General features: G+C 46.7%; 3 protein-coding genes across 6 annotated transcripts; all 3 read right to left on the minus strand.

Annotated features, from left to right (window-relative positions):
• Positions 1 to 1,606: 1,606 nt before the first annotated feature.
• On the minus strand, positions 1,607 to 15,962 carry lin7b (lin-7 homolog B (C. elegans)). The gene is made up of 6 exons (XM_038783808.1): positions 15,869 to 15,962; positions 10,734 to 10,852; positions 9,026 to 9,097; positions 6,297 to 6,506; positions 3,944 to 4,107; positions 1,607 to 2,373 (listed from the first exon to the last, which is right to left on the minus strand). Exons 1-6 carry the CDS (start codon positions 15,903 to 15,905, stop codon positions 2,352 to 2,354), a joined length of 624 nt encoding a protein of 207 aa, XP_038639736.1. The 5' UTR covers positions 15,906 to 15,962; the 3' UTR covers positions 1,607 to 2,351.
• Positions 15,963 to 22,440: 6,478 nt separating this feature from the next.
• On the minus strand, positions 22,441 to 130,015 carry LOC119956424 (neurotrophin-4-like). 3 transcript variants are annotated; one of them, XM_038783631.1, is made up of 2 exons: positions 129,875 to 130,015; positions 22,441 to 23,357 (listed from the first exon to the last, which is right to left on the minus strand). In XM_038783631.1, the coding sequence occupies exon 2, from the start codon at positions 23,334 to 23,336 to the stop codon at positions 22,617 to 22,619; it is 720 nt and encodes a 239-aa protein (XP_038639559.1). In that variant the 5' UTR covers positions 23,337 to 23,357; positions 129,875 to 130,015; the 3' UTR covers positions 22,441 to 22,616. The 3 variants fall into 3 exon arrangements, with proteins under 3 accessions (XP_038639559.1, XP_038639560.1, XP_038639561.1); XM_038783632.1 differs by lacking the exon at positions 129,875 to 130,015 and adding an exon at positions 65,116 to 65,377; XM_038783633.1 differs by lacking the exon at positions 129,875 to 130,015 and adding an exon at positions 62,905 to 62,936.
• An 18,334-nt stretch (positions 130,016 to 148,349) lies between these two features.
• On the minus strand, positions 148,350 to 242,794 carry LOC119956306 (kinesin-like protein KIF18A). 2 transcript variants are annotated; one of them, XM_038783395.1, is made up of 17 exons: positions 242,659 to 242,794; positions 233,446 to 233,806; positions 225,939 to 226,096; positions 209,026 to 209,130; positions 200,217 to 200,327; positions 199,428 to 199,625; positions 196,620 to 196,796; positions 193,458 to 193,532; positions 190,950 to 191,062; positions 183,659 to 183,821; positions 180,600 to 180,764; positions 179,352 to 179,473; positions 176,185 to 176,432; positions 160,536 to 161,085; positions 158,298 to 158,411; positions 156,043 to 156,116; positions 148,350 to 153,561 (listed from the first exon to the last, which is right to left on the minus strand). In XM_038783395.1, the coding sequence occupies exons 2-17, from the start codon at positions 233,762 to 233,764 to the stop codon at positions 153,431 to 153,433; spliced, it is 2,823 nt and encodes a 940-aa protein (XP_038639323.1). In that variant the 5' UTR covers positions 233,765 to 233,806; positions 242,659 to 242,794; the 3' UTR covers positions 148,350 to 153,430. The 2 variants fall into 2 exon arrangements, with proteins under 2 accessions (XP_038639323.1, XP_038639322.1); XM_038783394.1 differs by lacking the exon at positions 242,659 to 242,794 and adding an exon at positions 241,647 to 241,730.
• Positions 242,795 to 288,358: the final 45,564 nt, after the last annotated feature.

Here is a 288,358-nt window from a genome sequence, read left to right on the forward strand (position 1 = left end):
GAATAGAGAGAGTCATTAAGAGTATTGTATTCACTAGTACTGTTTAAGAGGTAATTGTGAGCTATATTTCGGTGTGATGCTAATGAGTTTAATATTGTGTTAATAATAAAGTTTTGGTTTAAAATAACAAATCCCTATTTCTTTGTGAAATCACTCCTGGGGAGAAGTGTTCTTTCCACACTGTCTTACCAAATAAACTAAAATATTGGGGTTTCAGTCCAGTATCCTTGCCACTGTTGGGGTCTGGTCCTGGATTGTAATAGCCCCGAATTGCATTTTCTACTGCCCCAGAGTTTATGCTGTGATTTTATCACTTTTCTTTTTAAAAAGAAAATATTGATTCGACAACTTGAATGATGGTAGAAAGATACCCCACTGTATCCTCACTTTACCTGTTCTCTGAAAACGCTGCTCATTGCCATTTCTAATCTGACACCTAGGATTCAGTAACCACTGGTGTATCGGGCATACTGGTCACTACAGTAACCAGTCAGGAAGACAGAACACTGGGCATTATAATAGCAGGATGGTCACCAGGCTTCTAGTAACCAGCAAGGACGGATAAGGTGACAATTAAAACAACAGCATTTCAATAATATGTTAAAACCAAGATGGGGATGGGGGGCTGACAACTCTCAGTACCATCGCTGCTTAATAAAGGAATGTCAGACATAGAAACAGCCCAGATCAAGAAAGACTCCAATACACACAAGTGTATCTGCCTTAAGTAGAGAACAGCTAAGACGGCAGATCTGGGTTCAAATCCCAAAGTCCTGAACTAAATTACAACGGTGTCCCCTCTCCAATAGTCAACGATTTCTCATTATGAGCCAAGTTAAGGTCAATTCAATCATACTTCAAGTAAATTGCATCAATACATGTACCCACATGTAGACACAAATTAATGCTGTCACAATATGATTGCTAACCAGATACCTCTGCCAGAAGCAGGAGGGATCGGGAAGAGAATAGATTCTGTAAACTATAGGGAATGAAATGTTTCACTATAATACCTGGCACATTCAAAGCTCATAAATAAGTCTTGCTTATCATTTAACATTGAAAGGTTACTCCATATATTGCTGTAAATCCCTTCAGAATTCCAAATGATTCAAATATTCCCACTGCTAATTCAACAGAAGTTAACAAATTTCAGATAATCAAGGCTCATTCGCCACCACCCCATCACATTTTTTTAAAATTGAGAATACCCAATTATTTTTTTTCCAATTAAGGTGGTAATTTAGCGTGGCCAATCCACCTACCCTTTTGGGTTTTGGGGAACCTGGCTACGTGCACAACAGCTGCATCTTTTGGGTTTTGGGAGCAAGGTCCACACAGACACAGGGAACCCCCCCCCCCCCAATCACTGAGCCTGGCTGCTGGATCTTCCCACCAATCCAGCAATGTAGGGCAACTTTGTATTGAGGTGAACACATTTAAATTGAACAAACACAATTAATATCTTGTTCGCATGTTCAATCGCAGCATTTCAAAAATAATAGATGGTAAAAGTGAACTTGCAATTCCATTCCCAAACGCATCTTTTGAATCCAATTAAATATCTGACTAACAGAGGTCGGAAAGCTAAGAACCAAAACAGTGCTTCAGGCCTCAAAGGGAAAGACACCTTTATGGCAGGGAAGAGGGACGGATAACAAACCAGTCAATTAACAGGATCTATGCACGACAGAGCTGTTAAGTAAACGACAATTGTAGATTTTTGCTCCTTGTAGATCTCGACATTTATAGAGGTATTACCTTCGCTGAAAAAGCATCCGCCGCTTTTGCTACTCTTGCTTGCAAACCCACAATGTAATGAGATATAAAAACATGAATTACTGGAAATGCTCAGCAGGTCTGGCAGTGTCTGCGGAGAGAGGAACAGAGTTAATGCTTCGGGTCAATGACCTCAGTCAGAGCCTGATGAAAAGGTCGTTGACCTGGGAGGCGAATGCTGCTTCACTCTGCAGACGCTGCCCGCACTGGGCGAGCGTTTCCAGCATTTTCTGATTTGATTTCAGGTTTTCCAGCATTCGCGGTATTTTGCTTTGGTATGTGATGATATAAATTGCATTGAAATGTGTCATCGCACATGTCTGCAACACAAATGGTTCTTTATGATCCCCCACCCCCGCCAATGAAACCGCCCCCCAACAGGCGCTGAACATTTATTTGAGAAAAGGTGATGCCCCTGCTCAATTTAACTAAGCCCATAGCGATTCTCATCATCAGACCTACAGCACGGGGAGGCGGGGAGGTTGTGGGGGGGCGTCACCTGGCTACGCGCACAACAGCTGCAACACATGCTTGGTACCAGGCCCATCTCTGGAAAGAGAAAATCGAACTGGCTATCCTCTGGATTCCAGCGACCTGCCAGAGAAAAAGACAAAAAAAAAAGCTGCACAGTATGCTTCAGATAATAATTCTCCAAATACCAACATCTGTAGGTTAAACACTCCCTGTTCTATATTGAATAAGGATGTCTAAAATAGGAAATCAAAAAAATAAATATGTGAACTGCGCACAGACCGTAAGCCGTAACATTTGCATTATGTAAATATTGAGGCATCTCCGAATCGTTACAGCGCAGCCGGTCAGTCCGCCTCATCTGCGCCAGCTCTCGGAATGAGCAAGCTACATAACCCAGGTGACGATACATTTACAGTCAGAGAGGCATGTTTTAAGGAGAGTCTTTTACAGAGAGGCAGTGAGGTGGAGCACCTTTGGGTGGGTGGGGGTTGTGGGGGGGGATTTCGGGGCTTATTAACTCCTCAGGTGGCTTATTGCGGGGCTACCAAGGAAACTGAGTTTGTGACAGGGACCAGAGACAATAGCTGTAGTCTTCCCAATATTTAATTGAAGGAAAAGACAATATAGCTTCTATAACACATGGTCCGTGTGATCCACTGGACTGGTTTCAATCACCGACCTGTGAGGGTCAGAGAGGAATGCCCCCCCCCCCCCCCCCACCCCCATATTGGCCCTAGGGTATTCTCATTTATTTTTGTCACTGCCTGTTAATGGTATTTCAATTTTAGAGATGAAGGGTCTGTACTCGTTGGAGTTTAGAAGGATGGGGGGGGGGGGCTTCTTCAAACTTACAGGATACTGCGAGGCCTGAATAGAGTGGACTTGGAGGTTCTCCTAGTAGAACCGGAGGGCACAATCTCAGATCAAAGGGCCGATCCTTTAAAACAGAGATGAGGAGGAATTTCTTAAGCCAGAAAGTGGTGAATCTGTGGAACTCTTTGCCGCAGAAGGCCGTGGAGTCCAAATCACTGAGTGTCTTTAACACAGAGGTAGGTGGGATCTTGATTAATAAGGAGATCATGGGTTATGGGGAGAAAGCAGAAGAGTGGGGATGAGAAATATATCAGCCATGACTGAATGGAGGAGAAGTCTCGATGGGCCGCGTGGCCTAATTCTGCTCCTATGTTTTGTGGTCTTATAAGGGTACTGTTTAATTAATTCTAAAGAAAGAGGCATCCACTGCTACGTTCAAGGCCGGTTGTCCCTGGAGAGGTAGCACGCGGTGTCCAGTGTTATGCTTCCAGGGCACCGTGAGGGCTGAAGGGCATCATTAACCCCCCTAGAACGACATTTTCATTTAATTATGTACGGTTCCTTAAATTCTAAAGTGAGAGACTGCTGGAATACTGGCGTAGTAAGTAGGAAGCAGGCATGTGGAATGCTGCATTCTGTAAATAAACCTTACACCAAGGAAAGTATTAGCATCTAGTTTCACGCTGGATCACTGGCCTGGGACTTGATTAACACAACCAGGAGATTAATCGGCTGCCATGGGTCAGGGTAGAGGGTGGGCGAAGGAAGGCAGGATTGACGGGCGCTCGTCAATTTGAGTACTTTGTGACTTTGCCTCACAAGTTATGAAGCCAATAAAATATGAAAAACCAATTGCCACTGCCTTCCTGAGACCTACGAGTAGCTGTTGTGTTGCTGCCTGCGGCGAGCTGTCCTCATCTTCTCAAAGCGCGCCTCCATCTCTTCCAGGACTTTGGGTGTGTATCGCACCACCAATTTCACTGTGCCTTGAGCAGCTTTCAACAACTCCACTGCCTTCTCGTGCTGTTCCCCCTCCACACTCTGAAGAGGTGAAAATATTTTTAAAAAAACATTTGTACAGGCGGCACACACTCAGTAGAGGCAGAAAGATACCTTGTAATCTCCCTGTACTAACTGCTAAATAGCCAAGTAAATTACCCTGCAAGAAATAAAAGGTATTTAAACACATCTGATTTGACTGTTTAGCCAGGAAAGGATTGGCTATGCGCACATACTGCCAGAACGTGGTGCGTAAACATGCGGGAGATATAAACAGAAGGTGCTAAACACGAGCTCTGCTCTTGCTGCTCCAGAGAATAGACTGGCATTACTACACCGCCAATCTACTCTAGCCACTTTACCATTGGTCCCAGTTGGCTCAGGCAAGTCATCTTACTCTGGCAACCCATCAGAGGAAAGAAATGACAAAAGAAGAAATGAGATTTACAGCATTCTTTGCGAAGGCTGCAAAACAGGATCAAGCCTGTTATATGTTCTGTCCAGAAACATGGTAACATGGGTGGCACAGTAGCACAGTGGTTAGCACTGTTTCTTCACAGCACCAGGGTCCCGGGTTTGATTCCCGACTTGGGTCACTGTCTGTGTGGAGTCTGCACATTCTCCCCGTGTCTGCGTGGGTTTCCTCCGGGTGCTCCGGTTTCCTCCCACAAGCCCCGAAAGACGTGCTTGTTAGGTGAATTGGACATTCTGAATTCTCCCTCTGTGTACCCGAACAGGCGCCGGAGTGTGGCGACTCGGGGATTCTCACAGTAACTTAATTGCAGTATTAATTTAAGCCTACCTGTGACAATAATAAAGATTATTATTATTACAATGAAGGTGTCTGTTAGACTGTGCAGGCAAAGCCCGTAGAGACGAACCAAACCCAAGGTTGAACTTGCGTCTCTCCAGTCTTTAAGCTGTTGTATAAAGCTTTACTTAGACTCAATGTAGAGTAACTGCATTCGATTCTGGACAGCACACTCACAAAAGGGTACATTGGCCTTGGAGGGTGTGGTGCCAATCAATGTGAATGATACCAAGGCTAACATAGACTGAGCTGGTATACCTTCGAGGATTGAAAATCAAGGGATGGTCAAGTTAAGGTCTTTAAGATGACTAAAAGGGTTTGTTGACTGGGTAGATTGAGAGAAACTATTTTTTCTTGTTGCTCAGTCTAGGGGCCAGAATTTTAATATTAAAGCGAGGTGATCACAGAATCATAGAATTTACAGTGCAGAAGAAGGCCATTCGGCTCATCAAGTCTGCGCCGCCCCCTGAAAGAGCACCCTACCTAAGCCCACGCCTCCACCCCATCCCCGTTACCCAGCAACCCCACCTAACCTTTTGGACACTAGAGGGAAAATTTACGTGAGCAATCCGCCTAACCCGCACATCCTTGGACTGTGGGAGGAAGCCCGAGCACCCGGAGGAAACCCACGCAGACACGGGGAGAACCCAAGGCGGGAATCGTAGCCGGGTACCTGGTGCTGTGAAGCAACAGTGCTAACCACTGTGCGGCCCGTGCTGGTATCAGGAAACATTTGCTCACATAAATGGAGAGGGCAAATCTGGGATTCTCGCTTCCAAAAAAAAAAACAGCTTTCGTTGCCAGGGCTCGGTTGAAATTTTCAAAATTGAGATTAATATAGTTTTGGGCTCGCATCTGTGATTTTTGTCTCTTTGCTACAACCATTACCATTCCCACCTTCTTTTGTTCCATAAAGTCTTGGTGAAGTAATCTCTCCCACCTCCTACTCTGTCACAGACCTTTCACTGTGTTCTAGCCCCCCCCCCCCCCCCCCTTCAATCACATTTCGACCTTCCTTCAGTTCTGAAGAAGTCATATTGGATTCAAAACATTAACTCTGTTTCTCTCTCCACAGATGCCGCCCGTCCAGTTGAGAATTTCTACGCTCTGTTTTTATTTCAGATTTCCAGCATTCTGAGTATTTTGCTTTTATTGCTACATTTTTGTTGGTTGGGGAAGGGGGGGGGGGGGGGGGGGGTGCGGTGGGGGGCATAGCATGGATCACAGAACAAGGTGCGCAAGTGCAGCTAAGTCACAGGTCAGCTGAGTGAATGGGGGCCGAATTGCTCTCTCCTGTTCCTGTGACGTTCAGTCGGATTCTCTGACCAGCAAAGGAGGAACCCACCCGTTAACCCTTTGGCCAGATTCACCCAGTCACATTCATCAGAAATAAATGCAGCAAGTAGACCTCAGCACTCACCACTCCGTTAACCGAGAGTAACTGGTCGCCCCGTTTAAGGCCTCCGTGTCTGTCTGCTACTCCTCCAGGGATAATTCGGGATATGTAGATTGGGGAGTTCTGCTCCTTCCCGCCCATGATGTTGAAGCCAAGTCCTTCTTCTGTTTTGGGAAGTTCGACAACTCGAGGGTGTGCGTGCCCCTCACTGGCTGCGAAGGCCGCAACTGTTGCCTAGGATAAGGATGGAGGGAGGTAAAGAGAGCGAGAGGAGGCCGAGAGGAGGGCAAGAGGAGGGCGAGAGGAGGGCGAGAGGAGGGCGAGAGGAGGGCGAGAGGAGGGCGAGAGGAGGGCGAGAGGAGGGCGAGAGGAGGGCGAGAGGAGGGCGAGAGGAGGGCGAGAGGAGGGCGAGAGGAGGGCGAGAGGAGGGCGAGAGGAGGGTGAGAGGAGAGCGAGAGGAGGGCGAGAGGAGGGCGAGAGGAGAGCGAGAGGAGAGGAGAGCGAGCGAAGAGGAGAGCGAGAGGACAGGAGAGCGGGAGGACAGGAGAGCGAGCGGACAGGAGAGCGAGCGGACAGGAGAGCGAGCGGACAGGAGAGCGAGCGGAGAGGAGAGCGAGCGGAGAGGAGAGCGAGCGGAGAGGAGAGCGAGCGAGAGGAGAGCGAGCGAGAGGAGAGCGAGCGGAGAGGAGAGCGAGCGGAGAGGAGAGCGAGCGAGAGGAGAGTGCGCGAGAGGAGAGCGAGCGAGAGGAGAGCGAGCGAGAAGAGAGCGAGCAAGAAGGGAATGAGCGAGCGGAGACCGAGCGTGAGGAGAGCGAGCAGAGAGGAGAGGAGAGCGAGCGGAGAGGAGTGCGAGCAAGCAAGAGGAGAGCGAGCGAGCGGAGAGGAGTGCGAGCGAGCAAGAGGAGAGCGAGCGAGCAAGAGAGCGAGCAAGAGGAGAGCGAGCGAGCAAGAGAGCGAGCAAGAGGAGAGCGAGCAAGGAGAGCGAGCGAGCGAGAGAGCGAGCGAGCGAGAGGAGAGCGAGCGAGAGGAGAGCGAGCGAGAGGAGAGCGAGCGAGAGGAGAGCGAGCGAGTGGAGAGCGAGAGAGTGGAGAGCGAGCGCGAGAACAGCGAGCGAGAGGACCGCGAGCGAGAGGAGAGCGAGCAAGAGGAGAGCGAGCAAGAGGAGAGCGAGCAAGAGGAGAGCGAGCAAGAGGAGTGAGCGAGAAGGAAGCAAACGAGAGGAGAGCGAGCGAGAGGAGAACGAGCGAGAGGAGAGCGAGCGAGAGGAGAGAGAGCGAGAGGAGAGAGAGCGAGAGGAGAGCGAGCGAGAGGAGAGCGAGCAAAGAGGAGAGCGAGCGGAGAGGAGAGCAAGCGGAGAGGAGAGCGAGCGAGAGGAGAGAAAGCGGAGAGGAGAGCGAGCAAGAAGGGAACGAACGAGAGGAGACCGAGCGAGAGGAGACCGAGCGAGAGGAGAGCGAGCATGTGAGGGGAGAGCGAGCAGAGAGGAGAGCGAGCGAGTAAGAGGAGAGCGAGCGAGCAAGAGGAGAGCGAGCGAGCGAGAGGAGAGCGAGCGAGCGAGAGGAGAGCGAGCGAGCGAGAGGAGAGTGAGCGAGAGGAGAGCGAGAGGAGAGCGATTACTTTTTATCCCATCCTTAAGAGTTCCAAAGCCAATGTGCAGAATGGACAGGGCAAACCCGTAATCCATCTCAGTGCCTGCGCCAAAAAACAATTCAAATTGAAGCCAATGCATTGTCTCTACAAGAGAGACATACAAGATCCAAAGCTGATAAGCTTGATGTGATGCTTAACTGACACTGTTGGAATATTTCCTCTGCCAGGAAAGAATAATTTTGTATTTACTACAAGGCACAAGTCAGGAGTGTGGTCACTCTTGCCTGGGTGAGTCCAATAGCACTCAATGAAGACAAAGTAACCCACAAGACCGACATGCCATCCACCACTGACACACAGTGGCAGCAGTGTGTCTAACATATGCAAGATAAACTGCAACAACTCGCCAAGACTCCTTCAAAAGCACCTTCCAAACCTACAATCTCTACTGCCTATAAGGACAAAGACAGCAGATGCATGGGAACACCAGCGTCTGCAAGATCCCCTTCAGGTCATCTCCCAGCTCGACTTGGAAACGTCTCCCCGCTCCTTCACTGTCGCTGGGACAAAATGCTGAAACTTCTGCTCCTAACAGCACTGCGGGTGTACCTACGCCAGATGGACTGCAGCCACTCAAGGAGGCGGCTCACCACCAGCTCCTCAAGGGCAATTAAGGATGGGCAATAAATACTGGCCCAGCCAGCGATGCCCACAGCCCAAGAGTGAATAATTCATCTTTTAAAAAAATGATTGCCGATAATTTCCTTTAGTACAAGAAGCCACAGCAAGCAGACAGAATCTGACAACTCCAGCCAGGCCATTCAGAAGAAGCAATTTCAAAAAGAACTCCTTAATATAAAGGGTACTAGAAATCTGCAACTCTCTCCTCCAGAAATCTGTTACGGCTGAGGGTCGGTGCAAACTTTCAAATCGGAGATTGATAGATTTTGTCATCAAATGATTTGGAATTTGGTGAGCTAAACTGAGTTAAGGTTCAGATCGACTGTGATCTGATTGAATGGGGAAAGTGGATCGAGTGACCTTTCCCTGCAGTCACAGGTTCGCTAATACCAGCATTTACTGTTCTTGTTTTGCTAATAACTTTGTTGCTTGCGCTCAATTACAATTTGTAATACAACCTGGGTTTACCAGCTTGTGTGTACCTTGGCTGTTGCATGCGCTCTGATCTCGGGGCTGCCATTGATGTCGAGTGTTTCGTAAAGTTGTTCGTACACCTAGAACGAGAAATAGACCATCCGTTATTTGGGCCTCCCGTACCCCTTGCCCGACTCGGAGCTTAGCGAAAGGACACAGCCCGTCAAGGTGACAAACTTTACGGGGGGGGGGGGGGGAGGGGGGGGGAGAAAACGAAGCTGCCAGAGGAAGATCGCTAACTCCACGTCTGTGACACGCAGGGAATTCTATGCAGCGTCTGCAAGTGTGCAGTTCCCAGCGTACCAGAGAACGTAGCAGCTCCTTCACTAGCATACTCCCGCATTGCCCTGTGTCGTTACGGAACAGCGCAGTGCTCTTAAAAATTAGTGGAATAGGCTAATAACTATAATCAGCCCCAATACAAAAGGACAGCCACTGGTGGATTACAATCTAATGCCGTCACATCTCTCGTGGCATCTTCATGGTATAATTATACCAACAGGACTGTTAATCAAGTGTGGCGGGAAGTGTATTAAGAGAAGCAGGCATGTACTTATAAGCCAGACTTTTAAAACTATTACGAGCTGATCTCCCAAGGGTTTTCACTCAGAGTCAAGATCCAATGAGGTTCAGGTGCGATGTGGGTAGAAGGCGAGGGAGAAGTTGAACAAACCCTGTGGAAATTTTGTTGATTGCCCTTATATGTCAACTTTTCTACATCCACGTTTATTCATTTATTTAATTTTTCCAATTGAGGGGTAATTTAGCGTGGCCAATACAGCTACCCAGCACATCTTTGGGTTGTGGGGGTGAGACCCACGCACACACGGGGAGAATGTGCAAACTCCACACGCACAGTGACTCAGAGCTGGGAATAAATCCGGGTCTTTGATACCGTAGTAGAGCCAGTAGTGCTAACCAGTGTGCCCCCCCCCCCCATTTATAACAGTAACCACACCACAAATGTGAACATGTCAGAAGTATAATTGCACCTGACCAGCAGTGATCGTCCTGCAGCATCTCCACTGGCTGGAAGATGTAATTGCAGTGTGACGTTTACATAGGCAGCTCCCATTACAAATGTAAGTGCGGGAATTTACAACGGAAAATATGATAAAATGCGTGGCACAAATGCGAGGACAGTAATATTCTGTACACAGGATAGCTTCCAGCGGCGGTATTACTGGTTGGGCTCCACTTATGTTGTAAAAGAGACATTTAAGACCAAGAGTATTCTTTAGCTTAAGTTTGGGAGGGCGGATGTCGAGATCTTTTAGATAGATATTTCAGGTAAGAAAAAGGCCAACAGGATCAACTGGTCTGTGCTAGTGTTGATGCTCCACACAATCTTTATCTTCTCCTCCTACCCCACCACTGCACCCCGCACACCTCTACTTTATCTCACCCTATTCCTGACTCACTCAAGTGCTAATCCAGCTTTGCCCTGAATGCATTGATGCAATTCACCTCAAGTCCCCCATGCAGCAGTGAGTTTATCAATCTCGTGAAACTCTCTCTTCGTATAATTTTAAATGTTGGAAAGTTTAAAAATAAGATTTTAAACAGATGCCAGAGTGAAACCTGCAAATAAGCTTCTTCCTTCAAAAGGTTGATGCACGCAGAAAGGGCCACAAAATGTTATTGGTCACCGACGGTGAGCTTTTACGAGCCCATGACTTTAGGGGGCAAAGTCAGAGACATTGACCGGACACCTACCTCTCGGATGGCCGAGCAGAACTTGCTCTGAAGAACTCGCTGCAGCGTCTGCAGTTTCTGTGGTGGGACGTTGCCACTCCGCTGCAACTTCTCCAGCAGCTCGATCGCTCTGGCAACATCTGGAAGACACGGAAAGCAGGAATCATGAATCAATCGACTCGGCAGACAGTGCTCAGGGCCGGGTTGCTTTCCCTTCGGGCAAGAATTCTCAGGTTTCTGTCTCCCCGTCCACCCTAGGCAAGCGGTTTTGGGGGTCCCTTAGTTCACTTGCAGCAGCTCCTAAACATACCAGCGCCAGTGTGCCCTCGAGGTGGACACAAAAGATTAGGGATTCTCTCCGGGGTCCAAGTCAATATTTATCAGTCAATTAATATCTCTAAAACCTGTTTGTTTAAAAAAAAATCAGGCTGTTGTCTGTGTGAGCTCGCTGTGTGCAAATTAGTTGTAAAGCAGTTTGGGCCACCTGTGAAAGAAGCTATATAAATACAAGCTCTTTCTCCTTCTCTACACATTTTGTGGGGGAAGTAGCGAATGTTTAAGATGGTGTCAATCGAGCCTGCAATGTCCTAGACATTTGAGCTTTGCGAGTGGTTTCAAAACTGCACTCATCTAAGCAATTGAAGAGTACTCCATCACACTCCTGACCTGTACCCTGCAGATGGCAGACAAGCTTTAGGGAGTCACTTGCTGCAGAATTCCTAGTCTCCCACCTGCTCGTGTAGCCACAGAATTTATATGGCTGGTTGTGATGACTTCCAGGGTGTTGATGGTTGGGGGGAATTTAGCAATAGTGACGTTGTTGAATTCCAAAGAAAGGTGGTAAGACTTTCCCTAGTTAGAGGTGGTCATTACCTGGCAGGTATGTGACACGAATGTTACCTGCCATTGATCAGCCGGAATGCTGTCCAGGTCTTGCTGCAGATGAACACAGACTGCTTCAGTATCTGAGTTGCAGTGAATGAACATAAGAACATAAGAACTAGGAGCAGGAGTAGGCCATCTGGCCCCTCGAGCCTGCTCCACCATTCAATGAGATAATGGCTGATCTTTTGTGGACTCAGTTCCACTTTCCGGCCTGAACACCATAACCCTTAATCCCTTTATTCTTCAAAAAACTATCTATCTTTATCTTAAAAACATTTAATGAAAGAGCCTCTAATGATGCTGAACATTTCTGATCTTATGATCTTGGGAAGGTCATTGATGAAGCAGATGATGATAGTTGGGCCCAGCACATTAACCTGAGGAACTCCTGCAGTGATGGGACTTCAGTCCTTGGGACTGAAATGATTGGCCTTCAACAACCACAACCATCTTCCTTTGTGCTAATATTAATAATAATCTTTATAGGCTTACATTAACACTACAATGAGTTACTGTGAAAAGCCCCTGGTCACCACATTCTGGCGCCTGTTCAGGTACACGGAGGGAGAATTCAGAATGTCCAAAGTACCCAACAGCACATATTTCGGGACTTGTGGGAGGAAGCGGAGCACCCGGAGGAAACCCAGGCAGACATGGAGAACGTGCAGACTCCGCGCAGATATAAGTCCAGCCAGTAGAACATCTTCCTTCCCGATCCGCATTGTTTACAGTTTTGCGAAGGCTCCTTAATGCCATACTCAGTCAAGTGCTGCATGGCAGTACAGTGGTTAGCACATTTGCTTCACAGCTCCAGAAACCCAGGTTCGATTCCAGGCTTGGGTCACTGCCTGTGTGGAGTCTGCATGTTCTCCCCGTGTCTGCGTGGGTTTCCTCCGGGTGCTCCGGTTTCCTCCCACAGTCCAAAGATGTGCAGGCAAGGTGGATTGGCCATGATAGATTACCCTTAAGTGTCCAGACAGGTTAGGTGGGACTACTGGATTACAGGGATATGGTGGAGGTGTGGCCTCAAGTACGGTGCCCTTTGCAAGAGCCGGTGCAGACTCGTTGGGCCGAATGGCCTTCTGCACTTTAAATTCTATGATGTCAAGGGCAGTCACTCTCACCTCTGGAACTCAGCTCTCTTGTCCACGTTTGGACCATGGCTGGAATGAGGTCGGGAGCTGGCAGAGCCCAAGCTAGGCATTGCGAGCGGACTACTTGTAACTAAGCCCGGCAGTGATACCTTCCATCACTTTGCTGATGAATAAGAGTAGACTGATAGGTAGTTAATCGGCCTGGTAGATTTGTCCCACTCTTTATGGACAGGACTTACCTGGCCAATTTTCCACATTGTTGGCTAGATCCTAGTGTTGCAGCTATATTGCAACAACCTGACTGTTGGAGCAGCTAGTTCTGGAACGCAAGTGTTCGGTGCTACAGCCAGGATGTTGTTTATGTCCATGGCCTTTTGCGTATCCAGTTCATACAACAGTTTTTTGATATTGCGGGGAGCAAATTAAATTGGCTGAAGAGTTTTGTGATGGCGGTAAAACACGGGACGTTTGTAAACCTTTCCGCCTTTGTGCTTTGTATATGTGCTGGGCTCAGCCACCGGTGAGGATCAGGATATGGGGACACTAAAGTTGAAAGCTTTCTCTTATGCGCTGCACAGATGGCGGTTTTAAAGCAATTTCAGATGAGAGACCAAGAATTGGGGAGGAAAATAAAAGGGATGGATTCTTGGACAGGACAGCAGAGAGTGAGAGCTTCTCTCTGTCCCTAATCCATGCTGCGTCTGGCACGGGAGGACAATGGGTAATGACAGTGGAAAAACTGGGAGCACTGATCCCCTCCCACATCAATAACCACTGTTGGTAAAAATATATATACTTGCAGGCAACACCATGCATATCAGGAGGACTTGGGATGTTCCCATTGAGTGAATGTATAACAAGTTGCTGATTTCAATCACATCATGAGGGAGTGACCCTCTATCTGGTCAGAATGACAATTTACACAGCAGCAGGTGTGTAGGTTCAGCCGAACTCCCAAACCGGGTCAGTCAGAAAATGTTCACCTGTTAAAGCCTCCAGACCCAGTTAGCTTGGTTATCATTTCACTGTAATAAGAATGTAACAAGACCACAGCGCTTTGTTGAGACACACTTGCATTTATATAGAACCGGTAATCATCAATGATGTTATTTAGGGAAAGACAGCAGTCCCTTTATTGGTTTGCCAGCACCAGCCACTCCACCCTTTATGGTTTACCAGCATTCACACACCCCTCCCCTCTCTACTGGTTTGCCAGCATCGTCCCTTCCGCCCCTGCAGTTATAGTCCATAATCCCAAATTTATCCTTCGCTCTCCCCGCCCCAAAGCAGCAGTTGGTCACCCTGCTGGACAGGGGTGATGCCCACTCCAGAAAGAGGGACAGCAGGGCGGTACAGCGGCTAGCACTGCAGCCTTACAAGCGCCTGAGACCCGGGTTCGATTCCGACCTCGGATGACTCCCCGTGTCTGCGGGCGCTCCAGTTTCCTCCCACGGCCCAAAGACGCGCGGGTTAGGTGGGTTGGCCACACCACGTTGCCCGCAAGTGTGCATATTAGGTGAGGTTACGGGGATTGGGGGGGGGGGGGGGGGGGGGGTGAGTGGGTCTGGGCAGGGGGGGGGGGACTCTTTCAGAGGGTCAGCAAAGTCTCGATAGGCCGAATGGCCTCCATCTGCACTGTAGGAATTCTATAGTTCCAAGTTTTTCATACCCCAGGCCCCAGCATCTTTTGCCAAAGTCCTTTGACTTTACTCCCCCTCGCCCTGTGCCCCGAGTTAATGGGATCAGTTCCCCTTCAGCCACCGAGCACAGTCCCTCCTGCAGCTGCTGCCCAGAGAGCAGCCCAGGAGCTGGAGCCATGTCCCTCACATCCCGCCGCTCACACACCCCGCCCCCTCACACACCTCTCATACAAACCCCACCCCCTCACACCTCCCATACAAACCCCACCCCCTCACACCTCCCATACAAACCCCACCCCCTCACACCTCTCATACAAACCCCACCCCCTCACACCTCTCATACAAACCCCACCCCCTCACACCTCTCATACAAACCCCACCCCCTCACACACCCCACCCCCTCACACCTCCCATACAAACCCCACCCCCTCACACCTCTCATACACACCCCACCCCCTCACACACCCCACCCCCTCACACCTCCCATTCAAACCCCGCCCCCTCACACCTCCCATACAAACCCCGCCCCCTCACACACCCCACCCCCTCACACACCCCACCCCCTCACACACCCCACCCCCTCACACCTCCCATACAAACCCCGCCCCCTCACACACCCCACCCCCTCACACCTCTCATACAAACCCCGCCCCCTCACACACCCCACCCCCTCACACCTCCCATACAAACCCCACCCCCTCACACACCCCACCCCCTCACACCTCTCATACAAACCCCGCCCCCTCACACACCCCACCCCCTCACACCTCCCATACAAACCCCGCCCCCTCACACACCCCACCCCCTCACACCTCCCATACAAACCCCGCCCCCTCACACACCCCACCCCCTCTCACACCTCCCATACAAACCCCGCCCCCTCACACACCCCACCCCCTCACACCTCCCATACAAACCCCGCCCCCTCACACACCCCACCCCCTCTCACACCTCCCATACAAACACCGCCTCCTCACACACCCCACCCCTTCACACACCCCGCCCCTCACAGACCCTGCCCCCCCACAGACCAGCCTCCTCACAAACCCCGCCCCCTCACACACCTCCCCTTCACACCCCGCCCATACAAACCCCGCCCCACACACCCCATACAGACCCCGCCCCACACACCCCATACAGACCCCGCCCCCTCACACCCCACCCATACAAATCCCGCCCCCTCGCACACCTCATAAGACCCCGCCCCTTCACACACCCCACCCCCTCACACACCCCACCCCCTCACACGCCCCTCCCTCCTCAGACCCCGCCCCCTCACACCCCGCCCGCGCACACCCCGCCCCCCTCACAAAACCGGCCCCCTCATCAATATCCATCTCAAAACCCTCCCGTTGGTCGCTGCCCCAGTCAATCAGCGGCCAGCCGCCTGCGATTGGCCGAGCAGGTAGCGGTCCCCGGATTGAAATGCCAGCAGATTTATGATTGTTTTTTTTCCTATTTCGCTTGAAACAAAAACCGCAAAACCCGGACCGGGCCCGCCTCCGGTGCGGGGATCGCAGCCGCCGCTCCCGCTCACCTCTCTCAAGTGACAGAGAATCGGCCAACGCCGCCATGGTGAAGCCGGTATCACCTGACCAACAATCGCGCACGGGGACGCGGGGGAGGCTCGTCACGTCTCCGCCCCTGGCAACGCCCCGCCCCCTGGCAACGCCACCGCCCCGCCCCTGGCAACGCTGACGCCCCGTCCCCTGGCAACGCTGCCACCGCACCCCCGGCAACGCCGCCACCCCGCCCCCTGGCAACGCTGCCGCCCCGTCCCCTGGCAACGCCGCACACCCGGCAACGCCGCAGCGGAACGCCGCGGCTCCGCCCCCTGGCAACGCGGAGGCCCCGCCCACGCTCCTGCATCTCCCTGCAATGACCGTCCTCGGCCGCAGGGACCGCTGTTACCTGGATTGCTCCTGCGGTTCAGACTCGATGGGCCGAATGGCCTCCTTCTGCACTATACGTTCTATTTTCTATCTATGTCCCTCTTTTCCCTACAGTTTAGATCTTTCGGTCATTATCCAATCCCCGTTTGAAACCGGCCTCCAACACACTCTCAGGCAGTGCATTCCAGACCCTAACCACTTGTTGACATGAGATTTTCCTCATGTCACTATTGATCCTTTAAGTCTGTGACCCACTGGTTCACCGCCCTTCCCCCGCTGGGAATAGTTTCTCCTGTCTACTCTGTCCAGACCCCTCCTGATTTTGAACACCTGTGACAAATGACTTCTCAACCTTCGCTTTAGGATTGCTCAGGAATCTCTGGGAATTAGAGAACGTCCTGGAGAATCCACGAGGAAAATCGCAGGGACGTCGGAAAGAAATTGGCGCACTGGAATAGGAACAAACTGGTTGACAGTTATGAAGCACTTCCTAATTGGCCGTGCGCCATGGTGATGACCAATGGCGGGTGCGTGGGGGTGGGGCAGTCAGCAGCAGAAGGAGGTCAGGGGATGGCATCTCCAGGGATACGTCTAACCATCTCTCCTCCCCCAATGACAACAATCCCAGCTTCACCAATCCCAATGAGCAAAGTGGCCCATCGCACAGTTTGCTACACTGAGCACAGTTGGCAGCGTTGTGTGATGCACTGGGTTCCGATTGGTGGGAAGGATGCAGATAGATAATTGGTTTATGGAGAAATCATGGCGGAAGGTGTTAAACTGTGATGTTGATACAAATCATAGAGGAAGCATAGAATCGCTACAGTGCAGGAGGAGGCCATTCATAGGGCTAAATCGCTGGCTTTTAAAGCAGACCAAGGCAGGCCAGCAGCATGGTTCAATTCCCGTTCCAGCCTCCCCGAACAGGCGCCGGAATGTGACGACTAGGGCCTTTTCACAGTAACTTCATTTGAAGCCGACTTGTGACAATAAACAATTTTCATTTCATTTCATTCGGCCCATTGAGTCTGCACTGACCCTCTGGACGAGCTCCCTACCTGGCCCCATTGCCCCAGCCTTTCCCCGTAACTCCAACACCCTACCTAACCTTCAGGGTGAAAGGGTTAGAAGGATCTGCTAATGAGGGATAGCAAGGAGGGTAGAGGTTTAGAATCGTAGAATCGCGACAGTGCAGAAGGAGGCCATTGGGTCCATCGAGTCTGCACTACTGACCCTCTGAAAGAGCACCCCACCCAGATCCATTCCCCCTCCCTATCCCCGTAACCCCACCTAACCTTTTGGACCCTAAGCGGCAATTTCGCGCGGCCAATCCACGTAACCTTTGGACTGTGGGAGGAAACCGGAGCGCCCGGAGGAAACCCACGCAGACACGGGGAGAAAGTGCAAACTGTACACAGTGACCCAAGCCGGCAATCGAGCCCGGGTCACTGGCGCAGTGAGGCGGCAGTGCTAACCACTGTGCTACCGTGCCGCCCTCAGTGTTTGTGGGGAGGATAAAGACTTTGATGGGTCTTTTTGGCCAAATAGCCTGTTTCCATGTTCTGAACCAGCTGCAAGAAGGCACTGAGGTTTAATCTCCATTGAAAATGCAGATAACAAGCCAACAAGTCATAGCGAATGTCTAAACTCCCACAGCTAGTCAAGGTTTCATGTTTTGGACAACTCTCATTGACCTAAAGATGAAGAGACATCGGAGCGGGGTCGGGATTCTCTCAGCCCCGTGCCGGGCCGGAGAATCCCCCCGACTGCGCCACGCCACCCCGACGCCGGCACGCGATTCTCTGCGGAGTGGAGAGTCGGCGCCATTGGTGTCGGCGCATTTGATGCAGCGCCGGTCGTGAGCCGCTCTACGTGGCCAGTCCGCCGATCCTCCGGCCCGGATGGGCCGAGCGGCCGCTCTAAGAAGGCAGAGTCCCGCTGGCGCCGTCCACACCTGGCCTCAGCTGGCAGGGCGGGGGCTGGCCTGTTGGCGGGGGGGGTTCTCCAACCCCGGCGGGGGTTTGGCCCGCGATCAGGGCCCACCGATCGGCGGCTCGCTCCCCGGGCCTATTTTCTTACGCGCCGGCCCCTGAACTCCCGCGCCATGTTGTGTCGGGGCCGGCGCGTTGAATGAAATGAATGAATGAAATTCGCTTATTGTCACGAGTAGACTTCAATGAAGTTACTGTGAAAAGCCCCTAGTCGCCACATTCCGGCACCTGTCCGGGGAGGCTGGTACGGGAATCGAACCGTGCTGCTGGCCTGCTTGGTCAGCTTTAAAAGCCAGCGATTTAGCCCAGTGAGCTAAACCAGCCCCAGTGGGAGGCCACCGCGCATGCGCAGGTTGGCACCGGCGCCACTCCGCATGCGTGCCGTGAACCGCTCCAGCGCCGTGCTGGCCCCCTGTCGGGGCCAGAATCGGTACTCCCAGCAGCCCGTTCACGCCATCGTGAAACCGACGGCTTGGACATTCTGCAGCCGAATGGGAGAATCCTGTCCCCCCAAGCCCAATTCTGGAAGGGCTGACAATTTTGGGCCTGATTTTAGGGAGCGGGGAAGTCAGCCAGTGGGCTGCTACAACAGTCGACAGACGTGCACGATCGATGAGGATAGGGTCGGCTTTGAGAAACACCCCGATTCAAATTCTTTATCTTGTTTTCAAATCCCTCTGGGGAATCAACCTGCAGCACCCCCCCCCCCCCCCCCCCCCAACCACCCTCCGAGGCCTCTGCTTTCCTCTAGTCCCGGCCACTTTAGCACCTCTGTGCCCTCACCTGCCAGGGACCCCAAGCTCTGCAATTCTCTCCCGGGAACTCTACCTCTCTCTTTCATCCTTTACCTCTTTGGCCAAGTCATCGGCCCGAATATCTCCTCTGGTTTGGTGTCAAACGTTGTTTTATAATGCTCCTGTCAGGCATCTGAGGTTGTTTCTTGATGTATAAGAAGTTGCTGTGGTGCCTCATGTGTGGAATAATCAGCTGAGGGGAACGGTTTTGCACTCGCACATCAGAGGGGATGTAACGGAAGGATGCGAACGTATTGGATAGAGTGCAGGAGAGATTGCACAGGGATGAGAAACCTCAGCTATGAGGGCAGATTGGAGAGGTTGGCGCAGTTCCCCTCGGAGAGAAGAAGGCTAAGAGGAGATTTGACAGAGATGTTTAAAATTCACGATGGAGCTGGATGGGGCGTAGCCGTTCCCGAGGGTCGGGAACGAGAGGGCGCACATTTAAAGCGAGTTGCAAAAGAAGCAAATGTTGATGTGAGGAGAAAGATTTTTCACACAGCGAGTGGTTGGGGCTCTGGAGTCCGCGGCCTGGAAGTGCGGTGGAGGCAGGCTCAATCCAGGCCTTCCAGAGGGCATTGGATGAGTATTTGATTAGAAACAATGCGCGAGGGGTGAGGGGAAAAGGCTGGAGAACAGTACTGAGTCACGATGCTCGTTTGGAGAGCCGGCGCACACGATGGCCGAATGGCCTCCTCCTGCCTTGGAATTCTGTGTGAGGATGAGTCTAGATGCATCGGTCATCTGAATTGGACGATCCTACCCATGTGGACGAATATTCTCACAAGTATGCATGTCAGGTACCGAACATGAAGGGCTCTCGGTTGGAAACATTACCAGCCACCAGAGGGCAGCAGAGGGTTCCCTTCCTTCTCTAGGCACTGACATTTGGCCAAAACCTGCACAGAGGTCGGAGGACTACAGGGCCCAAGGCAAGGCTAGGCCTCTCCATGGTAACGCATGGCCACGTTGAAGATCGAACTGACTAGAGCCTCTTTACTCTTGACAGAGAGAGGACTCGGGGCGGGGAGGGGGTGACCGAAGAGAAGGTCCTTAAAATTCTGACAGGATTTGATCGGGCAGACATGAAGGAGGTCTTTCCAATTGGTGGCCCAGAATCAGGGGCCTTCACCATATGATGGTCACTCATCAATCCAAGGGATTTTGAGGAGAAATTCTCAAGTTTGGACCTCACCGCACGTTAAGTGATCAGTGTGGATGGTGTTTGAGGGACAGCTGGATAAACAACTGACGGAGAAAGGAATGGAAGGTTTTACTGATGGGGTGAAGTGAAGAGGGGATGGGTGGAAGCTTGGGGTGGAGCATAAACAGCAGCATGGAGCAGATGGGCCGATTGGCCTGTTTCCGGACTGTAAATTCTACGCGCGTCAATATGAAAGGAGGATTTCAGGAAGAGGTTTGGTGGCTGGTTGGCCGACTCTACTTGTGATATTCCTGGAGCTTTGAGAACGTGAATTCCCACTCTCCCCTCCCCCTCACCGGAGCAGCCTCCCTCAATGCAGACCCCCCCACCCCATTTAATATTTTTTGAATGAACAAACGGCCTCAAGGAACATGCAAAGAAATCCACAATTGTTTTTAAAGCTCCTATGATGCCCCCCTTCATCCCCCCCCCCCCCCCCCCCCCCCCCCCCGCCTCTCAGCCTAACTGAAGCCACTGCCCAGGAGATTAATAATTTGGGGCGGAGGGGAAAGGAAAACCTTTGAAAACATCATCCAATGCCCACTTTCGCCTCAGAGTCACAGAGGTTCTGGGCCCAAAACAGATCTTGAGCACGAATAAGGAGGCTGACCCCTCCAGTGCAGTACCGAGCGAGCACCACGCTGTCGGAGGTGCGGCCTTTCTGAGGCCCATCTAAGCCGGGGGCTCCGTCTGCCTCCTCCAGAGAACATAAAACTCCCGGCGCCCACCATTCCGGAGAAGGGCAGAGGGAGTTCTTCCCGGTGACCCGGACAATATCTATCCCTCAAACCAACACCTCACAAAAACAGAATATCCTCCATGATCGGATTGTTGTCCGCGGGATCTTACTGTGCACTAATTGGTGGCTGTGTTTGCTGCATGGCAACAGTGACTACGCCGCAAATGTATTTCATTGGCTGTGAGGCACTTTGCGAACTTCTGTGCAAGATTCTTCCTCAATCAAATGCTGTGTGAGGGCGATTGGGAAAGGCGGCAGCCAATTTACACACGGCAAGCTCCCGCAATCAGCCAAGAGATAATGAGCAGATTTGTGAGGCTGATTGAGGGATTGAGGCATTGACCAGATAGAACTCCCCCTCCTTCTCTTCAAAATAGTCCATTTGAAGACTTGACTTGGCGCCTTCCCTCAAATTCCCTGACAACGCAACACCGTCCTCGGTACCGCGTTTGGAGTTTCAGACTGGATTTCATGCTGAAGCGGGATTGGAACCCACAAACCTGCGACCGAGAGGCAAGAAGGTGATGTGTTGTCCCTCAGCCGACATCCAGACGGCCTGTGTGTTTGCGATAGGCGAGAAATTTGCTTCCCACCTCGAGGATTCGGATACAAATCTAAATCCCAATTGATCTTTGAATTGAAGTTTTCAGTGCCAGAATTAACTGTGTGCTGCTGGTCCCAAATTTCCTGGGTCTGTGCAGGATCAATGCATTACTTCACAACACAGTACAATCGTGGCTTGATTCATAAGTTCAACATCATTTACAAAGGTGTTACAGATATATATATATATATATATAATCTCAGCAGCAATTGATGAGTCACTCGGATTTAGACCATCGAGCAAGCATTCTATGATTCTATTCTATGATCCACTCCACATTTACAATAGAATTTGCCATGTAAACACGTCACACGGTAGTTACAACCTCCTGCCAGCGGTGGTGCCAACGTCCTTCCATTTTGAGTCTGTATGGTGAGAGAACCTCTTACATTGCAACCAACACCTACCTCTCTGTGCCTCAAAAAGTAAGTATAGAAGTTACAGTGCAGAAGGAGGACATTCGGCCCATCGAGTCTGCACCGGCCCTTGGAAAGAGCACCCCGTTTAAGCCCACAACTCCACCCTATCCCCATAACCCCACCTGCCCTTTTTGGACACTAAGGGCAATTTATCATGGCCAATCCACCTAACCTGCACATCTTTGGACTGTGGGCGGAAACCGGAGCTCCCGGAGGAAACCCATGCAGACACGGGGGAGAACTTGCAGACTCCGCACAGACAGTGACCCGAGCCGGGAATCGGACCTGGGACCCTGGAGCTGTGAAGCAACAGTGCTAACCACTGTGCTACCGTGCTGCCCAGGGCCGATGCTGCGTCTATTGACGATTACTCGACCCAGATGAGCTCCCTGAAGATACCAGAACACGGGGTACGTGAAGAATAATATATTTCAGATACAATAAGTTAATACAAACAGTAGCAATATGTAAATTCAAGATTAATAAATACAATTGTTCAAAGTATAAACATAATTTTTTACATGCAATCCATAAACTTAGTGAAATAATTTATATATTTTATATATTTACAAACATATAGATAACACCAAATAAAGGGAGGGGATCAAGGGGGGGGGGGGGGGGGGGAAGAAAGTTGAAGTGTCAGATTCTTCCAGTTCGATTGATCAATGTGCACACACATGATGTGTCTATCCGTATCCAACGCCAACCGGCTCGTTTTTGGGTATCCACGGTGAGTGCCCGCACATAGGATTGCTTGGTCTTGCATTCGGAAATCCAGTGTCTCTTGTCGACGCCCCTGCAGCCCCCCTGGGCGGTGGTGGAGCGCTCGTTGCATTTCGTCTCGTAGAAGTACTGCTTCAGGGGGCCGGTGGAGGTGGGAACCTCGATCATGACGGTCACCATCTTGCCGTGGACGTCGACGGCGGCCCGCCGGTCCGTCACCCAGCGGCTGAAGCTGTCGCAGACCGAGAGGTCCCCCCGCCGCGAGGGGTCAACGCCGCCGGCCCCCGCCTGCCTCTTGGCCCGCCAAGTCCGGTTGGCCACGTCGGCTTGGCTCAGCGACTCCTCCATGATGAAGAGCAAGGGCGGGACGCCGGGCGGCCGGGCGGCCAGGGTCACCCGCGGGGAATAAAAGTCCCACTCCCTCCCCGAGGCGTCATCGCCCAGATCCTGGATGTCGGGGACCATGTCGTCGAGTAGATATTCCCTGCCGGCTGCCTCCTCGTCATTCAATCGGCTTTCCCGCCCGAGCTCATCCTGAGGTGATCTGTGGTTTAATAGAGTGGAGTTTGGTTGTAGGGGAGCAGCTTTGATGCTTCCAAGATGCAAAACGACCATGGTATAAAGAAGGGTGATCATTACTCTGCCCACCTCACAAACCTGCAGAGAGAGAGAGAGAGAGAGAACAAGGCTCAGATATTAAACAACGTGAGGGGTGGTGTTCAATTAGGAGCAGAGCTTGGCACAGTCTGCGCGCCCCTAAGTTATGAAAGATCACAGGTGACCAAATGCTTATTTCAGAAACCCACACAGACACGGGAGAACGTGTAGACCCCGCACCGACAACGACCCAAGCGGGAATCGACCCCGGGTACCTGCCGCTGTAAAGCAGCAACAGTGCTAACCGCTGTGCCGCACAATTGCCGCTCTAAACCGGATTCCAAAAAGTACGGGACCCGTATCCCAGACTTTTATAGTTTCCGTAATGCCTGGCTTGCTCCTACAATGTTTTCCATAAGTTATGTCGCGCCGCCTTGAACTCGCTACACGTGAAGGTGTGCATCATTGCCCCATGTTTTCATTGCTTTATCCTCCTCTCCCCCATCCCCTCGCTAGTCCGTTGATTGTTTTTGATTGTGTAAACGGAGGCGCCGGGTTTAGTGATTAAGTTGAACCAACGATGCACCAGTTTTGAGGGCTTATTGCGTTTTGTGTAAAAATGGAAAAACTCCAATAAAAATACAGTAAACAAAAACACCTGTTGCACCCAAAGGAACCCATGCCGTCGCTGCATAGTCCCAGGTACAAAATGCACAACAACTGACACTTTGTGAAGTGTCAGTTGGGGGCCACTTCGCCTCAGAGTCACAGGGTGCCGGGTAAAAGCCCCCCCCCCCCCCCCCACGCAACCACCCCCCCCCCCCCCCCCCCCCATGCCCTCTGCCCCCTGCGTCTCTCCGATCTCCTTCGTCCCCCACCCAGTGTCCTGGACAATATTAATGGTGCACTATCAATTGACCACAGAAGCAAAGTTGTAGTCTGAAACTGAAGGCTTTAATAGACAAGATGTTTCCCCCGCAGCCCAGGTACAGAAAGGAAGCTGTGGGGAACACACGGGCTCTTATACCCCGCCTCACAGGGCGGAGCTACCTTGCAGCTCTAACCAATGGGTGACTAGTGTTACATACCATTGGGCCAATGAGCAGCGAGCCTTCTGCACCAATGGTATCTCACCATTGCTAGTTACCGTAACACCTCTAGTCATACTACCACAATTAATTCCTCAGTGAACACTATAAAACCAGATTAACCGGCCACGGTCTCACATTGCTGTTTCTGGGATCTTGCTGTGCATCCATTAGCGGCTGCGTTTACCGCGTTACAACAACGACTGCACTTTAACAGTGCTTCATTGACTGAGAAACGCCTCGAGATGCCGACGGCCATGGAAGGCGCCATATCGATGCTAGTCTTACATTGCGTTTTACTGCTGGATTAACCCCACACCAGAACACCCAGATACAGAAAGATTCCCGCTTTCCCAAACCGCTCGACAGCCAATCGGGTACTTGAGAAGCGCAGGCCCTGGAGTGATGTCGGGAACGCCGCCACAAAATTCCGCACAGCAAGCTCCCACAAACAGCAATGGCCGTTAGCAATGTTGGCTGAGGGATGAATATTAGTCCAGGAATATTGGAAAGACCCCCCCCCCCCGTGCACGGGGGACTTCTTTAGCGCACCGGGCCCAACTCAACATGGCGTCGGTGATCAGGGGCCGGCCGCGCAGGAAAGTAGCCCGGGGGGGGGGAGAGGCCGGCCCGCTGATTGGCGGGCCCTGATCGCGGGCCAGACCCCATCGGAGGCCCCCCCCCCCGGGTGAAGGAGCCCCACTTCACCCCCACAGGCCGCCCCCCGAGCGTTCCCGCAGAGTTCCCGCCGGCAGCAACCAGGGCCGGCGCCGGCAGGACTCTGTCGTATCGGAGCGGCTGCTCGGCCCATCGGGGCTGGAGAATCAGCGGCACCTCGGAGCGTCGCGCTCCGGTGCCGGGGCACCGTGGCGCGGTTGCGGCGATTCTCCGCCCTGGCGCGGGGCTCGGAGAATCGCCCCCGAAGTGCCTTGAACACATAGATGATGCCCTTGAGGACTCGTCAGCATCAATACTTTATTCACTCAGAAAAGGAGAGCTGCCTTGGATACATTGACTGTCCGAGCCTCGCTAACCCGCGGGCAGCACGGTAGCACAGTGGTTAGCACGGTTGCTTCACAGCTCCAGGGTCCCAGGTTCGATTCCCGGCTTGGGTCACCGTCTGTGCAGAGTCTGCACGTTCTCCCCGTGTCCGCGTGGGTTTCCTCCGGGTGCTCTGGTTTCCTCCCACAGTCCAAAGATGTGCAGGTTAGGTGGATTGGCCATGCTAAATTGCCCTTAGTGTCCAAAAAGGTAAATTGGGGTTACTGGGTTAAGGGGATGGGGTGCAGGTGTGGGCTTTAGTGGGGTGCTCTTTCAGGGGCCGGTGCAGACTCAATGGGCCGAATGACCTCTTTCTGAACTGTAAATTCGATGACACAAACCCCTGACCTTCAAACATGGGACACAATCCACCCATGATCTTGTTTGTTCAACGGCCTCTGCACCAATTATAGCCTTAACTAGCAGCTGTGTGGTGACCATGTTGCATTATATTTACAGCACTGAAGAAGGCCATTCAGCCCAACCAGTCCATGCAGGTGTTTATACTCCGCACCCACCTCTGTCCTCCCCTTTCATAGAATCATGGAATTTACAATGCAGAAGGAGGCCATTCGGTCCATCGGGTCTACACCAGCCCTGAATGAGCACCCTACTTAAGCCCACACCTCCACCCTCTCTCCGTAATCCCATCTAACCTTTGGACACTAAGGGCAATTTATCATGGCCAATCCACCTAACCTGCACGTCTTTGGACTGTGGGCGGAAACCGGAGCACCCGGAGGAAACCCACGCAGACACGGGGAGAACGTGCAGACTCCACACAGACAGTGACCCCAAGCTGGGCATCGAACCTGGGACCCTGGAGCTGTGAAGCAACAGTGCGAGCCACTGTGCTACCGATCGGCATATCCTTCTGTTCCTCTCTCCCTCTATCCATCTTCCCCTTAATGCATCCACGTCATTCACCTCAACGACACCTTGTGGCAACGGGTTCCACATTCTCACAGCGCTCTGCGTAAAGAGGTTTCTCCAACAGAAGAGGATTTAACCATCTCCCTGTGATATTCAATGGCATGACCATCGCTGAATCCCCCATCCTGGGGGTTACCAGTGATCAGAAACTGAACTGGACCCAGCCACATTAATACTGTGGCTACCAGGGCAGAACAGAGGCTGGGAATCCTGCGGAGAGTAACTCACCTCCTGACCCCCACAAAATCCTGTCCACCATCTACAAGGCACAAGTCAGGAGTGTGATGGAATATTCTCCACTTGCCTGGATGAGCGCAGCTCCAACAACACTCAAAAAGTGCAACCATTGGTACCCCATCCACAAACATTCAAACCCTCCAGCACCGACAAACAATGGCGGCCGTGTGTACCACCTGCAGATTCCCCCCGTAAGCCACTCACCATCCTGACTTGGAAATCTATCGGCCGTTCCTTCACTGTCGCTGGGTCACAATCCTGGGACCCCCTCCCTAACAGCACTGTGGGTGTACCTACGCCACATGGACTGCAGCGGTTCAAGAAGGCAGCTCACCACCACCTACTGAAGGGGTAAACGGGAATGGGCAATAAGTACTGGCCTGGCCATCGGCACCCACATCACATGAAAGAATCAAATAAAATCCCCATTTGGGATTTATTATTGACTACCTTTTGCCTGTGGCCGGGTCTCGCCCTCAAGTGGAAACATCACATTTCTCCCTGCAATTAGCCCCCCTCCCCCCAGGGGGAATGACATGTCCAGTGTGACAAGTCCTGGAGAAATGGTGAGTCTCGCTCTGATGTTTAACCCGCCAAATTCCACAAATATTTCCAGTTCGTTAATCGAGGCGCAATTCAGCAAACTCCTGCTCAAGTGGGAGCATGCCCTTGTTTGTATTAATGTTGCATTTAGTCACGACATCCCAGCTCATTCAGAAGAAGGTAATCTTGCACAATGCTTCATTGCGATAACGCGCCTGCGTTTAGATGGCGCCTTGTGTGACACCATTGTTCCAAAGCACTTTGCAGCCAATGAGGGGCTTTCCAACGGGCGTGCAAGGTCGTGAAGTTCGGAAACAGGGCTGCCCATTGATGCACAGCGCGATCCCACGAACAGCGATGTGATCGTGACCCGATTCAGCGATGTTAACTGAGGGATGATTGGCCCCAGGACTCTGGAGTCACCCCCCCCCCCCCCCCCCCCCCCCCGCGCCCCCCTCTTGCTCATCTTCAAAATGTGACACGGGAGATCTCGTGAGAGTTTAGTCAGGACGTTTACGTGCGTGCAGGCGAGAGATTATATGCGATGGGGCAGGATCCCGGCCTGTCCCCTCCCCTTCCTCCCCTAACCAAACCGGCCGTTGCCACACTCACCGTCTCCTCCCGTGCATGAGGAAGAGGCACTGAAGGACAGCGCAGTCGTTTCCCCCCCCCCCCCCAGCAGAAGTGTCGGTCCTGCAGGAGAGGAGCGACATAGATTGGCGGTTAACTCACAGCAGCTGGTACGTCACTGAACTCTTGTTCAGACACAGCCTGGGCCCCTTTTGAGTTCAATTCCCTCTCACTGCCACTCCCCACTTCCAGTGAGGATTTGAACAAAGTGCCCAGGGACAGGGTTAAACGAAACACCATATGCATTATGTAACCATGCAAAAAACATGGGACAGTGGGGGCTCCATCTTCCCCAGGACACTGAAGCCTTTAGAACAAGAGACACTCGCTGCAGAAAAAGCAGAGTCTGTTAACCCATTGAGAGTACCAAATCTGTCCCCGAAACCATCATTCCCTCTCTGATTCCACCACCCCCCACCCAACCTGCGACTGACATTTCTTTGCATCCTGCATTCGGAATCTGGGTGCAAACCCCTGAGCTGCCCTGGAGAGAGGCTCCTGATTAGAACACAGCTTTGCCTGCAAGATGCAGCGCCACCCACCGGGTGGCAGTGTTGCCCACATGAACCCCAGGGGGGGCAACACTCACGGGACGCGGGGCGGCCCAACTTCCGCTGGGGGTCACTTGCCCCCCCCCTCCCCCCCCCCCCCCCCCCCAATCTCCCAAGTGCCTCTGCCCGTTAGGAATTTCATGCCTCGCTCTCGCCTCCTCCCAGCTGCCCAGCCAATCAGCGGCTGAGCAGTTTTCCGATGATGTACCGGCAGTCAGTCTCTGGGACCACTCGGAGGGTGGGAGGTCGTTTTGGGTTTTTGCATTCGGGAGAAACGGTAGTGGGCCGACATTTCGGTTGTCGAGGAGGGGGGGGTTGGGGGAGCCGAGGGCGGGCATCCCTTCTGTCAAGTCGGCAGCTTTGCCGTGGCAACGGTTTTGGCTTTGCCAGGGCCTCGGCCGTCCCACGTCTGGAACCGGATCCGCTCGCCGTGGATTCCCTGAGGACTGCGCCAGTGAGAACCTTCAATTATCACAAACAACTGGATTAAAGCCGCCTGCCGCTCTCTCTCTCTCTCTCTCTCTCGTTTACCAGTGAGCTGCAGGGCCTGACACATTCCTTGGCTCTCGCCCAAGAAACAGGATGGGAATAGGAGGAACGCGATTTGCGATTTGCCTCTTTTGTGTCACCGTGGGGATCAGACTCACTCGCTTGCACCTTCGCCTCCGAATCATCCGTCCCGTGGGGGGGGTCCCGTCCGACCTCCGCTGGCGCCCGAGGCCCAGCCTCGAACTCCCCACCCCCCTCCCCCCCCCGGCGCAGTGCCGCGGACGGGATGCACTGTCCGCAGTGCCACATTTCGGGTCGGACGCCAAGCGGCCGTTCCCCTTCTCGGGCGAACGCGGAAGAGCGCCGTGGCGTTATTTCATAGCGTGGGGCCGCTCACCCTGGGCAATATTCACCCCTCGCTAACATCACCCAAACAGGGGATCTGCCCATTGCCCTATTGCTGTTCGCAGTAACTTGCTGCGTGTCGATTGGCTGCCCCCTATCCTGGAATAAAACCGGGAGGGGCTTCGAACACTCGGTGCACGACAGGAACGTTATATAAAAGTTATATAAAAGTTATAGAAAGTTATAAAAAGTTATAGAAAGTTATAAAAGTTATAAAAGTTATAGAAGTTATATAAAACCCAAGCCTTTTACTTTAATTTTAAAAATGCAGTGAAATCAGCAAAGGCGTACAACCAGCCACATGGCACTTCCTGGCCTCAATCCAGTTTTCTCAGTGTGAGTAGGGGTAGCAAAACAGAATGGTGACTGTCCTTCAAGAAGTACTTCATTGGTTGGGGCATCCTGGGCCCAATCAATGCCAGTTACGGACACCAGGAAGTGATAGCGAGCTCGGGATTGGCACAATGCCAGCCCCACGAGCTACCCAGTTGAGGGCAGTTAAGAGTCAGCCACAGTGCTGTGGGTCTGGAGTCACATGTAGGCCAGACCGCGGCAGATGTCCGTCCGAAACCAGATGGATGCTTATGAGAATTGTCAATGGTTTCGCGGTCACTGTCAACTGAGACACGCTCTCCATTCAGACTATTGTCATCAATTAATCAAACTTACTAACAATGGGATTCGAAAGCATGTCTGCGTGGGTTTCCTCCGGGTGCTCCGGTTTCCTCCCACAAGTCCTGAAAGACGTGCTTGTGAGGTGAATCGGACATTCTGAATTCTCCCTCCGTGTACCCGAACAGGCGCCGGAGTGTGGCGACTAGGGGCTTTTCACAGTAACTTCACTGCAGGGTTAATGTGAGCCGACTTGTGACACTAATAAAGATTATTATTATGATAGAGAATTAAGATTGGGCTTCTGGATTACTTGTCCAATGTCTTTACCGATAAACCATCCCCGCTCCGTCACCCCTGCCCGCTGTTGAAAACTGAAATGAAAATCGCTTATTGTCACAAGTAGGCTTCAAATGAAGTTACTGTGAAAAGCCCCTAGTCGCCACATTCCGGCACCTGTTCGGGGAGGCTGGTACGGGAATCGAACCGTGCTGCTGGCCTGCTTTAAAAGCCAGCGATTTAGCCCAGTGTGCTAAACCAGCCCCTGTTATGAAAACAGAGTTAATCAAACAGGTTAGTGTATTTATCAGTTGTCCTTACTGGCCACGAGGCTCTTTCCGAAACAAAAACTTGGGAGTTCCGGTGCAAAAGATGGGATCGAGGGCAGGAACGGTGAGGAAAACCCACACGGCAGTGCAGAATGAAAATAAAGAGCTCAGTCCGTGTGACCAACCGGACACCCCTCCCCGGCACCACGGAGGCTCCCTCCCCCTCCCATGGGCTCAGTCTCCCAGTGAGGGAAAGGGGCAGGGACGGATGAGGGAGGAAGGGTGGGAATTCTGTGCGAAGGCTCTCCCTCATTCCCGAGCTCTGTATCGTCCCGCCAGCTACTCACAGCCGAATAGGGAAGTTCGGATCAAGGTCGCGAAATACCAACAAAAAAGGACCGGGAACTTTCAGCGGGTCTGGGAGCGCCTGCGGTGAGAGAGAAAAACAGGTAACGCTTCGAGTCCACGTGGCCACATTGGACTGGAAACTTTAACTCTGTGTCTCTCTCCCTGGAAGCTGCCAGGCTGCCAGAGATGTCCCTGCATTTTCTGTCTTTATTTCAGATTTCCAGCATCTGCAGTGTTTTTCTTTTATTGACGCCGTGAACGTCGCGCCTGGAGACTCAGCTCCCAGAGCGTACCTCCTGGGACCTGGGTCTGAATACCTGGCAAACCAATGGCTCAGAATGTTCCTCCTTCAAGTGAATCTGAGGCACTTTCAGGGGCGGGAGGGGGGCGGGGAGAGTTGTCAGCTGAGCTCAGTGGCTAACACTCCTCCCCCCTCCAAGTCCGAGGGACATAGGACCAGGGAGTCCAGCACATCGCACAGCACTGAGAGAGGGCGGCACAGTGTGAGGTGCCGTCGGTCACATTAAACCTCGAGCGATGGCCGCCCTGATTGCGAGAATCCCACTTCACAATCTTGGCGAAGACAAGATCAGACAGATCACCTACCTGGTCATTTATCAAATCCCGCGGCTGAATTCTCTGCCTCAACTGATACGTGAGAACAGTGACTACCCTCCGAAAAGTACTTTGTGGGTTGGAAGGCCCATTTGGGACATACCGAGGTTGTGACAGGCTCTATGTAAATGCAAGTATTCTTGCCCAGTTCTGGTGGGTGTGAGCTTTTACATCCAGGAGGCTGGGCCGATAAAATGGAATCGTTTATTGTCAGGTGTGTAGGTGAAGCTGGGAGAGGTTAGGAGATTATTGTCAGCAAATACAGGGGCACAGCATCCGAAACCCCTATGAACACGGGGTTAGATACAGAGTAAAGCTCCCTCTACACTGTCCCCATCAAACACTCCCAGGACAGGTACAGCACAGGCTTAGATACAGAGTAAAGCTCCCTCTACACTGTCCCCATCAAACACTCCCAGGACAGGTACAGCACGGGGTTAGATACAGAGTAAAGCTCCCTCTACACTGTCCCCATCAAACACTCCCAGGACAGGTACAGCACGGGGTTAGATACAGAGTAAAGATCCCTCTACACCGTCCCCATCAAACACTCCCAGGACAGGTACAGCACGGGGTTAGATACAGAGTAAAGCTCCCTCTGCACTGTCCCCATCAAACACTCCCAGGACAGGTACAGCACGGGGTTAGATACAGAGTAAAGCTCCCTTTACACTGTCCCCATCAAACACTCCCAGGACAGGTACAGTACAGGGTTAGATACAGAGTAAAGCTCCCTTTACGCTGTCCCCATCAAACACTCCCAGGACAGATACAGCACAGGGTTAGATACAGAGTAAAGCTCCCTCTGCACTGTCCCCATCAAACACTCCCAGGACAGGTACAGTACGGGGTTAGATACAGAGTAAAGCTCCCTCTGCACTGTCCCCATCAAACACTCCCAGGACAGGTACAGCACCGTGTTAGATACAGAGTAAAGCTCCCTCTACACTGTCCACATCAAACACACCCAGGACAGGTACAGCACGGGGTTAGATACAGAGTAAAGCTCCCTCTACACTGTCCCCATCAAACACTCCCAGGACAGGTACAGCACGGAGTTAGATACAGAGTAAAGCTTCCTCTACACTGTCCCCATCAAACACTCCCAGGACAGCTGCAGTACAGGGTTAGATACAGAGTAAAGCTCCCTCTGCACTGTCCCCATCAAACACTCCCAGGACAGGTACAGCACGGGGTTAGATACAGAGTAAAGCTCCCTCTACACCGTCCACATCAAACTCTCCCAGGACAGGTACGGCACGGGGTTAGATACAGAGTAAAGCTCCCTCTACACTGTCCCCATCAAACACTCCCAGGACAGGTACAGCACGGGGTTAGATACAGAGTAAAGCTCCCTCTACACTGTCCACATCAAACACTCCCAGGACAGGTACAGCACGGGGTTAGATACAGAGTAAAGCTCCCTCTACACTGTCCCCACCAAACACTCCCAGGACAGGTACAACACGGATTGAAATGCAGACTAGCCATGATCAAACTGAATTACAGGACAAGCTGAAGGGCCTCCTTCAGGTTATGTTTTCATTCCTTATCTGTCAGGCAGTGAGTGCGTCAATAAACTGGTCTCCCAGGTCGAGATTAGCAAGGGGGGGGCACAACAAGGTTCCTCAACCCACAGATAATTACTGTCTTTATTAAGACTAAACCAACCATGACATTGTTTAACTGGTTACTCAGCAGGGTAAAGGTTACTCGCTGTATAATTATCAGGAGATACTGTTCATTCAGCAGAGGAAAGATTAAACGTTAAACTGTTTAAATCTGCATAAAATGATCTTGCCATTATTGTGACGAGGATAACAAACGTGATTGGCTGGTGATGGGATTTAGCAAAATACATACTGATTCTGATATGAGGCAAACTGACGGGAAATGAAGATGCTGCAAATGCGAGAGCCAGATCAGGGCTGCATTTCAATAGCACCTTTCACAGCCGCGGGAGGTCCCAAGGCATTTTGCAGCCAGTGAGGCACTTCTGAGACACAAAATCGGGCAGCCAGTTTGTGCACAGTCAGATCCCATAAACAGCCATGTGATAACGGCCAGAGAATCTGCCTTGGCGATGGTGGTCGAGGGACGAAGGTTGGCCAGGACCGACCTCCCACGCTCCTCTCTAAAAGGAGCCACACCTTCTCTCATCTCCACCAGAGAAGGCGAACAGGCCCACAGTTCACCCCTCCTTGCGAGAGTCGGTGCCTCCGACAATGCGGCACTCCCTCGGTCGCTGCACTGGAGTCAAACCCGGATTTCTGTTCTCAGCTGGGATCCGCTGACCCACAAGCTTCTGATATAAAAGTGAGAGAGAGAGAGAGAGATAGACAGACAGACAGAGAGAGAGAGACAGAGAGAGAGAGAGAGACAGAGAGCGAGAGAGACAGACAGAGAGAGAGAGACAGAGAGACAGACAGACAGAGAAACAGAGAGAGAGAGACAGACAGACAGACAGAGAGAGAAAAACAGAGAGGAGACAGACAGAGAGAGAAAAACAGAGAGAGAGAGAAACAGAGAGAGAGACAGAGAGAGAGAGAAACAGAGCGAGAGAGAGACAGACAGACAGAGAGAGAAACGGAGAGAGAGAGACATACAGGTACAAACACAGAGAGAAACAGAGAGAGAAAAACAGAGAGAGACAGACAGACAGAGAGAGAGAAACAGACAGACAGACAGAGATAAAGAGAGAGAGAAACAGAGAGAGCGAGTGAGAAACACAGAGAGAAACAGAGCGAGAGAGCGAGACAGAGAGACAGACAGACACAGAGAGAGACAGACAGAGAGAGAGCGAGAGAAACAGAGAGACAGACAGAGAGAAAGAGAGAGAGAGAGACCAAGAGACACAGAGAGAGCGAGAAAGAGAGAGACAGAGACAGAGAGAGACAGGCAGAGAGACAGAGTGAGAGTGACAGACAGAAAGAGACAGAGAGAGAAATAGAGAGAGAGGCAGAGACAGATAGACAGACAGAGAGAGAGAGAGACAGAGACAGATAGACAGACAGACACAGAGAGAGACAGAGAGAGAGAGAGACAAAGGGATAGAGACAGACAGACAGACAAAGAGAAAGAAGAGAGTGAGAGAGAGACAGACAGACAGAAATAGAGAAAGAGAGAGAGAGAGACAGGAGAGACAGAAACAGAGAGAGCAAAATAGCACAAAGGAGTGTGAGAGAGAAGCACAAGAGACAAGTACACAAAGAATAGCACAAGAGTGCGCAAGAGGGATAAAGTGATAGAAGCACGGGAATGGCAGAGAAAAGCAGCAGAAGGGTGCGTGGGAATGAAAGGCAGAACTTGAGGATCGAACAGGATGTAAGTGTAAAGAGGGTGCGTGCAGAGAGATCTGTGAATGATGGAAAGAATGCAGGAAAGGCAGAGAGAGGGAGGTGAGGAACGAGTGTGTGAAAGTGAGCCAGACGCAGGGAGGCATTATATTATTTACAGGACCCACACCCAACCCACAAACAAGCCAGTGAGTCAGTCTTTAAAACATTGCAACTTATCCCAGCTTATCCCTGACGTGCATCTGTACAAAATAGAAGACAGGCGGTCTGTCCTTTCCCCGATAAACACTCTGATGCACGATCAATTACACAAAGACGAGAGTTGGATGGAGAGTTGGAGATCGAGGCTTTATTACACTAAGATGTGTGGCCTCCTACAGCAGCTGGCAAAGTGGCTGCTGTACGGGGAGCACACATATTTATACTCCGCCTACTGGGCGGAGCCAGCAGGCAGGGAACTGGCCCCGTACCTGTAGTTCAGGGTCTTACCACAAAACACCTACACCGACATCCTCTATATTAAATATATACATCAGTGGTGACTACCACACACTCCCACCACAAACAGCTAACGCACGCTGACTGGGAGCCGAATAAATAGAAAGAATTTTCTGGTCACGTGTTTCCTAGGATTTCCCCAAATAGTTCACATAAAAACTAAAAACGCTTTAAGCAAAGCCGCTGTTGCCATGTACGGTCCCTCAAACAACACCACAATGCCATCTGGCCATTATCTCCTTGCTGCTTATGGGATCTTCCTGTGCACAAACTTTTGTGCATCACACCAGTGACCGCGCTTCAAAAGGGTGCCATGGTAGCACAGCGGGTGGCACTGTTGCTTCACAGTGCCATGGGTACCAGGTTCGATTTCCAGCTTGGGTCTGTGCAGAGTCTGCACGTTCTGCCCGTGTCTGCGTGGGTTTCCTCCGGGTGCTCCGGTTTCCTCCCAAAAGTCCCGAAAGACGTGCTTGTTGGGTGAATTGGACATTCTGAATTCTCCCTCTGTGTACCCGAACAGGCGCCGGAATGTGGCGACTGGGGGATTTTCACAGTAACTTCATTGTAGTCTACTTGTGACAATAAAGATTATTATTATAAAATTACTTCATTGGCTGTAAAGCACTTCGGGGGCCAGCTTGGGGTCAGTGCAGGCGCCATATGAATGTAGTTCTTTCCGATTCTGGTACCGGTGAGGGGACAGCACCGGCGGCGATTGAAACACCCGCCGCCGAAACCGGCCGGGGGACGTCTGGGTCCGGGGCCAAGCATGCGCACGGCTGACGGTCTGCACCGGTCGCTCCGTACAACATGGTGCCGGCTGTGCGCTAAACCTAACCTGGCGACCGCGACCCCACAGCCCAACCGCTGGCCACCCCCCACGTGGCGCGCGTCACGATGATGGCGGTTTGCAGGAGGCGGAGTTTCGCAAACCAGCATCAAACCGGCGTTGGAATCGATTCTCCGCCCGATCGCCGATTACAATCTCGGCATTGGGCAATGAAGAATCCTGCCCTACAGGAGCAGATCTCACTACAGTAGCACGGTTAGAGAATTGGATTAGGTGCTGGTTTGTAATAATAGGGAGGACATGGCCAAGAATGATGAAACATGGGAACTGTCCGCCATTTGGAAATAGAAGGTAAACCTTACAGCACAGAAACCATTCAGCTCAACGTATCACTGTGAGCTCTTTCAAAGAACTATCCAATTAGTGTAACTCCCAATCGTCATCTTCGTAACTCAAAACATCTCTACTAAGTGTAATAGAATCTATAGAAACATAGAATCCCTACAGTGCAGGAGGCCATTCAGCCCATTGAGTCTGCACTGACCCTCTGAAAGAGCACCCTACCTGGGCCCACTCACCCGTCCTATCCACGTAACTCCTCCTAACCTTCACATTTTTGGACACTAAGTGTAATCTAACGTGACCAATTCACCTAACCCGCACATCTTTGGACTGTGGGAGGAAACAGGAGCACCCGGAGGAAACCCACGCAGACACGTGGGAGAACGTGCAGACTCCGCACAGACACGTTAACCAACCTTACTGCCCTCTCTGCGCCGTACGCACTTCAACTCTGTCACACCTCTAACATCTTCCAGTTCCAATGACCTAAATCGTTTACCCCCCCCTCTCTCTCTCTCTCTCTGCAGATGTTGCCTGACCTGCAGAGAGTTTCCAGCATTTTCTATTTTTAATTCAAGGGGCTCCCACGCAGATGCCCCCCCCCCTGACCCTTGGCCCTTGCACATTGCAAACTTGCTCCACAAAGAGCCAGGTCTGGGTAAGTCCGAATGATACACAACCCCGGGACTCAAATCGACTGTGAAAGGCCAGCCTACTCCCAACATCCGGACGGGAAATGAGAAATTGAAAAGGGAATTGCATTTCTATAGCATCTGACACTCCCCTGGGAATGTCCCAAGGCACTTTGCATCCAGAGAATTAGTCTTGAGGTGTCGGATGGGCTGCCAATTTGTACACAGCAAGATCCCAAAAACAGCAATCATAGAATTTAGAGTGCAGAAGGAGGCCATTCGGCCCACCCTACCCAAGCCCACACTTCCATCTTATTCCCGTGACCCCACCTACCCTTTTTTGGACACTGGCCTTGCTCTTCCTATAGCAGTGGCTGCTAGACCCTGGAGATGGAGAGGGTGCGAACCTTGACAGAAATACCTGCATCAGCGATTTGTGAGAGCTCTGCTGTCTACACCTTTAAATTCTTGACTCAAATGGTAACTGCGTCAAATTTGTTCAAGCCTCTCCAGATGCTTGGATGTCCAAGGCATTAAACCTTTCGCAGTGGGCGGCTTTTAAAAAGACATTTAGGGTATCCAATTCTTTTTCTTCCAATTAAGGGGATATTCAACATGGCCAATCCACATCGCCTGCACATCTTTTTGTGTTGTGGGGGGTGAGACCCACACAGACACGGGGGGAATGTGCAAACTCCGCACGGACAGTGACCCAGAGCCGGGATCGAACCTGGGGCCTCGGCGCCGTGAGGCAGCAGTGCTAACCACTGCACCACCGTGCCGCCATTCTGGCCGGTATCCTAGCAACTGCTGGGATCTGGTCCAGGATTGCAATGTGTCCATCTGGCAGGGCAGATAGACGTGATATTAAACGGAGGCCCTCTCAGATGTGTTCCGAGCAGAAGAATCCTCCCATTGCCGAGGCCAATATTCATCCTACAATCAACATCACTAAAGTAGTGCAGCAGCCCATTTAACCCCCTGCTCTTTGTGGGAGCTTGCTGTGCACAAATTGCCTGCTGCTTCTCCTACATTACAACAGCAACGACACTTCAAAAGTACTTCAATAACTGCTCAGCACTCCTGAGGTCATGAAAGGCAGTATATAAATGCAAACTCTTTTATGTTTATTTGGTATTGGCGAATGCAATGATTTAAGCAGCAGATAGTAACCAGTGTGTGTCATGGTACGCGCACACACATCAGGAACTTTATGGAACTCGCTCCAGGCAACAGACCCAACCAATTACAGTAACAGATTTTTTAACCTCCGCACATGAATCAACAACAGGCAGTTCACCAGACTTCTCTCCCAGTTTTAATGAGATTTGCTGTTCATTTGCAAACCATCTGAATCTTCTGAGTATTAATCTCCAAAGGTGGAGGTCATTAAGTACAGTAGTGTTGATGAAGCAGCCAGTTAATAATAATAATCGCTTATTGTCACAAGTCGGCTTCAACGAAGTTACTGTGAAAAGCCCCTAGTCGCCGCATTCCGGCGCCTGTTCGGGGAGGCCGGTACGGGAATTGAACCCGTGCTGCTGGCCTCGTTCTGCATTACAAGCCAGGTGTTTGGCCCACTGTGCTAAACCAGTCCCAATGCTGTTCACAGCAGTATACACCAGTGTAATGGCTGGGACTGCAGCTCAGGATGTATCAGAGGGGGGTGACGGTGAGGAGTGTGGAGAGCGACAGATGGTAGGGGACCAACAGACATGGCTGCTGCGCGAGGCTGCAGACAAACTGCACTGAAGCTGCGCGGGACCGACAGTTACACTGCACGTCTGTCAGGAGGAGTCTGGAGCAAGGTTGCACCTCTGCGGCGGAAAGGGATTTGCGCGGGAAACGTTCCATGGGAAAACCAGATCCGGAGCGGGGCTACTGAGCCAGAGGGTGAACAACAGTGGGGATTCTTGGACAGAGAATGTGTTCATCCAGCTACCCCCCCCCCCGCACCCCCCCTCCGGCCGGGTCGGAGAATCGCCAGAGGGCGGTGTGAATCCCACTGCCGATTGTACGGCCCGTGATGGGCCGAGTGGCCGCCCGTTTTAGGCCGGTTCCACCGGCGTAAATTAAAGTAGGTACTTACCGGCAGGACCTGGCGGCACGGGCGGCCTCCGACATCCTCGGGGGGGGGGGGGGGTCTGGCCCCGGGAGGTGCCCCCACGGTGGCCTGGCCCGCGATCGGGGTCCACCGGTCTGCGGGTAGGCCTGTTCCGTGGGGGCACTCTATTATTCGCCGTCGGCCGCTGTGGTCCTCCGCCATGGTCGACACGGAGATGAACCATCCCTGCGCATGCGCTGGGATGACACCAGGACACGCTGGTGCTCCCGCGCATGCGCCAACTCGTCCTCGGCGCCGGTTGGCGTGACGCCAAGCCCCATCCCCGCCGGCCGGCGCAGCGCAAACCACCCCGGCGCCGGCCTAGCCCCTGAAGGTGCGGCCCGACGACGAAGTGGTTCACGCAGAATCCCGCCCCTTGTGTCCACGTTATTCAACTCAACCATTCTCTGAGAATTCCCCCTGAATTCCCAATTGGATTTGGGATTAACCATTTTTGCCCCCTGGTGTTGGACGACCATAAGCATCTTCTCTACGTCCTTCCTATCAAATCCCTTCACAATCGTAAAGACCTGGGCGGCACAGTGGCGCAGTGGTTATCACTGCTGCCTCACGGCACTGAGGACCCGGGTTCAATCCCGGCCCCGGGTCACTGTTCATGTGGAGTTTACACATTCTCCCTGTGTCTGCGTGGGCCTCTCCCCCACAACCCAAAGATGTGCAGGTTAGGCGGATTGGCCATGCTAAATTGCCCCTTAATTGGGAAAGAAAAAATTGGGTACTCTAAATTTATTTTAAAAAATTTTTTCAAAAACAATCGTAGAGACCTTTATCAATTAAACCCCACAGCATTCTCTTTTCTAGGGAATACAGCCCAGCCCAACCTGTTCAGTCTCTCCTGACAGGTATAACCTCGCGATTCTGACTTTACCCTAGTTAATCTTTTATTTGCACCTTCTCCATTGCCTCCACGTGTAATAAGGGGACCAGACAGTATTTTGTAATCTAACCAAGCTTCTAATATAACCATCAAATTGACACATCTTGTGATGGTGCTGAGGACAAATCAGGGCTAGACCACAACAGCGTTATCCATATTGTATTATTCCATTGCTTATTGGCATGACCATGTTTCAGATCTCTGCCTTTAAACCCAGAAAATCAAACTGTTCCAAATAGGCTTTTCCCGAGGTCAGGTACAGGCTAAATTGCTATCACTCAGGAAATTCCTAATTGTCAACTACTGCCCAGATCATAGAATTGTTGGAATGAGGCCATGAGGCCCATCGGGTCCACACCAACTCTCCAAACGAGCACCATGTCTTAGTGCCGTTCCCCTGCCTTTTCTCCTGTACCCCTGCACATTGTTTCCATTCAAGTAATCATCCAACACCCTCCTGAATGCGCGATTGAACCTGCCTCCACCACACCTCCAGGCCGCGCATTCCAGGTCCTAACCACCCGCTGTGTGAAAAAGCTTTTTCCTCACACATCACACATCTGCTTCTTTTGCAAATCACCTTAAATCTGTCCCTTTGTGCTGTAGGGAGGTGCAGACCGTAGAAAAAACGGACCTGATTTTTAGTTCCGGTTTCCGCCCAGGAAAGATTAAGAGGCGGTGAAAAAAATAAAAGACAGCCACTTAATCCCCTTTGACCCCGCCGCCATGGCGTCAGGCCCTAACGTTAACCCGCCCTATCGGGCCGGGGAGCAAGATGCCCACAGGAAGACAGTAACGTTGCTGGGCCAGCAATCCAGTGGCCCGGCCTAACGCTCTGGGGGCCATGGGTTCAAATCCCGTCTTGGCAGCTGGTAGAATCTATAATTTGCTGAATAAAATCTGGCATCGGGTGTCAAGAACGGTGAGCGTAAAACTACCACTGATTGTTGTGGAAAACCCATCGGATTCATCAATGCCCTTCAGTGAAGGAAATCTGCCGTCCTTACCCGGTCTGACCTACATGTGACTCCAGACCCCCAGCGATCTTAGCTTCCCTGTGAACTGGCCGAGCGAGACGCTCAGTTCGAGCGCAATGTTTCTTTAAATCCACAGATCAGTCCTGATGGAATCGGGGGGACTTCCAAGTTCGGTTGGAGGCCCTTTCCCATCGGGGCACAGATTAGCCCCATTGGCTCCTTGAACAATCCACCAGATTGCAGGGGAGATTTACTGGGATGATACCAGGAATGAGGAATGAGGAAAGATTGGAGAAATTGGGCTTGTTCTCCCTGGAGCAGAGAAGATTAAGTGGCCACCTTATTGAGGAGTCCAAAATTCTGAACAATATTGACAGGGTAAAAGTAGGATGTTCCGTTTCCACTCGTTGGTGTGTCAGTGACTAGGGGGTCACAAGATGGTCAGCAAGAGAGCTGGGAGTGAGATGAGGAGAAACCTCTTTACTCTGAGAGTTGTTGGGGTTTGGAATGCGCTGCCTTGGAGAATGATGGAGGTGGATTCCACAGGAGGTTTCAAAAGAGAGTTGGATGTATCTTTGAAAGTGATGAATTTAGAGGGCTACGGAGACGGGGCTGGGGAATGGGACTAGCCAGGTTGCTCGTCTGGGAGGACAAATCAGGGGGCAGAGCGCAACAGACACTGAATGGCTGCCTTCTGTGCTGTAAACAACAAACAAACAAGCGGCTTCATGGCATCTCCTGCCTGACACCAGATTTTAATTGCAAACTGAATTCAAATTTTAAATCTGCACGGGTAGCCACCTAACAGAACCACAACACTATGACATATCAGTCATAGAAACACACATGCACACACACACAAAAGTGACACACATGCATACAAAAGCACATACAGAAAAATACATACACGGACTGACACACAGACAAAGACACAAAGGCACACACAGAAACAAACATAACAGACAAAACATAGACAAATACACAAACACACATACAGAGACACACAAACAGACACACACACACAGACACGCAAACACAGACACAGAGACATACACAGAAACAAAGGCACAAACATAACAGACAATACAAATACACAAACACATAGACGCACAGACACACACAGACACACACAAACTCACAGACAGAAACACACAAACACACACACACACAGACACATATAAGCCCACACACAGAGACAGACAAACACACACACGGGCACACACACACAGACACACACACACAGACACACACAAATACACATAATCACACATACAGAGACACATAAACACACACACAAACGCACACAAAAGCACATAAATGCCCAGACACACATGCACACATAGACGCTACACCATGTCAATTCAACATCAGTTCAGTAAGTGGCTCGGACTGTGAGAGCATGGAGACTTTCCATGTTGACTCCAGACCTGCAAAGCGGACATAAAGAAAGAATTTATATTTCTATTGCGCTTTTCATAGCCTCAGGATTCTCCAAAACGCTTTGCCAACAACAGAATACTTTACTGTGCAGTCACTGTTGCAATTTAGGAAACATGACAAACCATGTGTGCACAGCAAGATCCCACAAATAGCACTGCAATTGGATCATCCTTATTCAGCCATGTTGGCTGAGGCACCTATATTAGAAACTTGAGGGGGGGACTTTCCCCTACCCGGCGGGGCGGGAGGTCCGTGCGGGATGGAATGGCGTGAACCACTCTGGCGTCGGCCCGCCCCAAAGGTGCGGAGCAGTGGCTAGGCCGGCGCCGGAGTGGTTTGCGCCCCGCCGGCTGGCGTGGAAGGCCTTTGGGGCCGCGCCAGCCGGGGCCAAAGATCCTCCGCCGGCCGCCGCGGGTCCGTGCATGCACGGGAGCGTCAGCAGCTGCTGACGTCATCCCCGCGCATGCGCAGGGGGGGTTCACACACGCGTCGGCCATCGGTCATCACGGAGGCTGATCCGGCCGACGCGTAGGAAAAGAGTGGCCCCCACGGCACAGGCCCGCCCGCGGATCGGTGGGCCCCGATCGCGGGCCAGGCCACCATGGGGGCACCCCCCGGGGCCAGATCGCTCCGCACCCCCCCCCGGACCCCGGAGCCCGCTGGTAAGGGGCCTAGTCTGATCTACGCCATAGGGACTGGCAAAGAACCAGCGGGACTTCAGCCCCCGGCGGGGGGTCGGAAAATTATCGGCGGGGGGGTCGGAGAATCCCGCCCCTGGTTTCTGTCTCCATAGATGCTGCCAGACCCACAGAGCGCTTTCACCGTTTTCTGTTTTCATTTAATATTAGAACTTCCCTGCTCTTCATTGAATAGTGTTCCTGGGATCTTTAGGATCAAGGTGTGAGCGTGGACTGCTTTGGGTGACGGTCTGTGTGGGTTTCCTCCGAATGCTCTGGAGTTTCCTCCCACATTCACAAAGATGTGCAGGTTAGATGCGTTGGCTGTGCTAAATTGTCCCTTCGTGTCCACAGGGGCACGGTTAGGTGGGGTTATGGGGATAGACAGGGGAGTGGGCCTAGGTAGAGTGCTCTTTTGGAGGGTTGGCCCAGACTCGATGGGACAAACGGCCTCCTTCTGTATCGTCGGGATTCTATGATCCTCGGAATGAGAGACTACGGATGGGATTCTCCGACCCCCCCGCCGGGTCGGAGAATTGCCAGGGGGGTGTGGGGGTGGGGGTGGGGCGTGAATCCCGCCCCCGCCGGCTGCCGAATTCTCTGGAGCCGGGGATTTGGCGGGGGCGGGAATCGCGCCGCGCTGGTCGGCCAGCGATGGGCCGAGTGGCCGCCCGTTTTCGGCGGGTCCCGCCGGCATATGTTACGACAGGTATTTGCCGGCGGTGCCTGGCACCGCGGGCGGCCTCCGGGGTCCTCGGGGGGATCCGGCCCTGGGGGGTGCCGCCATGGTGGCCTGGCCCACGATCGGAGCCCACCGATCCGCGGGCGGGCCTGTGCCGTGGGGGCACTCTATTCCTCAGCGCTGGCTGGTGTACCGATCTGCGATGGCCGGCGCAGAGATGAACCCCACTGCGCATGCGCTGGGATAACGCCAGTACACGCTGGCGCTCCCGTGCATGTGCCAGCTCACGCCAGCCGGCGGATGCCCTTCGGGGCCGGTTTCCGTGGCGCCCAGCCTCTTCCTCGCCAGCCGGCGCTGCACAAACCACTCCGCCGCCGGCCTAGCCCCTGAAGGTGCGGAGGATTCCGCACCCAGAGTGGTTCACGCCACTCCTTCCCGCCGGAGTTACCCACCGAAGAATCCCGCCCTTCATCTTCTGCCTAAGAGGAGTGGGATTTTGAACTCACAACCACCTAGCTCTAGGGGATGAGCACGTGCTACGTTCTGATCATCGGCTTGCTGTGTTAAAGTGAAATTAAGTGAAAGCAGATCTCTGGATTCTCTGGTCCTAATACCCGTTTTGATCACCTTAGCAACAGAACTGACGCGGCACTGACTGTCCCAAGACTGATCATGCCCCTGAATGACACTGACTGTGCCTGTGTTGGTCAAGCCTATAGCAGGACCCACAGTGTGGGTCGAATAAGACAGACCCTGGGACTACCTATTACTCTGTCCGCAGGGCTTAACCATCAGTGGGAGAACTGACCTGACAACAGTGTAACCAGCCTATCGGTGATAGAACCAATCAGCACTGCCAACTGGAATATTGTGTATGGAAATGCAATTTCAGAATTTAACACCACTTTATTTCCATCACTCTGGGGGTTGTTAGGAATGAAGATATTCTGGGAAATCGCCATCCTGTCAGAGGTCCCCACGCTTTCAAATCAAAATGTATCACTGCATTTTCGCACGGCATGGATTTCAATCTCTCACTCATTAAGCCACTTCAAATATACGTCATTGGTTGTAAAGTGCATCACGGGGGGGGGGGGTCCTGGGATTGTGAAAGCTTCTATATTAGTGCAAGACTCCTCTCGCCTGACACCTTGGCAGCATGGGCTGTCCTTCCACAGGGATCCTGTACCTTGCCAGTGTGTACCCCACCCAGACTGTCCAAGGCTCTCTGTCCTCCACTTGGCCTGCCCACCAGCTGCATTTCGCAAGCACCTACTCCCGGATGAAAATCTAAACCTGGGAACAAGGCAATGCGCCTTTGCGTGAGCCCGTCAAAGGAAGGGGTTCAGTTGTCATCGGGTTTAAACTATGGGTCTGCGACGTGGAAACACTTAGCTGAACCATCCTTATTAAAAGCGAAAGCTTATATTTAACATGATAAAACACCCCAAAGGCGCTTCACATGACAACAAGCCATGTCAGGTGATGGTCAGGTGACCAAAATCTTGGTCAAAGGGTTAAGTTTTAAGGAGCGACTTAAAGGAGGAGAGTGGGTGGAGAGGCCGAGAGGTTTTGGGTGGAGGGTGGTGTGGGGGGAGGGGGGGGGGGGGGGGGGGGGGGTTGGCAGGGAGTGGGTGGGGGAGGTCTATGGACAGTCACCAATGGCGGAACGATGGTGGATGCCCACAGGGCCAGAATTAGAGGAGCGCAGAGATCAGGGAGGATTGTGGGGAGAGAGGAGATAGGGTGGGCCGAGGACATGGACGGATTTGAAAACAAGTACGGCAATTTTTAAACGAAAATGTTGCCTGGCCATAAGCTAATGTAGGTCAGGTAAAACAGGGGTAATAGGTGAATGGAGTCACGCAGGGCAACAATGGTGCTGTATCTTGCACCCGTGTTTCTTACTCACCCCACAGTAAGTACAATGCCACAAAAAAATATGCAATCATTCGCGACTCCTCAGATAATGAAGCAGTCCATGTCCAAATGCAGCAATATCCAGGCTTGGGCTGACAAGTGGCAAGTTACATTTGCGCCACACAAGTGCCAGGCAATGACCATCTCCTACAAGAGAGGATCTAGCCATCGCCCCTTGACATTCAATGGCATTACCATCGCTAAATCCCCCACTATCAACATCCTGGGGGTTACCATTGATCAGAAACTGAACTGGACTAGCCACATTAATACTGTGGCTACCAGGGCAGGTCAAAGGCTAGGAATCCTACGGCGAGTAACTCACCTCCTGACCCCCCAAAGCCTGTCCACCATCTACTAGACACAAGTCAGGAGTGTGATGAAATATTCTCCACTTGCCTGGATGAGTGCAGCTCCAACAACACTCAAGAAGCTCGACACCTACCAGGCCTGCTCGATTGCTCCTCCTTCCACAAACGTTCAAACCCTCCACCACCGATGAACAGTGGCAGCCGTGTGTACCGTCTACAAGGTGCACTGCAGCAACTCACTAAGATTCCTTAGAATGCACCTTCCAAACCCACGACTACTACCATCTAGATAGACAAGAGCAGCAGATACCCCATCACCTGGAGGTTCCCCTCCAAGTCACTCACCAGCTTGACTTGGAAATATATCGGCCGTTCCTTCACTGTCGTTGGGGCAAAAGCCTGGAGCTCCCTACCCTAACAGCACTGTGGGTGTACCTACACCTGAAGGATTGTGACGTTCAAGAACGCAGCTCACCACCTGAAGGGCAACTAGGGATGGGCAATAAATGCTGGGCCTAACCAGCGACGCCCACATCCCGGAAATTAATTGTAAAAACATCAAATCAGATGAGCAAGTTCCTAACTGACCTTGTCCTCTGAGGAAGGGGCTGTCATTGGAGACCAGCAATGGTTCAGTGGGAAGCGCTCTCACCCCTGGGCCAAATGGGTGTGGGTTTGCAGCCCCCACTCCAGAGGCACGAGCTAGAAATTCAGACCAAATCCCCAGTGCAGTACTGAGAGAGTCCTGTTGGAGGTGCTATTGTTTAGATGAGAGGCTGGTGCTCTCCCTGACTCCAAGATCTATCCCCCAGCCAACATCATTGAAAACCGGTTACCTGGACACGACCACATCGCTGCTTGTGGGAGCTTGCTGTGCACAAATTGCATTTCCTACTCTTGAAAAAGCACTTTGCTGGTTGCTAGGCACTTTGAAACTTCTGGGGTTGAGCAATAAATTGTCTTTGTGAATGCCATTTCCCGCATGATCAATGAGTTGGTTACATGATGAGTCCATCTGTACCATCCTGTTTCCACATCAAGATCTTTATTTTCTCTCAATGACTTGCTCCCCTCTTCTACGTTGCTCTCCTGAAGGTGCTGGTCACCCATGTGGCGTTGCGATCATGCCGGCTGGTTGACCACTGGGTGCATCACAGCATTGCCCAACCCTGCTGTCAATCTGACGCTGCACGCACTTAAAGGAGCGGGCAGCACTGGTTAAATCCTTCCCTCTTCCAGCCCCCTCTGCCCTCCACCATATCTCTGCCCCACCATCAATCCTCGTGCCCCCCCCCCCCCCCCCCCACCCCCTCCTTAATGCCCCGCTAAGCTCAGCAGCTCCTGCAGGGCTCTGCGGCTGGGCCATTCCTCCTTCCAAAGCTGTGTGACACGTTTAAAACCGCAGAGCCATCAAGGCACTTGCAGCCATTTCTGTTTGCAATTGCTGGCAAGAAAACATCTATATTCGATGACAGGGAGCTGGAAAACCCAGAGCAGCTCTCATTCGCACACATTGCTTTAATTCTGCAGTAGCCAATCTCCCTCCTTTGAGAGAACACTTCCTGAACTATTTCTGGAAAGGCGCACTTGAAACTGCCCAGAGTGAAGAAATGAAATGAAATGAAAATTGCTAATTGCCGCAAGTCGGCTTCAAATGACGTTACTGTGAAAAGCCCCTAGTCGCCACGTTCCGGCGCCTGTTCGGGGAGGCTGGTGCGGGAATTGAACCGTGCTGCTGGCCTGGCCTGGTCTGCTTTAAAAGCCAGCGATTTAGCCCAGTGTGCTAAGAAATAAAACATGCTCCCCACCTGCCCTGGCTCTGTACAGTAATCGAAACCAGGTGCCCCGATTACTTTGCTCTGCGCAAAGTTTTTAATCTTTTAATATGGGCTCTGGCACTTCAACCCTGCCGCAGTCAAATTCTCACGCTTCCCGAGGTTCCCGAGGGCGCCTGGTCCTGATGGCCTGTCCTGACATTCCTTTTGATGGTAATAGCAAGGAAGTCACTTTTAATCGTTATTGTGGATTGATGCTTAGTACCAGTAATTAATGCGAGCCTTGGCCTTGCGTTCAATGCTTCTCCGATCCTCGCCCTAACTCCAACACTGCATCCCTCCCAAGTCTCTGCATTCGTCTAATGCTGGCATTTTGAGCAAGGCCAATTTAAATCTCTTGTGGGGCCTTGACTCCACCGTTGTCCGGACCCTAACTTCCGAGATTCCCTCTCCGGCTCTCTTTCCTCCATTAAAGACCCCCACTTCCTAAAAAAAATAAATTTAGAGTGCCCAATTATTTTTTCCCAATTAGAGGGCAATTTAGTGTGGCCAATCCATCTACGCTGCACATCAGAGAATTTACAGTGCAGAAGGGGGCCATTTGGCCCATCGAGTCTGCACCGGCCCTTGGAAAGAGTGCCCTACTTAAGCCCACACGTCCACCCTATCCCCGAAACCCAGTAACCCCACCTAACCTTTTTGGACACTAAGGGGCAATTTATCATGGTCAATCCACTTAACCCGCACATCTTTGGACTGTGGGAGGAAACCGGAGCACCCGGAGGAAACCCACGCAGACCAACGAGGAGAACGTGCAGACTCCGCACAGACAGTGACCCCAAGCCGGAAATCGAACCTGGGTCCCTGGTGCTATGAAGCAACAGTGCTAACTGTGGTGATATGCATCACTGTAAATACGCAAGGGGTGAATGTAAATACACTACGACTAAGTGAACACTAGAGGGAGCACCAGAGACGTCATGACATGCAGACATACAGCTAATGAACACATAGAATAGGACATGACCAATGGGCAGCCAAGAGACCCAGAGGTGACACTACCACAAGGGGCATTACACAACCCATATATATGGACAGGGCACACAGGCTCTGTCTCTTTCCACAGGCAACACTTAGAGAGTAGGACAGGGGCAGATCAGAAGCATCACACCCACCACATGGCTTAGAGCAGACTGGTTAGTTAGACTGAGTTACTGTAGCAAGATCAGCAGGTGAGTCGAACTCATAGAGAACTGTGCGAATGGTTCAATAAATCACATTGAATCCACTTCAAAGTCTGGAGTATCTTTTGGTCAAAGCTCCATCGAGTTGCAGCATGTGTTATCCCAGAGTACATAACACAACACTAACCACTGTGCCACCTTAACATCTTTGGGTTGTGGGGGGTGAGACCCACACGGACAAGGGGAGAATGTGCAAACTCCACCAGGACAGTGACCCGAGGCCGGGATTGAACCCGGGTCCTCAGCGCATTGAGGCAGCAGTGCTAACCATTGCCACCCAAAACCACCACTTTTGGCCATGTTTTTGATTATGTTTTTGGTCACCTGTCTGACATTATTACCGGCTCAACTGTCAGTAACACAGGACACTAAGGAGATTGGGGAAGGAACTGCTCAGGGAGTGTCTACGCCAGTCGGTTTAACATCAATTGAGAGACGATTAAAAAACAGAAAATGTTGGATATACTCAGCAGGGCTGGCAGCCTCTGTGAAGAGGGAAACAGAGTTGACGTTTAAGATTAATGACCTTAAATAGAACTTCTTGCTTTCTGATGGATGGTCGTCGACCTCAAACGTTGGCCGACATTTTTTGGACTTTCCCGCTGACGGGATCTTCCGGTTGCGCCAACGGCGACCTCCCCCCCCCCCCCACCTTCCACTACCACCACCGCCCCCTCCCCCCCGCACCCACAGCGCATTTCTATCGGTAGATATTCAGCCACTTCAATGGAGCCATCATGTCATTTAGGGCAGAAGAAAGGCCCTTCAGCCCATCAAATCCATGCTGGTTCTCAGTAGAACAGCCCAGTCAGTCACGCTCCCTCACCCTGTTCCCCCATAGCCCGACCCTACAAGTTTAAGTCTACTTGTGAGAATAAGTGATTATTATTATTATTATTTCCCTCTGGTGCCGATCCAATCTCCTTTCGAAAATAATACCTCTTAAGCAGCAAGTTCCAAGTCACTTCCACACACCCCGTGTAACAAAATGACTGCACCTCTTGCCCAAAACCTTGAATGGAATTCTGTTCTGAGATGTCGTAAGACTGCCGGCGGTGATTCACGTTTCGCTCATAGCTGGATTGAGAATTTTCACATTCGACAAATCGCTATAGCAGTGCTTCAAGCAGAAGTCCCTTGGCCCATCCAACCCAATATCTAGTGTCCCCTTTGGTGCATCTCCATTATCCCTGACCATCCCCTCCCCTAATATGAGGCACAAACAACATTTGACTGAGGTTGCATGATGGAGTCCTGCGCAATTTCTTAAGCATTGCAATTGCAGTTTCAGTATCTTTTAACCCGTCTCTCACTTTCCCTTGTCTGGACTGAACCGCACCCAGATTAAAATTAAACTCAGGGTCCATAAGACAACAATGGGTCAAAAGTTCTCATCCCCATCTGTTTTATTTATTTATTTTTAAAATAAATTTGGAGCACGCAATTCTTTTTTTTTTTACCAATTAAGGGGCAATATAGCGTGGCTAATTCACCTACCCTGCCCATATTTTTGGGTTGTGAGGATGAGGCCTTCGCACACACAGGGGAGAATGTGCAATCTCACACCCATCTCTAGTGGAGGCAGTGGCGGAGTGAGATTGTTGCTGGACTAGTAATCCAGGGCAATGATCAGCAGCAACACAGGTTCAAATCCCACCACAGCAGATTGTGGAATTCAAGCTCAATAAAATATCTGGAATTAAAAATTTAATGATTTTTACAAGTTTATGAGGGGCATGGACAGAGTGGAAGGGTCAGTCACCTTTCCACCTTTCCCAGGGTGGAAGGGTCAGTCACCAGGGGGCATAGGTTTTAGAGGAGATGTGCGAGGCAGGTTTTTCACGCAGAGGGTGGTGAGTGCCTGGAACGCGTTGCCAGGAGAGGTTGTGGAAGCCGATACATTAACGGCGTTCAAAAGGCATCTCGACAAATTCATGGATTTTTGATTTGATTTGATTTATTATTGTCACATGTATTAGAATACAGTTAAAAGTATTGTTTCTTGCATGCTGTACAAACAATGCATACCGTACATAGGGAAGGAAGGAGAGACTGCAGAATATAATGTTAAAGTTATAGCAAGGTGTAGAGAAAAGATCAACTTAATACGAGGCAGGTCCATTCAAAAGTCTGATGGCAGTAGGGAAGAAGCTGTTCTTGAGTCGGTTGGTACGTGACCTCAAACTAACGGAAAGAGGTGGAAGAGAGTATGTCCAGGGTGCATGGGGTCCTTATGGTGGCTGCCTTTCTGAGGCAGCGGGAATTATAGATAGAGTCACTGGATGGGAGGCTGGTTTGCGTGATGGACTGGGCTACATTCACGACCTTTTGTGGTTTCCTGCGGTCTTGGGCAGAGCAGGCTCCATACCAAGCTGTGATACAACCAGAAAGAATGCTTTCTATGGTTCATCTGTTGACGTTGGTGAGGGTTTAAGACAGAAATTGATAAATTCTTGATTTCTCGAGGAATTAAGGGCTATGGGGAGAGAGCGGGTAAATGGAGTTGAAATCAACCATGATTGAATGGTGGAGTGGACTCGATGGGCCGAATGGCCTTACTTCCGCTCCTATGTCTTATGGTCTTATGGTTGTAGCTGACACGCCAAATTTCCTCAGTCTTCTGAGAAAGTAGAATCGTTGGTGGGCTCGGATGGGTATAGAGGGATACTGCAATAGGATGTGCTGAGGGTATTGGCCAAGGGTGGTATCATGACTGGTACAGGCTTGGAGGGCCGAAGGGCCTATTCCTGTGCTGTATTGTTCTTTGTTCTTTGTAATTAACCTTGAGTTTAAAAACACAGCACATAAAATGCCTGCTGACGATAAAACAGGAAGCAATCAAATGTTAATTATTTGATAAATCTCAGGGTTCTATTTTCAGTGAATGTATATTTGTGAGATGAGGGAAGAGTTGTGGAATCAAAGCGCATAGATGAGGTTAAGGCCAGCCGCGATCGAACCAAAATGACAGAACACGCACAAGGGGCTGAATGGTCTCCTCCTGTTCCTATGTTGGGATTCAGGGTTAATGGAGGTGCACCAAAGAGAATGCCGTTAGATAATTGGGGCTATATGGGTTAAGGGACTTCTGCCTGAAGTTGTTAACAGTGTTACAGCGATTTGTAAAATGTAACAGTTCTCAATTGGGCAGCACGGTAGCACAAGTGGCTAGCATTGTGGCTTCACAGCGCCAGGGTCCCAGGTTCGATTCCCCGCTGGGTCACTGTCTGTGAGGAGTCTGCATGTTCTCCCCGTGTGGGCGTGGGTTTCCTCCAGGTGCTCCGGTTTCCTCCCACAGTCCAAAGATGTGCATGATGTGGAGATGTCGGCGTTGGACTGGGGTGAGCACAGTAAGAAGTCTTACAACACCAGGTTAAAGTCCAACAGGTTTGTTTCAAACACGAGCTTTCGGAGCACTGCTCCTTCCTCAGGTGAACCCTGATACATCCTGAGGAAGGAGCAGTGCTCCGAAAGCTCGTGTTTGAAACAAAGATGTGCAGGTTAGGTGGATTGGCCATGCTAAGTTGCCCTTCGTGTCCAAAAAGATTAGGAGGGGTTATTGGGTTACGGGGATAGGGTGGAAGTAAGGGCTTAATGTGGGTCGGTGCAGACTCGATGGGCCGAATGGCCTCCTTCTGCACTGTATGTTCTATGTTCTAAATACAGCAAAATGTTAACGTCTCAGTCGGCCACCTCTGAGTCAGAAGTTTGTGACTTCGAGATCCGCCCAGAGCTTGGGTACAAGTATTTTAACTGACGCTGGAATTGGAGGTGCTGTCTTTCAGATGTTAACCCTCTGCTCTCTCAAATGGACACCCACCCCAGCCACGCGCTATTGCAAAAAAATAGCCAGAGGAGTTCAGGCCTAATAGTCACCCCTCATCTAACATCTCAAGCAGATTGTGCGGCCGTTATTTCATTGTTGTTAGCGGGAGCTTGCTCTGCATAAATTGACTGCTAGGTCATGGGGCAGCACTGTAGCATGGTGGTTAGCATAAATGCTTCACAGCTCCAGGGTCCCAGGTTCAATTCCCGGCTGGGTCACTGTCTGTGCGGAGTCTGCACGTCCTCCCCGTGTGTGCGTGGGTTTCCTCCGGGTGCTCCGGTTTCCTCCCACAGTCCAAAGATGTGCGGGTTAGGTGGATTGGCCATGCTAAATTGCCCTTAGTGTCAAAGTAAGGTTAATGGGGGAGGGGTTACTGGTATAGGGTGGATACGTGGGCTTGAGTAGGGTGATCATTGCTCGGCACATCGAGGGCCGAAGGGCCTGTTCTGTGCTGTACTGTTCTATGTTTCCCATAGTGCAACAGCAACTACTTTTCAAAAGAACTGAATTATCTGTGAAGCATTTTAAGACGTCTTGAGATTCTGAAAAGGTGCTCCAGAAACACAAGGTTTTGATTTTGATTCACTGCCAGTGTTGATGATCCACAAGATTTGACACCACTTAAAAAAAAACAATCCCAGTGAAGATAAATAAATACTCCAAATTGAAAATGCTGGAAAAATACACGTCTTAATCATGTGTGCTTCGCTTAATGAGTAACTGGTACCATGACATAACTTAATGATGCTGAAAGACGTCCCCCATTCTCTGCAATACATGCTGACTCTTGCAGGGGTACAGATCCACTTGAGTTGGGAGTTCCCCACCAGTTTATTCAGGTGGCCAGTGCACCTCAGATTAACTGCCAGGTGAAGCATCTCCCAATTTAAAAGTTTTCATCCTTGTGTTGAAACCTCTCCACAGCCTTGCACCTTTCCTATCTCCACAGCCTCCTCCAGCTCCCAGGCATCTCGGCGCTCCTCCAATTCCAGCCTCTTAAGCATTCCCGGTCAATGGCTCCACCATTTGCCGCTGCGCCTTCAGCCGCCTGGGTCCCTGAGCTCTGGAATCCCCTCCCTAAACCTATCTGCCCTTCTTTACAGATGTTAACCCTCTGCTCTCTCAAATGGACACCCATCCACCTACAGAGCTCCTTATAACCTCCCCACTGTCCAAAGTCCACCTGCCTCAACATCCCTTAAAGTGGTTATGTGGGCAGCACGATGGCGCAGTGGGTTAGCACTGCAGCCTCACGGCGCCGAGGTCTCAGGTTCGATCCCGGCTCTGGGTCAATGTCCGTGTGGAGTTTGCACATCCCCCCCCGTGTTTGCGTGGGTTTCGCCCCCACAATCCAGAAAATGTGCAAGCTAGGTGGATTGAACATGCTAAATTGCCCCTTAATTGGAAAAATGAATTGGGTACTCTAAATTTATAAAAATAAATAAATAAAGTGGTTTTGTGTCAAATTTGTGTCTGATGGGGCGGCGCGTGGCACAGTGGTTAGCACTGGGAATGCGGCGCTGAGGATCCGGGTTCGAAACCTGGCCCTGGGTCACTGTCCGTGTGGAGTTTGCACATTCTCCCCGTATCTGCGTGGGTTTCATGCCCACAACCCAAAGACGTGCAAGTTAGGTGGATTGGCCACGCAAAATTGCCCCCTAATTGGCAAATAGATAATTGGGTACTCTAAATTTAATTATTTTTAAATTTGTGTCTAATGACACCCTTGCACTGAAGGTCATGTGACGCAGTGGTTTAACGTCCCTGCCTCTGAGTCAGATATTCTGGGTTCAAATCCCACTCCAGGACTTGATGACCAAGGTAGGTGTGTTCATAGCACAGCCAAACAGGTTGGGTATCAACCTTCAAATTCTTCCAAGAAATGCCAATGGAGGTTCGTTAAGAATGGGAGAGGTTCCTGGATGCTGTAATCTCTACCATAGCTCCAGACTACAATGAAATGAAAATCGCTTATTGCCACAAGTCGGCTTCAAATGAAGTTACTGTGAAAAGCCCCTAGTCGCCACATTCTGGCGCCTGTTCAGGGAGGCTGATACGGGAATCGAACCGTGCTGCTGGCCTGCCTTGGTCTGCTTTCAAAGCCAGCGATTTAGCCCTGTGCTAAACAGCCCCAACGTGCACGGAAAGCGAGAACCGGTGAGAACCGGTGGATGTGGTTTAATTAGACTTTCAGAAGACTTTCGTAAAGGTCTCAGATAGCAGATTTCTATGTAAAGTTCCAGCGCGTGGGATTGCAGGTAGTGCATCGCGATGAATAGAAAGCTGGCTAGCAGACAGGAAGCAAAATGTTGGAATAAATGGGTCTTTTTCCAATTGACAGGCAGTGATTAGTGGGGTACAGCATGGATCTGTGCTAGGACCCCAACTGCTCACAGTATATATTAATGATTTGGATGAGAGATCTAAATGTGTTATCTCCAAATTTGCAGATGCTACAGAGATGCTTCAGCGGGATTTGGACAGGCTGAGTGAGTGGGCACATGCATGGCAGATGCAGTATAATGTGGATAAATGTGAGGTTATCCATTTTAGTAGCAAAAATAGGAAGGCAGATTATTATTTGAATGGGTGTAAATTGAGAGAGGTGTAAACTGAGCGAGACCTTGGTGTCCTTGTGCATCAGTCGCTGAAAGAATGCGCGCAGGTACAGCAGGCAGTAAAGAAGGCAAAATGGTATGTTGGCTTTCATAGTGAAAGGATTTGAGTATAGGAATAGGGATGTTTTACTGCAATTGTATAGGGCATTGGTGAGGCCACAGCTGGAGTATTGTGTGCGGTTTTGGTGTCCTTATCTGAGGAAGGATGTTCTTGCTATGGAGGGAGTGCAGCGAAGGTTTACCAGGCTGATTCCTGAGGTAGCGGGGGTGTCATATGAGGAGACACTAAATTAGTTAGGATTATATTCATTGGAGTTTAGAAGAGTGAGAGGGGATCTCATAGAAACTTACAAAATTCTAACAGGGTTAGACAGGGTAGATTCAGAAAGAATGTTCCTTTTAAAAAATAAATTTAGAGTTTACAATTATTTTTTTTCCAATTAAGGGGCAATTTAGCGTGGCCAATCCACCTACCCTGCACATCTTTTTGGGTTGTGGGGGTGAAACCCACGCAAACACGGGGAGAACGTGCAAACTCCACACGGACAGTGACCCAGAGCCGGGGTCGAACCCGGGTCCTCAGCGCCGCAGTCCCAGTGCTAACCACTGCGCCGCTCCAGAAAGAATGATTCTGATGGTGGGGGAGACCAGAACTAGAGTCATGGTTCGAGGATCAGGGGTAAACCTTTTAGGGCTGAGGTAAGGAGAAATCCCATCACCCAGAGGGTGGTGAATCTGTGAAATTCGCTACCACAGAAAGTAATTGAGGCCAAACCATTGTGTAATTTCAAGAAGGATTTAGATACTGTATAGCTCTTGGAGCTAAAGGGATCAAGGGATTCGGAGGGGGGGGGGGGGGGGGGGGAGGGGGAGGGGGAGGGGGAGGGGGAGGGGGGGGTCAGGTATTGAACTTGATGATTAACCATGATCTTAATGAATGACAGAGAAGGCTCAAAGGGCCAAATGGCCTCCTCCTGCTTCTATTTTCTATGTATGCTTCTATGTAACCCGGACTCCCCTGGATGAACCGTAATGTCACAGCCTTGTTCAGCTTTGTTAAAGGGGCTATGTAAATGCCAGTTTCATTGTGAGCAGACAGTTAAGGGAAACCTGGTCATGATTAAGAGCAGGAGCCCTCACATCTTTGCCTCAACAAGCAAGCCAAGGATACCGTGGTGATCTGTGGAGACATACTGCAGCAATTCGATCAGCATAGGCCGAGGATCTGGGATCTTCCTGCCCTGTTGAGGGTATCTCACTCTCCTCGCCACCGAGCAGGCAGAAAGCCAGATACGCCGTGCATTAAAAGGGACCTCAAGGAAGATTTTGGGAAGTTTAACATTCTCAATTCGTCGTAGGCAGGTTATCCAAATCAAACCGTAATGAAGGCAAGAGTTGATGCACTTGCTAAAGCCAAATCCTGACCCTCTGTAAAGGGATTACGTAGCATTACGGAAGCCGTTTCACCTTTCAAACCAGTCCTGCCAAATGGAGCATCTCTGATCTGTGCCTCAGTCCCACCTACTCACCTTGCACCATTTCCTATACTGTTCTTGCTGTTGTAACCCCCACGAGAGCCAAGGGAACCACCTGATTGATCTCCCCTTGGGGCGCAGAGCTCCAACTGAGGGACGGGGGGGGGGGGGGGGGGGCTGGTTAAAATCCACCAATAAAATCCGGCCAGGAAGGGAACCGGCATCTTGGGATGGTCCCAGCTTGGGCAGGTTGCCCCCCCCCCTCCCCCCCCCCAGCAACTACAGGCTTTGGAGGAGCGAGTTCCAGGTTTCCACCACCCATTCTGTGGGAAAGTGCTTCTCCAATTACACCCCTGAATTACCCCAGCTCTGATTTGAAGATCTTTGCCCCCGCCACCCTGTGGATTTCCACATTGGAAGAAATAGTTTCTCTCTGCCTCCCCTGTTGAATCCTTTTAAACACTTCGATCAGATCACCGTTCAACCTCGAGGGAATGCATACTGATGGTGGGATTGCCCAGCCGACATTCTGCCGGTGGATTTTCCGTTTCTGCCGAGGGTGATCACCATCACCTCCCCCGATTCCCGGCTTGGGTCACTGTCTGTGCAGAGTCTGCACGTTCTCCCCGTGTCCCCGTGGGTTTCCTCCGGGTGCTCCGGTTTCCTCCCACAGTCCAAAGGTGTGCAGGTTAGGTGGGCTGTCCATGAGAAATTGCCCCTTAGTGTCCAAAGGTTACGTGGCGTTAGGGGTTACGGAAATAGGGTGGGAGAGTGGGCTTAGGTAGCTTGCTCTTTCGGAGGGTCAGTGTAGATGTAATGGGCAGAATGGCCTCCTTCTGCAGTGTAGGGATTCAACAGACTTCTGTTTTAACCCTTTCAGGCCCAGCATACGACTGAATCCTGCTGTACCCTCTCCAAGATCACTAGATTCAAAAGCAAAAGCATTTAATCCTATTAGGGGTTATTAAAGCTCTATATTAAAGCACAACTTCCTCCCTTGGTCAGGGATTACTAACTTTACTGTACACAGCAAACCAATGGAGATTATTCAGAGATATTAGCTAACCCCTCAAACCACAACATTTGAATATAATAATATTCTACGAACACAACTTAGATACCACATCACAAGCAAGCATCACAGTGGTTAATGTGGTCGTGAATGGAGCTCAGACTGGATTCAACCAAGCCAGTCACTCCAGTGCGTGTCTGACAGCTCCCCAAACCTCCCGTTCAATAAACATTCCTTCCCTCAACCAAGGTCTAACCAGCGTTACTGGAAGTATTCTTCGAATGGGAGGGTGACCCGCATTTGCGTAGCCCCTTTCGCAACTTCAGGATGTCCCAGAGTGTTTCTGCGGCCAGTGAAGCACTTTTGAAGCGCAGCGTTGGCATGTCGCACAGCAAGCTCCCAGTAAGAGACGATCGGCCATTACTTTAGTGATAAAAACAGAAAACGCTGGAGTGCTCAGCGGGTCTGGCAGCAACTGTGGGGGGAGAAAGAGAGGGGAAGGGTCGCTCCGTCCATCTTCAAAGTAATGCCCGTGGGCTCTTTGCAAACCGCCCAAAAGGGCAGATGTGGCCTCAGGTTTCATGTCCGACCAGGGAGATGGCACCTCCAACAGCACTCCCTCAGTACTGCAACATCAGCCTAGATTGTGTGCCCAAGTGTCTGGTGGGGGACTTGAACCAATACCTTCACTGACTCAGAGGAAGGAGTGTTACACATTCCTGATCCACGCGCTTGCTCCAATAGCAGGACGCAGCTGTCAGCGTGTTATGAGGCCTTGTGTAAACGATCCTGGTTGACGCCCCAATCGCTATCTCAGATTCTAACTGTGAAGCACGCGTTTAAAGGAGATTATTGAGCGGGGATTGGCTGGAACAGCTCTCCAATGATGGGGTAGCCTGTCATCACTCGGTGTTAGCGTTCAAGTAGACAGGATGTCAGCTTAGGTGAGGTAATGTGACTGGGAGAGGCACCTGAGGAGTCATAGAAATTTACAGCACAGAAAGAGGCCTTTTGGCCCATCCTGTCTGTGCCAGACATCAAGCCCCTATCTATGCCAATCCCATTTTCCTGCACTTGGCCCGTAGCTTCGTATACAATGGCATTTCAAATAGAACAAAGAACAAAGTAAAGTACAGCACAGGAACTGGCCCTTTGGCCCTCCAAGCTGCCCGTCGAAACTAAAATCTCCTACAGTTCCTGGGTCCATATCCCTCTATTCCCATCCTATTCATGTATTTGTCAAGATGCCCCTTAAACGTCAATATCGTCCCTGCTTCCACCACCTCCTCCGGCAGCGAGTTCCAGGCACCCACTACCCTCTGTGTAAAAAACTTGCCTCGTACATCTACAGAACAATGCTGTGAGAATTGCTGTCTTTCAGACAATGTTGATCTGTTACCCTGGAACGATTCACTATTTTGAGGAATGGGGGGGCGGGGGGGGGAGGGGGGGGGGGTGGCGGGAAGGTGGGCAGAGGACGAGGGTGAGAGGGGTGGGGAGGTGGGTGAGGGGGCCGAAAATTGTCGGCAACATTTAAAAAAATTAATTTTACAGTACCCAATTATTTCTTTTTCCAATTCAGGGGCAATTTAGCATGGCCAATCCACCTACCCGGCACATCTTTGGGTTGTGGGGGTGAGACCCACTCAGACTCGGGGAGAATGTGCAAACTCCACACGGACAGTCACCCGGGGTGGGATTGAACCCAGGTCCTCGGCGCCGTGGGGCAGCCATGCTAACCACTGCGCCAACGTGCCGCTCGCTCGGCAACATTTTCTATTCAAGAGGGTATCTCACAACCTCCACTGAAGGAAATATCGCACCCCACGGGCCGTTCAACCCCATTTCTGGTTGTGGGATCTTTCTGGTTCCAATGCAGTCGCTGCTGCCTCTGCCTGAATAACAAGTGGGCGGGTTTCAATAGTGAACCCACGGGACTGCACAAAGGAACTGACACACAACGGAGCCCAATTCCTGAGCTTGCTGCAGGGATCGCAAGATAGAAGAAATAGTCTTTATTACTGAAGATATTGTGAAAAGGCCCAAGTCGCCACATTCCGGCACCTGTTGGGGTTCACAGAGAGAGAATTCAGAATGTCCAAATCACCTAACAACACATGTTCCGGGACTTGTGGGAGGAAACCGGAGCACCCGGAGGAAACCCACGCAGATATGGGGAGAACGTGCAGACTCCGCACAGACAGTGACACAAGCCGGGGATCGAACCTGGGGCCCTGGCGCCATGATGCAATAGTGCTAATTACTGTGCTACCGTGCCACCCACCTCCTCTGTCAGCTGCCCTGTCCAACTGGGGGAGTGGGCCTAGATGGAGTGCTCTTTCAGAGGGTCGATGCAGGCTTGATGGGCCAAATGGCCTGCTCTGCACTGTAGGGATTCTACGATCCCAAACACATCATTGAAACTAGGAGCCCGAGTAGGTAATTCAGCCCTTCGAGCCTGCTACTCCATTCAACGTGGTCGGGTCTGATCCTTGATCTCGAGCCATATTCCCATGCTCTCCCCATGTCCCTTCCTTCCATCAATGTCCGAAAAGAAATATCGCTCTCATTCTTGAATACATTCAGCGACTTGGCCTTCATAGCCTTCTGCAGTGGTCCTAAGTGGTCTGCCCCGCCTCCTGCATTTGCGACCCCTGGTTCTGCAACCCATCCACCATTCCCCCCCCCCCCCCCCCCCCCCCCCCCCCCCCCACCGAACCAGGGAAAAGACCTTCTTCCCTCGCACCTCCTGCTCCTTTGCAGACGGTTTGTCCTTCCAATGTTGCTCAATATGTATTTAATTGTAAATAGCTGATAGGTCAAAACTGGGAGAAGGCTGTGGAGGCCAAATCACTGAGTGTCTTTAAGACAGAGATAGATAGGTTCTTGATTAATAAGGGGATCAGGGGTTATGGGGAGAAGGCAGGAGAATGGGGGATGAGAAAGATATCAGCCATGATTGAATGGCGGAGCGGACTCGATGGGCCAATTGGCTGAATTCTGATCCTATGTCTTATGGGATTATGGGATGGGGAAGCTCTATGGGGGAAGCAGCTCCATGGTTTGGGAAATACATTGGGGCTGGCATTCTATCTGAATTCCTGCTGCGAGGTGCAAAATAAATTCCCCGTTATTTTGACTGTGCGGAGTCTGCACGTTCTCCCCATGTCCGCGTGGGTTTCCTTCAGCTGCTCCGGTTTCCTCCCACAGTCACAAAGATGTGCAGGTTAGGTGGATTGCCTATGCTAAATTGCCCCTTGGCGTCTAAAAGGTGAGGTGGGGTTACTGGGTTTACGCGGATACGGTGGAGGCATGGGGCTTAAGTAGGGTGCTCTTTCCAAAGGCCAGTGTAGGTTCGATGGGCCGAATGGCCTCCTTCTGCACTGTAAATTCTACGATTCTATAAATGTGGCAGAGAGGGTGTTTTTTTCCTCCGCCAAATTGTTGTTAATGAGGTGACCCCTCAACCCGGGAGTCAGAGGCACCCCCTCCAATGCCCCCCCCCCCCCCCCCCAGGAATCGCAGCCAATGAAATCTGGAGATTTGAGCGGAGCAGGCACCAGGCAATCCAGTGCAGGGCTGTCGGAGTGCAACATTGTCGGAGACGCTGTAGTTGGGATCAGATGTTGTTCAGTCCTGGCCCTTTCTCTGGTGGTAAATACAGAATCAGACCTCTCCCCACTTTCGCGACAAACATTTATCCTTTGACCAACATCACCTTTTATAGCGAAGAAAAAAAACTAGTCATCATCACAATGCTGCTCGTGGGATCTTACTTTGCGCCGCCTTTCCTGCCTTCGGACAGCGACTCTACTTAAAAAAAACAACAGGAGGAAGTCTCACAACACCAGGTTAAAGTCCAACAGCTTGGTTTGGAATCACTAGCTTTCGGAGCACTGCTCCTTCCTCAGGCAGCTCACTCACCTGAGGAAGGAGCCGTGCTCCGAAAGCTAGTGATTCCAAACAAACCTGTTGGACTTTAACCTGATGTTGCAAGACTTCTCACTGTGCCCACCCCAGTCCAACGCCGGCATCTCCACATCATAGAACAAAAACACTTCAATCGCCGTAAAGCATTGGTGGGTCCTGTGGTCATGAAAGGCGCTACATCAATGCAACTCATTCAGTTCAATTCTGAGGTAGCCCACAGCCCCAGGCAGAAGCAAGCAAAAGTACAAATCTACAGATCATGGAAGCAAGCTTGACTTGGTATTAAATAAATCCTGACTTCTTTCCCCTGGTCACTGCTGAGGAGCAGGTCAGGGGCAGTAGTTGGGTTTAAAAGATATATACACACACACATACAGGTTGCAAATCCTATTAAAGTTCCACACCTGCCGCCTGGGGAAGACAGTTCATTCTGCCCAACTGTTCGCATAGGGGTTCCAGACAAGTTAGCCCCCAGGCAACACACTCAAAAGAAACGTCTTGAGAGAATGAGAAAGAGAGAACGACATAAATTCCAAACCACTTCTTCTGAAAAAAAATCAGGGAGTGTTTAGTATTTAATCAGGAAACACATTCTGAGTGGGACATCACAGGACACGTTCAAGCACTAAACAGTCGGTAAACAGGTGCTGAGCAGCAGAAGCCCAGAGGCCATGTAAAGAGCCCAGGGAGTGGGGTAGGTGTTGAGGTAGGGAGGGAGGGGAAGGAGAGGGGAGGGGAAGGGAAGATTGTGGGGGGGGGGGGGGGGGAGGAGGAATATGTCTGTTCACACAAGGCACACAAAATGCTGCTTGAACCTCACATCCCCAGACGCAGTCCAGGCAAAGGTGAAAACTTTGCCAACAAGAATGTCAATGAGCAAAAGAGACCACCGAGAGAAAGAGAGAGGGGGGGGGGGGGGGGGGAGACGTGGACCTGAATAGAGAGCTTTCCACTGGAGGAGTTTTAAAGGGTAAACATCTCCCTTGAATAATCCGTGCCACACAAGAGTATCAAGTGACTAGAATCCAGATTGTTTAAAAAAAAGAACAGTTTAAAGTGGATGAAGTTGTTTTTTCCCCCCTCTTTCTGTTTTGCAATGGATAAAGTTAGTTCTTCTAACCTGACAAACTGCATCAATGTGGGCAACTGGCTGGCGGTACCTGGATCGCTGATGTCGTTACTGGTTGAGAGGGGAGGCGAATTAACCCCTCTTTCTCTCTCTCTCTCACACACACACACACTCTCTCCCTCTCTCACTCAAAGGTCTTTTTCCCTCATAACATCGGTAGGAAGATTCGGAGCAGTAGCAGCGAATGGTGTCCTCAGGACATGTTTCCAGCGGAGTGGGTTTTCTGGTGAAGAGAGGTTGTGGGGTGGGAGGGAGAGAGGGAGAGAGAGAGAGAGAGAGAGGTGTGTCCCTGCAAAGGTGGGAGTCTGAACTGGAGCTGGGACCTAGAGGAGAAATTGACAGGGCGGCTTCACGGATCAGTTTCAGTTGTGAAATAAACTGGGGTGGGTGGGTGGAGGGAGAAACACATCAACCCATTCTCTGAGGGTCACATTTAAAAACAAAAGCCCAGGGTGCATGAAATCGAACTTCTTTTAAAAAAGCAAGAGTCTAAAATGTTACCATCACGGGGGGTTTATGTTCAGAGATTGTGCCTGAGCTGATTGATGTCCATTTTTACAAAGAGCTACACACCGTCAGCTGTTAGGCATTTGGGGAGGGGGGGGGGGGGGGGGGGGGTTATTTGCCTTTTATTTGTATTATTCGGAACATTTTCTTGGCCTGGGGGGAGGGGTCTGTAGATTTTAGGGGCAGTTTTCCATTTCAGGATTTGTTGGGCTATTGTTGATGAATATCATTGTGTCTGTCAAAAAAAATGTTTTGAAACAAGGCTGAGAATACAAGTTTACAAACTCCTTCGACTTTGAAATAAATTCCACAGTCTAACCGCTACTGCTCCTGCGGAAACGTTAACATTCATCTGAAATCAGATTAAACCGAATTCATTCACAATCTGCGGATTGTACGTCCCACAACCCCGCGTTTGATTTGAGGAGGATACTTTACATATTTTAACGAGGTGTTCACGTTTATCTCACGTTGAAGGGAAAAGGTGGACTGGGGGGAAGAGAGAAGGAGGAAGGTTTTTTTAAAAATGTGTGCACAATGCTTTTCCTCTGTGACACCCGACTAACTCAATCCATAATTCATGGGATAAATAGCCCTCGTATATTTAGAAGTTCAACCCCGCGCTTGTTAAACGTATTGATGTCTTTTGTAACCACCCAGTGTAGCTGTTTTTTTTCAGGGGGAAAAAGAAAAGATTGCAATTAAATTAATGCAGTCATCCCTTATTAATGAACTTATCAGTTTCCAGTCTCATTAAAAGGACAGAGACAGAATCAGTCAGCCAGTTCACGTGTGTTTATTTATTATTAACACACGCTACTTCTCTCTCTCTCACACACAATCTCTCTCAGACACACACACACTCCCTCTCTCTCACACACACACACAAACTCTGTCTCTCTCACACACACACTCTCAGACACACTCACACTCCCTCTCTCACACACATACACAATCTCTGTTTCTCTCCCACAAATACACATACTCACACACTCCCTCTCTCTCAGCCACACACTCCCTCTCTCTCAGACACACACTGTCTCTCTCACACACTCACACATTCCCTCTCAGTCACACACACACACTCCCTCTTTCAGACAACACTCTCTCACAGACACACCCACACAGTCCGTCTCTCTCTCACACACACAACCTCTGTCTCTCACACACACTCACACACTCCCTCTCAGACACACACTGTCTCTCACACACACACACATACTCCCTCAGACACACACTCTGTCTCTCTCACACACACACATTCCCTCTCTCTGTCACACACACTCACACACTCCCTCTTTCAAATACTCTCGCACACACACCCACGCAGTCCCTCACACACACACACACACACAATCTCTGTCTCTCACACAGACACTCACACACTCCCTCTCTCAGACACACTGTCTCTCACACACACACACATTCCCTCTCAGTCACACACTCACACACTCCCTCTTTCAGACAACTCACACACACACTCAAACAGTCCCTCTCTCACACACACACACACTCACACAGTCCCTCTCTCACACACACACTCACACACTCCCTCTCTCACACACACACACTCCCTCTCTCACACACACACTCACACACTCCCTCTCTCACACACACACCCTCTCTCACACACACAATCTCTCTGTCTCTCACTCACACACTCCCTCTCTCACACACACACACATGAATTCTTACCGTCTGAGAGTTGAGTCGATCCCAAATCAGGCTGGTTTAACAAAATCAGAACCCCCCCTCCACACACACACACACACAGAGTCGGTCTCCCCCGGAATCCTGGACCTCACGCGAGTCGATCAGAATCGATCCGATTGCCCCGTCAGTGCTGTGGGGTGGAGCAGCCAAGGTGAAGTCCCGTCCCTGTGCCATACCGAGAGGATCCGAGCCGGGTCCGGTCTCCTAGTGAAGGCACCGCCGGCCAAGGGCTCCAATGCATCTTTTACACAAGCAGACAGACCCCCCCTCCCTCCCTCTAAACCCCACCTTCCTCCCCCCCCTCCTCTCCTCCTCTCCCTCAATCCTTTCCTCCCTCTCTCGATGAAGAATTTTGTTTGTTGTGTGTGTTGGGGGGGGGGGGGAGGAAAACGTAAGAAACTTTTCTTGCCAAGTCTAAATTAAAATTGGGAAACAAATATAAATAAGGGGGTGGGAGGGGAGAAGGAAAAGAGTTACTTTCTCTCGGTGACGTGCCACCAAATCCGCCCCTTTTAAAAGCTGGGGTGGGGGGGGGGGGTTGATTCCCGTTTGATTTCGATTTATTCCCAGGGACTGTGTGGATGACAAAGAAATATATTCAAATGTTGTTATAAATCACTGTGAGCTCCCCCCCCCCCCCCCCCCCCCCCCTCCCCCAAAAGAGATTTAACCAATCTCAAGGCTGCTTTAAAGATTCTGGAGTTTAAAACTAGTGGAGAAATTGATCCGGGAGTCAGTTTCACCTCAGGCATTTCAGACGATTAAGCTGACATTTCTCCCTCCCTTGTAAGGGAACAGTGGCAGAGATCAATTATCCAGAGCTGTGTTGGAGAGAGAGGGAGAGGGAAATGCTACTTCATCTCAAATCTAACAGATGCGTCAGGATAGCGAGGTTTAACCCAACTTGACCCATGCACCAGCGGCGTCTGAGGACAACTGGCTGTATTCACCACCTCCACCTGGCTGGGGTTGACTCCATATATCCCCCCTCCCCCCCCCCCCCCCCCCCACTCTCTCTCTATCTCTCTCTCCTCTCCTCCTGTAGGCTAACTGTCAGCCAGTCCTTTTTTTAAAACATCAACTTAATAACCTTTTATTGTCACAAGTATGAAGTTACTGTGAAAAGCCCCTAGTCTCCATATTCCACCGCCTGTTCGGGTAAGCTGGTACGGGAATCGAACCCCTGCTGCTGGCCTTGTTCAGCATCACAAACCAGCTGTCTAGCCCACTGAGCTAAATCAGTATCCAATTTTTTTTTTTCCTAATTAAGGTGGCCAATCCACCTACCCTGCACATCTTTGGGTTGTGGGGGTGAGGCCCACGCAGACACGGGGGGGGGGGGGGGGGGAATGTGCAAACTCCACACGGACAGTGGCCCGGGGCCGGGATCGAACCCGGGTCCTCGGCGCCGTGAGGCAGCAGTGCTGACCACTGCGCCACCGTGCCGCCCTGTTCCCACAAATACCTTGGCCAGAGTTTTGTGTGGCCGTCGGTCCCGACCAAATAGCAAATATCAACTTTGAACCAACCTGTGGGTGCAGACCCCACTGGAGCCAATCTCAAAGGTACCACTTTGCAGACAAACACTAACGCTGGGGAGGCGGAGGGAGGGAGTGCAAAACTAGTAACAATCAAATAGAAATGGATATTTAATATATTTTCATCCGACCACAGGAGGTAGGCATCATTGGCGAGGTCAGTATTTCTTGCCCATCCCGAATTGCCCTTGAAATGAGCGGCTCGCTGGGCCATTTCAGAGGGCAGTTAAGAGTTAACCACATTGCTAGGGGCAGCACGGTGGAACAGTGGTTATCACTGCTGCCTCATGGCACCAAGGGCTCGGGTTCGATCCCAGCCCCGGGTCACTGTCCGTGTGGAGTCTGCACATTCTCCCCGTGTGTGCGTGGGTTTCCTCCGGGTGCTCCGGTTTCCTCCCACGGTCCAAAGATGTGCAGGTTAGATGGATTGACCGTGCTAAATTGCCCTTAGTGTACAAAAGGGTTAGGTGGTGTTACTGGTTTTCAGGTATAGGGTGGCTTAAGCTCTTTCCAAGGGCCGGTGCTGACCCGATGGCTCCTTCTGCTCTGTAAATTCTAGGAGGGGAATGCAAATGCTACAAGGACACCCTGGGCGTGATCCAACGGCCATGCTGCACCTGAACATCAGCTCGCCACGGCACAGCGTGGCCATTGAAAGCCAGGAGACCCCACTGCCGGGATCTACCTTCCTCGGCAACGCCTCGTGTGATTCAATGCAATCTTCGGGATTCAATCCATTCGCCTTGGGGACCTCAGGCGAGCACCGTTCAGCACTGGCCCCCACCAACAGGGACCAGATGGAAGGGCATTTGTGGAGGTCTCTCAGGGGATCAGACGCCCCCTGCTGCATGCCCTTTAGGAAGAGTGGTGCCCTGGCACTGCTATGCCAGCGGTGTAGGGGGGGGGGGGGGGAGCGGGGACCACCCCATTTTATGTTCGGGTTGGTCACGGATCGTTACGGAGATTGGGACAACATTTTTAAATGAGGTCCCAATGCCTCGCTACAATCGGGAGTTTCGGCAAGCGGAGTTCCCCACTCTACAAAAACGGGGCTATGTGCGGTTCGGCCGTGCGTTCCCCGTTCAGCCCCCTATTCAAAGCGAGTCACGTTTAATAGCCACGTGTTTCTCGACACTGCGAGTGCCAGGAAACAGGCGGCTAAACGCGCTCGCTCGGGGATTTTGTTTCTTTTTTGGGAGAATCGCAACCCCTTTGAAAGCCTTCCTAAATAAATGCAACATTCCCACCGACATGTGGAAACCGCGTGCCTTAGATCACAAAAACTAGAGAAAAAGCATCGGCAAAGGCGCCGATCACCTCGAGGGTCACAGGGTGGAGCACGCGAGGGCCAAACCTAAACCGTGGAAGGAGAGCACAGAATCCAGAGCGTCCCACCCATCCAACTCATCAAACACCACCTGCCAAACCTGTAGCAGAGACTGACGATCTATGAAATGAACATCGCTTATTGTCACAAGTAGGCTTGAAGTGAAGTTACTGTGAAAAGCCCCTAGGATCAAAATATTCAGCCAGCACACAACCCACCTCTTAGGAATGGGAGCAAATCATCCTCAACACTGAGGGACTGCCTGAGAGATCAAACATACGAACAAGAAGCAGAAATTGGCCATTCAGCCCCTCTAGCCCGCTCCACCATTTCATAGGATCATGGCCAATCTGATAGTAACTCCAAATATGCATCTCACCTACCCGCGATAACCTTTCACCCTTTGCTGACCCGAATCTATCCAACTCTGCCTTAAAAATATTCTAAGACTCTGCTTGCACTGTCTTTTGAGGAATAGAGGGTGGAATTCTCTGATAATGGGGCTATGTCCCCACTCCCGCGAGAAAACGTGCGAGAATCTCTCTGGACTTTCCTGGAGAAAGTCCAGATTGTTTCTCCGTTTTGAAGGGAGCCAGCAGGGCCCTGGACTGCTCCATGCAGCTCCGGCTGCCGATACGGGGCCTAGCACTTATGGCCGAGGGTCTGTGCATGCGGCGGCAGCCCGGCAAAACATGGCGGATCCACACTGGAAGCGGGACGCGACAATATAGCCCCCCCCTCCCCCCCCCCCCCCCCCCCGGCCAGATCGCGCGCACACGCCGATTGGTGGCCCGCGATCGGAACCCTGGCTGTCCTGGAGCCCCCCCCCTTGGTGACGAATCACCCCGCCCCCACCAAGGTGGTAGCAGACTGTGTCCGCAGCCGTCAATCCGAGTGCCCGCCAGATGGAACCAGGAGGGAACCACACCAGCGGGAACTCGGCCAGCTGCCAGCTGATAATCGCCGCGGAGGCTTCTTTCAATGGCCCCCGACCGGCACTGCATCAACCGCGTGCACATGACTGGTGGCTATTCTCCGGTCCGCGGAGAATTGTGGGAAGGCGTCGGATGGACATTCAATGGATACAGGCCGAACCTCTTCAACCTTTCCTCATAAGACAGCCCGTCCATTCCTGGTATTAGTCTGGTAAACCTTCTCTGAACTACTTTCAATGCATTTACATCTTTCCTTAAATAAGATTGCCAATATTGTACACAATACTCTAGATGTGGTCTCACTAGTGCCCTGTACAACTGAAGAGTAACCTCCCACCTTTTGTATTCAATTCCCCTAGCAATAAATGTTAACATTTTGTTAGCATTCCTATGTAATTCATGCACTAGGGCACCCAGATCCCTCTGCACTTCACAGGTGCTCATCCCAAAGCTCTTTACAGCCAATGACATACTTTCCAAGGCTGGTCAGTATAGGAAATGCCTCAACCAATTTGTGCACAGCAAGCTCCCACAACAGCAGTGGATACAGAGATAGCAGGGGTGGGATGTCCCATTTTACATCCAGAGATGAGGGGCGGGATTCTCCGCCCCGTCACGCTACATTTCCGCCCCGACCCGCCGGCGGCATTCTCTGTTACGCCGGCCGGTCAATGGGGTTTCCCATTGAGGGGCAGCCCCACGCCGTCGGGAAACCCCCGGGCGCCAGCAAAACGGAGCGTCCCGCCGGCGGAGAATCCAGCCCGGGGTGTCCCATATTACATTGATGGGCTGAATGGCCTAATTCTGCTCCTATATCTTATGAACTTGCGAACTTCTAAGTAGATGATTACCAGCCATACCGTTTCCAAACGGAGCTCCGAAAAATAACGTGGAAGGATCAAAATTTGAGTTGCTCAAGAAATTTCAGTGCTGGACAATTGAGCGACTGACCAAACTTTATATTGAAGAATCAGTGTTAGTGTGTGTTACAAAAATTCTCGAGATGTTTCAACCCACTAGGATGATGGATAACGTGTCAGGCCTGACTCAGCAGAAGCACTCTTACCCCTGAATCAAAAGGTTATGGCCGGAAATCTCCGGTCATTCCCAGGCGGCAGGATTCTCAGGATTCCATCGTCAGGGCGTCCCCTCCCGCAGGATTCCCAGTGGCGTGGGGCCGTCCCAATGGTACTTCCCACTGAGAGTGGTGGGAGCAGAGAGTCCCACCGCCAGCGAATGGCGCGCTGCCTTCCACGCGGAGAAACACGCGGACGGGGGGCCGGAAACTCCTGCCCAATGTGGTCAAGCGTCGGCCCTTGAGCACAAAATCCAAGCTGACACCTGCAGTCCCGTCCCAGGCGAGTGCTGCTCTGTCAGAAGTGCCGTCTTGCAGATGAATTACGAGACCCTGACTGTCCTCTGCCCTCGCAGGTTGATGTAAAAGATCCCACCACACTATTTTACATATTTACTATTCACTCCCTCCACCACCGATGCACAGTGGCAGCCGTGTGTACCATCTACAAGATGCACTGCAGTAACTCACCAAGGCTCCTGAGGCAGCCCCTTCCAAACCCACCACCTCTACCATCTAGAAGGACAATAAGCAGATACATGGGAACACCGCCGTCTGAAGGTTCCCCTCCAAGTTACACACCACCCTCACTTGGAAATATCTCGGCCGTTCTTTCATTGTCGCTGGGTCAAAATCCTGGAACTCCCTCCCTAACTGCGCTGTGGGTGTACCTACACATGGACCGCAGCGGTTCAAGAAGACTGCTTAACGCCATCTTCTCAAGGGCAGCTAGGGATGGGCAATAAATGCTGGCCTAGCCAGCGACTCCCACATCCAACGAATAAGAAAATAAGAGTAGGGGGATGTCTTCTCTAAGTCCCGGTCAATATTGATCCCTCAACAAATATCGCTGAATAGACAATCAGGCCGTTATCTCATTGCCGATGATGGATGTATGGTTTGGCTGCAGTTTATCCGACACTACAACAGTCTCCCATGCCAATTTGCTCAGCATCGAGGTGCCAATCTCACATACCCGACTCCGTTGAGTAGGACACTTGTTTGTATGTCTGACACCAGGCTCCTGAAACAACTGGTCTACATAGAACTGGGTTGTGTTGAGAGACCCTCCGATGGGCAGCAGGAACACTTTCGGGATGTCCTCGAAGCGCCCCTAAAGAGGTCAAAGGTGCCCCCGCCGATTCACGTGAGATCACAGCTTGTGGATGACCAAAATGGAGAGGGTTCATGCGGGAGGGCACAGAACGTGTCGCGAGACTTTGTCGGGAATGTGTTGCGGCGAAGTCGAGGTGTCGGAGGGGACGCACCAAACCTTCAAACAACCCGCCCTCCCTGCTCTGCCGACACCACCAGCTCCGTACGTGGCCGAGTCTGCAGGTCGTGCACTGGATGTACCAGCCATTTGGGGACCCATCGAGCAAGAGGGGTCATCCTCGATCCCGAGAACGAGTCAACAGCGATTACAATTCAAAAGTACTTCATTCGCCGCAAAACGCTGTGGGACATCCCGAGGTTGTGCCAGGCGCTATAAAAATGCAACCCCTTTCTTTCAAATGCATAAAACTTTCCTACCATTTCAATATTCAAAAACAATGCTTATTTAATGTAAACTATTAAGGTAACTGAGCCAGCACTGCAACATTAGCAGCCGCAATATGAACACTTAATCTGTTTTGGGCTGGTCATGTTGACATAAGGAGGAATAATAGCCCAGGATACCGAGATATTCATATAGTGCCGGGGGCTCTTAATATCGATCTGAAGCACTAGACCAGGCAAATCTACATCTTGATTTTGTTTTTATTCACCTATGGGCTGTGTCTGCGTATCCCAAATTCCTTTATAACGTAATGAGGAGTCCCCTTCTCCAACCGATGCAGTCTTTGCTGTGAATATGCACCCACAGAGATTAATCATGAATCATACATCACAGAAGGAGGCCATTTATTCCGTTGTCCCTTCTTTGATAGCATTATCCAATTAATTCCAATCTACCCCGGTGCTTTCCCCACTGTCCCGCGGTTTAATTTTCACACATATACCCAATTCCGTTTTGAAAGTTACTATCGAAACCGCGTCCAGCACACTTTCAGGCACCCAGGGCCGGCTCAAGGCACCGGCAACTCGGGCTGTCGCCCGGGGCGCCATGTGCTAGGGGGCGCCAGACTCGGGTCCCGCGCATGCGCAGTTGGGCCGGCGCCAACCAGCGCATGCGCGGTGGCCGCACTCCCCCAGTGTGGCCGCACTCCCCCAGGGCGCCCCCCCCCCCCCGGTCCGTCCCCTCGGTCCGCCCCCCCCCCCGCTCGGTCCGCTCCCCCCCCCGCCTCGGGTCCGTCCCCCCCCGCCTCGGGTCCGTCCCCCCCTCGGGTCCGCCCGCCTCCCCTCGGGTCCGCCCGCCCCGCCCCCCCTCGGGTCCGCCCCCCCCCTCGGGGCCGCTCCCCCCGCCCTCCCCTCGGGTCCCCCCGCCCTCCCCTCGGGCCCCCCCCCCTCCCCCGGGTCCGCCCCCTCTCGGCCCCGCCCTCTCGGCCCCCCTCGGCCCCGCCCCCCTCTCGGCCCCCCCCCCCCAAGGGCGCCGAAGTTCAGCTTGCCCGGGGCGCCAGCAACCCTCGGGCCGGCGCTGCAGGCACCACATTCCAGATCACGGCAATGTGCTGCATAAAAGCACGGCGGCGCAGTGGTTAGCACTGCTGTCTCCTGGCTCCGAGGTCCCAGGTTCGATCCCGATTCTGGGTCACTGTCCGTGTGGTGTTTGCACATTCTCCCCGGGTTTTCACCCCCACAACCCATAGATTTTTTATTTTTTATTTTAATAAATTTAGAGTACCCAATTCATTTTTTCCAATTAAGGGGCAATTTAGCGTGGCCAATCCACCTAGCCTACACATCTTTGGGTTGTGGGGGCGAAACCCACGAAAAAACACGGGGAGAACATGCAAACTCCACACGGACAGTGACCCAGAGCCGGGATCGAACCTGGGACCTCAGCGCCGTGAGGCTACAGGGCTAACCCACTGAGCCACCGTGCTGCCCGCCACAACCCATAGATGTGCAGGGTAGGTGGATTGGCCACACTAAATTGCCCCTTAATTGGAAAAAATTAATTGGGTACACTAAATTGAAAAAATAAGGTTTTTGAAAAAATGTGCTGCGTAAAAATGCGCCCAGCCTCCCCCAAGAATTCCTCACGTGTGTCCACCCCGACTGGTTTTTCCGTTTGGAGAAAGGAGGCTGGAGTGGGAGTGAGCGATGGGAGGCCCGTGTAAGGAAAGATCGGGGTGTGAGGAGAGTCTGGGGCCAAGGGGAGGAAATGTGGGAGCTCATTCGATGAAACCTGAGACTGCTGGTGGATCCAATTATTAAAACAAAATGCAAGATATTATCTTGAGAATTGTAGGATGTTTGCTTGACCTATAGATTAGTGGGCGAGATTAAAAGCATTATGTTCAAAAAAAGGCAATTTAAGAGACATGGACAATAATTCAAAGTCAACATCAGTTTATAACAGAATGAGAAAGAATCTTGGAATGTTATGAAGCTGGCTGACGTTGGGTCTCATGAAAATTGGATTGATTTAACTCAATAAAATTATTCAGAAGGGATGGCCGAACTTAATTCTTTTCATGTTTTCAGAGACTGTGTAGGCCATGGGAGAGATAGTATTGTAGTGGCAATGTCACTGGACTCATAAGCCAAATATTCAGGATAATGACCTGGGGAGATGGGTACAAATCCCACCACTGCTGCAGGAGGAATTTAAGTTCAATTAAATAATCTAGAGTTGAAATGCGACCCCTAGTAATGGTGAAACCCATACCGACACATGACTCCAGATCCACAGCAATGTGATTGGCTCTTAACTTCCAATCTGTAATGGCCGAGCAGGCCACTCAGTTTAAGGGTGTAATGACCCTCACCAGACCCCAATTGATCTCCCCCTTTGGACTCGTGGGATATGAGCTCCCCCACTCGGGGGAGGAGGCCCATTAGCTGGGACTCATTGAACTCGCCTCATGTGGAGGCTTTGGAGAGGGTATGACAAAGATTTATCAGGATGTTGCCTGGTATGGAGGGCATTAGCTATGAGGAGCGGTTGAATAAACTTGGTTTGTTCTCACTGGAACGACGAAGGTTGAGGGGCGACCTGATAGAGGTCTACAAAATTATGGGGGGCAAAGACAGAGTGGATAGTCAGAGACTTTTTCCCAGGGTAGAGGGGTCAATTACTAGGGGGAATAGGTTTAAGGTGCAAGGGGCAAGGTTTAGAGGAGATGTAGGAGGAAAGTTTTTTACACTGAGGGTAGTGGGTGCCTGGAACTCGCTGCCGGAGGAGGGGGTGGAAGCAGTGACGATTGTGACATTTAAGGGTCATCTTGACAAATACATGAATAGGATGGGAATAGAAAAGTCCCTGGAATAATACTAATTATCTTTATTATGTCACAAGTAGGCTTACATTAACACTACATTGAAGTTACTATGAAATGCCCCCAGTTGTCACACTCCGGCACCTGTTCGGGTACACCGAGGGGAAATTCAGAATGTCCATTTCACGTAACAAGCACGTCTTTCTGGACTTGTGGGAGGTCTACAAAATTATGAGAGGTATGGACAGGGTGGATAGCAACAAGCTTTTTCAGAGAGTGGGGGTGTCAATTACAAGGGGTCACGATTTCAAGGTCAGAGGAGGAAGTTTAAGGGAGATGTGCTTGGAAAGTTTTTAACGCAGAGGGTGGTGGGTGCCTGGAACGCTTTGCCAGCAGAGGTGGTAGAGGCGGGCGCAATAGCATCATTTAAGATGCATCTAGAGAGATATATGAACAGGCGGGAAACAGAGGGAAGTAGATCCCTGGAAAATAGGCGACAGGTTTAGATAAAGGATCTGGATCGGCGCAGGCTGGGACGGTCGAAGGGCCTGTTCCTGTGCTGTAATTTTCTTTGTTCTTTGTTCTTGTTCTTGAAACCGGAGCACCCGGAGGAAACCCACGTAGGGAGAGCGTGCAGATTCCGCACAGTGACCCAAGCGGGAATCGAACCTGGAATCGAAGGGTAGGGGGTTTTTAGTTCAGACGGACAGCATGGTCGGCGCAGGCTTGGAGGGCCAAAGGGCCCGTTCCTGTGCTGTAATTTTCTTTGTTCTTTGTTTTTTTTAATAAATTTAGAGTACCCAATTATTTTTTCCAATTAAGGGGCAATTTAACGTGGCCAATCCACCTAACCTGCACATCTTTGGGTTGTGGGGACGAAACCCATGCAGACATGGGGAGAATGTGCAAACTCCTCACAGACAGTGACCCAGGGCCGGGATTCGAACCCAGGTCCTCAGTGCCGTAGGCAGCAATGCTACCACTGTGCCACCGTGCTGCCCTCTTTGTTCTTTGTTCATAAAATTTGGCCCAAACTGGGACCGTGGAGAACAGTAGCCCTGATTGCGACCTGGGATTTACAATCCGCGTTGCCTTTACCTTTGTCGTCAAATTAAACTTCTTTTGGATTTACCTCCTCGGGCCTCCCGAGCCCAGTGAGCTAAACCAGCCCCGGCTTTCGCATTTCAAAGGTAAGTCCGTTAGCTAAGCTTAGTCCATTCCAAATGTCCAGACTCAGCAAGATTCAGATGCAACAACCCACCAACAAAGGGAAACAGGAATGTTGCTGAAAAGAGAGACGTGTTGCTGAAGTTTTTCACCTGGCACTCATCAGGTCTAATGCAAGGATGCCAAATTTCAAACAGTGACCACAATTTATACGACGGGAAAAAGGGTGATGATTGGTTGGCAAGTCGACTCTGATTGGCCAAGGTGCTGCCATGGACAACTCTCGGCTCCCGGGTAATTCAAACAAAGCGCAAGGCTTGGGCGTATTCCTTTTATTTGCAGAGAATGTGTCCCTGTGTTATGAATGAATGTCGCCTCTAGCAATTATCTTTAACATAGACAGAGAACATACAGTGCAGAAGGAGGCCATTCGGCCCATCAAGTCTGCACCGACCCATTTAAGTCCTCACTGCCACCCTATCCCTGTAAACCAATAACCCCATCTAAACTTTTTGGTCACTAAGGGCAATTTAGCATGACCAATCCACCTTTGGACTGTGGGAGGAAACCGGAGCACCTGGAGGAAACCCACGCAGACACCGGGAGAACGTGCAGACTCCGCACAGACAGTGACCCAGCAGGGAATCGAACCTGGGACCCTGGCGCTGTGAAGCCACAGTGCTAATCACTTGTGCTACCGTGCCGCCCTTTAATTGGTTGTTACTGTAGCTATTTTTAATTGGTTGCTGGAAATGGGTTCCCGGGGCTGCAGGGACCGGATCATTTGCGTTGGGAGGTGGAGCTATGGCTCAATATTCGTGCTCTTCATGACTTATAACAAAACCGCAAACTCCTGCTGGGGTTTATCTGAGGGATACCATCTGCCTTCTGCCAGAAGCACAGGGTTAGTGCCTCAGCCCAAAGGGGTGACCACAGGGAACACTGGCAGAGAAACCCGACACGCCAGCTCCCTCCCAGATAATCCCGCTGACCGGAATTCCAACCGCAAGGTCGACTTGATGATGGGCCGCTTGCCGAAGCAAGGCTTCTGGAGATTTCTATGAGGCTGTGAGCTGGGAAGCAGTGCAAGCTTTCTTTCCAGACCCAATCCTGCGGTCGGTCCTAGCAACCACCAGGACTACATTTATGAGGATTGACTCTGGTTACAGATGTGTTCGGTCACACCCTGTTATTATGCTGCTTAATATACCGACAAAATGTTCCAGATTTTACAATTTTGAAAAGCTGAGTCTCATCAGAGGAAAACATTTGGGGCGCGTGAGTTGGAGAGGTAACTAGGGTTTGGAAATAACAACAGGAGCACTCAGACATTGATATGTTGCACTGGAGCTGCAAACCACAAGAAACGGTTAGAAGCAAAATAAGCCACAACCCAAAAGGAAAAAGTAAGACTTGCATTTATAATTGCAGGAGGCACCGTAGCAGAGTGGTTAGCACTGATGCTTCACAGCGCCAGGGTCCCGGGTTCGATTCTCGGCTTGGTTCACTGTGCGGAGTTTGCACGTTCTCCCCATGTCTGTGTGGGTTTCCTCCGGGTGCTCCGGTTTCCCCCCGAAAGACGTGCTTGTTAGGTGAATTGGACATTCTGAATTCTCCCTCTGTGTACCCGAACAGGCGTTGGAATGTGGCGACTCGGGAATTTTCACAGTAACTTCATTACAGTGTTAAAGTAAGCCTACTGGTGACACTAATAAAGATTATTATTATTATAAAGCGCCTGTCACAATCTCAGGATGTCACAGAGCACCTCATAGCTTTTGACGGGTAATGGCTGTTATAATGTAAGAAACACAACAATCAATTTGCTCACAGCAAGTTCCCATCTCATGAAGGGAAATGTTGGGTTCAGGGATAAATATATTCTGGGTGGCATGTACAAAATAAACTCATTGATCCATCAGGATAGGTAAGGAAATCTAATAATTTGCCTGCTAGCTGCCTGTCACTATCACGTCAATTATTGAGTACAGAAACAGGCCATAATAATAATCGCTTATTGTCACAAGGAGGCTTCAATGAAGTTACTCTGAAAAGCCCTTAGTCGCCATATTCCGGCGCCTGTTCGGGGAGGCTGGTACGGGAATTGAACCCGCGCTGCTGGCCTTGTTCTGCATTACAAGCCAGCTGTTCAGCCCACTGTGCTAAACGAGCCCCTAATAATAATTGCTTTTTGTCACAAGTAGGCTTCAATGAAGTTACTCTGAAAAGCCCTTAGTCGCCACATTCCGGCACCTGTTCGGGGAGGCCGGTACGGGAATTGAACCCGCGCTGCTGCCTTGTTCTGCATCACAAGCCAGCTTTTTAGCCCATGGTGCTAAACCATTTGGGCCAACTGGTCGATGCTGGGCTCCATACTCTGGGCGAATCTCCTCCTATTTACTCAGCCTTGCAGTGTAGCTTTCTATTCCCTTTGCTCTCATTTTCCCCTCCAATTACCTTCTGAAATTATATAAAAATCGCCTCTGTGGTTGAACATGAGGCAGAAAGTTGTAGACTACAGAGAGTAACCACTTGGGAGCAGAAAACTGATAAATGTGATCCCAGGAAGTGAGGGGCAATTCATTGGGAGAGGGCGAAAAAAGCAAAGGGAAAGCACAATAAATGTTAGGATACTGAGGAATGCTGAGGAACGGAGGAATCTTGGGAGTGCAAGTCCACAGACCCGTGAAGGTAGATGTCTCACATCTGGCCTCTGCCAAATCACTTCTAATTTTAAAGGCTTGTATCCAATCATCTCTCGTTTCTAAAGAAAACAAAAATATCCCATCTTGTCCAATCTTTCTTGACAGCTGAAAGTGAGAAGGTTTAAGGAGGAGCCTCTGTGACACAGTTAACAAGCCATTCCGCGATGTCCTTTGAACAGAGCAATGGTGTCACTTAATGCCGATTCCACCACAAAGCCTCTTCTATTCTACACTCCGTGAACTTGAGGTTCTCCAAAACCATCCTGCCCATGTCCTTACTCGGACCATGGCCGGACTTCTCCGTCCATTGGCATTAATTTTCCCGCCGGAAGCGGAACCCTGCTCACAGATTTCACGGCAGCGCAGGGTGGTTTCAATGGGATTCCTGTCGCCAGAGAATGGCGCATGGCTGAGAAACATGCCCCTGGGCGACTAGAGGATCCTGCCCCATGTCCCTGCTCAACTTTTGCGACTGTGCCCGCTGGGCTCCCGTTTAAACAATGCCCCGATTTTAAAATTCTTAACCTTGCGTTCAAGTCCCTCCTTGGCCTGACCCCTCCCTATCTCTGTAATCTCCTCCGGCTCTACAAACCTCCGGAACCAGGGTGGCACAATAGCACAGTGGTTACCACTGTTGCTTCACAGCGCCAGGGTCCCAGGTTCGATTCCCGGCTTGGGTCACTGTCTGTGCGGAGTCTGCACGTTCTCCCCGCGTCTGCGTGGGTTTCCTCCGGGTGCTCCGGTTTCCACCCACAGTCCAAACGTGTGCCGGTTAGGTGAATTGGACATTCTGAATTCTCCCTCAGTGTACCTGAACAGGTGCCGGAGTGTGGCGGCTGGGGGATTTTCACAGCTACTTCATTGCAGTGTTAATGTGAGCCTACTTGTGACAATAGAGATCATTAATTATTATTCTGGCCTCTTGAACATTTGCCATCTTTAATGACTCCACCATTGGTGAATGTGCCTTCAGCTGCCGGACCCTAACCTCTGCAATTCCCTCCTTGAAGCGCCCTGCCTCTACCTCTCTTCCCTTCCTTAAGACACACCTTACGACCTACCTTGACCAAGCTTTGGCTTATGTGACTCAATGTCAAATATGCCTTAGAACTCTCCTACGAATCGCTGTGGGACATCTTATTTTTATTTTTTACATGTTTCCAATGAAGGGGCAATTTAGCGTGGCCAATCCACCTACCCTGCACATCTTTGGGCTGTCAGGGTGAGACCCAGGCAGACATAGGGAGCACATTCTCCCCGTGTTTGCGTGGGTTTCGCCCCCACAACCCAAAGATGTGCAGGGTAGGTGGATTGGCCACGCTAAATTGCCCCATTATTGGAAAAAAATAATTGGATACACTGAATTTATTTTTTTAAATGCAGACACAGGGAGAATGTGCAAACTCCACATGGACAGTGACCTGGGGCCGGGTTCGAACCCGGCCGCGAGGCAACAATGCTAACCACTACGCTACCGTGCCGCCCCTTGGGACACCTTACTACAATAAAAGTGCTGAGCGAAACACGTTGTCGTCCGAATAGAGTTTGTTCGATAATTAATTAAAAGATGTCCAATAACACATTTCAGACCCCAGATGAAAACTCAAACGTCTTTATCTTTTAAATCCACCTCAGACCTGGTTGCGGACGAAGGGTTTTACAGAGATGTCAGCCATTAACTGCAACCTTTAATTCGTTTCAGCTTTTTCAGCAGCAGGTAATTTGCGAGGAATCAGTCACATCACTTCTTTTGACATTGAAGGGATACACAGGTCGCAGACGTCAACCCTCCCTTTCCCTCCCGGACCCTGTGGACAACATGAAACTCCAGGATCAAGGGGATAAAGATATTTTCCCTTGTTTGGCATTGACAATAAACGGAGATCAGGTTTCTGATTCAAGGGAACAGGAGTGAATTGTGCACCATTTTCAAGTGGTGAGACCTTTAATCAGTCTTAGAATGCAAGGCATTAGGGCAGACTTAACTCCTGTCAGGATCAGATTACTGTTGCATTTTGACTTCTGTATTACTTGAAAGTTATTTTGTTCTCCCGCCGTATCCCCCACACCAACCTCCCTTTTAGGGCCCCATATCACTCACAGTTGACTCCAGCGTTGGGAGAAGTAATTCTCACTCATCTGTCACCCTGTGCTCGTTGTCTCCCAATGCCTCAATTTTAAAATTCTCGTCCTTGTTTTAAATCCCTCTGCAATCTTCCCCCGACCCCCAGGACCCCCTGAGATATCTGGCCTCCTCCAGTTCTGGCCTCTCTGACGGTCATTGCTCCATCATTGGTGGCTGTGCCTACTCCCCAATCTCTTGAATTCCCTCAGTAAACCACTCCAACTTTAAGATACTTTTTAAAACCTTGGCCTTTCTGACGCTGCTGCCACTGATGATACAGGACCAGGTGGTCTCCGGCACCTGGGTGGGGGAGTGGAGGGTGTCGGATGTCTACCAGGAACTACAGGAGGCGGAGGAAACCCTGATGGAGGAGCTCAAGGGCAAGTGGGAGGAGGAGCTGGGTGAGGAGTTGGAAGCGGGTCTGTGGGCAGAGGTCCTGGGCAGGGTTAATTCCTCCTCGTGCCAGGCTCAGTCTAATTCAATTTAAGGTGGTTCACCGGGCATACATGGTGGCAGCGAGAATGAGCAAGGTTTTGGGGTAGAAAACAGTTGTATGAGGTGCAAGGGCAGCCCTGCAAACCATGTCCACATGTTTTGGGCATGCCCAGAGCTTAGAGTGTTCTGGCAAGGGTTCACGAGGGCAATGTCTAAGGTGCTTAACACACAGATGGTGCCGAGTCCAGAGATAGCGATCTTTTGAGTGTCAGAAGACCCGGGAGTTCAGAGGGCGAAAGAGGCCAACGTCTTGGCCTTTGCCTCCCTAGTAGCCAGGAGGTGGATTTTATTAATGTGGAGGGACTCGAAGCCCCCGAGTGTAGAGACTTGGGTTACCGACATGGCTGGGTTTCTCAGCCTCGAGGAAATAAAGTTTGCCTGAAGAGGGTCTAGGCTAGGGTTCTCTTGGAGGTGGCAGCCATTCGTCGTCTTTCTCGGGGAAAATTAAAATGTCGGCAGCAGCAGCAATCCGTGGGGTGGGGTGGGGAGGGGGTGAGTGCTTCATTGGGATGATGTGGGAAGACTGGGTCGCGTGGGGTAATATCTATTTAATTGTTATTGTATATTCTCTTTTTGTACTATGTTAATGTTCACTCTAGTTTGTTTTGTTGTTATTGTTACTACTGTTTTGTTATGAAAAATTCTGCAAAACCTTAATAAAAATACTTTTTTTTAAAAAAAGATACTTTTTAAAACCTAACTCTTCGACCAACATTTTGGTCACTTATTCTAATATCACATTTGTGGCCATGTGTCAAATTTTGTAACCGCCTTGGGCAGTTTCATTACATTAAAGGCACTGTATAAATACAAAACTTGAATATTGCTGAGAATAAAGGAGACCTTTTCTATCGAAGCTTTCCACCTTTCATCCATCAGGACTTTGGCAAGAATACAACGTGACAACAAATTTATACTGTGTGAGAAGAAAATGTTAATTGGTTGGCAAGTCGACACTGATTGGTAGAGGCATTGCCATGGAGAGTGTACCAGTTGATGGTGATTGACAGTTAACTGTCAAGAATTGTTTGAAATTCATATCAGGCAGCTTGACTCTGATTGGTCAAGGCATTTGTATATATTATATATACATGTAAAAATACAACTTGTTGCTGTTATTTATTTGTGAAAACGTTGGATATGCTTTGCGAGTCAACTACAGCGTGGCTGATCTGTTACTTGAGCTTCATTCACTCCCATTCATCCCGATGCCATTAATACCACTAACACTATTATTAATACCATTCCCTAACAGGCTTGAACATTCCAACGGACTCAGAATCCACAGCCTTGTCGCAGACTGAGTTCCGGGTTTGCAATATCCTGCGACGCACCTTACACAATACGATGTGACCTGGGTGAGCGTCTGGACTGGGAGGGTGTGTGGAGAAGTGACAACAATCTCAGTTACGATCCCACTTGATGTTATAACTGGATAGGAAGATCCCAGACTAGAACCCTGGCACAAAAGACTGTAAGTTTGACCTTTTTTTGTAATAAAAGGTGAAGGAACAGAGTCACAGGACTGCTACCTAGCCTTCACAGCAAGAAAACAACTGCCCCAGCAGCCTCGGACACGCCCATACCCACCGTCACAGCTTCCGAAGTCAGATCGGCCTTGTTGAAAGTGAACCCTCAGAAAGCGACGGGTCCTGACGGCAGTCCCTGGTCGTGCAGTCAGATCCTCCACGGACCAGCTGGCAAATGTGTTCGCGAACATCTTCAACCTAAGGAGCAGAGTGGCACAGCGGAAGCGTGCTGGGCCCATAACCAGGAGGTCAATGGATCGTAATCATCCTCTGCTATTTATATAACTGGGCAGTGCGGTAGCATTGTGGATAGCACCATTGCTTCACAGCTCCAGGGTCCCAGGTTCGATTCCGCCTTGAGTCACTCTGTGCGGAGTCTGCACATCCTCCCCGTGTCTGCGTGGGTTTCCTCCGGGTGCTCCGGTTTCCTCCCACAGTCCAAAGATGTGCAGGTTAGGTGGATTGGCCATGATAAATTGCCCTTAGTGTCCAAAATTTCCCTTAGTGTTGGGTGGGGATGCTGGGTTATGGGGATAGGGTGGAGGTGTTGACCTTAGGTAGGGTGCTCTTTCCAAGAGCTGGTGCAGACTCGATGGGCCGAATGGCCTCCTTCTGCACTGTAAATTCTATGATAACCTCTCCCTACTCCGTTCCGCGATCCCCACCTGCTTCAAGAAGACCACCATCATACTGGTGCCAAAGAAGAACCAGGCAACGTGCCTCAATGACTACCATCCGATGGCCTTGACATCGGTCATAATGCAGTGCATGGCGTGAATTACACGGTCACGATAATAAACGGAGAAAATATTTCTCAATGTTACACTCAAGAGGTTTGTCATTCCAGAACACTTTACCAGTTGGTTGTCAAACATTTTGTAGTCAAACCTCCGAAATACATCAAGCCTGTCCCCAAATACAAATACTGACGCATTCTTGAAATGAAATGAAATGAAAATCGCTTATTGTCACGAGTAGGCTTCAAATGAAGTTACTGTGAAAAGCCCCTAGTCGCCACATTCCGGCGCCTGTTCGGGGAGGCTGGAACGGGAATTGAAGCGTGCTGCTGACCTGCCGTTGCCTCAAAGGAGAGGTGGCTTCTTTATGCCTCTTGGGGTCCACCAATGCTTTGTCCACTGCTCTTGCTTCAGGGTATCTGGCCCTACCATTGATGTGTTCTCTTCTCTTACAGACTGACTAGTCGCAGGGACAGTTGACTAACTAATTGTTGTGCGTCTACAGATCACTTCCAGCTGAGACCAGACCATTTTTGTGGCCCCGTATTTTCCCGTCTGACAAGGTAACAGGGAAAAGAAATGTTTGTTACCACCCAGGTAGTTTGCTGAATCCCTACTTCCTGGAACTCTGCAATCCAGGAGGAAAGAACTGCCTCATGCGTCGTCTTCCAATTGAGGGAAACTCGCAGGTGGTGCTGGTATTCCTATGCATCTGCTGCCCTTTGACCTTCGAGTTGGGATCATTCACATGAAACATCAGCTGAACCCTACCACTCCCAGCTTTGGGAAGAGGGGGGGGGGAGGCGTCCAGTTGTGGCCATGGCTGGGGTCAACCAATTGAAGGGAAAGTGGTAGTCAAACTCCGGATGGTTTGCAATCAGTGCTGGAAAGGAGGTGAAAGTTGTGAAGTGAGGGAAGTGGAACAGAGATTTTTCCTTCCACGAGGTAGTTTGTTTGATAGTTCCTATCACAGAAGTGCTCCACCGTGGCTTGGGTCAAACCTCTGCTCTCCCGGAGCACTGCACTGCAGCTACCTTTGTACTTTTCTTTGTTCTTTTCAGAGGCTTTTCCCCAGGGTAGAGGGGTCAATTACTGGGGGGCATAGGTTTAAGGTGCGAGGGGCAAGGTTTAGAGGAGATGTACGAGGCAAGTTTTTTACACAGAGGGTAGTGGGTGCCTGGAACTCACTGCCGGAGGAGGTGGTGGAAGCAGGGACGATAGTGACGTTTAAGGGGCATCTTGATAAATACATGAATAGGATGGGAATAGAAGGATACGGACCCAGGAAGTGTAGAAGATTGTATTTTAGTCGGGCAGCATGGTCGGCACGGGCTTGGAGGGCCGAAGGGCCTGTTCCTGTGCTGCACTTTTCTTTGTTCTTTGTTCTTTTGTACCGGGTGAGATTCTTGTGCTCAGGTCTCTGGAGTGGAGCTCGAGACTTGGGCCTTCTCCACGAGATGGAGCGATCTGCCCTCTCGTCCTGCTTTTTTAGTTAGATGCACAGAGAGCGGAGAAGGAGGTATGCAGCTAACTTGCCTGCCTGTAGCGAATACCAGCCTGGGGCGCGTGCTCACAACTTGCGACTACGAGTCTGAGGTGGCTGTGCAGCAATTAGCTGCGGAGAGAGCGTCCAAAATCCAAGTTTTCTACTGCCATTAAGCCTTTCTGTGCCACTCTAGCTTTGAGACCGGGCCTCTCTGTCTGCCACTGGCCAGTAAGAATATACCAATAGGTGTTTGGTAGAACTTGAGGAAAAAAAAAGGAGACGTTTTTTGGCAAAGTTTTCAAATTCACAAGAATACCAATTTCAGGGGAAACCAACTAATTTACACTGTACGAGAAGTGAGTGCTGATTGGCTGGCAAGTGGACTCTGATTGGTGGAGCTGTCGCCATGGAGAATGGCAACGAATAACACTATAAATTGGTGCATGCTCCATGGTAACACCTCTACCAATCAGAATCCATTTGCCTACTAATCCGCGCTCTTTTTTCATACATTATAAATTTGTCGATTTCCCCTGACGTTGGTAACCCTGAGAAATGTCCTGATCCGTGCAAGACAAAAAACTTTGACAAAAAATGCCTTTTCCCAGAAATACATAAGAGTGTGCAATTCAGTCACAGCATCGGGTAGCTACTCTTCTCTGGGTCAGCACGTTGCGAGTTCAAAGTCCTCTCCGTGGATTTAAGTAGAAGATCTATGTTGACAGTTCTGCGACAGTATTGAGGGCGTGTTGCGTTGTTGGAGGTGCTGCCTTTCAGATTAGACAATAAGGTGCCATCTTCCCTCTCCCGGGTTTGACTGCCACTCTCCCCTCCAGCCAAGGCTGCAACTGCCAATGCCTCCCCCAGTTCCTTCCAAAGCTGGGAGTGGTAGGAAGCAATGGATGCTTCCCAAAAAACCTTACCACCTAGAAGGACAAGGGTAGCAGCTGAACACCACCTACTGCAAGTTCCCCTCTGACACCACACCATCCTGACTTGGAAATATAGCGCCCGTTCCTTCACTGTTGCTGGATTGAAATCCTGGAACGATCTCTTCCTAACTGCACTGTGGGTGTACCTACATTACAAGGACTGCAGCGGATCAAGGCGGCACACCACCACCTTCGCAAGGGCAACGAGGGGATGAGCAATAAATGTTGGCCTAGCCAGCTAGGCCCACCTTGCTTGAATGAATAAAAATAAGTTTCCAGCCCTGATGCTAATTTAGCGACTCTTCCAAAACAGGTGGAAATTCCTCTTCACAAAGTCCATCGCCAATCTGAAACCAACCCCTCCAAAAAACAGTTGATTTAAAATGGATAGATTTTCCTTGGGTAGGACTATTAGAAAAATATGAAATAAAAGCACAGCGAAAGTACGGATCGTCAGTGATCAGATCGAATGGATTATTAATTAAATTAATTGTGCTGAATATGCCTCACTGGTGGAGTGGATCAGTCTTTGCTCTTTGACAACAACTAAGAGCCGACACTGGGCAACTGTTGAAGGCAGAATTCATATCCGGTACCTCAAGCAGAGAAGAGGGCAATCTGATCAAAATTACGGCAACGTAAGCTGGAGTTTCAGTTTTCGATTCTGACCCCAATTCTCAGCGCGGACCAAACAGTCACGCTTTGTTAAGGTCATAGAACATAGAACAGCACAGCACAGAACAGGCCCTTCGGCCCTCGATGTTGTGCCGAGCAATTATCACCCCACTCAAATCTACCCTATACCTGTAACCCAAACAACCCCCCCTTGACCTTACTTTTTAGGACACTACGGGCAATTTAGCATGGCCAATCCACCTAACCCGCACATCTTTGTACTGTGGGAGGAAACCGGAGCACCCGGAAGAAACCCACGCACACACGGGGAGGACGTGCAGACTCCGCACAGACAGTGACCCAGCCGGGAATCGAACCTGGGACCCTGGAGCTGTGAAGCATTTACGCTAACCACCATGCTACCGTGCGTTTCTTTTCTTGGGTTTTCCCGCTGGGAAGGGTGGGGCTCCCTGGGCGGGGTCGGGGAAGGGGCTTCTTTATCAATCCACGACTCCTCTCACCTCATCAAAGTCCTGGTAGTATGTGTAGAAGGTAGCGAGGCCGCAACTCGATCCGCGCCAGACACTCGATCTCGTCCGGCGATGACAGTGCACACACACAAGCAGCTGTCACTCCATGCTGTAGACCCATGGAAATCAATACGCTTTAGTCGTGACAGATGCCTTGATTAGTGAGAGACTGCCGTGTAATTATCTGTCTGACAACTCTCCGGTCAGCTGTGTGACACAGCACACGAACCTCCTTAAAATAAAGGGAACCCTGTCATTTACTCTCAACAAATATCTTGCCCCTAAGCAATGTACAGCCACAAAGGGCTGTATATTTCTGCGTGTTAGTGCCAATACACACGCAGGCGTAATGTGGAAAGGTAAAGCCCGCACTGTTTAGCACCTTTATCAAACCCACAGATAGTCCCAAAGCACTTCACATCTGCCAGGTTACATCTGAAGCACCTTGAGCCCCCTGGCAAGTTGCTGCACATCACCAAAATAATACACCTGGTTCCCTCTGATGAAGTTGAAGCGTGCGAAAGGGATAACGGCTGGGAAACGCCAGGAACGGTAAACGAGGAATAACTTGGTGATGGAACCAAAGCGGACAAATGGAGTTCAGGTGCTGACCAGCCATGATTTAAAGATGGAACAGACTTGAATGAAATGAAAATGAAAATGAAAATCGCTTATTGTCACGAGTAGGCTTCAAATGAAGTGACTGTGAAAAGCCCCTAGTCGCCACATTCCGGCGCCTGTCCGGGGAGGCTGGTACGGGAATCGAACCGTGCTGCTGGCCTGCCTTGATGGGCTGAATGGCCTCCCCCTGTTCCCACAATCAGTTCAGCTACATTTGGTGGCATTGGGAGCACTCTTAGGGCGGCACGGTAGCACGGTGGTTAGCACTGTTGCTTCCCAGCGCCAGGGACCCGGGTTCGATTCCTGGCTTGGGTCACTGTCTGTGCGGAGTCTCCCCGTGTCTGCGTGGGTTTCCTCCGGTTTCCTCCCACAAGTCCAGAAAGACGTGCTCGTTAGGCGAATTGGACATTCTGAATTCTCCCAAAGAGGTGCCGGGAATGTGGCGACTAGGGGCTTTTCACAATAACTTCATTGCAGTGTTAAGCCAACTTGTGACAATAATAAAGATTATTAGCATTGTAACTCCCTGTCTTGTTTGAAAAAGGAGCCAAGGGACCTTTGACATTCGCATGAGCAATTGGGCATCTCATTGGAAAGCCAAGGACTCAGTCAGAAAGCACCACTTACTGGCCTCAGGTGTTAACCTCAGCTTATCTCCTGGGGAGTGGGGCGGGGGGGGGGGGGGGGGGGCGGGGACTTGAAGCCCTGACCTTCTGGCTCACAATCAAGATTGTTATCACTAAAGTCAGGTTGACATGGAACTGCTGCACATGCTCAGAGACAGAGATGCAACACAGACCACCATTCCACAAGTCAAACACTGAACACTAGGACACTGTCTGTGCGGAGTCTGCACATTCTCCCCGTGTCTGCGTGGGTATCCTCTTCACCTTCACTGCAGCACTCAGTGTCTCTGCCATTTGATAAGATCATGGTTGATCTGGGTGTGGTCTCGACTCCACCTTGCTGTCTGTTCCTCCATAACCCTTGACTCCCTTGTCAGTCAAGAACTTACCTGACTCTGCCTTGAATCAATTCAATAACTCAGCCTTCACTGCTCCCTGGGGAAGCAAATTCCACAGGCTAATGAGCGGGAATAACTCTCCTCATCTTCATCCTGAATGGAAGTCCCATTTTTAAACTACAGTCCCTAATTCTATAATATAATAATCTTTATTATGGCAAGTAGGCTTACATTAACATTGGAATGAAGTTACTGTGAAAAGCCCCTAGTTGCCACACTCCAGCGCCTGTCCAGGTACAGGGGCTGGTTTAGCATACTGGGCTAAATCGCCAGCTTTGAAAGCAGACCAAGGCAGGCCAGCAGCACGGTTCAATTCCCGTACCAGCCTCCCCGAACAGGTGCCGGAATGTGGCGACTAGGGGCTTTTCACAGTAACTTCAACGAAGCCTACTTGTGACAATAAGCGATTTTCATTTCATTTCATTTCACAAATGGAGAATTCAGAATGTCCAATTCACCTAACAGCACGTCTTTCGGGACTTGTGGGAGGAAACCGGAGCACCCGGAGGAAACCCACGCACACATGGTGAGGACGTGCAGACTCCGCGCAGACGGTGACCCAAGCCGGGAATCGAACCTGGGACCCTAGAGCTGTGAAACAACTGTGCTAACCACTGTGCAATATTTATACCAACTTCTTACATTCATCACAGGGACCAGCACTGATCTCTGCGGCAGTCTACGAGACACACACCGCCAACCCAAAAATTACACATTTATCCCAACTTTATAAAGGAACATTTCCCTACCCCCAATCCCCCAGACAAATAGAGGGTCGCGATTCAATGGCAACATTTCTTAGCGTCATTTAATATCGGTAGAAGACCAATGGCCTCCACCGAGCGGCAAGGGTCAGTTACCACCTCTCTCCTGGCATTCCTCAAATTCCCAACCACCACCCACCACCCCTCCCCCCAATTCACTGGCTGACTCCTCACACCCTCCCCACATCCGATCTTTGTGCTTCTTCCTCAGCACCCCCTGGCACCCGCCAGCGCAACCCCTTCATGTCCAGGAGTGGTGCCCACACATGCCACCTGCTGTAGTCACCCCGACCCACCTGCTATAGTCAACCTGACTCTTTATCCCTTGAGGAGATATCCCATAATAAGCAGGAAAGGACCAAGATGGGGGAGAGGCCGGATGCCAGAGTTCAGTGTCCTGACCCCCTATGAGGAATGGAGATCGCGGGGTTGACCGAGGAGAGAGCAGTCACTGAGGGTGACGTTGGCCTGGGCCACAGAGATGGGAATCCACTGCCTCTACACCCAGATGACCAGTGTTTTTAAAATTTAGAGTAGCCAATTAATTTTTCCCAATTAAGCGGCAATCTAGTGTGGCCAAACCACCTAGCCTGCACATCTTTGGGTTGCGGGGGTGAAACCCGCGCAAACACGGGGAGAATGTGCAAACTCCACACGGACAATGTGCAAACTCCACACGGACAGTGACCCAGGGCCGGAATCGAACCTGGGTCCTCGGCGTCATGGGGCAGCAGGGCTAACCACTGCGCCACTGTGTTTCCCCCAGGTGACCAGTCTTAAGTGAGTGTTCATGTTAGACAAAATGGTCTGACCCTCTCACTAACCACATGTCCAGTGTCTCGCAGGATCTCCATATGGTCAGGCCGCACCATCCAGGATCATTCCCTTCGAGGATGTGGCACAGATGCCGTACCATCTCACTCCTGAGACGGAGTCTTCTGTGGCACATGCTGTCCGTCACCCCATTGAATGACCAATGACGCCTGCATCATTGCTGCCTCCCATTCTGGGTCCCTCCTCAACCTAGTGGGCGGCCAGGTCTTCATAAAGGGCAGGTTGTGCCAAACTAATTTAGTGGAATTTTTTGAGGACATTACCAGTGCAGTAGATAACGGGGAGCCAATGGATGTGATATATCTGGATTTCCAGAAAGCTTTTGACAAGGTGCCACACAAAAGGTTGCGGCATAAGATAAAGATGCATGACATTAAGGGTAAAGTAGTAGCATGGATAGAGGATTGGTTAATGAATAGAAAGCAAAGAGTGGGGATTAATGGGTGTTTCTCTGGTTGGCAATCAATAGCTAGTGGTGTCCCTCAGGGATCAGTGTTGGGCCCACAATTGTTCACAATTTACATAGATGATTTGGAGTTGGGGACCAAGGGCAATGTGTCCAAGATGACACGAAGATGAGTGGTAAAGCAAAAAGTGCAGTGCATACCGGAAGTCTTCAGAGGGATTTGGATAGGTTGAGTGAATGGGCTAGGGTCTGGCAGATGGAATACAATGTTGACAAATCATTGCCAAACACTTCCAGAACAGAGCTCTGTGCGGCTTATCTCATCAAACTGCCTTCGACTGTGAGCAGCCTCTAGCTTCACAGCTGAAGTCTATTTCAACTGAGAAAGTAACCTTGTCAGTTGTGATTGCATTTCATGCTCTTCAACTCCCAAGTGCCTCCTCAAGGGCAGACGTGCCATGTCTCAGAGGATGATTAGCGCATTGCATGTGCTCGGTGAAATGGCCGCTTGAATGAAGATCTTTAGGTTCTCTGACACTGTGCCCCCACAGCCCAGCAAGAACTTCCATTTCCATTGCATCTTTAACAGAATAAAGGCCCTCTATTATCAGACTAAATGAAACACTGAGACATATAAGTAGATATTAGGACAGTTGAAGAGGTGTCAATAGACCCAACCTTTGTTTAAGCATTCCTAATTGATGCCTACCAGGCCTAGCCACAACAGAATAAGGCCATTTGTCCCATTGGAACTCTGCTGGTTCTCTATAAAACAATCCAGTCAGCGTCATACACTTGTCTACCTCTCAAAGCCGTCCAGTTTCCATCAGGAATAATTTATCGCCTGTTTCTGTCACCCTAGTAGACAGGGAGTTATCCCTCTCGGCTTAAAAAGGGTTTTCCTCAGATCCCTCCCCCCCCCCACTATCTTGTGTCCAACACCTTAAATCTGTGTGCCCCCCCCCCCCCCCCCCCAGTCCTTGTACCATCAATTAATGGCGATGTTCCTTTGTCTATTTCATCCACACCTGTCACAACCTTGTACACCTCTATAAATTCCGCACTCAACCTGGTCCGTTCCAAGGAAAACAACCCCAGCATTTCCAATCGAAGCTGGTCACTAAATTCTTTCATTCCTGGAGACATTGTGGTAAATCTCGGGGACTTTCCATCCGTACAGTGAGCAGAATTGGACGCCAAATCCGAGCTGTGCCCAGCACACTGAGCCACTCAATAGGTCCCCACCCTACCCCAGTCTCCACCACCCCATCTCAGCATTAACTCCCCCCCCGCCCTCATTTCCTCTTCCCTCTAACTGGGAGCTGAGCACCGCGAGGCAGCTGAAAACTGGTGGAGCTAAGAGGAGGAAAAGTTGATGAAATTTCACAGGGCCTTCCTCTTGTCTCGACCGAACCTCAATTAGTCAGCTGGTAAAACTTGTTCTTGGAATTAAAAATATAATGGATGGCGGAGGCCTGATTTACAGGTACATCCCAGACCAACCCAGCAGGTTTTGATGATTGATCTGAAACAGGAAGAACCCACATGGCTCACCTCAGAGTTGCACTTTCCATAAACACGGCCCGATTCTCCTGTTTCGTCTTTTCTCGTTTTCTTTCGAGGCTTTTTCCACTTGCAGAATCGTGGGAGCGTGCTTGCCTCTGAAAGTCCCAATCCACAGCGTTGATTACAGAATCTAGATTGACACTCACAGGGCAGTGCTGAGGGATATGCTGTGCTCTGGGGGGGGGGGGGGGGGGGTGCTCTCTTTCGGATGATAGCCCCTCAGGTTTGTGCGGGAAGTTTCCGCGGTGAGTATTTGAAGAAGAGCAGAGGCGGTCTCTCTGGTATCCCGCCAACACTTACTCCTCAACCAACACGGCTTAGAAAGAAACAAGAATTATCTGATCAATGTTGCATTGTGGTTTGTGTGAGCTTGCTGTGGACAAATTGGTTGCACTTTAGGAGTATTTCACCAGCTGCAAAGTGCGTTGGGAGGTCCCGAGATGGAAAAATATGCTAGGTGAATACAAGAACACAGTGGTTAGCACTGTTGCTTCACAACGCCAGGATCCCAGGTTGGATTCCCCGCTGGGTCACTGTCTGTGTGGAGTCTGCGCGTTCTCCCCATGTTTGCGAGGGTTTCCTCGGGGCGCTCGGGTTTCCTCCCACAAGTCCCGAAAGACGTGCTTGTTAGGTGAATTGGACATTCTGAATTCTCCCTCGGTGTACCCGAACAGGCGCCGGAATGTGGCAACTAGGGGCTTTTCACACTAACTTCATTGCAGTGTTAATGTAAGCCTACTTGTGACAATAATAAAGATTTTTATTATTATTGAAATGATCATCGTGAAACTTTGATACTAATGATATTAAATTGCAATCAACGTTACTCCTGGGTGCATTTTAACGTTGGGAGTGTAGGGGATGGAAGGAGCGCGAGAAGAAGGACGACTTGACGAAAGGAAGGAGGGCGGACGCAAGGGAGGAAGGATTCAGGGAGGAAGGAGGGAAGGAGGGAAACAGGATGAACTCAGGGAGAGAGACCAAGAATGTTAATAGGATGATGAGGAATAAAGACGGGACCATCGCGATAAGAGCCACTTAGATATAGGTTCAATGAGTAAGAGACACAATGGACGTGATGTTCTGTATCACAGAATTGTTACAGCTCATCTTAAGCCCTTCGTGTCTGATTCGGCACTCCGAATGTGCAATTCATAGATTATCATAGATTATCATAGAATTTACAGTGCAGAAGGAGGCCATTTGGCCCATCAAGTCTGCACCGGCTCTTGGAAAGAGCACCCTACCCAAGCCCACACCTCCACCCTATTCCCATAACCCAGTAACCCCACCCAACACTAAGGGCAATTTTGGACACTAAGGGCAATTTATCATGGCCAATCCACCTAACCCGCACATCTTTGGACTGTGGGAGGAAACCGGAGCACCCGGAGAAAACCCACGCAGACACGGGGAGAACGTGCAGACTCCGCACAGACAGTGACCCAAGCCGGAATCGAACCTGGGACCCTGGAGCTGTGAAGCGATTGTGCTACCCACAATGCTACCGTGCTGCCCTAATCCGCCATTCCTCTGCCTTTTCCCTATAACCCTGCCCTGTTTTTCTTTTCAGATAATAATCCAACATTAAATGCCTCAATTGAATATGCCTCCACCCTGCTTTCAGGCAGCACACGCAGCTTCTAACTACTCCGCGCGACAAAGTTTCTCCCATCGCTTCGTTTGTCAATCACCTTCAATCTGTGTCCCTCTCGTTCTCGATCCTTTTCCCTTTGGGAACAGCTCCCGCCTGTCGACCTTGCCCTGACCCCTCAGGATTTCGAGCACCTTCTCGTCGCCAAGGAAAACAGTCCCAGCTTCTCCAATCTTTCTGAGTAACTGGAGTCCTTCATTCCTAGAACCGTTCATGACTCTTCTCCGCACTCTCGCTCTCACACCTTTGAAAGACTCAAAGCAAAGTGCTGAGTGATTTGGAAGCGAAAGGGGTGGTTGGTAGTCTTTGGCTGCAGAACCTCCTCAAATCGCACAAACAATTTGGAAAGCCTGCCTCTCTGCAAGTTGCTTAATCGGTGCCATTGCGTGCGATCCCAGTTAAGAATGCTGATGAGAAAACATGCTGTAATACTGAACGTGATTCAAATGTTTTGCATGAGAAACCTTTTTCATGTGGTTAGAGCAACAGACAACTGGAATTTGCATAATGCCTTAAACCTTGGGAAACATTCCAGAAGGCTCATTAACGTCTCTGACAAGTAATATTCTACAGTTGCCAACTTCTACCATTAACTTAAGACCTTCAAACAGATAGTGGCCTTTAGGCCACCCTCACATTCAGTACTTACATCATTAGACAACTTATTTAGTCAAAATTACTTTAGAAGCAACAAGTTCAGTAAATCCCATAATATATGAACGAACTTGTCAAAAGTGACATTTCTTTTACTCATATTGTCTCAAGAAAGGTTTTTTTTCCTCCTGTGCATAGAGCACAAGAAAAGAGGGAATATGATAAACATCTCTGGCTGGGTTCTCCGATTTTGAGGCTATGTCTGGAGGCTCCGTGGCGTTTTATGTGGGAATAATCGGTGGTGCCCAGCACCGAACCTCCGACCGGTGAGGGGCTAGTAGCGGGCGGAGAATTGCCGGGTCCATGGCCGTGCATGCGCAAGGCGGCGACCTACAGCGGTCGCGTTGTACAACATTGCGCCGGCCGTGCGCGAACACGACCTGCCAGATAGAGACCCCCCTGGACACCCCCTCGCCAACCTCCACCAGTCCCCCCAGCCCCCCCCCCCCCCGAAGTCCCCCACGGCTAACAGCACGGCTCCCGCCCCGACTGTTGCGGCGCTGGGCCCGGTCCGCAGCCGCCACGCCGGGTTCCTGACTGCTGAGATCACACGTCAACCGTGCGGTCGGGAACTCGGCCCATCGGGGGTGGAGCATCGGGGGAGGGCCTTCAGCTGGCGACCTGAGGCCATCCCAATGGCGTGCACTGCGCGCCGCGATGATGCCGTTTTGAAGGGGGCGGAGCATATGAAACCTGTGTAAGACAGCCTCCCCCCCACCGCCGCCAATTCGGTCATAAAAATGGATTCTCCGCCCGATCGACGATTACGAAATCGGCGTCGGCAAATAGAAAACCGACCCCTCAACTACAACTTGCATTTATACAGTGTCTTCATCATTGTTACATTTCCCAAAGTGCTCCACAGGTTTGTTGAATGACGAGACCTGACACTGAGCCAGGAAGGAGATATCAGGTTAGTCTTAGTCAAAAACACTAAGAGTGCTGAAGAGTGACTTGAAAAAGAGGAGGGGGTTGGGGTGGGAATTCCAGAGCTTAGCATCCCAGTCACACTGGGCCGAAGAGAATGTGCTATTCCCAAGCGGATAGAGATGGAGGTACGCAGAGTTCTTGTGGGAGGTTATGTGGATAGGGAGGGACAAAGGCCTGGAGAGATTTGAACACCGATGCTCACGTTGTAAAGTCAGGTCAGGTGGTATTGTGGTTCGAAAAATGATTCTGCGGGCATGTGACTTGGTGCATTCACCAGCTTCCAGTGCGCCAATGGCCAGCCATGATCCAGCAAAGCCTGTGGGTTTCTGCACTTCCTGGGCATACCTTCATTTTCTGACCAAGCAGTTGTTAAAGACACTGGCAACAGTGGCTGTAACGGCACCTGAGCAAGAACCAATCATTTTCCCCAACTGATGGAGGACTTTGGGGTGACACGAGCATCTATGCTTGAAGCACGTCGAAGGCCAAGAGGATGCTTCAATTGTCAAGCCAATCGCCTCTTTCGACCAGTGGCCACAAACACTGTCGATCTAGGAGGACTGCGAAGAGGATGGGCAGAACTGCAGAATCTTCCGTTCTTAGAATAAACAGGAAGTTCGGCTGCTGTGACTTTGATGCTGGTTCATCGTGTAATGTCAGCTGAAGCCCTCAAGGGTTTGGAGGGTTAATGATTCGCTGGCAGCGCGAGAGGATCTGTCCAAAGATGAGACAGAACAAGAATCAGCCAGCTGGCCTTGCTCCAAGTGTCTGCCAGAGATCTGTGTGGCTGATAGGAACTGCCACGGAAGGTAATTCCTTCTGCCAGATAAAAAACGCCTCAGAATTTGACGTGATTGTGAGGCACCTATAATATCGACAAATGTTTCCTGGTAAATAACCAACAAAGCTAGCCAGATGCTTTGGGTCTAAGTTGGCTGACTGTGACATCTAACTAGGCCTCAGCTTGACCCCCAATTGGACCAGCAAGTAACTGGGGGAAGATCACTCTCCAATGCTTTTAAGGCTACATAGACCTGAACACATACACCAGGCTGAACCATCAGTGAATATTGGGCAGGACATGCAGAGCGTACACCTGACACCACAGTCCACAAACAATTGCTCTCCTCGACGGTAGGAGACGCTAAGGAGGACAGCAGAAACGGTTGAGGGCTCTGGTCTGTACTCATTGGAGTTTAGAAGGATGAGGGGGGATCTTATTGAAACTTACAGGATACTGCGAGGCCTGGGTAGAGTGGGCGTGGAGAGGATGTTTCCACTCGTAGGAAAAACTAGAACCAGAGGACGCAATCTCAGACTAAAGGGACGATCCTTTAAAACAGAGATGAGGAGGAATTTCTTCAGCTAGACGGTGGTGAATCTGTGGAATTCTTTGCCGCAGAAGGCTATGGAGGCCAAATCACTGAGTATATTTAAGACAGTGTGTGGCGCTAACAATTGCACACAAAGACTCGAATCGGTACAAGAGAGGCTTTATTACAGTGAGATGCTATTCCTTCGGCTGCAGCTGTAGAATGGCATCTCAGGGAAACTTATGAATATTTATACGGTTCCCTGTGGGCAGAGCTAGCCGGCAGGGGCTTACCGGAAAACCTGTAATACAGGTACTGTCGTACATCCCCTAATGCAAGCACACACATATATAAAGTGGTAGATCACCACACAGTGATAGATAGGTTCTTGATTAATAAGGGGATCAGGGGTTAAGGGAAGAAGGCAGGAGAAAGGGGATGGGAAAATATCAGCCATAATTGAATGGCGGAGCAGACATATTGGGGTCAGTGGCCTAATTCTGCTCCTATGACTTATGGTCTTATGAGACAGCACGGTGCCGCAGTGGTTAGCACTGCTGCCTCACGGCGACGAGGACCAGGGTTTGATCCCGGCCCTGGGTCACTGTCCGTGTGGAGTTTGCACATTCTCCCCGTGTCCGCGTGGGTCTCACCCCACAACCCAAAGTTGTGCAGGGTAGGTGGATTAGCCACGCTAAATTGCCCCTTTAATGGGAAAAAAAGAATTGGGGTACTCTAAATTTTTTTTTTTTAAAGTTCCAGGAGATTAGGGCAGTGGTGTAAATAGTCACTTCACCCCATCATTTCCTGGGACTTTATTGGAAATAGTAACCCGCTACGTTCATCACAGACAGCTCGGAAAGAATGTTATGTGAGATCCATTTCCCTCTCCCCACTTTGAAAACAGCAACAAAGGCAAATTTGCTTTGTAGGTTTGATCGTCACCACATTTCTAAAAATAAATTTAGAGTTATTTTTTTTTCAATTAAGGGGCAATTTAGCATGGCCAATCTACTTAACCTGCACATCTTTGGGATGTGGGGGTGAAACCCACGCAAACACGGGGAGAATGTGGAAACTCCACACGGACAGTGACCCAGAGCCGGGATCGAACCCTGGTCCTGGCCGCCGTGAGGCAGCAGTGCTAACCAATGCGCCACCGTGCTGCCAACAAGCCGTCATCACTTTTAAAGGTTCGGAGAGTTGGGCTTGTGGTGATCACAAGTTAATTAGATGCAATAGCACCATCACCTGTATAGATACGCATATCATAAGTAACTATTTTCTATAATTTTCTTTAACGATGTACAGCAAATATGTAAAGAGAAAAAGGGGGATGTGGTGATCGTAGATTGACTAGATACAAAACAACTGAGCAAACACCAGAGGGAGAGCTATAAATACACCGGGACAGGATGTACAATTTTCTTTAACGATGTACAGAAAATATGTAAAGAGAAAAAGGGGGATGTGGTGATCACAAGTTAACTAGATGCAATACAACTGAGCAAACACTAGAGGGGGCACGGGAGAGCCATATAAATAGACGGGGACAGGAAGTGAGGACACACTTCACGGAGGGCAGAACTTGGAGCAGGACACAGATACACACCAGCAAGTAGCACTGAAGGTAGCCGTAGGTAACAGCTCTGAAGAGAGAACGAATTCACAATAAAGCATCTTCTCCACATTTGAGACTACGAGCTTTATTAAGACACGAGTAACAACACAGGGCTCAATAAATCTGTTACTGCAGAACGGATACAATATACCGACAGTTGTGGTTCCAATATCGAGGTGATAACCAGGAGGTAGAAATAATTTCTAACACATATTTTCTGCTTCACAAATTGTAATTTTGATTTATGGTCAGATGAGGAAATATTGCACACGCTGTATCAAATTATGTCACAGCAATATCGTGCAGCTGTATCAATAACATGTAATGTTGAATTCATACACTCACCGAGGGCGGTTCGCGTAAAGAAGTGATAAATGACTTTATTAGGATGACCGGCCAACAACAACAACCTGTATTTGGATAACATCCTGCATGTGGTAATGTGTCCACACATGAAATGAAATGAAAAATGAAAACCGCTTATTGTCACAAGTAGGCCTCAAATGAAGTTACTGTGAAAAGCCCCTAGTCGCCACTTTCCGGCGCCTGTGCGGGGAGGCTGGTACGGGAATGCATTGCCAAACAGGGATTGACATTGATCCACCCGGAAGCAGATATTCTGTCAAAGTTGCAGGCTTAGAATCTTAAAGGAGGGGCGGGGAAAGAGGCAAAGAGATTCACGGAGGGAACTGATTTCAGCAGCAGGCTTTGTTTCTGTGAATTTTAAAATAAAGAAGGTTATTTATTATCCCACACTTGTCTTGAATGTTTAAAATGTGACATCTTGTTCACAGCATCCTACGCACAAATTAGATATAGATGTGGGCAAAACAATGCAGCTACAGCTAATCATGATTTTCTTCTCCTTTGTGGCAGGCCTGGTGTTTCTTAGATGAAGCTTTAGTTGCAGTGAAGGTCTTCTATCACAGGCGATTCTCAGTCAGCCGCGAGTGTTTTTGAAATTCGAATTTCCAGGACGTTGATTGTCACGTGAACTCAAAGTTGGCGTAGACCTTCAGAGGGAGTCCTTCGCAGACTTTCAAGGGGTTGCTGTTTTATTACCTTGGCTGCTTGGATGACTTCCAGTGAGTTCAATGGCTTTCAGTGGACTTTGACTGAAACCAGCTTCTTGCGAATTTAAAGGCCGTTAACCAAAATGGTCCACAATTTCAAGCATGTTATAACCTGCTTGATTACTATTGGCTGGGGGCTCCCACAATCCGGAGTGAGTATGAGCTCCCCCATTGAGGAAGGCGGAGAAATCATTAGCAGAATCACCTGCATAAATAGGCCAGTGTGGAACCAGCTAGAGAGGAGAGAGCAGTGGTGGAGTACTGCCGCTGTTGTATATATGTAATTGTAAATAAAGTTATTTCTTTCGACTCTACTAACTCGTGCTGGGTTCTTCGTAACCCTCACAAAAAAGCGGAAGTGCGTTGATTGCACATCCTTGTTGTCTTTTGAAACCGCGAGAGTTTGAGGCAGTCACTGTCTTTGTGTTTGAATGACCCATTCAACTTGAAATTTGAATTAGTTTCAGGAAAGGCATTGATACAACGTCAGTCTGGAAAGTTCCCTTTTGTTTCCTCTTGCGACAAGTGAATGATTTCAGAAAAGATGACAGGTGATCCCGCCTTTATTTGCAGCCTTTTGCGGTCATTTTTATAAAATTATAGAAATTAGTTTGAAGTTGGGATTGTACTGGAACTTAGCAATACAGGAGTGAAGGAAACAATGATAGAGACAGAATTGAAAACAATTTTAGCAAATTGTTTTCCTTGTAATCGACGCTTAGTTTTCAGAACTAATCTCAGATTAGGAAGATGGTGTAGTGGTGACGTGTGATACTGGGGGCAGGCTGACAGAGGGCAAAAGACATATAGGCCAAAAATGGCAATGACCAAATAACACCCTAGCTAGAATCGATATTGGCCATCTACCAGAGCACTCAAGTCAGTAAAGAAACTCATTATTGTTATATTGAACTTTGTGATTACCCACTTACAATAGTTATCATGTCTACACAAAAGGACAAAAGACCATGCAATAAATATGTAACTTCTAGACAGTAGAGATCAACTTTGAAGCAGGGTGAACGATGAACAAAGAGACCATCAGCCTCCATAAATGGCGAATAGTCAGTCAGACAAGAGTATTTCAGACAACAATGGATCTGGATTGAATCACCCTGGCTGAACAGGAGTATCCTGTTTATTTCTATTAATGAGTTTAAGTCTTGATGGGACAATATAAGTCCCATATAAGTGTTTGTGGATCATGACTCAGTGTTAGCAAAACCTGGATATAAGATGGAACATCGGAACACATCATCAGTGACAGCCTGGGATCCCCGAGGAGCAACCATTGCAGAAGAGGAGCCCTGAGCTCGGAGCTCCAAGAGGAAGGTATCTACACTGAGTGAAGATAGCTGGGCCAGACTCCTTCACCAGTGTGGGTAATTCCTAGAGCTCAGCTGTGAATCTGAGTCATATTCTGTGCGATTGATTTTGAGGATTGTAATACCCTAAATAAAATAGAGTTACAGAAGAACAGTGTGGTGTTTTCCAAACCGACCAAGAAGGGTTTCCTCAGTCAACATATGATAAGCAATCTAAAACCCTAGACTAATGCTCTGGGAACATGGACCCATATCCTATTGTGGCAGCTGGTGGTGTGTTAATTCTGTTAATAAAATCTGCAAAATAATTCTGGGGTGGGACGTTCCACCGAGAATTCAGAATGTCCAATTCACCTCACAAGCACATCTTTCGGGATTTGTGTGAGGAAACCGGAGCATCCGGAGGAAACCCACGCAGACACGGGGGGAACGTGCAGATTCCTCACAGACAGTGACCCAAGCCGGGAATCGAACCTGGGACCCTGGCGCTGTGAAACAACAGTGCTAACCACTGTGCTACCGTGCCGCACAGAAACGTGGTCCTCATCATTGAAGATTTATGAATCCTCAACTGAATCTGGGAGAAAGCAGTTTGCAGGGTGCCTAACTCTCCCTTATGTTTTAGGAGCCTGTTGTCCCATAAGGGGCAGCAGGGTAGCATTGTGGATAGCACAATCGCTTCACAGCTCCAGGGTCCCAGGTTCGATTCCGGCTTGGGTCACTGTCTGTGCGGAGTCTGCACATCCTCCCCGTGTGTACATGGGTTTCCTCCGGGTGCTCCGGTTTCCTCCCATAGTCAAAACGATGTGCAGGTTAGGTGGATTGGCCATGATAAATTGCCCTTAGTGTCCAAAATTGCCCTTAGTGTTGGGTGGGGTTACTGGGTTATGGGGATAGGGTGGAGGTGTTGACCTTGGGTAGGGTGCTCTTTCCAAGAGCCGGTGCAGGCTCGATGGGCCGAATGGCCTCCTTCTGCACTGTAAATTCTATGATAATCTATGGTATGTTCTCCCCATGTCTGCGTGGGTTTCTTCTTGCACTTTGGTTTCCTCCCACAAGTCGCAAAAGACGTGCTTGTTGGGTGAATTGGACATTCTGAATTCTCCCTCGATGTACCCGAACAGGCGCCAGAATGTGGCGACTAGGGGACTTTCACAGGATCTCTATTGCAGTGTTAATGTAAGCTCACTTGTGACACTAATAATAAAGATTATTATTATTGCTGCTGAATTTGTTTTTCATGTATTGTCCCAATAGATGTTTAGACACCTCTGAAAGGGGAAAAGCATCAATGCAAAATACTGCGGACGCTGAAAATCTGAAATCAAAACGGAAAATGTTGGAAAAACCCGAAAGGAGAGTCATACCGACTCTGTGTTAACTCCGTTTCTCTCGGGCAGCACGGTGGCGATCCCGACTCTGGGTCACTGTCCGTGTGGAGTTTGCACATTCTCCCTGTGTCTGCGTGGGTTTCACCCCCCCACAACCCAAAGATGCGCAGAGTAGGTGGATTGGCCACGCTAAATTGCCCCTTGTGAATGTGAGGTCATCCAGAACGTTGCTCGTCAACCAGAGGGAGTTGCTTATGGAGACCAAGGAGGCAGCAAAATCAAACATTTAACATTTCGCAGGGCTTCCTAACTTGGGACAGTCCTTTAAAAGATACGTTTGGCCCCTCCAACCAACACCCAAACTGGAAGCTCAGTTACGGCGGCCAAACTGGTGACAGCTCGTAAAAACCACAATGATACTCCATCCTCGTCAGGACATCAAGAACCTTCCTAGTTCCCAGGCAATGGTGGGAGTTCTCAGTTTGGGAGACTTTGTTCTCCCCCTGGGGATGAATCGTCACTGACTTGCACTCACGCTACGAGCGAGAATCACTTCCTCTGCCCTGTAAATTTAAGCATGGCAGGGTTGCGTGTTGGTCCGCCATTTTGATAGCAAGGTTTGGCGGCTGCCCACCCCCTCCGTCAATCCCACAACACAATTCTGCACTTGCCCCCCACCATATGGGACTTTCTGGGTCACCCCACCCCATCATAGTCCGAGGGTGTCCAAGGACCCACCCCCCCCCCCCCCCCACACCACCCCACTGATCCCCAGAAGACAGATCTCTGCCTGGAGGACCCCCCCCATTAAAAGAGACTCCTGCCTAGAAGCCCTGAGGTCTCTATAATGGGGGAGGGTTCTGGTGGGGGTCTCTCTCCTGGGGGGGGTTCCTGATGGAGGTCTCTCTTATGGGCGGGTATCTGGTAGGGGGCGTGGTGTGGTTGGGGGGGGGTTGTCTGCTGGGACGGTGAACAGGATTTCAATTGTGGGGGGGGGGGGGAGAGGTGGCCCACTGATGAACTCAGGGGGCAATTCCCTTAAAGAGTTGATAGAATTTACAGTGCAGAAGGAGGCCATTCAGCCCATCGAATCTGCACTGGCTCTTGGAAAGAGCACCAAACCCAAGCCCACACCTCCACCCTATCCCTGTAACCCAGTAATCCAGATACTAAGGGGCAATTTAGCACGGCCAATCCACCTAACCTGCATATCTTTGGACTGTGGGAGGAAACCGGAGCAGCCGGAGGAAACCCACGCAGACACGGGGAGAACGTGCAGACTCCGCACAGACGGTGACCCAAGCCGGGAATCGAACCCGGGACCCTGGAGCTGTGAAGCAATTGTGCTAACCACTTTGCTGCCGTGCTGCCGAGTTAAACCCTCACGGCGCTGAGGACCCGGGTTCGAATCCCGGCCCCAGGTCACTGTCCGTGTGGAGTTTGCACATTCTCCCCGTGTCTGCATGGGTTTCGCCCCCACAACCCAAAAAAGACGTGCAGGGTAGGTGGATTGGCCACGCTAAGATTTCTCCTTAATTGGGAAAAAAAGAATTGGGTTCTGTAAATTAAAAAAACACAGTCTGAGCTTTGTTAGGGGGCAATAAATGTGCCGGTTCGCCGGAGATTGATAATGGTGTTGGAGATAACGAAATGGAGTCAAGTTGGCTACGGTACCTCATGCGTGACCTTCAAAGGGGGCCTAGCCAGCGAACATCTGGAGAACGTATGGAGATGAACAGTGGTGTAATTTAAAAACGATTACATTGATTAAAGGCAGGCTTCACCTTCCATGGCACAGAGCCATGGCGAAGAAAGATAAAAAGAGGAGCCCACAGAACTATTTCTACCGCAATTTGGTCAGAGGGCACAGGTGGAATTGGTCATGGGATTGACCACTGAGATAGACGCCGGCTCGCAGGGAAGTTGAGCAGCCGGTATTAACGTGACGATGCACTATGGCTGCGTGGCTTAATGAAGGTGTGTCACCTCTTGGTGAAGCTTCATCAAAGTTGTTGTGTCGGTGCTATCGAGAGCAACGGTAGACGAGCCTTCAGATCAGGCAGGAGGCCTTACAGGACATCTTCCGCCACACGCAGTTCATAAACTGTTCTCCTCCACTCTCTGCAAAGCCCATCTCTCACATCCATGGCGTGCAACACCCCGCACCAGCATATGCAGGTTAGGTGGATTGGCCGTGCTAAATTGCCCCTTAGTATCTGGATTACTGGGTTACAGGGATAGGGTGGAGGTGTGGGCTTGGGTTTGGTGCTCTTTCCAAGAGCCGGTGCAGATTCGATGGGCTGAATGGCCTCCTTCTGCACTGTAAATTCTATCAACTCTTTAAGGGAACTGATTACCATTCTCTAGTTAGCTTGCATTTAAAGACTGATTGAAATGGGGACCTCGAGAGTGATAGCCCCCTGGGCCACGTTTCTGGGACCGCTCAATGTGTTGCTTCATGGCCACACTATTTGATCAAATTCCCAAGGTGGGGGACGGGGGGGGGAGGGGGGAGTAGGGGGGGGAAGGGGGGGGAGGGGGGAGGGGGGTGGGGGGGAGGGGGGTGGGGGGGAGGGGGGGAGGGGGGTGGGGGGGGAGGGGAGGGGGGAGAGGGGGGGAGGGGGGGAGGGGGGGAGGGAGGAGGGGGGGGGGAGGAGGGGGGGGTAGGGGGGGGTCATCTCTCCCAACCTCAGAAATGAAGCTTTCTCAGACCCACCGGTGGATTGAACTGACTAACAAAACCTGGCTCTAATTTTCAGTTCGTAAATTTGGATAGCAGCGAAAGCTTTTATCTTGCCAGCGGCTCTTGCCCTGTGAGTCGGAACATATCCCATGCACCAAGTCACAAAGGGAGCAGAGAGAGAGAGAGCGAGAGAGAGGCAGCTCCGTTGCTGTTTTTCTTGCTACACTTGGGACCAGGGCCCAGCTTGAGAGCGTTTGAAATATTTATATGATTGTATATTGGTGCGAAGGCAGCCAAAATATTTTCCATATTCCCACATCCCTTGTACAGGGTAACAGTTTAGATTAAATCAGTTTTCCCTTGGAAATTCTGATCCTCATTAATGCGCAAGATATAAATAGAAGAGGAAGTTAAAATGGGCCTCATCCACGCCCATCTGATCGTCACTTCTCGTTCCAATCAGGTGAGCGTGAGTCTGGTGGCTTGAAGCCGTGAAGACATTGAAAATGAAATGAAATTTGCTTATTGTCACAAGTAGGCTTCAAATTAAGTTACTGTGAAAAGCCCCTAGTCGACACATTCCAGCGCCTGTTCGGGGAGGCTGTTACGGGATTCGAACCGTGCTGCTGGCCTGCTTGGTCTGCTTTCAAAGCCAGCGATTTAGCCCTGTGCTAAGCATGAAGCTGGGATAGTAAAGCAGCCTGAATGACATAACTTGCCCAGTGTACTCCATCCGAGATGATATTCGAGGGCAGCATGGTAGCACAGTGCCTAGCACTGTTGCTTCACAGCGCCAGAGTCCCAGGTTCGATTCCCGGCTTGGGTCACTGTCTGTGCGGAGTCTGCGCGTTCTCCCCGTGTCTGCGTGGGTTTCCTCCGGGTGCTCCAGTTTCCTCCCACCAGTCCTGAAAGACTTGCTTGTTCCCGTACCAGCCTCCCCGGACAGGCGCCGGAATGTGGCGACTAGGGGCTTTTCACAGTAACTTCATTGAAGCCTACTCGTGACAATAAGCGATTTTCATTTCATTTCATTTCATTTTTCATTTCATTTCATTGTTGGGTGAATTGGACATTCTGAATTCTCCCTCTGTGTACCCGAACAGGCGCCGGAATGTGGCGACTAGGGGATTTTCACAGTAACTTCCTTGCACAAGCCTACTTGTGACAATAAAGATTATTATTGTGGGGTTAGGTGGATTGGCCATGCTAAATTGCCCGTAGTGTTCTAAAAAGTAAGGGGGGGGGGGGTTGTCGGGTTACGGGTATAGGGTGGATACGTGGGTTTGAGTAGGGTGATCATTGATCGGCACAACATCGAGGGCCGAAGGGCCTGTTCTGTGCTGTACTGTTCTATCTATTTATCTATCTATTACGGTGACAACCAAGGTGCCGACAGTAGTGGTTCCACACTGGTGGTCCATAAGAGTATTGTGGGTGGGAGAATTGCCGGGGCACTGCGCGAGTCCAGCCACGCCACCCCGGCACCCGCACACGATTCTCCCACCCCCGCCAAACCAGTGCGGCGAGAATCACGGCTGGCCGCCCGGAGAATCGGCGCTCGCCGTTTGCAAAAGGCGAGCGGCGATTCTCCGGCCCGGATGGGCCGAGCGGCCGCCCCAACACGACAGGTTCCCGCCGGCGCCGTCCACACCTGGTCGCTGCCGGCGGGAACTGCGCAGGAACGCTGGTGGGGGGGGGGCAGCCTGTGGGGGGGCGGGGGGGGGGGGAAGGGGGGTTCCTGCACCGGGTGGGGCCTCCGATGGGGTCTGGCTCGCGATCGGGGCCCACCGATCGGCGGTTCATCCCATTGGGTAATGAGTCTTTATGCTTTGCGATTGGCGTAGGAAGGCCGTGCATGAAGAGGATGGATGTGTTGGCCGACTAATGGCTGGCATGTGGGGGCAAGTCACGCAATGAAATCTCCAGGAATACATTGCATCACAGTTGGCAACCCACGACTGTAACAATGGCGTTGGGCTTTCCTCGCCAGGCCAATGTGATGCCAAGAGGGGCTTAGGCCAGAAGAAGGCTGTCTAATTATTTTTCTTTCAATTTTTATTGCGGGAGGGGGAGGGGTATGAGGACTCCACTGGGCCCTTACTCAAACATGTGGGCTTCTGCTCCAACTCTCACCCATGAGACCCTGTCGAAAACCCCCATCTGAGAGACCACTGGGATCCTGGCACCAGCCCCCTGCGGGCCCGCACATGCCGGCTATCACAATCCTCGGGCAGCACGGTGACGCTGTGGTTAGCACTGCTGCCTCAAGGTGCCAAGGTCCCAGGTTCGATCCCGGCTCTGGGTCACTGTCCGTGTGGAGTTTGTACATTCTCCCTGTGTCTACGTGGGTTTCGCCCCCACAACCCAAAGATGTGCAGGGTAGGTGGATTGGCCATGCAAAATTGCCCCTTAATTGGAAAAAAAATGAATTGGGTACTGTAAAAAAATTTTTAAAAAGCTATCACAATCCTCTAGGTTCAGGCAAGACACTTGTGAGGCCTAAGAATGAGGCACAGGAATTATAGCTCCTGAAGCCCTCTGCAAAGGCCTGGATGGTTTTCTACCTGCCCAGGCAAAGCCCTCTCCCCCTGCTTTCCTACTCTCTCCCCCCCACCCCCTCCCCCCGCCCCGCCAAATCCAACCACCCAATTTACCTGCTGGGAATTAAAATCAGGTGTATTCATAGATTCACGCAGCCAGGGAACTTTCAAACTGCAAGACTTCCGTGGGCATCACGGGGACAAGGGTGCTTCATTGATCCATAGACCATAGAACCATAGAATTTACAGTGCAGAAGGAAGCCATTCGGCCCATCGAGTCTGCAGCGGCTCTTGCAAAGAGCACCCTACCCAAGCCCACACCTCCACCCTATCCCCATAACCCAGTAACCCCCACCCAACACGATGGGCAATTTTGGACACTAGGGCAATTTTATCATGGCCAATCCACCTAATCTGCACATCTTTGCACTTGTGGGAGGAAACCGGAGCACCCGGAGGAAACCCACCCAGACACGGGGAGAACGTGCAGACTCCGCACAGACAGTGGCCCAAGCCGGGAATCGAACCTGGGACCCTGGAGCTGTGAAACAATTGTGCTAACCACTATGCTACCGTGCTGCATCCCTGTAATCGCATTTTGTTTTGACGTTTTAAGTTTCCTTTGAGATTCCGTTTACTTTGATGCTGTGTCCCTTTAAGGGGTTGCCTTTTAATTGATCCCTCAGCTTGTTGATTTAGTTTCTTCGATTTCCCAAAAGCACCCTGCAAACAATAAGATGGCAGCACCCGGGTTTACCACTGGGCCTCCAGGCATGGATTTGCGCTGCCCGCATGTTCAAGGTTCGCCACCTGATGACAGTACCCAGCAACCCTCCCCAGCTCGCCATCCGCACTTGGGCACGCAGCATGGCCGCTCGGCTCAAGAACAAGCGCATCTTCTGTGCTTGGTGCCTTAATCCTGACCTTAAATTACTTCAGAGGAGAAATAGCAAGAGGACGGCGGCCAAACTCCCTCAAACTGTGTACACGGTTCATGGGAGAGTGATTCCGCATTTTGGCAAAAAAAAAGCACAAACCTTCCTATTTAAAGAACGGAGCAATAAATCCAAGACACAATCGCTCTGGAGTGGTACTGACAGTCCCTGAACAGCACATGGTGTCTCTCACACACATAAATCAGATGCAGTGATTTGAACTGAACATTGTCGAAACGTTGGCACCAGACAATAATAAACTAAAATATTTTATGTTAAACTGTGCCCTTGAGGCACTTTGACATTGCTCCAGGCACAAAGCCATTTTCAATTGAGTAAAAACGTCTAAGGTTTCACATTAAATGATGCCCAGCCAAGTGTTCATTTTATAAACAATTTTTGTTCTGAAATATAATCGTTTCAACTTGTCATTTTTCAGATAAGTTGAGATGATTTCATGAAATTAGTTCACAGTAGCTTTTTTTAAAAAAGAAAGCCACTTGGTGGTACAGAACTGACTGGCGCTGAAAAAGAGACATACCGTCGAAGCTTTTCATCTTGCACTCATCAGGTCAGACAGAGGAATGCCAAATTTCAAAGGGAGCAACAATTTATACTGATGAGTAAAGGGGGCTGAATGTTGGCAAGCTGGCTCAGTTTGGTGCCGGCGTTGCCATGGAGAATGCATCAAAGAACTAATGCCTCCCAAAGGCGTAAAGCCTGGACATGTCCCTTTTGCCTGCAGAGGGCATGTCCCCAAGTTTGGATAAAAAAGTTAAGATCTCTTACAGCAGATATCCAATTGATACAGAATACTGGGGTAGTGCCAACCTTCCGATAGGACGTTAAACCGATACATTATCTACTCGCGAAGGTGGATGTACTCTCAGACATGAGAAACATACTCTTGGGTGGTGGAGGCAGAGTCAATCATGACCTTTAAAAAAGATAATTGAATCATTGTTTGAAGAGGAAAAAATTTGCAGAGCTGTGGTGAATTGGCAGGGGATTGGCACCAGGTGTTACACTTGCAGAGAGCTGCCACAAGCTCTCTGGGTCAAATATCCTCCTGTGTACAGTCACCATTCCATGAATCTAAGAAAAATCCACATGGCACCCTTTTGTAGAATCAAAGACTCCCTACTGTTCAGAAGTAGGCCATTCGGCCCATCGAGTCTCCCCCGACCCTCTGAGAGAGCAATCTACCTAGGCCTATGCCCCCACCCAATAACCCCACCTAATCTTTTGGAAACTAAGGGGCAATTTTTAATCATGGCCAATCCACCTAACCTGCACATCTTTGGACTGTGGGAGGAAACTGGGGCGCCCGGACGAAACCCACGCAGATACACGGAGAACCCGCCAACTCCACACAGTCACCGAAGGCTGGAATTGAACCTGGGTCCCTGGCGCTATGCGGCAGCAGTGCTAACCACTGTGCCGCCCAGGAGCAGAGTTCTCTTCTGCTGCCGCGGCCAATTTCTAGCCCTCAAACAGCACCTGAAGTAACAGATTAGCTGGTCATTATCGCATTGTTTTCTTTCGGAAGTGGCGGGCTGCCACATTTCATACATTACAACAGCAAGAGAGGCCAAGTGGGCCTTGGGCTTGTGATGTACCATCGATTGTACGCGAGGCAAGTGATTTACCAAAGTCTGGCTTTAATTGACTAGAACACAGCTCTGCGATCGTCTACAGTGGAAAGGGACGATCGTCCGGCGTCTGAGCATTTATACCTCGTTAATAGAGGCGTGGTTAACTCAGCCTCTCGGCCAATCGGTCGAGAGGCACATGACCGACCAGGGCCAATGGTAAGCTGACGTTCTGGCCCAATGGCAGACGAGTATGCAGATCATATCACCACAGCTTGATGTCGCAACTGAAAGGCGAGAGCTCCGACAGTGCTGCTATCCCCCAGCACTGCACTGGAAATGTCGCCTGGATTTTGCGCACTCGTTTCAAGTGGGGGCTTGAAGCCAGCGCCTTCTGCCTCTGGTGAGAGCGCTAGCCACTAAGTAATGTCAAACTAATCACAGGCAGGAGAGAACTGGATGACATTCCCAGCTGGATGAGGGTGAACGTATTGAAGTAATGAGGGGAAACAGAAACACATCCAACCCCCCCTCCCCATCTGCTTGAAATATTCCACTCACATCAAGAGCAAATATGGTTTTAGTTGCATCGTTACTTAGGCCTGCGTTTTATTTTTCCGAGACGAATTAACATCTCAATCAGGAGCCAGAAACCGGTTCCAAGTGTGAGGAGCTTGTGGGAAAGTAGCGTGTTTGGGATCTGCCAGCGATTGACCGCACTCCTGGAACGAGCATTACATCGACCCGCTCCCTCAGAAACCGCTCTCAGCCTGTCCGCTGTGCGATTCCAACCAGCTGCCAATCTGCTAACTAGGACTAAAAATGTTCGGGGAAATATCCTGTTGGATTCTCACAAGGACAACATCTCACATCCAAGTGTAGGAGCTGATAGGCCTGGTGTTCTTTGTTATTTTTAAAAATGTATTTTATTACAAACATGTATCAAAAGGTTTCAGCGAATAAACACCTCGGGAAACATATTTCCCAACAATCAACTATACAGTCTGTACAGATTTTTTCCCCTTTTTCAACCCCCACTCCCCCACGATGAACAGCTCCTCAAAGACGGTCACAAACATCCCCACCTTTCCTCAAGAGCCCCTTAACTCGGTGTTTTTCAAACTCTTTTGCCCGGGACCCATTTTTACCAGCCAGCCATCCTTCAGGGCCCACGCCGGCTGACCTTCGCGATCCACCATTGTCTCTTACTTTTAATGCGAGAGGTGAGCCTGGGCTTATATTCAATAGTCTAGAGCAGTGTTTTTGAAATGTTTTCTCCCAGGACTTACGTTTGTCAATCGGCCGACCTTCGAGACCCACGGCAACCAACCTATGCATCACATCCGTGAACCTTCAATGCTTTAAGTCCGGATTAATCACTGGGGGCCAACTTAAAGTCCGAATTAATCACTGAGGGCCAACTTTAAAAAAACCAACTACACAAAACCTTGGTCAGGCCACATTTGGAGTACTGTGTGCAGTTCTGGTCACCTCATTTTAGGAAGGATGTGGAAGCTTTGGAAAAGGTGCAAAGGAGATTTACCAGGATGTTGCCTGGAATGGAGAGTAGGTCATACGAGGAAAGGTTGAGGGTGCTAGGCCTTTTCTCATTAGAACGGAGAAGGATGAGGGGCGACTTGATAGAGGTTTATAAGATGATCAGGGGAATAGATAGAGTAGACAGTCAGAGACTTTTTCCCCGGGTGGAACACACCATTACAAGGGGACATAAATTTAAGATAAATGGTGGAAGATATAGAGGGGATGTCAGAGGTAGGTTCTTTACCCAGAGAGTTGTGGGGGCATGGAATGCACTGCCTGTGGTAGTAGTTGAGTTGGAAAATTTATGGACCTTCAAGCGGCTATTGGATAGGTACTTGGATTAGGGTAGAATAAGGGAGTGTAGGTTAACTTCTTAAGGGCAGCACGGTAGCATTGTGGATAGCAGAATTGCTTCACAGCTCCAGGGTCCCAGGTTCGATTTCGACTTGGGTCGCTGTCTGTGTGGAGTCTGCACATCCTCCCCGTGACTGCGTGGGTTTCCTCCGGGTACTCCGGTTTCCTCCCACAGTCCAAAGATGTGCAGGTTGGGTGGATTGGCCATGAAAAATTGTCCAAAATTCTATGATTAACCTAGGACAAAAGTTCGGCGCAACATCGTGGCCCGAAGGGCCTGTTCTGTGCTGTATTTCTCTATATCTAAGATTGCATTTCCCTCAATTTTGATTTTTACAATTTAAAAAATCTTAAGTTGGATTCTGCATAAACATTTTTTCTCCCGGTAAAAAGAGCACTCCTACCCAATCAGGAGTAAAATGTTGAAAATCCTGAACCTCCAACTCTCAATTTCATAGTCAAAAGTATTGGGAGCATACGTTGGTTTTATAGAAACAAGGCAATACATGTCTTGCGTACGTGCCCAGCTAGATACAAACTGGCCAACAGGTGTGGACAAAGAAGCTTCCATTTAAAAATGAGACTTCGCCAAATAAAACATTCCAATTTTTAAAAAAATGATAAAATACATGTAAACGCTTTGACTGCCCTCAGGATGCAGGAGATTCAGCTTCTGGTCCCTCACAACCGAGATGATTGCAAGCGTCGCATCCAGTTGTTGTTTCAATATCTTGTGTCATAAGTTGGTGAATCAGAAAAATATCCAATCCCACACTGAACAGAAATTATACAGCACAGCCTTTTGAATAAAATGCATCAGTGCTGGTATTATACTAGCATTATACTTGCTGTGCTCTGAACAGCGTTTTTTTTAAAGAATGGAGCTGGTGCACGTTTGCGTGACTCTCTGTTGGATCTCTTCATGTCTTGGCTTTGGATGACCACCAAAGAATATCTGCCACTTGGAAATGGGGCTGGAAGGGAGGTTCATTCACCTTCCAACCACCTGGTTTTATTCCAACCCACCATAAGCCCAGTCCAAGCGGGGTGCATTATCTCAATGGGGCCATTGGCCGACACGAACAGATGACTTTAACCCAAACACAAACAATTTTAGCAATGGTAGCAACTCTCCCAGCTGCTCCTTTCCGACCAGCAGCAATCGCACATTCAAATACATTATAGCCGCGCTCTCATGTGCCACTTCTGTAATCGGGATGATTGGCAACGCGACTTTGCTGAGGATTATCATAAGCAACATCTGCTTCCCTCTGTAACCTGCATTCCCCGCCTTTAGCTCTCCTGTACAATAAATAGCGGCATGCGCCTCACTCCTGGTCCATTCTCGCATTTCTTGCCGAAACTTCAAATTACATTCCCTGTTCTTTTTCTGCCCAATTTCATTCTGGTGCTTGCCGTTCACACTTTTTGTAACCCTGCACTCCGTGACCCATCTGACACCAGCTCACGACCCAGCCGCGGGTCGCGCCCCCCACTTTGAAAAACCCTGCCTTAACTCATACTTTATCTTCTCTAATCGCAGGAAGTCGTACAGGTCACCCAACCAAGCCGCTACCCCCGGTGGCGATGCCGACCGCCACTCCAGCAAAATTCGCTGCCGCGCAATCAGAGAGGCGAAGGCCAAGACATCGGCCTCCCTCCTCTCCATGAGCTCCGGCTTCTCTGAAACCCCAAATATCGCCACCAAAGGGTCCGGGTCCACTCCCTCCTCCACTATCCTGGCTAAGACCGCAAACACTTCCGCCCAGAATCTTCCCAATTTTTCACATCCCCAAAACATGTGTGCGTGATTTGCTGGCCCCCGCCCACACCTCTCTCACTCATCTGCTACCCCCTGAAAGAATCCACTCATTCTCGCCCGAGTCATATGCACCCTGTGAACCACCTTAAACTGTATCAGGCTCATCCTCGCACAGGAGGAGGTCCCATTTACCCTTCACAGTTCCTCAATCCACACTCCCCTCCCACTACTCATTGATCGTCACCACCCGCCCACCTCCCTATTCTCCCAGCCACTTGTTCATATCCCCAATTCTTCCCTCCCCTTCCATATCCGGAAGCAGCAGTCGCTACAGCAGGGTGTATCCCGGCAATCTAGGGAACCCCGTCCAGGTCTGTTGTTCCTTGTGAAGGGTTTTCAGGATGGAAGGGGTAGTGATCACAAAGATACACAAAGCTCTTTTGAAGAACTAAACTAATTTTATTCACACTACTAAATTTGAGTTTGACACTTATTCTGAATAGCAAACATACATGTAATTTAACTGCACTCACTAACACTATATCTATCTACTAACTATAATTATTATGTCTTAACTAACTCTGCAATGCACTCTGAATCTTGGGCGGAATTCCCCCCCCCACGCCGGGTGGGAGAATCGCCGGGGCGCCGAGTTCTGCCACGCTGCCCTGGCACCCGCACGCGATTCTCCCCCCCCCCCCCCTCCCCCCCCAAACCGGCGCTGTGAGATTCACGGCTGGCCGCTGGGAGCAGCGATTCTCCGGCCCGGATGGGCCGAGTGGCCTGACCAACACGACAGGTTCCCGCCGGCGACGTCCACACCTGGTCGGTGCCGGCGGGAACAGCGCGGGAACGCTTCGGGGGGGGCGGCCTGTAGGAGGGGGAGGGGGGTTCTTGCACCGGGGGAGGCCCCAAAAGGGGTCTGGCCCACGATCGGTGCCCACCGATCGGCGGGCCGGCGTCTCCTCTGCCCCGCAAGATCCATCCGACATCTTCTTGCGGGTCGGCCGTGGGGAGGACGGCAACTGCGCATGCGCGGGTTGGCGCCGACCAACCTATGCATGCGTAGGTGACGTCATTTACGCGGCGCCGCTTTTACACGGCGCCAAGGCCTGGCGCGCATAAATGACGTGGCGCTGCTCCTAGCCCCCGGGGGTGGGAGAATAGGGGGCTGGGAGCGGACTCCGACGCCGGAGTCAAACACTCCAGTTTTCATTCCGGCGTCAGGACTTAGTCTCCCGATGGGAGAATGGTGCCATTGGTCTTCCTCTGCTCCAAATCTAACCTCCTCACCAACCCCAAGAGCCAGTGCAATTTATAGCACTGTCCCTTAGCTCCCTCTAGTGGCTAGGCTTAACATAACATTAACTCTTCACATGCTGTACAATTGTATAATGTCATAATAAGGTCATAGGCAATGCCACAATTGGGGCAGAAGAGGACATAGAATCATAATCTCCCTTTGGTAGAAGGGCAGAGAACACAGATTTCAAGCGATTGGCTAAAGGATCAAGGGCGACCCGAGGAATAATTTATTTAACACAGGGAGTGGCGGGATCTGGAAGGCACTTGCCTAAAAGGGGAGGTAGGCTGAATCGTGGCTTTCGAAAAGGGGAATTAGCATAAGCAACTGAAAAATAATTAGCACGGCCAAGGGGAAGGGATGGAGAAGTGGGTGTAACCTAATTCTTTTGCAGAGAGCTAGAATGACATTGATGGCCCAAGTTGTCATTCTTTTGAGTTGCAATCATTCGTAGAGAAAGGAGGCGATTTTGCTATCCAATTAATCCACTTCCTTCGTCGCCCTGCAATAGAGCACACTTTCCAAGCTATTATCTAACTCCCCTTTTGAAAGTTACAATTGGATTTGGTTCCACTGCCCTTTCAGGCAGTAGATAACAGACCATAATAATAATAATAATAATCTTTATTGTCACAAGTAGGCTTACATTAACACTGCAATGAAGTTACTGTGAGAAGCCCCTAGTTGCCACATTCCGGCATCTGTTCGGGTACACTGAGGGAGAATTCAGATTGCCCAATTCACCCAACAAGCACGTCTTTCGGGACACATGAGAAGAAACCGGCGCACCCGGAGGAAACCCACGCAGACACGGGGAGAACGTGCAGACTGCACACAGACAGTGACCCAAGCCGGGAATCGAACCCAGGACCCTGGAGCTGTGAAGCAACAGTGCTAACCACTGTGCTGCCGTGCTGCATCAAAAAACATCTCTCCTTCTAATTCTGCAGCCACAGATTGCATGAGAAATTATAGATTGGGGTTTGTTGGTGGAGACAGACACAAGGTCCACTTATACACCACTGCCCACATACCCCTCCCCTCACTGGTTATGCTGAGGTACAGAGAAGGTTTTGACTCTCTCCCCAAAGACGATGCATGGCCTGCTGCGTATTTCCAGAGGTTATTTTATTTAATATCGTAGAGAAGATGATAATAGCAAGTGGCAGAGCAGTGTAGCACGGTGGCACTATAAACTATGAAAATGAAGTTCAAGTGAGGGGGACATCACCTCCCAAACCCATTGCCTCCATCACCGACAAGCAAAGGTCCAGCACCCACAACAAATTTCAAAGTCACATGACCTGCTCATTCGGACATATATCACCAGACCATGTGAGGGGGTGGCACGGTAGTAATATCACCAGGCGAGTAATCCAGGAGCCCGGGCTGGTTTAGCTCACTCAGCTAAATCGCTGGCTTTTAAAGCAGACCAAGCAGGCCAGCAGCACGGTTCGATTCCCGTATCAGCCTCCCCGGACAGGTGCCGGAATGTGGCGACTAGGGGCTTTTCACAGTAACTTCATTGAAGCCTACTCGTGACAATAAGTGATTTTCATTTCGCATTACAATCCCAACTGATGTTTATGAGGGAATCAAGGGTCATGGGGAGAAGGCAGGAGATTGGAGATGAGAAACATATCAGCCATGATTGAATGGTGGGTCAGGCTCGATGGGCCGAATGACCTAATTCTGCTCCTATGTCTTATGGTCTTAGAACTGGATGGGAAGGTCCCAGAATGGAACCCTGGCTCAAAAGATCGTAACTTTTACTTTCGGTTTTTCAGCATGTGGAGGAAGTCACAGGATCATGAATTAGTTTTAACAAGAATAAAAAACATTTATTAAACATGAAGAGTTAGATTATTATACAATACTCCTTTACTCCCCCCCTTAGTTTAACAAATGCACACTGATTTTAAGATTACTACAGATTACAAAATACATCTTCAGCGACAATGGTCCCATTAATACAAAGTCCCTTTTAAGCACACAGATTGGTTGTGATCAAATACACACACTCTGCTCTGAACCCAAGTTAGTGTCTGTGTTTATCTCCTCAGAAACCCAGATGATCGTCTCATGAGAGTTTCCAAACTCCACACACAAAACAAATGCTTTAAAATCTTCTCTGATAATAACTGTTTGCATTCAGAAATCCAGTCCATGTTTTCCAAATGACACCTTTAAACAAAGCTTCCACTTTTAACAGCAAATCTAGTCCAAGATTTTATACCAACTCCTTTTAATATTTCCTTGTCTTGCGAGCTGTGCAAGCTGTTCACAATTGCTTTAACTCTCAATTCCCAGACTGTATTAAAATTCCATCAAACATTTTATCTATCTCAGAGGTCTGCTGTTCCCAATTTGAATCTAGTTACTGCAATTGTCTCGAACTCAGAACACTTTGTTTACTCTTCCTTTAATTTTTCTGAACAATACCTTGATCTCTGTTTTTTTAACATCTGAAATGTCCTTCTGTCCAAATTCTCTGGTTACCTGGATTGTATCTTGTTCCTTAGCAAGCTTGCATTTTTGCAACTCCTATCCACCTTCTCCTGGCTGAGTTGACAGCTGTTCATTACCCCGTATCCTGTCTCCAACCCCGCTGGCTTCCAGTTAAAATGAAGAACAAGGAAAGCCCTCTAGAAAGTGGCCTGCTGTTGCTGAGCAACGACTTACTTCTATTTACTCTTCACGCCATTGCCCTCTCTAAGCACAATAGAAACACAGATGGAACTTAACCAACCCCCACACATGCAAACATCTTTGCCCAACATGAACCTAACAATAGATTTTACACTTCCAGGCACAGAAATGTTAAGTTAAACCCACTTAAAACTAGAACATATTTCTAATGTTCACCAATACAAATATAAGTCCCTTAAAACTATCTTTAGTTTCCAAACACTAAAAACATGCGTACAAGGCTTTAAATCCCATTATGGCAGCTGGTGGAACTTATATTCAATTATTAAATCTGGAATTATAAACATAGAATCATTAATAGTGATCATAAAATTATTTATTGTCACAAATATTGTCACAGGGCAGCACGGTAGCATGGTGGTTAGCATAAATGCTTCACAGCTCCAGGGTCCCAGGTTCGATTCCCGGCTGGGTCACTATCTGTGCGGAGTCTGCACGTCCTCCCCGTGTGTGCGTAGGTTTACTCCGGGTGCTCTGGTTTCCTCCCACAGTCCAAAGATGTGCGCGTTAGGTGGATTGGCCATGCTAAATTGCCCGTAGTGTCCTAAAAAGTAAGGTTAAGGGGGGGGGAGGGTTATTAAGTTACGGGTATAGGGTGGATACGTGGGTTTGAGTAGGGTGATCATGGCTCGGCACAACATCGAGGGCCGAAGGGCCTGTTCTGTGCTGTACTGTTCTATGTTCTATGTAAATACCCATTTGGTTTACTAATGTCCTTTAAGGAAGGAAATCTGCTATCCTTACCCGGTCTGGCCTACATGTGACTCCAGACCCACGGCAATGAGATTGACTCTAAACTGCCCCTCTGAAATGGCCAAGGGAGCCGAGAATTAGGGATGGCCGTCAAAATGGTGAGATTCCACACCACTGCGGCAGCCCCATTGCCAGCTTTGCCCACCCAACCCCACCAACTTAAAAAGCATATCCCAATCTTCAGATTGGAGAGGGCTGTTGGTCTTCTGACATTGTAGGCTATGGAATGCCGAGGAACATTGCAAGATAAGGGGATAATGGGATCACGATTCGCAGAACTTGCAATTACATAGTGCACCTTTGAAGATCTCAGAGCACCCCGCTCCGCACTGACAGGTTTCACAGAGACAACACACGCTGCCTGAGAACAGACTAGTCTTCAACCCAATTACATCGAACCACCTAATATTGTTTGCCCCTAAACTGGCATCTAATAATACCAACCGGGACAGGTCCTGGCATCTCTAGTCTCACAATAGACGCCTGCTTAGTAATTGTGTTAGCCTTGGTTCTGTGCCTTTTGCCTCTGTGTCAGAAAACTGTAGGCCCAAACTCCACTCCAGAGACCTGAATACATAACCTCAACCGACACGGGGGGAGTGCTGCATTGTCGGAGGTGCCATTTTCTTTTTTGTTGCGCAAGACAGAGGGCCCTTCCACCGCCTCAGGCAGGCGTAAAAGAACCTATGGTGCTATTTTGAAGAGGGGAGTTATCCCAGTGTCTTGCGCAAACATTTATCCCTCAATCAACATCACAAAAAGAACTTAATCGATCTGGTCTTTATTGCATTGCTGCCTGAGGGGGGAGGGGGGGGGTCTATTATCATCCCGGACAAGGCCCCACAGTGGCTCGGATACTGGTCAAACACCCAAATATTTAATTTGAATTTTTTAAGACTGTGAGGAACGGATACCTCGCTCCAGGAGTAATTCCACGCACAATAGGGATTTGGAATATTAAAACAAACTCTATTACTAACACAGGATACAAATATCTTTAACATTACAGAAGATAATAACCTACAATTACCCCACAAACAATGCTAATCGATACAGTGACGCAATGACCCTTAACTGCTATCTTTATTCCCACTCAAACAACAAAACCATCTCAGCTTTCAATCCACTTTTAAATGCAGTTAGCAGACTCAGGAATACTTAACATAGAACAGTACAGCACAGAACAGGCCCTTCGGCCCTCGATGTTGCGCCGAGCAATGATCACCCTACTCAAACCCACGTATCCACCCTATACCCATAACCCAACAACACCCCCCTTAACCTTACTTTTTAGCACACTACGGGCAATTTAGCATGGCCAATCCACCTAACCCGCACATCTTTGGACTGTGGGAGGAAACCGGAGCACCCGGAGGAAACCCACGCACACACGGGGAGGACGTGCAGACTCCGCACAGACAGTGATCCAGCCGGGAATCGAACCTGGGACCCTGGAACTGTGAAGCATTTATGCTAACCACCATGCTGCCCTGCTGCTCAGAGATGTCTTGAACGCTCCACTTTGAGAAAGAGAGATCTTTCGAGACTGCTCTCAGCTCATCTTCCGTCCAAAAACTAAAACTCTGAATTTCAACAGCCGGCTGCTTGAACCCCTGACTCCTCCCATTAACGACATCATCAAATGGGACACAATGGGTGCGATTCACCTGAAAAACGCTCAGAGACTGGTTTTGGGCACGTTTGGTGGGGTGTTCCTCCGTAGCTGCAGTGTCGCGATCAACCCTGCTATTCAACTGCAGCAGCCGTTTTTGAAGCCTTGGGGAGTTTCTCCCCATTGAGGCCACACTTGGGGAGATTTCCTGCACTGGGGGGGATGAACTTGTCACCAGCACCGTCAGCTCATAGATCCGGGCGCTATTTGGAACAGCTTCCCCGTGCTCTACGCCACCCCTCCCCCTTTCAGGAACTCCCCTTCCCCCCTTTCCCCCTTTTCCCACCCCCAAACTATCCTCAACACCCTCAGACCCCAAGCCCCTACCCATGGCAGTGTCAACCTGGTACAATCAGTCCTGACACCCTGGCACTGCCACGTTGCCCAGGTGGTACTGCCAAGGTGACAGGCCGGCAGTGCAAAGGGGCCCGAGTGCCAGACGGAGGGCCAGGGTACTACCCTGCCCAGTCCACAACCACTGGGGTGGTCCTAATGGCTTCCGAGACCACTCCCCCCATCCGAGGTGCCATCATGCCCGCTCTACGATTGTGGAAATCTGTGCTAAAGGATACCCTTGCAGGGGCGGCCGTTGACTCCCAGGCCCCAGATCACTAATGGCTCATTTAAATTTCTATATCTGGATTACAAGGGCATGATTCAGATCGCACCAAGAGTAGCGAGTCGTGTGACTTGCGATTGGCACGGCATACAGCCCGATTTGGACCTCTCCCAGGATTCATCCATTGCAGCCTGCTCCACTGAATCGCACCAAATGTCTCAAATTAACTACTCCACGGGGAACCCTCTTAATATAAAGAAAAGTCCACTAGCCCAAACTTTTACGATGCTTTAATCGCACCTCTGGCTCCGAAAAAACCTAGCTGTCTTTCAAATCAGGGATTTTAAAAACACTACTGCAGCAGTCACACGCACTAACCCAGGCCTTTAACCCTTACTGCACTAAATACCTACAACACAATATATCCAAAATTCCGACATTCATCTCCGATCTTCCTGCATGTAATTGACGGCTGTGTGTCTGTGCGTTACAACAGTGGCTGTACCATAAATATGCTTTTCAGCCCATGAAGTGCTTTGAAGTGCAAGTCCTCTCTCCTATGAAGTTTGGTCACAAAAGGACCAAGTGAGCAGACAGACCTGCAGAGCGGACGATCGCAGTATTCACAAAATACCTTGCAGGTTAGATTTGATTGGGTCAGGACATCTCCGGGTACACGTGCGACTCCGGAACCAGGGATTAAACAGGCTGCATCATGGGAATCTGGATTTATTGACCGACCAATAAAACCATCCTCTGGGGTTTGGAGATCTAGTTCCCTGGACAAGTCGCGCTTTGCCAGAGAAAACATCCTTCACCACAATCGCCTTTCAAGGAAGGATTTCAGCTGACAGAAAGAAACAAAAAAGAAACAGCGAATACTATGTGTGAAATGTCTGATTGTTTGCACAGCTTTGCGTCACTGCCTAAGGGGGGCTGTGTCTTTCTTTTCCCTCCCCACAGGGTATCGTGTTCAGTCTTGTTGAATCAAGCGCGATGGATTGCAGGCTCCTGTTTAATCCGCTACCTTTTCAGTTACTGTTCAAGTATTCCTCTGGGGTGAGTGACAGTTACGGAATGCGGCAGGATACACGACGGCTTGAAAAAATGAAATGAAGATCGCTTATTGTCACGAGTAGGCTTCAAATGAAGTTACTGTGAAAAGCCCCTAGTCGCCACATTCCAGCGCCTGTTCGGGGAGGCTGGTACGGGAATTGAACTCCTGCTGCTGGCCTGCCTTGGTCTGCTTTAAAAGCCAGCTATTTATCCCAGTGAGCTAAACCAGCCACTTTGTGGTTAATTTTGTTTATTAAGGCAACACAAAGATGTTTTCAAAATACAGAATAACTGACTGACCTATACTCTGTTTGTAGCTGAACTCGCATCCGGGACTCACACCATTTAAGCAAGTTCACTTGTCTCCATACCTAACTGCGAAATTGGAACTAAAATCAAGGTACTCTACCAATGCTCTCGGTTCCAACAGCACCTTCACTAAGTTCTGAATCACTCTGTTCATTTTCCACTTACAATCCCCACCGTGCAGAAGGAGGCCATTTGGCCCATCAAGTCTGCACCAACCCTCCGAAAAAACACCCGACCTAACCCCATCTAACTTTTTTGGACACTAAGGGGCAATTTAGCACGGCCAATTCATCTAACCTGCACATCTTTGGACTGTGGGAGGAAACCGGAGCACCCGGAGGGAACCCACGCAGACACGGGGAGAACGTGCAGACTCCGCACAGTCACCCAAGATCAGAATCGAACTCAGGTCCCTGGTGCTGTGAGGCAGCAGTGCTAACCACTGTGCCACTCACACAATCCAGTTTCTGCTCTCCATGCTGGCACTGGAGTCAGATGGCACTGCCAGACTTGCAGGGGCATTGCCAGGGTACCTGCATGGCAGTGCCAGGGTACCCTGGTGCTCGGGTGGAACTTCCAGTGGTCTGGGCCTGAGGGGGCCATGCCCGTGAAAGGAGGGGGGTGAAGGAGAGTATGAACGGTGAGGGGGTGGCGGGGTGAAGGGCGGTTATGAAGGGTCCTCATAAAGTTTGGGGGGTTAAGGGTGGGGGGTCCCAAAATGAAGGTGGGGAGGCCTGAAAATGGGGTGGTCCTCAGCAACCCCATGATGGGGAGGGGGGGGGGGGTAATTCCCTTGTATGTGGGCAGCGACCGTGTGTGTGTGGGGGTGTGACCCTCAAGTTCACTTAGAAATCAGGGCAGCCAAATGGCTGCCGATCTCTGAGGAATCGGCTTCACCGGCGAGTTCAGCTCCCCGATGTTGGCTTGATCAGGGAGAAACTCCCCAAGGCCCACAAAAAAGCCAACAAGAAACACCTCGCCAAACCCGCCCAAAATTACATGGAGAAATTTTTTGTTGAATGTTGCCCAATAGCTCTTGGGTAAATATCAACAAAGATCACTATTGAAACTGCATGACCAGATTTTAAGGTTTTACTTTCTAACCAGCACCAGATGGCCTGTCAATCAAAGCAGTCCAACAGAGGATTTTCTTTTGATTCTCAGTGACAGCTTCGGCATGTTTCATTTCTCATGTTTAAAGAGCGGGGGATTTAAATGTCTTCTGTTCATGGCACTTAAACCACCCTTCACGAATGTTTACATTTACTTCATGGGAACAATGGAATTTGAAGCAGAAGTGGGCAATTTAGCCCCTCGAGCCTGCTCCGCCATTCAATCAGATCATAGTTGATCTCTCCCTGGTCTCAAAGCCACCTCCCTGCCTGTTCCCCATATCCCTTTAACCCACCTTTTAAAATCAGAAATATATCTATCTCCTTCCTGAAACCGTTTAACGACTCAGATTCCACTGCACTATGGGGCAGCGAGTTCCACAAATTCACCACCCTCTGCGAGCAGTAGTTCCTCCTCATCTCAGTTCTAAATCCACCCCCTCTCAACCTCTATCTGCGACCTCTCGTTCTAGACTGACACATAATGGGGAACATTTCATCAACTCTCCATCAGTTTGTGACTCCCACATGATAGGTTAAGGCCCTGAAGCCAGCCAAAATGGATTAGATAGAGAAATACAGCACAGAACAGGCCCTTTCGGCCCACGATGTTGCGCTGAACTTTTGTCCTAGGTTAGTCATAGAATTTTGGACAATTTTTCATGGCCAATCCACCCAACCTGCACATCTTTGGATTCTGTTTGAACTCCATATTATGTTCAAATGGCCCTGAGTTTGGGTTTCTCGCCCATGTGATTCGCGCCCTGCCCCCTTCCACTGTCGGCAAAAGATTGGAACTGATAGAAATGTGGGTTGGACTTCTGCATCCAGGTCCCACCCGCCATTTTAAAATTGGCCCAAGACAGTATACTGATCAGGAAGAGATCAATTGGGTATTGGGGATAAGTCCATGAATCTGATAAATGGCGATAATAAAGACAAATAATGTAGCGTTGTATCACCACAGAGAAAAAATCGGGGAGCTGAACTCGTAGGTGAAGCCGGCGCCTCAGAGATCGGCAGCCATTTTGAATTGCTAAATTGCCCCTTAAATGGAAAAAATGAATTGGGTACTCTAAATTTATTTTAGGTAGTACAGATCAAACTTTATTTGGAGAACTGTCTCCACTTATAGCTCTTCAATCATCGGAGGAACATTATTGTTCGAGAGATTCCGAAAACAATAAAAAAGGAACAATCCAGGTCCTCTGGGCTTAAGCTAAGAGGATACATATAATAATCCTTATTGTCACAAGTAGGCTTACACGAACACTGCAATGAAGTTACTGTGAAAAGCCCCTAGTCCCCACATTCCGGCGCCTGTTCGGGTACGCCGAGGGAGAATTCAGAATGTTCAAATTACCTAACAAGCCCGTCTTTCGGGACTTGTGGGAGGAAATTGGAGCACCCGGAGGAAACCCACGCAGACACGGGGAGAACGTGCAGACTCCGCACAGACAGTGATCCAAGCTGGGAATCGAACCTGGGACCCTGGAGCTGTGAGGCAGCAGTGCTAACCACTGTGCTACCGTGCCGCCCACATCAAGGATATAGACTTTGGGGCAGAATTCTCCAGCCCTTCCCACGAGCGGGATCTTCCTGCCCCACCATGGCTTCCCCAACAGCCGAGAAATATTAAAGGCCTTCGACTTTGGCAGAATGGAAAATCCTAATGGCGGCCGATGGTGAGCCATGCCCATTATTGGGGGGGGGGGGTTGAATGCTGGAGAATTACTCCCTTTGTTTTCAGATGGGACATTAAACTGATTCTCCCCCTGCCCCCAGCTCCCCCTCCCCTGTCTATCCTCCGAGATGGATCATGCAGCACTTTAACGAAAATGATAAGGGAGGGTTTCTCCTGGTTGCCATACCAACAATGGTCGCTTGACTAAATCACTTCTTTAAAAAAAACCAACCTGGTCATTCTGACAGAGAAACCTGGTGTGCGCAAACCGCCTGCCACATTTCAACAATGAACTTATTCAATAGAGCCATGAAAGGCTCTATTTAAATGCTGGCTCGGCCTTTTTATGGGAGTAAAAAGGATCATTTAGGGCGGCAGGGTGGCGCAGTAATTAGCACTGCTGCCTCACGGTGCCAAGGTCCCAGGTTCGATCCCGGCCCCGGGTCACTGTCCATGTGGAGTTTGCACATTCTCCCCGTGTCTGCGGGGGTCTCACCCCCACAACCCAAAGATGCAGCACGGTAGCATTGTGGATAGCACAATCGCTTCACAGCTCCAGGATCCCAGGTTTGATTCCGGCTTGGGTCACTGTCTGTGCGCAGTCTGCACATCCTCCCCGTGTGTGCGTGGGTTTCCTCCAGGTGCTCCGGTTTCCTCCCACAGTCCAAAGATGTGCAGGTTAGGTGGATTGGCCATGATAAATTGCCCTTAGTGTCCAAAACTGCCCTTAGTGTTGGGTGGGGTTACTGAGTTATGGGGATAGGGTGGAGGTGTTGACCTTGGGTAGGATGCTCTTTACAAGAGCCGGTGCAGACTCGATGGGCCGAATGGCCTCCTTCTGCGCTGTAAATGCTATATGTATGTGCAGGGTAGGTGGGTTGGCCACGCCAAATTGCCCCTTAATTGGAAAAAAATGAAGTGGGTACTCTAAAATTATTTTTAAAGAAGGATAATTTAGGATCAGCACCACAAGGTACACATAAAGTGTGAAGCACGAAGTGGATTCTCATGTTAGAATGGAGGCAAAACCCTGGGATCAATAAATAACCGGATGCAAATGGTTTGTGATAACCAACACACCAGGGTCGTTACATTGTGCTGAATAGAATATTTGTGAGCGATGCTGAATAGAATCCGTGGAACAATGAACCAGTTCAGATCAAGCGCAGACTGGTTTAAAATACTTCACACATGACATCACTACAACAACTTGTAAAACATCCTAAGGTGCCTCACCGGAGCATTAGCAGGCAAAAGGTTGTGGGTTCAAATCCCTTTCCACAATCTGGGCACAGAAACCAGGCTCTGACACTCCAGTGAGGTATTGAGGGAGTGCTGCAATGTTGGAGAGGCAGTCTTTTCGTTGAGATGTTAAATGGATGCCCTCTCAGGTGAGTGACACTATTTTGCAGAAGAGCGAGGGGGGAGGGGGGTCGATTACCCTGGTGCCCTGGCCAATATTTATCCCCTAACCAAGAGATCATAGGATGTAGTACCCGGTCATTATCACCTTGCGGGGTGTGGGAGCATATTGAATGCAAACTGGCTGCCATATTTCACTTGAGAGCTACTTGAGGGGCAGTAACGCACCCAGAGATGCCGGATGGTCCCGCCAGGCACTACATAAATGCAAATCTCTCTTTTAATAAATAAATAAATAAATAATCTTGATTACTGTCACAAGTAGGCTTACATTAACACTGCAATGAAGTTACTGTGAAAAGCCCCTAGTCGTCACATTCCGGCGCCTGTTCGGGTACACGGAGGGAGAATTCAGAATGTCCAATTCACCCAACAAGCACGTCTTTCGGGATTTGTGGGAGGAAACCGGAGGAAGCCCACGCAGACACGGGGGAGAACGTGCAGACTCCACACAGACAGTGACCCAAGCTGGGAATCGAACCGGGGTCCCAGGCGCTGTGAAGCAGCAGTGCTAACCACTATGCTACTATGCCGTGCTAATACGAAACATTAGAGCCAGATGACAAAATACTCAAAGTATAACTCTTAAGAAGGAGGCAAGTTGGAGGGACGCGGGATGTGGGGAGGATATTCCAGATCATGAGCCATGGATGGCTAACGACATGGTCACCAATGGAGGAGCAAATGCAGTGACCAGAATTGGGAGAGTACAGAGTTCTTGGGAGGGGTATAGGGGGTTACAGAGATAAGGAGGAGCAAGGCTATGGGGAGATTTCTCCATGGTCCTGGGCAATGATTCACCAAATCAGAGCAAAGTCCTATGATTTTCTTTGAGCAAGAGTAAGGTAAGGAGACAGGCCTGAAATCGACATTGACCAGATCAGGAATCCAGCCCTATGCTGTTGGCATTAATCTTACCCACAGGCAAACTTTCCGACCAACTGGATGTATTTTACAGCTAAACAAAGACTAGGAAAATAAAGTCAAAGATCTGTCATAAAAATATTTAACCTTTGGACAACTTTGGGCAGCACGGTAGCACAGTGGTTAGCACTGTGGCTTCACAGCGCCAGGGTCCCAGGTTCGATTCTCCGCTGGGTCACTGTCTGTGTGGAGTCTGCACGTTCTCCCCATGTGTGCATGGGTTTCCTCCGGGTGCTCCGGTTTCCTCCCACAGCCCAAAGACGTGCAGGTTAGGTGGATTGCCCATGATAAATTGCCCCTTAGTGTCCAAAACGGTTGGGAGAGGTTATTGGGTTATGGGGATGGGGTGGAAGTGAGGGCGTAAGTGGGTCGGTGCAGAATTGATGGGCCGAATGGCCTCCTTATGCACTATATGTTCTATGTAACTCTGTGTCTGGAATGAACCAGTGGATAAATGAGTTGCAAACAGAGGAGCAATAAAAAGGTCAAAAGTAGGATGTAGCATCTTGTGATCTGTCCAGGGTCAAAACTCCTCTTTCAGCTCAAAGCCTTTTCTTGGCAATGGCCAATCACTGGCTGAGCAGCTGGGTACCTGGGGCCAATAGTGCACCGCCGTAACCAAATAGATTGAAGACAAAAAGAGGAGTATGGCTTTTACAATACTGCGGATGCTGGTAATCTGAAATAACCATAAAAAAGAAAATGCTGGAAAAACTCAGCTTTTGAAGAAAAGTCATACGGACTGGAAACGTTAACTCCTGCCCTTTTCCAGTCCTTCCTGCCAGTGGGATTTTTCAGTCCCTCCATAGGCAAACCCGCCACCCCCTCACGGAGTGACGGGCGAGTCATGCAAACGCTGTTGACGGCAGAAGGACTGGGCGCTCCCACTTGCGGCCAATGGCAGGACAACTCTGTCGCCGGAATGGACCCCATGGGGTGGGGGGGGGGGGGGGGGGGGGCAGGAAATCTCACCGCCTGTTTCTCTCTCCACAGACGCTGCCAGGCCTGCTGAGTTTATCCAGCATTTTCTCTTCTCATTTCAGATTTCCAGCAACCACACATTTTGCATTTACAAAACAAAATTGTTCTCTTTCTGGACTGGAGAGGTTGAATCATAGAATCCCTACAGTGCAGAAGGAGTCCATTTGGCCCATCGAGTCTGCAGCGACCCTCCGGAAGAGCACCCTACCCAGGCCCATGTTCCCATCCTATCCCCTAACCCAGTAACCCCACCTAACCTTTGACCTTAAAGGGCAATTTAGCCTGGAAATCCACCTAACTTGCACATCTTTGGACTGTGGGAGGAAACCGGAGCGCCCGGAGGAAACCCACGCACACACGGGGGAGGAACGTGCAAACTCCGCACAGCCAGTGACCCAAGGGCGGGAATCGAACCTGGGACCCTGGAGCTGTGAAACAACTGTGCTAACCACTGTGCTACCGTGCTGCCCACAAAGAGGGAGAAAAGTGGACGGTATGGTGCCGCAGTCAGTCGTGGCTGGAATTGAACCCGTGTCCCTGCCGCTGTGAGGCAACAGTGCTAACCACTGTGCCGCCCTATAATTACAGGGATATAAATCTCATCATTAAAGAGAGTCCCTGGTGTACCCGCCCTAGCTTTCTGCTGCTCATGTCAATCATTTTAATCGGATAGAAGTTGTGTTTTGAACTCCATGGGGAGGTTGATTATGAGTTCTTGTTTTTAAACAAATGGTGAAGATGATTCCAGCAAATTCTGGGAGGCGATTCACAATGTATTACCATTGCTCTTCCTGAACTCGGGATTCTGTGTCAACAAGCCTTTAACTCCCACTCTACCTTTTCAGCAAATTGGGGGTCAATATATTTAATGCTGCTACAAATTTCTATACTTCACTCTTTTGCATGGGGTCCATTCCTGTTGTAAAGATGAATCTTGAGCAGGGGTATATTCAGGAACAATGCCTGCCCAGCAGAGAGATTTGGCATCAACAGGTCATAGATAGAGGTGTGATTTCCAGCAGCTATTGCTCAGCCATACCTGGTGTGGGTCTGCACTAAATAAATCAGTAGCACAATGCAGGAGCGAGAGCACGGGGAGTCAGCTTGGATACAGGCTGGGCAGCACGGTAGCAGAGTGGTTAGTGCTGTTGCTTCACAGCGCCAGGGTCCCGGCTTCGATCACTGTCTGTGCAGAGTCTGCATGTTCTCCCCGCGTCTGCGTGGGTTTCCTCCGGGTGCTCCGGTTTCCTCCCACAAGTCCTGAAAGACGTGCTTGTTAGGTGAATTGGACATTCTGAATTCTCCCTCCGTGTACTCGAACAGGCGCCGGAATGTGGCGACGAGGGGATTTTCACAGTAACTTCATTGCAGTGTTAATGTAAGCCTACTTGTGACAATAATAAAAGATTATCATTAGATTATTAGCAGTGTAGTTGTGATGCTAATGGACTAGTAGAGACTGGGGCTCTCAACCCAGAGAACGTGAGTTCAAATCCCTGATTGCGGGGGGGCAGGGGGATCAGTAAGGATGACCCCAGTTTGCTCTTAAAACCTTACTGGTGTAGCCCGAGGGTGACCACAATCCCACACAAACATGGTTGGCTTTTAAGTGTCCTCAGATGTTGAAGAAGGCAGCCAGTCTTCTGGGTATAGTGATGGGCAATAAAGGCTGACCTTGCCAATGCCGCCCCCCCAAATCCAGAGAATAAACAAAACAAACATATTTCTACTGGTCGGTTTCAAATCTCCGTGGAATTTCCTGCGGCAATAAGCCATTGGCAAGGCAAGGCAAGAGTCTGACTTTGTAATCAACACTTTCCAATCACGTGAAGCAGTCATTGTAGAGGCCAAACACGTCAACAGAATAAACCGAAGACTTCGGGGCCTCCATCCATTTACTGTCGAAAAGCAGGGAGCCCCTGATATGGTTTTAATTCTTCCAATAATCGGTTGAATACGCAATTAGACAAAGGATCACCTGTAACTCCCCTGATCTGCCTGTTTGAGCCTCCTGGTGACATTCCTGCTGTATCATCCGTTCTCTGTTCAGTTCCAGTTTTGCAAAACGCTGCTTGATGCGGAGATGTAGCGCCACATCATTCCCCCCCCTCCGGAAGCAAAGGCCTCGCACCTCGAGGCCTCAGGCTTTCCCCAAGCATTCGGTGCAGACGCAAGAGGTGGGGGTGGGGAGAAGAGAGGATAGGGTGCTTACCAACAACCGCCGTCGAGAGCAGATCTCCTCCCTCCAAGCCGGCCCCTTCTTCCTTTCCTTTTCTGTGAATTAGACTTCACGCGATTGTAAACCCATTGTGTCTCTGCCAGACGGAGTGTTCCCCCCACCATCCTTCGCAGAACAAGAAGGTGCCCAAAGGCTGCTGGCCGATGGAGCCGGTAATCGATATTCCAGCCCAGGCTAAAGCAGCCACTGTTACAATCAGGCCTGTCACATCAGCTTACTGTCAAATCAGTGCGTTTCGAATAATCCAATTATTGCGATTTAATCAATACACAAAGCTAATTTGTGCACATATTTGTCCTGTAACTACAGATCCTGTTGTTTGGTCGGCATAAATAACAGGACATCTTCAACTTTCGTTGACACCATCCTTGAAATATCTCAAAACTGGAACTCAAATAAATTCACACGCTTGTTGATCAGTACAGAGAAAAATAGAATTCCTCCTACAGCACTAAACACAGATCATCTCTGGTCACGATCATGTTGCCTGGGGAAACTTTCTGTGTATAAATTGGCTGCTGTCTTTCGAATCATTATGTCTTTTTAAAGGGTACTTCATTGGCAGTTAAGGACTCTGCCGTGTTGTGAGCTAGTGAGAGGTGATGTTAAAGTAGAAGCTCTGTTTCCATGGTTAAAGATTGGAGATGGTAGGATAACCGACAGAGGTGTATTAAGCACTAGAGCATGCTTTTTTTAAACGAGATACCAGAAGAGCGTTTCACGCCCGTCTTCCTCTTTGTCCCTCTGGAGGGTGGGTGGGTTGTATCCAATGGCTTGTTAAATGTGAGGCGTGTGCTCGCACTGCCATCAATTCGCGGCACGGCTGCACAGTGGTTAGCACTGCTCCTGCACAGCGCCAGGCGCACGGGTTCAATTCCGGCCTCGGGTGACTGTCCGTGTGGAGTCCGCACGTTCTCCCTGTGGTTGCGTGGGTTTCCTCCCACGGTCCAAGGATGTGGGGTGGCCCGAGGTAGGGTGCTCTTTCAGAGGGTCGGTGCAGACTCGATGGGCCGAATGGCCTCCCTCTGCACTGTAGGAATTCCATTCTAATACTGTCACTTCTAAATTATCACTCATTTTTTAAAAAATTGGCACATTTTATTTAAGTCACTAGATTTAGTGCCACCACTCCCCTTCCCTTTAAGATGCACCTTAAGTCTCTCTCACGTTGCTCACCAGGTTTCACATCTCAGTATCGAATTTTCTGTGATAACGCTTTTGTGAAGCACCACGGGGCATAAAATATGTTTAAGGGTAAGAGAATGTTTCCCTCTTGAATCAGGGTAAACTCAAGGCTACAAAGGATCTAACATTGCAAGTGGTTTTATTGGTGAGGGACCGTGCTTCATAGTTCATTTATTCTCCTTATTTTCCCTTCTTGAGAGGCTCGACAGGTGCTATAAAGGTGGAGGGAAAAAGGGGAACACACCCCATAGCTTTGGCACCAGACTAGAGCAGAAGTTTATTTCTCGTTTAAGGTGAAGTTTTATTCCTGGGTGACCTTAGTGACCACAATTCGGTGTCTTTCACTATTGCAATGGAGAGGGATAGGGCCATACGGCAGGGCAAGGTTTATAATTGGGGGAGGGGTAATTATGATGCGATTAGGCAGGAATTAGATGGGAACAGAAACTGTCAGGGAAAGGCACACATGAAAAATGGAGCTTGTTCAAGGAACAAATACTGCGTGTCCTTGATAAGTATGTCCCTGTCAGACAGGGAGGAAATGGCCATGTGAGGGAACCATGGTTCACAAAGGAGGTTGAATGTCTTGCCAAGAGGAATAATATAGCTTGATCTTGGTTTCGGACAATGCTCGGCACAACATCGAGGGCCGAAGGGCCTGTTCTGTGCTGTACTGTTCTATGATATTTCATTGCGAAAGTCTGAAATTATTAGTTCCCTTTGTCACAACTTGAATGGCAAGGTTTGGATCGGTGCCTGTTAATTCCCTGCGAGGCCTCTATTTCAGCTCGAGGTTGGAATACTGACAGATGCCTTCGCCTTTCATGTGCACCTCTCCCAATGGAGAGGTATGATCTGTAATCATAACGTGAAGCTTACCAGTCCTACGTCAGAGAGAAGCTGCATTCAAACCCAATCTCTTGTTAAGACAAGACATTGAGTGGCCCTTGTGGACGAACTGTTCTGCCCTCCAGCTGAGCAAGAGCTGAACCCAGGGATGGGCGATAAATTCTGCCCCAGCTAGTGGCGCCCACATCCCGTCAAAATATAAACTTCAAACCTCATTAACACATGACTTCAGCTCAACGCAATTGCTGCTGTGTAACTTCAAGGCACGTCTAGATCTGTAACATGTAGTGTAAAAAGAAATGCCTTTATTAATGGGTTAGAATCGGCACAAAATCTTCAATTTGGGCTTTGATTAATGGTGGGGTATCTTCAAGAAGTCTGATAAGGTTCTCGTGATGATTAATGGACTGAATTAGAATCAAACACAAAAAGGTGGCTGAAGCTACAATGTTTGTGAAGAAATCATCTTTTAGATTTCCCCCCCCCTCCAAGTGTAGCTTTAAAAAAAAACTTAGAGTGCCCAATTCATTTTTTCCAATTAAGGGGCAATTTAGCGTGGCCAATCCACCTACCCTGCACATCTTTGGGTTGTGGGGGCGAAACCCACGCAAACACGGGGAGAATGTGCAAACTCCACACGGACAGTGACCCAGAGCCGGGATCGAATCTGGGACCTCGACGCCGTGAGGCAGCAGTGCTAACCACTGCGCCACCGTGCTGACCCCCCCCCCCCCCCCCCCCAATTGTAGCTTTAACGTGTCTGCGAAATGATTTGACGGATGTAGGTTTTCCAATTTCTAATCTTTTTTTCAAACGTTCAGTACTAGGCAAATACCTCTGTTAAGAGGAGTGATGGAACAGACACATTGATAATTGCACCTTTCATATCCTTGGGTCATCCTCAGCTCTTTACAAACCCACTGATGACTTTTGCCACTGATATATAGGAAAGCAGGGCAGGCAAGCTCTGGGTGGCAAGGTATCGAAATCATAGTAGCAGTAGGAACAGGAGGTTGCCATTCGGCCCCTCAAGTCTCTTCTGTCATTCATTTACAGCATGGCTGATCTGAACATCAACTCTATTTTCTGATGAAAGGCCAATTCCCGGGAAACGCCACTGCCTGGACCTCGAGGTTTTCTGGAATTTCTTGTTTTATTCAATTTCCATCATTTTGCTTTTTTCATTTTCCCACCTTTGTTCCCAAACCTCCCTGAACAAAAATCTATCTATACCACTCTTCAAAGCTTCAGCAGTCTTGGCATCTTTCCCCTTTATGTGTGGGGTTTGTGGGCCATGGGGAAACTGGTGTGAAAAACTGTTTCCTGAGTTTGCTCCTGAAGGCCCTAGCTCCAAAGCGAAGGTTATGGGCACGATCTACGCACTCGAGGGCAACACAGCCGGTAGAGAGGCCTCGTGGGATATACCCAAGTCCCAGGAGGCATCGGAATTGGAATCCCGCCCAAAAGGGGCGTGGCCAAACCTACATAGGCAAGTTCACCCAATATCTACTGGCATCCCGGGATCTAGCAGGGCACCATTCAGTACTAGCCCACACAAACCTGGATCTGGTGGCAGGGCACCGGGGTCTCCCAGGCCATTGGAGTTCCCTAGCCTTCCCCCAGTAACGTGAGCACCTTGATTCTGCCACCCAGGTGGCACTGCCAAGCTGGTAGGAGCACTGCCATACTGACAGCACAAGGGTGCCTTTGTGGCATTGCCAAAGGTCAGGGCTTGAGGGGGGTTCCGTGCCCATGAAAGGAGGCTGGGGAGGAATGCAGGGAAGAAAGGTAGGGGCTTCTGGGAAGTTGAGGGCGAGATGGGTTGAGGTCCGGGATGGGGTTGCAAGGGTGTGTGGAGGGCCCCCAGGGACCCCATAGCGGGCTGTCCCCACTTAGGGGGGAGTATCATTTTTCAAAAATTCATTTACAGGATGTGGGCAGCAGTGGTTAGGCCAGCATTTATCGCCCTTCAGAAGGCGGTGGCGAGTTACCCTCTTAAACCGCTGCAGTCCCTGAGGTGTAGGTACACCCACTGTGCTGTTAGGGAGAGAATTCCAGGATGTTGCCCCAGCGAAAGTGAAGAAGTCAGGGTGGTGAGTGACTTGGAGGGGAACCTCCAGGTGGTGGGGTTCCCAGGTATCTGTTGCTCTTGTCCTTCTAGATGGTAGTGGGCCTGGGTTGGGGAACTCACCAGCAGAAAACTCCTTGAAAAACCCACCACAGATGAACTTACAAATGTTTCCATTAAATGCCGCCCTATATCTTCCCCACAGGTCTGGAATTCCTCCCCACCAGAGGAAAGTGTTTCTCCACATCTACCCTCTTGAGTCCTTTCCAACGTCAGATAAAGATAACAAGATAAACATTGGCCAGGACAGCAGGCGTCCCTGTTCTGCCTTGAGTAGAGTTCAAGGATCTCATAGACGGATCCACATTGCATCTGAAAGATTTTCAATCCAGAGTCTCAACTTGCCTACCGATGGTGAATCTGCCATTGTAAAGCTATGGCCTGCTGCAAAAACGTCCGTTCTACTGGACGCAGTGAAAATAAAAATTGGGCAGTTTCGAGAATGGGCAGTTTTATGCCCAGGCACCAATGCATTGGATTCCATCATTATTTTATACCAACAAATTTCCATACCATTTGGCCAACTTGGTCTTAGACCCAATTCTCATACAGATCAGAAATCAACCTCCAGGGGCTCACCGGGTTGTTTCATTGAGGATGCGTGGCCAAGGTTCAGCTCATCCAGAATGATTTTGTTACATTATTTCATGGGATTGTGAGCGTTACTTGGCAAGGCTAGCATTTAATAACAATCTTTATCGGCGACACTGCAATGAAGTTGCTGTGACACTCCGGCGCCTGTTCGAGTACACACAGAGGGAGAATTCAGGATGTCCAATTTACTTAACAAGCACATCTTTCTGGACTTGTGGGAGGAAACCGGAGCACCCGGAGGAAACCCACGTAGACACGAGGAGAATATGCAGACTCCGCCCAGCCAGTGATTCAAGCCGGGAATCGAACCAGAGTCCCTGGCACTGTGAAGCAACAGTGCTATTAACTAATAGTTAAAAAAATTTAGGGTACCTAATACTCTTTTTTTTCCCATTAAAAGGGCAATTTAGCGTGGCCAATCCACCTACATGGACAATGGCCCGGGGCCAGGATCGAACCCGGGTTCTCGGCGCTGTGAGGCAACAGTGCTAACCACTGTGCCACCCATGTAAAGCAACAGTGCTAACTACTGTGCTGCCCACCCCTAATTGCTCTTGAACGGAGTGACTTACTAGGCCATTTCAGAGGGCATTTAAGATTCATCCTCATTGCTGTGGACCTGGAGACTCACAGTAGACTTCCTTCCCTAAAGGACATGAATGGACCAGATGGGTTCTGAACGATCATTGACAATTAGATTTGGAATTCACTAAAACTCTAGAATTGAAATTTCACTATCTTCTCCAAGGGCATAAAACACAGTCAGTTGTAAACTAAAATGATGGAGGTTCATTTTAATTTGAAAAAAAAAAGACAACTGGATTCGAACTGGCGTCCACAGGACATTAACAACAGGCAACTTCTCTTCCACACCCAGTAGGGCTAGAATCAGTTCTACTTCCTCGAAGCTTCATTCGTTGCAAACAATCTTCCATCTGTCCTCTAGACTGGATATCTGGTGCTACCTCACTTTAAGTTGTGTGTTTGGGTGTGCAGGCTTATTTTATACTGTGGTCACGCAGGGATTCCTCGTTCTCCTCAACCTAACCTTTTATTGCAGTGGAAATGTATTCATGGGTGGCTTGGAACCGTTCCACCTATTAATTTTGGTATTCATAACTTCAGCCTGCTTATGAGAATCCAACAAGATGAGTTGCCTCTTACAGAAGGCATATCGAGTGTGCAGCAGTCGAGACTCATTGTCAACCAAATTAAGGGAACAAAACAGTCAATTGTAACCTAAAACGGTGGATGTTCATTTTAATAAAAAAAAACACAATTTATTAGCCGGTTTTGAAGCTGTTCCAGATGGCCATTACGTGCGTGGCAGATTATCTCATTGCAATATTTTATGCTGAATGTATTTCTATCGCTGCGCTCCTGAAACTCAACCAGTCTGTAAAGCTGGAGTTCGTGTTGCTGAATATACTGCATCGCGCATGGCAGAAAGCTGGGGAATGCACAGGGAACCATTTCAGCCCGTGTGTGCGTGTGTCTGTGATGAGTGTAGCTACTATTTAAGCATTGTACAAAAGTGAAAAGGAATTGAGGAGCAAGTCAGTAAGAGAGCAGCTGAGAAAACGCCAGGACAGAAAATATCAGGATAAATATTTGAGATATTTCTATAATAATAATCTTTATTAGTGTCACAAGTAGGCTTACATTAACGCTGGAATGAAGTTACTGTGAAAATTCCCTGTTCCCCACATTTCCCCGCCTGTTCGGGTACACAGAGGGAGAATTCAGAATGTCCAATTCACCTAACAAGCACGTCTTTTGGGACTTCGTTCTCCCCGTGTTTGCGTGGGTTTCATCCCCACAACCCAAAGATGTGCAGGGTGGGTGGATTGGCCACGCTAAATTGCCTCTTTAATTGGAAAAAATGAATTGGGTACTCTGAATTAATTTTTTAAAAAGTATTTCGGGACTTGTGGAAGGAAACTGGAGCATCCAGAGGAAACCCACGCAGACACGGGGAGAATGTGCAGACTCCACACAGTCACCCAAGCCAGGAATCGAACCTGGGCCCCGGCGCTGTGAAGTGACAGTGACAACCACTGCGCTACCGTGCTGCCCACTGTTCATTCTTTTATAAGATGTGGGTATTGCTTGCAAGGCCAGCTATTTAAAAAAATAAATTCCTTGATGGGATGCAGGCGTCGCTTTTGGTGCCTCTCCTTAATTGCCCTTGAACACTCGGAGTGGCTCGCTGAGGTCATTCCAGAGAGACAATTAAGAGTCAGCCACATCGTTGTGGGTCTGGAGTTGCACGTAGGCCAGACCAGGTAAGGATGGCAGATTTCCTTCGCCCAAGGGCATTGGAGAACCAGATGTTTTTTTAAAAAAACACGACAATCTAGTTGTTGCATGGTCACCATTACTAACACTGGTATTTTATTTCAGGTTTATTTAGTGAACTACATTTAACATCTCCAATTGTCACGATGTAATTTGACCTCAAGTCTATTTATAGTCTACTGTGCTCCAAAACGGACAATAGGCAGAAAGACATTTAGAGTTGGAGAGATTGACATACAAATATGCATTTAGGTTAATGCTAATTGAAATCCAAGTGATAATATTTAATATATTTATCACCTACATTACAAATGGCTGCTTGGCTATGAAGCGCTTTGGGACATGTCCAAATCATGAAATGAGCTGTGAAAGAAAACACAGGGGCTGGGCCTCGCGTGAGATGTGCGCTGCTCGGGACACCTCATGGAGACCCGGATTTGCACAAGTGAGTGATTGTACTCACTTAATATGCCTGCGCTGGATTAGCCTACGGCCTGGGATTGAACACCCGTGCCCCGGAGACCTTGCCATGGTTCCGCTTAACACTGATCCACACAAACGTGGACCAGTTGTAACGGCACCTGGGTATCTCCCGGGTGAGTGGTCTCTCCCAAGCCATCGGAGGCCCCCGGATGGTCGGGCTCTGGGCAGAGTGGTACCCTGGCACTCCTGCTGCCAGCCTGCAGTGCCACCAGAGGTCGGTAGGGCCACTGCATGAGTGCCAGTGATCAAGCCCAGGGGTGCCTTGCCCTTATTGAGGTGGGGTGAGGTGGTGGGGGCTCAAGGACACCCTCACAGGTACGTTGGGGGTGCTCAGAGATCAGGGAGGCATTTAAATATGGTGCCCCGATCATTTCCTGCACTAGTGCACCTCAGCGAGGCCGGAGAGAAAGGGAGTCCAGTTTGATAGCGGGATGGTCCAGCTTCCCTGCAATTTGCTGAATAAAGACCTCGGCCAGTCTGAAACGGTTGAGGACGGCCCAGCATTGGCACGGCAACTTGGAGCTAATCCCATATGTGACATTCAGCTTTTAGCACAACTGGTTTAGCACAGGGCTAAATCGCTGGCTTTGAAAGCAGGCCCAGCAGCACTGGTTCAATTCCCGTGCCAGCCTACCCGAACAGGCGCCGGAATGTGGAGACAAGGGGCGTTTCACAGTAACTTCATTTGAAGCCTACTTGTGACAATAAGCGATTTTCATTTCAAATGACCCACCCAGAGATTTGGACAATCGAATAAAGAGGAACGTTCCCCAAGATGAAAAGCTGCTCACCAAAGAGCATTAAAAGGATGACAGTATTTACACCATAAGCTATGACTCCTGTAGTTTTCAAAAAAATTTAACGTACTCAATTATTTTTTTCCCGATTGAGGGGCAATTCAGCATGGCTAATCCAGCTACCCTGCATATCTTTGGGTTGTGGTGGTGGTGGTTGGGGGGGGGGGGGGGGGGGGGGGGGGGAGAAAGAGAAAGAGAGCCACACAGACAGTTACCCGGGTTTGGGATCAAACCCGGCCCTCAGCGCCGTGAGGAACATGACTCCGGTAGTTGAATAAGTTTCCAACAGTGTGAAATATTGCAGAGATTTCATCTAAGCTGGCAAGACTGATAGAAGCGGATAATATGGCTGGCAACAAATCATTCAATAACTAGATGACAGAAGTTCAAAATTAACAAGCCTCGAGCAAGACTGGGAAGGAATTTCTTTCACCCTAATATACAGACGGAGGGAACTTCCAGCTTAACGCACCTAAAGAAGTCAGAGGGTGGAAAGTAATTTATGACGTAATGTTCTGTGGAGGAATGGGACTGATGGGTGCAGTCTGGTATCGTGTTTTCTTGCACTTTTTAAGCAGGTTAGGAAGTAATTACATTGATGTCTCATGGCAGCCATTAATAATCACCTATTGTTCCTTCCCCAATGGCCAACATTGTTGTTTGCCCTCTCCAAGGGTCATGAATGCTTCTGTGCATCAGCGGATGAAAGGCATGGACTGGTCTTTTCCCCTTTCCTGCAGGTGGGGTACCCAACACTAACCAGCAGAATAAAGCTACTCCGTACCAAAGGCATTGAAGAGAGTTATATGTTGGGCCCCGGAGCTCATTGCAAATAATCAAGATACTCAACAGCCCGAGGTCACAGAATGCCAGGGTTTAACCGGTGGGTGTGGTCGGAGATGTTGAACCAGAGGAAAACATCAAGAGTGAAACATAATAGAGGTGACCCTTCCGAAGCATTAACCTTTCACTCACCCCTTGCTGCTGTCACCCTATTGAGCATTCCCAGTGCTTTGTGTTCCGTCTTCCTTCAATCCTTTGGTGCCAAATCCCATCAAGAGTTATCCAAAACTGCTCTGCCTGAAGGCTCATAAGGCATTTATGTACTTAAAATGGAACAGGTTTAAAAAAAAAAGGTTCAACTTGCAAGACAGGACGTGTAAAACTGTCACAGAATCCAGGAGGTTCTCTGAATGTATATGATGGCTTCAAGGCAAATCACAGATTGGGAAAAATAACAAAAATTGCAGGTAATACAATGATTAGCAACATGGATTGTCCACAAATCATCTACATGCGGAAACAATTGTTTTTGGAGGCAAACCCTTCCACACAGATGGTTTGAGGTCTCTGTATTTCAATTGAGTTAAGGGTGCTATTATACTGTCACTCAAGCCCCAGAGGCACAGGATGTGTTCACACAGAAGATGCGTCACAATGGCAAAAATATATTTCCGAGGATTTTTGGATTGATGTAAAATCATCGGACAAGTCAAAAGTCACGTTGCAACAAGACGTTTGGTGCTCATCTAGGCTCATCTGATGCTGTTTAAACAAGATGCCAAGATAAAGCTTGGTCTTCTTAATGGGAATGCTAACATTCTGGCAATTAAAAGGGTGGCACGGTGGTTAGCACTGCTGCATCACAGCTCCAGGGTCCCTGGTTCAATTTCAGCCTCGTGTCACTGTGTGTGGAGTTTGCACTTTCTCCCCGTGTCTGCGTAGGTTTCCTCCTGATGCTCGGTTTCCTCCCACAGTCCAAGATGTGCAGGTTAGGTGGCTTGGCCATGTTAAATTGTCCCTTAGTGTCCAAAGGTTAGGTGCGTTATGGATTGGTCAGATCCTTGCATGGACAGAGGATTGGTTGACTGTCAGAAGGCAGAGAGTGGGGATAAAGGGGTCTTTTTCAAAGGTGGCAGCCGGTGACTAGTGGTGTACCTCAGGGGTCAGTGCTGGGAGCACAACTTTTCACAATATACATTAATGATCTGGAGGAAGGAACTGAAGGCACTGTTGCTAAGTTTGAAGATGATACAAAGATGTGTAGAGGGGCAGGTAGTATTGAGGAAGCAAGGGGGCTGCAGGAGGACTTGGCAGGCTAAGAGAGTAGGCAAAGAAGTGGCAGATGGAATACAATGGGGAAAAGTGTGAGGTAATGCACTTTGTAAGGAGAATTGGAGGCATAGACTATTTTCTAAATGGGAAGATGCTTAGGAAATCAGAAGCACAAGAGACTTCGGAGTCCTTGTTCACAATTATCTTAAGGTTAATGTGCAGGTTCAGTCAGCAGTTAGAAAGGCAATTACAATATCAGTATTCATGTCGAGGGCTAGAATACAAGACCAGGGACGTACTTCTGAGGCGATGTAAAGCTCTGGTCAGACCCCAATTGGAGTATTGTGAGCAGTTTTGGGCCCGTATCTAAGGAAGGATGTGCTGGCCTTGGAAAGGGTCCAGAGGAGGTTCACACGAATGATCCCTGGAATGAAGAGCTTGTCGTATGAGGAACGGTTGAGGACTCTGGGTCTGCACTCATTGGAGTTTAGAAGGATGGGGGGGGGGGGGGGGGGGGGGAGAGAGAGAGGAGATCTTATTGAAACTTACAGGATAGTGCGTGGCCTGGATAGAGTGGACTTGTAGGGAAAACTAGCAGAGGACACACTCTCAGACTAAAGAAGGAATTTCTTCAGCCAGAGGGTGGTGAATCTGTGGAACTTTGCCAGAAGGCTGTGGAGGCCAAATCACTGAGTGTCTTTAAGACAGAGATAGATAGGTTCTTGATTAATAAGGGGATCAGGGGTTATGGGGAGAAGGCAGGAGAACAGGGATGAGAAAAATATCAGCCATGATTGAATGGCGGAGCAGACGCGATGGGCCGATTTCTGCTCCTGTCTTATGGAGGCGTGGGTGCTCTTTCCAAGGGCTCGTGCAGACTTGATGGGCTGAATGGCCTCCTTCTGCACTGTAAATTCTGATTCTGTGAATGAGGGCATTCTGTTGAATAAGGAAATCTGCCGTTCCTACCGGATCTGACCTACGTGTGACTCCAGATTCAGAGCGATGTGACTGACTCTTAAAAAGCCACACGGGTCGAGGGCCATAGTGATGGGCAACAAATGCTGGCATTGCCTGCGACAAAATTACTGCGCTACGTAGAAATACCCAAACTGGGGCTCAGAACTAGTTCCAGACAGCACCCAAGGACGGGGCTTTGTGAAATTTCACATGCTGTTAATCCCCTGCAACCCATCAGGATCGCTGGCGTTCTCTACATTCTGGTCTCACCCATCTCAGATTTTCATCCCTTTACCATTGGTTCTCATGTCTGCAGCTGCCTGACTCCGTCCCCAAATTACCTACCCAGGCCTTGCCAACCCCACTTCCCCGAGTGCATTCCTTTCTTTGAAAGAGCCGCTGACCGGTCACCCCTCATGAGGCTAGTGTCAAACATTGTCTTTTTTTAAAAAAAAAGTATTTTTATTAAGGTTTTGCAGAATTTTTCATAAAACTGTAGTAACCATAATAATAAAACGAACTAGAGTGAACATTAACATAGTGCAAAAAGAGAATATACAATAACAATTAAAGAGACATTACCCCACGCGACCCAGTCTCCCCCCCCCCACAAATTGCTGCTGCTGCTGACATTTAAATTTTTCCCGAGAAAGTCAACGAACGGCTGCCACCTCCGAGAGAACCCTAGCGTAGACCCTCTTAAGGCAAACTTTATTTTCTCGAGGCTGAGAAACCTAGCCATGTCGGTAACCCATGTTTCTACACTCAAAGCTTTGAGTCCCTTCACATTAATAAAATCCATCTCCTGGCTACTAGGGAGGCAAAGGCCAAGATGTCGGCCTCTTTTGCCCCCTGAACTCCCGGGTTTTCTGACACTACAAAGATCGCTATCTCTGGACTCGGCACCACCCATGTGTTAAGCACCTTAGACAGTGCCCTCGTGAACCCTTGCCAGAACACTCTAAGCTCCGGGCATGCCCAAAACATGTGGACATGGTTTGCAGGGGTGCCCTTGCACCTCCTACAACTGTCTTCTACCCAGAAAAACCTGCTCATTCTCGCTGCCGTCACGTGCGCCCGGTGGACCACCTCAAATTGAATTAGACTGAGCCTGGCACGAGGAGTAATTAACCCTGCCCACAGACCCGCTTCCAACTCCTCACCCAGCTCCCCCTCCCACTTGCCCTTGAGCTCCTCCACCAGGGTTTCCTCCGCCTCCTCTAGTTCCTGGTAGATATCCAACACCTTCCCCTCCCCCACCCAGGTGCCGGAGACCACCCTGCCCTGTATCCTCAGTGGCAGCAGCGTCGGAAAGGCCACTACCTGCTTTTTCAGGAAGGCTCGTACTTGCAGATATTTAAAGGCGTTTCCTGGCGGCAGATTAAATTTGTCCTCTAGCGCCTTCAAACTGGGAAAGCTTCCGTCTATGAACAGATCTCCCATCCTTCAGATGATAATCATCCTGTGATATGACTTGGTAACAGAACACCCTACATTAAAAGTTCAATAAATGCATGGTGTTCTTGAAATGCGTGAGCACTAAACTCTTGAACTAAATATAAAATCTTTGAGACTCCACCTATTATTTTTTTAGATGACATTCCAGACATTTTCAGTCTCAGTTAGGGAAGGTGCAACACTGCAGAGAAGTTGAGTGCCATATGTGGCCTTACAATAAGATGGACCATTCAGAGATCCGTGGAATAGTAGAATCAGTGCAGTGGCAGCTTGTCGAAACCTATTGCTACGTAAACAGTGATCATCCAGCTGACACTTTTCTCAGCAGCTTAGAATTTGACATTGCAAAGATCTGTATTGCAGACACTATTTCTGGGCCACCCTGTACCTGCAACTTCCTGAAGTTTCACATTCATTTACAGTCTACACCATCTTGCAGATTTTGAAGCGAGGATTGGCTGCACCAAGAGCTCACCCCAAAACATTTAGACAAAGTAACTGTGAACCATTTCATTTCCCCTCACCAAATGGGGCGGCACGGTAGCACAGTGGATAGCACTGTTGCTTCACAGCACCAGAGTCCCAGGTTCGATTCCCGGCTTGGGTCACTGCCAGTGCGTGCGTTTCATTCCATGAGTCCCAAAAGACGTGCGGTTAGGTAATTTGGACATTCTGAATTCTCTCTGTGTACCCAAACAGGCGCTGGAATGTGGTGACTAGGGGCATTTCACAGTAACTTCATTTCAGTGTTAATGTAAGCCTACTTGTGACAATTTTCAATTAAGGGGCAATTTAGAGTGGCCAATCTACCTACCCTGCACATCTTTGGGTTGTGGGGGTGAAACCCACAGACATGGGGAGAATGTGCAAACTCCACACGGACAATGCCCCAGGGCCGGGATTCGAACCCAGGTCCTCAGCGCCGTAGGCAGCAATGCTAACCACTGTGCCACCGTGCTGCCCTACTAATAAAGATTCTTAACTAATAATGAAATGGCAGTGGTCATTGGACTCAGAATACAGAAGTGACATTCTGTAGGAACTTTGGTTGACTGATATCTGATAGATCAAGGATCATTCGGAGACATTTGAAAATTCATGTCTATAAATTGAAGGTGCTGCACTAGCTCTAAAGATTTGCTTTCAAGTGTCAGCTTTAGGAAGCAGAGTAGGATCTGCTCAGTTTCTTACGAGTCACAACTGGCTCACGAGAGCTCCAAGTATTAGCAGGTGTGCTCAAAAAACCTCAAGTGGCTCCGATCACAGGAGGGAATATAATGATAAATCTGGCGTTCAAGCGAACCTGTATACTGGTAGATTTTACTCTTTTGACCTACTACCTCAATGTGTCATGTTGCAGGTAAACAACCCTATGGAAACAATGCATGTTTGAAGTCTATGTCATCTATCCAGCTCACAATACAAATGTTTGAATAAACATTTTGCACCACCACAATCTGGGAACTGTTTACAGCTGCCAAAAATACAATCTTACAGTCCCCAAGATCAAGAGAAACTATTCTCCTTCCGCTCAGGGTCTTCGCCCTTTGTATTTAGGTATATATGCGATCTGAGATGTTATACCAATTAGGAAAGACTGAACAGGTTGGACTCTTTTCTCTAGATAAAAAGATTGATGAGTGACCCAATGGAGATCCTTAAATTTTGAAGGGCTTTGATGGCATGGACAGAAAAGGCGTTTAATCCAAAACCAGGATTATAAATATAACATTGCTACTTTCCAATCTGAATTCAGAAGAAACCTCTTTACCCAGTGATTAGAATGTGGAACTTTCTAAAGGAGTAACAGTAGAAAATAATAAATGAATTTAAAAGGATAATTACAAGAGAGAGAAATGAAAAGTAAACCAAGCCGAAAAGGTGATGGGAAGTAGGGACAGGGAGTCTTGTCTGGAGCATAAATCAGTTGGGCTGAATGGTTCATTGCCTTTGATTGGATGTTTCAACATTGTGGACTGAGGTAACACCACAAACGACACTGATGGAGAGTTGCAGCTTTGCAAATGGAAGGTGAACGACATTCTACGATAATTACTTAAAGGAAAATCAGTTCAGAGGGCTGAACAGAAAGAGCAGGGAAGTAGAATTAAATGCAGAACCCTACAAAGGAACGGGCACAGTCTCGGTTGTGGACAATGGCCATTTAAACATCAATGATCAAAGACTCGTATGTACATTCAACAAACCGCCTTTCAAATCTTTCTGCACGGCATGGAATTTTGCACGGACTCAATTGAATTGGCCACTTCATGTTCTCAGAGATCTGCACAGCATATACACCCTCACCTGTAAACATCTCTGCATAAACATGCATGTTTTTCTCTACATGTTGACCATAAATGTGAATACACACGCTAATTTGTATCTCCAAGTCACGTTACACAGACACTATCCTGACTTCCTTCACAATACAAAGGTTTGGAAATTGAAAATGTTTAAAAAGTGAAATAAATGAAATGTTGAAAACCCTCACAATTGCCACTTCTTAGCCCACGTCAGAATGCCTTTGCGCATGCGGACAGATTGCTTCAGAATCTGAGGAAAGATCATTGATCATGCAACTGAAGATGGATACTACCAGAGAAACTCCCACGGTGATGAATTAATCTAACTGGCTGATGACTAGTATCTGTGATTTGAGGTGGTCAGGAGGATGGTTCATCGACTTGGCTAAGCAGTAAGATTCGGGGTAAAAACGAATCAGCCCACTTGCACTTGTTCTTTGTCAGTGAAGTACATATTTGTTAAAATATTTTCTTTAAGCTTTCTGTTAAATGTGTTCAACAGAGGATGTCCATGTTAACCACACCTGTCTCTGAAGCATGCAGGAAAGCATCAGATCTTTAGAAAAATGCTTTGGGATTAATTGGTATGTGTCCTTTTTTTAAAAACAGAAATTAAGAATTAACTTAAAGTGCTCAAAAATGGTTTTGATAAAGTAGATAAGGAGGCTGCTTCCACTGGGATTATATGTTCTTGAGAACCAGCAAGCCACTCAGTTGCCATAGGACAGCAGCTCATTCACAACTCGGGTAATTAAGCAGGCTGAGTCTACATGCAGCAAGGCCTGGGCAACATTCTGACTAGTAACTCGCAAGTAACATGAATGCCAACAATGACCATCTCCAACACGAACGAGAGCAGTCAATCACCGCCTCGACCTTGAATATCACAATTATTGAATTCCTTCACCATCAACGTCCCGATGGTCAACAGAAATGTAACTGGATCAGCCACACATACTGAAACTGGAAGTGCAGTTAGTTGAAAGCCAGAGCATTCTGTGGCAAGTAACTCTAACTCCTGGTTCTCCTTAGCACTCAAACACAACATTCAAATCAGCCAAGAGAAACCAATTTCCACTGGGGACCCCTCAGCAACACAACAGAATACTGAGCAAGCAATTTCCTCGATAGGAAGTGTTCAGCTCCACTGGGACAGAGGATTCCGAAATGTGGTTTGCAAAAGCAAACAAACAGCAGTCGAAAATAGTTGGTGTCACGGCCCCCGATCCTGCTGCCAGGGATGTAAAAGAGAGGGGATTTTAAAAACTATTAAATTCACGGCAGTAAACAAATAATCTCGTCCGTGGTTAATCCTTCACACCCAATTTATGGATCGAGGCACTCCTTGTATTCGCGGAGGACGTTTTGCTGTAATGCAATATTTCTGATAACCTTATCCAAACACTTTTCTAACATCATCAAAATAACAACCATTTGTAATAACTTAATCAGTACTGACAAAGATATCAAGATAATAGGTTTGGAATCCTACCGAGTTCCAGGTTTAATGGGTTTTAAGTATGGCTAGGGTAATATTAGAGGCAGATGTTTGCAAACAAAGCAATATTCTTCTGCCTTTTGACTGCTTACCCATTGGTCCCAGAGGGCAGTTGTGAATCATTTTATTGACTTCATCACCAGAGTAGGCTTCAGGAAATGGCACAGTCAAATACAGATGAATCTTGCACAGAGAAACAAAAAATGCTGAATAAAATATTAATTGTGCAATTAACAGAAATGCACCTAGCACTAGTGGATGCATTTAAGCCATTGTAGAAGTTTCAATTATGCAATCCATTGCATTCAATGTTCCCCAAAACAAAATCGGGATTAATTGATCCTGTCCGTGATCTCCCTTTCTCATGTAAAGGCACCAGGTTATGCTAGCAGCCGTAAATAACGCAAAGCAGCCATTTAATGAAGAACTTAGAAAAGACGCTCAATGAGGACAATCAGAGTCCACTGTGATATTTTCATTCCTTGCTCAAACAACCAAGGTACAGGAGTGCTGCGTGGAGCACTGTACCACAGCTGAAGCTAATACTTCACAAGAGAAAAAGAATAAAATTGCTGCATTTAAAAAGGCACCTACGTGCCTATGGGCATCTCGTGCCCTTTGGAGTGTTGTCTCTTTTGAAACACAGCAGCCAAGTTGCCACATAACAAGCTTTCACAGACCTCAATGTCACATTGGCAAGATAATCTACTTTTGTGTTAATGATCAAAGAATGAATACGGACCAGGACACCGGGAGAAATTACCCAGTTCTTCTTCAAAACAGTGCCATGGAATCTTTTTCATCCACCTGCGTGCTGATATGGGCTTGGTTGAACATATTTGTCCAAATGACGGCACCTTTGATGGTGCAGTATTGCACTCGAGTGTCAGCCTAGAGGTTTTATGTTCAAATCCTGAGTTTGGATCGGGCACTGACAACCTTCTGATTCAGAGAAGTGTGCTAACCACTAACAGAAAGCTGGAACCATAAATAAAAAAGTGCAGAGTTGTAAAATGAATTACAATGGCTATATATCTCCTGTCAGTCGGTCAAATAGCTGTCCACCCTCATCAACAATCTAATTTGCTACAGCAATACAAAGTTACATGAAAATTCCTCCACCAAGTCTGCATCACATTTAATTTCTGGAGCATCATGAACAGACATATCCTCACAGCCACGGAAGTGTCCAGGACACCAAGGTTAACAAAATGAAATACACTACATAAAATTCCTCTCCTGTTCCTTTAAGCAATCAAAAACCAGCCCTGGAAATTACTTGGTCCATGTGTGATCTGTTAAGTATATACCATCCAAATGATGTGATCTCTGCTTCAGTCAAGAACCAGTCCAGCTTCCTTCTAAACATCGAGAATCTGAAATCACGAGGACAGCTACAATTGATAATGTTGAGTTCATATCCCAGGTTTAAATTCACATTGTGGGACCTTCCAAGCTTGGCCAGGCTGTAAAACGGATAGTAAGACCATAAGAAATAGGAACAGTATTAGGCCATTCGGCAGAGCCTGCTTTGCCAATTCAGTAACATCATGATGACTTAAATCAGTTGTTTGCAGCCCTACAATAGGATCTGGCTTTGCATGTGTTGTATGCAGTTCAATTTCAGTCAACATGCCAATAAAACACAATGCCCTATTATTCATACTTCTGTAATTAGTAACATAAACATACATCAGGATGAGATTTATATGCAAAACTTTACAGTAAATGCATATGACACAAAACTTGAGACACCAAACTACCTAACGTTCTGGTTAGAGAAAGAATCTGAGAGGGATATGAAGGCAAATTAATAATAACCACAAAAAACATCATGCACAGAATCACTAATAATCTTTATTAAAAATTCGACAAAATGTGACAATACAAGGAGAGCAGTCACTAAACACAACTTTGCAATGCTTAGAATTAGAATGGACGAATTCTAATAGAATTAGAATTGTCCCCAGCTTTAAACTCTTCATGCTCCATGAAGACATGACGCACTTACAATACAATTTATTTAAACTGCATTCAGCCCCGAGAATTTGCAGGAGCCTCTTCACACTAAGTTAGCCCAATTTATACCCAAAAAGATATTATTGGCCGCTATATCAGCAAAAAGCTGCAAGCTGCCAGCACTGAAACATTTCCAAGATCTGTGTATGATGTGGATTTTAAAAATTAATGTCGAACTAGGTGCACGAGTACTGTGGAGTTTGACAAGCCAGGTTCTGGTTTGACAGAAGGTCCAGTATAGATGCTGGTGTTCCAAAAATTACTCTGGTTCCTGACTGCAGTTGTGAGACAGAATTTTCTGTTGCATTCAATTCTCATGATTTAACAGTAGCAGCTCTGATGCAGAACAATGAAATAGAACTTACAAGTTTCATGTGCCTTGCCTAATCACAAACACTCACTTGACAGAATGGAAAGCAAATTAAGTACGCAAAATCACCAGGAATTTTAAAGATCCTTGAAGAAAATTCAGGAGGGCAAGCTACTAGCAGAGAAACTACTCCTGGTTTGATTCCTGTCACACCAATTTGCCTAGTGAGTCCAAGTACACAAGTGACAGACATTATTTGTGCCAGCCAAGTTATAATAGTAACACGTAACTGAAACTTTGGAAGCACACAATGCTTCCCCAGACATTTTAAACTAAGCATGAGACAACAGCAAGTAGGCGATACTCCATGTTTCAAAGGAATCTGGAGTGTCCCATGTACATGGTCTCCATGATTTAAATCTGCTGGCCTACTCTGGGCTGACACTAGGCTCAGTGTGCCAACTTCTGGTGTTGCATTTGGACTGGATACCACTGGGCCAGAGCCTTAGACAGCTTCTACTGAACAGTGTGCAGTTCGAAAAGATTCAGATTAGGCAACGGTAATCATTTACATATTGTATTTGCATCAGAATCGGAGATCACTAAAGACGTGGACGTAGAACACAACAGGGAGATACAGGCAATGAAAATATACCAGAGTGTGTAATTTGTACAAACTACGGGAAATATTGTTCATACACTGCTGCTACCTGGTTTAGACTATTCAACGGTAACAAATCATTTACATTTACTGATTTATTGCAATAGACATGCTTCATGTTTGCATTTTATGCCTGCTCTCCAAACACTAATAAAATCAGTACTTTTATATTTCAACCACACTTAGGGACAAAGGAGATTAGCACCCAACATGCACAGAGACTAGTTAAAAAACATACAGTGCAGAGATGAATAAAACCTTTTAACATAACTATATATCACTTCCTTAAAGCTATATACATATATCCAACTTCATGAATTACTTGTTGGCAGTAAATTCAAAAGACCAGTCTTGACCCACGGTTCCACTCAGCAACAAAACCATATTAAAATTGCTCGACCACATCACTGATTTGTAGCCTATTTACAATAAATTCCATTCATTTCAGACAGGACTCCTCTGTGGAGTGCTGGTGGTAATTCTGAAGTCTGTGTTACGAGAGCACTCAATATCAGTAGCTGACAAAAAAAAAATCAACCCCACCACTTATAGGAAACAAGTGGTGAGATGGCATAAGCTGGGTGAACGAGCTTCAGTAATGATTGCAAAAAAAGCTAGGAGATCAATACTTGGAGTGTACATTCTATAAATAAATTCTTTCACCCTTTAAAAGTAAATTGTGCTGGAACGTGAATGATTGCATAGAATATTCAAACAACACTCACCATAAGAGCCCTTTTTTAAAAAATCTGTTAGCTACAAATGACCATTTAAAAAAAAAATGTTTTCCCCAGTTTAGTTCCATCTGTCTCAGCTAAGAGAAGTTAAGAGTTCATAAAAAAGTTTGCTAGAAGTGAACGAGAAAAAGGCAGAGATAAGCAAATATGCATGAAAAAGGAAACTTGCATCGCCCGCATTGTTGTGCAGATCGCTTTGTCTATTAGAATTTCTGTAATGGGGAAAACCTTTATCACAGTTACTGAAAATTGACCCTAACCCTCTCCATCTTCACATATTGAAATTATATTAGGGGAAAAGAGAAAAGTAAAACTGAAAATGTTATAACTTTCCCTCGAGGTCCAGGAGTCAATGGTGTTCTGTGAAACAAAACTCCACAAGCCTGGATGAAATCGGACACATTTAGCTTTTCATTCTGGCGTGAAATTGGCATTGGTAAGCAGCAATACGGCTTCTAAAACCCAGGAAGTTTTAAGTGCGATGCCAGAAAGCCAAACACTGAAGCATGGTGGAACTAGCACGTCAATGATTGCTGCCGTTGTGATTTTGCATTTTAACAGCCAGCAATGCCATAGGAGTTGCAAGAAGGATTGCCTTTTGAGATCACGGATACGGAAACATTCGAGTCAGTCATTATTCAGTCCAGGGTGATGACCAGCACCATGTCACCAGTGGAAACACTGCCATTTCCAGACCAGCACCATGTCACCAGTGGAAACACTGCCATTTCCTGCCTGTTCATTCTGATTTCAGTGAGAATTTAAAAAACCTCAAGCATCCAAATCACTGTTTTGAAAGATTCTGGTAGCCTTATTGATATATAAAGGCAGATTAAAATTTAGCTCAGTTTATACATCACAACACTTTCAAAAAGAACAAACGGGCCTTTTATACACATTAATATACTTTTTTTAACACGCAAAAGTGACAGAAATGATTATTGCCGTACTTTTTAAAAAGGGGGTCAGAGTACAACACAGTCCAACAACAAAGCATTGTTTCTAGTCTTTCCCCCCATACATATTAAATCTTTGTCAAATTTGGTATCCTGGAGACAACTATAATTAATCTGTATTTTGCCTTAGTAATCATAACTTCTTTGCACTATATGCTTTCATGGTATGTCAGTTGCATGCCACAAATGAAGGATGGATTTTCTAGTAGATTTGCACAGCCTGCAGGTTATTGCATGGTTGTTGAGAGGTCAGATACTGACTTTTGCTCACGTCTAAAGATATGAAGAAATTTTCCTTTGCATGCCTGTGGGGAGTCAACAGAATGAAGACCGTTCCTTCTACTTACACCTTCAGAACCATGAATAAACACAGGAATATTAATTCCCCCAAACATCAGGAAACATTATCAAGTTCTATAAATGCAGGCAAATGGGGCTAGCTTAGATTTGCCCCATGGACCAGTAATGTTCTGGGGTTTTTTTGGTTTGCATGGACCAGTTTTGGCCAGAGGACCTGTCTCCGTGCCATAGATTATATGCTTCTGATACAGTTTGATCAATCACATCTCATACATCAGAATTTGGTTACACTGGAAAGTACATACAAGGTGTACTCCCATGTGTAAACCAAAAAGGAAAAGAAGTATATTGCAGATGGTGGAAATCAAAGCAGAAGGTTATTGCAGCATCTGTAAGAGTTAACGATTCAGATCAGTGACCTTTCATCAGGATTTGAACAAGGGGCAGGCTGGATAAAGACAAAATGAAGTTTTGTGATCGGGTGAAAGTCGGGAGAGAGATTGAATGACAGAGGGATGCCAGGGCCAAAGAGAAACAAAGGATGCACTAAGAGCATGTGTGCTTCTTTCAATTAGGCACTTTACAGACTTCCAGACTCAACACGGAGTTGAACAATTTCATACCATAATCTAACTCTGTTCCACTTTATTTTCTTTTACTTTTAAAACATTTTTTGTCTCATCATCTTGTTTCTTTTCTTGCCCCATCACCATTCCCTTTGCATTCAGTCTCTCCTGATTTTCACCCTATCACAGGCCTTCCTGCTGGCCTTGTTCTACCTAGACTTTGTTCAAAATCTATTACATCTTTCAGATGAAAGGTCACAAATGCTCCTGTTTCTCACACACACTGCTACCATAACCTGCTGAGTATTTCTAGCATTTTCTGGGGTTTTTTTGTAAAAAGGTGTGGCTGCAGCCAAATAGAAAGAATGTTGCCCTTCCTTCATGCTATATTTTGCTGCATTCCGCACTCCGAAACTGCCACACAAGACGGTAACCATCACCGGATAAGATCAATACACAAAGATTGTGGAACAGATACCATGCCAACACAAACTTATCCCCATTCCTGTCACTGACCATGTGCAACATATACTACCAGAAAATGCGAAATAGAAGAAAGAAAAGCCACCAAGACCAGCAAAATTTGTTTAACAGAACACTATTAACTGGGGAGAAGAGTCATGTTGCAGGGGTAGCTGTAGCCGAGAGTCCAGCTGGGCGTTCGAATAGGATTTGGAGAGCGCAACACATTTTTGCACCGAGTGATCTGGGACTGATAGCCACTGTTGGAAGTCTTGCTGGATATTAAAGGATAAAAGAATTAAGGAGCTTGTTGTCCAATTAATTTTCATCTAAATAATCCACTTGTCACGTTTTAATAGGATCATCCATTTTGCAATTTGCCAAATATGTCTACAGTTCAAATGGTTTTAGCACATCCAATATCAAGTTTATAAAACAAAAAGTAGCATTCTCTTTAGTAAAGTAAAAAAATAGATTTACAGCAAAGCTGATTAAAAATCAACTGTACAATCTGTCAAAATGTACAGCTTTTCCGCAATGCTGCCTTGCTCACTGGGAAAATTCCACCAGAATTCAGCATGGCCATTGAGATGAAATTGGAGCACAGCACAAGTCTAGCAGGGGACATGATAAAACACAGCTCACAATCAAATTTCCTGTTGACCACCTGCAGAGCGAGGCAGAGACTGACAACAAACACGCCCATGATCCAGAGCTCCATGCCCTCCTGGGGAAAGGGGGTGAATTCGGTTGGGAAAGGGCATCATTTCAAGACTTAAGGCTTGAAAGAAGTTAAAAGAATTAACACTATTCAAAATACTGCCAAGATGATAGGATACTTGTGCAAAATCTACACAACAAACAAATGCAATTAATTTTTGCATCACACCTTCACAAGAAATACTGGTCAGAAAGCAAATGGTTTATTTGAATTCTTCGAATTGGATTGCGGCAGGAATTGGATGCCCTGGTTGACTGGGAATGCTGCACCGCCGTTAGTACTTTCCTTGGAATGTAGCCTTGGGCTGCTACACGGTGCTGTGTGAGAAAAAGATGATTAGGTCACACGTGATAATTGTATTCAAAATGAAATCCACACTGCCTATACTTGTTGCTCGATGCCAACAGTTATGAATGGAATTTCAGACCCTATGCCACTTGGACCTAGGGGGTCAGGTACACAGATCAATTAGTGACTATTAATCAATGGATTATTATTGGCAGTCTTCCTATTCAGTGTTAGCACAAACATAAAAGAATTTTTTTTTTTCATGCAGAAACCTGAAACATCGATTAGAATCCTTAACATTTGGAAAGAACAAGAAGTGATTGGTGTAACTATTTACTTTGCTCTGTCAACCGTGTGCTCATCAGGGTAAGAAATGATTTTCTCTTTGCAACTTGGATGAGCTATAACTCGGTTCGGGTTCAGCTCAAAATTCTGTTACATAGCCCAATAATGTTCTTCTACCGAGGAGCATGGCACATTCCCCTTTCTTTAAATGGTCTCTTGATTTTAATTATTAAACTTGCAACCTCAGATCAGCAGCAAGTTTGATTACAGGAAGGGCAGCATTTTAAAGTGAGGTTGTGGGAGGGATGGAGGAATCCGATGTTCCAGTAACTGCAAATGATTTAAGCTACTGCTGAACGCACATTTTCTCTCCTCCACCAGTGCAGTGGAGTGAAGTGCACAGTGGTGGCTGAAATCTTTGAGTTATTAATATTTCAATGTTCTGAGATATCTGCTACTGGTCCAGTCCTGATCGGTTGGCTCTCCTGCTGAAGCCCTACACCAAAGTGTTCTGTGCCACGTTTAAAATTGATCTGCTTCACCTGGTATAAATGGTAGCCAGTGAACTTCAGTGGCAGTCTGGTGATTTCCTCCTTGGTTATTGATCATGGAGACGAGACTTGAGCAGTCATTTCCATAACGTACCAACTTATTCATAAAAGAGTAGCATGGAGATCCAGTGGGTGGCGGGTGAGGGTGAGATTTCATATTGCTACATGGACACTTTAAAACAGTACAGCAGCTGAGCCAAGATTAGGCAGCAAGCCAATGGGTGCAATAGCCATTGTCATGATGTCTGAGTGGACCTCCCTGGGCTACTGGAGCAGCCAGAGAATGGGATGTTGATGCATGCAAATTGGAGAGGTAATGAATGATGAAATTAAGATGTCATATTCCAACCCTGCTGGCCTGAACACTGCCACTGAGAACAATAATTCAAGGGATCCTTAGCTGCAGTTGGAAAAAGCTGGATGGAGCTTTGGAAAACATTTTTATGGCACTCAATTTTACTCTGACAGAATCTGTAAGTTTTAACAGTGCAAGTACATGTGTATTACAAGCAGGGGATGCACTGGGAGTTAGCAGTTGATGAGGGCAGCTAAGTGGAGCTACAAATTTACTTTGATACAGCAAGGTTTGGGCGGGAGCCAAACAAGGCACTTAGGACTCCAAATGTAATTCTAAACGGATGTAGCAATCGAATCATTGCTTTTGCTATTACTAAATTATCGAAAATTCATAATTTTCATGGTTAAAAATAACATTTACTAAGATCCACTGTGTCTAGGATGAGGTCAGTCTTCACTACATTGGTTGAAATTAAACAACTCAACCTTCAAACACCAAGCACAGATGCTAACATTTACTCGACGTTTGAGTTGATCCCAGCCTTATCCTAAGGAATAAATGTTTGCATCTGTGCTTAAAAATGATTTAATTAACTATTTAATAACAAAATTTAAGAGGCATAGACAGGGTGGACAGTCAGAGGCTTTTTCCAAGGGTTGAAGTTTCAATTACAAGGGGGCACAGTTCAAGCTGAGAGGGGGAAAGTTTAATGGAGATGTGCGGGGTGCGTTTTTCACACAGAGAGTGGTGGGTGCCTGGAACGCGTTGCCAGAGGATGTGGTGGAAGCAGGCATATTAGCAACATTTAAGAGGCACCTGGATGGGTACACGAATAGGGAGGCAATAGAGGAATATGGACCTACTGAGGGCACCATGATCGGCTTTGGAGGGCCTGTTCTTGTGCTGTGCACTTCTTTGCTCTTTTTAAAAATACGAGATGTGGGGTATGGTGCATTCTAGAACAAGGACTTCCGGCGTGGACCATGGAGTAAGTGGTTACACACAAGGCAGCATTCTAGAACAAGGGGGCTGCAGGTCAGTTTAGTGGAAAAATAGCAGGAATTTGAAGGAGAGTGTTGGGAAAAGAGGGTACAGTCAGCTGACGATCAAAAGGAGGAAGTTGAGTATGTAAAGATTGTTTTTAAGCATTAGGCAGAGAACCATGAGTCTGCCTCATTTAGTAGCCACCGGAGACGCAAGACTTTAATCTCTTGCACCAGCCCTAGCCTTTCTCTTCAATGTCCAGAAACAAAACTCCAATCAGCACTGTCGAAGGGAGTATTTATCATACTTCTCATCAACTTTAATTTAATATTGTGGGATGGTGTAAGCACTAATATCCTACATTAGATCCTGTTACAATTCTTCTAAATTACCTGACAATGGTCGATGATTGTTGGCTTGTGACCTCCTCCATTTATTCTGGCCTTTGATGTGGGGTGAGATGCCACTAGGAAAGAAAAGACAAGAGCAAGAATTATTATATTGTGGTGGAAATTAAAAACTTACAGAATGAAGTATTTTCCTTTAAACATTCATAAATAAAATGAAGAAAGCAAGTCCTCTTGCTATGACTTTCACATTCAGTTTATTACAGTAATTTGAAAAGTTTCTTCATTTTAAACATCTGCTCCGAGCATCTAGGAATAATGTTTCAATTTTGTATTGATCAAATGTAGCTCCACGCTTGTTGGACAAATCTGCAGTCAGCTGCTCTTTGAATGAAAACTGGACCCCATATGACAGGTGGAATGAGCGCTGCACTGATTTGCCCTTCATCATTGCTAATTCCTGACTAGGAGAGCAAGCAGATGACAGGCTTCACAGTAAAGACGAGCACTTTATCACGTGCACCAGTCTCCATGAGCATTTATAGCTTGAGGTTCCCAAAAGTTTTTTGGAAAGTAGCACACAGTGCAAACCTGGCAAAGTTACTCTCTGTTAGCCTTGCGTGAAAAACATCACCAACGAAAGAAAAGCACCAACACTGTTCAACAAAATTACTGTGGTATCTTTTTTCTGTGGTAAACCTCTCCTTGGAATTGGTAGTAGTTCCTGAAATTAAGTGGGACCCAATAGCGGTCAACAATTCTACAGGAAACTCCATAGAATCCCAACAGTACAGAAAGCCGTTCAGCTCATCCAGTCGACCACCGACCCTCTGAAAGATCACCCTACCTAGGCCCACTCCCCCACCCTATAACTGTAACTCCATGCATCGATCATGGCCAATCCACCTAACCCACGCAGACATGGGACAAGGTGCAAATTCCGCACAGTCACCCACGGCCAGAAATGAACCCGGGTCCCTGGCGATGAGGCAGTAGTGCTAACCAAATTTAATCCTGTGGCAGCGACATTGGGAGAGTTCCGCTATTACCAGAGTCAGATTTGGGTTCAAATGATAAAGAGCTCAATAACTAATGCAATAACTAATCCTAGCTGCACCAATACTGTTCACTAATAGTGTCCAAATTACTCAGGCAAAAGGTCAAACAAAAATAAAAATAAATAAAATGAAGAATGGGAGGGCACAGATTTAAAGTGATTGGCAAAAGAACCAAGGGTAACAAGAGGACTTTATGTGCAGTGAATGCATCACCTGAAGAGCTGGTGGAGGCAGATTCAATCATAAAGGGAAAGGGCTTGGGCGTGGGACGAGCAAAATTACTCTTGATGGGGCAGCATGGTAGCATTATGGATAGCACAATTGCTTCTCAGCTCCAGGGTCCCAGGTTCGATTCCGGCTTGGGTCACTGTCTGTGCGGAGTCTGCACATCCTCCCCGTGTGTGCGTGGGTTTCCTCCGGGTGCTCCGGTTTCCTCCCACAGTCCAAAGATGTGCAGGTTAGGTGGATTGGCCATCATAAATTGCCCTTAGTGTCCAAAATTGCCCTTAGTGTTGGGTGTGGTTACTGGGTTATGGGGATAGGGTGGAGGTGTTGACCATGGGTGGGGTGCTCTTTCCAGGAGCCAGTGCAGACTCGATGGGCCGAATGGCCTCCTTCTGCACTGTAAATTCTATGATAATCATGGATAGGAAAAGTCTCTTTCCATGCGGCAACCATTTTGTAATTCAGTGCGCGGGGGAGAGTACAATGCTCCAATTTTTGTTACTTGCAATAACATTGACAGTTTTAATTGGAGATATTTTCAAAATACAAAATGAAATTAATATCAACTATCCATTATATTTTGTATTTGTTACCGATTTTTGGCCAATTTATTTAGTTAGTTAAACAGTAATTATTGCAAACATTAAGAAAATGGTGTCACTTGCTCATAACATTAGTGTCTGCAGAATTCTCCTGATGGAATACAGAAATCCTGTGATCATTGTCCCCAAAGTACAAATTCTGCAGTCATCCATTAGAATGTAGATATAAGCTCTTACTTTTATTCACACCCCAATCTTAAATGACAACTGTGCAAAAAACTGCAGCGCTCCTTAAACAGGATTCGAGGGGTTAAATCCCCTTGTTCCTAATTGGTGGATCGGCACTTACCATTAATAGTCCTTCATCTCTAAAAACAGCACGTTTACGCTGATCTCAACTTTAAAAGTCACGTTTAGGAACCATGAACAAAATCTCAAAACTAAAGCCTATGAATTCAATTTGCAACTGACATACCTTAAAGATTTTCTCTTCCGGTGCACAGTTGGCTTAGTGGCAGACGCTGATTGATTTCTGGCTGTGAACAGCGCTCCAGGCTGGCTTCGAGGTGCAAAATGTGGCAGCACCAACCTGCAAATACGAAATAAAAGAACAGCACAGAGCAAAAAAAAAGGGAAAAATTATGGCCTGGGAACAGATGACCCCGTCATCCTTTCAGCCAGGAAATGATTCAAAGACTACGGTGACACGAGGCAGAATGAAGAAAATTACTACGAAAAAAAATGTAACAATCTTATTCTAATACTCTAAATGTCACTGTTAGTCACTAATTAGTTACAAAGAAATGCATTTCTCTGCCAACATGTTATGAGGATGAGGACTGCCTGTGACAAATTTGAGGTGACAAGTGATTGCCCTCAACATCAAGGCCGCATTTGACTGAATCAAAGAAACCTAGCAAAACTGGAACCAATGGGGATTGGGGCGAATGCCAGAGGGGCGAAAACTATTTTTTGGAATATTGGCCTTTATTTCAAAAGGGAATGGAGTGTATAAAGAAATCCTGCTAGAATTTTACAAAGTACTAGTTAGACCACACCTTGAATACTGTGAACAGGTTTGGTCCTCTTATCCAAGGAAAGATATACTGGCATTGGAGGTAGTCCAGAGAAGGTTCGCAAGGCTGACCCCGGAGATTAATTAGGTTGGGCCTGTACTCATTCGAGTTTAGAAGAATGAGAGGTGATCTTATTGAGACATGTAGGATTCTCAGGGGACTTGACAGGGTAGATGTGGAGAGGATGGTTCCTCTTTTGGAAGAGTCTCGGACCAGAGGGCATAATTGCAGAGTAAGGGGCCACCCATTTAAGATAGCGATGAAGAGTAATTTCTTCTTTCAAAGGGTAATGAATCTGTGGAAATCTTTACAGCAGAGAGCCGTAGAGGCTGGCTCAAGTATGCTCAAGGCTGAGGTAGACAGATTATTTAATCACAAGGGAATCAAGGGTACGTCTGCTCTTCCGTCTTTATGGTCGAAGTCTTTTCTAGCACAAAGGAAGGTTGTTGTGGTTGTTGGTGGTCAATCTCATCTCAACCCCAAGGCATTACTGGAGGAGTTCCTTAGGGTTGGGTCCTAAGCTAAAGCATCTTCAGCTGCATCAATTACCTTTCCTCTAACATAAGGTCAGAAGTGGGATGTTCGGGGCAGCACGGTGGCGTAGTGGATAGCACTGTCCCAGGTTTGATCCTGGATCTGAGTCACTGTACATTTCAAACCTGCGACTTCTACCACCTAGAAGGACAAGGGTAGCAGATATGTGGGAACACCACCACCTTCAAGTTCTCTCCAAGTCACACGCTATCCTAATTTGAAATTATATTACTGTTCTTGCACTGTCATTGGGTCAAAATCCTGGAACTTGCTTCTTATCAGCACTGTTGGTTTTCCTACAAGGCACGAACTACAATATATTTAAAAATAATTAAGGATGCAGAAAAATCTGAAAACCTCTCCAATAAGATTCCCTCTCCGAATAAGAGAACCGATTCAGAGATGCAAATCAATCAACTGTCATAATGCGTAAAGCATGTTTTGCGCTCTTTTATTATGGCAATTGACCATCATATCCCACTTTGATATTACCACAAGACCATTTTCAAGCCATTTCTATTCTTGCACAGCTGCTAGCATGACATCTCACTTTTCAAAGCGGTCAAGACACTGCAACTGAGGCTAGAGTTCCTGCCATTATTAAAATTTAACCTGATAAAGCCTGGAGCACAAAGGACATGAAATAAATGAAGGAATTTCAGAAATTCAGAAAGCAATACAATGTGTTTTCTGGTTCGAAGGGATTATGGTCAATAAGAGATAAAAAATGCAGGAAAGTCAATGAAAACCTCAATAGAGGGAGAATTGAAGCAGCATATCTTGCAATGGCAAGTAAAATCTCAAATCTCAAAAGCACATCGCATCACAATTTATAAACAAACTTTTGGAAAAGCTCGGGTGGGGCAGCATTTGAGGAGAGTAAGAGAGTTAACCCTCTCGAAAATTTAATGGATTCTCTCTCCACAGACGTTGCCAGGCCCGTTGAGTTTTTCCACCATTTTCTGTTTTTATTTCATAGTTTCAGCATCCACAGTATTTTGTATCATGATTTTCCTGTTTCAGTGACATCCAAAAATCTATTGGGACAATACATGAAAAACAAATTTATCAGCATGAAGAACAGTTAATAAATATAGACTAACCTCTCTAGAAATGCATTTGGGGTCTGTGCAAAGATCTTATGGCTCACAGTTACTTCTGGTCTCCGAACAGCTGAAGGACCAATGGTTATATCGGAGCAAGTGCGATGACTTGCATCTATGGTTTCAAAGGTTTCATTTAAATTTGGATTCTTGGCCACCGTGGAAACACAGGCGGCCATGTGGAAATTACAGCCATTGGGAGCAATGGTGGCTGGACAAAGCTGCGCCTTGGTGACAGTTCCTTTGTTGCCAATGACATTGCTTCGATTTGAAAATGGTTGGGTCTCCTTGCGCACTATTGGCACAATGGTCATCGGTTCAGTTATGGCCCTTTTGCGTTTTCTTCGTAACTCAGACATTGAAGGATTACTTGAAGCAATCTCATCTTTCATTCGCCTTCTCTTCATTGGTGACCGTGCTACACGAGGTTGTTTGGTTGGTGTCTTGAGCCCTGCTAGGCTCCGTTTTGTTGGTGGTCGTTTCCGTGTACCAGCCCTTAGGAGAATTTGTTCGGTCGATTGTGTAGCTCCATCTTGTTTTTCAGGTGGAGCTGAAAGACAGAAAAACAAAATTAAGCCTTAGCATTCAAAAGAAAACATCCAAACCCCATTTCAGTTTTATATAATAGTGTTACCAAACCATCACCCCAATATTCTTAAGGGGTTTAAAAAGTTCAGACTATGAGGTTTGCAAAGTCTACAACCGGCGCCACTCTTAGTTCAATCCAACAGAAGGGAAATACTGGTAGTGGGATTCTAATTCAGGCCTTTTCTTTGGTTGCTCATAGTCCAGTTATGTAGTTACCAATATGCATTTTAAATTTTTTGATATTCTAGTTGGGACTCCAGTACTTATGATTCAATGGAAGGGCAGAACTATGCCATTCATTCAACAATAACTTGTATAGCGTCTTTAAATTGGGGCGAGACCCTAGTTAATAAGCATGACAATTTACCATTCTTTCTGTGCAATTCCCCAAATTAAGCACTATATCCATAAAAGAGTGAAAATTAAACCAATCTACTTAGCTAGAGACTGAAATCATTAAAAAAAAATGTATTCATGGGAAATGGGAAGCAGCACGGTGGCACAGTGGTTAGCATTGCTGCCTACAGCGCCGAGGACCCGGGTTTGAATCCCGGCCCTGGGTCAGTGTGTGGAGTTTGTACGTTCTCCCAGTATCTGCGTGGGTTTCGCCCCCCACAACCCAAAGATGTGCAGGTTAGGTGGACTGGCCACGCTAAATTGCCCCTTAATTGGAAAATTTAAAAAAATTAAAAAATAAAAATAATTGGGTACTCTAAATTTTAAAAAAAAAAATAAAATTCATGGGAAGTGGGCATTGTTGGCAAGACCAGCATTTTCTGTCCACCTCCAACAACCCTCAGGAAGGTGCTGCTGACAAACCATTTTCTTAAATACAACAGTGCGCTTCCTGGTGTTATGCAGAATCATTCTGACTGGAATGCCCCAAAATCAAGGTAGTAATGCATATTTCTCTCGACAGAAAAGTATGCAAGTGAACGGGTTTGCGCTTAGCTGTGAAACCCATAACCGTCCAAAATCTTTTCCAAGGTTGAATATTTTCTAGGCACATAAATGAGGGATGAGTGAGGAACTGGAGAGTTGCCTGCACCAATGGGTCTTCAACCTTGTGGGATTTGGCTCCTTCTGGAGAAGGAATTGAAAAAAATTGCCAAAATTTATATTTAGCTCATGGTTATTTTGTCACCCTGGTTGATTTTGTGGTATTACTTGAAATCCTGGGAGTCTGCTAACAAACCATATGAGGTCATTCCGTAACTACTAATGCTCGAGGATACTTGTGGTTGTACAGGCTAGTTTGCTGGCAAAATACAAAAATACTTTCAGGCTATTGTTCACAAGGCTGAACTCTGCCTTCTGCACAATACATCCGGTTAAAGCTGCATAAAGACTTTTAGTAACGATGCTTGTGGTTGCCTTGAAGTGGCGATAATAGAATTCTCTAGCACTGCAGTCACAAAATACCAACCCTAATTTTGAATATCTAATAATGTATTGAGATCTTAAAATGTTATTACCAACCATGACATCTGGGACAGGATCTGTGTGACTGTTGATGAAACCAATTTAGCAGCAGATGATGTGACTTTCTTGTTTCTGCAGCTATGAATCAGGAAACAGGAGAGGGGAACTCGGGAAACTTACAATCACTAAAAAAGTGCGACTGAGCAAAAGGGAGTGTAAAAGGGAAACCATGCTTAACCAATTGGCGGTCTTTGAAGAAGTAACGTGCTCGGGATAAAGGGGAATGATGGCAGATTTACTTAAGATTCCCAGAAGGCATTTTAGGAAGTGCCACAGCAAAGGTTATTGTGGAAAATAAGTGCTCAAGGTGTAGGGGGTAACACATTGGCACACAGATGATTGGTTAGCTAACAGGAAACAATATGCATAAATGGGCCTTTTTCTGGTTGGCAAGGTGTAACAAGTTGTGTGCCACAGGGATCAGTGCTGGGGCCTCAGCGTTTTACTATTTATGAAATGACTTGGACGCAGGAATCGATGGTATGGTTGCTAAATTTTCTGATGACATGGAGATAGGTAGGAAAGTAAATTATGAAGAGGATATAGGGAAGTTATAAAGGAATATAGATAGGTTGAGTTGGCAAAGATCTGGCAAATGGGAGCATGTTGGAAATTATCCATTTTGGCAGGAAGAGTGATAAAAAAAAAATCTGAACTGAGGTCCTATGGTGCAGTGGGTAGCATCCTCTCTTGGAGCCAGAGACTCTGGGCTCAAGTCCGACTCCAGGACTTGATGGCCAAAGAAGGTGCATTCATAATGCAGCTAACAGATTGAGTATCAACCTGCAAAATCAACCTTCCAACACATGCCAATGGTAAGGGTGCCTAAGAGTAGGGAGACACATGGGTCAGCAATGCCGGATGCAGAGTGGCACCCCTCCAGCTGGCAGCAGGCTAGAAACCGGCTTCAGAAAAACACCATTGCAACAGATGAAAGTCTATATGCAGGAAAAGAAACATTATCTGAATGGTGAGAGATTGCAGAGCTCTGAGATACAAAGAGACCTAGGTGTTCTCGTGCAGGAATCGCAAAAAGTATGCAGATACATCAAGTAATTAGGAAAGCTAATAGACTATTAACATTTATCGCAAGGGAAATAGAATATAAAAGTAGTTACACAGAGCACTGGTGAGATTGCATCTTGAGTTCTGTGCAGTATTGGTCTCCTTATTTAAGGAAGGATTAAACCCATTGAAAGGAGTTCAAAGAAAGTTTACAATGCGAACACCGGGAATAGGCAGGCTGCCTTATGGAGAAGCATTGGACAGGCTAGGCTTGTATCCACTGGGTTCACTATTCAAACATAAGGGTTGTCCATTCAGGCGGTGGAAGCAGAGTCATTGAATATTTTCCAAGCAGGGGGAGTTAAGCAAGGTGTGAAAGGTCATCAGGGATAGGTGGGAATAGGCAGTCAAGGTTACTTTCAGATTAGCCAGGATCTTATTGCAGGGCAAGCTTGAGTGTCCAAATGGCATATTCCTGCTCCCAATTCATTTGCATGTTCATAAATAGAACCCAATAGCAACTCATTCACAATGAAGCAGCACTACTCCACTGATATAACTACAGGGAGAAAGAATGTTGCGGAGGAAAAGTAAAGTGCCTAAAATATGCACTTTATGTCATTAATGGCAGAGGTCGATTTGTTGTAGAGGAATCCAGTCAGTTGTACTGGACCGCTCTATCCCTGCAGATATATTTCCTTCACCTGCCCATCCAATTTTCCTTTTGAAATCTCTGATCATCACCTTAGTGGGCAGCAATTTCCAGGTCATTACCATGTGTATTTAAAAACAGTTCTGCAACACATTCCTGCTAGATCTCTTGCTCAAAATCTTAAAACTTGTGTTCCTTAGTCCTGATGTTAGCAGCTAATGGGAACAGTTTTTCTTCTAAACCCATCATAACCGTGTACATTTTTACCAAATCTTTCCTTAATCTCCTATGTTCCTAGAACAAACCCAGTTTTTCCAACCTAACCCCTGCAACTAACTAAAATCCCTAATCCCTGGAACCACTGGTAAAGATATATCAAGGGCTCTCACTCATATCGTTCCTAGAGTGCAGTGAGCAGAACTGGACGCAATAACCAGAGCTTTATAAATGTTCAGCATAACTCTCCTGCTTTTGTACTTGAAACCCTGTGGAAGTGGTCAAGAGCTGCCATAATGGTAAAATATCATATAGCCTACCAGTCATCCAGAAATATTGATCTTGATGCACAATTATGCTACAACCGCATTCTCACTCATGTTTTTACAGAATCTTTGAGGGAGATACAGTCCAGTAAGGGTGCCCATCTTATTGTATAGGGAGTGTTTCTAACCAACCACCTGGGCTTAAAACTGATGTTCATAGAATTTACAGTGCAGGAGGCCATTCGGCCCATCGAGTCTGCACCGGCCCTTGGAAAGAGCAGCCCACACCTCCACCCTAACCCAGTAACCCCACCAAACTTTTTTTGGACACCAAGGGCAATTTAGCGTGACCAATCCACCTAACCTTCACAAGTTTGAACCGTGGGAGGAAACCGGAGCACCTGGAGAAAACCCACGCAGACACGGGGAGAAAGTGCAGATGGACCCTGGAGCTATGAAGCAATTGTAATAACCATTGTGCTATCATGGCAGATTTTCTGCCACAAGCAGGTTAGCACTGCAGCCTCTCAGCTGGGTTCAATTCTGGCCTTGGGTGACTGTGTGGAGTTTGCACTTCCTCTCCGTGCCTGTGGGTGCTTCCTCCGGTTGCTCCGTTTCCTCCCAGTCCAAAGATGTGCACGTTAAGTGGGGTTATTGGGTTACGGGGATAGGGTGCTCTATCAAGGGGATGGGAACAGACTCTATGGGCCTCCTTCTGCAATGTAGGAATTCTGTAATTCTGTGACGGAGATTAAGTTAATGGTGGCAAATCTGCAACACCAGTTTTATCATGGTTAGCAAGCTGAAAAACACATCAACAATGCGTTGTAATACTAGCAGCAAAATACAGTCACACTAAAAATGGAATTTAGTATCTGCTTCCCTGCTCCCACAGGGCTTTCTGCAAGTTTGAAATTGTTGCATGATATGTTCATTCCTCTCCCTTCTTTCTGGGCCGCTTAGCTACTTGGAGCCCACCTGGTATTGGAGAACTCCTGTATAGATTTTAAATCCATCGGTAGAACTACAAGTGCCACAGGTAACAGGAATAACACAGGCTTAAGAACAGAAAGGGTCAACTTGATGAATATATTATTGAAAAAAGGTTGTGTGTTAAACCAAACTTTAACTCAGTTACTGAACCGTTATGGTCTTAACATGTTGTGTACTTCTCATTTCCTTCACAGATTGCACGCTATTTTCAACTGAAGTCACAATTCCTTTTACAAAGACACCTTTTAACACAAAGACATATTGCAGGATAAACTGAGCAACAGCCATGATACAGAAGTAGCACCCTCACCCAAGTCAGCAGATTGAGAGATCTTGGTTCTCTCAAGAGACAATATTGAGTGCTGCGCTGTCAGAGGTGCACCATCCAAATCAGAGATTTGTCTCCTCAGTAGATGTAAAAGATTCCACAACTACTATTTTGAAGAGCAGGCGAATTCTCCCCAGTATCCTTGCTAATATTTAACGCTCAACCAACATCACTAAACCGAGTATCTGATCATTATTACAGTAAGAAGTCTTACAACAGCAGGTTAAAGTCCAACAGGTTTATTTTAAACACGAGCTTTCGGAGCACTGCTCCTTCCTCAGGTGAATGGAGAGGTATGTTCCAGAAACATTTATATAGACAAAGTCAGAGATGCCAGACAATGCTTGGAATGCGAGCATTTGCGGGTAATCAAATCATTACAGATCCAGAGATAGGGGGTGATCCCAGGTTAAAGAGGTGTGAATTGTCTCAAGCCAGGACAGTTGGTAGGCTTTTGCAAGCCCAGGCCAGATGGTGGGGGGATGAATGTAATGCGACATGAATCTAAGATCCCGGTTGAGGCCGCACTCATGGGTGCGGAACTTAGCTATAAGTTTTTGCTCGGCAATTCGCACCAAGCCTTCGACTACGATGCTCTTTCTCACTATCCTCATCACTATCATCCAACTGTACGTTTCCCTTTACGTCTGCCAATTTTAACTGACTGCCATGTTTCATGGCCATTTTCTGAAGTTCAAACTCTCTCTATCTTTTTCCCTGATCTGTATCTCCCTTTCTCTTTCTTTTGTTCTGCTAGGGCTATTCTTTCTTTTCTTCTTTCTTCTCTCTCCCCTTTTCTTTTTGCTCGCTCTCTCTCTCGTTCTTTTTCCTCTCTTTCATATTCAAGCTGCTTTAATTCTTTCTCATGTTCAAGTTGCTTAATCTGCAACTGGATCTTTGCCATTTCTAATGCAGTCAGACTGTATCTCAGGCAACTTTAAATGCTTAGCCGCCGCCTTAATTACTTCATCTTTTTGTATTTTGTCAGGTAATGCTTTTGCCAAATCTAACAGTCTGCTTTTAGTCTCTGTCCGTAAGGTACTGCGAGTGACCGTCTCCACCCCCAAAAACTTCTGAGCCTCTGAAAGAGCCATTATCCACAACACGCTCCCCACTTAAACTACAATACCACACCTGAAAAGCAACCACAATATGCTCACCCCTCACTGTCTTTAAGTTCACAAAGCCAATCCAATAGATAGACTTTTATCCCAGACGAGCCGCCAATTTGTTATGGGCCAGGGTTTAGAGAGCCCCAAAGTGTTTCATGGAATTCACCTGACCCATAACTTTTAAAAGATTGTGGTACGGGGAGCACACGGCCCACTCTACAGGTGTATTACAGCAGAAATGGAAATGTTTTTTAAAGCAAAACAATGTTTATTTATGAACTCAAGTTAACCTTTTTAAGACATACAGTGAACATCTTAGCAACCATCAATTCAAATACAACCCCCAAAAATACAAGACTAAGTAATCCTTAATAACTTCCCAAACAACATCGAGACAAAATAAACACCTTTCAACAGAAGCACATTAGGTTTACATTCACTACTGAGAACATTTATAATTCTGAATTCACCAAATGATCAAGAGATAGTCTTTTCATGGCAGAGAGATCAACAGTAGACCTGCTCTGTCTGGCTTCAGCTCCAACACTGAAAATGAAACTAAAAGACACCCTGCAGCAAACAGCGTAAAACAAAAGTAAAAAGCTGACAAGACAACCCAGATCCACCCACACTCTGACATCACTGATAAACACCCATATGCCAATCATTCATCAAAAACAGACATGACCCCAGAACTCCAGTTAATACAGAATTTTGGTTCGTAGTGTGCCAGATAACAAACATCTTACTGTACATTGTTGTTTGAGGAATTTAGCTGTGTGCAAACTGGCTGCCATGTTTCCTATTAACACTGCTGCAAAGCACTTTGAAATGTCCTGAAGTCATGGAAGGTCCTCTATAAATGCCAAGTTTCAGTTTCTTTCTATAGAGAGGGAGCAACCAGACATTCAGATTGTGCACGGACCAACTGCAGGTGTGTTCGCAGACATCTTAAACCTCTCTCTACTCTGTTCCGATGTTCCCACCTGCTTCAAGATAATCACCATCATACTGGTGCCAAAGAACCACGCAATGTGCCTCAATGACTACCATCCGGTGGCCTTGACATCTATCATTATGAAGTGCTCAAAGAGGTGGTCATGAGACACATCAACTCCATACTCCAGAATGCCTTGATCCACTGCAATTCACATACTACCACAAACGGTCCCGCAGCAGACTGTATCGCCCTGGCCCTACACTCATCCCTAGAGCACCGCGACAACAATAACTCCTATGCCTGACTCCTATTCCGCCTTCAACACCATAATCCCAGTCAAGCCCATATCAAAACTCTCTCTCTCTGCAACTGGAGTCACGATTCCCTGACCCATAGACCACAATCAGCAAGGATAAATAACACCTCCTCCACGATAATCCTCAATACTGGGCCCCGCAAGGTTGCATACTTAGCCACCTACTATACGCCTGATACACACACGACTGCGTGGCAAAATTTGGCTCCAGCTCCAACTCCACCTACAGGTTTGCTGATGACACGACCCGTAGTGGGTTGGATCTCGAACAACAAAGAGTCAGAGTACAGGAGGGAGATAGAGAACCTGGTGTGGTGTAATGGCAACAATCTCTCCCTCAATGTCAGCAAAACTAAGGACTTCAGGAAGCAAAGTATCATACACACCCCTGTCTGCATCACTGGTGCGGAGGTGGAGATGGTTGGCAGCTTCAAATTCCTAAGTTGCACATCACAAACAATCGGTCCTGTTCAACCCACGTCGACGCTATGACCAAGAAAGCACAATAACGCCTATACCTCCTCATTCGGCATGCCCACATTGACTTTGACCAGTTTTTACAGATGCACCATAGAAAGCACCAACTGGCTGCATCAGATCCTGGTATGGCAACTGCTCAGCCCAAGACCGTAAGAAACTACAGAGACCCGTGAACACAGCCCAGTCCATCACGCGAAGCCACCTCCCATCCATTGACTCCATTGGGAAAGTGGGCAGCATCATCATAGACCCATCCCACCCGGGTTATCCTCTCTTCCATCAGGCAGGAGATAAGAAGTATGAGAACACGCACTAAGAGATTTAAAAATAGCTTCTTCCTCGCTGTTACCAGACTCGAGTGACCTTTTTATGGGCTGAACACATCATCCCTACTGAGTAGTACTACACTATGTCAGCATCACCCAATGTCTGTGTCTATGTATTTACATTGTGGATTTATCGTATGTCCTAGGTTTTTTTCATGTATGGAATGATCTGTCTGGACTGTATGCAGAACAATACTTCGTCATCTGCACCTTCTTTATCTATTTCTAAGAAACACAATGTCATCATGCATTTCGGAACAAAACACCAAAGTGAACATTATAACCCTACATTAAGGGTCTTGCAGTTTTATGTGATTACATGCTTCTGGAAAAAATGATAATTTTTTGCAATTCACTTTCTTTAAATGAAATTCTCAAATAGAGTTATTTCTGTATTTATAAACAGTGTTTTGTTCAAACACGGAGCTCTTAGTATCCCTGTCATTTGCCCCTGAACTGTAGTTAGCTTATAACACTTGTTTGTGAAATACATTCTACTGTAACAAAAGCATGGAAATATTTTTAAATTTACAGTTGGGGACAAGCCTATACAAATATTAGTACAGTGGACTTTTACGTCTCATGACCTCAGAATGTGCCAAAGCACTTTACAGCCAACAAAGAACTCAGATTTATAACTAGGAAACACAGCAGTGAACCTGAACCTCACAAGCTCCTTTAAACAACATATAATGACCAGATAATTAGTTTTAACAATGTTGGTTGGGGATAAAGACTAGCCAGGATACCAGGGAGAATTCACGGGCTTTTCTTCAAAATAGTGCCACAAGATCTTCACACCTATCTATCTGTCTGAGACAGGCAAGGCACAAATCACAACACCAAATGCCCCCAACTTCGCACGAATAGTAAACCTCACTGAGAAATAGCATTCGGCTATTGTGGGGAAAATGCCACACAGGCACTGAAAACAGATAGTCTTCTGGTGATACGGTTGATGCAAATTGTTAAAGCATACAAGGGAAGTTGACTTTGTAACTGATTATGCCATATCTGATCTGGAAGTTCTTGCTGTAAACAATCGGTGCTAACCCTAATAAATCTTTACATAAATCTGACAATCTTTTGGTGAAATGTGAGCTGAATGTGCTAAGAAGTGGCATGCATTCCCCACTGTGCGATTTCACAGATCAATTGTAGTTTTCTGTAGGGAGTTTGCATTAGTGGGAACTGGGCTGACACTGCCCAAGGTGGCTTTCATACAGGATGATTTACAGCTAAGGGGGGGATGTTACCCACAAATGTCTATGTTGGATTTAACCGTAAAGCAGAAAGTATCCACTGTGCTGGACTACCACAATGTAACTTCTATCAATATTAAATCTTTTCAATTTATAAAATAGAAAGTTGTATAAAAAGGTGTATTTTTAAACATGGCTCTTACCCCAACTGCTTGATTTGTTTTCTAATCTTAATTCTGAATGGTAGTGGAAACAACTTTTAGTGAGTAATAAGGCGGTAACTCAATCTTGTTTATCTGTTGGAACCTTAAATTTTTGCATCACTACTCACACTAACCACAGAGTATTCTCAGTGAGCATATTCTGAACACAGTGACACTGAGTCATTTCTGAAAGCCACTTGTGACAAATTTGTAAACAAAAAAGGAGACAGTGCATTTAACAGGAAGAAGCTTAACCAACTTTGCTGAAAAAGATTATTTAAAGTTTCTAAGGACAAAATATTAAACTTTACCCAAAGTAAAACATGTCTGATTTAAACATTATTATGATGCATTGACATTTGGACATAACTGCCGCATTACTCAAACCCACCGGTGACACACTGGCATATGAATCAATGCTGCATTATCCTGCAATGCCCAGTCTCTATTCTTAATGCATGAGGGTAGATGTCAATCTGCGGTATTACTGTGGAGGGTTTCAAATCACATTTTCACGTAACATTTCCAAGTTTAGTTTCCAGTTACAGTGCACCAACTAAGATTAGCTAACACACTGCAGACCCGATAATCAAATCAGGGGCCTTAGCCATCCCATATTGTAGATAATAAGGACAGAATTTGCTTAATGGGAATGGGTAGCTGCAGAGCTGCCAACCTTTTCCAACATAAATCAGTATTCCAGATACCAAAAATCAGTATTTTGGCAGTAAAATCATTATTTTCATTTCAAAGAAAAAATGCCCACCAATCTGCAGTACAGCTTTATGCCTTTAGAGCACAAATCAGTGGTAAATCACATTCGACCATGCGTGTAATGGTAAAGCAAAATCTTTGATTTTATGATTTTAAATATTCCAAATCTCCCTTGCAAGAAGATTAAACGACCTGTTGTTGCACACTGGGCGTCTTTAACATCATTGGCCAATCAACTCTTCTAAAACACGAATGGAAAGTGTAAATCACATGTTTTTACATTGACAGCGTCATGAGTGGGTGCTTTCAAATTGATTTTCAAACATTCAGTAAATCTAAGAATGATAAACGTGATCAAAACATTCACCTTTATACCACTCCCACTCACCTTGACTGGGTCCCATTGCAAATGGCTTTGGAATTGGGAGCACACACACACACACCAGGTGGTCAGAGAACGGCCCCCATTCAGCTCATGTGCTTGTTCCACACCCATCTTCGTGCCCATGCATGCACCCCTCTTTCCCCACGCCATTGTCTCCAGGGCAACCGACCGGCCTTGTTGACCCTGCACAGCCGGAGCGGCCGTTAACCCGTGAAAAGCGGATGAACGAGCCCCCTCCCCACAAAACCGATCAATCAGAATTAGACAGGAAATACTCTACCTCTCCTACAACACTTTGCTTATTAATTTTGATGATGGCTGTAATCACACGGCGCTATTTCCCCTCCTCCCCACTGGGTTGCTATAAATTTCCCCGATTCCGTATTTCAATATGGCAAATCGTATTCAGATCGATTTTCTGTACGAAATATGGAAAATCCGTACGAGTTGGCAGTTCTGCAGCTGGCACAATATTAAATCAGGTATTCATGTGCTATGCTTGTTCTTTTTCATTGGTCATGGAATACTTACTTGTATGAATACAAGTCAGATGATGCCTGGGCAAAACATTATCCTTGACAATTGACAGCCAAGACTAAACTGCCCGTTGAGCAAATAGATGCCAATAGTTTATGTGCAAGAATGCTATGAACATATATTATGCCATTGATGGGAGTTACTTGAACCCACAGCCTCATTTACCTTGCTGGTAAGCTGCTCGAGTTTTTGTGGCCTGATGGGCTTTCCAAAATGGCCTTCAGTATGGATGACTGGGGTATATTGGTCATTAAAAGCTGTAATGTCTTGATATGGTAAATGCGGCTAAATAAAGTGTCATGGCCTCAGTTGGGTCACATATTAATTGTGCAAATTTTAGCCTTACAAGCACACATGATGGTCAAGTTTAAAAAAAAAAAAGTCACTTCAGCTCTCCGAAAGTACACAACATTTTATCTTAATTGAAGCCCTATTTCCTGTAACATTAACTTGACAATGATGATTGCGGGCTACCTTAGCTTCAATTTGAAGTTTGCAATATTACATTACAGCAGCAGAGAAAAAGGCATCATATCTACATTACATTCCACAACAAAATTTTACTTACCTGCAAACTCACCACTTGGTAAGTGAAGAATGGCGTTTACAGCATGATTGAATATAAAAGCTTCAGTCAAATCTAGTTTAATTAACTTCATATCCAAACTCTTGACTGATAAATGGGGTTCAACAACACAGGGGAAAAGGAGGAAAGGAATTATCTACATCCCAAAGAGCCACTGATAAATAAGAAAAAAGGGAAATCCGAGACTTGGATCACACCAGGATTGTTGCGACTTAAGAAGTTCAATTATGCAAGCTCTCAAGAAATTAAAGTAACTGCTGACAGTAGCTTGGGAATATTTGGAAGGGAGAAATCAAAATTATGAACCAGGAAAACAAGCCCCAAAGCCTTGGCACCATTATTTGTTGAAAGTTCCCATATGTTGCTAAAGATCTAATTTAGACTATATACGTGGAGTTCGTTGTTGCAATTATATTACAGAAATGTCTACGCATTGTGCTCAATGCCTCTGATCCTCCAGCAAATAAAAGGAACGCTGATGGAAAAATCAGTAGGTGAATTTTGGCTAAGACTCCATTTCATTCTCCCATTAGGATTGAAAATGTGAACTATTTAAAATCTTTCTCTGCTACCAGTTGTCGATAAGACGATTTGTTCATAAGTAGGAATAAGCATAGTGTCAAGATATTAGCGTTTTATACGTGTAGAACTGATTTTGGAGAAAAGCAGAATGGAACAAAATGTGACTGCATTTTAACCTGTTTGGAATAAGTGACCGACTGCCAAGATAGAAAATTAACTAGCTATTTTTAAAAATATAACTACTGATTGGGGTAACAAAGGGATACAAAGAATCCTCAACCTCATGGAACGATTATTAGAAGATAATTAAATAAGTCACGGACGAATTGCCTTTTTGCTTGATCTAAATTAATCTCTCTTGCACATTGACTCTTCCATCGAGGAATGGTGAGTGCTGCAGAGGACACCATTTACTTTGATGCCAAATGTTGGGACTGAATTTAGAAATTACTGTTATTATAGTAATATTGAAAAGTTAACAGGATTTTGTGACGCAGATTTACTATTGCAACAGAAAAAACTTTTAAACGAGTAGCTGCTGAAATAGTAGGCAAAATAATGGCATAAGGAAAGAGATAAAGCATGTCTTGAGACAAATTATAATAATCACTTATTGTCACTTGTAGGCTTCAATTAAGTTACTGTGAAAAGCCCCTAGTCGCCACATACCGGTGCCTGTTTGGGGAGGCCGGTACGGGAATTGAACCCACGCCGCTGGCATTACAAGCCAGCTGTTTAGCCCACTGTGCTAAACCTGACCATTTAGAATTATACTCCTGGAATTGCACTCCCCGTGAATTTAGATCAGCAAGGGTGATTCAAAGTTTTAGAAACTAAATTTGTTGGTTGGGGACAGATCCTAAAATTAGAGTCAGACCATACAGGAGTGAAATTAGGAAACACTTCATGAAAAAGGGTGAAACAAGTAAATGGCAATGATAAAAAAAATAATTCTTCATTTAATTGTAGATTGAAAAAGGATATGGGGCAACAGTGAGTTATATGGGATTAGATCGCAGATCAGCCAGGCGCCAGGAAGGCTCGAGAGGTTGAACAGCCTTCTTCTGTGCTTATCTTCCCAAGCCAGCATATTCCATTTAAAAACAATGAGATCCAAAAGAATGAGCATAAATATGTGGGATGTTATTACTTTAGGTGTTGCAGCATTTTAAAGTTCATATTATAAAAATAATCTTTTGTCACAAATAGGCTTACATTACCACTGCAAGGAAGTAACTGTGAAAATCCTCTAGTCGCCACATTCCGGCGCCTGTTCGGATCTACAGAGGAGAATTCAGAATGTCCAATTCGCCTAACAGCACGTCTCTCGGGACTTGCGGGAGGAAACCGGAGCACCCAGAGGAAACCCGCGCAGACACATGGAGAACGTGCAGACAGTGACCCAAGCCCGGAATCAAACCTGGGACCATGGTGCTGTGAAGCGACAGTGCTAACCACTGTGCTACCATGTGCTGAGCAGTAAAAAGGCATTCAGATTAATTCAGAAAAAGTACTATAAATACTTTTGCTTTTGGTGTTAAATGGCCCAAAGAGCTTGAAGGAATTATTTTCAACATTGTCTTTTCTACATGAAGCCTTGATCATGAGCATGTAAAATGTAGGAATCATGGTGCAAACATCTGTTTTTGCTTTAAATGTTGCAATGTACTTAATTTAACAGCAGCAGTCAAATGGTTAAAATTTTTACCAGACAGTTCTCCTGCTATTGTAGGTACACAGCAAGTACAGGGTGGTGATTAAAATGTTTACACCACGTTTCTAAAAGATTGAGCAATCATTAGCTGCAGTTATGCTGCAAGTCTGCACACTACAAGCCATCTCGAATTGCAGTCGTTAACAACTCTCTCCTGCTGTCAAGTTGTGGATTTGAAAGAACTGGATTCTGCGCTAAATAATTACTTCAGCCTTGTTAATCCCTTAAAAACTGTACAAGACTACTTTGAAAGTAGTTCTTCTGTTTCACAGAGAACAGAAACGCCACTTTAAATGAGTTGCAATTAACACTTCAGGGCACCGTTAACCCTCACAAATTTGTCATACAGAAGGGAACCATTTGAAGGCGGAAATTTTGGAAGAAAGCCTCAACTGTGGTTAGTGGAAAATGTCACAAACAAGCCAAGCCATTTTCTGTCATGGCACACCACAATTCTGGTTGGTAATCCATAATTAACAGAAATTAGGAGATATGGATCTACCAAAGCACATGGAAAATTCATGTCTTGAAATATATTGGTTTCGTAAACGCAATTAAACTGATTTTCAGGTTTTAAAAAAAGTCAAGAATGTAAACATTTGTTGATTTTCACATGCTGATTTAATTTCAGTCATCAATTGAATCTAGGTTTATTCAATTTAATGTGGATTATGGCTATTGAGCAGTGCATTTACTCTTCTTAAATAAGTTTTTCAATGTCATCCTGAAGGGGTGAGGTGTTGAGGGAGAAGGGAGAAGGAGAAGGTACTTCCAAAAGAAAATTAACACCACATAAGTAACAGTGCTAAAGACATTTGAGCCAACTGTAAGTGATAAAAATTGGAAAGCACAGCATTAATGTTTGTTAAAAATGAAATGCACAAATTTACCTCTAAGAATCGATTTTCGAGTCAACTGGGGTTAATTTCAAATGAATAAAAGAAAGAATGGAATAAGTATTTTTTTTAATGGCATTATGTTTTGAGGAGAAATCATCCAATTATGTAATGGGTAAGGGGTACAATATGATTGGAGATGAGGCCACAGAACACAAAGTGAGGAGGAAAAAAACAGAGGCTTACCAGCAACTTCAACTAGGGTTTCAGGTACAAAATGTAGTTTAGAAAGTGTAGCAATAGCTATTATTTTCGATTGTTGATTTTCTTTACATTCGTCTGTGTTTATTTGATCAGCCCATAGGACAGCTTTCTCCCCCCGAACAAGGCGCTCCAGCTCATCGAATTGTGTTACTTCCTCTGTAGTTGCAAGATTAGCTTCTTGCAGAATGCCAAATTGCTTGCGTACCACTTGCAGCAGTGTGGTCACTAACCTGAAAACAATAAAAAAGAAGGGGGGCAATCTTTCAATTTCACTACTCAAATCCAGTGACAACCAACGTTTCACAACTCCCTCCCTCTCTTCCAAGGAGGCTAACATTTAGTCCTTGGAACAGTTTTTCCTGACCAAATTCTACCACTAATCTGCAAACTATTGCCAGTATTTTGGCACCCACCACTCACTCTCCACTTTCAGTAAGTAGTCACTAACCAGAGGCTATGTATGCGCTGGGTTGTTTAGAGATGAGTTGCTGGCACATTGATTTCCCTTTCCTGTTATGGTCCCTTTGGTTTTGTCCTTGTATTGCCCTTTCCTTCAGCCTGTTTTTCTCATCAGCAATATTCACTCCTATCGAAGGGGTCACATACAGAATGTGAACAAGTCCATTCTCTCCATTGATGCTGCCTAATCTGTTGATTGTTTCCAGCATCATCTGTTTGCCTTTCAAAATTCCAGCACCTATTGTATTTTTCACTTTACACTCAGGTTGTTGTGCATTAGAGCTTATTTTAATTTAACCATCAAGGATAGGCTTTCAGGAAAGGAGTCAAAATGACTTGGGCATTACCTGATATATATCCTGGCAATAAAAATACTGAAAATACAAAGCATGACAATTAGCATCCGAAAAGCTAAAGAATTATGACATTTTGGGTCATATGGAATAAATCAGTGCCAAATTTCAAAAAGGTAATAGGAATCCCTTTTGGAAGCAGTACTTTCTGCTTCCTTACGAGGCATTGCAGTTCAGAGCTGGACCCTGTAGTTGTGAACTAATTGGGTTAGTGTTTGTTTGCACTATTGCAGTTTGATTTTGCTGCAGAAGACCAGTCACCTTTTGTCAAGGAGTGCTGGGGCATGGGCTGTTCCCTCAACAGGGCGATGGCCAAGTTGGACCGTTACAAGTGACTCAATAAAGGAAATGCCAGCCGGAAGAATGATATTGGCAACCATAAAGTTTGGGAGTGGAGCTTTGTAACCTAAAATAGAGTATACTCTACAGCAGATAAATTGTACATGGTTTTCTTGCCTCAGCAGCATATTCAAAGCATACTGGAGCTTTTTATATTACTCATTTCCTAAGCAACACCGTTATGGGGCAAATGCCAAGCGCCTTTAAAGCGATCAAAAGCTGCTGTAACGATGAATTATAATGTAACATGCTGTGAAACAAAAGGCTATTAAGGAGATGAAATGGCATTCATAGGTTACATTATTCTGCAAGAGTATGCAATTAAATAAGACTAGCCCCAAGATGTCATTCCAGATAATAAAACCTGTCAGCAATCATGGACAAATCGGTTTCTCTGGACTGAAATCAATGAAGTTTTAAAACGAGCCCATGTGTCTATCGGAGATCTGGAAAGAGCATGGTTTGGAGTTCGTGGCAAGGATTTACAATGGGCACTGGCAGCAGTTACCAGAGATCTTACACCAAGGGATTACCACAACATGGATAAATCTAAATGAGAATCACATTAAAGCACATTCATTGCCGACTCAGACTCCTCCGGATTATGGCGTGAGATTACTGGTATCAGATCAGGGGAAGCAGTATTTGTCAGTTCTTGAAGCTGTGATTAGGGTTACGGTGCTCGTATACACCTGTTAGGTCCAGGTGAAGAATCCTCATTTCCTTCCACTAATACTGAGGAAAGCAGATGGCCCCATCCCTTTGGTAGAAACAAATTCATCCCTGAAGAAACATTCAATCCCTTAATCTAAATACAAATCAAAATTGAGTAAATATTCAAAGCGAAAGTGATTTGTAAGACACCAATCACAAAATATGTTGTCAATAGAGTCAAGCCAGCAACTCTTTGCGTTACATTGCTGCCTAGCACAGAACATTCTAGTTTGAGTTATGGGGGAAATCAAGTCCTGAATTGTGTCATGTGAGAGTACCTTTAAGAAATGGGTGTTTATAAATGAGTGTGTATATAAATATCTGTAGTGAGAGTACCTTTAAGAAATGGGTGTTTACTACTGCAGTGACATCAGAGGGTGGGTGGAGCTGGGCTGTCTGTCAGCTTTTAAACTTCGTTTTAGGCTGTTTGCTGCAGGGTGTGTTTTAGTTTCATTTTCAGTGTTGGAGATGAAGCCAGACCAAGCAGGTGTACTGCTGTTCTCTCTGCCATCAAAAGACTATCTCTTAATTATTTGGTGAATTCAGAATTCTAAATATTTTCAGTAGTGACTTTAACTTGATGTGCTTCTGATAAAAGGTTTTCTTTATAAGTTGTATGGATGTTAAAACGGAAAGCTTAAAGGTTTACTTAGTGTTGTAGTCTTTGGGGGTTGTATTTGAATTAATGGTTGCTAAGATGTTCACTGTACATTTTAAAAAGGTTAACTTGAGTTCATAGAAAAAAGTGTTTTGCTTCAAAAAATACTTTTCCATTTGTGCTGTACCACACCTGTAGAGTGGGACGTGTGCTCCCCATACCACAATCTATTAAAAGCTGTGGGTCAGGTGAACTGCATGATACACTTTGGGGTTCTCTAAACCCTGGCCTATAACAATTGGAGTTACGTTAATATTAATTTCAGGTAAATTTCTCCATTTAGCATATCATTTACTTTTACAATTTTCTACCAATCTCTTCTAAATGCAATTCTAGCTCTGCAGGTGACTGGTGTACTCTACTTGCGCTTTGAGAAAGTCTGGACAGTGAGAGTAGGCAGATTTTTCAACTTGGTCATGCTCAACCTTGTCCTCACTCAACACAAATATACCTCAAAAGGAGGCAGAACCCTGGCTGATTCCCTTCCCATCCGCCAAACGTCCAAGCTCTTGTGAACCAAACAGCAGCCTAATTACCCATCTAGAACGGGGAATTAAGCCTGGAACTATCCCATCTGTACGAATTAGTACACCTCACGTAATGGCCATCTACTGATTCATTCTTACTTTTCTGACTGCTGACGGTCTCGTTCCTGGAGCATCAGCAGGTGGGTCATGCAATGGTTTTGTTGCTTGTAGCTGCTCAATTCAGTCTCCAATAGAAGTTTCTGTAAACTCAATTTCACGACCTGTTCAGCAATACATTTTGAAATATATTAATGCAATTGTTAAGGAACCCTTCACTTTCTACACAAATGGATCAACCTACTAGTGAGAGTTACTTCCTCAAGAATGAAGGCAAACATTTGGTAGAAGAGTCAGAGTTTTACAGCACAGGAAGAGGTTGTTTGGCCCACTGTGTCTGTGCCGGCCATCAAACACCTATTTATTCTAATCCCATTTTACAGCACTTGGTCCGTAGCCTTGTATGCTATGGTGTCTCAAGTGCTCATCTAAATACTTCTTAAATATTGAGGGTTCCCACCTCTACCACCTTTTCAGACAGTGAGTTCCAGATTTCCATCACCCACTGGGAGAAGATCTTCCCTCAAAACCCCTCTAAATCTCATGTTCCTTACCACCATCTATCATCACTTGTAATTTTCAAAAGAGCACAATCTTCAAGAAAAAAAGTATTTGACTAAACAGTCACTTTTAGTGGAAGTGACAAGTGGCTTTTGCAATTACATCAAATAGTGGTGTTGAAATAACTTTGATCATTTATGGTGTCTCTTTATTCCAATAAGTTTACCAAAAATCAGATTTCAGAAAACTATGCCACTTTCTTTAAAAAACAAATCTGCTGTACCTTGTTGTCTGCCAGTGAGTTATTACGTTTCCTAATGCAAGCAGTGAGTGGTTTATGTTTCCTCCCTCCCTAAACTGTACTCCTCGGACCTTTGTTGCACTGGCACGCTCTGATCCAGCCAAGTCAATCAAGCACATCCTAGCAATCCGCAAGTTCTTGCTAATACTGGCATTAGGATGTGGTTGCTTTACATATACAAAGTACTTTTGTTTCTACTGGATTCTCCATTCAGCGATACAGGAGAAACCTAAACTCATGCAGCACCAGCAAGAGGCAAGGCTAAGTGGCGAACAGTCCTAGGATTCAACTTGAAAGGGCACACTGTATTTTTGAGCTTTGGTCTGCCCCCATAGTGTACACTTTCTTCCAAAGTTAATACTGATGTCAACTTTACTCATTTTAAGGTAAAGCAAGAGAAAGGAATAAGAAACAATTATTAACATTTGTTTAAATCAAGTGTCCAGAAGGGACAGGCACATTCCAGCAGACGTTAGCCTCTCCCTTACCTGATGCAATGGTCGACTTTTGCCATCTGAACTTATTTTAGATCCCAGCTCGGAGAGGAGGTTTCCATTCTCTTTCAGCCTTTCTTCGACTTGCTGCATCTGTTCCAGTACGTGGTTGCGTCGCCGATTGAAAGCTGCCTGGCTACGTTCAAACTTAGTGGAGGCCTGGCCATGTAGACAAACCAGAATTACGGTAATGTACAATTGATTCATTCACAAACTCGGAAGTGGCAATCTTAGTCTCAAAAAAGCCAAATCATTAAAATTGCATTGTACTTTCTATTACTTTGAAAGGAGTAACAGCTTTATTTGTAAACTCAGTTTGAGATATTCTTCACATCTGCCAAATGCACAAAAATAAAAAAAACTTGCATTTATATTGCATCTTTCAAAATAATTGGTATTTACACAGCTCCTTTAAATATAACAAACTGCCCCAAGACTCTTCACAGAAGCATTATCAAACAAAATTTAACAACCAGACACAAAGGGAAATGAGGGCAGGTGACCAAAAGCTTGGTCAAAGATCTAGGTTTTAAGGAATGTTTTGGAAAGAGGTAAATGAGGTAGAGAAGCAGAGAGCGCTTTAGGGAAGGAAGTGCAGAATGTAAGCTTTTGCAGCCGGAGCGATCAAAATCACAGATAGCCGTGAGTTAGGAGTAGGGTTGGAGAGATTACATAGATAGGAAGGGGAGAGAGGCATCCCTAATTTAGGTCTCTTGGCCATTTTAAAGCAAGAATGAGCGTTTTTTTTTAGATTGAGGCTTGACTTAACCAACAGCCAATGGAGGTCATTTAAGGGGCATCTTGACAAATACATGAGTATGATGGGAATAGATGGATACGGACCCAGAAAGTGTAGAAGGTTTTAGTTTAGACAGGCAGCATGGTCGGCACAGGCTTGGAGGGCCGAAGGGTCTGTTTCTGTGCTGTACTTTTCTTTGTTTGTCAGTGAGCACCAGGTGATTAGTTGTAATTTTAAAAATAAATTTAGAGTACCCAATTATTTTTTTTTTCCTAATTAAGGGGCAATTTAGCATGGTCAATCCACCTAACCTGCACATCTGCACACGCAGACACGGGGAGAATGTGCAAACTCCACACGGACAGTGACCCAAGGCCAAGATTCGAACCTGGGTCCTCAGCGCTGTAGTCCCTGTGCTACCCACGGTGCCACGTGTGTCACCCTGGTTATTATTGTATTTGGCACACCACACCAACGAATGTTTGAATGAACAAAGTTTTTGGAGTGTAGAATTTGGGAAGCTGGCTAGGATTGCATGGGAATATTCAGATCTAGAAGTTAGAAAGCCAGATGAGCTGAGGCGCAGTGGAGTCAGGTGACATAATGGAGGTTGAAATAAGTAGCCTTATTGATGGGGTGGATATAGAGTTGGAAGCTCATCTTTCATGTCAATGACGACACCAAGGTTCCAATCAATCCGGTTCAGTTTCAAATAGTTGACAGAGTGAGATAGATTCAGCAACTAGGGAAATGAGTTTGTAGCAGATATGTGGCAGTTCCTGGATGAGTTGGAGTATCCCAGGATGGATGAGGAGTTGGTGCAAGGTTTGGGGACCTCTATTGATTGAGGGAGGTGATGGAGAGTATGGGGGTGATGCAGGCAGGGAAGGCCCAGGCCCAGATGTGCTCCCAGTGGTGTTTGATAAATGTTTTGTTGGTGATGAGGGCATACAATGAGGCTAGGGAGAGGGGGAATTCCCCCTATACTAATTGCAGACATCCATCTCTCTGATACTGATAGTGTTCGGAGCAGTGTGGATCATACCGTTCGATATTGTTGCTGAATGTGGACGCTAAGTTGTTGACAAAGGTATTGGCTTCACGAATCGAGGTGTGTGTTCCAGGGGTGATAGGTGAGGACCAAATGGGGTTTGTGAAAGGGAGACCGTTGTCGGCAAATGTGAGGAAGTTGCTTAACGTGATCATGATGCCCCGGGAGGGGCAGGAAGTGGCAGTGGCGATGGACGTGGAGAAGGCTTTCGGCCGGTGGAGTGGGAATATCTGCGGGAGGTGCTGGGCCAGTTTGGGTTGACGCAGGACTGGTCACAAATGGGCGGATGAACTGGGATGAGTTCAGAATATTTGGGACTGCACTGTGGGACAAGGCAGGGGTGCCCACTCTCCCCATTGATTCTTGCCTTGGTTATAGAGCCATTGGCAATGGAGTTTAGAGTGTGGAGGGATTGGAAGGGTTTGAGAGGTGGGTGGGGGGGGCATTGAGCACAGGGTTGTGTTGTACATGGGCGACCTGTTATAGATTTCGGACCCATTGGGGCATTGGCAGTATTATGGGGATTTGTATGGATGGGGAAAACCTGCGGGTCAAGAGGATTTTTTTTGGAGCGGGGGCGAGTGGGGGGTTTGGCACTGCCAAATATAATGAATTACTACAGAGCGGCTAATATCACTATGGTCAGGAAATGGGTAGTGGGGCAGGCGTCGATATAGGAGTGGATGGAGGTAGTTTCTTGGAGGGGAACAAGTGTTGACAGCACCTCTGCCATTCACGCCGGCCAGGTACGCCGTGGGCCCAGTGGATGCAGCATTTGAGGCTGGAGGATGCCACGGCGTGGGCACCCATCTGCGATAATCCTAGATTTGCACTGAGGGGGGCTGAATGTGAGGTTTTTGGGGTGGCAGCAGCAGGGATTGAGCAATTTGAGGACCTTTTCGTAGGAGGCAGCTTTGCAAAATTAGAGGACTTCTAAAGGAATACGAGCTGCCCGTCAGCAAAGGTGTGTGTGTGTGTGGGGGGAAAAGAGTTAAGGGGAAGGGGTGTGGGTGTTGGTTTATTTATTATGTTGGACAATTTCACTCCTGCTTTTATTCTGTTTGTTGTTTGTTTATACAAATGCCTGAATAAAATATTTAAAAATATAAATGCTGAGTATCAAAGACTGGAAAAGGTTATTACACTTTATTATTACATCCCTGCAAAGGTATCCCAGGAAAACGTTGTCCCAATCTGCTCAATTAACTAGCACCCTGGCATCCAATAAGAATGAGGTCTTCAATTTAAAGTGAAAAGTCTTACCTGTTCTAATCGTTGTTCTGAACACAGTATTTTAATCCGCTCTTGGTCCCGTAATCGAAATAATGTTTTGAGCTCAATTTCTTTAGCATTCGCTTCCAAGTCAAAATAGTTCTTCTGATTTACTTCGCAATCAGCAAAAACTTGCTGCAAAGACCTCACTAAGCTGGGCATTGAGAAAAGAGAAGAGAAGAATGATTTGAGGCGGTTGTCAGAATGGCGAATCTGCCAGCAACGTATACAAAAAACGAAGTGATGAATTTTTGGTTTTGTAAACTCTTAAGATGCAAACGTTGATTTAGTTGAGGGATAAAGAAAAGCAAAGTGACCATGCTTTGGTTTTATCTTTGTCTCAAACTCCGCTAATAAAGTTTAAATGCAAGTTGTAATTTTTTTTTGGGTCACAGGCAGCACTCAAAGAGAACAAAGAAACTATTTGCAATTAACTGCAAACATCTCAAGTAACACTTTTTTTTGAGCATGTGGACAATTTGAAGAATGTAGGTCCTTAAAAGGGACCTGCAAATGCCACGCAATTTAGAGGAGACATTGATATCAAAGTTGATTATACAGATAGGTCTTGGTTATAATTTAGGATTTATTCTGCAATTGTGTAATAGTGTTAACCAAAATTTAGAAGGACAAGTCAGTAAATAGGTCTGGATGTTAAGGCGCTAAATAATCAATGAAATCCGACGCAAACCATTGTCTTTTGGGCATTGACCCATTGCACAAAACTAACCATAATTTATTATTTGCCAGTGATACTCAGAAATGAGTGCTGGGGCCTCAAGCTATTTACAAACTGTATCACCGATTGAGACAAAGAGCATTATATATTGAAGTTTGATGATACCAAGCTGCGTGGAAAGGCAATTTGTGGGGCAGTCACAGAAAGAATGTAAAGAAATAATAGACAGGTAAAGTGAATAGGCAACAAGATGGTAGATGGGGCATTATGTAGGGAAGTGTGAAGTTATTCATTTTGGTCAAAAGAATAGAAAAGCAGAATATTTAAAAGGTATGAAACTTCTGGGCAGCATGGTGGTGCAGTGGTTAGCATTGCTGCCTCACGGCACCGAGGTCCCAGGCTCGATCCTGGCAGTACGATTTGCTAAATTGGTCCCTGGGATTGGATAAGGAGCTAAGTAAAATTGGCTATGTTCTGTGGGACATCAGAAGAATGGAGGCACAATTTTATTGAACCATGCAAAATTCTGAAGGGGCTGGATAGCGTAGATGACGAGATTGTTTTTGCTGTTTTGGAGAGTCTAAAACACATGGTACGATCTCAGGATCAGGGGACAATCATTTAGGACTGAATGATGAGAAATTATTTCATTCAAAGAGCTGTGAATCTTTGGAATTATCTACCCAAGAGGGCTGTGGGTGCTCCATCAGTAAAGATATTCAAAGCTGAATGACAGATTTCTGGTGTCTCACGAATTAAGTAAAATGGGCCGCAGGCGGGAAATTGGAGCCCAAGATCCGCCATGATCATATTGAATGGCGGAGCAGGTTCAATGGGCCATAGTGTCTACTCCTGCTCCCATTTAGTGTGTTCTGGTGTGTTTATTTCTGCAATAGATGGCTGAACTAGAGCCATCTCATTTAGGACCATTATACCCATGTTAAAATGTCAAATAGATTGAACTAACCGTAGGATTTTCTCATTGAAACATAGAAAATTCAAAAGGTAGATGCTGGGAGAATTTCACTTGGCTGGAGAGTCTAGGACTAGGGGTCACAAGTCGCTGCATGAGAATTGAAAGGTCTTCGACCTGAAACGTTAACACGGTTTCTCTCGCCACAGATGTTTCCAGACTTAAGTATTTCCAGCTTGTTTTAAAAAAAAATTTGATGGGTCTGATAAATTTTTTTCCCCCTGTGATGGTAGTTCAGATGATTCCAATCACGATTCACGGGCATTATAACTGGGGGGCGGGAAGCGATCAAGTTAATGTACAAAACCCACCTTGCCCCAAGATACAAGCTGCATGCACTACCTTAGCTGGACCATTGGAGAATATACTTTTCCACAACAAGAATTTATTTCATGTCACTTTTGAACGCATTCTGAAAAAAAAACTTTGTCCACTTGGGTGGCATTGACCATGCTAAAATTGCCCCTCAAGTGTCCAAGGAAGTATAGAGTTCGCTTTCAGAGTGTCAGCGCAGCCTCGATGGGCTGAATGCCCTCCTTCTGCACTGTAGGAATTCAAAGATTCTATACTGATCCTAAAGTGGTGCCTCACAGAACAGCTACTGGAGGTACTAAAAGGAGAGGCAAGGAGTACGTTCCAAACGATAAAGAAAGAACTTGAATCTATATTCACATCCTCAGAACAGACCAAAGTCTGTATAAATAATAAATTATTTTTGAAGTGCAGCAAGTTTGCATTCTGCAAGGTACCAGTTAATAAGGTAAATAACCTGTTAATCTTTTGTTAGTAATCTTGGATGAGGGATACACACTGTGTTAAGAACAACACAAGTAGTTCCTAACCATCTTTGAATAAAGCCATGAGATAATTAATGTCCAACTGAATTGACAGACTAATATTTTGGCTTAACGAAGCCCCCAAAACTTCCAAGTGTGCAGCATTCCTCTTCCACACAGGCGTGACAACTGGAAGACTTTAGGAATATTGGATTACAAGTATTGGGAAATTCTGATCATCCTTACATGGCTATTATAAGCATGTCAAAGCAGGAGGTGGAGATGATTGACAGTTTCAAATTCCTAGGTGTCCACATCAGCTGGTTTAATTTACCTGGATGATTACTAAATGATTGGTGTCTGTAGACAGGTGAATGACCCCTCAGTTAAATAGCTGAACATTTACTGTTGAAATTTGCACATGAGGAAAATTAAAGCAGTAGCTGTAGGAGAACAAATCACACTATTTCAATGTATAATACTGGCTTTTTCCAAAGCAAAATCATAATTATGGAACAGCATGCTTTAAATCTGAAAAGATATGCTGCAAATGGAATTCTTGCTTTAGTTTTTCATCAACAGCAAAACCTGCAGCTTAAATCATGTATTTGAAGTACAGACAGCATGAAGAACATGAATTATCAGTCATTAGGCACTGGAGGATTCAACTGTTAAATTGCTTTCAAAGACTATTAGCACAATTTCAAAAACCAGGACTCAAGTCAACATTCTCAGTTTGTCCCCAGATGACATGTCGATTGTAGTTATGTTAAAAAGCAGAGCACCAACGAGAGAATTATCTCAGCTGCACAAATTCTCCAACACCTCCTCAGGCTATGTACTGAAGTGATATTGAATGCAGCCAGGGAGATGTCTGCAGTCATTTTCACCTGTCTATGTACAGTCCATTCGGGGCTTCCGATGTGATTTCCAAAAATTAATCACCTGAACATTTTGCAGGAGAAATAACTTCTTCACCTGGGCAATCTACTGAAACATTCTTTACATTTTGCAGACAAAGAGTGCAGTCACCTTTAGCACACAACGGCTCATTCAGCAACCAGAGTGTTAATACAGAGGAAGTCAACATTTGTCATGGGGGGGAATGGAACTGTACCCGATAGGAGAAGATAAAAGCAATTGAGGAAGCACCTCAATTGAATTTTTTTTTGGGAAGGGCGAAATACAGAAAAATGTATTCTTAATCTTTCTACAATGTTGGCACCCCTACACACACTCAAGAAGCACCAGAGGTGGTATTGGAGAGAGCAATCAGAAAGAGGCCTTTGAACAGGTTAAACTACTATTGCAGTCATCCAGTCTTAGTTCCATTTTGACCACTCGAAAGGGATCATTCTTACCTGTAACTCCTTATTAAATTGGAGTAGTTTTATCGCATAAAATGAAAGATGGTGCAGAAAGGCCCATCACTCTGACCAATGCTGAAATAGCTTATTCGCTCAAAAAGAGAGGGACTAGCCATGGTGAAAAAGTTCCACCAATGTGCTTATGGACAGCATTTCATAGGATTACTGACCACAAACTCCAGTCAGGTTGATTTAGAGAGGATAAGGCCATCCCTTCCATAGCTTCAGGTAGGGTCCAACTCTGGGCTAGCAGCCCGAGGATACTTTTCAGCATAGGCTGGGCACACACATCAAACCTGGATATAAGCCACTTTCCCCAACCAGAAAATATACCGCCCTCCACCAGTACCACAGGAAATTGCTCTTGCTCTAAAAACTTTTTCGATACATTACCAATGTCTGGGCACGACAGATCAAATTGTGGGCCCTGAAGGTCCCCGAAGCTTATGATCTGCAGTGGCTGGCAAGCTGGTAACAGGTCTGAGCAATTAAGACCGTTTCAAATAAGAAAAGACAAATTAAGTTGCGAAGGAGGCATATTATTATGGGGGGGGGGGGCAAGGTGGTGGTTCCCACTCCTGCTAGAAAGTTATTATTACAAGAATTATACATGCGCTCACGCTGGGGTGACAAAGATGAAGATGCTCGCACGTTGCTACGTGTGATAGCCTGGGATGGATACAGACAAATGCAGCAAAAATTGCCCAGTAAGAAGTCTTACAACAACAGGTTAAAGTCCAACAGGTTTGTTTCAAACACGAGCTTTCGGAGCACTGTGGCTCTAATGCAACCTTCCATGGGTGTGACTACATATCAAATTTCCAAGGGGAGAGTTCTCGGAGAGTCTTGTGACCCGTTCAGTCAATTGGACCAAAACACAGGTTTTCCTGGCCAGTTTTGAAGTTTGGAATCATGGGATACATCAGCCTTTATGTGAACATAGAACATAGAATTTACAGTGCAGAAGGAGGCCATTCGGCCCATCGAGTCTGCACCGGCTCTTTGAAAGAGCACCCTACCCAAGTTCAACACCTCCACCCTATCCCAATAACCCCACCCAACACTAAGGGCAATTTTGGACACTAAGGGCAATTTATCATGGCCAATCCACCTAACCTGCACATCTTTGGACTGTGGGAGGAAACCGGAGCACCCGGAGGAAACCCACGCACACACGGGGAGGATGTGCAGACTCCGCACAGATAGTGACCCAAGCCGGAATCGAACCTGGGACCCTGGAGCTGTGAAGCCATTGTGCTATCCACAATGCTACCGTGCTGCCCCTCTCTGTAAACAGTTACTTACCTTGATAAGTGGTCGGTGGTCGCCAGTCTTACAGGTTACCACAGGTCAAAACGAGGGTGTCAAACTGTCAGAACCAACAGCCTCCACAAATGGGCAAACGAGGACAGAAAAGTTTATCCCTCTGTTCCCATTACAGCGTCAACAATTCTCCCTCCCACCATCTCTCATGCTGTTTGCAATCTTGTCTTAAAAACATTCAACTGAAAGGACCTTCTGAATTAAGAACACAGGGACCATAGTAGCTTCAGGAATTGTGGTCCTGGGAATCAAGACTAGACGGGCTGTTGTTTGAGATTCTGACAGTTTCCCTGCAAAAATTACCTTGTCCAATACACTTTGTAGAAATATGGGGTGGTGGGGGGGTGTCAGAGGAAACACATCTAATGTCCTCTGTTCTCTTAAGCCATTGAAAGATTTGCCAAAAAAAATAACTGGGGCCTTTGCTTTTGATTGTCGTAACTCGATTAATGCACATTTTCTTTTACCTTCAGCCATCACAATATCCACCCCCACCTACCCGTAACAAATATACACAAAAATGCCTGAAGACCAAACTAAGTGCAGTCCAACTAGAATGCACAAATAACATATTAAAAGAATGCATTCAGCTCTAACAGCGGGCCACAACCCATATCTCTCTTTCCCCTGTCTCTCGGTCTCTATCCCTCCACTCCATTTCTCAGTCCTGATCCCATTCTCCAGCCCGGATCCCCTCCCTCACCCTCCACCTCTACTTCCCTCACTCGGACTCCATTCCAGTCCCCCTTATGAACTGGACTCCCTCTCTTCCTCCCCACTCCCGGTCCAATGTACTCTGCCCTTCAATCCTCCCTCCCGCAGTCACCCGCCCATGTTCCCTTTACATCCAAAACTCCCTCCCACAATCCCTTTCCCAGGATACTCTCAGCCATCCTCACTTTCCCCCCACATGAATAGTCAAACCCAAACGTGTTTGGACCACCATTGGTTTTAACCTGACTAAAATAGTCTCATTTCCTAAATTTATATTTTTCCCCCTTTTGCCTTTACTTAAATGGATTCAAAATCCTGATCTGCAAACAGGCGGTGCAGCTTTCTTTCATTTGTTTCAATGGGACTGAATTTCATGTCGGTCTGAAAATATGGAATGGCCAAATACTGGAAGTTTTCAAAGCAGCAAAAATTGTAAATTTAACCCATCTTTTTACAGATGCAATTGCTCTGCATTTCCAGAATTATCTTTCCACATATCTGATGAGCACATTATTTTCAATCTCTTTCAGTTTCAGAGCACAATTCAACATTTTTGCAGTATAAAGAGGCTTGAAATGTTGAATTAAATGTCTAATTACTAATAGCTTTAAAAAAAAAAGTTGTTGCATAGTGATTTATGGGCTTTTCCACTGCAAGAGTTTTGAAACAAGCTCTTCTGATGCAGGAGCCCAGATATCCAAAAATCATTTAGTAGCATTAGGAAGGACAGTTCCCATCGGGGATAATTTCTTACATAATCAAGGTGTTTTCTTGCCAAATAGGGAACGCACTCAATTAGAATCAAATATGCATCTTAAATTTAATCGACAATAGAACTTCTGTTGCTTCTTCTGCTGGTTGAATGATCAAATGTCAAATGACAGCAAATAACATATTCCAACTAATGACAGTTAATTTTAATATGGCATGCGACATTGCATCCAAATACAAGTACGTGGGATGGGGAAGAAATTAAACTCAAGCATTCAGAGAACTGAATAAAGGTTAGTTTTAGTTGGCCCTTTGGGGGGGGGGGGGGTAGCTGTAACATGAACAGATTGCTGGTTCACTGAAAAGTAAGCGGAGCTTGTATTCAACTGCAATTATCCCAACAATCTTAGTTCCAGGATGGAAAGGAGAGTGAATGGTTAGGAAAATTGCAGATTAAAACAGACAACATCATGTATAGAGGTGTAATTTTTTTTGCAGGACTGGGAAAAAGTAGACATCCAGCATAATGGAAGTTATCATAAGTGTAAATTCTGATAGAATGCTGCCGCAAGTAAAGTTTTGCACATTAGTCACCATTATGCTAAATAAATAAAACCAATCGGTGTGTGGAATTACTGAAGCAGTAGCTTGCTGTGCGGTCCGAAGCAAATAGCTTTTTCGTCATAAGAAATAATAGTTGACTAGTTGTGCAATGGAAGAGCAAAATCAGGTACCCTACCATTGCTGCTTCACTGGGGTAGGTGGCTTCACCGGGGTTGGACTATGATCAAATTTGGAGATGACACACTTTGCTTCCTCGTAGGCCTTCAGCTTGATTTTCAGTTGTGTAACCTGAGGATAAATAAGATTCCAAAGGAGTCAGTTATTGTCCTTTTAACGGAGTTAGGCTGCGACTAATCATGCAAGAATTTGTTACTGCCCAGGAGCTGTAGGCCATGCTCCAAACAGAATTCCACAGAGGGCAGTGACACACAACCCCGCCCGCTTTCCCCGGCACACCCGACTTTTCTCAACTCAAAAGAAAAAAATGACAGCGGCAATATGGAGTGGAATATCTCATTTCAATTTGCTGACTGGGCTTAAATTTTAATGCTGAACATTATGAAAGAGAAAGGATACTTGCAACACCTTTCGCCTAATACTATGGAAAAACATAGTCGAGGAGATAATTGCCATTTACCTGGAAAAGACAGTCCTACTGAGGGCCATTATACAAAGTTTCGCAGACTTAAAAACATTTTCCTTTTTCTTCTGGTGTATTAAGCTGAACAGCAAATCAGCAGTATTCCAGTAGTTAGTATCAGAACATGGTGTTAATGTAATGTGCTCAAGTACAGTATCAAATCTGTTTGCAGTTAATGAAAATTCCACAGTAAGAAGTCTTACAGCACCACTGCTGTGCTCCGAAAGCTAGTGTTTGAAACAAACCTGTTGGACTTTAACCTGGTGTTGTAAGACTTCTTATTGTGCTCACCCCAGTCCAACGCCGGCATCTCCATATCAATCCAAATTCCGTCAAGAGGGAAACAATAATTAGGACTGAACACATGCAATAAGGAAGGAGCAAGATATTTTCTTATAGTTTACAAGCCCTTTAGGACAATTATTACTAGATTTAAGCGTACAGTAGCTAACGAGTCCATTCATGAAATCACCTTTAACAGAAGACAGCAAACAGAAAACACACCTTTTCCAGAAGAGACCTAAAGCCTGAAACTTAATTGCATCAATTCACCTGGACCAAAGGTTAAATGGAACAGATTTTTATATTGATTTTCCCAGAAGGGGAGACAGAAGTCAACTAGAAACTAAAAAAAAACACAAGTGTTTTAAGTTACTGATCAAGACATTAAGAAAAGGTGTACAAGCTTAAGCAACACACTGCTCCTAGGAAGCCAGGATATAGCATCATAAACTCAACAGATCCTATACAGGGTCTGTATGAATAACATATTTTACAGCTTGCACTGAGATTGTTGGAACACCAGAGTGTAGACACATTAGTCTCTGCAGCAGCAAAACCAGAAAAGGACAAGGCAAATCCATTAGAACCTATAGGACAAATCAGGATGCTGTTTATCATAAATCCTTCATATTCTGCACTAGGATGGTCAGAATTGATCACCATAAACGCATTACAAGATTCATCTCTGAAGTGTACAAATATTTAAATGTGAACCAAAACATTTATATGTTGGGAAACAGCAGTAGAAGTACCCAGCTGCCAATGAAGAGAAGAACAGATGCGTCACCAATGGGAGGAACATCTTCACGGCACAAGGGGAAGAATGACAGAGGAAAAAACACATGAAAAGAAAGTTAAAGCAAACTTGTGCTATGGCATCACCCTTTCCTAAATTAGTGGGCATTTCAGCAAGTTTCCTAAATTAGTGGGCATTTCAAAGATAAAGACTATTTTTACATTAGTGGTAAATTAGCAGGGACACGCAAAACATTTGCAGTGAAATAAATACCTTTATTGAACAGTATTTTAAACCCCATCCCTCCTCCAACATGCAAGTCCCCATTCTACCCTTCCTAAGCTGCATTAGGAGGACAAACTCAACAGCTAATTTACTACTTTAAAAAAGATTAGAAAGGCACAATCATATTTTCCAGAAACCATATTAAGTATTCAGATCACACCTTCCCCAGCGGCACCTATCATTGAGCACCTTACCCCTTAGCAGTCAAATTGATGAGGTTGTAGTTACCCAGCTCTACTTTAATCACCCTTTAAAAAAAAAATTCAAACCATTTAGCGTCTCTTTAATCGGAGTAAACAGTCCCCAACCCTCGGGAGTTTGAAAGATATGGGTAGCATGGTAGCACAGTTCCTTCACAGATCCAGGGTCCCAGGTTCGATTCCCGGCTTGGGTCACTTTGTGCAGAGTCAGCACGTTCACCCCTGTCTGCGTGGGTTTCCTCCGGGTGCTCCGGTTTCCTCCCACAGTCCAAAGATGTGCAGGTTAGGTGGCATGGCCATTCTAAATTGCTCTTAGGTGTCCAAAAAGGTTAGGTAAGGTTACTGGAATAGGTTGGAAGTGTGGGCTTAAATGGGGTGCTCTTTCCAAGGGTTTGTGCAGACTCAATGGGTTGAATGGTCTCCTTCTGCACTGTAAATTCTATGATTCTATAAGAGACTAACAGGAGATAGTTGGAGACCATCAGATTTGGAGCTACTACATTCACAATAAAAGTTAGACAAATAATTTTTAAAACTTGCCTCTTCCCGGAGTTCTTCACATATGACTGCATATTTACTAATATGACTGTCCAGGTTCACAACATTGCTCTTCAGCTGTAACAGAAGCAAAAGGAGATCAGTATCCACATATCATTGTTTCCCTTCTTATCATTTGTGACTTATATTGGAAATGGTAGGAAAATCTGCTATTTTTGCGGAACAAAGTCTTAAATCAGCACAAGAGGTCCTTTATCTATATATGAAAATGACTTCCTCCCTCATGGCAGAGCCATAGGAAATACTACAAGTCCACGTAATGAACATCTGAACCTTTTGGATTGGACCTACCTGAGCATTATACTTCCTATCCCTTTCAGAGACTAATAAACAATGTGAGATTGAAATCTCATCTCCCCAGCATTGTCCTGGCAAAGGTCCAAGCGATTGAAAACAAGTTGAACAAGCTTAACGGAAGACTTACTACACTGGATGGATCTCAGAGTCAAGGAAAGGGAAGTATGAAGAAGTTTACCTCCTCATCAATTGCTCCTGGCACTTGGACATGGCAAACCTGGCGAACTACTGCTCCCTGGACATGGAATACCTGACTGGGAGAGTTCACCTGCCATCATCACGGCGGTCTACATCCCACCCCAGGAAGAAGTGAAGAAGACGCTTGATGAATTGTACACCGCTATAAATAAGTGAAATAGAATACCCGGAGGCCTTGTTCATCTTCAACTAGGCCAACCTCAAGAGTGTACTGCCAAAATTTCACCAACACACCTCCTGTTCCACCGGGAGCCCCAACATCCTTGACCACTGCTGCACGAACATCAAGGTCCTTCTCCCGACATACAAGCAGAAAATTAAGTGGGAGAATCTGGTTAAGAAGGTCGTGCAGACTTAAGAAGGGGATGTGCCGAGCAGTCACACATCAGGTGGCTCTCCTCCAGAATACAATAAAGTAGGCATTTTTAGACAAATTTAGCCTGAAAATCCGGACTCATTTTACCCACAAACAAGAAAGGAAGAGGAAAGGTGCAGTATGCCAGCAAATGGGAGCTTGCGGTTGCAGAGATGGTAGAAGCGGAGGAAAAGGTCAGGAGCAACGAGCAAGCGAGTCGGCGGATCCATGAGGCGAAGGGTCCAGATAGGGAGATCGATGAAGCAAACCACGACCTGCCATCCTCACCCCTCTAACCCCCTCACTCCATGGAGGTGGATGGAAGATATTCCTGACAAAGGAAATGATCGCAACGAGAGAAGAAATGAAGGTAGAGATCCTGGTGGCGGCCACGGAGGCGATGGTCACCATGCAGATGGCGATCGACAGAGAACCTAGTAGGGTGGTGTAACAACAACAATCTCTCTCTCAATGTCAGCAAAACTAAGGAGATGGTCATTGCCTTCAGGAAACAAAGTATCGTACACACGGCTGTCTGCATCACTGGTGCAGAGGTAGAGATGGTTGACAGCTTCAAATTCTTAGGTGTGCACATCACCAACAATCTGTCCTGGTCCACCCACATCGGCTCTACGACCAAGAAAGAACACCAGGAACTATGGAAACTCAGCATATCCACATTGACACTTACCAATTTTTAGATGCACCATAGAAAACATTCTATCTGGAAGCATCACAGTCTGGTATGGCAACTGCTCGGCCCATGACCGTAAGACATTAGAGAGTCGTGAACAAAGCCCAGTCCATCACGCAAACCAGCTTACCATCCGTTGACTCTATCTACAACTCCCACTGCCTCGGAACGAAGCCAGCAGAATCAAAGTCCCCTCCCACCCAGGTTATTCTCTCTTCCAACTTCTTCTATTGGGCAGGAGATACAAAAGTCTGAGAACGCGCACTAACAGGTTCAAAAATAGCTTCTTCCCCGCTGTTACGATCTCTCCACCCATCTTCTCTACTGAGTAGCAGTACACTATGTATGCTTCACCCGATGCATGTGCCTATGTATTTACATTGTCTATTTATCATATGTCCCATGTATGGAACAATCTTGTCTGGACTGGACACAGAACAATACTTTTCACTGTACCCCAGTACACGTGACAATAAATCCAAATCAAACCACGTGTTGTGTCTGATTTTCAGCTATTGTTAGGAGAGCAGGTCAAGTATAAATTCTATCGAAGCTGCTGGTTTGCAGTTCTTATGTACAATTTGGGCAATATGAAAGAATATAATCCCCAAACCACTATTAAAAATACCAGTCTTCCGTGAAATAAAAACAGACTTGATTTATTCAGTCAATCATAAACTAGTGAGGGCAGCACGGTGGCCTAGTGGTTAGCACAGCTGCCTCACGGCGCTGAGGTCCCAGGTTCGATCCCGGCTCTGGGTCACTGTCCGTGTGGAGTTTGCATATTCTCCCCGTGTCTGCGTGGGTTTCGCCCCCACAACCCAAAAATGTGCAGAGTAGGTGGATTGGCCACGCTAAATTGGAAAAAATAATTGGGTAATCTAAAATTTAAAAAAAATTATAAACTAGTGCCCCATTCTGCTTTGCATTCAAGCAAATGGATCATAAAATTAGGCATGCATCTCTTTTCTACCCCCCTCTTTGGCACCCAGAGAGCATCACTGGTGCCTCAGGTTAACAGTTAAACTGATGGGCATTTGCAGTGAAGTTTCAACTTTAAAAAGTCTTGACGGCACCAGCACCGTTCCCATTCATGAAAATACACAAAAAAGCTGGGAGAAATTTGTTGCTTCAATTTTTGTTTCACACTTGCTGTCATTTACTTCCACAGCAAGCCCTCAGACTCAAGCAAACAGGTGGACTGACATCCTCAACCAAAAACCGCTCCAACTGTCCTCCAAGAAACAAATGAGGCTAGCTTCCACTTTGCGCTGAGCCACTCTGCCGAGCAGAATCTTAAAGCTAACCTGATACAAGCCGGTTAATTTTCTGCTACATAAAGCATTGGGAATACTGCCCCATACCAGCTTCTTTAAGCTGCCTTTACTTCCTCTCTCTATTCTGTGTTTGAACCCAGATTCCAGGATGAAAGTGGTGTTTGAAAACAGCACAAATTACTTGTCACAGTGAGACAATTGCTGTTGTATTTTCATAAATACTAGAATTTAAAAGGAGGTGGAGAAAATAGATTAATATCATACATTTGAACATTTACAACATTATATGAAGTTACAAATGAGATAAAAGTGAATAAACTTACAGAGGACTTGATATCCTTAGCACGGTGTGCATACTTTAGAGTATTATATGTATCTTCATAACTGAAGGCTGAAGGGCTAACGGTAGCAATCATCACTGTACGACAGTTTCCCCCTAACGAGTCCTTAAGGAGTCGGGTCAGCTTGCTATTCCGGTAAGGGATATAGGGCCTTTTAACCTGAGTACGGAAATAAATAAAAGGAAACAGCATCCAGTGAAATTTTAAACTAGACCTCTCTGCAAAGCAATCCATACAATATTTACTTCTGCCGAACTAATAATGAAGCACTCTGCATTTGTTCAGCATCCTTCCCAAAATATGATGCCGCTGGTCAGGATACCTTCCCTCCCAAAGGATTGATGCGCACAGGAGCAAATTATTTTGGTGCAATAACATTTCTGACAGTTCAGAATTGCACCAAAATCCAATTTGATTTGTTACTGTTACTTTTATGTTCATATCAGTTTGTCACATAGGAAGCATTTTACACGTAATGAGGTATTTATTGATCTGGTCACTATCATAATGTTGGATGCCCGGCAGTTAATTTGTGCACAGCAAACTCCCAAGAGCATTAAACAATGCTCAGATAATCAGTTAAGTCTTGACTGTTTAAGGGATAAATATTAGACAGTGCACCAAGAAGGACTCGCTGCAATTTGTTAATCTAACTCAGTCCAGTCTCTTCCCCCCCCTTATTTCTTTAATCTCCTCGAGCTCCACAATCCTCTGAAGATATTGGAGCTGCTCCAATTTTATTTGCTCCATTATTTATGCCTTCAGCTGCCTCGAGCCTAGAACATAGAACATAGAACAGTACAGCACAGAACAGGCCCTTCGGCCCTCAATGTTGTGCCGAGCCATGATCACCCTACTCAAACCCACGTATCCACCCCACACCCGTAACCCAACAACCCCCCCCCTTAACATTACTTTAATTAGGACACTACGGGCAATTTAGCATGGCCAATCCACCTAACCCGCACATCTTTGGACTGTGGGAGGAAACCGGAGCACCCGGAGGAAACCCACGCACACAGGGGGAGGACGTGCAGACTCCACACAGACAGTGACCCAGCCGGGAATCGAACCTGGGACCCTGGAGCTGTGAAGCATTTATGCTAACCACCATGCTACCCTGCTGCCCCAGGTTCTGCAATTCCCTCTGTAAACCTCGCTGCCTCACTTTCCTCCTTTAAGGTGCATCTTAAAAACCCATCTCTTCTGTCCTAATGGTGTCAAAGGTTTCTTTATAACGCTTTTGTGAAGTGTCCTCGGGTGTTCTGTTATATTAAAAGGTGCTATACAAATACTTTAACATCCACGCGAAAGGGTAGCCAGGGCCGCGCTTCACATGTCTCATTCTAAAGGTTTCAACTCAGTGTAGCACTCCTTCAGTTTTGCACTGGAGGGTCAGCTGAGATTATTTGCTTAAGCCTCTGGAGACTACAAAGCTTCCAAATAAGGCGCTAACTAATTTAGTCAAGGCGGACATTTAAATGACTTTACTGCCTTTGTATACTTAAAGGTTTATAATGTTGACATGAGTTCTAACAGGTCGATTCCCATCCTTAACGGGGCTTTTGTCCTTCACTATAGTTTTGCTCTGCATCTTCCAGAGCCAAAATGGTGGGCAGGAGAATTGATCCCAGATACCAGTGTTGTTGCATTTCCACCAATGGCAGACCAATGTTCCCCCTCAGTGGGAATATGTAGTGCAACAGGCAGTGGAATAATATGGAGGCAAATTATATTCTGCCTTGATAGCTTCATTCAATAAACTACACAAATGGATACACCTACAAGTGAGTTACTTCCTCAGGAATGAAGGCAAACATTTGGTACAAGAGTCAGAGTTTAACAGCAAAGTAAGAGGCCTTTGGCCCATCGTGCCTGAGCCGGCCGTCAAACACCTATTTATTCTAATCCCATTTTACAGCACTTGGTCCATAACCTTGTATATGGCGTTTCAAGTGCTCATCTAAATGCTTCTTAAATGTTGTGAGGGTTCCCATCTCTACCACCTTTTCAGGAAGAGGTTCTTTGGCCCATTGTGTCAGTGCCGGCCATCAAACACCGATTTGTTCTAATCCCATTTTACAGCACATGGTCCGTAGCCTTGTATGCTATGGTGTCTCAAGTGCTCATCTAAATACTTCTTAAATGCTGAGGGTTCCCACCTCTACTACCTTTTCAGACAGTGAGTTCCAGATTCCCACTACCCTCTGGGTGAAAAAGCTTTTCTTCAAATTCCCTCCAAATCTCCTGCTCCTTACCACTATCTATCACAGGGGTGGGCAAACTTTTCCATGCAAGGGCCACATTCAGAAATTCACAATTTTAAAGGGCCGCATAGTATATTAAGTAAAATAATTACTTCACCCGGTTATGATTCTGGGCGCCTCATATAGAACATAGAACAGTACAGCACAGAACAGGCCCTTCGGCCCTCGATGTTGTGCCGAGCAATGATCACCCTACTCAAGTCAACGTATCCACCTTATACCAGTAAGTAACCCAACAGCCCCCCCCCCCCATTAACCTTTTAAAAAAAATTTAAAAAAAAATTTAAAAAAATGTTTTATGACTTGGTGGGCCGCATAAAGACCTTTGGCGGGCCGCATGCGGCCCGTGGGCCGTAGTTTGCCCACCCCTGATCTATCATCACTTGTAATTCTTAAAAGAGCACAGTCTTAGTGGAAGTGGTAAGTAAGTGACAAGTAGCACGCAACTTTTGCCATTTCATCAAATAGTGGTGTCTTCAGAAAACTATGCCCCTTTCTTTAAAAAAAGAATAATCTGCTGTACCTTGTTGTCTGCTAGTGAGTTAATTACATTTCCTAATGCGAGCAGTGAGCGGTTTATGTTTGCTCCCTCCCTAAACCGTGCTCCCTGGGCCTTTGTTGCACTGGCACGCTCTGATCCAGCCAAGTCAATCAAGCACATCTTGGCAATCCGCAAATTCTTGCTGATGCTGGCAATACGATCTTGTTGCTTCACGAAGACCTAGTTTATTTAAAAACAAAGAAATAAGAAAACCTCACAAAATACAGTAATCACCCAGTGCATTCAGTCTCACTTTTAGTCTAGACAAACACCAATAATTCTTAGATCTTTACTTCTATAAAACAATGCACTAAAAGTTAACTGCTTATTAGGACAAAGCATTTAATTTACGGCTTCCACTATATCTCGTTTATATTATTTTCTTAGCTCTTTAAACATCCCTGTCCTCTCCCATGTGACGTTCACTGGCTCCTGGCATGACCACCTGAAGAATAGGATTAGGATTATCTATCTGCCTTCCCAGTGGCTTTGGTATGGCAACAATAGGAAACTCTGCATCATGTCACTGTTCAACCACACATTACAGCGCACACCGCAGACCAATAGGATTACATGCTAGGACAGCAACCCATGAGGCACAAATATGGATAGTAAAATAATTTAGAATAATTCATAACTGGTCTGAGATTAATCAAGTACCCAATTACACTGTACTCGTAATCCTACATATTCTTAAAGTTTCTGTGGATGACACGGAAAGTGGAAATATTTTAATAGAACAACAATTTTAATCCTGACAGTTATTTTCACCTGAAAGACAGCATGGGATCGTGAGGATGTGGCGTTTGCATCAGTTGGATGTTGCGTCCTGTTCAGGTTTCCATTTGCCAACATCTCTAAAAGCTCTTTGGCAGATTTGGGCTGGAAGAATAGAAAAAAGTCCGTACAAATATAACTTTTAAATTTAGTAAGCTTAAGTTTTTTTTGTGAGAGGGCACACACAAAACATTCATCAGTGATTAGATTAGATTACAATGGGACACAGTGGCGTAGTGGTATTGCCACTAGACTAATAATTCTCTGGGGTCCTGGGTTCAAATCCTAACTCGGCAGATGGTGAAAATTGAATTAAATAAAAATCTGGAATTAAATATTGGTATATATTTATTAATAAACTATCAATGACCCAGCACAATGCTATTAATAGTTTTTAAATACTTCAAAAGCATCCTGGCGAAGTGTAGGAAATTTTGCCACTCCTTCCCTTTCCATTTAGTCACCAGTACAAAAACAATTTATGTCTCATGACGACTGGACATCCCAAAGCGTTTCACAGGTAATTATGTTCTTTATTAAGTACACTGCTGTAATGTCTGAAGTACAGCGGCCGATTTGTGCACAGTGAACTCCCACAAACTAGTGTCATAATGGCCAGATAATCTGTTCTTGAGATGTTATGCAGGCTTTCTCCAGTGGTTCAACTCCATACGTTTTGTCCGAATCCTTCTATAGTTTATCCAGTACCTAGTTATGCCTTCACCAAATTCAACCTGAGCACAAGACCCATTTCCTGAAACTTTAGTTCTAATTCCCACTAACTGCAACCATCCAATTTTCTTTCTAGATCTTCATGTTAGCTGACATTCCAAATAGTTTACTCTCTTCAGCTACTCTTCCCCACTTTTCTAAACAATCTTCTTCAAAAAGCCTATGCTCCTAAACTACCTCAGCTTCACTTCCCTTTTGGCTCTAAAGTCTTTGAAAGTCTTGTCACTCTCAAATCACGTCCACCTTTCAAATGTTTGAATCTCTCTGATCAGGTTTTTGCTTGTCTTTGATTGGAGCAAAGGAATAATCAATACCCTTTGTGACAGTGCAAATGGTGAAAATTCATACTCCTCAACCTTTATGTCCTTTGGCATGGTTGATCAACCAGTAACAGTTCTCCTTCATTGTCATCGCAGTTGGATCTCACTTGGTTCAATTTTAGAGTAGCCATACCAATAGCTTCTCTTACTACCCCTACACCATTACCTCCCCTGCCATTGTGGCATCATCCAAAGTCATGGGGTCACCCTCCATATCTACACTGAAACAGCCAGCTCAACCTCTTTATATTTCTCAACTCTTCCACTGCTCTCATTTTATTTGTTTGACACCCTGTCCTGGATGAACCTCTATTTAAAATTCTGGGTAGACCAAAACTATTCTCTTAATCCCTGATCTACAACGCCATTCCATTTCCCCCCTCAGACATTGCCTTACGATAAAGTAGATTACTTGCCACCTTGTCATACCATTAGATTTTTGTAAGGTTCGACCAGTAGAGACATGTTTAGCACAGGGCTATATAGCTGGCTTTTAAAGCAGAGCATGGCAGGCCAGCAGCGTGGGTTCAATTCCCGTACCAGCCTCGCCAGAATGTGGCGACTAGGGGCTTTTCACAGTAACTTCATTTGAAGCCTACTTGTGACAATAACTGATTTTCATTTCATTTTTCATTTTCAACATCGACATTGTCATACATCCTTACCGGCTTGAGGATATACTAAAAATGTGTAGATTATACCTTGTATTAAATCAGGGCAATGACCTAAAACACCATCTCTTTTGAAAGTGTTCAGCTTAAGCCCCTAATTAACGGAAGTATCTGCTCAACGCATTACTTTGGTTAAATCAAAAGACCATATCATGAATAGGCAACTAACTTGAATCTCTCAGACCTATTCTAAAATAAGTAATAATTAAGCAGTTGACTACAGACTTACATGCTTGGGACAGCTGGCTGGGTTTGGATGCTATCTCCTATCCTTCCGAAGTGACAAATGTCAAGAGCTTTTTCCTCTTTTGAATATTAATTTAATTTCCCATATATGGTCACATTTGTGACTTTCACAATTCACTTGAGTCACCCATAGGTCATTGAGTGTAGTGTCACTGGCCATTAACCTATCAGATTGCTGAACACACACATAGCAGCCTCATCAGTACCCTAATTCATCATCCAATTTTCTTGCAAAAGGAAGTTGTTGCCATTTACACACGAGTCTAATCAGCAATTAACATTTTATTAAAAAAATTTATTTTCCACATTTCACCAAATAAACAACAAAAGAAAAACCAACACAATAACAGTCCCCCAGAAACAACACCCCCTCAATATACAGTCCAATACATCCATTTGTGCATTCCAGGTAAACGTTAACAATCAAACAGTCACAGTGCAACAATAAACCCACCCTGCCAATGTTCAATGGCAACCAGTTCTCAAAAGTGCATAATAAACAATGCCCATGAATGGTAGAACCCCTCCTTCATTCCCCTCAGCTCAACGTTCACCTCCTCAAGAGCCAGAAATTCAAGTAGGCCCCTCCGCCACGCCGAGGCACAGGATGCAGAACCTGACCTCCACCCCAACAGGACTAGTCTCCGGGCAATCAGTAAGGCAAAGGCTAAGATGTCTGCCCAGCTGCAGCTCGGGCCGGTCTGACAACCCAAAAATGGCCTCTAAGGTACCCAGTTCCAAGTTCACATGTAGTACCCGCGAGATAATACTAAAAACATTTCCCCCTATATCTTTCCAGCTTCGGACAGGACCAAAACATGTGTACAAGGTTTGCTGGGCCCCTCCCACACCACTCATCTATCTCCTCCACTCCCTCAAAGAGTCGGCTCATCCTCGCCCTCGTGAGGTGCGCCCTATACACTACCTTCGCACACGAGGTTGAGGCGTTCACCCTTCGAAGCACCTCACACCACAGACCTTTATCCAGGACCTCTCCCAGCTCTTCTTCCCACTTGGCCTTAATCCCTTCTATAGACACCCACCCTGTCCTCCTCCAGAATATTCCCACAAATTGCCGACACCACCCCCTTCTCCATTCCCCCTGCCGTCAATACCTCTTCCAACAACAAGGGGGTTGGGGCTATCGGGAAGCTCAGAACCTCCTTCTTTGAAAAGTCTTGGAGCTGTAGGTATCTAAACCCTTCTCCTTGCCCCAGTCCATATTTCTCCCCCCCCGCCGTCCCCAACTCTTCCAACCTCGCAAAACTTTCTCCCAGGAACAGGTCTTCTAATATCCTGATTCCCCCCTCTCCTCCCAATTCCGATATCTCCCACCCAGCCTCAAACCTGTGATTCACCCTGATCGGCATCCCCACTGATCCAGCCCCTCAGGTGCCTCCAAATCTTCAGTGTTGCCAGCAGCACCGGACTCACAAGTGTACTTGCCCGAGGCCATCGGGAACAGCGCTGTTGTCAGCACCCTCAACCCCAACAGACATTCCTCCATCCTCACCCACCGGGACTCCCCACCCACGACCCAACTCCGCATTTGCTGCCCAGTAATAGCATAATAAATTCAGGAGGCCCATGGCCATTGCCTGCCACCCTCTCTGCAGGATTACCACCCCCCCCCCCCCCCCCCCCCCCCCCCCCACCCCCCCCACCCCACAAATAAACGAGGTGACCAACATGTCCACTTTCTTGAAGAATGCCTTCGGCAAAAAGACAGGCAGGCACTGGAATAAAAACTAAAATTACAGCATCACATTCATTTCAACCGCCTGCACCCGACCCGCCAGTGACAGAGGGAGATTGTCCCATCTTGCCAAGTCCGCTTTTACCCACCCCTGTAAACTAGTAAAACTGTACAATGGAGCCTCCCCACCCCCAAGTCACATGCCACCTGAACCCCTAGCACCTGAAGTGGGTTGCTACCCTGCAGAATGGCAGCCTCCCCACTCCCACCTGGGACACTACAAAATATTCACTCTTCTCCAAGTTCAGTTTCTATCCTGAAAAAGACACAAATCTTCGGAGCAGTCCCATTATATTCCCCACCAACGAACTCGACTCAGATATATATAGCAATAAATTGTCCATGTACAAAGATATCCTTTGTTTTCCCCCCCCTTCCATACTATTCCTTTCCAAAGTCCCGAACTCCTTCAAACAATGGCCAAAAGCTCTATCGCTAATGTAAATAGAAGAGGGAACATAGGACACCACTGCCTAGTACCCCGGTGCAGAGCAAAGTACCCCAAGCTCGTTATTTGTGGAGACACTCACTATTGGTTCCTATATAATAGCCGTACCCATTCTGTAAATCTCGGCCTAATTCTGAACCTCTCTCGGACTGCCATCAAGTATCCCCACTCCACCCGATTGAACGCCTTTTCCGCATCTAGTGCCACCGCCACCTCAGTCTCCTTCCCCTCAGCCGGCGACATGATTACATTTAGTAACCTCTTGATATTCGAAAATAGCTGCCTTTCTTTCACAAAACCTGTCTAGTCGTCCCTCATCACCTTCTGGAGGCACCCCTCCAACCTAGCCGCCAGTATTTTGGCATCTACATTCAGTAGCGATATAGGCCTGTACGACTCACACTCGGTCGGGTCCTTGGTTTTAACAGCAGGGACATCAGAACCTGCCCACTCTTTGTGGTAGCACCCCCTTACCTATCGCCTCATCGAACATCCCCACCATCAGCAGCACCAATTTGTCTTTAAATTTCATGTAATACACTGGGAACCCATCTGGCCCAGCCGCTTTCCCCAATTGCCTCCTTTAGCCCCTGTTCCCCCACTGACCACTCCAATCTGGCCCTATCACCCTCCTCCAGCCTAGGATACTCCAATCCGTCCAGGAACTCCCTCATCCCTTGATCCTCCCCCGGTGTTTCTGACCTATACAGCTTTTCATTGAACTCCTCAAATACCTTATTAATCTGGTCCTGAGCCACCTCCAATTTCTCCGTTCTATCCCACATCTGGACTATTTCCCTTGCCGCTGCGTCCCTCTGAAGTTGGCCGCCTCCCCATATTCATAAATTGCTCCCCTTGCCTGCCTCAGTTGGCGTATCGCATTCCCCGTTGACAACTGGTCATAACTATCCTGGAGCTCCCGCCTTCTGTCCAAAAGAGCCAGATCTGTGTCCCCAGCGTACCCAACCCTAACCTCCAACATTTCTTTTGACGCTCTTCCCTCTCATCTTTATCCACCTGGGCCTTAAATGATATCACCTTCCCCCTCACTACTGCCTTCAGGGTCTCCCATACCACTGCCTCTGATACTTCCCAGTTAAAGCCAATGTACACCAATCACTTTCCTGAACTTCTCACAAAAACTTGGGTTCCCCAGCAACCCCACATACATTCTCCACCCTGGCATCTGCTCTATCCCCTTTTCCACCCCCTTGTTCACCCAATGTGGCACTTGATCTGAAATCGCTAACGCCGAATACTCTGATCCCCTAATCCCAGCTAACAATGCCTTCCCTACCACGGAGATATGTATCCTCGAACAAACTTTGTGAACCAAGGAGAAAAACGAATACTCCCGCTCCCTTGGGTGCAAGAACCTCCACGGGTCCACTCCTCCCATTTCCCTCATAAGCCCCGTCAGCGCCTTCATCCCCCCCGGGCAAATGAGCATTGCTGTGACCTGTCCATCCTTAGTTCTTGTACCAGATTCCAATCCCCTTACACTATTAGCTTGTGCAAATCCAAGTCTGGCATGGCCACAAGCTCCTTCCTCACAAATGCTGCATCATCCCAGTTAGGGCCATACACACTTGCCAACTCCGCTGTTACCATCACATATCTGTCCCCCTAGTCTGCCACCACTGTCTCCACCTGGAACCTCACCCGCTTACCCATCAGAACGGTTACTCCTCTATTGTTGAATCCAGAGTGAAATACTTGGCTCACCCCAGCCCTTCCTGAGCCTCACCTGGTCCTTCACCTTCAGGTGGGTTTCTTGTCGCATAACATCGGCCTTTAATGATGATAATCCCGGGCCCTGCCCACTGGGGGCGTGGACCACCCCGTCGCTTTGTTGCCATTAAACCCCTTCCCCCACCCCCCCTCCGAGAATCCCCCCATTCACTTCCTCTCAAAAACACCTCTCCCAGTATCGGTCCCCTCCCCCCACTTTTCACAACTCCTAGGCCCATCGAATCCTGTTCGACCAGGGTCCAATGCCTGCACCTCTCCCCCCACCACACTCACATTCACTAGCCAGCTTAAGCTTGCTCGTGTGGAGGCCCCTGCCCAGGCCCCACTCCCCTCCAATCCCCTTCCCCCTAACCAATCGCAGGAAAACAAAAATTCCTTTCAAACAAACAAACCCAGTGCAAACACACAAACACCAGAAAACCGCCATCACAAAAAATCCCAACTCCTACCTTGCCCAAACAGGCAACTTCATCCCTATTAACACATATAACATAAAAATAGAACTATATACAATCTTCCACCCCTCCTCCCACCCTCAGTTCAAGACAAATCCTCAGTCCCATTTCAGCCCCAGTCCTTCTGCCTTCACAAACACCGCCGCTGCTTCCACCGTCTCAAAGTAAAAGTCTTCTTTGAGTTGTAGGTCACCCTCAACTTAGCTGGATACACCATACCAAACTGCACGCTGCTGTTGTACAGTGCTGCCTTCACTCGGCTGAAGGCTACCCACCTCCTCGCCAACTCCACGGTTAAGTCCTAGTAAATGTGTATACCAGCTCCAGCCCACTGCACCTCCCGCTTTGCCCAACTCAGAACTTTCTCCTTAACATGGTACCGCTCTTGGCGGCTCATTGGTCTCTGGTTTATTCCTCAACAACCGGTGAACCCTAACTTGCCCCTCCCCCAACAGCTCCGCCAACATCTTGGCAAAGTACTCAGTCAACCTCAGGCCCTCCACCCCTTTGGACAGGCCCACGATTCTCAGATTCTGCCGCCTGGATCGGTTTTCCAGGTCTTCCACCTTCGCTCTCAAAACCTTTGTTGACTTCCACCACCCTCACCCATCGAGGTGAGCTGTGATGCAACAAAGCCTCTTCCGCCCCCTTCAGCTTTTCTCCCTGCTCCCGGATCACAACCGATGTTTTCAATACCACAGCCTTCACCGGGGCAATCGCCTCCTCCACCAGTACCTTCATTGCCGCCATCATCTCCTGCCTCATCACCTTCACGTGCTTAGCAAACTGCCTTTCAAATTCCACGGCCATCACCTCGGACATCTTTTCTGCCGTGAACGGCGCAGCCCCATCCAGCGATCCAGCCTCCGCCACCTTTCCAGTTGCCAGGATGACTCTTTCGCTCGACGGCGAACCTTCACTCGCCCTCTTCTTCACTGTGGCTTTCTTTAGATTTTTAGACATCCCCCTCCTACTTTATGTCTTCCTGCACCTGCTTGTTGAAAAATTGCCCCTGGACCGAAATTAAGTTCCAGAGAAATCAAGCATCGAGCAGGAGCCACCCAACGTGCAACGTCCTCCTACATGCCGCAACCGGAAGCTCCGCAATTGACATTCTTTTACCACTGGTTCGCAATGCTGCTTCTTGGTTAGCACCGAAGGCCTGAGTTCGATTCCGACCCCAGGTCACTGCCCCTGTGGAGTTTGCACATTCTCCCCGTGTCTGCGTGGGTCTCACCCTCACAATCCAAAGACGTGTAAGCTAGGTGGACTTGCCATGCTAAAATTGCCTCTTAATTGGAGAAAAAAATTGGGTACTCTAAATCTATATTTTTTAAAAAGCATTATTTTACCACATTCCTCCCAGCTGTGCTAACAGTCTATCCACATCTTTGAGTATTTTTGAAAGTAACTATTGTTTAGCTCAATATTATTGAATGTCAACCAGTGTACTCTGTTTAATAATTATACATGCCTATCTTTTGAAGCCTCAAACTGAACTCCCCATTCCATTTTTATCCCCATTAAAAAGGCCGCTCTCCTCCACCTCAGATACTGCCTCTGCCCAAAAGCTTGTGAAATTTTCACGCTTTTGTCTTTGCCAACTCCTGATTTTACTACTTTATGTCTTCCTGCACCTGCTTGTTGAAAAATTGCCCCTGGACCGAAATTAAGTTCCAGAGAAATCAAGCATCGAGCAGGAGCCACCCAACGTGCCTGCCCAGTCTCCACAAACTTAAGCTCATCCAAAACTTTGATCCCTGTAACCTACCACCCTGTACCAAGATACTCTTATCCTTTACTGCATTTGGACTAATTAATATATATTCATTCCCAGCCCCTCAGTGCCTCCAATTTTAAATTCACATGCTTAAGGTTGTTCCTTTGGTTAAGGTGGATGGATCTGTAAGGAGTGAAAAGAGCTAACTGTAATGATATGTATAAGTGTAGTATAGGGTTAACATCAGACACTGTGTAAATCAAACACTAGATGGCGTTACCAAGTTATTGTATATTAGGTAGCATCTCTGGGAACTCTGGGAGAACATGATGAGAAGCTGCTGAGAGCAGAGCGAGAATTCATTGTAGAGATATAGCACGAGGTCAAGTTACAGTGTAGTTTAACAGGTAGAGAGAATATTAATTACTGTACGACAGATTCAGTATTATTAGTTTAGTATCTGTTACTCAGTAAAGTGTGCGAACCTAATCAAGTTTAGTAGTGTCAAATAAATTAGTTTTGATTCAAACTTCTTATTTTTATATTCTTTGTCAACACTACATATCTGGCTATCTTGGAGGAAAAGGCAAGGAATATTAACACTAACGTTTCGAGTCCAAATGACCCTTTGTCAAGAAAAAAATTATATTGATAACATCCAACAGCAGTGCAATGGTCAAAAGCAGCAGGGTACTCCTCCTACCCGATGAAAGCTTAGTCTCTGGACAACTGTTCCTTTTTCTGGATCTTCTCTTACAGCAAGTGAGCCTTTAGGTTCAAGCAGGTCTTGGATCTGTTCATTGTACACCTGTCAAAGAGGCGAAAAACAACAAATACAATTAATGGCAAATGGTTCAGGAGCAAAAGCATTGCTTTTTGTCACCCTGCGCAACAAGGATCAGACAGATTCTTGCTCAGCACCAAATCAGCTGACCTCAACCAGAAAGACCATGGGCAACTACAAGGGGTTCAAGCTTTTACTGTAATTGTTGGTGTAAAACATTCTTTCTACATCCACCCTGTTGGCTTTCACAACTGGTAAAGAACAACAATGAATATGTTGATAGAGTGGAAACGAAAGAGTCAAGGAGAACAGAAATTATAGCTCTTACCTCAGGCGGTCTATTTAACATGGAAGATTTTTCCTGTATAGTCTGATACTGTCCCTCATTTGGAAAAGGACTTTAAAAACTCAAACACTTATTGAAAACAATCATGCTCTTCAGGTAATGCAAGAAAGAATGCAAAAAAAACCTCAGAAGAAAATTAATGACCCCAAAAATAAACAAATAAGCTTAAAAAAAGACTGGTTCAAGCTGGGGTGCAGTAACTGTAGAGACTCACTAATTTAGGCAAGGTGCGTTGAGCTATCATTCAATCATATCCCAGTTGCTGATAGAGATCAGATTGTAATGCAAAACAGTTATCCGGTTTTAATTTCCAAGGATTTTATTAGATATTAGAATCATAGAATCCCATTAGTGTAGGAGGCATTTGGCCTATCAACTCTAGACCGACCCTCTGAACGAGCACCCTACCAAAGCCCACTCCCCCATTCTATCCCTGTAACCCCACTTTTTAAAATAAAATTAGAGGACCCAATTTTTTTCCCCCAATTAAGGGGCAATTTAGCGTGGCCAATCCACCTAACCTGCACATCTTTGGGATGTAGGGGGTGAAACCCACGCAGACACGGGGAGAATGTGCAAATTCTACACAGACAATGACCAAGTACCAGGGTTCAAACCCGGTCCTCAGTGCCGTAGGCAGCAGTGCTAACCACTGTGCCGCATGCCACCCCCTTGTAACCCCACTTAACCTTTTGGACACTATGGGAAATTTAGCATGACCATTCCACCTAACCTGCATATCTGGACTGTGGGAGGAAACTGGAGCACAGAGGAAACCCATGAAGGCACGGTGAGAAAGTGCAAACTCCACATAGGCAGTCACCAGAGGCCGGAATTCAACCCGGATCCGTGGTGCTGTGATGCAGCAGTGCTAGCCCTTGTGCCACCCTTGATATTACGCAATACTATCTTGTTATGGTACTTTATTATGCTTTATTTATTCATTCTTTCATGGGATGTTCTTGCCAGCAATTGTTTCCCATCCAAAATTGTCCTTGACACAAGTGATTTGCTGGGCCATTTCAGAGGGCAGTTAAGAGTCATCCACATGGCTGTGGATCGGAGGTCACACGCAGGCTAGATCAGTCAAGGAGGGCAGATTTTCTTTCTTGAAAGGCATTAATGAATGAGATGGGTTTTAAGACAATTGTTTAGTAGAATGCCATCGCTTGTGAGTGGAATGGAATACAAAAGTTGGGTGGTTAGTTGTCAGTTATACAGGTATTGGGGAGGCCATACCGGCAGTACTGTGTACAGTATTCATCTCCTTATTCAAGGAAGAATGGAATATATATTAGAAGCAGTTCAAAGGATTACTAGACTAATACCTGGGATGGGCGGGTTGTCTTATGAGGAAATAATAGAAAGGCTAGGCCTGTGTCCACTGGAGTTTAGAAAGCGGCAAATTGATTGAAACATACAATTCTGAGGGGTCTTGACAGGGTAGATGTAGAAAATAATTTTTTTCTTGTGGGAGAATCTAGAACTAGGGGTCACTGTATAAAAACGTGGGTCGCACATTTAAAACAGACAAGAAAAATGTATTTCTCTCGGAGGGTTGAGAGCCTTTGGAACTCACTTCCTCAAAGTTGATGGAAACAGAGTCTTTAATATTTTGAAGGCGGAGGTAAATAGATTCTTGATAAGCAAGAAGGTGAAAAATTATCACTGATAGTTCCATAGTCACCATTAGAGAAAGACTAGCTTTCAATTCCAGATTTAAATTCCACCGGCTGCTGTGGGGAGATTTGAACCTGTGCGTACTCCCCAGAGGGTTATCCTGGGTCTCTGAATTACTAGCCCAGTGACATTACCTCGATGCCACCATCTCCCCCAATACATGCTGGCATGAACGTGCAGAAAAAAGGTTCAAACCATAGAAATTTTAATTTCAGTGAAACAAAACACTCAGGGCATCTATTACAATATTAATAATCATATTCTATTAAACATGGTTGACTGATGTGCGCAAACATCGACAATTTCATCTAATGAAGTCTAACAACAGTGTCACAAAGTGTATATATACACCTGACTGAGGGTGGATATCAAACCAATGTGTGCCCATTATGTAAATACTTGATACATCGCAAATGTGAATACACGGCTTCCACTGTCACCGTCAAATTGAGTCTTCCCAATTTTCACAGATGCACCATAGAAAGCATTCTATGGCAACAGCTTGGCCCAAGACCGTAAAAAACTATAAAGAGTCGTGAACGCAGCCAGTCAATCATGTGAACTGCGCCTTCCACCCACTGACTGTCTCTATCTTCCGTTGTCTTAGAAAAGCGGGCATCATAATCAAAGACCCCTTCCACCCAGGGTATTCTAACAGATTCAAAAACAGCTTCATCCCCGCTGCTACCAGACTCCTGAATGGCCCTTTTATGGACTGAACTAATCTCTCCATGTATCTTCTCCATTGTGTAGCACTACACTCCGCATGCTTCACCCGATGTCTATGTCTATGTATTTACATTGTGTAATTGTCCTATTTTTTCCATGTATGGTACGATCCGACTGGACTGTGCACTGAACAATACTTTTCACTGTACCCCAACAAGGTTAAGCAGCAGCACTTGCACAGCCAACCTGCAGCCATGGCGCCAAGAAGATTGGTCCCAAGATTCGACGATGCAGGCCTGGGGAGCCACCTGGATGCAGTCGAGCCAGGAGGGATGTCCTGTTCCCCAGAGGGTCCTGGAGGGTGAGCCATAGGTCAGGCAGTGCTGCCTGGGACGAGGTGGTGACAGCCATAAGCTTGAGGTGTATGACCAGGAGGACTGGGCTCCAGTGCCATAAGACGGTCAACGACGTACTCTGCACATGCGAGTTGACCCCTACCCACCCAGAGACCTTTCATCCCCAAATGAGCATCCACCACCGCCCCCCACCCCACCCTCCCTGTTGGATATGGGGTGGTTCCCCCATTAATTGTATGGAAATAGGGCTTAAGTGGTGATAACTGGTTTCTCACCACACTAAGGCGAAATGCCAATTTTTCTTATGGGAGCGGGCCAGTTGCACCTGGTGCGGTTCTCGTTTTCAACCTCTCCCGCTGTTCACCGCCATCTTTTGGCTCAAGCGAGAGCGCATTGAGGCTGAAGAATTGCACCTAAATAGTCCATATACACTTTGTCAGAACTGAAAGGAAGGAGAATGTAGAAACTGCAACAAAAAGTATCCAACAAGCCTCTCAAAAAGCCATGATATTCACAGAAACTACAGCTTACATAGTCTAGAACCTAGGAAAGACCAAGAGAACATCCGCAATGTGTGTACAAAGTGCACAGCAATCACATCGAGGATTGATAAACCCTTGCACAAATCCGTCCTTGCAATATACATCATAGAACATTACAGCGCAGTACAGGCCCTTTGGCCCTCGATGTTGCGCCGACCTGCGAAACCCCTCGAAAGCCCATCTACACTATTCCCTTATTATCAATATGCCTATCCAATAACCATTTGAATGCGTTTAGTGTTGGCGAGTCCACTACTGTTGCAGGCAGGGCGTTCCACGCCCTTACTACTCTCCGAGTAAAGAATCTACCTCTGACATCTGTCCTATATCTATCTCCCCTCAATTTAAAGCTATGTCCCCTCGTGCTGGACATCACGCCCGCAAATCCCTCCCAGTACCCCCTAAGCTTAGGGCATGCCCAAAGCATGTGAACGTGGTTCGCTGGTCCTTCCGCGCACCTAGCGCATTTGTCCTCTATGTCAAAGAATTTGCTCATCCGAGCCACCGTCATGTGGGCCCGGTGAACGACCTTAAATTGAATCAGCCCGAGCCTGGCATATGTTGTGGTCGAATTTACCCTACCCAGTAATAATTAATCAGACTCGGCAAAGCCAGCCCTCCCTCGCTCCGGTTCCTCTCCAGCATCGCCTTCTTCACCCGCGGGGATTTTCCCGCCCAGACAAAGCTCATGATCATCCGGTTAACTCTTTTGAAGGACTGTGGGACAAACATCGGGAGGCACTGAAAAACAAACAGAAATCTAGGGAGGATTGTCATCTTTACAGTCTGCACCCTCCCTGCCAGCGAGAGTGCATCCCATCTCCGAAACTCTCCCTTCATTTGCTCCACCACACTGGCCAAATTTAACTTGTGCAGCCTGCCCGAGTCTCACGCCACCTGGATTCCCAAATACCGGAAATTTTCCGTAACCAGCCTAAACGGTAGCCCTCTCAATCTGTTCTCCTGGCCTCTTGCCTGTACCACAAACATTTCACTCTTGGCCGTATTTAATTTGTACCCAAAACAGATCCTTGTGGTACACCACTAGTAACTGGACACCAGTCTGAACATTTCCCATCAACCACCACCCGTTGTCTTCTATCAGCTAGCCAATTTCTGATCCAAACTGCTAAATCACCCTGAATCCCATGCCTCTGTATTTTCTGCAATAGCCTACCGTGGGGAACCTTATCAAACGCTTTACTGAAATCCATATACACCACATCAACTGCTTTACCCTCATCCACCAGTTTAGTCACCTTCTCGAAGAACTCAATAAGGTTTGTGAGGCATGACCTACCCTTCACAAAACCATGTTGACTATCTCTAATCAAATTATTCCTTTCCAGATGATTATACATCCTATCTCTTATAAACCTTTCCAAGACTTTGCCCACAACAGAAGTAAGGCTCACTGGTCTATAGTTACCGGGGTTATCTCTACTCCCCTTCTTGAACAAGGGGACAACATTTGTTATCCTCCAGTCTTCTGGCACTATTCCTGTAGGCAAAGATGACTTAAAGATCAAAGCCAAAGGCTCAGCAATCTCCACCCTAGCTTCCCAGAGAATCCTAGGATAAATCCCATCCGGCCATGGGGACTTATCTATTTTCACACTTTCCAGAATCGCTAACACCACCTCCATATGAACCTCAAGCCCTTCTAGTCTAGTAGCCTGTATCTCAGTATTCTCCTCGACAACATTATCTTTTTCCTGTGTGAATACGGACGAAAAATACTCATTTAGCACCTCTCTTATCGCCTCGGACTCCACGCACAACTTCCCCCTACTGTCCTTGACTGGCCCTACTCTTACCCTAGTCATTCTTTTATTCCTTTTCAAAAAAATAAACAATTTTTTTGAGGTAGTTTTTGGCTTTATAAACAGTTACAGACATCATCAGAAAGAAAGCAAAAAAGACAAAAATGTGCAAACATCCACGTATACTTCCATCGTAACATATTACACAAGCCCGCTCCCCTCCCACCGGTACTACCCGCCATATTTTCCCTCCTACTCTACTCTACCTCCCCTCTCCCCCCCCCCCTGCTTACGCTCACTCTCCCGCAAAGAAGTCAATAAATGGTTGCCACTTCCGGGTGAACCTCTGCACAGATCCCCTCAAGGCGAACTCAATTTTTTCCATCCCCAGGAAACTCGACATGTCCGCAAGCCACCACTCAGTCTTCGGGGGCTTTGAGTCCCTCCACGCCAATAATATTCGTCGCCGGGCTATCAGGGAACCAAAGGCCAACACATCGGCCTCGTTCTCCCCCTGGATGCCCGGGTCTTCCGAAACCCCAAAAATTGCCACCCCTGGACTCATCACCACCCTTGTTTTTAGCACCTGGGACATGACCCCCGCAAATCCCTCCCAGTACCCCCTCAGCTTAGGGCATGCCCAAAACATGTGAACATGGTTCGCTGGTCCTAGCGCATTTGTCCTCTATCCCGAAAAATTTGTTCATCCGAGCCACCGTCATATGGGCCCGGTGAACGACCTTAAATTGGATCAGCCCGAGCCTAGCACATGTCGCGGTCGAATTTACACTACTCAGGGCCTCTGCCCACAGCCCATCCTCCATTTCCCCGCCTAGCTCCTCCTCCCATTTAAGTTTCAGTTCCTCTGTCTGGGACCCTTCCTCCCTCATGGGCACCTTATATATACCCGAGACTCTGCCCTCCCCTTCTTCCCTCCTAGAGACTATTCTGTCGAGGATCCCCATTGGCGGGAGGCGCGGGAAAGATGGGACCTGTCTACGAACAAAGTCCCGCAGCTGTAGGTATCTAAAATCATTTCCCCTTACCAGCCCAAATTTCTCCTCCAAGCTCCTCAAACTTGCAAAGCTCCCTTCCAGGAACATATTGCCCACCCTTCCCACCCCTGCTCGCCGCCATACTCGGAACCCCCCATCCATACTGCCGGGGGCAAACCGATGGTTGTCGCAGATTGGCACCCAGACAGACGCCCCCCATGCCTCCTCCACTGGCCCCATATCCGCAGGGTCGCCACCTCTACCGGGCTGGTGGTGTACTTGGCCGGCGGCAGCGGTAGAGGAGCCGTGACCAGGTCATTCTTTTATTCCTGACATATCTATAGAAAGCTTTAGGGTTATCCTTGATCCTACCTGCCAAAGACTTCTCATGTCCTCTCCTGGCTCTTCTTAGCTCACTCTTTAGAGCCTTCCTAGCTAACTTGTAACTCTCAAGCGTCCTAACTGAACCATCACGTCTCATCTTTACATAAGCCTCCTTCTTCCTCTTGACAAGTGTTTCAACTGCTTTAGTAAACCATGGTTCCCTCGCTCGACCACTTCCTCCCTGCCTAACAGGTACATACTTATCAAGGACAAACAGTAGCTGTTCCTTGAACAAGCTCCACATTTCCATTGTACCCATCCCCTCCAGTTTTCCTCTCCAGCCGATGCATCCTAAGTCATGCCTCATCGCATCATAATTGCCTTTCCCCCAGATATGACTCTTGCCTTGCGGTATATACCTATCCCTTTCCATCACTAAAGTAAACATAATCGAATTGTGGTCACTATCACCAAAGTGCTCATCTACCTCCAAATCTGACACCTGTCCTGGTTCATTCCTGGAGACTAGAGGACTGGTTAATCTTTAGGGGGCAACAGAAAGCTACTAAAAAAGCAATAAAGAAGAGTAAGATAGAGTATGAGAGTAAACTTGCTCAGAATATAAAAACAGACAGCAAAAGTTTTTACAAATATATAAAACAAAAAAGAGTGGCTAAGGTAAATATTGGCCCTTTAGAGGATGAGAAGGGAGTTTTAATAATGGGAGATGAGGAAATGGCTGAGGAACTGAACAGGTTTTTTGGGTCGGTCTTCACAGTGGAAGACACAAATAAAATGCCAGCGACTGATAGAAATGAGGCTATGGCAGGTGAGGACCTTGAGAGGATTGTTATCACTAAGGAGGTAATGATGGGCAAACTAATGTGGCTAAAGATAGACAAGTCTCCTGGCCCTGATGGAATGCATTCCAGAGTGCTAAAAGAAATGGCTAGGGAAATTGCAGATGCACTAATGATGATTTACCAAAATTCACTAGACTCTGGGGTGGTCCCGGTGGATTGGAAATTAGCAAACGTGACACCACTGTTTAAAAAAGGAGGTAGGCAGAGAGCAGGAAATTATAGGCCAGTGAGCTTAACTTCGATAGTAGGGAAGATGCTGGAATCTATCATCAAGGAAGAAATAGCGAGGCATCTGGATAGAAATTGTCCCATTGGGCAGGCGCAGCATGGGTTCATAAAGGGCAGGTCGTGCCTAACTAATTTAGTGGAATTTTTTGAGGACATTACCAGTGCAGTAGATAACAGGGAGCCAATGGATGTGGTACATCTGGATTTCCAGAAAGCCTTTGACAAGGTGCCACACAAAAGGTTGCTGCATAAGATAAAGATGCATGGCATTAAGGGTAAAGTAGTAGCATGGATAGAGGATTGGTTAATTAATAGAAAGCAAAGAGTGGGGATTAATGGGTGTTTCTCTGGTTGGCAATCAGTAGCTAGCGGTGTCCCTCAGGGATCCGTGTTGGGCCCACAATTGTTCACAATTTACATAGATGATTTGGAGTTGGGGACCAAGGGCAATGTGTCCAAGTTTGCAGATGACACTAAGATGCTTGGTAAAGCGAAAAGTGCAGAGGATACTGGAAGTCTGCAGAGGGATTTGGATAGGTTAAGTGAATGGGCTAGGGTCTGGCAGATGGACTACAATGTTGACAAATGTGAGGTTATCCATTTTGGTAGGAATAACAGCAAACGGGATTATTATTTAAACGATAAAATATTAAAGCATGCCGCTGTGCAGAGAGACCTGGGTGTGCTAGTGCATGAGTCACAGAAAGTTGGTTTACAGGTGCAACAGGTGATTAAGAAGGCAAATGGAATTTTGTCCTTCATTGCTAGAGGGATGGAGTTTAAGACTAGGGAGGCTATGTTGCAATTGTATAAGGTGTTGTGTTCAGTTTTGGTCTCCTTACTTGAGAAAGAACATACTGGCACTGGAGGGTGTGCAGAGGAGATTCACTAGGTTAATCCCAGAGCTGAAGGGGTTGGATTATGAGGAGAGGTTGAGTAGACTGGGACTGTACTCGTTGGAATTTAGAAGCATGAGGGGGGATCTTATAGAAACATTTAAAATTATGAAGGGAATAGATAGGATAGATGCGGGCAGGTTGTTTCCACTGGCGGGTGATAGCAGAACTAGGGGACATAGCCTCAAAATAAGGGGAAGTAGATTTAGGACTGAGTTTAGGAGGAACTTCTTCACCCAAAGGGTTGTGAATCTATGGAATTCCTTGCCCAGTGAAGCAGTTGAGGCTCCTTCATTACATGTTTTTAAAGTAAAGATAGATAGTTTTTTGAAGAATAAAGGGATTAAGGGTTATGGTGTTCGGGCCGGAAAGTGGAGCTGAGTCCACAAAAGATCAGCCATGATCTCATTGAATGGCGGAGCAGGCTCGAGGGGCCAGATGGCCTACTCCTGCTCCTAGTTCTTATGTTCTATTCACAAGATCAAAGTCAAAATTATAGCTTGGTTTTGGAGAGTGGTGTATACCAGTATGGGTGCAACTGACAATTCGTTCCTCACAAACCGAGACACCAAGAAAACTAAAAAGCCATGGACAAAACAAAAATCCAGCTACTATTTTGCATCCATACTATTGTAGTGAGCCGGGCGGCTTGGTGGCGCAGTGGTTAGCGCTGCTGCCTACACCGCCGAGGACCCGGGTTGGATCCCCAGGTCACTGTCCGTGTGGAGTTTGCATATTCTCTCCGCGTCTGCGTGGGTCTTACCCCACAACCCAAAGATGTGCAGGTTAGGTGGATTGGCCACTAAGGGGCTAAATTGCCCCTTAATTGGAAAAAAAAATAATTGGGTACTCTGAAATTAAAAATGTAGATATTTTAGTGAGCCTTCTGCTGATATGGCCCAATATTCCTACCCTCCCCTTTTCTGTAATGTGGATTAATTAATAAGCAGAAACCACAAGTCAACTATGACGGATTTACACCTATTTGAAGTATTTATCATCAAAAAATAAACCTAGGTAGAATGCTTTCTCGAGTGGAACAATTAAAATAATTTAGCTTCAGTAAACTGTCAACTTAGTGCACGGCTGAGGACAAATAGAAAGCATAGCACGATTACATTAAGTTGCAAGTTTTATGGCATGACAAGTATTAATAGACTACACTGAAAGGAGTAATCACTATTGCAAGAATCAGAAAAGAAGGGACTGGGAATGAGTGAAATGAAATGAAATGAAAATCGCTTATTGTCACGAGTAGGCTTCAAATGAAGTTACTGTGAAAAGCCCCTAGTCGCCACATTCCGGCACCTATTCGGGGATGCTGTTATGGGAAGATGAGAGGGGGGGGGGGGGGGGGGGGAAGGTAATGTTCTGCAGACTGTGTATGTATTAATGGTCCTGTAAAGTACTCTGGAAAATTTTATCGTGTTAGAAGTGCTGTATAAATGTAAGCTGTGCATCAGCTGGGAAAACATGCACTCAACTCCTAACCACAATGCTCCAGAGGACAAGAAATCTGTGAACAAAGTCAGGACCCATTGTCGAGCAAGAATTAAAAGATAAAAATCATATTGGACTGGTTCAGCAGTTAAACATTGGTCTATCTCATTTCCTACTTCCATCTGGGCCTGCCTTTTCACCAGCTATTCTGTTCCAATTAAGATGTAACAGAATCAAATTCCTTTTCGCTTACCATACTCCAGTTCTATTTAACCCTCGTGTTTGCCCCAATTATCTTGTTATTTTGAAAGATGAGTGTATGTGTTTTTGTACACAGTTGGCATAAACACTGCCAAAATCAAATGTCAAAGAGCAAAGGTGCCAAAATAAACTTGCCAGTTATGCCATAACATGGCCTACAATCATTTCAATATCTAGAAACGGATCACTGATCCCAGAATTTGAAACAGGCTGTTATTTCACAGATGTGGCTGAACACTACACCTCTTGCTTCACTGTCCGTCCACTCCCCATCTAACACCAGAGCAATGCAATTTAAAATGAGCAGAATTTCTGACTACCCTGAAACATGAAGGATAGTTGAGGATTTTTACTTGAAGAACACCCAAGTGGAAAGACTGCTCAAGGCATTACACATGAAAATGTTCCACAGGAGTTGAATCCAAGTGCAATTTCTGCTTAATTAAACACACGATCAACTTAGAGAATTAATAGTTGCTTGAAGTCGTGCTCTGAGGCATAGCTTTCTGTATTTGCTGAATTTTAAAACTTCCTATTTCTTTCTGGTAGCTAATCCCCCAGAATCTATAGTAATAGTATTAAATGTTATCAGAGTAATAGTTTGCAGCTTTTCAGACCTCATGGCATTCAATCAACATTCTTAACAGTAGGGCAGCACGGTGGCCTAGTGGTTAGCACAACCGCCTCACGGCGCTGAGGTCCCAGGTTCGATCCTGGCTCTGGGTCACTGTCCGTGTGGAGTTTGCACATTCTCCCCGTGTCTGCGTGGGTTTCGCCCCCACAACCCAAAAATGTGCAGAGTAGGTTGATTGGCCACGCTAAATTGCCCCTTAATTGGAAAAAATAATTGGGTAATCTAAATTTATTAAAAAAAAAACATTCTCAACAGTATGAAGACAAATACAAAACCCTGGTAGGGAAGATTATTTTTCACAAGTCCCAATTTATATCAATGCGCTATAAGAATTTAACAGTTAAAGTAAAATCATTACAACATCAGACTGTATACTTACACAGCAGTGCTGAGCTCCATCCATCTTAGCCCCTTACAGACATTCATGTGAAGTTACTACAAAGGACAATTTTGTGAAACCACTTTGCAATGATATGCAGCAACAGTGTATTCGACAAGTGTAGGGCAAGTGTACAAGACCTCTGACAATTAGACGTCATGCAAGAGGAACAGGACACTGGAAATGGACAAAACCAGTCTTGGTCAGAGTTACAGGAGCATGGTTAGAATTTCCACAGTTTGGTTAGCAAGTTAATCTACCCACAGTTTATTCAACGTTAAATAACTAGTCTTGAACTAGATGTTCTGTCGCACACTGATTCATTTATCATAGCACACATACATAACATGGTACCAGGAGTGATTTGAACTGCACAGTCGTCAAACAAAGAAGTCACATTGCTACAAGAAAAATGTGGTTCTGTCGCACGCTGATTAATTTATTATCATAGCACACGAACGTAACATGATACCAGGAGTAATTTAAATGGCACAGGTTGTCAAACAAAGAAGAAACATTGCTACAAGAAAAATGTGGTTCTTCAAATGGAAAGTCTGAACGCTCCAGAACAGCTTCAACTTACTGGTAACGTGGATGGAAATTGGTGTGCATTTAAGCAGCACTTCACGCTGCATGTCTCAGCTATCAGCTTGCAGGCACAGCCGGACGAGAGACAAATTGCGTTAATTGCTCACGGTAGCAGGCCCGCCGTCGATTGAAATATGTAATACATTCACGTATGAGCAAGACAGTAAGAAATTTGATGCTCTGATCCAAAACTTTGGCGAGCATTGTACACTTAAGAAAAATGAAACATACAAAATGTTCATTTTTTGGATGCGCACGCAGAAGAATGGCGGATCATTCAATAGTTTTCTTACTGACCTTAAGCAGACGTGCAACTTCACGATTCTGAAATCCTCCATGATTAGAGATCAAATTGTGTTTGGATTGCATGATACCAAGGTGCGAGAAAATGAACTCAAATTAGAATATGCAAACTAGCTGCGCAACACGTTAATACTTTTAATGTAAGAAGTTTTGGCACGAACATTGCAAGCAATGCAACCGCCATTGGTGTTGTGACACACTTAAAAACGAAACGTGGTCTCAGCAGCCATTCTAAACTGTCTGGACACACAGCCAACAGCCATTGCATGAAAACAATGTGTTCATAAGCACCTACCAAGGCAATATTCAGCTTTTGGCAAAATATGCACCAAGTGCAGAGGAAGGAATCACTTCGCAAATACTTTCTCAAATAAGAAAATTAATGCAGGGCAGTCGATTAACATGATCGATGACATTAATTTAAGTGACATTTTTCACTGGCCTGGTGTCGGATGAAGACACAGCAAATGAAGCCACACCGAATAAAATGTCACCCACAAGTATAAGGAGTGCTGAAAGTGATATTGCAACAAGGGACAAATGGACTGTACCTTTGACTATCAATCGATCTCTAATTGCTGTAAAATTAGATACTGGTCAGAAGGCAAACCTAATCAGTACAAGCGATATTAAGACCATGCAGCTAAAGACAAGAATTCAAAATAAGCCGGTCTTATTAAGTACTACATTGGTAAGAAGATTGATACTTAAGGTATTTGCGAATTAGACATGCAAATAAAAAAACAATGTGCACAAGCTGAAGTGCTCAATTGTTGCTGAAGGTTGTGAATCATTATTGGGTGATGAAGCCTGTGAGACACTGGAATTGGTACGAAGAGTCTATAGCACTGACAGTGCACGGAGTACGCTCAGTGGAGTCCATTGTACAGGCCTTTCCAGAAACATTCAAGGGCTTTGGCGTCCTGCCGTTCACATATAAAATACAATTGAGAGGATGCTCAACCAGTGATAAAACGCTCCTCGAAGAGTTCCAGCACCAATGTGTGCCTGTCTGAAATCAGAGTTAGACAGGATGACACAATGGAGTCCTATGGAAAATAGAAGAACCTACAGATTGGGCCAACTCAATGGTCCGTGAAAAGGAAGATAACGATCTCAGGATTTGTATGGATCCCAAGGATTTGAACGCAAACGTAAAAAGGGAGCATTATCAAACTCCAAAGAGAGAAGAGATCACAAGCGAGATGTCTGGTGCAGAATTTTTACCAAACTTGATGCATCGCAGGGATTCGGACAGCTCAAGCTTGATGAAGAAAGTGCAAAGTACTACACATTCAATACTCCTTTTGTCAGATGTTGCTTTCTTCGCATGCCCTTTGGCATTATATCTGCGTCGAAGATACTCCACAGCTATGAAACATATCATTGAGCAGGTCCAGGTCTCTGTAGACCAGGCATTTTCATTGCAGATTATGTTCCTGGGTGACAAGTTTCAGAAGATGTACAGGTTCACATAGACATGATCACTGATGCACTGCCAGGATCAGATGCAAAGTTGAAACGAATTGTCGAAGAGACAGCAAAAGAGGTGTTGCTGATGGTAATACAAAACTTTAACAATAGTTGGCCTAAATGTTCATGCACAAAATATCATGAAATCAAATCTGAGCTAAGTGTAGTAAATGGGCTACTATTAAGGCAAGAAAGAATTGTGATTCCTCAGCCTCTATGCAGCGATATGCAAAAACAAATTCATGAGGTTCACCTCGGCAAGTGGTGAAATAATGCACACAAAATTGACATTTGCAAGACATGGCATACCTAAAACTCTGGTGAGTGCTAATGGTCCATGTTTTAATTGCAAAGAATGACAAGGGTTTGCGATGCAGCAGGATTTTGAACATATTACTTCAAGTCCATTGTACCCACAATCGAATGTGAAGCAGAGAAGGGAGTTCAAATAATAAAGCAGTTATTAAAAAAGCAAAACTGATCTGTATCTAGCTCTACTGAGTTATAGAACTTCACCTTTAAGCTGTGTTTGTCACCTGCAGAGTGAATCATAAGCTACGTACCACATTGCCATTCCACACATAAACAAGGCAAAACTAAAAGTTTAGATGCAAGCTGGAATCTCAGAAGCAAAAACAGAGGGCATACTATGATAGAACAACCAGGAGTCTTAAACCTTTATTACCAAGCGATGTTATAAGGATTGAGGATCTTGATGGATGGTCTAGTAAAGCTACTGTACTACAAGAGGCAGGTCCAAGTGAGAGTTTGGCTCAAGTTTGAATCAGAGCTTAATGGGAAATGGAATGAGAGTTTGGTCAAGTTAAAAATCAGAGCTTGATGGGAAATGTAATGTCAAGTTTGTGCAAAATGTGTACGCGCATTTTAAAATGAATCGCTTCTGTGAGAAGGCGTTATCACGGCCTTGGCTATCTGGAAAGCCTGTGAACTATCTGTGGGAGCCTAACTGTTTGTGAGAACTACACTCCTCAGGACTGTCGATAAAGACTTGCTATACTATGAAACATGTGAACTAACTATTACTAATGATGGGAAGAAATAATTACATGAAGGAGGGCGTAATGAGCTAATTGTATGACTAATGATTGAAAGGCTTGAGGGGTTTTGTAAGAATATATAGTCAACTGTAACTAAGAAAAATTTGCTTTTTCACTTGCTGTAACTCAGTTACACTTGTGCTATAGCCCGCGGTAAATAAACAGCTCTTTGAAGTTATCTGGTGTTCGACTGCTGATTACCTCTGGACTGCAAAATTTAATATTATCACAAGATCATACAGAACAAGGGCAGATTTTGAGAAGAATTCGTAGGGCACTATTGAAAACAAAAGAACCCGTTCAAGGCCAGCAAGGTGATGGTGTAAGTGAAAACATCTATCAACCTGAACCAACACAAACATTGGAAGAGTCAAACTTGAATATACAGAACAACATTCAAAACAGTGACACAACCTTATCAGCTACACCGACAGATGTTCAACCTTATCAGATACACCGACAGATGTTCAAAGTAGTAACATGGCATACCAAGGTTGAGAAGATCAACAAGGAAGATAAAGAAACCAGAGCGGCTGAATCTGTGATTGGACAATAAAATTTGTGAATTGTGTAAAGTGCATTGTTACTCATATCATAATGGTGTGCAGTATATTTTTAAAATCTCCGAGGAACGGAGATGTAATGATATGCAGTAGTATATGACCAGTGACGTAGCCTCCGACCATTAGGTGTCATGCAAGAGGTAGAGAACACTGGAGCCGGACAAAACAAGTCTTTGGTCGGTCAGAGTTACTGGAGCTGTTAGTAGCATGGTTAGAAGCTCCAGCTTGGTTAGCAATAGTTTAGTCTACCCTATGTTCTATAGCTATGGCACACTTCGGTCGAGAACAAATCAGGAAACTTGGATAGGCTTACAAGATGGGAATCTTTACAGAAGAGCTCAGAACTCCTCCGGAATGAAATGGTTTATAATCATCACCTGAACCCAGAGATGAGACTGCTGCTTGTTGTTTTCAGATACCCATTTTCAAACAAAAAAAATGGGAAAGATTAATTTATTTCACTTTGGCTCAGATGTTTTGGTAACAGTTGACATCACAGCCAATAGCAACAGCCAGTGTGCTCAGAATTGTTAGCGCTTCAGTTTGAACGCTACCATACAACCACCGTGATGTAACAGCTAATTTAGAATATATAATTGGACTCCAGGGTAAAAAGTGGTTGGATAGTTAATTTGTTATGTTTCAGTACCACACAGAGGATCAACATTTATTTACATAGGTTGCCTGAACTTTCTAGAATCTTTATTTTTAGAACTGGGATTTGATGGAGATCAGCGTTCAAAATTGGCCAGAAGGTCGAAAACAAAAATATTTGTGGACTAGGGAAAGCCCCAATACTGGTGGATATTAATGAAAATATTCAGTCTCAAGTACACATTACCTGCCTCTGCAAACATCCACACAGGCTTTAATTCCACCATCAGTCTTCACTATTGCTCATTTAATCTGATAATTTATATGATCTAATAAAAAAAAACTTACAACCAGCTTCTTCCAGTAGCAATAATTTGTAGTCTGTCCACAAACATCCGCCCCTTTCAATACAGCAGTTATTTTTGAGAGTTGGGAGTAGATCAGAGCTCATTACACGCCATTGTGATGTCACCACCACATAGAACTGTTACACTCAAGGGAAATCGACGATATGATTAATTAATTCTTTGCTGGCCAATCAGTTGAAGCTCTTTGAATTAAAATTATCACGCCAGCATTGGTGGCCCAACCTTCAGTTCCTTAGGGCCCAAGTTTTGGAATTCCCTCCCTCGCCTTCTCCAAGATCCTTCTTAAAGCACGTCTCTTTACCCAAGCTTTGAGCATCTAACCTAATATGCCCTAATGTGGCTGTGTGAGGTAATATCTCCTGTGCAGTATGCAGGGATATTTTATTATGTTAAAGGCACTATATAAATTATTCTTACCTGATAACAGGCAGGTGATATTAAACAGGAGTCAATAAGGCTCTGCCAATGTACTTGTACTTAATGCATTTTCTTTTAAAAAGTCTACTTGCCTCCAAGTACGAGACAGCAACTTCACAAATTTTCTCATCTTTCATCTCTTCGATTTTCTCATATAGCTCCACCATAGTACGATACATCACACCAGGCTGATCAACACTGCCCAACATTGTATGAGTCTTCCCAGATCCTGTTGCACCATAGGCAAAGACTGAAAAATAAAATGCACAGTACATTAGAAATTCAAAGAAAACTGATGAAAAGTAGTATTACCCTATCAATAGAGTTCATCCCCCACTACATCTTTAGAGAAGGATAATGTGAAATCTAGTTAAGCAAGGGCAGCATGGTGGCGCAGTTAGCGCTGCTGCCTCACGGCACCGAGGTCCCAGGTTCGATCCTGGTTCTGGGTCACTGTCCGTGTGGAGTTTGCACATTCTTCCCATGTTTACGTGGGTTTCACCCCCACAACCCAAAGATGTGCAGACTAGGTGGATTGGCCACGCTAAATTGCCCCTTAATTGGAAAAAATGAATTGGGTACTCTAAATTTATTTCTTTTTAAAAAATTAAAAAATCATAGTTAAGCATAGTTATATTTTTGAAAGATTGTCTTTCTGTTGGCAGTGGGGCAGCGAATGGGCGGGATTAAAGGAACAAGAACTTTTATACTTTTTGCCTTTAATGGCCTCAGCATGTTCCAAAATGCTTTACAGCCAATTAAAAACTGTTTTTTTTTGTAATATAGAAAATGTAGTTTGCACCACGGTAATATCATAAGCAGCAATGAGATACATAAATAAAATTAGGTAAGTATATGAGTCTGGGAATAGAGAGTTATGCTGATTGTTGGATGGAGGAAGGTACAAGTCAAGCATAGACACCATCATGGACCTTTTGGGACAAATGGCTGGATATTCTATGTAAAATAACCACATAATCTCTCAATGATGCTGGTTGAGAGATAAATATTAGCCGACATACAAAAAAGCACTTCCATGTTTTTCAAACAATGCTATAGGATTTTCTTTACGTCCATTTCTGAGGGAAGACAGGGCTGCAGTTTAATGTCACACCTGAATGAAGGCAGAGAGTTTCACCACCTCATTACTGCATTGAAGTATTAACCTAGGTGAGCTCTGGTTTCTTCCCACAGTCTAAAGATGTGCAGATTACATGGACTGGCCATGCTAAATTGCCCCTTACTGTCCAAGGATGAGTGGAGTACACGGTTGAAGGGATAGGGCGTGAGCCTGCTTCGTATGCTCTTTAAGAGGGTCGATGCAGCCTCAATGGGTTGAATGGCCTCCTTCTGCACTTTATGAATTCTATGATATGTGAGTGGAGGTAACTGGTATAAATGAGGTGTTGTTAGAAAGGCTAGCTTTACTTAAAATTGAAATGGCAATGGGTGCAGAGGAGATGCATCAAAGGATAGGGAGAGAGAAGTGGAACTTTCAGAGGTACTGGTGATAATCTTTCAGTCTTCTTCAGACACAGAGTGGTGCCAGATCAATGGAGAATGGCAAATGTTATACCCTTGTTCAAAAAAAAAAGGGCGCAAGGATACGTCAGCAACTACAGACCAGCCAGTTTGACTACATTCATAGGGAAATATCTGGAAACTACAGTTTGGGACAAAATTGGTAGTCTCTTAGACAGGTGCAGGATAATGAAGGAAAGCTGGCGTGGGCGTGGCAAGGGAATAACATGTTTAACTAACTTTGGAGTTTTTTTTTGAGGTAGTAACAGAGAAGGTTGATAAGGGCAAGGCTATTGATGTGGTGTATGTGGATTTTCAAAAGGAATTTGATCCAGTGCCACACGTCAGACTTATGAGCAAAATTCTAGCTCATGGAATAAAAGGGAAAGTAGGCTCTTGGACAAGAAGTTGCCCGAGTGGCGGGAAACATTGTAGTTATCAATTGTTTTTCAGATTGGAGGGAGACTTGTAGAGGAATTGTCCAGGGGTCAGCATTGGGACCGTTGCTCTTCCTGATATATATTAATGACCTATGGACAGTGGTGTGCAGGGCATGATTTCAAAAATTGCAGATGGTATGAAGTTTGGAAGAATTGTCAACTATGATGAGGATGGTCTTGACTTTCAAAAGGACACCCAAGTTGCATTGGTAGATTGGCAAATTAAGTTCAATGCAGAGAAGTGCAAAGAATATGGAGCGAGAGTACAAAATAAAGGGAGAAACTCTAAAGAAGGTACAGGGCCTTGGGTTTATGTGCACATAAGCCATTGAAGGTGGCAGGACATGTTGAGAAAGCTGTTGTATCCTAGGTTTTATTAATAGGAGCACTGAGTAAGAGAGTAAGAAGGTTGTGTAGAACTTGTACAGACACCAGTTAGGCCTCATCTGGAGAGCTATATCCAGTTCTGGACACCGTACTTGAGGAAGGATATGACGGTATTGGCAAGAATACAGAGGAGATTCACAAGAATGATTCCAGGAAAAGACAACTGTAGCTATGAGGATAGATTGGAGAAGTGGGGCAAAGAAGGCCGAGAGGAGACTTGATAGAGGTATTCAAGATCCTGAGGGATATGGACAGGATAAATAGTGAGAAACTGTTCCCTCTCAAGAGCTCATCAAGAACAGGCACAGACTGAAAATAATGGGTGAAAAGAATAGCAGTCATGTGAATAAAATTCATTTCACCCAGAGTGTGATTAGAGTCTGGAATGAACTTCCAGAAAGGCAGATTCGATCGAGCTATGAAAAAGGGAATTGGATTGCTATCCGAAAATAAAGTGTGCAAGGTTATGGGGAGAAGCCAGTGAAGTGGGATTAGGTAGGATGCTCTTTCAGCGGGTTAGTGCAGGCTTGAAGGGCTTAATGGTCTCTTTCCGCACTGTAAACGTTCAGTGAAGCTTGATCCCACAACCTTCTGATTCAGAAATGAAAACAGACCACTGACTCACATTTCACATTTAATTACAACTTATAAAATCACTCCATAATACCCTTAAATATTCAACCAAGACGGGATCGAATCCTGAATATGTTCCTCAATGGGCAATTTCCCATTAGTCAACAAGTAGATACTCTATGGAGGTTAACAGGCACCTTACACAAAGATATATTATGCCATTTCAGCATAATCAGCAAATTGTACCTGCTTTTCGGGAAGGGGCAGCTCAATGGGCGAAATAGTACAATTTAAATCATTCTCTCCTACAACATTGCACTTCTGCTCAAAACAACTGACGTCCAAATTCTACATATGAAACCTTCACTGTGGATTACTCTTCAAGGAATGGACAAATTATGCACTTGTGATTACTTGTTGCTTGTGTCTCAAAAACATGAGCCAGAAGGGCGGTATTTGGCGCAGTGATTAGCACTGGGACTGCCGACTTCGAATCCCAACCCCTAGTCACTGTCCGTGTGGTGTTTGCATATTCTCCCCGTGTCTGCATGGGTTTCACCCCCACAACCCAAAGATGTGCAGGTTAGCTGGATTGGTCAAGCTAAATTGGCCCTTAATTGAAAAATAAAATAATTGGGTACTCTAAATTTATAGAAAAAAACATGAGCCAGAAGTAACTGCTGTTGGCTTGTTTTGTCTTCAAGCTGATAGAATCGAATCGTAAGAGTAATGGATAAGTTGCTCTATAAAGCTTCGAAACATTTATTAGGCCATTGCTGACAGGATTTGTATTAAGTAGTAAGCAAGAATTATTTTTTAAGCCATTTTGAAGCGAACTACCAAAATAGAAGTTCAAATAAATTCAAGTGACTGGCTGCATACTCCACTTGCAAAACTTACAGCTGGAAATGGATCCATTACAATGTTGCCTTGGGGGTGTTAGTATAAAATAGCAATTATGGAAAGGGTTAACACTGATTACAGTTCAACATTCCAGCATTAATTGCAAACATATTGATGTTGTTGATCACTGACAGACTGTATTACAGAAGTTATTATTAAATTTAAGCAACACTGACCAAGTTTAGTGTGAGCCCTAAATTTTAAAGCCAAGCAGAATATTTTCGAAAGGTCTTTATATTCTGTCAATTTCCCTGGTGCACAATACTAGTTTACTCAAGTGATTTAAAGCTGGTACTTAGTCAGTGGGTGGAATTAATTATAAATCTTTGGTTTAACACAAATAAAAGCAGCGAGTGCTGGGACATGACATTTGCAGAGAAAGAAACAGAACTGGTTCCGATGAAAGATTATTGACCTGAAATGTTAACTCTATTTCTCTCCTCACGAATGCTGCTGGACCTGCTGAGTATTTTCAGCATCTTCTGGATTTTACTTTGGAGCAAACAATAAAGAGAAATCAAAAAGGAGGAGAGGGGGCTGTGGGAACAGGAGGAAGATAATTGCAAACTGTGAAGTAAAAAATTGCACCATAATGCAAGAAATATTATAGAGGCAAATGTGCCAAATCCATTTTCCCATGAATTGCAGGAGCTAAAAACTTTGGTAATGTTCCTCATTTACCATAGCACTTATCTTGCATCATTCCATTCATATGCAGGATGATACAAACACCGCTTAACATTTTATATTGTTCAGCAATACCCTTTCAGTGTTTTTCTTTATTTTATAAAGATTTACCCATCCATAGGCAATCGGCCCAATTCACTAGCATGTTGCATTGCAAACCTTTGGAAGTAATAAGAATTAACCCGGACTACATTGCATCACATCACAATTTGCTTAGTTATGCAGTCTCAAAGAACAAAAAAAAAAGTACAGCACAGGAACAGGCCCTTCGGCCCTCCAAGCCTGCGCCGACTGTGCTACCCGTCTAACCCAAAACCTTCTACACTTCCAGGGTCTGCATCCCTCTATTCCCATCCTATTCATGTATTTGTGAAGACACCCCTTAAATGTCACTATCACACCTGCTTCCACCACCTCATCCAGCGGCAAGCTCCAGGCACCACTTAACGCATGTGGAAAAAAAACTTCCCTTGCACAACTCCTCTAAACTTTGCTCCTTGCACCTTAAACCTATGTCCCCTACTAATTCACTCTTCCATCCTGGGAAAAAGATTCTGACTATCCACTCTGTCTATGCCCCTCATAATTTTGTAGTCTTCTATAAGGTCACCCCTCAATCTTGGTTGTCCCATTGAGAACAAACTGAGTTTATCAAACCTCTCCTCATAGCTAATGCCCTCTATACCAGGCAACATCCTGGTAAATCTCTTCTATACCCTCTCCAAAGCCTCCTCATCCTTCTGGTACTGCGGTGACCAGAATTGAACACTATACTCCAAGTGTGGCCTAACTAAGGTTCTATGCAGCTGCAGCATTACATGCCAATTTTTACACTCAATGTCTTGGCTGATGAAGGCAAACATGATGTATGCCTTCTTGACTACCTTCTCCACCTGCGTTGCCACTTTCAGTGACCTGCGGACCTGTACACCCAGATCCCCCTGTCTATCAATACTCTTAAGGGTTCTGCCATGTATTGTATTTTTCCCTCCTGTATTAGATCTTTCAAATTGCATTACCTCACATTTGCCTGGATTAAACTCCATCTGTCATCTCTCCGCCCAACCGATCTATAATCCTTCTGTATTCTCTGACAGTCCTCATCGCTATCCGCAATCCCACCAACATTTGTGTCATCCGCAAACTTAATCAGACCAATTACATTTTCCTCCAAATCATTTATATATATACTACAAACAGCAATGGTCCCAGCACTGATCCATGCGGACCACCACTAGTCACAGCCCTCCATTTAGAAAAGCAGGCTAACCATAATGACCTCGCTGCATGAGCCCTCTGAGGTGTCCTCCTGCAGTCCAGCTGTAATACTCTCCATAACCAGTAGTGCAACTCCAGCACTGCTTTTACATCCCCCTCAATCCTGCCTGAAACATTTAAATACTGAAACGCTGCCAAGCCTGTCCCTCCCTCAACCAAGCCTCTAATGGCAACAACATCACAGTTTCAAGTCCTAATCCAAGCTCTCAAGTTCATCTGCCTTAGCTGTTAGACTTCTCGCATTGAAACAAATGCACTTCAGACCACCAGTCCTGCTGTGTTCAGCAACATCGTCCTGCCTGCTCTTCCTCGGAGTCTTAATGGCCCTATTCTGTAGTTCCCCCTCAGTTATTCGACCTTCTGACCTATTGCTCTGGTTCCCACCTCCTTGCCACACTAGTTTAAACATAAGGTGTGACAAACCTTGCAGCCAGGATATTTATGCCCCACCGGTTTAGATGCAAATCATCCTTCTTGTATAGGTCTCACCTGCCCTGGAAGAGATCCCAATGGTTGATATATCTGAAACCCTCCCTCTACACAGCTGTTCAGCCACGTGTTTAGCTGTACTATCTTCCCATTTCTAGCCTCACTGGCACGTGGCGCAGGAAGTAATCCTGAGATCACAACTCCAGGAGTTCCTTTTTTTAAGCTTTCTATTCAACTCCCTGACCTCCTGCTGCAGGACCTAGTCACTCTCCCTGCCTCTGTCGTTAGCAGCAATATGTACCATGACCTCTGACTGGTCACCCTCCCCCTTCCTCAGAGATATCCTGTACCCTGGCACCAGGGAGGCATCATACCATCCTGGAGTCTCTTTCACGTCCACAGAAGCACTTATCTGTGCCCCTGGCTATTAAGATTGCTCTTCTGCGCTTTGTCCCTCCTCCCTACTTAACAACAAAGCCAGTTGAAGTGCCACTGCTCTGGCTGCTGCTGTTTTAGGCCAGGCAATCCCCCCCTCCCCTAGTGTCAAAAAACAGTATACTTGTCATGGCGGGGGGGTTGGGGGGAACATTCATCCTCCCAGCCCTCCTCCCACACCCCTGCAACGAACAGCTCCTCAAACATGGTCACAAACATTCCCCACCTTTTCTCAAACCCTGCTGAGCCACTCAACTCATACTTTATCTTCTCTAACCGCAGGAAGTTGTACAGGTCAACTAACCAGCCGCTACCCCCGGCAGCAATGCAGACTGCCTCTCCAGCAAAAGAAGGCCACGACTTCTCTGAAACACCAAATATTTCCACCAAAGGGTCCGGGTAAACCTCCTCCTCCGCTATCCTGGCTAAGACCGCGAAAACCCCCGCCCAGAATCTTCCCAATTTTGCAGCACAGTGAATACCTACCCTGCCTCCAAGTCAGAAGGTCCAGCTTCAAGTCACACTCCAGGGCTTGAATGTCAACTTGCATTCTCACAGTACCTTCATTGCAGTGTTAATGTAAGCCTATTTGTGGCATTAAAGATTATTATTAAATCCTTCCAAGACATGCCAATGGCAGATGGCAAGGGCAAGCAATTCCTGGTAAGTCATGAGAAGGAAAGAAATTGGAGCCTCTCCCAACATGCATGCAAATGTAGATGTCGTGTATGTTGCCACAGCAAAATAAAAGTTTAGGTTGCTGTGTAAAACTGTATGTTGCCACAGCAACTCTAGATTCCTTTGGGGGGGGGGGTGCGCACCTTCTTTTGGGCACAAACTGAAGTAATTCAATGGAGTTGTATAGATTCCCAAATGCACATTTACATCTGCGCTGGAGCTATAGTGACTTTGTATTTTCAAACTGTAATGTAGCTTTAACCCTTACCTGAGCAACTGTAGCCATTCAAAACACCTTCCAAAATGGGTTTTGTTGTGAACTCAAATACCTCTTGCTGTGTAGAGGTTTCGTTAAAAACTCTATCAAACACAAACTTCAAATCCTTGCTTTTCCGATGAGGCATCTCTCGGTCTCTGAACTTAGCTCCAGAAAACACATCATCGTTTGTATCTTCCTTTGGGTCAAAGACCAGAACATTTTCACCTACTGCTTCCACAACTGCCTGCTTATTGCTCTGCTGCTCTCGTTGATTCGGTGGCCGTATTCGGACAACCACAGTAACATTTCCTTCTTGCTCCAGCACCATGATAATGATTATAACTCTCACAGATCCGGCTTCCTCATGTATCTGTAACCAAAGACAACAAAACCAAATAAAGAATTGATAAAGAGTATTCAAAAGGCAAGCAGATTGGACAGCATCTGAGTTTACCTCCTAGCAAATCTGACATTGTATCTCTAACTGCCCAGATCCAAGTAATAATAATTGCTTATTGTCACAAGTAGGCTTCAATGAAGTTACTGTGAAAAGCCCCTAGTCGCCACATTCCAATGCCTGTTTGGGGCGGCTGGTACGGTACAAGTCTCACCAAGTCATCAGGTGAGGGTATATTTCTGTATGTTTCAAACCTTGGTATAAGCATGCCGCACATGGTAAGAATAGAGATGACAGTCAAGTGTCCTCAGTGGATTTTTTTTTCAAATCTAGGTGAATAATCCCCACTTAATTACATTCTTTAACTGATGTATATATTGACCTATTTTGTTCAGTTGGTTAAATGGCTATTGTGTGAATCAGATTACTGTCAACAGCGTGCATTTCATATTCCGGCTCAGGTAAACATGGGACCTGTCTCCTCATCCTGGCCATGCAAGAAGATGACAACGGCAAACCATCAATGATAAAAAAATTGCAGAGAAAATTGTTCAGGAGGAAACACAAACAGAAATGAGCCAATCATCGACCTTCAGACAGAGCACACATGAATTAATGATGTATCCTAAAAAGTTTGTGCACTTTGAATATGATCTTCAAACGGTACCTTATTTCATTCTCCTTTTCACTCAGGAGAGGAAAATAAACCAGCAAATTGACTGTTGCCACCAACTACCCTGGCAAAAGTTCAATAAAACTGTCAGAGCTTCCTTGCTAGTTTTCCCCTCTGTTTAAGATGGGAAAACCCTGCCCCAAAGGGAGACCTTTTTAAAAGTTGCAACGTCACTCATTTGTTTAATGTAGAAAGAAAGATGGTAGGGTAATTTATATTTAAGCAGCAAAAGCATATCTTTGCACGAGAACATTATAATAAATATGCACTTCACAACAACCAGTTGTCATTATGTTTCCATATTCTGGACCCTCAGACTACTCTGATCATACATACGCCAAACCAACAGGCCACCTTCATTATCCCGTACCCTAAAATGGCTAGCCTTTGTCATTGAACAATTGCAGACATACAGCCTGTCTTCATTACACACACACATTCTCCAGACAAGTTTCCATTGATAACAGATGCATACTTTAGACAGATTGTTCTGATTATTTTCTATTGTACATCACTTATGCCATAAGATACTTCCACCAGAGTTGTCTAAGAGGGAATGCAAGATTTACCACAAAAGTACTGTGCCATATATTAATCTTAATCTTTTACACTGCAGTTTTAATTAATTTAACCTGCCAGTCCGACATGTGGGAAAAGCTGGCTTTTTTGATATTTATTTCTGGTTTCTCAATAAGAGTTTCTCAACCTTAAATCCTAATTTGACTGCTAATCTCAATCGTGCCAAAAATGCTGGAATTTTGGCTGGTTGTTGAGTTGATGCTTTGAAGTACCAAAGCACGCTGGTAGAATCGTGCTTTCAATATAAATTTGTTTGTAACACTAACATTCATTCAGCTGTTTTGGTCTCCCTCTTGAAGAACTATGAAAGAAGAAATTTAATCAAGGAGCAAAGTGAGGCAAGATAGTTTAACTTCTGGCTTCCAAAAAGGTGTTTTAAAATCTTTTAAAGGAATTGTGATCGATTCAGGACCACAATATTTTGTTGCCTCACTTGGACAAACTACAAAGCTGACAACAGTAGGAACAAAACATTTGAAGCTGGATACAGTTGAGGGAGCTTGATCCTGCATCCAATCCACCAGATCTGGAAAAGCTTAATGGGATAGAAGAAAATATAAAAATGTTACACACAACCATCACTCCCTGTCCTTACCCCATGCCGTATTTTCCATTTAATTAGAGCAACTGATTGTGGATTTGGCAACAGCAATCTGGATGGGTCTACTTTCCAAATAGAACATAGAACATAGAACAGTACAGCACAGAACAGGTCCTTCGGCCCTCAAGGTTGTGCCGAGCCATGATCACCCTACTCAAACCCACGTATCCACCCTATACCCATAACCCAACAACCCCCCCCTTAACCTTACTTTTTTTTTATTAGGACGCTACGGGCAATTTAGCATGGCCAATCCACCTAACCCGCACATCTTTGGACTGTGGGAGGAAACCCACGCACACAGGGGGAGGACGTGCAGACTCCACACAGACAGTGGAGTACATAAAGCAGCAGAATAAATCATAGAATGGCTATCTTCTGTGATGTAAAAAACCAACCCACCATGTCTGTGCTGGCTCTCTGAAGAAGCAATTCACTTAACGAAGGAGCAATTCACTTAACGAAGGAGCAAGAGTCTCACCCACCATCGCCTTGTAGCCCTGCACATTCCTCCTTTTCAGATAATAATCCAATTCCTTCTTGAGTGCCTCAATTAAATTTGCATCCACCACACTCTCAGACAATGCATGCTAGATCCCGAACAATTGCAGTGTGACCTGAAAACTATTTTCCTCATATCTCCAATCCTTCTTTTGCCATTATCTTAAATCTGGTGGAAGGATCGACAACCAATGGCAAAGGTTTCTGCCGATCTACCTTGTCCGGGTCCCTTCTTTGAGATACCTCTATCATTTCTTCTCTCCACCTCTCTTCTCCAGAGAACACATTTCCAACTTCTCCATTCTAACTACGCAACAACATTCCTCAAACTATACTTAATTTGTCAAAAAGAAAACCTAGTTAAATGAGTCTCAGACAACAATTTATATTTATAGATCACTTTTAAATGCAGTAAAGCATCTCATAACTGAACGAAAACATAAAAATGCTGGAAAAATTGAGCAGGTCCACCTGTATCTGTGGAGTTAGCATTTAGCGTCTAATATGACTCTTCATCAGAACCAGAAATTTGTGGAAAGTACGTTGAGGGGCAAGACCATGGAGGGAATGGAATACAAAGTTGAAAATTTTAAACTGGAAGATTTGGCAGATAGGGAGGTCAGTGAGCCCAAGGGGGATTGGTCTTGCTGAGAGTTAGGCTATGAGCAGCAGAGCAGTGAATGAACTTATGCTTGCTCCTGGCAAGAGAGAAGGTATCTTGGAGAGCAATGGTACAGTCGAGTCTAGATGCCATACAAGCTTAGATTCAGATTTCAGCTACAGATAATCTAAGGCTGAGTACTTGACTCTGAAGTGGTAGCTAAAACAGGGAGGCAGATTATCATCCGAATGGCTGTAGATTGAGAGAGGGGAATGTATCTTGAGGCCTGGGTGTAATGCCAGTGCAGCAGGTTGTCAAAGAAAGCTTTTGTAGCGAAAGGATGCGAGGAGCAGGAATGTTTTGCTGCAATTATACAGGGCCTTGGTGAGGCCACACCTGGAATATTGTGTGCAGTTTTGATCGCCTTATCGGAGGAAGGATGCACTTGCGATAGAGGTATGCAGCAAAGGTTTGCCAGACTGATTCCTGGGATGGCGGGACTGAAGAATGAGGAGAGATTGAGTCGGTTAAGATTATATCGCTGGAGTTTGGAAGAATGAGCAGGGATCTCACAGAAACCTGTACAATTCAAACAGGACTAGACAGGGTAAATACAGGAAGACTGTTCCTGAGGGAGTCCCGAACCAGGGGGTCACAGTCTAAAGCTACAGGGCAAACCATTTAGGCCAGAGATGAGGAGAAATTTCTTCACCCAGAGTGGTGAGCCTATGGAATTCATAATCTTTATTAGTGTCACAAGTAGACTTACATTAACACCGCAATGATGTTACTGTGGAAGAGCCCCTAGTCGCCACATTCCGGCACCTGTTCTGTACACGGAGGGAGAATTCAGAATGTCCAATTCACTTAAAAAGCACGATTTTCAGGACTTGCGGGAGGAAACCGGAGCACCCGGAGGAAACCCACGCAGACACTGGGAGAACGTGCAGGCTCCAAGCCGGGAATTGAACCCGGATCCCTGGAATTATGAAGCAAAAGGTCTAACCACTGTGCTACGCTGCTGACCATCACTATCACAGAAAGCAATTGAGGCCATAACATTGTAAGTTTTCAACAAGGAGTTAGATACAGCTCTTGAGGCAAAAAAGGTAAAAAGATATGAGGTGGAAAGGCAGGAAATAGTTTCTGAGTTTGGCGATCAACCATGATCATGATGCAGGCTCGAAGGGCCAAATGGCCTTCTCCAGTTCCTATTTTCATTTTTTTTAAAAACAAACAATTTTATTGCAAACCACGGCTCTGTTCACGCACGGACCTACCTCAATATCCCCCTACTCTACTATATCCTTGCAACCCCCCCCCCCCCCCCCCGCTATTTCCTATGAAATCCACTCCTCAATCAGGTGTTGTTTTATTTTTAAAGTGAGTCATGATTGTGCCTATAATGGTCACCTCACAAATATAAAATGGCACAATTTCACTTGATTGACTGCCATTTTGTATACTCTGCTGCTTTATTCCACCGTTTGAATAACATAACCGTCAAATACCAAATCCAAATTTTAAAATGCAGAAAGGTTTGATGTGTCACTGAAAGAAAAAGTAGTGAGGCTAGCTCCGAATACAGGTTTCATCGATCTGTTTTGTAAAGATCTGGTGGATCGGGTGAGGAGTTTGTTGGAATATGCAAGATTTCACCAATTCACATTACAATTATCAGTTACCGACAGGCACCAGCAAATCTAATTAGGAACCAAGTTTCCCCCTCCTACTATTATCTGCACAGACTACATTTCATGCTCAAAGCAGCACCACCCAAGATTGGGAGGTCGGAAAAATAGCACTTTAGACTCACATATAAAAGCACTGTCCCAGTAAGTAACTGCATGCTTAAAAAAAGAAACTTGCAGTTACATAAGCACATTGCATGAATTGATACCCCAACGCTTTACTGTCAATTAAATATTTGAGGTGCAGTCACTGTTGTAATGTAGGAAATGGAGCAGCGAATTTACACACAACTTGCACAAATTGCAATGTAATAATAACCAGATAATCTGTTCTTATGCTGCTGACTGAGGGATAATTGGGGAGCAATGGATCAGCGTTCAAGTCATTCCCCCCCCCAGTAGGCTTGCTTGGGGAAGCTAGCGATCATACCAGCAGACTAAATTCTAAAGGAAGCTTCATGAGAAGAGGTAACACAAGAAATGCTAGTCAAACTCCTAAAACCAAAAGGAACAATGAAAACTACCCCAAGATTACACTGCAGTGAGGCCCGCTCTCAAGGGCAAAGCGGGCCTATATGCCAACAGATGCTAACCACATGCCAAATAGTGCATGCCACCCATGCCCAGATGTGCATTGCTGAAGCCAATCATGTGGCAACAACCACTTTCTGACAGCCTGAAAATAATAATCTTTATTAGTGTCACAAGAAGGCTGACATTAACACTGCAATGAAATTACTGTGAAAATCCCCTCGCTGACACACTCCGGGACCTGTTCGGGTAACACAGAGGGAGAATTCAGAATATTCAATTCCCCTAACAAGCACGTCTTTCAGGACTTGTGGCATGAAACCAGAGCACCCGGAGGAAATCCACGCAGACACGGAGAAAACGTGCAGACACTGCACAGACAGTGACCCAAGCCAGGAATCGAAACTGGGTCCTTGGTGCTGTGAAGCCACACTGGTAATCACTGTGCTACCGTGCCATCATGCAGTTGGTGGATTCCACATAGTCAATGTTTACAAGCCCCCAAGCACCAGCTGGGAGCACGTCTTGGCCATCCTCTCAGACCCAGTCATCTACGTGGGGGACTTAACAGCCACCATTCAGAACGGGGATACCCAGTACTGAAGTGACAGTGAAACACTTGCAGAGTGAGCATCCAGAAATGATCTGACACTTATACATCACTCAAACGGAGAAGAACATTTCATTCAGCCAGATGGTGTAGAGATTACTCTCCCATCTGGTGCTGCGTTAGTTCTTTTAATGGGACATCTCACCCTGTCCAGAGCCTCGTCTTAGATAACTTCCGGCACAACCAACATTGTCCTCTACTCATTTATATAGGCCTATGTGTCCCAGTAGTCAACTGCCCCATGAAGATGTGATGGAACCTGCGGAAAACCAACTAGACAAGATATGGTGAAACCTTGGAATGCAGCATCTCAACAATTCCACTTTGAAACATTACTGATAACGAGCATATAACTATCTCTATGGTGTAATCTACAAAGCAGCCTGCATGACAATTCCCCAAGGCTATCAACCCATCTATACTCCATGTTTAGATGAAGAAAGTACTGCCTTGCTAAAGGTATATGAAGCATCAGGGGCCCAGAGGTAGGAAGCCATCTGATTGAGTCCTTCAATACCACATGCCATACCAGAGGAAACTGTAGCAGAACTAAACTTCACACACTCCATCTGTCACCTTGGAGCAAAAGCCATCCACTCAAAACTACCCAACCATGTTTGCAGCCACCTGCTTGCCATAGTTAGGCACCCTTGACAAAAATACCAGGGTGAACCAAAACACCACCAGAGAAGACATCAGCCGCACCCCTTTTGAGGTTGCAGAACTAAAAAAGGTCCTACAGGGCTTGAAGTGTGGCAAGGCAGCAGGATAGAACAATATTGTGCCAGAATTTATCAAATACCTGGGCCCCCGAGCTCTTGGTTGGCTGATCCATTTCTACACGATAGTCACAAATTCCAACACCATTCAAAATAGCAGACAGCAAAAGTCATCGCCATACCAAAAATCATCGCCATACCAAAACCCGGAAAAGACCCCATACTTGCAGCTAGCTGCGGTCCAATCTCTCTTGTGGCGGTCCCACATAAAATCCTTGAAAGCCTCATCCTTCAGCGCATATCCCTGATCGCAGAGGTCCATAGCATCAACAAAGACGATTTCTGCAAGGACCGCAGCACCGGAGAACAGGTATTGGCCCTTACCAACTATATTGAAAACAACTTTCAGAAAGACTTAGGAGACAGGCTGTGTTCTTTGACGTTATAGCTGGTCAAAGGTTCACAGTTTACTTTGGACAGGCAAAAGGTACATGGAAAAGAAAACCAAAATCCCAAGGATCAGTATTGGCTCTAACCATGTTCAATTGTACACACATGATCTTCTAACCAAGCTTCTGACGTCAAGACTTTGGACCTGACCCCAAACAAAACTTGAACAGCACGCACATCTCCCTGTTCCTATCACTCCTCCACATATCTACCAACTTGCAATAACCCACAAAATGAAAGAAATGCTCACAATGCACCCCCACCTACCATTCCGTCCTGATTTTAAAATTTATTTATTCTTCATTCTTGGGATGTGGGAATAGCATTTGTTGCCAATCCCTAATTGCCTTTGAACTGATTGGCTTACTTGGCCATTTCAGAGGGGGCAAATTAAGAGTCAACCACATCGCTGTCCGCGTCTGGAGTCACATGTCAGCCAGACCGGGTAAGGACATTAGTGAACCAGATGGGTTTTTACCAGGTAGGTTTTTACAACAATCGGTAATGGTTCCATGATCATCATTATACTTTTAATTCCAGATTTTTGTTGAATTCAAATTTCACCATCTGTCATGGTGGGATTCGAACCCGGGACCCCAGAACATTACCCTGGGTCTCTGGATACTAGTCTAGTGACAATACCGCTACACTACCGCCTCCGCTTGAGCTACTCAGCCCACCCAAGGTACGACTCCCTCCCATCAAGGAGGCCGATCTGGAAAAACTCTTCCACACAGGACGTTCACCTCTACAGATCAATGGGAATCCTTGGACATGGCAAACAAGGATTTGATCCCAAACCCAAACCAACAACTGCCTAGGTTTTAACCTTCCGAGGAAAATAAAGAGTGGCCCACCCGTAACATGTTCAGGACCAGCCACGACACCTGCTTGGCCAACCTCCACAGTTGGAACTTTTGCGCCATGTTGGGAAGAGGGAATGCCGTGCGTGTCACATCATAGAAGAATGTCCAATTCACAAGACTCCGCGGAGGCCTCGCCATACTCCGCGAGACACTGCCCGGCTTGGGGACCTTGCATCCGCCAAACGAGCAACGGGATAACTAGCGGCACGGTAGCACAATGGCTAGCACTGTTGCTACACAGCACCAGGGTCCTGGGTTAGATTCCCAGCTTGGGTCACTTATGTGCGGAGTCTGCACATTCTCCCCACTTGATTTCCTCCGGGTGCTCCAGTTTCCTCCCACCTAAAGACGTGCCTGTTAATGTACATGTGACAATAATAAAGATTGTTATTGTCCAGGACATCAGGGAGAACCCCCCCCCCGTGTTGTCAAAACATTGCCACCAGATCTTTCACACCCACCTCAGTGATCAGGCAGAGCCTCAATCTTAACCTCTGGCCTTTAATAGGGCACCTCTGGCAGTGCAGCACTCCACCCAGTGTTGCACCGTGTGGGAGAGGGGCACGCCCCCCAGTGCAGCACCCTGTGGGGGAGGGGCTCTCTCCCCAGTGCTGCACCCTGTGGGGGAGGGGCTCTCTCCCCAGTGCTGCACCCTGTGGGGGAGGGGCTCTCTCCCCAGTGCTGCACCCTGTGGGGGAGGGGCGGAGACTGGATTGTTGTGCTGGAGTTTGGGGCCTGGGCTCTGGATCGGCGAGGGGGGGGGGGGGGGGGGGGGATTTCGATCGGTGCCGGGCGGAGGAAAACACCCGGATTTCGGGGGCGGGGCAGCAAGCTGGATGAGGGGCAGCCTCTCCTCCCCCACACACACCGGCCAACCGCCGGTTGAGCGAAACAAACACCAATCGAGGCCTCAACGGCCGGGCCCTCGCCGGGACAGTAAAACCGCCTCAAGAGCGAAAAAAATAAACTAAACACTGGTGGGGCGGCGTGAGTGAGTGCGTACCTACGACGGGTCGGAGGGGGACGGGAAGCCTCCGCTCCGCCCCGCCCCAGCTTTCCAATCCCGGGCGCCGTTCGTATTTGTTTTCCTTCCAGCCCGCCCCCTCCTCTCGGACGGTTTAAAATCCCCGCGCGCTGCCAACGCGCATGCGCCTTTGGGTTGGGAATGGGAGGCGCCGGCGCCGGCAGACTGCGCGTGCGCGCGGCGGCCCCGCCCCTCGGCCGCGCATGCGCTTCTGCCTGGCGTGCGCAGCGACCGTTGGGAATAGTCTGTGAGGGAGAGAGCGAGAGAAGCGGTAAGAAGGCCAAATACAGAATAAAGCGTATTGCGAGCAACGGTGTGGTTAGGTTTGCGGATCGTCCGCAAAGATTACCCATTCCTACCTGCGCTGGGTACCCCAGTACGTACCGAGGGAGGGAGGGGCGGAGGGTGCTGCACTGTTGGATGAGAGTCTGGACCAAACCAGATGGATGTTAAAGACGAGGGGATGGCGCCCGTTCAAATAAAACTTGATAAACTGCGCCTGACACAGTGACTACACTGAAGCATTTCGTTGGCTGCCAGCCCAAGTTGGCCTCGGTTGGGAAAGGTGCGACATAAATGCAACCTCTTTCCCCAGATTAGGAGCAGAAGTGGGCAATTGAAAATGAAAATGGCTTATTGGCACAAGTCGGCTTCAAATGACGTTACTGTGTAAAGCCCCTAGTCGCCACATTCCGCCGCCTGTTCGGGGAGGCCGGAACTGGAATTGAACCCGTGCTGCTGGCCTTTGTTCTGCTTTACAAGTCAGCGGTTCAGCCCCTCGAGCCTTCGCCGCCATTCAATCAGCTCATGACATCTCTTCCTGGTCTCAAATCTGCTTCCCTCTCTGTTCCCCGCATCCCTTTACCCTGTTTTTTTAAATCAGAAATATATCCACTTCTTGAAATGACTCGGACTCCACCGCACCATGGGGCAGCGAGTTCACCCTCTATGAGAATTAGTTCCTTCTCTTAGTTCTAAATCTACTGCCTCTCAACCTATATCTGCGACCTCTCATTCTAGATTACCCCGCAAGGGGAACATTTGGTCTACGTTTACTTCATCAATCCCTTTTAGTATTTTATACACCCCTCGATCAGATCCCCTCTCATCCTTCTAAACTCCAGGGAGTATAAACCCAAACTGTTTTATCCTCGTGCGTCAACACCCTCATGCCCACAGTCAATCTGGTGAACCTTCCCTTTTACCTGACCAAACGAGATGATCTTATGAAAAATGAAAATCGCTTTATTGTCACGAGTAGGCTTCAATGAAGTTACTGTGAAAAGCCCCTAGTCGCCACATTTCGGCGCCTGTCCGGGGAGGCTGGTACGGGAATCGAACCGTGCTGCTGGCCTGCTTGGTCTGCTTTAAAAGCCAGCGATTTAGCTGAGTGAGCTAAACCAGTTCAGTGAGTGAGTGAGCTAAACAGGTGCGTGGGCTTAGGTAGGGTACTCTTTTAGGTGCACAGACAGGGAGGCAGATTTGAGACCAGGAAGAGATCAATCATGAGCTGATTGAATGGCGGCGAAGGCTCGAGGGGCTGAACCACTGGCTTGTAAAGCAGAACAAAGCCAGCAGCTCAATGGGCCAAATTACCTCCTTCTGCAATGAAAATTATATGGTTCTATGAATAAGATTACAATAAAGGCCTTAATACCTTGACCAAATATGGCCCTGGAAGGTCTGGATTCAGCATAGCTTATAAGGATGGAAGCAAGTTTTCATACTGCTATATGACTTGCACAGTGCATTGTGATCACCTCTTCCAAGCTTGATGGCAGTTGCATGTTGTTGCCCACTGGATTCACGCTCATAACGTCAGTGTTAGGCACCGTTCACCATCATCTTCTGTCTTATTGAATGGTGGAAGAGGCTTAAACTTCTCCATCTCTCCACATTTCTTGTCCTTTAAGTTTCCCTTTAAAGCCAAATGGAATTGTGGGACTCGCCCTATGAAGGAGTTTTTCTTAGTTTGTAGTTGAAGTGGGTTAGACGCCAGGAGGGTCGCATTGCATCACAGCTGGCCGACGTCACTGGCTCTGAAACAGAAAATGAGAAATCGAAAAGTTTTGTTCACTTCAGTGTTGCAGACCAAACAAAAAGAGGAGAAAATATTTGTAAATCCAACCTATTCATGGTTAGAAAATGAATATCTTCTTTTAAAACTTTGTCCCAACACCATCCAGGTGTTCACAAGCATCACTGATCATTTCATTTCAAATATTTCAACTTCAAAGGTTTTTGGAGACAATGGAACTGTGGCAAAATTGGAACTTGAGGATCTCTTGTTACGTTATTGTATGGTGCAGTGAACAGTGCAGCAAAGATATCACTTATCTGAACTGTGCATTAGGAGACAATTAATATTCATTTTCTCCCTTAAACAAGAAAACAGGAAACTTAAGATGGCTGAAGGAATGTGAGACGGACCCTGTAATAGTATTAATACCTGGAGGACCAAAACCGACAACCTGAATCAATTTAACTTGCTGCACCACGTACAAAGCTTCCTACATGCTTGTTTTCTTCTCAAGTTTTATCATTATAGACCACCTTTTCAGAAATTAGTATTTTGCTTCAGGCAGAATGAATATTATTCCATCTTGCACCAGCATACAAGTGAGAACAAATTAAATCCTAATTTCAGAACAATTGTTGTGAATGGCTCATTTATGCATCGGCACAACTTGAATTTCGTTCCATGCCCCTGACTTTTGTGCTTTTTAATTTCTGTTTGTGTTTTCTCTTGAGAAGCCTATCATGGGCAATATATTTCCGTGCCTCTTGGGACGTGAGCGCGACGCCTCCTCCTTCCCTGGGATGAAAGAATCTAGGTGGCACAACTGAGACTGAGATGGTGTGGTGTGAGAATTTGCAGAGACTTGCCCATATAGTGCCAGACAATGCCAATCATTTAGTGTTGCCAGATTATAAAAGGTTGACTGTTGGTCTCTTGCGTTACCAGCCTGATAATGCCGTGAAAAATGTGTTTGACTTAGGAAATGTTATTTTGCTGTACAAATGCTATGTGTCTTGGTATGGGCTGGGGTGTTGGGTAACAGGGAGGTCAGCAATTATGCCAGTTTTGAGCCTCATCAGTGTTGTTAACGGTAACAGATCTGTTCACCACCTGTGTCGCTAACATCAATTAAATCTTAAGGAGCATCAGTTAGGAACACTGGATAAAAGCAAATTACTGCGGATACTGGAATCTGAAACAAGAGAAGATGCTGGAAAATATCAGCAAGTCTGGCAGCATCTGTAGGGAGAGAAAAGAGCAAACGTTTCGAGTCCAATGGCTCTGTCAGTTCGGAACTTCTGTAATTACCCCTGAGGTCGCTGGGGCTTTGTTCAAACACACCCTAGCTTTACATATTCTCAGTTACACACAATCGGGAAACACTTCCCCACCCTCCAACACAGAGGGTCAAACTCTGACCCCCCCCCCCTCCCCAATGGTCGGACATTGCCCCTAGCTCAGTCTCCACTCCACCTCCATGCAGGCACAACCCCCTCCCCTGGCACGTTTCCACTCTTTCCTCCCCACCAAAGGGCTTTCCTTGAGGCCTTGTGCTCGACACTGCCCCTTATATTGTCCAGCCCTTGCCCTATCTCACCTCCGAGCCCCCGGCATAGTCACCATGACTAGTTTCCATTTTTGAAATGATCCCCGCCGGTGTGGGAACAACGGCAAACACAGAAGGTAAGGCATTACATCTATTTGATGGTAGTCAGGTTCATACACTCACTGGGGACGGATCTCATTCTGAAATCGCCCTGGTGCAAATTCCATAATGGCTCTCCTGCGTGAGTTAGTGGTTAGAACGGGATTTGCATCTGTGCTGAACAGAGCCGTAAAATATCCACCCCCCCCCCCAGTTTCTTCTTTAGCTTATTTTCTTACTCTCCCATCTTTTAACTGGTTTGTATGCATTTATGTAACAAAAGGCATATTTTTCCAGATATTGCAAACATATATGTTTCCTACATCTCCCCCTTTTCTTTTGAAGACCAAACTTTGACATTGCAGTCGAAAAACATTTTTTATATGAGTGATTGGTGATGATGTTGGGCTGTGTGGCGTTTACCTTAAAAAGGTGAGAAACAGGAATGCAGTCATAGATATTGACCATAACCAGTGGGCAACAATTAAAGATTTTGCATTAGTAGTTCTCTTTGTGCGATGCAATGTCCCTCATTTCTCAAGGGAATAGCGTAGTTATCTGAGATGTTTTCCTGGCTTGAGGCCAGGGGTTCCTTGTTACCAGAGTCCAGTCTGTAAGGACACTGATGCTGACAGAACAGCTACATTAGTAATTTTAGACATGATGGCAGAAAAATAAGGGTTTGCTACAATTATTGCATCAAATTTTGTTTGGAGATTGTTGAATGATATTTTTATTGAAATGAAAAATGCTTATTGTCACGAGTAGGCTTCAAATGAAGTTACTGTGAAAAGCCCCGAGTCGCCACATTCCGGCGCCTGTTCGGGGAGGCTGTTACCTCGAACCGAACCGTGCTGCTGGCCTGCTTGGTCTGCTTTCAAAGCCAGCAATTTAGCCCTGTGCTAAACAGCCCCGGAGCCTAACTGATTAGCTGGCACACCTTGATGAGTGAGACAGAAAGCAACAGGGTTTTTTTGTCATGTCTTTTCTTCTCTATATAAGATCCATGCATGTAAAATGGAACTATCGATCAACCTGGTTCCAAGTCCTGGGTTCCATAAGCATCTTTCATCACCAGCATTGAAGAAGCACAGTACATCGTCAAAATATTAGCAATACATCTTGTTTGCACTTGATATCTTTAGGCACAGCTCTACCCAAGATAAGGAATTAGCACGTGGGACTCTCAGAAGTGAAACTGAGTCATAATAGCATGAGGATTAACCAGCTTGACCATTTTTCATTACTCTGAACTAACCTCTCCAGCCTGCTTGCATATCCTGCAATCCACCCTCCAGTTGTAATCACACCTGATTTTCTCCACAACCCTACCATGATAACAAATGTTGTGACTGATTCAGTTTCTTGGTCTTAACTTTGACACTTTAAATTTGTCTCTGTGTATTAAATATTTGTGCCACAATGAAACAATTTGGAAGGAACTAACCTTGTTAATTGTGCATTGTTTTATCACACAACTAGCTGTCCTGAATTTCTGTAGCTTTAAATTCCCCTATTTAAGATGGTTAAATATTTTAGCCTAACGTTTATCTGATTAATCACTTTCATAGAATTTATTGCTCGAGAAATAACACAATTAGAGTTTGAAATCAATGAACGTGGTCTATTTGTCTAGACAACATTGATAATTTATGAGCATAACACAGGAATTACTCTGATTGCTTTCACCATACCTAGCTAATTACTCACTTTACCTCGGTACACGTGACATTAAACAAACCCAATCCAATAATTAGGAGCATAGGAGTTCTTGTGGTGCAGTGGTAATATCCCTACCTCTGAGTGAAACTCTGGGTTCAAGTCCCACTTCAGGACTTGGTGACCATGGAAGGTGTGTTCATAGCACAACTAAGCAGATTGATTATCAACCTCTCAATTTCTACCTATGTGCCTTTGGCAGGGGTAAGCGTGGGAGAGTTCAGTTGTCAGCCAGAACTGTATCATAGCTGCAGGGCAACAGGCTCCTCACGTTTAAAGGCTCCACGTGCAAGATCTGGCTAAGGGCTGTACTGGAATTACTAGAGAGCTAGTTAGTCTTTGAAATCTCGACTAACAAATGGATTATGCTCTCACGGATCATAATGCAGAATTTAAGTGCTTCTCGAATGATAAAAATTAATATTGCACAAATTAAATTATTTTCCGAAATATGAACTGCTGACATACTAAGACCAGGAGATAGGGAATGTAGTGGAGTGGTGTAACAACAACGACAATCTATCCCTCAATGTCAGCAGAACTGAAGAGCTGGTCAATGACTTCAGGAAGCAAAGTATCATACACACCCCTGTCTGCATCAATGGTGCCGAGGTGGAGGTGGTTCACAGCTTCAAATTCCTAGGTTTGCACATCATCAACAATCTGTCCTGGTCCACCCATGTTGACGCTATGAGCAAGAAAGCACAACAGTGCCTATACTTCCTCAGGAAACAAAGGGAATTTGGTATGTCCACATTGACTCTGACCAATTTTTATAGATACACCATAGAAAGCATCCTATCTGGCTGCATCACAGCCTGGTATGGCAGCTGCTCGGCCTAAGACCGTAAGAAACTACAGAGTTGTGAACGCAGCCCAGTCCATCACTCGAACCCGCCTCCCATCCATTAACTCTGTATACACCTCTCGCTGTTTTGGGAAAGTGGGCAGCATCATCAAAGACTTCTCCCACCTGGGTTATTCACTCTTCCAACATCTTCCATCGGGCAGGAGATACAAAAGTCTGAGAACACGCACGAACAGACTCAAAAACAGCTTCTTCCCTGCTGTTACCAAACTCCTGAATGACTTATGGACTGATCTGATCTCTCCACCCATCTTCTCTACTGTGTAGCACTACACTCTGTAATCTTCACCCAATGTCTGTGTCTATGTATTTACATTGTGTATTTATGTATATCCTATGTTTTATTTTCATGTCTGGACTGTACGCAGAACAATACTTTTCACTACCTCGGTACACATGACAAAACAAATCCAATCCATAATGCTCATTTGTCAAAGATGGATTCTCACAGATTTTCCTGATAACAATACAGCATGCAGTGCAAGGTCAAAAGACAATTGAATGCCTGGGAAGGGAACAGAAAACCGTCAATGTTATTGCCATTTATCCCACACTGTCTTAATTACATGCCAAGTTTCAGATATGTCAAAACATTAAACCATAAACAGTAAATGCAAATTATTCTAAATTGTTCACATGTGATCGATGCACAAAGAAAAAACTTAACCGAAAACACAGCACGGTTAACAGGTACTGCTCTAAAGGCATCGCAGCACAGAAGGAAGCTATTCAATAATAATAATCGCTTATTGTCACAAGTAGGCTTCAATGAAATTACTGTGAAAAGACCCTAGTTGCCACATTCCAGCGCCTGTTTGGGGAGGCCGGTACGGGAATTGAGCCCGCGCTGCTGGCATTGTTCTGCATTACAAGCCAGCTGTTTAGTCAACTGTGCTAAACCAACCCCATGCCTCTTGAGCTATTCAGTCTATGGAGTCCATGCAGCTCTCTGTAGTGCAGTCCAGTCAATCCCACACCCCTGCGCTATCCCCAAAGCTCTGCAAGTTTATTAACCTTGGGGTAAATTGTCCAGAAATACAAAATATGAACTGAATACAACAGTAGGAAAAAGCAGAGTTAATGGGCTGCATTCCTCAGGCGCGTGTTCCTCGGCCGCGCGCCGCTCGCTGGGGCAGGATTTATACTCCTGGCATTTGTCAATGGGATTTTCCATTGAAGCCACCCCACGACACCGGGAAACCCTCAGGCGGGGATGCGCTGCCAACAGAAACAGTGAATCGCTACGGCTGGAGAATTCTGTCCGAAATTGTTTGTAGCTTGTAAAATTGGTGAGGAGTCAAAAAGCAAATGAGATGTGTAAAGAATATATTTGACTGAAAATTGCATGAATCAAGAAACAGTAGGCACATTGAAATCTTCACATTAGTTTTTGCAGTGAAAGACTTGCTGGACAAAATACAGTTTCATTCATTTGTTCAGGAATCTGGATAGAAGATCAGTCATGTGTTTTATGAAATAAGTTTACATTCCACCTGAACGAGATGGGAATGCACTCAGGAAGTGTCCAGAATGGCAAACGCTGGATTAAATTTTTAGAATAGGACCTGCATAAATATAAGCTTTACATCTGAGGCCTTTGCATCTAAGACTTGTAGGATGGTAAATACAATCTTGGTAAGCAAAACAAAAATCTAATTTGTCGAGGTAACCTGCTGAAAAAGTGGCATGTTTAAGCTTGAACTCAATTTGTTCATAGAGCTAGTGAATCCTGGCTACACCTTTGTCAGATCTGCATGAGCAATTCTGAGGGCCATAGATTAGGGCACCTCCACATTTTCCACATAACCTTCCTGACCTAGTATAACACAAATATGTAACAGAATGGATTCTCCCTGGGATCCCAGATTTGGAAGGGCCATTTTGCAGAAGCCCCACAAATGTCCAGTTCCCTCAGTCCAGTCCCTGTCAATGTGTGTATGTTAATCCGCCATAATCGTCTCCCTATGTAAACATTCTGTGCTATGTACACAAATTCATCAACTGGTGAGAGATGATGGTTGGAATTTTCCCATATTTTTTCAGAGTGTCATGCTCCGACTGAAACCTGACGTGTAGCTCTCCAGCTGCACAGCCAAGTTTTTAATCCAGATTTTCAAACTCCTTGAAAACAAAAATTCAGGGAGCTTGTTTTACGCTATCACTGGCGGGCGGGGCCTGATAGAACTAAAAGCAATAAGCACAGAAAATAAACCTCTGAAGCATCCCTCATGGACACAGCAGACCCCCCTCCCTCCCCCTTAAGTCGGGAGTTCCTCCCCGCCGACTACCATCAGCATCGGGGACTGGCTTACCTGCCCCCTATCACCACCGTCAGCATCAGGGCTCTTGACATCCCCAGCCCCATCAGCATCGGGGCTCCACCATCATCAGCATTGTGGCTCTCCCTACCCCACCACCAAAGCATTAGCACTGGGGGCTCCTCGTAATAATCTTTTATTGTCATAAGTAGGCTTACATTAATACTGCAATGAAGTTACTGTGAAAATCCCCTAGTCGCCACATTCCGGCGCCTGTTCAGGTGCACTGGGAGAATTCAGAATGTCCAATTCACCTAACAGCATGTCTTTCGGGACTTGTGGGAGGAAACCAGAGGAAACCCAGACAGACACGGGGAGAATGTGCAGACCCGCACAGACGGTGACCTAGCGGGGAATCAAACCTAGGACCTTGGAGCTGTGAAGCCACAATGCTAACCACTGTGCTACCATGCTGCCCCACCATATGTGAACCCTGTCCCCAGTGGGGCTTCCCAGAGGGTCCACCTCAGGCACTGCCTCCTGGCACAGCCAACCTATGCCAGGGGCCGGTGGCAGGGCGCTTCCTGGGCATGTCCCTCTACCTCCGGGGGCTACACTTTGTGTCCTGGGAGAATCCTCTCAATGGATTCACGTTTTTCTAAACCTGTAGTAAACCTTGACAACGTACTAATATTCAGTGAGGGAGGATTATTTGGTGCTCGGGGGTGGGGCTTGGTAAGTATATTAAAATATATTTAAATGTGATTCCAGCCCTTTCCAGGCATGAACCTCATTACATCGCTGACGAGGGTGCACAAAATCAGAACACCCAACCCCACCAGTGAGAATCGCATCTTGCGGTATTTTCCGCCTGCGTTACCATTCTTGCTGATGTGAACTGAACATCACTCAAGGTGTATTTGCTCTTTGTCGTAGCGACATGGGCTAGTGCTCCCAGGTGCCATAGAATGGTGATGCAAAGGTCATCAAGAAACGTTTTAAATAAAATCACTCTTGGTGCTTTGATTACCTTTCCCGTCGTTACCCTGAGAAGGTGGTGCCCAGACTCCTTCGGTTCAGCATAACTTAGCGGCTCCTGAGACCACATCAGAGGTCAGTAAGGAGTCAAAGTGTTAGTACTGGACGAGAATTACACATTAGCCAGACTGGATCAGGATGACAGGTTTCCTTCTCTTAAGTGACATAATAAATAAAAATAATCTTTATTAGTGTCAGAAGTAAGCTTACATGAAATGAAAATCGCTTATTGTCACGAGTAGGCTTCAATGACGTTACTGTGAAAAGCCCCTAGTCGCCACATTCCAGCGCCTGTCTGGGGAGGCTGGTACAGGAATCGAACCGTGCTACTGGCCTGCTTGGTCTGCTTTAAAATCCTGTGATTTAGCCTGGTGAGCTAAACCAGCCCCTGCAATTAAGTTATTGTGAAAATCCCCTCGTCGCCACACTCTGGCGCCTGTTCGGGCACTGAGGGAGAATTCAGAATGTCCAATTTACCAAATAGCACATCTTTCGGGATTTCTGGGAGGGAACCGGAGGACCCGAAAGAAATCCATGCAGACAGTGGGAACGTGCAGACTCCGCACAGACAGTGACCCAAGTTGGGAATTTAACCCGAGTCCCTGGTGCTGTGAAGCCACAGTGCTAACCACGGTGCTACCGTTCATTTAAAAGGTCTCAAGTCAGACTGAACAAGTTGGTGTGAAGTGAGATCAGTTAGTCGACTGAATCCCTTCCCACAAATGGAGCAGATGAACGCTTCCTCCCCGGTGTGTGTTCTCTGGTGTTTATGTAAACTGGGTAACTGAGTGAAACCTTGACCACACTGAGCATCTGAATGGCCTCTCCCCAGTGTGATTCCGTCAATGAATTTACAGCACAGACATGAGGAAACAGTTGGACTTTTGGAGCATATATCATAAAGTATATTAATGATCACAGCTTATTATATTTCCAGGTTTTGTTCCAAGCAAAACCAAAGTTTCCAACCACTATGATGGGATTTAATCTTTCATTCCATGGATTATTAGTTCAAGCCTTTGAATTAGTTGTCCAGTAACACAAGAGGCCACTGGCATTGTGTATTCAGGTAAGGAGTGTTGAAAGGTAAACGGGAGAAGAGCATTAACTTTTGATCACATGAGCTGAATGGCACTACAGTAATATGGGGCAGTGTTTGAACCTCCCATTCCCATTCATTGGAAAGTAAATAAACCATGGTTCAAAATTTATTTTTCCTAAAAATCTGCAGCAAACCTGCATGATTCTCCAAATTGTTGCTGGTTACTTCAAAATTCTGATCTGAAAGTTCAGAAACCTTAATGATGACAGTACCTGTTTAAATTTCTCAGCAAGGCCCTTAGGCAAGTGGAGTTTAGCAATAATACGCAAAACACAAAATTACTTTAACATCATATGACATGCAGAGACCAAACTCCCTAAATTGTGTTTAGAAACTGGAGCAACAAGAATAGTGTCTGCACATTCCTAACCACATATCACACAGGTAAGCCACAAACTTGATAACTTTAATTAATCCCTGACAGATGTAAGAGTACTTCCTCCTTTTTTTTCGTAACCAGCTGGAAGCTTTTCATTTTGAATATTTCTGGGTGCTTGTTTGATTTATTCACATTGTCACATTTTCAACTCTCCTCCCACACACACTCAATCCCAATCTGACACCAGTCCTCTTTCAACACAACAGTGGAGGCTTGCATTTATGTAACACCTTTAATGCTGGGGCTGGTTTAGCACAGGGCTAAATCGCTGGCTTTGAAAGCAGGCCAGCATCACGGTTCAATTCCCATACCAGCCTCCCCGAACAGGCGCCGGAATGTGGCGACTAGGGGCTTTTCACAGTAACTTCATTTGAAGCCTACTTGTGACAATAAGCGATTTTCATTTTCATGCTGCAAAATATCCCAAGCTGCTCCACAGAAAGCAACATTTGTCACTGAGCCAGAGGTATTAAGATAGATGACCAGAAGCTTGGCCAAAGAGATAGGTTTGAAGGAGCATCTTGAAGATCAGAGAGAGGCCGAGAGGCTTAGGGAGGGAAGTCCAAAGCTTAACGCTTAAGTCAGTTGAAGGCCCGTGTCTGTGTGGGTTTCGCCCCCACAACCCAAAAGATGTGCAGGTTAGGTGAATTGGCCACGCTAAATTGCCCCTTAATTGGAAAAAATAATTGGGTAATCTAAATTTAAAAAAAAAAAAAGTCAGTTGAAGGCAACAGTGGCAGAGTGATTAAAATCAAGGATATACAAGAGGCCTGAATTGGAGATCTCAACGGGTTGTAAGCATGGAGATGCTTACAGAGATATAGAGGGATGAGACTATGGAGAGATTTGATAAACATGTGAATTTTGAGGCATTGTCAGTCGGTGGAGCTAATGTAGGTAGGTCATTGAGTACAATCCTTGCAGGTACTTAAAAAAAAAGGTCATCAGCCCATAAACTAAATGTTGAGCACAAACACATCTGATATATCATTTAGATTTTATTCCCCAATTTTTTCTCCGGGTGTTAATGCTAATATAGGACCAACCTTCCTGCAGCATTCAATAGTCATCTTTATTGTCACAAGTAGGTTTACATTAACACTGTAATGAAGTTGCTGTGAAAAGCCCCAAGTCGCCACATTCTGCCGTCTGTTCGGGTACACAGAGGGAGAATTCAGAATGTCCAGATTACCTAACAGCATATCATTTGGAACTTACGGGAGGAAACCGGAGGAAACCCACGCAGACACGTAGAGAGCATGCAGACTCCACACAGACAGTGACCCAACCCGGAAATCAAACCTGGGACCTTGGTGCTGTGAAGTAACAATGCTAACCACTGTGCTACCATGCTTGGCCATGTACAAACCCAGACAAGAAAGTGTTGACTGGCTGTCTTTGCTTTTACCAGCTGAGCATGATCCTAATCGAGCATCTCTGTACCTGGGCAATTTCCTGGTTAGAGTTAGGATGTGGGAAACTGGCCTGATATTGTTTTCTCCCTCCCCAGAGCAGGCGAATAAGGCCATTTTGCGCCTCACCGAAGCTCAAGCAAATTCAGCACAACCCAGGACTTGAACCTGGAACTTCTGGTTTCTGTGTTGCATTGTTAATGCTTTCCCACAAATATGTCAAGGAAGCCCATGAAATAAGGTATGGTTATATTATTGGAGATTCACCCTGGTGACCTTTGCCTCTTTCAGATGTCAGGTTTATCGTTTTGTGAAGTCAGCCACAAGGTGAGGTTTTCCATAAATGTATCCAAACCTTAAATTAAGTGATTATTACATACACGTTGGTACAAGCAAACATTTACACCAAACCCTTTTGCAATCTGAATTCCTGCCAGATACACAAATGTTTTGAGTTAAATGTCTCATACTTGCGCATTTCAATTTCACATTGCATTATATCTGTTAATTATGAATCTAGGTAGAACTTTCTAAATCAATTTCACTTTAAATATTAAATGTTATGCTTATTCAAGTTTGGGACGCCAGCAGGAAGCATCCTTATGGTGTGTCTCCCTTAAAATTCAATGATAGCATCAAACACACCAACCCAAGAGACAGGTCATGGTTCTTATTTTTATAAACTTTATTCTCAACTTCGCTATCTGTTTGCTTGCTTTATCTGGACAGTTAACTTGATCCCAAAGCCTCAATTAATACTTGGAATAGAATGGGGGGACTAACTGGAGAGCTCTTCCAAAGATCTAGTCTAGCACGACGAGAAAATTGGTTTCTGTCTGTGCTGTAAGACACGGTAGCGCAGTGGTTAGTACTGTTGCTTCAATAGTAATGCTGCCTCACGGCGCCGAGGTCCCAGGTTCGATCCCAGCTCTCGGTTACTGTCTGTGTAAAATTTGCATATTCTCCCCATGTTTGCGTTGGTTTCACCCCCACAACCCAAAAGATGTGCGAGGTAGGAAGATTGGCCATGCTAAATTGCCCCTTAATTGGAAAAAATGAATTGGGTAATCTAAATTTGAAAAAAAGCTTAATTGAAAAAAAAAGTACTGTTGCTTCAAAACCCCGAGGATCCTGCTTTGGTTCCCGCTTGGGTCACTGTCTGTGCGGAGTCTGCACATTCTCCCCGTGTCTGCATGGGTTTCCTCCAAATGCTCCGGTTTCTTCCCACAAGTCCTGAAAGACATACTTGTTAGGTGAATTGGACATTCTGAATTCTCCCTCTGTGTACCCGAACAGGGGCCGGAGTGTGGCGACTAGGGACTTTTCACCGTAACTTCATTGCAGTGTTAATGTGACACTAATAAAGATTATTATTATCAATGGTTTGTACTTTTATATGGGTGGAAGCAAGAGTGGCATGAAGGGTGAAGAGAAGTCCTGTAGCAGTGAGGTAGAAGACGTGGTAGACCTGCCAATCCGGGCTTCTTATGAAGAAAACTGTGCAGACTCCTGCCTGAAACTTTGGCCGGTTGGTGGCGGGTTGTGGGGTGGGGGTAGGGTAGCCCAATGCGAGGAATGTCCAAGGTTTTGCACTTGCTCTCTGGCGCAATATCTGGCTATCAGCTTTGCCTGACATGGGAGACTGCGGGCGCGATTCTCCGCACCCCACGCCGGGGGGGGGGGAGAATTGTGGGAGGGCCGGGTGAATCACGCCACGCCGCCCTGGCACCCCCTGCGATTCTTCCACCCCCCCCCCCCCCCCAAAATGGCGTGTCGCGTTTTGCGACAGGCCCTTCGGAGATTCGCCGCTCGCTATTTCTCACGGTGACTGGCAATTCTCCGGCCCGGATGGCCTGAGCGGCCTGCTGAACCCGACCGGTTCACGCCGGCACCAACCACACCTGGTCGTTGCCGGCGTGAACAGCGTGCGACCGGTGAGTGTGGGGCCTGTGGGGGGCAGAGGGAGGATTGAGCACCACGGGCGTGCTCAGCAGATGTCTGGACCACGATCGGTGCCCACTGATCGTCGGGCCGGCGTCTCTAAAAGACGCACTCTTTTCCCTCCGCCGCCTCGCAAGATCAAGCCGCCATGTCTTGCGGGGCAGCGGATAGGAAGACGGCAACCGCGCATGCGCGGCTGACGTCACTTGGGCACCGCTGCTCCTAGACCTGGGGGGGGGGGGGGGGAAAGAATAGGGGGCAAGGAGCGGCCTCCGACGCCGGAGTGAAACACTCCGGGTTACACTCCGGCGTCGGCTGTTTGTCTCCCGATGGGAGAATTCCACCCTGCATTCCTGCCCAGCAAAGGCCTCTGGTTAAAATTGCAAATGGGACCCCAATCATTATTAGATCCATTCTACAGATTCAAAGCAGGGCCTCACCTTACTTCCTGCTGATGTCCTGCTCAGAAGAGTGGGCTAGGATTCGGGTGGCAGTGGGATTGGAGGGTATAAGCCACTCGCCTGATTTTAATCGCCATTTTCCTTTTGGTGGGAGCATTACAAATGGGACCTATGATGATATAAGAATGTAAATAGTCATTTGGTGTACAGAACTTGAGTAGTACTGAAAAAAGAGACCTGCCAAAGCTTTTCATCTTACAGTCAACAGGCCATTTTACAAGAATATCAGTGGGAATAATAATTCATCATGGTATTCTTGCGAAGTGTCCTGAAGAGTACGGAAAGTTCTGGGCAGCACGGTAGCACGTGGCTAGCACTGTGGCTTCACCGTACCAAGGTCCCAGGTTTGCTACCCTGCTGGGTTACTGTCTGCATGTTCTCCTCGTGTCTGCATGGGTTTCCTCCGGGTGCTCCGGTTTCCTCCCACAGTCCGAAGATGTGCAGGTTCGGTGGATTGGTCATGCTAAATTGCCCTTAGTGTCCAAAAAGGACAGGAGGGGTTATTGGGTGATGGGGATAGGGTGGAAGTGAGGGCTTAAGTGGGTCGTGCAGACTCGATGGGCCGAATGGCCTCCTTCTGCACTATGTTCTATACGTAAAAAGAGTGCAAGACGAAAAGCTTTGACATGTCTCTTTTTTCAGCAATTTTAAGAAAAACCTCCCATAACATTAACAATAACGCCAAACACTGTATTGATAAATAGACCACTAGCTTACCCAAAGGGTTAGTGTGGAAATTCGGAGATAATGAGCCTTATATGCCTGGAAGAAGCCATGTTGATACCTAGTCTTTGCCTGATTTAACTGATCACATGGTGTTGGGATCACTGCAAATAATCTCCAGACTATGGAGAGGGAAACTGGCTTGGAACAGAATGCTGCCCACCCCACCCCCGTACCGTGGGGGGATTTCCCGCAGCAGAGGCGGCTCAGCATCGGCCGCCAGCGGGATCTTCGTCCCGCTGAAGTCAATAGCGATTTATATCAATCGTCCTTGCTGCCGGCAAGGAACCCATGGCGGCAGGACCAGATATTGATAAGTGCTGGAGAATTCTGCCCCTGGTACTGCTTCTTCCTGTTGTGTTCAAAGGAAATTGGAATATAGGAACAGTAGGAGACTATTCAACTCCTTGAATGAAAGGGAAAATGCTGGAAAATCTCAGCAAGTCTGGCAGCATCTGTAGGGAGAGAAAAGAGCTAACGTTTCGAGTCCGATGACTCTCAAAGCTTTCCCTTTCGTTTCAGATTCCAGCATCCGCAGTAATTTGCTTTTATTCAACTCCTCGAGTCTGTTCCACCTTTCAATTAGAGCTGTAATTTAACTCGATCTACCTTCCTTGATTCTGTAACCTTTTATATTTTCCCTAACAAAAATCAATCAAACTGCTTTGATATTTTAAATTGACCCCTAGCTTCAAATTATTTCCCCCCAAAGTATACTTAAAAGCTCCAAGAGCATTTCAAAATCGTCATTGTAGAAAATACAGCAATTTTCCTGCATCAAGCAAGTTGAAGTTATGGACTCATTAAGCCTCAACAGATTTTTGAAGGAGAGGGTTCCAGATTTCCATTACTCTTTATGTGAAGAAGCGCTTCCTAAACCACCCCTGGAAAGTTTGGCTCCAATTTTAAGGTTGCGGCCCTTTGCTCTAGACTTCCCCTAATTAATCTTGTGAGTTTACTTTAAACAGCGGTGTGCACGAGAACTGTTCTGGGAAGCCTGAAAAAATTCTTGTGTTTGTTTAAAGACAGGCTTTACCAGTTTTGAAAATATGCAAATTTTCTATAATTGAGAGTGAGTGAAGTAGGCAGTGTTGAGTTTTGAGTTTGTGTGAAAACACTGCCTATTGTAAAGTGCATTTTCAACTAATTCATAAGAATCCTCAGAAGATCATGCAATGTGATACCTATTCATCATGGGTTTTGCGGTAAGAGATTATGCAACAAACCTTTTTTTTTATCTTCGTGTTGTTATGTTCTGTGTTCATTCAACAGTACGTAAGACAGATTGACATCAGATCCAAGAGAAGATATTGATGCAAATTTTCTTTAGAGAAAAATTAATTGATGGGAAAAACAGTCACAAGCCTGCTGAAGAGTGAAGTTGTTCAGGTGAATCATTCTGCAGTGACGAGTGCTAATTGAAAATGTAAGATGCAATTTCTTACACATATTTTTAAGTGGGAATTGAAGCATTACTACCATTTTAGGAGCAGTAAAAGACCTTTCCTATGTATCTGCCTGCCTGTCTTCTCATGAGCAAATGAAATGAAATGAAAATCGCTTATTGTCACGAGTAGGCTTCAATGAACTTACTGTGAAAAGCCCCTAGTCGCCACATTCCGGTGCCTGTCCAGGGAGGCTGATATGGGAATCTAACCATGCTGCTGGCCTGCTTGGTCTGCTTTAAAAGCCAGCGATTTAGCCCAGTGAGCTAAATCAGCCCCTAATGGATTTGTTGCTAACTGATGTACATTCTTTGGAATAACATTTGTCTTCCCAGCACAGTAGCTTGATGCGACAAGGAACAATTTGAACTCAGACTCTTGAATGTTCTGCCAGTAGTTGATAAAATCTGTGGGCATGGTAAATATCGCACATAGGAATGCTGAAATAAACTTTTACAGATGCACTATAGAAAGCATCCTATCGGGCTGCATCACAGCCTGGTATGGCAACTGCTTGGCCCAGGACCGCAAGGAACTTCAGAGAGTCGTGAATACCGCCCAGTCCATCACACAAACCTGCCTCCCATCCATGGACTCCATCTACACCTCCCGCTGCCGGGGGAAAGCGGGTAGCATAATCAAGGATCCCTCCCACCCGGCTTACTCACTTTTCCAACTTCTTCCATCGGGCAGGAGATTCAGAAGTCTGAGAACACGCACGAACAGACTCAAAAACAGTTTCTTCCCCACTGTCACCGGACTCCTAAATGACCCTCTTATTGACTGACCTCATTAACACTACACCATGTATGCTTCAACCGATGCCAATGCTTATGTAGTTACATTGTATATCTTGTGTTGCCCTATTATGTATTCTCATGTATTTTTTTGAATTTTGTTTAATTCCCTTTTCTTCCATGTACTGAATGGTCTGTTGAGCTGCTTGCAGAAAAATACTTTTCACTGTACCTCGGTACACGTGACAATAAACAAATCCAATCCAATCCAAAAAGAACTTTCTGGAAATGTACCGCAAGCTTCCCCTTAGCTCCTATGAAGAATCTCCACTGATAACTTCCTCTTTTCTCTTTTCAGACGATGCACTTTTACAGCATTTTCTGTACTTTTGTGTTAGCCTGGTTGGAAAGTGGAGGTTGGGTGGAAAACTAGTGTTAACTGTGTAGAGAATTGTCCGTATGAAGGATTGCCTCCACCTTCCCACCAGTACATTCTAGGGTCTATTCCTCAAGTGGATGACCACGGGTGGCATGGTGGCACGGTGGTTCACTCTGTTGCCTCACAGCGCCAGGGACATGGGTTCAATTCTGACCTTGGGGGACTGTGCGGAGTTTGCTCGTCGTCCCTATGTCTGCGTGGGTTTCCTCCGGGTCTCCAATTTCCACCCATAAGTCCAAAAATGCTTAGGTTAGGTGGATTGCCTATGCTAAATTGCCCCCCCAAAAAGGTTGGATGGGGTTTCAGGGATAGGGCAGGGGCGTGACCCATGTAGGGTGCTCTTTCAGAGGGTTGGTGAGACTTGAAGGGCCAAATCGCCTCCTTCTGCACTGAATGGATTCTATGAATCTATAAGACCTGTATTGAACCAATTTGGGAGGCCTCGGAAGTAGCATGTAACCATGCGGATGGTGAGAAGTTTATTTGGATTTGCCGGTTGTTCGAAATATCCAGCAGACTCGTATCATTGGCTGCTGCAGGTGGAGACCTAGCAGTGGTGGGCCTAATAGAAAATAAGTTGAGAGATGGAATCAAGGGCTCAGCGCCCTTGACAGTTTGACATCAGTGTTTGTTAAAACACAGTTGGTTCCTGGAACTAATAAAGCATACAAAGATTTGGATCACAGTCTTTGTAAATTCCTCCATTGGAAATGAGCATCGCAGGCCGGAGCAGCATTTATTGTCCATCTCTAATTTCCCTTGAGGGGGCAGAGGGTGAAGAGTCAACCACGTTGCAGTGAATCTGGAGTCACACGCAGGCCAGACCAGGTAAGGACGGCAGATTTATTTCCCTATAAGAAATTAGTGAACCAGATGGGCTGGTTTAGGTCAGTGTGCTAGACAGCTGGTTTGTACCGGCTGAGAATTCTGAATTCTCCCTCTGTGTACCCGAACAGGCGCCGGAATGTGGCGACTTGGGGCTTTTCACTGTAACTTCATACTTGTGACAATAAAAGATTATTACAACAATCAAGCGTGGTTTCAAGGCCATCCTTTGACTTTTAATTGCAGATTTTTAAACTGAATTCAAATTTCAGCATCTGCAGTGTCAGGATTTGAACTCAGATCCCCAGAGCATTATTCTAAGTCTCTGGTTTACTAGTCCAGCGACAATACCACTATGCCGCTGCCTCCTGTGAGAGTTTAAACTATCAGATGTTGTGTATAGTGAATTAACAATTGTTGTAAAGTTGCTCAACCACAAAAGTTGCTAATACAGTTCAGTTGACAATTTCACATAGGAACCACATAGTTTGTGTTGTCCATGAGGGCAATGGGTGAAATTTTCCCACATGTCGACAACAGCTGATAGTGGGCAGGAAAAGCAGCATTAGAGCTGCCGGCAGCACTGCTGGCTTTCTCTGCCATATTGTTTGGGACTTTGTCAGAGAAGCATAAAGGGACAGGCAACAATGTAACCAGCTTGGTCTCATTATTTTTAAAATTCAGCCCAGCACACAAGGACCCCACCCTCCCCATGGGCACTGCCCCCGGCACAGCTCACGAGCACAGCCTGGGTAATGCCTGGTCATGACACCCTCCCCCCCCTGAGCGATGCAATATCCTGAGTTCCTCTGGGAGGTCTTCACGGCAGATGTAAATCTTGTAAGAGGCAACAGTGAGCAGTTCAATGGGCCCTTAACTTAGACTTTCCACCAAGCGCTCTGTACCTGAGTAAGTGTACGCAAGCTTCTTTCACTTTCAATCAAGGCAAGAGGGCCGTGGACATAGATCGTTTTGTTACAAGAAAGAGTTAGCCAGAGACAGGAATAGACAGAGAACCTATTGGCCACGATCTTACATTGGAATATGCTGGAGAGCTGTTCAGGAGAGTCCACTGCAGGACAGAGCAGTGCTAGTGTTTGCTCTGTACAGAGCTCAAAGGCATCCTTATGAACAACCTTTAATGAAGAAAATTAAGTCAGGAGCAAAGCAGAATAAAGATGATTTTTTGAGGTATGGTTTTGTTAATTGTGCCAATGTAAATCAGGATGCAAAATTATATGCAGGGAAGTACTGGAGAATGAGATTTTAAAACCCTCGAAATTGCATATGCACCTGGGAAGACTTAAGCAGGGAAAGCTCGAGAACAAACCCATTTTTTTTTCAAAGGATGCAGCAAGAACTGAAATGATCAGGGGCTGGTTTAGCAGACTGGGCTAAATAGCTGGTTTTTAAAGCAGACCAAGGCAGGCCAGCAGCACAGTTCAATTCCCACACCAGCCTCCCTGAACAGGCACCGGGATTTGGTGACTAGGGGCTTTTCACAGTAACTTCATTTGAAGCCTACTTGTGACAATAAACGATTTTCATTTTTCATTTCATTTCATGATCAGCTGAAATCCTCAGCAGAAACTTAATGTTGAATGCAAAGCGCAATTAGCCTCTTACATGGTAGCTTACCGTGTAGCTAAAGCAGAGATTGATTCACATTGCAGCATAAATCATGGTTCACAGGGTTGTAGATAAGAGGTCAGCTGAAAAACTGAAATACATCCCGCTTAGTGATAACACTGTGCCTCGCCAAATTTGTAATATTGTTGAGGATTTAGAATTACAGCTTATTACTCGTCTAAAGTTTGCACAGGAGTTGCAATAAAACTAATTGAAAATACAGACATTTCGGATAGTGCAACCTTGCTAGTTTATGTTATGAATGTTTGGTGCAACAAATTTATTGAGGACATTATCAACCAGCATGACTGGCGCACAGATCTTTGAAGCATTGAATAGTTATGTGGTTGAAAAGTGCAGGCTTGATTGTTCATTGCAGAGGAATCACAAGCGATCGGGCAGCCAACATAACTGGGAAAAGCAGTGGAGTTATAGTAAGGAATGAGGAGGCAGCTAGTCAGGAGATTATTTGCAATGATTGATTTATTCATGGCAAGGCATTAGCATGAAAGGAATTCCATCCGATCTTGAAGTGATGTTGAAAGAAATTGTGAAATTTGTGAATTTTATTAAACTGAACGCAATCAAAACCAAGCTTTGAGGATCTGTGTTATGATATGGTGTCCGAACACACACACACACTTATTGAACCACATGGAGGTACGTTTGCTGTCAAGGGTTCAGGTACTTTGCAGAGTTTTATGAACTGAGGTATGAAATCCATCCTTGAGAAATTGGCCCCTCTAACTCATTTGTTTGGTGATGAAATTTGGATGTTAACTCTGCCTTACAGTGCAGACATTTTTAAAAATTCTAAACAAATTGAACCTCAAATAGCCAGGAAAGGCTTTTGGCACTGTGAAGAAATAGATACTTTCCAAAAAGTATTGAAAGTTTGGCAAGTATGAGAACAAAACTGATGCTGAATTTGGGTGCATTTGAGTGCTGTAGCGAGAGTTTGGTGACTGAGGGAGTTCGGTGAGGAGGGAGTAAGGTGCTCCTTTTCATTTCATTTCCTGCATTTCCTCAAAGAGCGTGAAGGGAGCCGGGAGTTTAGAGAGCGTACAGCTGACTGGGAGCAGAGTCGGAGGGCGGAGCTCCAGTTGGTCCACAGTGCAGCTGTATTCTGTAAGGTAAGAGGGGATGGAGGCTAGGGCAGTTGCATGCTCCTCCTGTAGGATGTGGGTGGTGAGGGATACCACCAGTGTCCCCGCTGACAAAACCTGCAGGAAGTGCACCCAACTCCAGCTCCTCAGAGACCGTGTTAGGGAATGGGAGCTGGAGCTGGATGAACTTCGGATCATCCGGGAGACAGAGGGGGTAATGGACAAGAGTTACAGGGAGGTAGCCACACCCAAGGTACAGGACAAGAGTAGCTGGGTTACAGTCAGAGGAAAGAAAACGATCGGGCAGACAGTGCAGGGATCCCTTGTGGCCGTTCCCCTTCACAAGTATACTGTTTTGGATGCTGTTGGGGGGGGGATGACCTACCGGGGGAAGGCCCTAGCGGCCAGGTCTTTGGCACTGAGTCTGGCTCTGGGGCTCAGAAGGGAAGGGGGGAGAATAAAAAAGCAATAGTGATAGGAGACTCAATGGTTAGGGGAATAGATTGGAGATTCTGTGGTCGCGAGTGAGACTCCCAGATGGTATGTTGCTTCCCGGCTGCCAGGGCCAGGGATGTCTCGGATCGTGTATTCAGGATCCTTAAGGGGGAGGGTGAGCAGCCAGAAGTCGTGGTGCACATTGGTACCAACGACGTAGGTAGGAAAAGGGGTGTGGATGTAATAAACGAGTTTAGGGAGTTAGGCTGGAAGTTAAAGGCCAGGACAGACAGAGTTGTCATCTCTGGTTTGTTGCCGGTGCCACGTGATAGCGAGGCTAGGAATAGGGAGAGAGTGCAGTTGAACACGTGGCTGCAGGAATGGTGTAGGAGGGCGGGCTTCAGGTATTTGGATAATTGGAGCGCATTCTGGGGAAGGTGGGACCTGTACAAGCAGGACAGGTTGCATCCGAACCAGAGGGGCACCAATACCCTGGGACGGAGGTTTTCTAGTACTCTTCGGGAGGGTTTAAACTAATTTGGCTGGGGAATGGGAACCGGATTGTAGTCCAGCAACTAAGGTAACCAATGTTCAGGACATCAAAGCATGTAGTGAGGCAGTGGGGAAGGTAACACTGACAAAGGAGAGTACTTGCAGACACGGAGATGGGTTGGTGTGTATACTACAACGCAAGAAGCATCAGGAATAAGGTGGGTGAACTCAAGGAATGTTTCAGTACTTGGGACTACAATGTGGTGGCCATCACGGAAACTTGGATAGAAGAGGGGCAGAAATGGTTGTTGGAAGTTTCAATAAGATTAGGGAGGGTGGTAAAAGAGGTGGGGGGGGGGGGGGTTGCATTATTAATTAGAGACAGTATAACAGCTGCAGAAAGGCAGTTCGAGGAGGATCTGCCTACTGAGGTAGTATGATCTGTCTACTGGGTTGAAGTCAGAAATAGGAAAGCAGCAGTCACCTTGTTGGGAATTTTCTATAGGCCCCCCAATAGCAGCAGAGATGTGGAGGAACAGATTGGGAAACAGATATTGGAAAGGTGCAGAAGTCATAGGGTAGTAGTCATGGTGACTTCAATTTCCCAAATATTGAGTGGAAACTCTTGTGATCAAATAGTTTGGATGGGGTGGTGTTTGTGCAGTGTGTCCAAGAAGCTTTTCTAACACAGTATATAGATTGTCCGACCAGAGGGAAGGCCATATTGGATTTGGTACTTGATAATGAAACAAGGCAAGTGATAGATTTGTTAGTAGGGGAGCATTTTGGAGATAGTGACCAGAATTCTGTGACGTTAGTAATGGAGAGGGATAGGTGCGTGCAACAGGGCTAGGTTTATAATTGGGGGAAGGGTAAATACGATGCTGTCAGACAAGAACTGAACTCCGATCAAGGACAGTAGCGGGAGATTGTGTATTGAGTCTGAAGAGATAAGGGAGGTCTTGAACGAGTACTTTTCTTCAGTATTTACGAATGAAAGGGGCCATATTGTTGGAGAGGACAGTGTGAAACAGACTGGTAAGCTCGAGGAGATACTTGTTTGGAAGGAAGATGTGTTGGGCATTTTGAAAAACTTGAGGATAGACAAGTCCCCGGGCTTGACGGGATATCTCCAACGAATCTATGGGAAGCAAGAGATGAAATTGCAGAGCCGTTGGCAATGATCTTTGCGTCCTCACTGTCAACAGGGGTGGTACCAGGGGATTGGAGAGTGGCAAATGTCGTGTCCCTGTTCAAAATAGGGAATAGGGATAACCCTGGGAATTACAGACCAGTTAGTCTTACTTCGGTGGTAGGTAAAGTCATAAAAAGGGTACTGAGGGATAGGATTTCTGAGCATCTGGAAAAATAGCACGGATTTGGAAGGGTAGGCCTTGCCTCACAAGTCTTATTGAATTCTTTGAGGAGGTGACCAAGCATGTGGATGAAGGTAAAGCAGTGGATGTGTTGTACATGGATTTTAGTAAGGCATTTGATAAGGTTCCCCATGGTAGGCTTATGCAGAAAGTAAGGAGGCATGAGATAGTGGGAAATTTGGCCAGTTGGATAACGAACTGGCTAACCGATAGAAGGCAGAGAGTGGTGGTGGATGGAAAATATTCAGCCTGGAGCCCAGTTATCAGTGGCGTACCACAGGGATCAGTTCTGGGTCCTCTGCTGTTTGTGATTTTCATTAATGACTTGGATGAGGGAGTTGAAGGGTGGGTCAGTAAATTTGCCGACGATACGAAGATTGGTGGAGTTGTGGATAGCGAGGAGGGCTGTTGTCAGCTGCAAACAAACAAAGGATGCAGAGCTGGGCTGAGAAGTGGCAGATGGAGTTTAACCCTGAAAAGTGTGAGGTTGTCCATTTTGGAAGGACAAATATGAATGCGGAATACAGGGTTAACTGTAGGGTTCTTGGCTATGAGGAGGAGCAGAGAGATCTTGGGGTCTATGTTCATAGATCTTTGAAAGTTGCCACTCAAGTAGCTAGAGCTGTGAAGAAGGCCTATGGTGTGCTAGTGTCCATTTGCAGAGGGATTGAATTTAAGAGCCGTGAGGTGGTGAGGCAGCTGTACAAAACCTTGGTAAGGCCACATTTCGAGTACTGTGTGCAGTTCTGGCCACCTCATTTTAGGAAGGATGTGGAAGCTTTGGAAAAGGTGCAAAGGAGATTTACCAAGATGTTGCCTGGAATGGAGAGTAGGTCTTACGAGGAAAGGTTGAGGGTGCTCGCCTTTTCTAATTAGAACGGAGAAGGATGAGGGGCGACTTGATAGAGGTTTATAAGATGATCAGGGGAATAGATAGAGTAGACAGTCAGAGACTTTTTCCCCGGGTGGAACAAACCATTATAAGGGGACATAAACTTAAAGTGAATGGTGGAGATCTAGGGGGGATGTCAGAGGTAGGTTCTTTACCCACAGAGTAGTGGGGGCATGGAATGCACTGCCTGTGGAAGTAGTTGAAACATTAGGGACCTTCAAGCGGCTATTGGATAGGTACATGGATTACAGTAGAATGGGGTGTAGATTAATTTGTTCATAATCTGGGACAAAAGTTTGGCACAACATCATGGGCCAAACAAAGGGCCTGTTCTGTGCTGTATTTTTCTATGTTCTAAAACCAAAACTATTACATGAAAAAACGAAAATGAAAAAATTGCTTATTGTCAAAAGTAGGTTTCAATTAAGTTACTGTGAAAAGCCCCTAGTCGCCACATTCCGGCGCCTGTCCGGGGAGGCTGGTACGGGAATCGAACCATGCTGCTGGCCTGCTTGGTCTGCTTTAAAAGCCAGTGATTTAGCCTAGTGAGCTAAACCAGCCCCTGTCATGTACATGTTGCTCACAGTACTACGGCAGATTGAAGAAAACAGTGTAAGAAAAGGGTACTGACAAGAGCAAATTCACTGACAAGCCTTATTTAGTCGCACCTGTCTATCCTGATCAACAGTTTTTGTCACTACTTTCCAGAGGAGAAGTTTCAGATTTTGAAAGAGAAGAGGTGAGTCAAAAATCTCTGGTTTTAGGATCCCAGAGTCAGTTATTAATTTATAAGGTCACTCCAAAAGAGGAGACCTGAGGTGCTGTATTTGACCTGTGACAGCACAACAACCACAAGTTGTTAGAATTCTAGATTCTAACATCTAATTCTAGCATCTCCCAGGAGTATCCAGTGCTGAGTAAAACAAACACTTTGTTGCTGTTGCCCTTCACAACCATCTACATGTGCAAGATTGGATTTTCTGTCCTCACAAAGATGAAGACTGCGCAAAGGAGCCAGCTGAACTTGGCATTGCCCTCTTCTCTGGAGTGGAATTGTGAGGACCAAACAGGTTCACCTATCATATTACAGGTAAGCGAACATGGCGTGGGTCCCGGGGAAAGATCTGTGAAAAACACTGATTTAAGTCATTTATATAAACTAAATAGTGAGGCCGCAGCATTGATCCTTGTTGTACACTTCTCGTTACATCTTGCCAGAAAATGACCCATTTATGCCTACTCTCTGTTTCCTGTTAGCTCGCCAATCTGCGACCCATGCCAATATGTTATCTTCTCTACCATGAGCTTTTATTGGACACAATATCCCACAAAAAGGCAGGCATACCCTAAGCATTGCATTTTAATTTCAAATTTTAGCATCTGCAGTATTTTGCTTTTTTATTTGCTGATAGATGTGTCAGGGATATTTGGTCATGTCCGCACTGTGGCTGTGATCTGTTCAAGTTCATATAAAGTCCCCTATTTAATAAAAACACTAGTAAATAGCCTTTGACATTGCCCACAATTAGCTGAGGAATGTAAAGGCCTGATTTTAACCATGCTGTCTTGGCAGAAGCGTGATGGTCAATTGCTAAAAATGATGGTCAAATGGTTATGTGACGCATGCTCACACATATATATTATTGCCGTTTAAACTGCTGGGTGATTAGCAGCATTGAGGTGCCCTCTACAGGCAGGTAAGAGCCACATTTGTACTTATGACTTATGGTGCAATTGGACCCTGGACATGACTTTTAATCCAGTTCACGCATAGTGCCAAATCTGCCAATTAAACATGCCGGCAAGAAGTGACGTGATCATTTGAGGCCCAGAAATAGTGATATTTAAAAATTTTTTTAAATGAATTCCTTGGCGAGGAACTGGAGCACTCCACCAACAGAGACCCAACAAGGAGATTTTAAGTCTGCCATGACCATGGATTCCCTCTTTTTTCCACAAATACAATTGACGCTGAACAACCCCCTTGCACCACTTATCTATGCATGGGACTATTCCCTCAAGTGTGTGGCATTGGCCTCCTGCTGCTCAATATCACCATTAGGTTCCTTCTCCCTGGCAGAGTAGCTATTTCTGCCCGATTTGGGTGAGAGTCCAGCTTTATACAAAGAAATTGGTTGGACGTCACACTTGATGAAATCAGGGGTGATTTCCCGCCAGCCTGGTTGGTGCTCCAAGTTAAACTTGAGGCATAAAGTTATTTTATATACAAGATAATGGTGGAGCTCGTGACTTCAGAAATTCACTTCAGAGAGCCACCTAGTGGCCAGAGCCAACGGTACACCATGACGGTTGACATTGAAAAAAATAATGTAAATGTTGACATACCAATTTATAATAGTAAATGCTGACACAAAAATGAGATCCGAAAATTGGATAGCAGGAGGTAGGTTTTTGTGGGCAGATAGTGAGCAGCCTTTTTTTCAGCGTTGGAGCTCATTCTCCACCCGATTGCCGAACACGATTTTGACGGCGGGCAATGGAGAATCCCGCCCAATGACTATTTTACCTCTAATGCATCGAAGGAAGGAGCCTCTGTTTCCAACTCCCCTGAACGGAGTGAATAACTTGAGGCAGACACAACGCATGTGCATCGAAAGGACATAATTAGCATTAAAGTCACTTGTCAACAATGTGGCAAATGCAGGTATACAGAACTGAAGCAGAAATTAGTGTGTGATTCATGAATATTTCCTCTTTTACAACAGTGACCACACTTCAAAAATATTGTCTTGGCAATGTGTAAATTATTTCCACAAGGACTTAACATGAGGGAGTTTAGAACTTCTAATGTGCCATACAGGCCAGCACTTGAATCACACATTTATGTTTGCAAAAGCACTTTAAAAAGTCCTGGGCATATCAAAGCATGTTACAGCCAATGAGGTGATTTGAAGTTTTGGTCATTGTTGTAATGTAGGGAACACAACAGCCAGTTTGCATTCAACAACTATCACAAACAACAATGTGATAATGTCCAGATAATCTGTTTCTTGTTATGTTGACTGAGGGATAAATATTGGCGCAGTCACTGGGGAGGACTCCTCTGCTCTGCTTTGAAATTGCCATTCTATTATTATTATTAGTGTGTTTATATCCACCGAGCAGATGGATGGTGCCCTCAAAGCATAGCAGCATGACATCACTAGAAGGGAAGGGTGTCGTGTGATCCAGGCTCACTTTCAATTTGGCTTATGAGCAATTTGACTTAAGGGGCAATTTAAAGTGGCCAATCCACCTACCCTGCACACCTTTGGGTTGTGGGAGTTGTGGTGATTGTAGCTCTGAGTAGATGCAATACAACTGAGCAAGCACTAGAGGGAGCACGGGAGAGCTATAAATACACAGGGACAGGAAGTGAGGACACTTCACAGAAGGGGGACTTGGCAGCAGGACTGGCAGACACAGGCAGGCAGCATTTGAGGTAGCCGTAAGTTAAGCTCTGAAGACAGAACAAATTCACAATAAAGCATCTTCTCCACCTTTGAGACTACGAGATTTATTAAGACACGAGGAACAACACATGGTACCAGCAGTAGCTTCAGACGCTTACTACAAGACAACTCAGCTGCAGACACAGAAAGACCAAAATGGCAAGAAAAACTCCTACTGGACATTGGGAAGACCTCGCTTATTCGAGGATGTGGCTTGGAACCCCACCTCAGCTGGACATGACCGGCAATGTAAGAAATGTCTGGAAAATATTTAAACAAATGTTCGATTTTTATATCATAGCTAATGATGTAGCAGCAGCCTCAGATGAAATTAAAATAGCAATGCTCATCGCAGGACATGAAGCTAGGAAAGTATATAATGGATTTAAATACTCAAAAGGTGAAGACAGCAACAACTTACAAATAATACTTTAAAAATTTGAAGAGTACTGTATGGAATTTGAACAGCACGGTATGCTCAGAGGCCAAACTGCACAGAGACTGAGTGATGCAAAACTCAAACTATCAAAATCAAAACATAAAGGGTTCAGTCAAGGAATCGTGAGTAAAAAGTACAGATCAAAAATAAGAAATAACTTGAATTTTTCACAAAGCCAAAATGCTGAAATCCAGTCCAGATCGAAAGGAAAAGGTAACTTACAACTTTCAGAAAGAAAAAACGCTGAAATCCGCGACAAAATGGCGTCGGAGCACATTTTACAGTCTCTGGCAGACAAAGAACTAAAATCTGTGGACACAAAACCGCACAGTAAAGGACAGCCGATTTGCGCATGCACAATTGATTCCTACGCATGATGTCATGAGCGTCATGACGTCTGAGCATCCGGACCACGCCTACTTAAAAGGGAAATGCCCGATAATTGAAAACAAGATACTTAAAGCGATAAAACCAAACTTTCTTGCCTCAGACGACAAAAAAACGCCTGAACTTAAACCAGCAGTTGAAAACAACTCGCACAACACCCTGGAAAAAGCAGTCTGCACCAACGAAAGTGAAGAGAACAAAAAGAAATCCGAAACAAAAAAAGATGATTTGGTTTTCGAAGAATACTACTCAGACATGGCTGAGTTATTTGGATATGCAAAAAATGATGAAGACAACGAAACCAAATCCGAAGCAAAAAAAGATGATTTGGTTTTCGAAGAATACTACTCAGACATGGCTGAGTTATTCGGATATGCTGATCACAGCATCAGCGACACGGTCGCAAAGCTGAACACGAATCTACTCGTGGTAGATGAAACCAACACCATGGTGCCATGGCAGCTCGTCGATACATTGGATGACAGCAATACCCAAGATGAAGATGATGCCACACAGAGAGCACGGAAAGACTCCACAGAGAGAGTGATGACAGGCTCCACAGTGAGAGTGATGAAAGACTCCAAAAGGGAAGCAAGCAAACACTTCCTGGTGAACACCATGCATGAACAAGACCATGAAGGTCAACCCGCCGTATCTGAGCAACTGCAAGCAGACTATGAAAGTCTACCAAGCTCACATAATCAAGAAGAAGACAATGTACATCTACCCACTGCATGCGAAAACAGTGACAAGGTGATCACACTCGACATACAGGAGGTACAGGATCACAGCGAGACTGACAGTTCTCAGCTTGTCTATACAGAAGTACAGAGTAGGGCCACCCAAGAGTCCAGAGAGACCACGGCAATAGAAACTATGAAGATTTTGACTCCGGAAGAGAAGCACCAAGAGTCCAGAGAGACCGCGTCAAATGAAATCGCGAAGAATTTGACTCCAGAAGAGGAGCACCAAGAAAGCAAAGGCGACAAATCAAATCCACCACAAATGACTGATGTCACCAGCATCAATGCAACATCAGATCAGTCTCACCATTCGCGAGACGAAACGTTCAATGTAACAGATTCCACAAAGGACACTCGCACCAATAACTGTGACAATGACTCAAATTATCCACACGGGACACTCATTGAGCATAACAAGAAAAACAAAAGCCACAAGAAGCGCAGCAGAAACGAGAACAACAACAGCAAGAACAAAAGCAACATGAAGCGCGATAAGAACAACAAAAATCGCAAGAAGCACTGCAGAAACAAAAACAACAGCACCAACAAAAACTACAACCACAACGACAAAAACTATAAGAACAACAAAACCAACAAGAAGCATAAGAAAGATAGCAATAACAACAAAGACAGAAACGACAAAAACAGCAACAAGAACAGCAACGAAAACAACAAAGACAGGAACAACAGCAATGAAACAACGACTTGTACAAAATGGTACAACTCTGCACATGAAGGACAATGCCACAGCACACTGCAAAACAATGACAAGACTACAAACATGCCATGGGATGACAACAAATCGCACAAACTCACATCTGCTCCAGAACAAGCAAGCACACCAGCTTTCAAGGCAGATGACACACTAAATTGATACCGCAAGCACAGAAAAAAGTCCATGTCAGTCAACATCAGTGGTTCGACCATGCAAACACCATGGGATGATGTATTGGTTACTTAAAATAACAAGAACACCAACAACATTCACAACGGAGTTGCAATATCAATATCACCACGTCAACAACAACAAAAGAAAAATTAAACAAATTAATCAAGTTTGGACTCATTAATATTTTTATTAAGATTGGAATCATAAATATAAATTGGCTTTGTAAAATATGCAATAGCACCATCTCTTGTATAGATACACATACCTTAAGTAATTACAATTTTGTTTTGTACAATTTTCTTTAACGATGTACAAAAAATACGTAAAGAAAAAAGGGGGGATGTGGTGATTGTAGATCTGAGTAGATGCAATACAACTGAGTAAGCACTAGAGGGAGCACGGGAGTGCTATAAATACACAGGGACAGGAAGTGAGGACACTTCACAGAAGGGGGACTTGGCAGCAGGACTGGCACCTGGAGGATAAACAAAGAAATGCATGCACGTTGAAAAAATATTGGCGGTCCGATTGATTCTAAGTTCTTAAAGGAAGACCTACATTTGTATAATGCAATTTATGACCTGAAGACACCCCAAAGTGCTTTACAGCCAATGAAGTAGTTCTTCAGTATAGATACTGCAACGAAGTAGGAAAAGTAGGCCTGAATTCTCAGGATGGGGAGCACTCGACCATTTTACCCTCAATCGAGCATTGGCAGCAGGTGGGACATCCGTCTGCCTTTGGAGAGAAGTCACGCCTTCGAGAGTTGTCGGCCAGGGGTAGGCTGGAGGGATGGGAGGGTAGGAGCTCCCAGGTCCTGGAGGGGAGGGCATCACAAATCCGAAGGGGACTTCAGGTTGAGTCGCCCACACCTCCAACCTCCCATCCAGCCCAAAAATTGCGGCTGGGCAGGAAAAGACCCTTAAGTGGCCATTAGTAAGAATGAACAACAACACCTGGGGCAGCACGGTAGCATGGTGGTTAGCATAAATGCTTCACAGCTCCAGGGTCCCAGGTTCGAGTCCCGGCTGGGTCACTGTCTGTGCGGAGTCTGCACATCCTCCCCGTGTGTGCGTGGGTTTCCTCCCACAGTCCAAAGATGTGCGGGTTAGGTGGATTGGCCATGCTAAATTGCCCGTAGTGTCCTAAAAAAAAGTAAGGTTAAAGGGGGGTTGTTGGGTTACGGGTATAGGGTGGATACGTGGGTTTGGGTAGGGTGATCATTGGTCGGCACAACATCGAGGGCCGAAGGGCCTGTTCTGTGCTGTACTGTTCTATGTTCTACCTCCTCCACAATAGTCCTCAATACCGGGGCCCCGCAAGGCTGCGTACTTAGCCCCCTACTCTACTCCCTGGACGCACACAACTGCATGGCAACACTAAGACCAGGAGATAGGGAACCTAGTGGAGTGGTGTAACAACAACGACAATCTCTCCCTCAATGCCAGCAAAGCTAAAGAGCTGGTCATTGACTTCAGAAAGCAAAGTACTGTACACACCTGTCAGCATCAACGGGGCCGAGGTGGAGATGGTTAGCAGTTTCAAATTTCCTAGGGATGTACATCTCCAAAAATCTGTCCTGGTCCACCCACGTCGACGCTCCCTCCAAGAAAGCACAACAGTGTCTATACTTCCTCAGGAAACTAAGGAAATTCGGCATTTCCACATTAATACTCACCAACTTTTACAGATGCTGGCCTGCTTGGTCTGCTTTAAAAGCCAGTGATTTAGCCCAGTGAGCAAAATCAGCCCCTAATGGATTTGTTGCTAACTGATGTACGTTCTTTGGAATAACATTTGCCTTCCCAGCACAATAGCTTGATGCGACAAGGAACAATTTGAACTCAGACTCTTGGATGTTCTGCCAGTAGTTGATAAAATCTGTGGGCATGGTAAATATCGCACATAGGAATGCTGAAATAAACTTTTACAGATGCACTATAGAAAGCATCCTATCGGGCTGCATCACAGCCTGGGATGGCAACTGCTCGGCCCAGGACCGCAAGAAACTTCAGAGAGTAGTGAATATCGCCCAATCCATCACACGAACCTGCCTCCCATCCATTAACTCCATCTACACCTCCCGCTGCCTGCGGAAAGCGGGCAGCATAATCAAGGATCCCTCCCACCCGGCTTACTCACTCTTCCAACTTCTTCCATCGGGCAGGAGATACAGAAGTCTGAGAACACGCACGAACAGACTCAAAAACAGTTTCTTCCCCACTGTCACCAGACTCCTAAATGACCCTCTTATGGACTGACCTCATTAACACTACATCCTGTATGCTTCATCCGATGCCGGTGCTTATGTAGTTACATTGTATATCTTGTGTTGCCCTATTATGTATTTTCTTTTATTCCCCTTTCTTCCCATGTACTTAATGATCTGTTGAGCTGCTCGCAGAAAAATACTTTTCACTGTACCTCGGTACACGTGACAATAAACAAATCCAATCCAATCCAATCGGTGACCACTTAAGGACCTTAATAGATGCATGGGCGTGCTTCCTGGCCAAGGCCCTGCCCGCCACCGTGGAATTGCACCTGAGAAGGAATCCCGTCCAAGAATGTTTATGTTTTCCCTCTCCCCTGTCCCACCTCAGGAGGGGAGCAAAGGATTCTGGCCCTCATTGCCAAATTGTGCACAGCAAGATCCCACAAACAAATGTGAGATGACCCACGAGGTGATCTGTTTTAGTCAAGCTGTTTGAGGGATAAATATTGGCCAGGACTCCGAGCAGAACGCTCCCGCACTTGTTCAAAACAGTATCATGGACTCTTTTACGCCCACCTGAAGGAAAATAAATGCCTTGGTTCAGGACCTCATCTGAATGACACCTCCGAAAATGTAATGCTCCCTCACTACTGCACTGGAGTATCAACCTAGATGTTGTGCATAAGTCTCTGGAGTGCAACTTGAGATCACAACATTCTGACTCGAGGCAACAAAATGCCACTGCTGAGTTATAGCAGACACCGTCTTGAGACGGAATGTAAATAAATCAACAATTATTGATTGGGCTCAAACCACAGTTGAGTGGAGGGGTGTGGTTTTACGTGATTTAATTGTGGATCGGAGGAGTTTGAATCACTTCTGTCCTAGCCTGGAACCACTTGCCAGGAGTCCCAGGTGTGTGCCAGATATGGATCCGGATAGAATCGCCTGACACTTGTTTTGACTGAATCAACGAGTTCAAACCAAATCATTTTTGTTGAAAGTGTCAGTCATTTTTGGTTCACTTGAGTGAACTTGTTGCTGCGCATTTAAAATTCCCTTTCAATAGGATCGGTGGTAAATCATAGATCTGCTTCAAGATTTCAACTTGTTTGTTCATGTAGGTGATGATGATGGAGGTTGTTGAGTAGTTAATGGTTTCTTTGTTTATACCAACACTCAACAAATCTGTTGTCTATTTTCTTGATTAATTTCCAGAACTGCACCTCTATAGGACCCCTGAATATGAGTTCAGGGGTCCGAAAATATCTGATATGTGTACAAGCCAATCCTCCCGATTGTGGTAAATTGCCTGTTAGCACCCTCTTCTCTCACTCTACCCAAGTCTCTGTACCCAAAACTGCCATTCATAAAAACACAACAAATGGACAACCAGCAACCACAAAAATGTTTAACAACAATTCCGACTCCTTTTGCAGCAGTTGATTCTTTGCTTCCACTCGAGACCACTCAAAATTACATTTAGTGCATTGTCCATGTAGAATATATTGAGATTATATGAGGAATTCTCTGGTTCCCCAGCCGCATGTTTCTTGGTGGCACGCTGTTCGCTAGCGGCAAGATTCCCTACTCCCGCCGTTTGTCAATGGGATTTTCTGCTATGGGCAGGGGGGGCGCTGCCCTCGGACCAGAGAATCCCAATAGCCAGAGAATTTCAGCCTATATGTTTGCGTATCTTTTGATTGCCTTTTCCATTACAGATTTGTATGCCCACATTTGTATGTGTCTCCAGTCGCACTGTCTGGACCTGTAAAGACTTAATTGCCTGCAAAGACTCGTATTCAAAGTGTCATCTTGCATCATTGACTTTGTCTATTTATGTGTTTGCGGAACCCACCTCTTCATTCACCTGATGAAGGAGGTGCGCTCCAAAAGCTAGTGATGCCAAACAAACCTGTTGGACTTTACCCTAGTATTGTAAGACAAAACTGTAGCTATAATAGCAGGATAGACGCTGAGTACATTTATATACCCAAGAAGTTTTTATATGGTGAGTGGACAGAGCTAGAAAACCAGCAGGGCCCAAAACTCTGCTTCAAAAATGCACACCAGCGCGACATGTAGGCCCTAAACATTAATTTTTCTGGGAGATACTAGCTGACTACAGAGGGAAATGTGACATCACCTGTGGGCTAGTGTGCTCAATCACTGATGATCGACAGTCACCGACACAGAAAACCAGACCCCACAACGACACCCGGTAACCACCTCTTATGTGGAACTTGTTGCAGAACCCACCTCTCACAGATTGGTCTTTGCAGACATCAGCAAAAGTGCACTGTATGAAACTACCCACCTCCAATGGATTTGGTTTGCTGTTTAAGTTTTTTGTAAGTCGCCTTGGTCACAGATGACCATAGGCTGCTTTCCCCTTTGAGGGGGAGAGCTGACTGGTGGTGATTTAACCTGAGGATCACCACACCTCAGGCAAGGGGCAAGGTTGAGAAGGAGGGGGTGGGGGGAGGCCTTCATGAATAACCTCAGCCGGTACAGGCATTGAACCCACGCTGTTGGCATCTCTCAGCATCACAAACCAGCTGTCCAGCCAACTGAGAGAAACCAGCTTGGGGAACAAGCTGCAGTTGACTTTACCCGGAGAGGCGAGGAAGGTAGAAATAACTACAGTGATAGCTCAGTGTTTAAATTCGCCAGAGACACAGTCTGAAGCATTGGAATTGGTTAAACTTCAATGACAAATGAGGCAGCTTGAATGAGGAGAAAAAGAAAGAGAGAGAAAAACAATGGCAGAAGCAAAAGAAAGAGAAAAGGGAGAGGCAGAGGTAAGAGAAAAGAGTAGAGAGAATGTGAACTTCACACAATGGAAATGAAGCAGAGCTAGTTGGAACGGAAAAGAAAATGTCAACTCAAAATGGGGGCAACGCAGCACGGCGCAGTGCGTTAGCACTGCTGCCTCACGGCGCCGAGGACTCGGTTTCTACCCTGGTCCCAGGTCACTGCCCGTGTGGAGTTTGCACATTCTCCCCGTGTCTGCGTCGGTCTCACCCCCACAACCCAAAAAGATGTGCAGGGTGGGTGGATTGGCCACGCTAAATCGACCCTTGCTTGGGAAAAAAAATAATTGGGTACTCTAAATTATATTTTTAAAAACTTCAGACATGGGAGTTAAAGGCAGAAGTTTAGCAAAGTCTAGAGGAAGGATTAACACTTCCTAATCAAAAGCCTAGTGAGGATATGTTTAAATGTATTCAAGCATTGCCAAGGTTTGACAAGAAAGATGTAGAAACCTCTTTTATCTCATTTGAGAATATGGCTAAACAACTGAATTGGCCAAGGACTATGTGGGTATTGATGGTTCAAAGAATGTTGGTAAGTAGAGTTACTGAAGTGTTTGCATCACTATCAGAGGAAGTATCTAGAGATTAAGATGAGGTAAGAAAAGCCATCCTTGTATGAACTGAAGCCCACATACAGAAGTTTAGAAATCTAAGCAAAGAACCAGGTCAGATGTATACAGAATTGTGGTGGTGGGAGGAGTAATAAGATAAATTACTGTGATGCCTACTATGGTTGAAAAGCCAGTGGAAAGTCAAACAGCTGAGATGTTGCAAGAAGCATACCCATTTACAGATTGTGTGGTACCAAGATCATAAAGCCCCAAGAGGAGGAGAAATCAAGGGGTAAAGATGCAGGCCGGGCTTCTCCGAAATCCCGGCCAAGTGCTGACACCGGCGTCAAAACCGGCACGATCGACTCCGGCGTTAACGGGCCTCCAGGCCCAGGCATTCACCTCTTTCTAGGGGGCTTGTACGGCACCGGAGTGCTGTCCGCTCCTCCAGCGCTCGAAAGCCAGCACGCTACGGCCGGTGTGGCGCATGTGAGCCACGGCCAGAATGGATCGGTGCAGGCGTGCCCACGGCCGGCACAGGTCCGCGCAAGTGCGTGGGTTGCCGTCTCCACGCTGGCCCCCAGGCAACATGGCGGAGCCCTACAGAGGCCCGGTGCGGAGGAACATAGACCCCCCCCCCCGGAATTAGCCCGCCCACCGATTGGTAGGCCCCGACCGTGGAGGCCACCTCAGATTCAAATCCCCCACCCGCCCACCAGGACGGCCCCTGCAACTAGAACTCTGAGATCCCGTCGGGTAGGACCATACATAACCCATGCCGGTGACGACCGGAGAATCAGCGGCCTGCGTCGGAGCGGCGAGGTGCGATTCTCACCCCCCCCCCCCCCCCCGGTGATTGTCCGACCCGGTGCGGGATCGGAGAATCCCGTTACAGAGGTTGAGGTTCAGTTATCAGAAACAACCTTTGACCAGATGGTTGATAAAGAACAAGAACAGGTGGGGGTTGAAGCGGATATCTTTAGTTGAGGAAAGTTGGTCGAATTGTAGCAGAAGGATTGAAGATAATAATAATCTTTATTAGTCTCACAAGTGGGCTTACATTAACACTGCAATGAAGTTACTGTGAAAATCCCCTAGTCGCCACACTCTGGTGCCTGTTCGGGTACACTGAGGGAGAATTCAGAATGTCCAATTCACCTAACAAGCACGACTTTCGGGACTTGTGGGAATAAAGAGGAGCACCCGGAGGAAACCCAGGCAGACACGGGGAGAATGTGCAGGCTCCGCACAGACTGTGACCCAAGCCGAAAATCGAACCCGGGTCCCTGTTGCTGTGAAGCAACAGTGCTAACCACTGCGCTACCGTGCTGCAAAGCTGGAATATCAGAAAGCATACAGAGATGTAGAATCTGAGTGCATACCAGAGTGTAATTACATTAGAAATTATGTATTAATGAGGCAGTGAAAACCTTTACGTATTCAGGCAGATGAGAAATTAGCAGAAGTTCATCAAGTGATATTATCAGTGGGTTCTAGAAAGGAGGTTTCGCAGCTGTCGCATGCCGCTCCAACAAGGGGTCATGTAGGAGTAAGGAAAGCTGAAGCTATAATTCAGGAAATTTTAAAAATTTTATCGAGTCCCCAATTCATTTTTTCCAATTAAGGAGTAATTTAGCGTGGCCAATCCACCTACCCTGCACATCTTTGGGCTGTGGGGGCGAAACCCACGCAAACACAGGAAGAATGTGCAAACTCCACACGGACAGTGACCCAGAGCCGGGATCGAACCTGGAACCGCGGCACCGTGAGGCAGCAGTGCTAACCACTGCACCACTGAACTCCTAATACATATTGGTGCCTGGTCCAGGTACCGTATCGATTAATATATAATCAGGAGGAGCAAGGCTCCCAACACTGTTCTGTGTTCCAGACCTCTCTGATGCCTTAACACTGTTTCTGTGTGCCACCATTAATGTAATAAATGATACTTCTAGCAAATGCTAACTATAAAGGCTCAGAAGTTCTGCTGCAACTATACAAAACCCTGGTTAGACCCCACTTGGAATACTGCGAACAGTTCCGGACACCACACCTTAGGAAGGATATTTTGGCCTTGGAGCGAGTGCAACATAGGTTTACAAAATGGTAACGGGACTACAGGGGTTAAGTTACGAGGAGAGATTAGGCAAATCAGGCCTGTTTTCGCCAGAATTTGGAAGGTTAAGGGCTGCTCTGATCGAAGTCTTCAAGATAGAAACATGGAAAGACAGGGTAAATAATGATAAATATTGTGCTGGCAGAAAGCCAACCCTGAGCCCATGCAAGAGGACTTGCCCTATTCACCAGAAACCAAAATCTGATTTCCTTCTATAAACTGACTTTGCTGTGGAAAAATGCAAATTCACAGTGAACAAGTTTAGGCAGTCATTACATCATGTTTCACAGTTGCAGTTTCCAAAAGCTACACATGAATCCGTTTTTAACCCTATTAAAAATGATACACTTTATTTTGTTTCTCAGTATGGAAAGAAACAATATCAAATTTTTAACGTGAGTGGTGTATAAATGAAGAGAGCTGTCTCTTGGCATCATGTACCATGGGGCTGGTTTAGCTCACTGGGCTAAATCGCTGGCTTTTAAAGCAGACCAAGCAAGCCAGCAGCACGATTCGATTCCCGTACCAGCCTCCCCGGACAGGCGCCGGAATGTGGCGACTAGGGGCTTTTCACAGTAACTTCATTGAAGCCTACTCGTGACAATAAGTGATTTTCATTTCATTTTCATTTTCATATCATAGAATTTACAGTGCAGAAGGAGGCCGTTCGGCCCATCGAGTCTGCACCGGCCCTGGGAAAGAGCACCCCACTTAAGCCCACGCCTCTACCCTATCCCCGTAACCCCACCTAACATTTTCTGGACAGTAAGGGCAATTTAGCATGGCCAATCCACCTAACCTGCACATATTTGGACTGTGGGAGGAAACCGGAACACCCGGAGGAAACCCATGCAGACACAGGGAGAACGTGCAGATTCGATACAGACAGTGGCCCAAGCTGGGAATCAAACCTGGGAATCTGTAACACCGAGTAACTGAAGTGATTCCTGACCTGTCCTGTTCTCCTGACAAAACTGGTTGGAGATTCTAAAGCCAGGGCGGGGGGGGGGGCATAGTCAAAAAATTAGGGCTAGATTGTTGAGCAGAGATGTTGGAAATCACTTCTTCACTCAAAGGGTGGTCTAGATCTGGAGCTCTCTCCCACAAACAGCAGGTGAAGCCGGAACAGTTGTTAATTTTAAATCTGAGATTGAGAGATTTTTGTTAAACAAAGATATTAAGGGATACGGGCCCAAAGGCAGGTATATGGAGTTAGGTTACAAATCACCCATGATGTCATTAAATAGCGAGACAGGCGTGAGGGACTGAATGGGCTACTCCTGTTCCTATGCTCCAACAGGTGCAGGACAAACCCACAAGACATTTTGGCGAGCTTTAATCTGGATCACTCTCTCAAGGAATTTAGCAGTGTGAGATAGTGTAACAATGCTCCGTGTAGGGGCGGCACGTGGCGCAGTGGTTAGCACTGAGACTGCGGCGCTGAGGACCTGGGTTCGAATCCCACCCTGGGTCACTGCCCGTGTGGAGTTTCCACATTCTCCCCGTGTCTGCGTGGGCTTCACCCCCACAACCCAAAGATGTGCAGGGTAGGTGGATTGGCCACGCTAAATTGCCCCTTAATTAGAAAACAAATAATAATTGGGTACTCTAAATTTATTTTAAAAAAACAATGCTCCGTGAATCTTAATTCACTGAAATACTCTACATTAGTACCCATTCGATTTGTGCATTAACTCTGACACGAAGGACTTATCATAGATTATCATAGAATTTACATGCAGAAGGAGGCCATTCAGCCCATCGAGTCTGCACCAGCTCCTGGAAAGAGCACCCTACCCGAGGTCAACACCTCCACCCTATCCCCATAACCCAGTAACCCCACCCAACACTAAGGGCAATTTTGGACACGAAGGACAATTTATCATGGCCAATCCACCTAACCTGCACATCTTTGGACTGTCGGAGGAAACCGGAGCATCCGGAGGAAACCCACGCACACACGGGGAGGATGTGCAGACTCCGCACAGGCAGTGACCTAAGCCGGGAATCGAACCTGGGACCCTGGAGCTGTGAAGCAATTGTGCTATCCACAATGCTACCGTGCTGCCCTTAACTTCTACGCGCTCAGTGTTTTCCAATTTATTGAGATGACGCTGAAACTCTTTCTGTTCTGGCCCAAAATTCTAATCCACTAAACATCTCCCCACCGAGCATACGGATGTCAGAAATGAGGGGTTCCAATATCAACTCCGAATCACTGACAAATGTGAGAAAAACCCTTCTGTGTCCAATGTGATCCTTGGCATGGACATGACACCAGATCGGGTTTCCTTCTGCCCAGGGTAAATTTGAATCTTGATCTCGAGAACTGAAGGGCAAATGGTGTGACTTGGCATTTTATAATAATAATAATCTTTATTGTCACAAGAACGCTTACATTAACACTGCAGTGAAGTTACCGTGAAAAGCCCCTAGTTGCCACATTCTGTCCAAGTTACCTAACAGCACGTCTTTCGGGACTTGTGGGAGGAAACTTCACACAACCTTTAAGCTGAACTTTCAAATTCTCAGAAGGATAGGTGCAACATTGCAGAATATCACTCACCCAAGTCATCTTGATTTCAAACTGCAAGAAGAATGCATAGTATGACTGACAGTGGGTTATTGCCTGAGAACAAATCCATGAGGTTAAAATTATTTCAGATTTAGATGGGTTGGACGAGTTACAGTAACTAAATTGACGGGCAGGCACCTGAAAACTTCCTACGAGAGATGAGGCTTATTCGGAGAGATCGCAGATCTCCATTCCTGGAAACCCCCTCGGTAGACGTGCAGGTCAGTGACAACTTGAATAGGGTGCATCCATCAGAGATTTCGTGCCAGGATCCTCGCTGGGTGAAATTATCGCTAAATTCTTTACGCTGAGCTCATGTGGCAAGTCAACAGGAGTGCTACGGGTTCCAAGTAAATTTGGGAGGCACCTGACAACCATTATTGAAGCTTATGAGGGTGTGTGGATTAAATGTGGTGTACGTGTCTGATTATGGACATAGGGTGGGGAAAATTAGTAAATTGTGGGTGTAATGAAAAGAGGAAACAAAAAGGTTGCAAGTATATCACATTGTTCACGACAGGCAATGAGACACTGTTATTTGAAGCGTAGTCGCTAATAATGGTAGGAAACGCAGCAGCCAATTTGCCCACAGAAAGCTCCCACAAATAGCATTAGTGTGATAAAAAGGAATTCAGTTTCCTGCATCAGAGGCAAGAGTGCTACCCACTTAGCCATGACTGGAACTCAACAGTGAGATCACGAGTAGAAGGAAAGGTTTGGTGGTGACCATAGAAAGTTTATCGCACAGAAAGAAGCTATTCTGCCCAGCGTGCCTGTGCGACCAGGAGAATGAGAAAAAAAAAGAAACCAGCTGCCCATTTTAATCACTTTCCAGCATCTGGTCCGTCGCTGGGTTTGCAGGTTACAGGTGCACTTCCAGGTACCTTTTGAATGAGTTGAGCGCCTCAACCACCAACTGAGACAGTGAATTCCAGACTCCCTCTGGGTGAAAAAGACTTTCCTCGTGTCCCCTCTAATCCTCCTAGCAGTCACCTTAAATTGATACCCCCTGGGAATTGACCCCTCAGCTCGTGGAAACATGTCTTTCCTGTCGAACCTAACTAAGCTCGTCATAATTTCGCCCAACTCAACTAGGTCACTCATCAGCCTCAGGATAACAACCCTAGCCTATTCAATCTTTCTCCACAGCTGAAATTTTCAAGACCTGACAACATTCTTGTAAATCTCCTCTGCGCTCTCTCCACAGCAATTATGTCCTTTCTGTAATGTGGCAACCAGAACACCAGCTGTGGCCTCATCAGCATCCAGTTCCAGCATTACATTCCTGCCTTTGTATTCAGTACCTTGTCCAATAAAGGAAAGCATTTTGTATGCTTTCTGTATCACTTTATTCGCCTGCCCTGCCACTTGCAGGAACCGGTGGACATACACTCCAAGGTCCCTCACTTCCTCAACCCCTCTCAATATAATAATAAGAATCTATATTTTAGTTTTTTGAAGAATAAAGGGATTAAGGGTTATGGTGTTCGGGAAAGTGGAGCTGAGTCCACAAAAGATCAGCCATGATCTCATTGAATGGCGGAGCAGGCTCGAGACGCCATATGGCCTACTCCTGCTCCTTTTGTTCTTATTGTCACAAGTACACTTACATTAACACTGCAATGAAGTTATTGTGAAAATTCCCTAGTCGCCACGCTCCGGCACCTGTTCGGGTACACTGAGGGAGAATTCACAATGTCCAATTCACCCAACAAGCACTTCTTTAGGGACATGTGGGAGCAAATGGGAGCACCCGGAGGAAACCCACGCAGACACGGGGAGAATGTGCAAACTCCACACGGACAGTGACCCAGAGCCAGGATCGAACCTGGGACTACGATGCCGTGAGGCAGCAATGCTTACCACTGCGCCACCGTGCTGTCCTGCCCCATCTTATCTTATCATAGAATCGAACTCAGTGTGGCTAACCGCTCAAGACCGGCTGCTTGCTCCAGGGCAATGGAGCTGAGATCAGGAATTTACCAGTTTTATCCACCTCACCAGTCTGTGAACTAGCACTGTATAACAAGGCAGGCCATTAACATCATAGATTATCACAGAATTTACAGTGCAGAAGGAGGCCATTTGGCCCATCGAGTCTGCACTGGCTCTTGGAAAGAGCACCCTACCCAAGGTCAAGGTCAAGACCACCCTATCCCCATAACCCAGTAACCCCACCCAACACTAAGGGCAATTTTGGATCCCAAGGGCAATTTACCACGGCCAATCCACCTAACCTGCACATCTTTGGACTGTGGGAGGAAACCGGAGCACTCGGAGGAAACCTACGTACACACGGGGAGGATGTGCAGACTCCGCACATGTTGTCATAAGTGCCTCCGCACATGTGCCACTTGTTCATCAAAAAGGAATCAAAACTCCTCGGGTACAGCTACACTTGATTAACATAAGAAACAAGAGACAATTTTGAAACTGTTACAGGACCCGCTACCTAAATCAATGTATGTGCTTTTAAAAAAAAAACTACTAATGAATTGAATCAGTCGTCTGGGAGGAAGCAACTGTGGAAAGGAATTTCTTGTAATCACAGTTGTAAGACTATTAATATTGAGGCAAAAAAAAAATCCTTTTTGATTATTACGGCGGGGGGTGGGGGGAGGAGTTGTTCGACAGGAAGGAAATAGTTTTGATATAATTTCCTCTCGACCTTATTCAGTCCATTATCGGTCTCTCAGTGTCCAGCAGCAGACAGGGTCAGTGAGCTCTGTGTGTTGATGTAGCACGCTTTCTTTCTTATAGCACGGTAGCATAGTGGTTAGCACAAATGCTTCACAGCTCCAGGGTCCCAGGTTTGAATCACGGCTTGGGTCACTGTCTGTGTGGAGTCTGCACGTTCATCCCGTGTGTGCGTGGGTTTCCTCCGGGTGCTCCGGTTTCCTCCCACAGTCCAAAGATGTGCGGGTTAGGTGAATTGGCCAGGCTAAATTGCCCTTAGTGTTAGGTGGGGTTACTGGGTTATGGGGATAGGGTGGAGGAATGGGCTTGGGTAGGGTGCTCTTTCCAAGAGCCGGTGCAGACTCGATGGGCCGAATGGCCTCCTTCTGCACTGTAAATTCTATGAGATCATCAATTTGATGACTCCGTTTTGATTTTTGTTGAGAGTACTTTACATCTTTCCGATCTCTTAGTATCATTTTTGGGCGAGTTTGGCGGGGTGATTCTTGGGGCTTTTTCATCTCTGGACCCCCCACCATGGCCTCCGAATCCCCTCCCCCACCAACGTCACCAACTAGGGGTTCCTCGGCCCTCCCGCACCCCACCCTCAGAAGGGCAGGAGCAAGATACCACCTGGGCACCTTGGCACTGCCAGACTGGTACTCTGGCAGAGCCGTCTGGGTTCGCTGGCACTGTCAGGGTACCTGGGTGATGCTGGCAGTGCCACAGTGCCCAGATAGCATTGGGAGTGCCAGGGTATTACCCTGCCCACACCCAGGGGCCCCAGATTGCTTGGAAGACCCCCCTCCCCCCCACTAGTATCGATGTGCCTGGTCCATTATTGTGGAAACCAGTGCGAAATTACGCCAGCTCATGGCATTCTGAGGTGAGGCTGTTAGATCCTGGTCTTGGGTAACTCCGATGGAAACATATTTCAGTGAGCTGAACTGCACATCTAAATATGTAAATCTGGAGCCTGCCCATTGTGGGTGGGGTCCAATTATAACGTCGCGCGAGGTCCTGTTAGATCTTGCGAAGCATGGCGAGTGTCATAAATCTCATGCGAGGCTGTTAGATTGTACCCTATAACTAGGGGACGTGATTAAAAATAAATGGCCTCCCTTTTAAGACAGAGAGGAGGAGAATATTTTTCTCCCAAAGGATCATTGGCGTGTGGAATTCTTTTTTGTAGAAAGTAGTGGAAACTGGGTCATTGTTTTTGTTCAAGGCAGAATTAGACAGATTATTGTGGGGCGAGGGAGTCAAGGGGACTGGGGGGAAGACAGGAAAATGGAGCTGAGACCACAACCAGTTCAGCCATGATTAGCGGCGGCATGGTGGCACAGTGGTTAGCACTGCTGCCTCACAGCTCCAGGGACCCGGGTTCAATTCTGGCCTCGGGTTACCGTCTGTGTGGAGTTTGCACTTTCTCCCCGTGTCTGCGTGGGTTTCCTCCGGGTGCTCCGATTTCCTCCCACAGTCCAAAAGATGTGCAGATGTGGTGGATTGGTCATGATAAATTGCCCCGTAGTGTCAAAAAGGTTAGGTGGGGTTCCTGAGTTATGGGGATAGGGTGGAGGTGTGGGATTAAGTAGGGTGCTCTTTCCAAGGGCCAGGCCAGGGCAGACTCGATAGGCCGAATGGCCTTCTTCTGTGCTGTTAAATCAATGATTTTATTTGATGGGGTAGCATGTGCAATGGGCCAAATGGCTTTCTCCTGTTCCTAGTTCCTGCATAAGTAATTTTCATGCATGAACTTAACAGGATGCATGTTGAACTATGGTTGGATTGGTACACCCTCATCTCTAAACGGAAGGAAGGGGATTCAAGTTCCACTCCAAAACTTGAATGCCAAAATCCAGGCTGATACTCCCCACG

This window comes from Scyliorhinus canicula, chromosome 23 (assembly GCF_902713615.1).
Source record: "Scyliorhinus canicula chromosome 23, sScyCan1.1, whole genome shotgun sequence".
Classification (NCBI taxonomy): domain Eukaryota; kingdom Metazoa; phylum Chordata; class Chondrichthyes; order Carcharhiniformes; family Scyliorhinidae; genus Scyliorhinus; species Scyliorhinus canicula.

What these genes read in the sequence shown, in the direction of transcription:
- lin7b (XM_038783808.1), bottom strand. Translation starts at nt 15,905, where the DNA reads ATGGCGGCGTTGGCCGATTCTCTGTCACTTGAGAGAG. An exon ending in TTCTCTGTCACTTGAGAGAG is followed by an intron (nt 10,853 to 15,868) that starts GTGAGCGGGAGC and finishes CGTGTCTTCCAG; the next exon opens with ATGTTGCCAGAGCGATCGAG. An exon ending in TACTCTCGGTTAACGGAGTG is followed by an intron (nt 4,108 to 6,296) that starts GTGAGTGCTGAG and finishes TCACCTCTTCAG; the next exon opens with AGTGTGGAGGGGGAACAGCA.
- LOC119956424 (XM_038783631.1), bottom strand. Translation starts at nt 23,336, where the DNA reads ATGATCACCCTTCTTTATACCATGGTCGTTTTGCATCTTGGAAGCATC.
- LOC119956306 (XM_038783394.1), bottom strand. Translation starts at nt 241,715, where the DNA reads ATGGCGCAAAAGTTCCAACTGTGGAGGTTGGCCAAGCAGGTGTCGTGG. An exon ending in GAATGGCTACAGTTGCTCAG is followed by an intron (nt 226,097 to 233,445) that starts GTAAGGGTTAAA and finishes TTTATTTTTCAG; the next exon opens with TCTTTGCCTATGGTGCAACA. An exon ending in CAATCATCGACCATTGTCAG is followed by an intron (nt 153,562 to 156,042) that starts GTAATTTAGAAG and finishes TTTCTCACACAG; the next exon opens with CACCGTGTAGCAGCCCAAGG.